At 49.9% G+C, this 260,310-nt stretch overlaps 9 protein-coding genes, 3 long non-coding RNA genes and 3 other non-coding genes across 41 annotated transcripts; 9 read left to right on the top strand and 6 right to left on the bottom strand.

Moving 5' to 3' along the window:
- Nucleotides 1-9,825: 9,825 nt before the first annotated feature.
- KPNA7 (karyopherin subunit alpha 7) lies at nucleotides 9,826-58,784 on the bottom strand. The gene is given in 12 exon segments (XM_067012243.1): nucleotides 9,826-9,998; nucleotides 10,000-10,031; nucleotides 15,002-15,148; nucleotides 18,723-18,905; nucleotides 20,424-20,657; nucleotides 22,564-22,827; nucleotides 25,439-25,521; nucleotides 26,907-27,175; nucleotides 27,605-27,687; nucleotides 41,314-41,439; nucleotides 43,291-43,379; nucleotides 58,517-58,784. Coding segments are annotated over 12 exon segments (1,734 nt in total). The 5' UTR covers nucleotides 58,644-58,784; the 3' UTR covers nucleotides 9,826-9,901.
- Nucleotides 29,259-29,447, top strand: LOC131741952 (U2 spliceosomal RNA). Its single transcript, XR_009331301.1, has one exon. It is a non-coding gene; the product is annotated as a U2 spliceosomal RNA (small nuclear RNA).
- An 8,916-nt stretch (nucleotides 58,785-67,700) lies between the features above and the next one.
- Nucleotides 67,701-124,921, top strand: LOC131740702 (myosin-16). Its single transcript, XM_059036830.2, has 43 exons — nucleotides 67,701-67,910; nucleotides 70,891-71,034; nucleotides 73,839-73,995; nucleotides 74,591-74,618; nucleotides 74,947-75,043; nucleotides 75,770-75,862; nucleotides 76,827-76,890; nucleotides 77,264-77,362; nucleotides 78,808-78,911; nucleotides 79,780-79,918; nucleotides 80,791-81,059; nucleotides 82,677-82,847; nucleotides 84,604-84,783; nucleotides 86,499-86,625; nucleotides 87,399-87,457; nucleotides 88,586-88,673; nucleotides 89,056-89,173; nucleotides 90,576-90,696; nucleotides 93,946-94,082; nucleotides 95,372-95,453; nucleotides 97,378-97,551; nucleotides 99,196-99,423; nucleotides 100,396-100,500; nucleotides 102,665-102,751; nucleotides 102,979-103,124; nucleotides 104,462-104,552; nucleotides 105,003-105,059; nucleotides 105,720-105,806; nucleotides 106,062-106,307; nucleotides 107,193-107,310; nucleotides 108,568-108,695; nucleotides 109,072-109,268; nucleotides 110,533-110,665; nucleotides 111,717-111,933; nucleotides 113,066-113,202; nucleotides 113,295-113,398; nucleotides 115,852-116,044; nucleotides 116,999-117,202; nucleotides 118,170-118,295; nucleotides 119,190-119,360; nucleotides 119,885-120,085; nucleotides 121,077-121,304; nucleotides 124,584-124,921. Exons 1-42 carry the CDS (start codon nucleotides 67,701-67,703, stop codon nucleotides 121,275-121,277), a joined length of 5,838 nt encoding a protein of 1,945 aa, XP_058892813.2. The 3' UTR covers nucleotides 121,278-121,304; nucleotides 124,584-124,921.
- Nucleotides 83,213-135,244, bottom strand: LOC131740707 (uncharacterized). Of its 2 annotated transcripts, none has more exons than XR_010836342.1 (7): nucleotides 134,252-135,223; nucleotides 116,383-116,517; nucleotides 109,510-109,799; nucleotides 109,067-109,254; nucleotides 102,494-102,679; nucleotides 102,274-102,365; nucleotides 83,213-84,225 (listed from the first exon to the last, which is right to left on the bottom strand). It is a non-coding gene; the product is annotated as an uncharacterized lncRNA (long non-coding RNA). The 2 variants fall into 2 exon arrangements; XR_010836341.1 differs by having other exon boundaries at nucleotides 83,887-84,228; nucleotides 134,252-135,244.
- Nucleotides 135,173-161,815, top strand: ARPC1A (actin related protein 2/3 complex subunit 1A). Of its 2 annotated transcripts, none has more exons than XM_059036813.2 (10): nucleotides 135,173-135,432; nucleotides 140,625-140,717; nucleotides 142,535-142,639; nucleotides 148,748-148,970; nucleotides 151,311-151,418; nucleotides 153,936-154,148; nucleotides 156,180-156,255; nucleotides 156,452-156,645; nucleotides 159,732-159,822; nucleotides 161,425-161,815. In XM_059036813.2, exons 2-10 carry the CDS (start codon nucleotides 140,654-140,656, stop codon nucleotides 161,461-161,463), a joined length of 1,113 nt encoding a protein of 370 aa, XP_058892796.1. In that variant the 5' UTR covers nucleotides 135,173-135,432; nucleotides 140,625-140,653; the 3' UTR covers nucleotides 161,464-161,815. The 2 variants fall into 2 exon arrangements, with proteins under 2 accessions (XP_058892796.1, XP_066868337.1); XM_067012236.1 differs by having other exon boundaries at nucleotides 135,306-135,432; nucleotides 160,831-161,815.
- An 853-nt stretch (nucleotides 161,816-162,668) lies between these two features.
- LOC136792488 (uncharacterized) lies at nucleotides 162,669-166,996 on the bottom strand. The gene is made up of 4 exons (XR_010836340.1): nucleotides 165,746-166,996; nucleotides 164,601-164,798; nucleotides 163,666-163,755; nucleotides 162,669-162,983 (listed from the first exon to the last, which is right to left on the bottom strand). It is a non-coding gene; the product is annotated as an uncharacterized lncRNA (long non-coding RNA).
- A 242-nt stretch (nucleotides 166,997-167,238) lies between these two features.
- Nucleotides 167,239-180,005, top strand: ARPC1B (actin related protein 2/3 complex subunit 1B). Of its 3 annotated transcripts, none has more exons than XM_059036804.2 (10): nucleotides 167,239-167,341; nucleotides 173,495-173,571; nucleotides 174,325-174,429; nucleotides 174,869-175,091; nucleotides 175,842-175,949; nucleotides 177,012-177,218; nucleotides 177,303-177,378; nucleotides 178,305-178,510; nucleotides 179,286-179,376; nucleotides 179,669-180,005. In XM_059036804.2, the coding sequence occupies exons 2-10, from the start codon at nucleotides 173,508-173,510 to the stop codon at nucleotides 179,705-179,707; spliced, it is 1,119 nt and encodes a 372-aa protein (XP_058892787.1). In that variant the 5' UTR covers nucleotides 167,239-167,341; nucleotides 173,495-173,507; the 3' UTR covers nucleotides 179,708-180,005. The 3 variants fall into 3 exon arrangements, with proteins under 3 accessions (XP_058892787.1, XP_066868336.1, XP_058892786.1); XM_067012235.1 differs by having other exon boundaries at nucleotides 167,254-167,341; nucleotides 179,290-179,376; XM_059036803.2 differs by lacking the exon at nucleotides 167,239-167,341 and adding an exon at nucleotides 167,842-168,175.
- PDAP1 (PDGFA associated protein 1) lies at nucleotides 179,896-191,348 on the bottom strand. 6 transcript variants are annotated; one of them, XM_067012238.1, is made up of 7 exons: nucleotides 191,182-191,336; nucleotides 190,805-190,870; nucleotides 187,577-187,668; nucleotides 186,076-186,186; nucleotides 184,084-184,205; nucleotides 182,984-183,135; nucleotides 179,896-180,191 (listed from the first exon to the last, which is right to left on the bottom strand). In XM_067012238.1, exons 1-7 carry the CDS (start codon nucleotides 191,192-191,194, stop codon nucleotides 180,184-180,186), a joined length of 564 nt encoding a protein of 187 aa, XP_066868339.1. In that variant the 5' UTR covers nucleotides 191,195-191,336; the 3' UTR covers nucleotides 179,896-180,183. The 6 variants fall into 6 exon arrangements, with proteins under 6 accessions (XP_066868339.1, XP_066868341.1, XP_066868338.1 ...); XM_067012237.1 differs by lacking the exon at nucleotides 179,896-180,191 and adding an exon at nucleotides 181,120-181,460; XM_059036823.2 differs by lacking the exon at nucleotides 179,896-180,191 and adding an exon at nucleotides 181,120-181,848 and having other exon boundaries at nucleotides 191,182-191,331.
- Nucleotides 181,622-185,551, top strand: LOC136792489 (uncharacterized). Its single transcript, XR_010836343.1, has 2 exons — nucleotides 181,622-182,660; nucleotides 185,025-185,551. It is a non-coding gene; the product is annotated as an uncharacterized lncRNA (long non-coding RNA).
- BUD31 (BUD31 homolog) lies at nucleotides 191,187-200,624 on the top strand. 4 transcript variants are annotated; one of them, XM_059036828.2, is made up of 6 exons: nucleotides 191,187-191,672; nucleotides 192,713-192,844; nucleotides 193,267-193,390; nucleotides 198,068-198,190; nucleotides 198,710-198,876; nucleotides 200,384-200,624. In XM_059036828.2, the coding sequence occupies exons 3-6, from the start codon at nucleotides 193,297-193,299 to the stop codon at nucleotides 200,432-200,434; spliced, it is 435 nt and encodes a 144-aa protein (XP_058892811.1). In that variant the 5' UTR covers nucleotides 191,187-191,672; nucleotides 192,713-192,844; nucleotides 193,267-193,296; the 3' UTR covers nucleotides 200,435-200,624. The 4 variants fall into 4 exon arrangements, with proteins under 4 accessions (XP_058892811.1, XP_066868342.1, XP_058892810.1 ...); XM_059036827.2 differs by having other exon boundaries at nucleotides 191,308-191,672; nucleotides 198,710-200,624; XM_067012242.1 differs by lacking the exon at nucleotides 192,713-192,844 and having other exon boundaries at nucleotides 191,323-191,672.
- Nucleotides 196,191-214,356, bottom strand: PTCD1 (pentatricopeptide repeat domain 1). Of its 11 annotated transcripts, none has more exons than XM_067012228.1 (10): nucleotides 214,265-214,356; nucleotides 214,012-214,109; nucleotides 211,542-212,043; nucleotides 209,957-210,097; nucleotides 208,205-208,423; nucleotides 207,327-207,428; nucleotides 204,830-205,537; nucleotides 203,821-203,937; nucleotides 202,935-203,117; nucleotides 196,191-201,691 (listed from the first exon to the last, which is right to left on the bottom strand). In XM_067012228.1, the coding sequence occupies exons 3-10, from the start codon at nucleotides 212,019-212,021 to the stop codon at nucleotides 201,632-201,634; spliced, it is 2,010 nt and encodes a 669-aa protein (XP_066868329.1). In that variant the 5' UTR covers nucleotides 212,022-212,043; nucleotides 214,012-214,109; nucleotides 214,265-214,356; the 3' UTR covers nucleotides 196,191-201,631. The 11 variants fall into 11 exon arrangements, with proteins under 11 accessions (XP_066868329.1, XP_066868328.1, XP_066868325.1 ...); XM_067012227.1 differs by having other exon boundaries at nucleotides 214,235-214,342; XM_067012224.1 differs by having other exon boundaries at nucleotides 196,191-201,225; nucleotides 214,235-214,342.
- Nucleotides 214,357-214,396: 40 nt separating this feature from the next.
- Nucleotides 214,397-229,123, top strand: CPSF4 (cleavage and polyadenylation specific factor 4). 5 transcript variants are annotated; one of them, XM_059036818.2, is made up of 8 exons: nucleotides 214,400-214,700; nucleotides 217,444-217,494; nucleotides 219,623-219,775; nucleotides 221,974-222,069; nucleotides 222,459-222,552; nucleotides 223,688-223,760; nucleotides 225,257-225,349; nucleotides 228,184-229,123. In XM_059036818.2, the coding sequence occupies exons 1-8, from the start codon at nucleotides 214,598-214,600 to the stop codon at nucleotides 228,250-228,252; spliced, it is 732 nt and encodes a 243-aa protein (XP_058892801.1). In that variant the 5' UTR covers nucleotides 214,400-214,597; the 3' UTR covers nucleotides 228,253-229,123. The 5 variants fall into 5 exon arrangements, with proteins under 5 accessions (XP_058892803.1, XP_058892802.1, XP_058892801.1 ...); XM_059036817.2 differs by having other exon boundaries at nucleotides 225,254-225,349; XM_059036816.2 differs by having other exon boundaries at nucleotides 225,179-225,349.
- A 1,076-nt stretch (nucleotides 229,124-230,199) lies between these two features.
- Nucleotides 230,200-239,516, bottom strand: ATP5MF (ATP synthase membrane subunit f). Its single transcript, XM_059036829.2, has 5 exons — nucleotides 239,453-239,516; nucleotides 237,479-237,647; nucleotides 231,740-231,847; nucleotides 231,000-231,116; nucleotides 230,200-230,335 (listed from the first exon to the last, which is right to left on the bottom strand). Exons 2-5 carry the CDS (start codon nucleotides 237,489-237,491, stop codon nucleotides 230,307-230,309), a joined length of 267 nt encoding a protein of 88 aa, XP_058892812.1. The 5' UTR covers nucleotides 237,492-237,647; nucleotides 239,453-239,516; the 3' UTR covers nucleotides 230,200-230,306.
- Nucleotides 239,517-254,661: 15,145 nt separating this feature from the next.
- On the top strand, nucleotides 254,662-254,733 carry TRNAW-CCA (transfer RNA tryptophan (anticodon CCA)). The gene has a single exon. It is a non-coding gene; the product is annotated as a tRNA-Trp (tRNA).
- Nucleotides 254,734-255,584: 851 nt separating this feature from the next.
- TRNAA-CGC (transfer RNA alanine (anticodon CGC)) lies at nucleotides 255,585-255,657 on the top strand. Its single transcript has one exon. It is a non-coding gene; the product is annotated as a tRNA-Ala (tRNA).
- Nucleotides 255,658-260,310: the final 4,653 nt, after the last annotated feature.

The following is a 260,310-nucleotide window of genomic DNA, read 5'->3' as shown; positions in this document are numbered from 1 at the left end:
ACTTAGGAAAGCTATGAACCCGCCATTGGCCTGGAATATGGTATTTGGGTAGCACTAGATTATTTTGCCGAAGAGCTATTTCTCTTCTACTGGGAAGACCTGGTCTGGAAGTTCAAAGAAAGAGTTGCTGCTTTGGCCTCTGATCACTCAGATGAGAAAACTCCTGTGTTTTTTTTGTTGTTGTTGTTGTTGTTGCTGCTGTTTTGGTTTTTTGTTTGTTCGTTTTGCTGCACACAGCTTGTGGGATCTTAGTTCCCTGACCAGGTGTTGAACCCGGGCCCTCAGCAGTGAAATAGCCAAGTTTTAACCACTGGATCGCCAGGGAATTCCCACTCCTCAGGTTTTGATAGAAGAGTACTTTTAGTTCAGAAGCCAGATTTATGGCCATGGGCAAAGAGAAAGCCCATGTCTACAGTCTACCAGGTTTTATTAGGGTGGCTATGCTCCTCAGAAATCCTTCTAGAGAAGTCCCATGAAAATCACTTTCTAGCCTCCTTCGGATTCGAATTTCTTTTTTTTTTTTTTTTAATTTTTATTTTTTTTTGTGGTACGCGGGCCTCTCACTGTTGTGGCCTCTCCCGTTGCGGAGCACAGGCTCCGGACGCGCAGGCTCAGCGGCCATGGCTCACGGGCCCCGCCGCTCCGCGGCATGTGGGATCTTCCCGGACTGGGGCACGAACCCGTGTCCCCTGCATCGGCAGGCGGATTCTCAACCACTGCGCCACCAGGGAAGCCCCGAATTTCTTGATCACCCCAACATTTCTTTCCCCACCTTTCCTCAAAACTAGAGACTTGCCATGAATTGTTTAACAATCATCAGAGTTTCCTTCCCTCAAAATGCGTGCAGAACTAAAAACCCAAGGCACATAGGAGCGAGGATAAACCCCAGAGCAATTAAGTCCCTGGCAATCGCCACGCTAGGCAGATGAGCTGGATCACAGTTGGTATCAGCAGAGTGGGTTTAAATATTACCCCGTTTGCTGGCTGTGGGATCCTGGGTGATTCCCTTAAATCTCTGAGCTTCAACTTCTTCACCTATAAAATAGATATAATATGAATATCATACTGTTATTATCAGCATTACCGGTATGGAAGATGTCTATAAAAATACTCTGCTGGGGCTTCCCTGGTGGCGCAGTGGTTGAGAGTCCGCCTGCTAATGCAGGGGACACGGGTTCGTGCCCCGGTCCGGGAGGATCCCACATGCCGCGGAGCGGCTGGGCCCGTGAGCCGTGGCCGCTGAGCCTGCACATCCGGAGCCTGTGCTCTGCAACGGGAGAGGCCACAACAGTGAGAGGCCCGCGTACCGCACAAAAAAAAATAATAATAATACTCTGCTAAGGTGTCCTGTGATTGTTCTTAATCCAGGGGCGTCTGTGTCTAAACCTGCAAGCTTCCAGAGAGGGATTTTGGTTTCCTAAGTGTATTTATTTAACTGAATGTGCAGGTAATGACCAGGACTTTATAAACAATAAAAATTCCCCTAATTTTTAATAATTGTTAAATGTTATGATGCTCTGCCCCCTCCCCCCACCACACACAAAGAAAACCACTTTAAAGGTTTTCCAAACAATCACATTTTTCAAAGACAAGCAAATCATGGATTCGGAATACTTTCCCAATTATGATTCAGCCAAACTGAGTGAAAGGGTGTTTACTTTGGAGGAGAGACGCTTACACTCTACAGTGCCTTTTTATTCCTGGTAACTCGCAACTTGTTCACCAGACTTTCATTGTATGTAGCTGTGCCTCAGGAATCTAGGACTCAGATCCATATTCATGCGACACACCAGGAGATCACACAATTCTAATGTCTTTGAGGTTTTTACATTTTTAATTATTACTAAAAAAAACCACCCATGACAAAATTGGGACTCCTGTCTATCTCCCACCAGAGGTTAGCAGTTTGGTGACTAGTCTCCCAGAATTTTTTTCTATACATATGCTACCAGATATATAATATTCTTACAAATAATAACATATATATATATATACTGGGATTTCTTGATTCACCACCAGTTTAAGACTTCATCTTGTCCATCAACAGATGAATGGATAAAGAAGATGTAGTACACACACGTGTGAGCGCGCGTCTGTGCTCGCAATGGAATACTACTCAGCCATAAAAAATGAAATTTTACCATTTGCAGAAACACAGATGGACTTGGAGGGCATTATGCTAAGTGAAATAAGTCAGCCAGAGAAAGAAAAATACTGTACGACATCACTTATATGTAGAATCTAAAAAATACAACAAACTAGTGAATATAACAAAAAAGAAGCAGGCTCACAGATACAGAGAACAAACTGGGGAGTCGGAGGTATAAACTACTGGGTGTAAGATAGGCTTCAAGGATGTGTCGTACAACATGGGGAATAGAGCCAATATTTTGTAATAACTGTAAATGGAGTATAACCTTTAAAAACTGTATAAAAAATTAAAAAAAATTTTTTTAAAGACTTCATCTGTTGACTCCCAATCATGAAAGATGAGGAGTTAGGTAGCTAGCACTTCCCTCCTCCTGCTCCCACTTTTGTAGTTACTGTTTTCAGTTCTTCTATTTGTCCTTTTAAATATTTTGAACCTGTCTTTGCTTTTCAATCAGTCAGCCTGAAACACGTGACCCCCTCCAAGTTAGATGAAGGAAGATATTGGTACTCTACTTTCTGCTCCACTCCTCTATGTCCCCACCTGCATCTTTTTTAAAAAAATTATTTATTTATTTATTTTTGGCCACACCCCGCAGCATGCGGAACTTCCCACAACAAGGGATCGAACCCCTGTCCCCTGCAGTGGAAGCACAAAGTCTTAACCACTGGACCACCAGGGAAGTTGCCCAACTGCATATTTTGTCTGCTGAACTTTGACAGTGTCAAGGACAACATTCACCATCTCTTCTGCACGCAGAGTTACTTGACTGTTTTGTCTGTTGGTTGCATGAGTTGTTTCAGAATCGAGATCAAAATCACACCACATCTTGTTTGCTTCACATTTGGTCATGAGTTTCTTACACAATTTTTCCCCTGTTGTTTCTAATTGCCTTACTTACTTTCTTCCTATTGATGAGAAACAGACATATTTTCTTCATCATGTCATTAACATCATCTGGCTTCTTAGTCATCCTGTCTATTACGTGGATCTATTTCATTCCTCTTGTTGAAGCCATTCTACCTGAAGGTCTCTGCCTTTCTGTTCTAATATGGCACAAAGAACTTTCCAGCTTCACTCCATAACTCTTATCCTGGGATTCCTTTTAACTGGAATTCTGGGTTGGTTCCACCATTTTTTGTATCTTATGTCTTGCTCTTTTTCTGGTGGGGGTTGGAGATAGATTTTCATCCTTCTCTGAAAGAGTACATTCTCAAACAGCTTTGTTAGTATTTGAAAGGTAATCCCTCTGAGTTTATATCTGAAAATATGATTATGCTTTATATGGCTACAGAATTCTCGATTCTAAGTAATTTTCCCTCAGAACTTTGAAGGCATTTTTCCATAATCTTCTAGCATTCTGTGTTCCCAGAGAGAAATCTGATGTTAGTCTGATTCTCATTCTTTTGAAGGTAACAGTTTTTCTTTCTGGAAATTTTTAGGATCTTCTGTTTATTCTTGGCGTTCTGAAATTTCACAGCATTGAATGTAGGTATTGGTCTTTTTCTTATTTATTCTGCTTGGCATCCAGTGAGCCCTTCAACCTAGAGATTCCTTCAATTCTGATAAGTTTTCTTTTAGGATATCTCTGGTAATGTCTTTCCCTGTGTTTTCTCCTTTGTTTTTGTTTTGGGAACTCCAGGTATTCAGATGATGGGCCTCCTGAATTGATCCTGTCTCTTATTTTTCTCCCAACTTTTTCATCTCTCTGTAACTTTCTGGTCAGTATTCTGAAAGATTTCCTTATCTTTATCTTCAAACCATTCTCTTGAATTTTTTTTCCTGGCAATCATTCAATTTCTCAGATTGTTCCTGGTTCATAGCATCTTCTTATTTATGGCTGAAATATCTAGCTTCTCCAATCTGTTGAGAATATAAATTAGAGATTTAATTCCCCCTACCTTCTCTGAATTATATGTCTTCTAGCAAAAGTTGTTTCATTCATCTTGGCCTTTCTCTTTCATCATGCTGATTTTCTTCTTGTGCTTGATCATGCAAATTTAACAACAGGAGCCTGGGTTAATTTTTCTGAACAGTTGGTTCAGATTTCTTATATATATACACATCTATGTGTTCCCATTAGGATTCACCCATGAATAGATTAGCTGACTGGCTGTGATAAATGGTTTCATGACCAGCAGGTGAGTAAGAAGAAAGTCATTCTGATTCTTGATCTTTTGTACATGATTTATTTTTACTCTCTGGAAATTTGTAGGATCTTTTCTTTTACCAGAGTTTTGAAATTTCACAGTGATGTGCTTTAGGCATAGGTTAATTTTCATGCATTTTTCTGGACCCCTCAAGTTTGGAAATGTTTTCTTCTGCTTTGGGAAATACTCGAATTATTTCTGTGATAATTTTCTTTCCTCTATTTTTTCATTCTCTACTTCTGGAATAGCTCTATTCAGATTTTGGACCTCCTGGATTCCAAGATTTATAAAACCTTTTTAATTTTATCTTCATCATTTTGCCCTACTTTATGAGAGATTTCCTCAACTTCATCTTCCAATCCTACTGTTGAGTTTTTCATTTCTACTATGTATTTTTAATTTCTAAGAGTACTTTTTGTTCTTGGGTTTTTAAAAATAGCATCCTATTTTTGCTTCTTGGAAGCAACAGCTAATCTCTTGAGTATACTAATGATACCAGGATTGTTTAATTCTTTTTCTTTGTATGACTTTTCTTCCAAATCGCCCACCAGTGCTATTTGTTTTGACTATTTTGTCAAAGACCTTCCTCAAATGTTTGATGATTCCTGGTGGCCCTTGGCCTGTTCATTTAAGAGTGAGGTACTAAAAAGCTGATCGGAATCTCTGAGACCCTGGTTGTTTCCTTGTGGAGCCCACAACATCAGTGTCTTTAGGTCTTTTCTCTTGGGGTGGTCAGATTTCCCAGAGAAGGATCTTCTAGTCTCCTACCTGGAGGATCTACACCTGGCTGAGAGCATTCCATTTACCCAGTGGGGTGTGGGGATGAGGGGGTGCTCACTGTTCCCTATGTGATTTATTTAATTCCCCTGCATTCAGCATGATACATCTGCTTTCAACATTACCCAATGTACTCTAATACAAAGACCTTTTTTACCCAATTGAAAAAACTTCCAATTTACTGCCAGGGGAAGGGCCAGATGATCAGCCCCCTGGAGAAAGAGGACATAATGGTTTCTTTTTAACTTTTAATTATGGAGAACTTCAAATATCTACACAGGGTAAAAAAAAACCCAGAATAGTTTAATAACTACCCCTCCCATGGACCCATCACCAGCCATTACCACATTGTCAGATGTACAAAATATATTTCTTTTCTACTTCCCTTATCCCATATTACTTTTTTTTTATTTTTTTTTTAATTTTTTTTTTTATTTTTTTTTTTATTTTTGTGTGGCGGGCCTCACTGTTGTGGCCTCTCCCTTGCGGAGCACAGGCTCCGGACGCGCAGGCTCAGCGGCCATGGCTCACGGGCCCAGCGGCTCCGCGGCATGTGGGATCTTCCCAGACCGGGGCACGAACCCGTGTCCCCTGCATCGGCAGGCGGATTCTCAACCACTGCGCCACCAGGGAAGCCCTATCCCATATTACTTTGAAACAAATTCCAAACATCATTGCATCTGTAATCATTCAGTACATATCTCTTTAAAATGACATTTTAAATTAACATAACCCTAATATTAAACCTAAAAAAATAACAATTATTTAATATCAAACCTCAATTCAATGTTCAAGTTTCCAATGTCTCAAATGTCCAATGTGTTTTATTTTTACCTTTGTTGTAATCAGAATACAAATAATACAAATACCCATTCCAGCTAGTCAATATGTCTCTTATAGGTTCCCTCAATGTGCAATTTTTTATTTGAAATTTATTAAATGAGGAAACTGAGTTGTCTGTCCTGCAGAGTTTCTTCCAGTCTGGATTTTGCCAATGGCATATCTGGAGTGCAGCTTCACGCTTTCCTCTGTCCTCTGGATTTCCTGTAAATTGGTAGTTGGAACTAGGTGCTTCTTTCTAATGTTCTCTCTTCAAGTCCACCGGTTCTTTCCTCTGTCTCTTCCATTCTGCTGTTGAGCCCATCCCGTAAAGTTTTAGTTTCAGTTATCGTATTTTTCAGTTCTAAAATTTCCATTTGGTTCTTCTTCATCTCTTCTATTTCTTTGCTGAGACTTCACGGGCTCTAGGCTATCACCTAAATGAGGTCTTTTAAAATGCGAACACACGGTAGCGTGAGAGCATGGTAGCCAACCTCCAAGGTGGCATCCAGTGATCCCTGTCTCCTGGTGGCCCACACCTGTGTAGCCCTCCCACTTTCTATGAGGGTTTGTTTGTACAACTAATAGCAGATGGCAGGAGGGATGCTATATCCCTTCTGAGATTAGGTTATAAAGGTCTGTGGCTTCTGTCTTGGGCACTCTCTCTTTTTCTCTCCCGTGCACACACCCTCAGATCACCTGTTCTGCAAGAAGCAAGCTGCCCTGTGGTCAGGTGGTACTCGAGGCCCTGCTCTGCCCCTTTACTGAAAGATGCAAGACAAATTAGATAACATTGTGAGCTCCAGCTCCTTCACTTGGAAATTGATCATTTTTGCCTCACCTACTTCTCAGGTCATGAGTCTCATGTAAAATAAAATACATGCAAACATTATATGACTATTAACTTATCAAATCCTTATTTCACAGATGAAAACCTAAAGACCAAAGGAACGAGAAGAACTGACCGGTGAGACACAAAGAGAGCAGAGGATTTAGAAAAGGAGCTAGGTCTGTCTGGAGTCCAGAACTTGCGACTTCAAGTCCAGTTATCTTCTCTGCTCTACGTGACCCTAAAGGGTCACGTGCTATTATGGTTAAACAGTCACTCCACGTTTCAGAAAAACAGCAGATGAATTATGGATCGTACGTGGTTAACCAAGAGACTGACATTTCTTCTACAGTATATAACAAATGGGGGAAAAATGCACGAGGGTCAGAGTTTTTCCGTTTAGCTTTTACATCGTGAAATTGACAGAGTCAGTTATTCATTCCTTCCTGTCTGTCTCTCTGCCAGTCACGCAACATGCCTAGTCCAAGCACGCGGGCATCCAGCCAGAAGGGGACTAACACCATCTCTTTGCACCCAAACCATGTACACAATAGGCAAATAACTCCTGTATTTAAAACGCTTCTAGACGGGCTTCCCTGGTGGCGCAGTGATTGAGAGTCCGCCTGCCGATGCGGGGGACGCGGGTTCGTGCCCCGGTCCGGGAAGATCCCACATGCCGCGGAGCGGCTGGGCCCGTGAGCCGTGGCCGCTGCGCCTGCGCATCCGGAGCCTGTGCCCCGCAATGGGAGAGGCCGCGACAGTGAGAGGCCCGCGTACCGCAAATAAAAAACCCAAAAAACCACAACCCTGCTAGACAAGTTGGTGTCAGAATCTTTAAACCATAAATACTCCTTTGCTGTGTAATTTTAGTAAAGAATAGCTGAGAGAAAAGAGGCTAACAGTTAAGAGCCAGCAAGGCCAGACCACTTGGGCAACAGTGACTAACCTTGACAGGGCTTCAAACTTTTTTTAATTAAAATTTTTTTCTCTCAAAGAAGTATTTTTATTTATTTATTTTTTGCGGTACGCGGGCCTCTCACTGTTGTGGCCCCTCCCATTGGGGAGCACAGGCTCCGGACGCACAGGCTCGGCGGCCATGGCTCACGGGCCCAGCCGCTCCGCGGCACGAACCCGCGTCCCCTGCATCGGCAGGCGGACTCTCAACCACTGCGCTACCAGGGAAGCCCTCAAAGAAGTATTTTTGCAAGCCACCTCACCTTCTGCCTTCCCCTCTGATAGGGGGGAAAAAGTGATGTTTTAAAATGTTGAAAAAATCTGATCCGAATCAGGTTAAAAAAAAAAAAAAGGGGGTGGAGGGGTATGTTGACTCAAATTGGAAGGGAAACTGCAAACATAAAACTAGTTGTGCTGGGGACCCTGGTCGGGGAACTAAGATCCCACATGCCAAGTGGTGTGGCAAAAAAAAAAAAAAAGTTGTGCTGGAGTGGAAGGATTATCTTTTTTCCCATTCTTAGTTTTGTCTTTCATTTTTAAAAATATATTTATATATAATAGATAAGACATTATATATACACTAGTAATATATTTGATATATAATTTATATATTTTTTTGCATATTTTTAACTTAAAAATTCAAATTTTAGACACTATCTTGACAGAATGAGATGTAATAGAGCTTTTGGATTTAAATAATAACTAGTTATGGTTTAGTTTTTCACTCTTCATGTGTGTCAGTTAAGATTCTTTCAGTTGCAAGCAACAGAAACTAACTATAGCTACTTTTAAAAAGACAATCTAGGGCTTCCCTAGTGGCACAGTGGTTGAGAGTCCACCTGCTGATGCAGGGGACACGAGTTCGTGCCCCTGTCCGGGAGGATCCCACGTGCCGCGGAGCGGCTGGGCCCGTGAGCCATGGCCGCTGGGCCTGCACGTCCGGAGCCTGTGCTCCGCAACGGGAGAGGCCACAACAGTGAGAGGCCCGCGTACAAAAAAAAAAAAAATAAGACAATCTAGGGAATTCCCTGGTGATCCAGTGGTTAGGACTCATAGTTTTTCACTGCCGTGGCCGGGGTTCTATCCCTGGTCAGGGAACTAAGACCCTGAAAGCCGCGTGGCACAGCCAAGATATATATCTCTCTCTATATATAAGACAATCTATGAGAGGAATATGGGAGAATGTACAGGACCAAAGGGCAGCCTTGGAGAAGCAGTAAGCAGGCAACCACTGAGGACATCCACTCCACTGAGTGTAAAGCCTTGCCACTGGAGCAAACACTTCCCAGTTCTCTGTTTCTTCTGGGCTCAATGCCTGGGTCTCAGATCCAAGGTCCTCAGAGAGTGAGATTCTGCTTAGCCAAAGACGTGCCCATCTAGGAGGTTCTGAGCTAATGAACAAAAGAGGGAGTTGAGAGGCATCTCCCAGGTCCCCTCCATTTCCATGTGGGAGAGCAGAACCCTTAGAGGATCCCATCCCCCCAACACAGCCCTCAGCAGCTGGCGGAGTCACCCCAAAAGGAGATGAGGATACTGACTGGAGAGCCCAGTGTCCACTGAATCATAGATTTGTTCTCACCACTGGATGAGAAGCTTGTGAGACCACGAACTGCCTTCCAGCCATATTTTGGATGGACACCCACGCATCTTTCCTCCTCACCTGTCAAGGACCAGCAAAGACCGTGCTTTGGGCATGACATTTCCATACGACGCTTCAGAGCCAAATATAACTTGATTTAATCTCTACACTCACATCATACCAATCGAGTCCAATCCTCCTTTAAACATACCCCACCTCCATTCCCACCTCCATTCCCACAGCACCTAGTACTGTGTTTCTAGGTCTTTCTCACCCCAGTCAGTCTCTCCCTTGGACCACTGCCCACCCAGCTCTCCTTGAAGAACGTTCTATATTAACAGGCATTACATGACAAGGAAAAGGGAAGGGGGCCCACAGTCAAATAAATATAAGAAATACTGGCAAAACTGCAACTCAAAGTTTGTCTAGGCAGCTATAGACCATCCCACTCTGAAGATCTTCCTTGAAGATCCTGAAAGGTAACCACTAAACCACATGTTCTTAGGAGATGGATTCCACGTGGCTTTGAGGTACAAGTGGTTTTAACTGCATTTTTGACAGATGGAGGTGAAAGTGTGGAAGATTTTATTATCATTCAAGTTTTAAAAGCTTTATACCTGTGGTACACCAAGGGGAAGGGGTTCTTAAAGGAGTGACTCTTTGGGTCTGGTCCCTGGTTTAGGAGTTGTGGAGCTTTGGTACGTGTTCGTTAAGTGCTTTAAGAATTCATGATCTTGGTCCCTGGGCTGGTAAAGTTGTGCCAGTTTCTTCTTCCTTCAGGGGAGAAGAGACACCGTTATACCTCCAGGCTCTCAGCACACTGCTGCACAATTGACTCCTTCACGTCTTCTGTGGATTAGAATTGGCTCTGTCAGACTTGAGGCTCCCTCAGAGGAGAGATCAAAGGACAGAAGCACTGAACTATTGCTCAGGATGGACCTTAAATGCTGTTTGTGTGTGTGGTGAAACATACATCCCGTAAAATTTACCCTTTTTCACCACGAAGTAGACAATTCAGTGGCGTTACTTCGCCACCACCACCAACTGTCTCCAGAGCTTTATCATCCTTTCAAACCAAAACTCTGTACCCATTAAACAACTCTCCGTTCCCATCTCCCTCCCAGCCTCTGGCAACCACCCTTTTACTTCCTGTCTCTATGAATGTGACCACTCAAGGTCCCTCATGTAAGTGGAATCATACAGTATTTGTCCTTTTGTGTCTGGCTTTTTTTTTTTTTTTTTTTTTGGCCGCACCGCCGTGGCATGTGGGATCCATTTCCCCCAACCAGGGATCGAACCTGCACCCCCTGCATTGGAAGGGCAGAGTCTTAACCACTCCAGGAAAGTCCCCTGTGTCTGGCTTATTTTTAAAAGCAGTTTCTCTATAAAGAACATTAACCTTACATTGAGTTAAGGGTATGATAGGTGTAGCAATTGCTTCTAGATCAGAAGTCTTTAACTTGGAGCCCTTGGAGGAGTCCTCAGAAGCCGTCTCCCCTTTAAGGGATGAGTTTCCCAATTACAAGGTTTTCTTAGGAGGCTTTAACCCAGAAGACGCTAATCACCGTTCTGGGTCTTCTCTGCTTTGAGAGCATCCTCTTGGTCCCAAACTAAGATTAGCTGCCACTCATTAGGGAGAGCTACCCAATCTAGTCATATTTACTGTATGGCTCTGGATTTCGCTAATGATTCAAGTACCTAACAGTGTAAACCCCTAGTCCCATGTTTACCTGGCCACTTAGGAACTTTGATCTCACCTTCCTGATACGAAAAATACCTAATGGAAAACTACAAACAAAGAGTCAATGAATCTACAACAAAGGAGGCGAGACTATACAATGGGGGAAAGACAGCCTCTTCAATAAATGGCGTTGGGAAAACTGGACAGTTTACATACAAAAGAATCAAACTGTACTACTTTCTCAAACCATATACAAAAATAAACTCAAAATGGATTAAAGACTTAAATATAAAACCTGAAACCATAAAGCCTCTGGAAGAAAACACAGACACCAGTCTTAGTAATATTTTTTTTTTGGAGAGGTCTCCTCAGGCAAGGGAAACAAAAGCAAAAACAAACAAATGGTACCATAGAAAATGAAAAAGCTTTTTGCATAGCAAAGAAAACTACCAACAAAATGAAAAGGGCTGCCTACTGGATGGGAAAAGATATTTGCAAATGATATATCTGATATGGGGTTAATATTCAAAATATACAAAGAACTCATACAACTCAGCATCAAAAAAAAAAAAACCTGCTTAAAAATGGGCAGAGGGGCCTTCCCTGGTGGCGCAGTGCTTGAGAGTCCGCCTGCCGATGCAGGGGACACGGGTTCGTGCCCCGGTCCGGGAAGATCCCACGTGCCGCAGAGCGGCTGGGCCCGGGAGCCATGGCGGGAGAGGCCACAACAGTGAGAGGCCCGCGTACCAAAAAAAAAAAAAAAAATGGGCAGAGGAACTGAATAGATATTTTCCCAAAGAAGACACACAGATGGGCACCAGGCACATGAAAAGATGCTCAACATCACCGATCATCAAGGAAACGCAAATCAAAACCACAATGAGATACCACCTCACACCTGTCACAGTGACTTTTATTAAAAATACAACAAATAAAAAGTGCTGACGAGGGTGTGGAGAAAAGGGAACCCTCGTGCACTGCTGGTGGGAATGTAGGATGGTGCAGCCACTGTGGAAAAGAGTATGGAGGTTCCTCAAAAAAATTAAAAACAGAACTACCATATGATACAGTAATTCCACTCCTGGGTATATACCCAAAGAAAATGAAGACACTGATATGAAAAGATACATGCATCCCAATGTTTATAGCAGCATTATTTACAATAGCCAAAATATGGAAGCAACCTAAGTGCCCACTGATAGATGAATGGATAAATAAGATATTATACACACACACACACACACACACACACACACACACACACACACACACACGAACATTACTCAGCCACAAAAAGAATGAAATCTTGCCATTTGCAACAACATAGATGGACCTAGAGGGCACTGTGCTAAGTGAAGTAAGTCGGACAAACACAAATACTGTTTGATTTCACTTATATATGGAATCTAAAAAGCAAAACAGGGCTTCCCGGGTGGCGCAGTGGTTGAGAGTCCGCCTGCCGATGCGGGGGACACAGGTTCGTGCCCCGGTCCGGGAAGATCCCACGTGTTGTGGAGCGGCTGGGCCCGTGAGCCATGGCTACTGAGCCTGCGCGTCCGGAGCCTGTGCTCCGCAACGGGAGAGGCCGCGACAGTGAGAGGCCCGCGTACGGCAAAAAAAAAAAAAAAAAAGTGAAAAGCAAAACAAACACAGCAGAAACAGAGTCCTAGGTAGAGAGAGCAAACAGGTGGATGCCAGAGGGAAGCGGGGAGAAAGAAATAGGTGAGGGAGAGTAAGAGGTACAAACCTCTAGTTATAATATAAATGAGTCATGGGTATGAAATATACAGTACGGGGAATATAGTAATATATAATATCTTTGTATGGCAACATATGGTAACTAGACTTATCTTGATCATTTCCTATACATTTAAAAAGGTATAGAAATATCAAATCACTATACTGTGTATCAGGAACTAACGTAGTGTTATAGGTTAATTATACTTCAAAAACAAGCAGACTCATAGAAAAAGAGATCAGATTTGTGGTAACCAGAGGTGGGGGTGGGTGGGAGGGGAAGGCAAATTGGATGAAGGTGGTCAAAGGGTAAAAACTTCTAGTTATAAGATAAATAGTTATTAGGGATGTAATGTGCAACGTGAGTAATATAATTCACACTGCTGGGACTTCCCGGGTGGCGCAGTGGTTAAGAATCGGCCTGCCAATGCAAGGGACACGGGTTCGAGCCCTGGTCCAGGAAGATCCCACATGCCGCAGAGCAACTAAGCCCGTGCGCCACAACTACTGAGCCTGCGCTCTAGAGCCCGCGAGCCACAACTACTGAAGCCCGCGCGCCTACAGCCCGTGCTCCGCAGCAAGAGAAGCCACCGCAATGAGAAGCCCTCGCACCGCAACAAAGAGTAGCCCCCGCTCGCCGCAACTAGAGAAAGCCCGTGCGCAGCAACAGACCCAACGCAGCCATAAATAAATTAATTAATTAATTTACATACACTGCTGTATGTTATATACGAAAGTTGTTAGAGTAAATCTTAAGAGTTCTCATCACAAGGAAAACATTTTTTCTTCTATTCTTTTATTTTATACCTATGATACGATGGACGTTCACTAAACTAACTGTGCTAATCATTTCATGATGTATGTACATCAAATCATTATGCTGTACACCTCAAACTTATGCAGTGCTCTATGTCAATTATATCTCAATAAAACTGGGAGAGAAAAACCACAATGGGATACCACTTCATACCCATTGAAATGGCTACTATCAAAAAACAGAACACAAGAAAACAAACAAAACAATAACAACAACAAGAAACAGAAAACAAGCGCTGGTGAAGATGCTGAAAAATGGGAACCTTTGTGTGTTGATGTAAAACGTATCCACATACACTATGGATAACAATACGGCGTTTCCTCAAAGATGAAAAACAAAATTACCATATGATCCAACAATCCCGCTTCTGGGTATCTACCCCAAAGAGAGAAAAGGAGGAATTCGAACATATCTGTACTCCCATACTCATAGCAGCATTATTCATAATAGCCAAAAGGACAACCCAAGTGTCCATCAATGAAGAGATGAACAAAATGTAGTATATCCATTCAATAGAGTATTATTTAGGCTTAAGGGGGGAAATTTTGACAAACGCTACAGCACAGACGAAACTTGAAGACATTATGCTAAGTGAAAAAAGCCAGTCACGAACGGACAAATACCATACAATTCCTCTTATGAGGCACTCAGTAGTCAAATTCACAGAGACAGAAAGTAATCTGGTGGTTACCAGGGCCTGGCGGGGAGTGGGGGGGTGGGAAACGGGGCACTGTTTAACGGGGACAGAGTTCTCACTTGGAAAAGTTCTGGGGAGGGACGGTGGTAACGGTTGCACAACAGTGTGAAATGTACCTAATGCCAGTGAACTGTACACTTAGAAATGATTTACATGGTCGGGACTTCCCCAGCGGTCTGGTGATTAAGTATCTGCCTTCCAGTGCAGGGGCTGCGGTGTGATCCCTGGTCAGGGAAGTAAGACCCCACATGCTGTGGGGTGTGGCCAAAAATTTAAAAAAAAAAAAAGATTTACATGGTAAATTTTAAGTTACATATGTTTTACTCTAATAAAAAGCTTTTTAAAAGTATCTAATGCTCTCTGATCATTACTCCCTGCTCCTGCAGGAATTTGGGGAGCCTCTTGTTGAGTTCATTCCCAATCAACATATTCTGCAAAGAGACAAAAGGCAGTAAGTAGCAAAATGTTTGTCCAAAAGCTGGGCCTGCCTTCATTGTTTGTATTTCTCAGTACAAAGTCACTTTCGCATCATACTCCTTTCTTCCCCCTCTCCCTCCCCCAAGAGAGGCGAGAGTAGGGGAAAACAAAAACAAAAACAAGAGTGAAATTCTATACCAGAAGCAGCAGGACAAACTTCTGTGAGATTAGTGGGTCTAGAACAGCTTCCAGGAGGCAGGAAGCTACCACTCAGAGGTGGCCTGGATAACACGGAGGGGGAGAAACTCAGGGCCAAGTCATGAGAGAAGCCCGCCTGACCATCACCCACCTCCCAGGGACAGCTCAGGTACCTGCCAGGTGGTCTAGGCACTTACCTCAGAGAAGTGTCTCTCAGTAATGTTCAGAGCAGTCAGGGCAATCTGACGGTTCTCGTGAAGTTGCAAAGCCTCAATTCTATCGATCCCACCGAGTCCTTCTATCAGCAGACACATGTTTTCCTTCTGAGAAATCTTCTCTGCTGCCTGTGGGCCGTAGAAGAGTGAGACTCTGCCCCAAAGCCCTTAGGACGTGGGGCCTCACCTCAGCAGAACTGGACGAAAGCCACCCATTGCAGAATGGGCAGTTGCAGTGTTACTGTCCCAGACTGATTTAAAATTGCATTGTTTTCCTCTCAGTTTGGATATTTGTCATCTGTCTATGGAGGTTTATCTTCACTGTACAAAATACAGTATTTATTTATTTTTTTTTGCTGAGTATGCCATCATCTGTATATCCATCACTAAACACTATTTGGTAGGTATCTCCCTTCTAATTAATGGAGACTGTTTCAAAAACAGAGAAAAGAATGTTCTAGTGATGCTATGTAAATGCAGATGTTCTGGCCCTGCACTCCCTGGAAAGCCTTGAGGGGTCGGGCAGGAGACCCTGGGTGACAGAAGCCACACCATGGCAACTAACGAGGTCCCTGGAAACAAATGATGTGATTTGATTTAATCCAATGCTGATCATTGGATTTCTCATCCTTGGGTATTCACTCACTCAACATTTGTACATATACTATGAGCAAGGCACACAAAACTAGAAATAAAGGTAGGATTTAGAGAAAGCCTTTTCATAACTCACACTATCAGGGGAGATAATAAGTGCTATAGTATAGAAAGTATAATATCCTGGGATAAACCATATTGGAAAAGAATATAAAAACATACATATTTGTATAACTGAATCACTTTGCTGTTCAGCAGAAATTGACACATTGTAAATCATCTATACTTCAATAAAAAAATTAATTGAAAAAAGAAAGTATAATAAATGATCAGAGTTTGAATTTATAGCAAGAAGATGTGCACAAGAGGCTTGGAAAGTATCAAGTTCTTAACGGATAGTACGGTGCCAGGGTCCATCACAGGGTAACAGCATCCCCAAGAGAAGGAATGGCAAGGACAAAGTTGTGAGGGAAGACGTGCTGCATATTTATAGAAAAGGGAGTGGTCCGGCTAAACAGAATATTTGGGGGAAGTGGAGAGAGAGAGAGAAACAACTTTGGCATCCGATAGGGTTCTGATGACTATTCTGTGAACAGTAACAAAAACAAACAAATGAACAAAAAAAACCCAAACCTTCCTATGGATCAAATTAAATATCGTTTAGGCCATAATTTATATGATGAGAGTTTGTACTTTTACCTAAGCCTTGATACCTTCTAGTCCTATCCGTACATCCAGAATGAGCTCTTGGCTTTCAGTGAAAAAAATGGAGGTAAGAACCAATGTGCTAGGTGAGCCTCCAAGAAAATGGGGAAGTTGGGGGTGCCCCAGGGCAGTAGGATCCCTGGAGAAGGATTCTGGACTTTGACAGCACAGCAGATGGCCCCCAAGTTACTTCAGAGAACCACAACTGCACTCTGCTGCCCACCTGAAACTGTTTTCTATTTCATCTTGATTTTTCTCAGTGTCCCATGTGCCACTATCTGATATAGGGGCTTCACTGGTCCATCAGATGGGATTTGCCCAGACTCTCCCAAGAAAAAAAATCCCAAGTGTTTAATTCAAATGAATGAGATGAACTTAAATTTCTATGGCCCCCCCAAGTGTGCTTTCACACATTTTGTATGTCCAACTTTGCCTCTGGCTGCCAAGTGGGTACTCTGTGTCTGTGATTTGCTCAGTCTAAGCGTCTAATTGGGCTGTTTCCAATCTGTTCTTGACTCAGGTCAGTTCTTTCCAGGACAGTTACATGAAAAGGATGCTTTAAGTGAGCTTTTAAAAGGAGTCCTCTGGGGACTTCCCTGGTGGTCCAGTGGTTAAGCATCTGCCTGCCAATGCAGGAGACACAGGATCGAGCCCGGGTCCGGGAAGGTCCCACGTGCCACAGAGCAACTAAGCCCATGTACCACAACTATTGAGCCAGTGCTCTAGAGCCCCCAAGCCGCAACTACTGAGCCCCCAAGCCACAACCACTGAAGCCCGCATGCTCTGGGGCCCATGTGCCGCAACTACTGAGCCCACGTGATGCAACTACTGAAGCTCTCACACCTAGAGCCCGTGCTCTGCAACAAGAGAAGCCACTGCAATGAGAAGCCCGTGCACCACAACAAAGAGTAGCCGCAACTAGAGAAAGCCTGCATGCAGCAATGAAGACCCAGCACAGCCAAAAATAAATAAAAGGAGTCCTCCGGTGTTACTTTGAAACTTTTCAAATGGCTTAGTCACATATAAAAAGACCTTAACCAAATGAATATTGCCAGCCTCCACGATGGCCTGAGATGATCCCAGCCTCTGGGTATTTATGCCCCTGTGTAGCCCCCTCCCATGTTGAAATGGACTGATCTGTGTAATAGGATGCTGTTGAAATAACCTCCTTCACAGGTCATAAAAGACATTGGGGCTTCCACTTTGCTTTCTAAGGTCACTTGCTTCAGGGGAAGCCAGTTGCCATAACGTGAGGGCACTCAAGCAGTCCCAGGGAGTCCACGTGGTAAGAATAACTTTCTAGGCATGTGAGTGAGTCATCTTGCAAGCTGATCCTCCAGCCTCCACCAAGCCTTCAGATGAAACTGCAGCCCCAGTTTCCATCTTGAACTTCATGAAAGACCCTGAGCCAGAACCATCCGACTATGCTGCCTCCAGATTCCTAACCCCAGAAACCATGTGAGATAATAAATGTTTGTTTTAAGCCACCAAGGAGTAATTTGTTGTTCAGTGTACAGCCGACACAAATAGTATGTAAATATTGGCTTAACTTACCTTTCAGAAGTAAGACTTTTCTAGAATTCTAATTCAAGGCTTTGTAGTCCATTTTCCCAGCTACATAGCCGAATGGAAAAGGAACTCTAGTATGGTCCCTCGAGATCTATCATCGCTAACGTCCTGCTGCTTCCTTCAAGTATATCCTATGCTTCAGTCTTCCAAAAGAGCCAGCCACGTGGCTCACTGACTATTGTTTTCCTCGCTTCAGACCTTTGGTTGGTTTCTCCATCTCACTCAGAGCAAGTCCCCGTCCTCACAGACCTTCAGTGATCCGGCCCCTGGGTCCCTTGAGCCTGTTTCCCACCACCTTTCAGCCCTTTGTTCTGCTCTGGCCACACCCCCCTCCTTGCTTTTTAAGGTTTCCTTCACCTAGAGTGCTCTTTCCCAGGTATCCACAGGATTCACTCACTTCTTTCAGGTCTTTGCTCAAACGTCCTTCCTCAGTGAAGTTTCTCCTAACTGCTACATATAAGAGATCACCATCCCCTCTCCACTCTGGACCATCAGTAACTACCCCTCTATCAGATACATTTTACCCGTAACCCTCTATCTGATGCGTCTGGTCCCCTCCCCCCTAATACATAAGCTCTATAGAACAAGGACTTTGCTACGTCATTTCCTGAGCATCTAAAACAGTGCTGGGCACACAAACACTTATCCGAGAAAATGAAGATGGTGGACCCTCTTTGAAAGGCCTCTTGTCTCGTCATCCACAGGATGTGTGGACAAAGGGAGGGGGTGAGGAAGTGGAGAGGAAAAGAGAATCCTAGTTAGGTTTTAAGGACCAAATTAAACATCTGACTTTAGAGACTGCTATTTAGAAACCCACCTGTTCAGAACAGCTCACCTGGAGGATAAAAAAGAGGATGTCGAGAATGATGAGAACAATTTTGGTGTCTGGGGTGGTGAGAAGATTTATTAGTGGCTCCAGGACTCCAGCCTGGACAAGCTGGATCAACTGGTCCACGGTACCCCCAGTTGTGAAGTTAGCCACTGTCCAGACAGCCTCTTTCTGGACTTTAAATTCTCCCTGCAGAGAAAGGACATTTCCATTCTTGACAAATCCTGAAGAATTTAAATATAGTGCAAACATGGTTCAACTTCTAGGTAGGCTGGGCTACCTAATTCCCAGGACTATATGTGCAATTTACACAGAACCCCTTGGCAACCCTGCCTTCAGTTTTTGAGCAGAAGACAGCATCTTTGAGAAGCCAAGGAGGAGGAAAGGCAGACTCACGTGGGGTCTTAGAGGGAGGTTCTAAGTTCAAACAGACTCACTTTCTTAAGTCACGTTATCGGAAAAAGAGAACCAACATCACCCAATCAATACAAATTAGGGATTTTAGGTTACAGTGACCCATGTCTACATTTCTAGTCTTTCTGCTCCAGTAAAACTTTGGACAAGAAGCTCCAGAGCTACAAAGTTGAGCACACAGTCTGGAGGGGACAGAGGAAAGCCACTGAAATATCACTCAATGCATCCCTTACGTTTATAAAAAGCACTTGGCCTAGAGAGAAGGGAGTCATTTATCACAGATCCTTCTATCTCTTTGCAGGAGGAGTTGTTCCCATTTTATGGCTGGGGGAAACTGACTCAGTTTAAAACAAAGTTTAAAAAAACACACCAAAAAAAACCAAAAAACAAAAAAAAAACCCATATGGCTCCAAGCAAGCTATAGTTCAAAAGGCACGGTTTGAAAAACGATTACTCCTTGATTCTGACTAGATGTTTCTGATTAGAATATGTACAGACTCCCAGCAGGATAGGACGTGTCCGATAGACTGGAAGACGCCATGATTTGGGTAGCAAACCTGGGCTATAGCTTTTCGTACCTAATGCACACCTGGGAACCCACCAGCCAACCTGAGAGCAGGGCACGGCCAGTGCCTCCTTTTCCCCATCTTACTCAGTAACCTCTGTCCGCAACCCCAGGTCGCCACTCCTGACTCGTTTCACAGGTTGATGGTTTACACATAGCTCATCCACTAAAAGGTGACAAAAAGAAATGCTGAGAGTCGTAATTGTCCTGCGAAAAGGAAGTGGGAATCAGGAGGAAGAAGGAAGCTTTGTTGTATTTCTACTGTTATATCTGGATTTTCTATATATATTACCCCTTTCATCAGTGGGATTTTTACACCGCAAAGGCCACCTTTCTTCAGTGTATAATATCACCGTAACCCGACACGTTTTTCCTCCTAAAACAAAACCAAACCAAACCTCACCCCTTTTTGCCAAGGAGAGAGTAGATGGCACATTCTTTTAACGCTAGAGATAAGCCGGTATTTACCAGCTCAAGATTCTTCTGGATATGCGAGCTGTGGGATCACCTTTTCACTGGCCAATGCTCGCTGAGCCTTCTAAATTTTTATTGGATTGTCCAAAATGGGATGTCCCTTTCTTTTTTTTCAGGGAGAGTTAGGAAACTTAATATTTCATAGGTTCGTCATGATCTCAATTCGTTTTGCTTCTCGGCCCGCCCCTGAAGAGCTAAAGGAGTTCAACACAGGACCTGCTGGAGGGTAACCTTTTGTCACGTGGGCCACTTACGTTTTCTAGAACAGCCACCAAGAGAGGCAGCACACCGCAAGCGATCAGCTGCTGGAGGTGCTGGCGGGGCCCCGCGGCCACGTTGCTTAGGGCCCAGGCCGCCTCCTTCTGGATGGAGGAGCGGGGGTGCGTGAGGAGCTGGGGCAGCACAGCCAGGACGCCCGCGTCCAGGGCCAGCTGGGTCTGGTGGTCCGTCCCGGTGACAATGTTCCCCACAGCGCGCAGAGAGGGGGTCTGGAAGAGCAAGGTGAGAGAGTGTCACCAAGGACCGTGAATTCATCACCGTGGAAGGTGACCACTGCTCCAAGCTCCGTGCCCTCCCAGACATCTAGCGTGCTGTGCTGACGGTTTTCTGGAAGCCTGTGAACAATGATTATATCCACGATCCTTATTAATTCTGTGCATCCGTGGCTGTTTACACCGTTTAAAGGTACTCGCCAGCCTCCCAGTAGTTCCAGCTCAAGTGGGATAGAGATCAAGAGATGTATTATCAGGGCTTCCCTGGTGGCGCAGTGGTTAAGAATCCACCTGCCAACGCAGGGGACACGGGTTCCAGCCCTAGTGTGGGAAGATCCCACGTGCCGCGGAGCAACTAAGCCCGCGGGCCACAACTACTGAAGCCCGGCGCCTAGAGCCCGTGCTCTGCAACAAGAGAAGCCACCGCAGTGAGACACCCGCGCACCGCAACGAAGAGTAGCCCCCGCTCGCCGCAACTAGAGAAAGCTCGCGTGAAGCAACGAAGACGTAATGCAGCCAAAAATAAAATATAAATTAATAATTTATTAAAATAAATAAATAGTCAACAACCACAAAACACTTTGGGAATGAGGCTGGTCCCTATAATTAACCTCATTAAAAAAAAAAAGTTTCTGGGCTTCCCTGGTGGCGCAGTGGTTGAGAGTCCGCCTGCCAATGCGGGGGACACGGGTTTGTGCCCCGGTCCGGGAGGATCCCACATGCCGCGGAGCGGCTGGGCCCGTGAGCCGTGGCCACTGAGGCTGTGCGTCCGGAGCCTGTGCTCCGCAGCGGGAGAGGCCACAACAGTGAGAGGCCCGCGTACCGCAAAAAAAAAAGTTTCTGTTGTATATGTTATTAGAGCTAGTGAAATCTCAGTGGCATTTTTGTTTATTTATTTATTCATAAAGCTTCTCTCAATAACTTTGAAGGTCCCCAGGATGGGTCTATGATTGGGCTTAAGACAACTGTCCTAGGAGGGCTGACCGTGGATTTATTTTGGTTTCTCTGCATGGCAGTGGCAGCCCCAGCACAGCCCATCAACAGTTCTAGAGTTTTCCTAGCCTATCATGCTAGGTATATGCTACTCGAGTGAGAGATGTTAGAAGTGCCATAGGCCAATCACAGCCTTGCCAGGACTGCCGCAGTTGGGCCCCAAGCCCCACAATAAACAACATCTTGAAGATGTTGTCTTTATACCTTCCATGCCCCCAGCATTACCCCCAAACTAACCTTGACTTCTGAGGAATGCTACCCTCATCTCAGAACAGATGATTGCTAAGACTGCATAATATTAGGCATAGAAATCAAAAGGGGTACCCATGCTTCACACTACATTTTCAAGAAGTATATTATGTAAGTGACATATGTCTCAGAGTCAAGTATTGACCTTGGTTTTACTTACTTTTTCACCTATATCTGAAGTAGTCTACGAGAACCAGCTGGGGAGAGGATAAGGGGGAATTATCTTTTATATGTGAGTAAGAAATTCAAATGTTACGAGCTTCACGTTAAAACACACAGACTCACAAACATGCATACCAACTTGTTAACATCTACATGCGTAGACCAGTAGAATGAAAGGCCACAAAAGAATAGCTCACTGGGTGGAGGGATTATAAGCAATTTTAATTGGTGCTCTTCTATCTTTTCTAGTTCTCAGACCAAGAAAATGTAAGTCACTGAATACCCACTAGGATTTTGGATCAAAGTCGATTCAAGTCTTTGGCTACAGAGTAGCAGAGACCAGGGAAATGCAGATGAACAGCTTTGTTCCAGGTAAAGGATCAAAGTCAGCTGGGGAGGGCTCGGGGGTGGGAGAGAACAGAACCCGCTCGAGTACTGATGACCCACAGACTCTAATCTGAAGGCCCCTACAGAGACCGACACGACCCAGGACACTTACCAAGACGTTGAGCTCTGAGCTGCTCATAAGCTCAACCAGCCTTGGCAGGACCCCCGTGTCCACCACTTGGCCGATGCGCGTATCACAGCCGTCGGTGAGGTAGGACAGAGCCCAGCAGGTGTCCGAGAGAACCTCTCCGTCTGGGTGCCACAGGAGGTGCAAGAGGGCGGGCAACATCTGCTTCACTGCGCGATCAGAAGGGTATGGGTTCTTGTTCCGGCACAGGTTGGACAAGGTCCACGCGATGTTCCGCAGGAATGTGACCTGTAACGAGGAGACCGTCTCCAGCAAGGGGTGCAAAGAAGGAAGACACCAATGGCAATGTGTCCTGAGCATCATTTTGTTTCGTTTTTTTGTTTTGTTTTTTAAAACATCTTTATTGGAGTATAACTGTTTTACAATAGTGTGTTAGTATCTCCTTTACAACAAAGTGAATCAGTTATACATATACATATGTTCCCATATCTCTTCCCTCTTGCGTCACCCTCTCTCCCAACCTCCCTATCCCACCCCTCTAGGTGGTCACAAAGCACAGAGGTGAACTCCCTGTGCTATGCGGCAGCTTCCCACTAGCGATCTAATTTACATTTGATAGTGTATATATGTCCCTGCCACTCTCTCACATCGTCACAGCTTACCCTTCCCCCTCCCCATATCCTCAAGTCCATCTGAGCATCTTTGATCAATAGGATTGACCCGCATGAACCCAAGCCTTTGAGCTTCAAACAGGAATTTATTCTAGGTAGTGAGTAGAGGAGGAACGCAGAGAATGAGCTTTGTTTTATATGCAGACGTCAGATGGAGGTTTCCTTATATTCTTCAAAATGTCCTTCCCCGCTTGACTCGATTGATGACCTAATTTCATTCCTCTCTGAGGAAACAAAGATCAAGCAGGAGTTACTTGGTCTTCCCACCAGCCTATGAACTCTACCAACATGTCCTAACCACGATTTTGACCTTCTGTTTGAAGATCAGTCTTCCCATCCGTCCCCAGAATCACCTCTCTCCTCTGCATCAGTCCCACCAGTATAGAAACACACTCTGCGACATTCAACCCCTACCCTTGGCGCCTCTCCAGCCACCGCCCCACTTCTGTTTTTCAGAATCAATCCTCAAGGAGGCATGCGTATTCACTGTCTATCTTCTTCTTCTACCCCTTCTAGTCTGGTTTCTTCCCCTACTTCTTTGGAGTTAGCGATGAAATCAGCTCCTTCCGAGTCACCAAATCCAAGCTTTTTGAAAGAGCTCTTTTTGCCATCTGTGACACCAAGCCTGGTTTTGCATTGCCAAGTGGGCTGTTTCTTCTCATTCTTCTTGGCAGGTTCTACCGAGTTCTGAATTTCAGAGCCCTCAGGACTTGGTCCTGGGTTTCCTCACACTCTAGAGCAGAGGTCAGCCACCTTTTTCTGTAAAAGGCCAGATAGTAAAGTTTTTCAACTTTGCAGGCCAGGTGGTCTCTGTTGCAACTTATCCATTCTGCCCTCCTAACACTGCAAAAGCCACAGACAATGTGTATGTAAATTAATGGGCGTGGCTGTTTATTTCAAATAAATAAAACTTTATTTAAAAAAACAAGCAGTTGGCCAGGTTCGATTGGCTGATCCCTGCTCCGGCGGACCTTTCCCAGCTGGATAACACATACATGCACAACCATCGAGATTGACCTGCATATCTATCTATCTGTCGTTGCTGCAATGGTGCCTCTCACTGGCTTCAACTTAATACGTACAATTAAGGCTCCGATTCCTTCTTTCCTCTATCCTCCCCACATCTCTGGGAGGGCAGTGCTCTAAACAAACTTACCTGACACCCGAGGGCATCCTCGCTTCTTTCTGTCTCCCCCTTCTATGGCCATCACAGCAGTAACCCAGGTCCATCTACTTCGCCATCTCCCTCTGCTATGTTCCTACAGCAAGCAGCCAGAATGGTCTTTCTGGAAAATCAGGCCACTTTACTTCCTGCCTTGAAATCCTCCAAAGCCTTCCTTTTGCCACCAAGATGACGTCTAAGTCCCTCGCCCTACTTGTCATCTAATATTGCTCTCTCCTTGCAAGCTCCCTTGATCATGTCAGCCTTTTTCCGGTTCAACCATATCAGGCTCTCTCTCACCTTGAAGGCAGGGCATGTATTCCCTTGACTTTTGGAAGCTACCTTCTCTTCATTTTTGTTTGAGGCAAATCTAGAACCCACATTTCATTCCTAACCCAGGGAGTCCCCTAGTGTCGCCACAGCAATCAACTTGGACCCTAAGCTTCCAACCTAGACCCTACTTATTACCCAGGAACAGAACTGGTGAGCCACTGACTCTGTCTGTGTCCCTGGAACAGAGAGCTCAGTCATCTACTTTTGCAGGATTGTAAGCTTAGAAAAATTTGAATGGATCTCTTCTAATCCCCAATGCCCCCCACAAAGAAAGATGAGCACTACTGCCCTTGAGGACAAATTTGGATCAACTTCTACCCAGAGTAATATGCAGTCCTAGGCCGTGTTCATCATTGCTATCGTTAGGGGGCCGGGCAGCAACCACATGGCCTAGCATTGGTTTGCAATTACATCCCCCATTTCCCAACTTTGGGAACCTGTTACCTAACTAGGATACCTCATTAAGAAGACACTCACTGGGGACCTCCCTGGTGGTCCAGTGGTTAAGAATCTGCCTTCCAATGCAGGGGACACGGGTTCAATCCCTGGTCAGGGAACTAAGATCTCACATGCCGTGGGGCAACTAAGCTGCACGCTGCACCTACTGAGCCCATGCACCACAACTAGAGAGACGCCTGCGCACTGCAACGAAGAGCCCGTGTGCTGCAACTAAGACCCGATGCAGCCAAATAAATAAATGAATAAATAAAATTAATTTTAAAAAGACATTCACTGGTATACTTGATGAAACCAGGGTCAGCAGATGTGGAATGGCATCACTCAAGATAACGTCGTCTCTGAATTTTGGTCCATCACCTACAAATAGACAAGAACATGACACTCAAAAAGGGCACAGAGAGAGTCCTGGGGTGGGTGAGTAATTCTTCACAAGTCTCTGAAAAGGGGGAGAGGCCAAAACTCATTCCTGGGTTGGGCAAGTAGATAGTATAGCCATGAACTAGACCCTGGGTCTCTGACATGCTGGTTGAGTAGATGGCCTGACGTGGAAATCAGGCACCACACAGCAGGGATTGCTATAAGCAGAGTCTCTGGACCCATCAAGGAGCCAGCCAACTGGGCCCAGGCAGCATGCTCTAAATGGTGGTGGCATTTCACAGCATGGTTCTCAGGAGACAAAGGCCACTATGGACCAAATTGTCTTCCCAGAAGGCTTTGACATGGGGCAGTAACTTCCAAATGCTACTCAGAACAAAGTCTGGGAGATGGATAGATTCTAGCCATCAGTTGTCTGCTATTTCGGCTAGAATACCAATTTTAGACCCTAGACGTCTCAGCCTGTAATTCTTCAATCATCAGGCAAGGTATCTGTTATACTACACCACCCGATTTTGCCTGTTCCTTACTGCACTAAGCAAAATGAGAGACGTAATCTCTGTAATAGTTGCTTTATTTCTGCAAGCTTTGAAAAAGTAGGCTTATTTTATATTCTGTGTTTGCTAATTCCATCCTCTGAAGTCCTTGGGATTCTAATCACATTGTGTGCTTCTGCTGACTCAGTCATAGTGGATTGTTGACTTTCTGAACTTGAAATTGCTAATATTTGGCTGATCTTAATTTGTCAAAATCCTGAGGGGCCCGAATGAGTTTGTTTCCCCCAGAGAGTGTCACATTTATATTCAGCCAGGGATCCTGGAGTTCCTAACCTGACAGCACTCACTCCCCGGCTTGTGTTTTCCCGGACCACGCAGGGAATACAGCATCCAGTCCCAAATCCATGAGGCCAGTCTTAGGATTGTGTTTTCAGGGGAGACTTTTATCCTAAACTAAGCAGACATTTTTATGTGTATTCCCTGGGCAACTTTCACTGAAGGTAGAATTCTTTTAGGGCACTGGGTGAGGTAAGGGTCTGTCATAAAATCCCCACAATGCATGAGCCAAAGACTTGTCTTTTGTTCCTCAAGCCACTAAGCCTTGAGGCTGTAGGACCCCAGTCTTGGCAGGTGTCCCTAGGCAGCCTGGAAGCTTCAGAACATACCATGTCTTCTAGCTTCAGCTTCAATTTTTGGCCTCTGAACTCGACTCTGAATTTCTGAAAGGCCCGTTCTACTCTTCCCAGCATCGCTAGGTATTTATACTTAAAGTGTCTGATCTACAATCTACCCAAAGAATTCCCATCGCATGTCACTCACAAGGCCCACCATTTCTTTGCCCCCGGCCCCCCACCGAGGGGAGAGGCTCACCTGCTATATTACCAAGGGCCCACACTGCCTGTTCACACACAGTCATATGAGGGGAAGACAGGAGCTCAACCAAGGGCTGGATGGCCCCTCCGTCCACAACAGCACGAGTCAGCTCCGAAGTACCGGAGGCAATATTGGTCAGAGCCCAGGCTGCCTCGAGCTGCAAGCGGGGATGAAGCGATGACTTCAGGAAGTCCACCAGCCTGGGAATGAGCCCTGCATCAACAATCAGCTTCAGAGGAGGGTTCTTTTCCCGGGACAGCATTTTCCTTCGCAGTGTAAGAGAAAAGACAAGAACATGTCCTGTGAGGCAGGTAAGAAGAACCTCCTTTATGGATGTTCTTGGCATTCCTAACTATCAAATGAAACAAACCGCTGGGCCAGAGCTCCTTCATATCCTAGAGTTCAGCCTGTAGCACTCTGCAGTGATGAAGCAATATTTTTCCCTTTAGTTATTATCTATGAGCCGCCATTCTCGTTGAGGCCAATTTAAATTAAGCCATTCATCTCTGACCACACTTGCATATCTTAAGTTGTTCTCAAGGACAGTGTAGAGGAGCAATTTCATCTCACTTCTGGATGGACTGGCCTTTTCTTATGTTGTGTGGGCATTTTGCCAATGCCAAGAAACCAAATAGGCTGCTGGAACCCATTTCTAGCTATGCATCTGTCAACAATACAAGTCTGTTTGGCGATACCTGGCTGCCTGGGTGGCCTGGAAACATAGTTCTGGATCTGAGGCATTGACACCATTGATTATTTCTTGCAGGGTGAGGCTGACCTGAAAGGAGACATACATTCAAGTCAGAGTCTCTGCCAAAAGGAACCATAGGTCATCTAGTCTAGCCATCTATCTGATTAGAAGAAGCTGGCTTGAACACTATGTCTCAATGTGTATGCTGGTCTGTATTAGGGGAAGGAAGAACATTTGGTGGTCTCACTGATTTGTGGGACACTCCCCATGCTCTGGGGGATAGGTAATTCCTATCATCACTTGGATCCCCAGCACCTTTTTATCCCATGCAGTAAGGACATGCTAGTGGGTGGCAGCAAAAATGGGAGAACAAGGACCTCAAAATTCTCTCCTCCATAAAAGCAACAAGAAACCTGAAAAATAGAATCAGCTTTTTTAGAACTCTGGAAACTGACCAAAGGTTTGCAGCAACTTGTTTTATTCAAGCTGAAAAGGGTTTATTCAAGAAAAATGTCTAAATCTCAGTAAGAACAGCAAGGCTTATGGCATTTTGCCTTGCCTCATTCCCACTTCTCCTCCCCCAGCTCCGTGGTAGCTTTGAAAACCAACAGCCCAGCAGCCACTGGAGGAGGCAGAACAGGTTGGTGCTCCCTTAAAGCCTCATTCCCAGAGAATTATTATTATTCGATGATTCTCGTGGTTTCCTGAGAGATCCCATTTGTAAGATTCTATTTTATTTGACTCAGAGCTCACACAATGCAAAAAGTCTTTTCCCTGGAAGTATTTGTTAAAAACAGTTAGGGAAGTGGTTCAACTTCACAGCTGTTTGGGGTGGGGGGTGTGAGGGTTAGATAACAGTTGGGGGCAAACAATAGACTAACCAAAAAACTTAAAAGGCAAAGCTGGGAATAGATATTCATTGGGGCTTTGAGAACTCCCACATGTTCCTGAAAATCTAGAAGGTCACAGGCCTCTATAGAACTGTTGCACATGCTCACAGAAAATGGAGAAGACCCTGAGGTCTCACTTCTGGCTGACTTCGAGGCTCTGTGTAAGCAGGAAGTGAAGGTTTAAGGCAGCACTGTCAACTTCCTGGTTGAACGTTGAACATGCACACAGAATGCTTTGGCAAAGACTGGGTGAATTTTTGCTTCCAAGTGTGTAAGGAAATCTCTGTCCAATCATTAGCTGACCGCTAAGCTAACTGAGCAGAGAATTCAGTGCCTACACATGACAAAGAATACAAACTTTACAAAATCAACTCAAAAGTCACCGAATGGACAAACAATGAGCAACAGCAACAAACCCTGGGCAAGGGGTGGGGGGGCAGATCTTATATCCAAAGTTGCCACATTATTTTAAATGACTAGTTGTTAAAGAAATTACAAGACATTGAAAGTATAGCACGTATAGCACAAGCAAAAAACAAGGCAATTAATAGAAACTGTCCCTGAGGCGCCCAGACATTGGACTTACTAGATAAAGACTTTAAATATGTTCAAAGAACTAAAGGAAAGCATGTCTAAAGAATTAAAGGAAAGTCTAAGAATGATGTCTTAGAGACATAAGAATGATGTCTTAGACACAGAACAAATCATCAGTGAACTTAAAGATGGGTCCATTGAGATTAACCAGCATGAGGGAAAAAGAGAATGAATAGATCTTAGCCAAAAGGCCAAGAAGCAAGCATAGTAGCTATTCCTATCAGTTTAATATCTGACACATCCTCTATCCAAGGACAATATATTAAATGGATTTTTGTAACTAGGAGATGGAATAGAACTTGCTTCATCCACTCCGTGCATTGAACCAGGTATTACTGTACTTCCAGGAATAGTGCACCCCCTTTGAGGGAAATAAAGACTGTGGGTTTTTTTTAAAGCAAAAAAAAATGAAGATTAAACTTAACAGAGCCTTACAGATCAACAATATATGCATAATAGAGTGGAAAAGAGAGAGAAAGGGGCAGAAAGTACATCTGAAGAAATGACTTCCAAAAACATCACAAATTTGATGAAGAAATTAACCTACACCTCTGAGAAGCTTAATGAACTTCAAACAGGAAAAACTCCAAGAGATCCACACTTAGACACATCATAAAATGTTGGAAGCCAAAACCAAAAAGAGAATCTTGAAATCAGGAAAAGAGAAGTAACTCACCATACACAAGTCCTCAACAAGATCAAGGGCTGATTTATCCCCAGAAAGCATAAATGACATATTTAAAATGCTGATAGCAAGTTTGTCAAGCTAGAATTCTATACATGGCAAATTATAATAAAATGGAGAAATTAAGACATTCTCAGATAAACAAAACCTGAGAGAATCCATTGTCAGCAAACTCACTCTACAAGAAGAGAGCTCTTCAGGTACTAGAAACTAGATAATAACCAAAGACATGAAGAAATCAACAATACCAGAAAGGCAAATATAATGGTAAAAATAAAAGACAGTACAGTAGATAGCCTCATCCACCAGCAAGCAGACAGCAGAAGCAAGAAGAACTACAATCCTGCAGCCTGTGGAACAAAAACCACATTCACAGAAAGATAGACAAGATGAAAAGGCAGAAGGCTATGTACCAGATGAAGGAACAAGATAAAACCCCAGAAAAACAACTAAGTGAAGTGGAGATAGGCAACCTTCCAGAAAAAGAATTCAGAATAATGATAGTGAAGATGATCCAGGACCTTGGGAAAAGAATGGAGGCAAAGATTGAGTAGATGCACGAAATGTTTAGCAAAGACCTAGAAGAATTAAAGAACAAACAAACAGAGATGAACAATATAATAAATGAAATGAAAACTACACTAGAAGGAATCAATAGCAGAATAACTGAGGCAGAAGAATGGATAAAGTGACCTGGAAGACAGAATGGTGGAATTCACTGCCGCAGAACAGAATAAAGAAAAAAGAATGAAAAGAAATGAAGACAGCCTAAGAGACAGACCTCTGGGACAACGTTAAACACAACAACATTCGCATTATAGGGGTCCCAGAAGGAGAAGAGAGAGAGAAAGGACCCAAGAAAATATCTGAAGAGATTATAGTTGAAAACTTCCCTAACATGGGAAAGGAAATAGCCACCCAAGTCCAGGAAGTGCAGAGAGATCTATACAGGATAAACCCAAGGAGAAACATGCTCAGACACATAGTAATCAAACTGGCAAAAATTAAAGACAAAGAAAAATTATTGAAAGCAGCAAGGGAAAAACGACAAATAACATACAAGGGAACTCCCATAAGGTTAACAGCTGATTTCTCAACTCTACAAGCCAGAAGGGAGTGGCATGATATACTTAAAGTGATGAAAGGGAAGAAACTACAACCAAGATTACTCTACCCAGCAAGGATCTCATTCAGATTGGATGGAGAAATCAAAAGCTTTACAGACAAGCAAAAGCTAAGAGAATTCAGCACCACCAAACCAGCTCTACAGCAAATGCTAAAGGAATTTCTCTAAGTGGGAAACACAAGAGAAGAAAAGGACCTACAAAAAAACCCCAAAACAATTAAGAAAATGGTAATAGGAACAAACATATCGATAATTACCTTAAATGTGAATGGATTAAATACTCCAACCAAAAGACACAGGCTTGCTGAATGGATACAAAAACAAGACCCATATGTATGCTGACTACAAGAGACCCACTTCAGACCTAGGGACACATACAGACTGAAAGTGAGGGGATGGAAAAAGATATTCCATGCAAATGGAAATCAAAAGAAAGCTGGAGTAGCAATACTCATATCAGATAAAATAGACTTTAAAATAAAGAATGTTACAAGAGACAAGGAAGGACCCTACATAATGATCAAGGGATCAATCCAAGAAGATATAACAATTATAAATATATGCACCCAACATAGGAGCACCTCAATACATAAGGCAACTGCTAACAGCTATAAAAGAGGAAATCGACAGTAACACAATAATAGTGGGGGACTTTAACACCTCACTGACACCAATGGACAGATCATCCAAACAGAAAATTAATAAGGAAACACAAGCTTTATTCTTTTTCTTTTTTTTCGCAGGCCTCTCACTGTTGTGGCCTCTCCCACTGCGGAGCACAGGCTCTGGATGCGCAGGCTCAGTGGCCATGGTTCACGGGCCCAGCTGCCCCGCGGCATGTGGGATCTTCCCGGACCGGGGCATGAACCCGTGTCCCCTGCATCAGCAGGTGGACTCTCAACCACTGCGCCACCAGGGAAGCCCCAGGAAAGACAAGCTTTAAATGACACAATAGACCAGATAGATTTAATTGATATTTATAGGACATTCCATCGAAAAAAAGCAGATTACGCTTTCTTCTCAAGTGCACATGGAACATTCTCCAGGATAGATCACATCTTGGGTCACAAATCAAGCCTCAGTAAATTTAATAAAATTGAAATCATATCAAGCATCTTTTCTGACCACAACACTATGAGATTAGAAATGAATTACAAGGAAAAAAACGTAAAAAAACACAAACACATGGAGGTTAAACAACACGTTACTAAATAACCAAAAGATCATGAAGAAATCAGAGGAAATCAAAAAATACCTAGAGACAAATGACAATGAAAACATGATGATCCAAAACCTATGGGATGCAGCAAAAGCAGCTCTAAGAGGGAAGTTTATAGCTATACAAGTCTACCTCAAAAAACAAGAAAAATCTCAAATAAACAATCTAACCTTATACCTGAAGGAACTAGAGAAAGAACAAACAAAATCCAAAGTTAGCAGAAGGAAAGAAATCATAAAGATGAGATAAGAAATAAATGAAATAGAAACAAAGAAAACAATAGCAAAGATCAATAAAACTAAAAGCTGGTTCTTTGAGAAGATAAACAAAATTGATAAACCATTAGCCAGACTCATGAAGAAAAAGAGGGAGAGGACTCAAATCAATAAAATTAGAAATGAAAAAGGAGAAGTTACAACAGACACCACAGAAATACAAAGCATCCTAAGAGACTACTACAAGTAACTCTATGCCAATAAAATGGACAACCTGGAAAAATGGACAAATTCTTAGAAAGGTATAACCTTCCAAGACTGAACCAGGAAGAAATAGAAAATATGAACAGACCAATCACAAGTAATGAAATTGAAACTGTGATTTAAAATCTTCCAACAGGGCTTCCCTGGTGGCGCAGTGGTTGAGAATCCAGCTGCCAATGCAGGGGACACGGGTTCGTGCCCTGGTCTGGGAAGATCCCACATGCCGCGGAGCAGCTGGGCCCGTGAGCCATGGCTGCTGAGCCTGTACGTCCAGAGCCTGTGCTCTGCAACGGGAGAGTGAGCAACAGTGAGAGGCCCGCGTACCACAAAAAAAAAAAAAAGAAAAAAAAAATTTCCAACAAACAAAAGTCCAGGACCAGATGGCTTCACAGGTGAATTCTATCAAACATTTAGAGAAGAGCTAACACCCATCCTTCTCAAACTCTTCCAAAAAATTGCAGAGGAAGGAACACTCCCAAACTCATTCTATGAGGCCACCATCCCCCTGATACCAAAATCAGACAAAGATACTACAAAAAAAGAAAATTGCAGACCAATATCACTGATGAATATAGATGCAAAAATCCTCAACAAAATACTAGCAAACAGAATCCAACAGCACATTAAAAGAATCATACACCATGATCAAGCAAGGATTCTTCAATATATGCAAATCAATCAATGTGATACACCATACTAACAAATTGAAGAATAAAAACCATATGATCATCTCAATAAAAGCAGAAAAAGCTTTTGACAAAATTCAACACCCATTTATGTTAAAAACTCTCCAGAAAGTTGGCATAGAGGGGAACCTAGCTCAACATAATAAAGGCCATATACAACAAACCCATAGCAAACATCATTCTCAATGGTGAAAAACTGAAAGCACTTCCTCTAAGATCCGGATCAAGACAAAGATGTCCACTCTCACCACTATTATTCAACGGAGTTTTGGAAGTCCTACCCACGGCAATCAGAGAAGAAAAAGAAATAAAAAGAATACAAATTGGAAAAGAAGTAAAACTGTCACTGTTTGCAGGTGACATGATACTATACATAGAGAATCCTAAAGATGCCACCAGAAAACTACTAGAGCTAATCAATGAATCTGGTAAAGTTGCAGGATACAAAATTAATGCACAGAAATCTCTTGCATTCCTATACACTAATGATGAAAAATCTGAAAGAGAAATTAAGGAAACACTCCCATTTACCATTGCAACAAAAAGAATAAAATACCCAGGAATAAACCTACCTAGGGAGACAAAAGACCTGTATGCAGAAAACTATAAGACACTGATGAAAGAAATTAAAGATGATACCAACAGATGGAGAGATATACCATGTTCTTGGATTGGAAGAATCAATATTATGGAAATGACTATACTACCCAAAGCAATCTACAGATTCAATGCACTCCCTATCAAATTACCAATGGCAGTTTTTACAGAACTAAACAAAAAATCTTAAAATTTGTATGGAGACACAAAAGACCCCAAATAGCCAAAGCAGTCTTTTTTTTTTTTTTTTTTTTTGCAGTACGTGGGCCTCTCTCTGTTGTGGCCTCTCCCGTTGCGGAGCACACGTTCCAGACGCGCAGGCTCAGCAGCCATGGCTCACAGGCCTAGCCGCTCCACGGCATGTGGCATCTTCCCAGACCGGGGCACGAACCCATATCCCCTGCATCGGCAGGCAGACTCTCAACCACTGCGCCACCAGGGAAGCCCGCCAAAGCAGTCTTGAGGGAAAAAAGCAGAGTTGGAGGAATCAGACTCCCTGACTTCAGACTATACTACAAAGCTGCAGTAATCAAGACAATATGGTACTGGCATAGAAACAGAAATATAGATCAATGGAACAAGATAGAAAGCCCAGAGATAAACCCACGCACCTATGGTCAACTAATCTATGACAAAGGAGGAAATGATATACAATGGAGAAAAGACAGTCTCTTCAATAAGTGGTGCTGGGAAAACTGGACAGCTACATGTAAAAGAATGAAATTAGAACACTCCCTAACACCATACACAAAAATAAACTCAAAATGGATTAAAGACCTAAATGTAAGGCCAGACACTATAAAACTATTAGAGGAAAACATAGGCAGAACACTCTATGACATAAATCACAGCAAGATCCTTTTTGACCCACCTCCTAGAGAAATGGAAGTAAAAACAAAAATAAACAAATGGGACCTAATGAAACTTAAAAGCTTTTGCACAGCAAAGGAAACCATAAACAAGACAAAAAGACAACCCTCAGAATGGGAGAAAATATTTGCAAGTGAAGCAACTGACAAAGGATTAATCTCCAAAATTTACCAGCAGCTCATGTAGCTCAATATCAAAAAAAACAAACAACCCAATCCAAAAATGGGCAGAAGACCATATTTTGGAGAAACAGACATTTCTCCAAAGAAGATATACAGATTGCCAACAAACACGTGAAAGAATGCTCAACATCACTAATCATTAGAGAAATGCAAATCAAAACTACAATGAGGTATCACCTCACACCAGTCAGAATGGCCATCATCAGAAAATCTACAAACAACAAATGCTGGAGAGGTTGTGGAGAAAAGGGAACCCTCTTGCACTGTTGGTGGGGATGTAAATTGATACAGCCACTATGGAGAACAGCATGGACATTCCTTAAAAAACTAAAAATAGAATTACCATATGACCCAGCAATCCCACTACTGGCCATATACCCAGAGAAAACTATAATTCTAAAAGACACATACACCCCAATGTTCATTGCAGCACTATTTACAATAGCCAGGTCATGGAAGCAACCTAAATGCCCATCGACAGACAAATGGATAAAGAAGATGTGGTACATACATACAATGGAATATTACTCAGCCATAAAGAGGAACAAAACTGGGTCATTTGTAGAGATGTGGATGGATCTAGAGAGTGTCATACAGCATGAAGTAAGTCAGAAAGAGAAAAGCAAATATCGTATACTAACGTGTATATGTGGAACCTAGAAAAATGGTACAGATGAACTGGTTTGCAGGGCAGAAATTGAGACTCAGATGTAGAGAACAAATGTATGGACACCAAGAGGGGAAAGCGGCAGGGGGCGGGGGTGGTGTGATGAATTGGGGGATTGACATGTATACACTGATGTGGATAAAATTGATGACTAATAAGAGCCTGCTGTATAAAAAAATAAATAAAATAAAATTCAAAAATTCAAAAAAAAGAAAAATGAGGAAATGCATAGAACAGACCTGACCCAACACACAGCTTGGAGCCAAAAAAATAAAATAAAATAAAAATAAAAAATAAATAAATATGACAGTATAAATGTATTTTTTAATGTAAGTCTTTCTTCTGACTTAAAAGACAACTGCATGACGCAATAATTATAAACCTATATTAATGGGCACATGATGTGTAGAGAGGTAACTTGGATGATAATGAGAGCAAAAGCAGGGAGGGAATAAAGTTATATAGGAGTCTTGTTTTATATACTATTGAAATTAAAATGGTATTGCTCCAACCTAAATAACCAATGGATAAAAAGAAGAAAAATCCAGGGAACTTAGAAAATACTTTGAGATGAATGGAAAAAAACCATACAATATATCAAAACCAATGAGATGTAAATAAAGCAGAGCGCAGAGGGAAATATGTAGCCATAAATGCAAGTATTGAAAAAGTAGAAAGCTCTCAAATCCATGACCTAACTTCCTACTTTAAAATATTAGAAATGAAAGAAAATTAAACCCCCCCAAAATCAGAAGACAGGAAATATTAAATACTACAGTGGAAATAAAAGAAAGAGAATGAAAAAAATAGAGAGGAAAAAAATAATCAATGAAACCAAAAGTTGGCTCAAAAGAACATAAATGACAAATCTTTAGCTAGACTGACCAAGAGAAAAACAGATGAGACTCAAGTTACTAAAACCAGGAATAAAATTGGGAACATTACTACTGAATTAACAGAAATAAACAAGATTAGAGATGCTATGAAAAAAGTATACAAACAAATTAAATAGTCTAGATGAAAGGGACAAATTCCTAGAAACACAAATCAAAAGTGGCTAAAAAATAGAAAATCTGAATAGACCTATAACAAGAGATTGAATTATTAATTTTTTAAAAATTCCACAAAGAGAAGCCCAGATACAAAATGCTCCACTGGTGAATCTTTACAAACATTTAAAGAAGAAATAACAGCAATCCCTCACAAATGCTTCCAAAAAATAGAAGAGGGAACTTTCTAGCTCATTCTATGAGTCCAGTATTACCCCAACATCAAACTGGACAAAGATATTACAAGAAGCACAGACCAGTATCCCTCATGAATATATCTTAAAATCCTCAACAAATTCTAGAAAACAAAATGCATCAACACATGAACAGGATTATACATCATAATCAATTGGGATTTAACCCAGGAATGCAAGGGTGGTTCAACCTATGAAAATCAATGTAGTACATCATATCAATAGAATATATGGGGGAAAAAAGCACGATCATCTCCACAACTGCAGGAAAAGCATTTGACAAGATTCAGCACCCTTTCATGATAAAAAAAAAAAAAAAAAGAAAAGCATTCAACACAAACTAGGAATAAAAGGGAACTCCCTCAATCTAACAAAGGCATCTACAAAAAACTCACAGCTAGCGTCATACTCAATGGTAAATGAATGAAAACTTCCCCCCTAAGATCAGGAACAGCATATGATATCCACTATTGCCACTTTTATTCAACACAGTATTGAAGTTCAAGACAGGTTAATTAAGCAAGAAAAAGAAATTAAAGGCATCTAGATTGGAAAGAAAGTAGTAAAACTCTCTCTGTGTGCAAATGACATGATCTTAAATATAGAAAATCTTAAGGAATCCACACACCAAAATTTAGAGCTAATAGACAAGATTCAACTAGGTTTCAGGATAACATACAAAGATCAGTTGTATTTTTGTACACTAGCAATGAACAATACAAATTGAAATTAAGAAAATAAGTTTATTTACAGTAGCATCAAAAAGAATAATACTTAGGAGTAAATTGAACAAAAGAAGCACAACACTTATATGCTGAAAACTATTTTTAAAAATTAGAGAAGACTTAAGCACATTGAAAAATATCCTATGTTCATAAACTGGAAGACTGAACATTGTTAAGATAGCAATACTCCACAAACTGATCAATGCAATCTCCATCAAAATCTGAGCTTCCTTTAGTGAAAAAATTGACAAGCCAATTCTAAAATTCATGAAGAAATGCAAGGGATTCCCAAAGAGCCAAAATAATCTTGGGGGAAAAAAAGAACAAAATTGGAGGACCCACACTTTCCAATTTCAAAACCTACTACAAAGTTAAAGTAATTAAGTCTGTTGTGCTGGCATAAGGATAAACATATAGATCAATGGTAGAAAATTCATAGTCCACAAATGAACTCTCACATTTATGGTCAACTGATGTTTGACAAGACTGCTAAGACCATTCAATGGAGAAAGAATAGCCTTTATGGTGCTGGGACAACAGACATCTATATGTAAAAGAATAAAGTTGGACCCCTACTCATACCACTTAAAAAGATTAACTCAAAATGGATGAAAGACCTAAACATAAGAGCTAAAACTATAAAACCCTTAGAAGGAAACATAGGCATCAATCTTGGTGACTTTGGATTAGGCAATGGATTTTTAGATATGATACCTAAAGCACAAGCAAACCAAAGACAAAATATAGATAAATTGGACTGTTTCAAAATTTAAAACAATCTGTGTTTCAAAGAGTCTATCAAGAAAGTAAAATGACAGCCCACAGAATGGGAGAAAAGATTTGCAAATCACATAACTGGTAAGGGTCTAACGTTCAGAATATATAAAGAGCTCTTTCAACTCAATAAAAAGACAAATTACTTGATTTTAAAAATTGTCAAAGCGTTTGAATAGACATTTCTCGAAAGGAGATACACAAATAGCCAGTAAGCGCATGAAGAACTGCTCGTCATCATCAGTCATTAGGAAAACATCAAAATTACAACAATACAACCTTTCACACCCATAAAATGGCTCTAATCCAAAAATGGACAATAACAAGTGTTGGTAAGGATGTAAGAATGTACAGTGATGCAGCTGCTTTGGAAACAAGTTTGGCAGCATATCTGTTTCCTATTTGTACTGTAAAAAATTACCAGAAATTAGTGGCTTAAAACAAAGTTACAGCCTACGGTTCTAGGGGTCAGAAGTTCATGATCAGTTTCACTGGACTTTTAAAGTCAAGATGTTGGCAGAGCTGTTTCCTCCTGGAGGCTCTGAGAGAAGAGTCTATCCTCTTGCCTTTTTCAGCCTCTAGTGGGGCTTCCTGTGTTGCTTGGCCCCTCCCATCTTCAAGGCACTACACGCTCATCTCTGCTTTTGCTCTGCCTTGTCCTTCATCCTTCTTATTATTATAAAGACAGATGGGATTACACTGGGCCCATCCAGATAATCCAGGATAATTTCCACATCTCCAGATCCTTAATCTGAGGACTTCCCTGGTGGCGCAGTGGTTAAGAATCCGCCTGCCAATGCAGGGGACACGGGTTCGAGCCCTGGTCTGGGAAGATCCTACATGCCGCAGAGCAACTAAGCCCATGAGCCACAACTACTGAGCCCATGTGCCACAACTACTGAAGCCCGCGCACCACAACTACTGAAGCCCGCGCACCTAGAGCCTATGCTCCGCAACAAGGGAAGCCACCACAATGAGAAGCCCACTCACCACAACAAAGAGTAGCCCCCGCTCGCCACAACTAGAGAAAGCCTGCGCACAGCAACAAAGACCCAACGCAGCCAAAAAAAAAAAAAAGAAAGAAAGATCCTTAATCTAACCACATCTACAAAATCCCTTTTGTCATATAAGGTAACATTCACAGGTTCTGGGGATTAGGATAGGGAGATATTGGGGGTGGGGGGACATTATTCAGCTCACCACAAGCGCTGCCTGAAAGAGTTAAACTTAGAATTATCATACGACCCAGCAATTCTACTGCTACATATACCTGACAGAACTGAAAATAGGTCCAGACAAAAACCTGTGCACAAAACATTCATAACAGGGACCTGGTGGTCCAGTGGTAAAGAATCCACCTTCCAACGCAGGGGACGAGGCTTCCATCCCTGGTCAGGGAACTAAGACCCAACATGCCACGGGGCAACTAAGCCCACGAGCCACAACTACTAAGCTGGCGCACCCCAACAAGAGAGCCCGCGTGCCACAAACTACAGAGCCCATGCACCCTGGAGCCTGCACGCCACAACTAGAGAGAGAAAACCCACACGCCACAACCAGAGAGAAGCCTGTGCACCGCAACAAAGAGCCCGCGTGCCACAACGAAAGATCCTGCATGCCTCAAGGAAGGTCCCGCATGCCACAACTAAGACCCGATGCAGCCGAACATTTAAAAAACTAAAAAATAAGCATAAATGTTTTTGAGGAAAAAAACAAAGTTCATAGTGGCATTACTTATAACACCCCAAAAATGGAAACAATCCAAATGTCCATCAACTAATGAATGAATAAACAAAATGTGGTATACAATGAAATGTGATTCACCCACAAAAAGGAAAGTCCTGACACATGCTACAACATCAATGAACCCTGCAAACGTTTTGCTGACGGAAAGAAGCCAGGCACAAAAAGCTACGTATTATATGATTCCATTAATATGAAATATCCAGAAAAGGTAACTCCACAGAGACAAAGTAGATTCACGGTCACCAGAGGCTGGGGGAAGGAGGAGTGAGGAGTGACTGCTTCGTGGGTGTGGGGTTTCTGCTGCGGTGATGAGCATGTTCTGAAATTAGTGAGCGGTGATGGTCTCAGCACCTTGTGAACATACTAGAAACCGCTGACTATATTCTTTAAAAGGGTGAACTCTGTGGTATGTGAATTCGAGTTTTAAAAGGAACATGCTAATATAGGCTAAAAAAGAAAACTCTTTCATAGTTTGGTTTCACAGTTTCATCTTCCTTGGGTGGCAGGAATCCTATAGGGACTCCTCGAGACGAATTAAGCTGGGTAGAGTAGGGTTCAGAGTCCTACGGCAATTCAAAGGATGATCTCACAGCCATGCCACGTGGTGGACAGTAGGACATCATGGGACCCACTCGCCCATATTGGACCAATCTCTGCCCTCTAAGAGGCTGAATCCTAGCAGGACGCAAGGATGCACACGGATAGTTAACATAACAGATCATAAAAGCCATGAAGACACAACCCCATCAGAGTTCTAACCCTGCTAAGTCAGGGCGTTCTGCAAAAGCACAACAATATTGGCCTGGAAGCACCCCAGGATGTGCCTTGAGTGAGCTGGGGGCAGATGGAGAATGGAAGCTAGATGATAGCACTCAAGTCCTAGGTAAGACGTGACGGGTCGAGTGACTATATGCCTCCAGTGAGGGAGAACCTCCGTGACCCCTCACTTCCCGTTTCTCTGGCTGAATGGCAGCAAGTGAATTCTCGATGAGACGCAGCATCTTCTCCACCCCCGGTTAGAACATAGATCCCAGACTCACGGCCACCAAGCTAATGACACTTAGCTTGCTGAAAACACCAGTTTAGTTCTAATCACCATCTCTCTACCCCTTTCCTTAAAGGGCCTCCATTAGAGCTTGCAAGTTCTGACTCAAACATTTTCAACGCAGAGAAACTTACTGAGGATGTATTTTATACCCAACTGCTCTACATGCCACGCTCCCGACGTACCCCTCTGGTCTGCTGCTCGGAAGGGTCAGGGGAGGCATCCGTGATGTTTCTCCTCTTCAAGGTCTGCTCATCCTTCTTGGCTTTCCGGAGCTCCAGGCTGACTGCTATCCTCTGCTGCCGCCTCACCTAATGAGGAAAAGAATGGGAGCCCTTAGAGCTGGGAGGGAAGTCAGGTCGTCACCCTGTTTAGCCTTTAGAGCACACATCAAAGCATCCAATTTCACTTTTACAGATGCCACAGGCTGGAAGAGTTCAGATCACACAGCTAGTCAATAGCCAGCTCAGTTAGCCTCCTCTGCTTCTTTCTCCTCCTCCACCACCTCTAGAGAGATCGTCAATCTTCCTCCCAAAGTGAAGGAAGACCATATGCACGCCCATTGGCCAGCCAGGATTCGCAGGTGTAGAGACCTCTGAGCAAAGCCACCCATTGCCCTGAATCTGAGCACATCTTCATTGGTGCTGATTACGTCCAGAGAAGCAGGGCTGTGCCTTCTAGCTGTGGGCACCCAGGTGGGGCAGGGGACGGAGGGAGCAGCCCGGCTCCGGATGTCCTTGACCTTTTCCACTGTTGGGAATCAGCCTATAGGTCATTCAAACCTTGATCCAATCCCAAGAGTTTTACTTGGACACCAGACTGAGGAAGATGGAAATTGTAAAAACAAACAAACCCCCTTTTCTTCTTTTCTCAGGCAAAACTCAGACCTTACAGTATTGAGAATCCTGGGGAAATGATCTAATCTTTATGGATAGATGAGTTTGGGGTTGAAGACTTTAACATATTAATTATAAGGAAGTCAGTGTGTATTAGATACTTCTGGTTCCTTTAAGAAGCTATTTGAGCCTTGCTTGAAACTAGGGTCAATGGGAATTCCCTGGCGGTCCAGTGGTTAGGACTTGGCGTTTTCACTGCTGGGGACCGGGGTTCAATCCCTGGTCGGGGAACTAAGATCCCGCAAGCCGTGCGGCACAGCCAAAAAGAAAAGAAAAGAAACTAGGGTCATTGTGGTATTATCTGGAAAGGCGGGGACACACTGGGGGCCTATGGAGGCAGTTGTGCTGTTCCCATCGCTAAGCGGCCCTTCCCCATAGAGAATTTGGTACCTTTGGCTTCTACCTTCTCATCTCCTGGCCCTTCCTGCTGCTGTCCCCATAGAGGGTTTGATTTCTTTGTTCTAATTGGTTTCCTTTAATCCGTGGCGGTCTTGGAAGCCAGACAGCCAAACTTGCTGGAAAGGGTGTAAGTAAGAGGGATTTGGCTTTGGATGGTGTTCAACTGGGCGGCTATGCCCCTGTGCTCTCCTTATCCTCAGCTGCCTTTCAGATTCCCAAGGCGTAGCCAACTTGATCTGTCAGTCAAGATACATAGATACAGGACACAGAGCTAGACAGAAAACCTGGAGACCAGAGAAGCCGAATGAGAGAGTCACACACAGCACAGCCTCCCTGGCCCAGCCCTCACGCTCATCCCAGTAGAGAGAGCCGTCTGGACTTTTCACTTCTGAGTCCTATTTCTCTTCAAGGCATGCTGGTTGGTACCTGTATTCCCAACATCTTAGCCCCTTGGTAAGCCCCCTGGACATGCAGAGCTGCAGGTAAGCATCTACATGCCAGGCACTTGATGCTGCTACCCAGGTCCTAAGAGGTAGGTATCAGCCCCATTTTATAGATGAAGAAACTGAGGCTCTGAAGTTCAGTAGTTTCAAGATCACATGGAGACCTTGATTTGAGTCTACAGTTGTCTAAGTCCATGAGGTTGGATTCTCCCCACCTTCAATATTTTACTATGACATTTTCAGACATACAGAAAAGTTCAAAGGATTATTCAGTGACCATCCGTGCACTTACCCACAATGAACATTCTGCTATACTCGCGTGTTGACTCCATCTAGCCCACTCGCCACTATTGCTAATGCGTTTCAACCACGTGCTTTTTACTGCACCCACCCTTGGGAGAGTAAGGTATTGCTTCACACTCACAGATGCATCTCTGCCACGATACTTAAATTTTCTCAGCCTCTCTTCCGGAGCTTCCAAAGTCGGCATATTGACTAGAAGAGGTAAAGCACCTGTAGGTAGGACAGTTCCAAAGAGGTTTTCAGTGCTCAGTATGTGGTTACTAAGTTAAAGCCATCCGGGCTGTAAGCCCTTAAAGGACCCACAGTGGAACAGACAGCAGCATCCACAGGCATCACATGCCAGTTCAATAGGCAACAAGCATCATGAGAACTCAGAAGGGACCAGCCCTGGGCTACAGGAGTAAGGGATATCTTTTTAGGGGCAGTTTGGCTTGAACTGGGCTTTTGGTGGCTAGGGTAGGCTGGAAGGAAAGCACAGAACCCTTCCATGCGGCTGGGTCCAAGGAGCTCTGTACAGAGCATATGTACAGGATGCTGAGGAGCCCAACCAGGCTATGATAGGAAGATGGTCCTCTTCTCCTACATCCGATCCACCAGCACATTAGTACAGGGCTGTCTCAAGCACGTTCCACTCCTAATTTTTTTTTGTTGTTTTGCGGTACGCGGGCCTCTCACTGTTGCGGCCTCTCCCGTTGAGGAGCACAGGCTCCGGATGCGCAGGCTCAGCGGCCACGGCTCACGGGCCCAGCCGCTCCGCGGCACGTGGGATCCTCCCGGACCGGGGCACGAACCCGCGTCCCCTGCATCGGCAGGCGGACCCTCAACCACCGAGCCACCAGGGAAGCCCCCACTCCTAATTGTTTGGAGGACCTCCTCCACCCTGGGCTAGCCTCCCATCATCTTTCACCCACACTATGGCAACTGCCTCCAAACTCTACTCCCTGCTTCTACCACTGCCTCATCCCAATCTGTTCTCTACACAAAGCCATGTGATCTTTTAAAAAGAAACTGACCGTGTAATGTCCCCCACTTTTTCCCCGCCCTCTACTGGCTGGTTGATCTTAGAAGAAAAGTCAAGTTCACCATGATGTCCACCCTACGTGAGCTGGCCTCAGCCCACTTTTACCCAACAATTCTTTCCTATCTAAGAAGCTAAGTATCTTCCCAAGCTGTCTGTTTCACTTTCTCCATAGCTTTTTACCACAGCTCAATATTTTCTTGTTTGTGCACCTTCCCCTCCACGCTCCCGAGGACGATGGGACCACGCGTGTCTTAGTTACGATTCCTCAGGCCCTCCACGATGCATGGCATGTAGCAAGTAGGTACTCAAATATTTGTTAGAAGAGGGTGGTGAGTGATAAGCTCACAAAGGGAGTTAGCCCTCCGTTAGAGGAGGGTTATTCAGATCAGGGCAAGTTTGGACTTCCCACAGGGCAGCAGGGAATAAATAACCTTTCTTAGAAGCATGCAATGAATACTCGTCTGTTTCTAAGTATACAGGATAGGCCAGACTACATTATACCACAGAGAAAACTGCATAAAGATGACCAACAGACTCTCTCCTTGAGAGTAGAACATCTGGGAATAATTTTGGTAGGAGAGACTAATTTAGACGTATCAATTTGGATGGGACGGTGTAGACAACAAGGAGAATTCTGTAAGTGAGGAGAGAGCCAAGGAGACAGAAGAGGAACTCTATCTGAGAACAGAACAAGAATTGAGTCTTGGTGACCTGCGTATTAGGGTCCAAGAAAACAAAGAGCCAGCAAGGGACCGGGGAAAGGAGGGAATCTGAGACAGAAGAACAGAAGCGCAGCCTCAGAGGCACTACCAGTTAACAGCTGCTACCAGCCAGGGACAAATCCCTAAAAAGAAGCACCACCAGCCCCAGACAGATAAGAGAGCATGTCAGCTGAGCCTCAGAGCTGAGGCTTCACTGCCGTGACTTTGCTTGTGCTAAGGCATTAGTCTCTTTAGGAGCTCGGGCAAGAATAGCTGACAATGTGTGCAAATCTGAGAGTGGGAAATGCAAATTACTTCCCAGAATTGACCAGTTGCTCCCCCCCCCCCCAGCACATCTCATCTGGAGAGGTGGAGAGTGACACAATGGGTCACAGGAACATTTGCGAAGCTCTAAACATTCTGTTAACGAAGTCACACTGGTCACCTCCACCACCCCAACCCCCAGAGAGTCAAGGAGCCAACGTGACATCCATAGGCCTTCCATTGCTGTGTATTTACCAGGAGAAGCACCATGTATAAGTTGGCTTGAGACAATCTCAGGCTTTAGATTAATTAGGTTAAAAGTTCAACCTGGAGGTAGATTGACCTCCGACAATACACCAGAAGCCAGCACATCAGGAAGAGGAGAGAATGATGCCGCAGGACAATCTCAGCCCTGGAGGCTCAGGCCAGAGAGTAGCCATGTCCCATCCCTTCACCTCCTTTAAAGTCGTCTCCAATCCTGCCCCATCAGGAAAGAAAGAGTTGCTTTTTATGACCCAGTGACCCACAGGTAAATCATTGCTATTCATCATGACACCCTTGAAAGCACCATCACAAAAGAGTTTTCCAGCTGCTGTAATAGCCAAGGTCAACAGGATGATCCGTGGCAACCCGAGATTTGGGTTTAAATAAGGAGCTATATGCTACATCTCCGAGAGGTAAGACATATGGCAATATAAATTAGGAGCAGGATAGTATTATGGGCCTATTTCAGGCAGCAATGGCCAAAATGTGTTTATTACATACCAGGAATATTGGACACTTAGGATTAAATGAAGCAACATTATGAGGTATCACCCCACACCAGTCAGAATGGCCATGATCAAAAGTCTACAAACAATAAATGCTAGAGAGGGTGTGGAGAAAAGGGAACCCTGCTATGCTGTTGGTGGGAATGTAAATTGATACAGCCACTATGGAGAACAGTATGGAGGCTCCTTAAAGAACTGAAAATAGAACTACCGTATGAATCAGCAATCCCACTACCGGGCATATATCTGGACAAAACTGTAATTCAAAAAGCTACACGCACCCCAAAGTTCATTGCAACACTATTTACGATAGCCAAGACATGGAAGCAACCTAAATGTCCATCAACAGAGGAATGGATAAAGAAGATGTGGTATATATACACAATGGAGTATTACTCAGTCATTTAAAAAAAAACACGAAATAATACCATTTGCAGCAACATGGATGGACCTAGAAATTCACGTCACGCTAAGTGAAGTCAGGCAGAGAAAGACAAATATCATATGATATCACTCATACGTGGAATCTAATTTTTCAAAATGATACAAATGAACTTATTTACGAAACAGAAACAGACTTACAGATATCAAAGACAAACGTATGGTTACTAAAGGAGAAACGTGAAGGGGAGGGATAAATCAGGAGCTTGGGATGAACATACACACATGACTATATATAAGATAGATAACCGCCAGGGACCTACTGTAGAGCACAGGGAACTCTACTCAATATTCTGTGATAACCGATATGAGAAAAGAATCTGAAAAAGAATGAATATATGTATATATATAACTGATTCACTTTCCTGTACACCTGAAACTAACACAACATTGTAAATCAATTACACTCCGAGAACATTTTTTTAAATAAATTAGTAAAAAACTCAAAAAACATGAAGCAACGTTAACAGTAAGGGAGAGAGAGCCCCATTTTGCAAGTGAGGAAACCTTTGCAGATGCCATTTGCCAAAGTTCCCACAGCTGTTAAGCCGCAGAGCCAGGAATCAGCCTACGTCTGACTCCTGCGTCACGCTCTGGATCACTAAACTTTGCAGCCGATAATCTGTAACAAGGTCAGATGAGGAAACACCGAGTCTCCACCGTGGGTGGCACTTAACACATGGGTGAGATGTTGGAAAACAGGGAAGTGCACCGTTTTAGACAAAGGAAACAACAGAGGCCGCTTTGGAAACACTCTGTTGCCACCTCATTGCTACGTCTCACTCACTGTTAGGGGCCCAACCAACTCAGCCCATGAGACCGTCTGAATGTGCACAGAGGCCGGTTTGGTACACGGGGATGAAATGCTTTTTGCTCCTTGAGAGACCCAGGGCAGGGCCTCGTTCTAGGACTGTTGCCATGGGAACCATGCATGCTTCTGTCACATCTCGATGGTGTGGATATAAGGAAGCTGGGAAGTGGATCCAGGGGTTCAGATGGCCGCCACTTTCCTTCAAATCAAATATCAATGGGAGGGCTTCCCTGGTGGCGCAGTGGTTGAGAGTCCGCCTGCCGATGCAGGGGGCGCGGGTTCGTGCCCCGGTCCGGGAAGATCCCACGTGCCGCGGGGCGGCTGGGCCCGTGAGCCGTGGCCGCTGGGCCTGCGCGTCCGGAGCCTGTGCTCCGCAACGGGAGAGACCACAGCAGTGAGAGGCCCGCGTACCGCAGGGGAAAAAAAAAAAAAAAAACCAATGGGAATTCCCTGGAGGTCCAGTGGTTAGGACTCGGTGCTTTCACTGCCACGGGCCTGGGGTTCAATCACTGGTCGGGGAACTAGGATCCCGCAAGCTGCGCGGTGCAGCCAAAAACCAAAAACCGAAAATCAAGTGGAAGGCCTTTATCAGGTGGCATAAGCAGAGAAAGCCTGACTTCAGATCAGAGTCCCCCCTTGTCCCTGAAAGCAGTTTGAAAGTCACAGATTTGGCCACACCACTTCATCTGGGGACATCCTGCAAAGCCAGCTGCAAAGCAGATCGTTCTGGCTTTCCCAGGCTTCTCTCCTCACAGCTCAAATGTGATTCCTTCCCCTCACATGGCTATTTCTAGCCCCAGGAGAGCTGGCTACCCAGTCATCCTTTACCAGTAGTATAATGAGAACGCTAATTTGGAGGCTTTGAGTTATGCACCCAAAGCAAAGTCAGTACCTTTCTTCACTGATTCTCTAAATTTGAGATCCAGAGAAAGCCAGACCAGTTACCTAGGCAAACATCATCAACGTAGGGGCTGACGCCACCCCCGCAGCCTCAGGCCAGCTCTGCTGCTCCCTATACTACGAGACCCCCTGCTCTGGGTGTCAGGTGGCAGAAGCCCACCCAAGGGACCCTCCCTGGCCATGCCTTATTAATGGCACTGGGTCACTTTCTCTGGTGGGAGCATTACAGGCCATTTGTTTTTTTCTGTCCTTCCCTAGGTCTAGCCAAACTTTGACTGTGAGCATCTTTCATGAACCCCAAACAGTTTTAAATTAAGATATGTCTCATCACCCCGGAGTTGGCTTCTATAAAGCAGGATTTTTCTGATTTTAACACATGCTCGCGGCTTAAGAAAATGAAATACTTCAGAAGCGTACTGAGCATTAACTCCCTATAACTCCCTATAACCCCACTCCTCCTCCAAGTTAACCTCTGAAAACGCACACCACCCTCTACACGCCCCAGCCGCTCTGCACGTGGCCCGAGGTGCTGATTGCAGCGGGGGGAGCCGATCACAGACAGGGTTTGGCAGCGCGCTTCTCCACTTCGCCTGTACTGGGGACATCTTTCGATGCGTGTTCAGATCTACATCACTAACAGCCCCTTGTTCAAACAAAGTGGGATTTGTTTGAAGCTAAAACCACACATTGGGTTGGAGTGAGGCTTATTCAGAAGGACTGAGCCGACCTCAGCTCCAAGGTCAGCAAGCAGACACCGCTGGGGCTGGAGTGGGCCCCCGGGAAGGGGGCTGGTCTCCAGTTCCAGGGCCCCCGCCCCCTCCACCGGCATTCTTCGGCTCCCTGCACGGCTTTACCAAATAGACGTGTCCTGACACCACCTTGGAGGCAGGGAGACACACAGCCATGCCTCCCTCCCCGGCCCATGCTGGCCAAGATGAGAGGCACGTGTCAAAGCAAGAAGGAAGCAAGCAACCAGGCCTTCTTCCCGTGATCCACCTCCAAGGCTTGGAAAGGCTTTGTTCCCCAGGTGAGAACGTCCCGAGGGATATTTCAGGGAGTAGGACACCAGCAAAGACGCAGGGCACACGGATCTACAGGCTGCCGGCTGCCGTGTGGGTGACGCAGCCCCAGGCCCCCTGCCATCCCCCCCCCACACCCCGCCTGGGCTCTGGAGGGTGAAGGGTCCCCACCAACTACCACCCACTCCTCACCCATCCTGAAAACAAGCCAAGCGCCCCTTAGGACAGCTTCTGTCGACCAAGACTGAAATTCAACAGGGAAAGGCCCAGCCTGGGCCTCCTGGGAGCCACTGCTCCAGGTAGGCCACCAGCTGCGGGGACGGCATGACCGCAGCAACCTCTCTGGAGCCCCCAAACAGCTTCTAAGGTCCCCGGCACCCTCCACCCACCCATCACTCACCTGGCAGGAAGCCGCAGTCTCCAGCCCCCTGGTTGGCCTTAAATGCCCTCAGCAGGTGGAATGTCTTTGCAGGCATTTGGCCCATCCCCACGGGGTTGGTTTCTGACCAATGTCAACGGTTCTTGGAATCACGTGGGGAGCTCCGCCCACCCTGCCGCCAGGGCCCCACCCCAGAGACTGATTGAGCTGGTCTTCGCGGTGCGAGGAGGCAGGCCTAGGTCTCCAGGTGGCTCTCATGCACCGACAAGGTACAGATGGGAGCCACAGAGGCACCGCAGACCTTCAGGCTCTGCAGCTGCAGCCTTGGAGGCCCTCGGATGGATGTTCAAGAGGCGAGGGGCGGCCGCATTTACCTCCAGGGAAGGGTTTGTGTTCTGGGTGTTTAAGGCTTCTGGGATTCAGCTAGATTGAGTGGCCTCTTCCTAAAATTGAAGGATTAGGCTTAAAGCTGCTGTCGAACAGTTAACAAATGTTTCTTCCCAAGGCAGGAGAAAGATTGGGTGGTGGCGAGAATGGGTCTGCCTCGTATTGAAATGGAAATGGGAACAAAATTTCATGTATTTCTTCAACAAATATTTATTGTCCCCACTGTGTTTCAGGCCCTGGCGTGCAACAGTGAACAAGATGACCTGGTTCCCGCCCTCCCATCAGGAGCGGAGATGGGCCTAGAGTGGGAACAGGAGAGTAATTGCAACAACACAGGGCAGGGGAGGTCAGGGAGGGCTTCCTGGAAGAGGTGATGCTAGAGCCACATCTGTAGGAAAAGGAGTCAGCAGGTGAAAAATTGTGAGAAAAGTGCTCCAGGCAGAGGGGACAGCATAGGAAAAGGCACCGAGGCAAGAAAACCCAGCCATGGTTCACCTGGGAACAGAGGCCGTTCAGGAGTGTTAGAGGGACGATGGGGTCAGGTGCCAGGTCAAAGATGGCCTGGTGCACAGGGGAGGGGTAGAGGGAACCATCCACTCTGGTCCAGGCAGCAGGGAGTTGTACTGTGTGTAGGGGATTTGATTTTTTTTTTTAATTTTTAAAAATAAATTTATCTCATTTATTTATTTTTGGCTTTTGGGTCTCTGTTGCTGTGCATGGGCTTTCCCTAGTTGTAGTGAGCGGGGGCTACTCTTCGTTGCAGGGCGCAGGCTTCTCATTGCGGTGGCTTCTCTTGTTGCGGAGCATGAGCTCTAGGCACATGGGCTTCAGTAGTTGTGGCTCATGGGCTCAGTAGTTATGGCTCGTGGGCTCTAGAGCACAGGCTCAGTAGCTGTGGCACACGGGCTCAGTTGCTCCACAGCACATGGGATCTTCCCAGGCCAGGTCTCGAACCCGTGTCCCTTGCATTGGCAGGCGGATTCTTAACCACTGAGCCACCAGGGAAGCCCTGTAAGGGATTTTAAATCAACGATAAAACCAATTACGTAGGAATTCCGAAGAGTGTCAGGGGGCTGCACCCACCTGTTACTCACTCTTTGAAGGTGTCTGGACTTTGTCCGGAGAGCAGCAGGCAGCCCCTGAATGTCCCAGCAGGGTTGGGTCCCTACTTGCCTTATTTTTACTTTTTTCTTTTATTATGGAAAGTTCCAAATTTGTAAAAGTGGAGAGAAGAGTACAAATGAATCCTTGAGGGACACCGAGGTTCAACAGTTACCAACTCCACCTTTCTTCTCCCCCCATCTTTTTTATTATGTACTTATTGATTTTGGTTGGTGTGTTATAAAGGAAATCGCAGGCATATGATTTCATCCATAAAGTTTCAGAATGAATCTCTAACAGATAGACTTAAAAACCAAACCAAAATACCATGATCACACCTACCAAAAGCAACATTCTTAGTGGGTCATTTTAGAATATTTAGGCTGACCTGGAGGGAAGGGTTAAGAGGAGGATTCTTTCCCAGGAGGGGCTAGAAAGAGGAGGTGTCTGACCCCAGGACACCCTGGTTACGGCAGGAAATGGGGGCGGAGAAGTCGGGGTTCTGAGTTGGTGAAGCGTGGGGTTCAGGGTCGGACCCGCACATCCAGGTGCCTGGAGAATATCGAGGCGGGGATACAGCAAAGGCCAGTCGGCTCAGAACTGGGGTGGGACCCGGTGACCCGCTCGAGGCAGCAGTGGGTGATAATGACACAGAGATATAAGTTAAAGCTGTGGTTTCAAGCTGAGGTGGCTGGTAAGGAATGGTGTCAGGAAAGGGGGATTCAGGACGACTTACAGGAGGCCTGATTCCCACAGGATCCAAGGCCAGCACAGAGGTTGCCCCAGGCCTCCCTGTTCTGCCCAAGCCATTTGAGACAACCCACTTCTCTCCACCTCCACTAGGGACCCAGGCCCGACGGCGACCCTCTCACCTCATCACAGCTGTCACTGCTTTGCCCTGTGCCCCTTTGGGCTTTTAAAGACACACACACACACACACACACACACACACACACACACACACACACGCACAGATCCTTTAAACATTTAAGTCAAGTTATACCACTTTGCTGCTCAAACGCGCCAGTGCTCCCAACACCCCTACAAATGCCTATCAGGCCCTTCATGCTCTGCCTTGCCTCCCATCCTTGTCCTCTGACCTTACTCCCTCCACTCTGGCTTCAGCCACCCCGGCCTCCTCTCGGTCCTGCAAACACATCAGGACCGTGCCGGCCTCAGGGCCTTTGCACCTGCTGTTCCCTGTGCCTCCCTCACTTCCTCCAGGTGTCAGTTTTGAGAGACCATTCCTGGTCACCCTGTCTAAAATCGAACCTCACCCCATCCTTGCATCCCCACCTGACTCACTTCATTCTGATGTTCTCCCAGGCAGCACTTGCTAACATCTGAAATGCAATGCATTCACTTGCTTGTTTATTTCCCATCCCCACCCCCGAAATAGAACATAAGCTCTACGAGGGTAGGGACATTGTCTGTTTGACTCGATGCTTTATCCCCACGGCCAGGAAGAGTCATTGCTCATTATATTTGTGGAACGCCTAAGTGGGCGCGTGCTGGCCCCAGAGCCAGGCTCTCCCCCTGCCCCCACTGTTCCGGGCGTCCCCCCTCCATCACCCAGGAGGTACCCAGGGTGTACGGTGGGCGCGCTCAATACCCTTCCCGAGCCAAGCATTGAGCGGGCGCCCTTTGAGTAAATCGAATCAGCTCGCCACACAGAGACCACGGTCGCCCCCCAGAGGACTCAGAAAAGCAGCAGGAAGATCCCTTCAGATGGAATCCGAGTCCTCAAGTGGAGGTCACTTCATCCCCTCCGACTCCTAAGCCCCGATCACTGGCAAGGGCCACACCGTCCACCCAGGCTGGGAGCATGACCTCAGCTCCCCGCTTCCATCTCCTTCCTCCATCAGCCCCACCCTCCACTGAGCCCCTTTCCTCGACCCTCCCGACCTCTGCTCGGGGCTGAGCCCTGGGGACCCCTCGCCCACTGGTCTGACGGCAGGTTCCCACACCTTGCCAACAAACTCTTACGTTAACTTCTCGAGACTGAATGACCCGGATGGGTTTGTCTACCTGGTTTGTTTAACCTGCCTTGACTCCTTCGATGCAGTAGGAGTTACCAATCGCGTTTCACAGAGTGGGAAACTGAGGCCGCCGACCTCGATGTGAATTACCTGAGGTTACATGATGGGGAGACCAGGTCTGCGTGGCCCCCACCTTTGCCTCAGTGGGCTACTGCCTGTGCCAGGGTCGCATCTGTTTCCCTTCCTCCCTCCCTCCCTCCTTTCCCCCCTCCCTTCTCTCTCTCTTTCTGTTTTTGTCGTAGTAAAATACCATGACATAAAATTGACTATTTTAACCATTTTTGCGTGTACAGAGTTGCATTAAATACATTCACGCTGTTGTGCAGCCGTCACCCTTGTCCATCTCTGGAACTCTTTTCATCTTTCCAAACTGAAACTCTGTCCTCATTAAACACTGACTCCCCAGCCCCTGGCACCCACCCTTCTACTTTCTGTCTGTGTGAATGTCATGACTCTGGGGGCCTCATATAAGTGGAATCACACAGCAGTTGTCCTTCTGGGACTGTCTTACTTCACTCAGCATGACGTCCTCAAGGTCCATCATGTTGTAGCAGGGGTCAGAGTTTCTTTCCTTCTGATTTCTGTCTTTAAAACAAGAACATGTTTCTCATGTTCACGTAGCATCATTAATACTGTTATTTACAAGTGGACTCCCGAGTGGTGCGGGAGGGGGAGGAGTATTTACCGCTGACACGGTTTATACCGGCCAGCGCAGGGCTCTAGTAAACGCGGACTGATTTCTATTCGGTTTTCATTGTCTTTAAATCCTCTGCAGTCAGGGCCCCTCCTTGTGACCCATGTCCCCGGCCACCTGCTCCATCATCTCCCCAACTCCGGGCATCACTGGTTATTTATAAATGCCCGTTCATTTATATTAATAATGTAAAAGGGGTTAAAAAAAGAACCCCAGAATTGGAGAGTTGATGTCACAATTCCTCAGGGGATCCAGGGAAGGTTTTTTTCCTTGAGGTCAGTCTTTGAGAATCCACGGCTCCGTGGGAATCCATGGCTCCTGACAAATGCAGCTGTCACCGTCCTTGGCCTCTGCACATGTGAGCTTGTGTGTCTGTGTGTAGATGTCTGCGTCTGTGTCCGTGTGGGTATGCCCGTGTGTCTCTGTGTGCATCTGTGTATGTCTGTGTTGTGTCTCTGTGTCTCTGTGTCCATGTGTCTGTGTGTGTCCCTGTGTGTCTGTGTGTGTGCACACACGTGTGAGAATGTCCCCAGATCCTGGGGGGACTCTAACTTCCCAGGATGCTGACGCTTAAGGAGTTCATTTCAGATTCTTGGGAAATGCTATTTGGCCCAGAACCAGGAGAAAAGGAGGAAAGGGGATATTAAGGAAGACAGAAAAAGGAATCCACATTGATTATTTATCAAGTCTGAGGCTCGCCGGTAAAATCAGGCCTGAATCCTTCCACACAGCCGTTATTTCCTCAAAGCATTTCTATTTTCCGGGCCGTCCGGCACCACCCCTCCCAAGTTTCTCACCCACCTGATTGCCCTAAGCATTTGGTTTTCTGGGGGTGAATTTTCTCCTCATTGGGGCCGCTGAACCGCAAAGGCACAAGTCGCACCCAGGGTCCAGGGTTGTGTGTGGCTTTCCCCTGACACCACGTGACCTCAGGAGCTGGGCTGTGGACACGGCTCCTTTGGGAGCAGCCCCTGGGTGCCTACTCTGTGCTGGCCTCTGCGAGGTGCAGGAGTGAACCTGACGGGGTCTCTGCTGCCGAGAAACTAAGAATCACAGCTGTCACCGCTCGAGCGCTGAGGCTCTCACGATCACATAGGGTCTTTGGGCCACCATCGTCACCTCACCATGTGACAACTGGCTGGGTGAGATGGATATTATCGTCATCCCAGATAAAGGAGGGAGGGAGGTATTCAAAGACAGCACTGTGTGTCCAGCACCGCACTCCCACTCCCTGTGATGGCTCTGTGGGGGACATGCTGTCCTCACAGAGTACAGGACAATAAGGCCAAGGTTCACGCCACCCCAGTCTGGGGCCCCAAAGGGAGTTGTGACATAAATACGTGTTGAACGGATGGATGGATGAATAGATGGGTGGATGATAATGAAAGTGGACAAGTGGATGGATGGATGTTGGATGGATGCATGAGTGGATTGATGGATGGATGGGTGAGAGATTATTCAGCTGAGCTGAGGTTTGAATTCACCAGTTATTTGACCTTGGGGGATCCAGAGAAAGCAGAGATTCTCTCCTTCGGAAGAATAAGAATAAATACTTCTTGACAAAGAGGAAAGATGCCGGGGGGTGGGGATAAAAAGTGAAAACAATTTTTAGATATTTTGAGATAATGAAATGAAATGAAAATGGCACAATAGTGCCAAATAAAATCAAATTGAGATCTAGGTCTAAATGCACTATGAAAGAGAAAGAAACACAGCTGGAGAAATCTATCTGCAGCAGGCTTGACCACCATATTTCTGGGATTCCACAGAATTCACGATTAATTAGGAAATCTCCGGTTGGCTTGGAATCAGAGACTTGTCCAGCTGGGCTGACTTTGGAGAACTCCTTGCCCGGGTCCAGCTTGTGTTAGAGGAGCCTGTCTTAGGCCTCATCTTCCATTTCAGAGTCTGCAAGGAAGTTTCCAGCAGCGGCCTGCTCGGGCTCTCCCCTCCCTGAGATGACCCTGCAGAATTCCAAGGGTCTCAGGGGCGAGGGGCTATTTCTGGGCCCAGGCTCCGTGTCCATGTTTGGCCTTCAAGGAGCACACTGTGAACTTCCCTGCACCTGCCAAGGTTTCATCCGGCAACCCTCCTGGGAGGGCACTGATCCCCCCACCCCCACCCCCACCCCTTCCTCCAAGGAATCAAACAGCAGCTGGGAATGCAGCTCCAGGAGCTGCCAGGAAGTACCCTCCAACCACCACCCTGGGACAAAAAAACCAAAGGGAAGATCTTGAGATATATCTCTGACGGGTATTTGTTCCCTTTTTGATGCTAAAAAATAATCTCAGACCCCGAAAACAGTCCTTCTCATTGAGAAAAACTTGAGGCAACACTGATAAGTTTGAAGAAGGTTTAACAAAAATCACCTGAAATTCTGCCGCCCAGAGCTAATGGGTCTGCCGACCTGGCTAAGGATCCTTTCAGATAAGCTCTCGGTGCCTCTGTTTACACAGGTGCCATTTTGCAAAAAAGGGCTCAAGCTGTTCTATAACCGTGCTTAAAAAACAAAACAAAACAAAAACCCAACAGTCCGCTGTGAGCCTTGTTCCATGCCAATAAATGTGAATTTACATCATCAGCTTAAAAAGCATCCATTGTGCCTTTATTTCACCTTATTTATAGTTCATCACTAGTTAGATTATGAACTAATCCCCTATGGATGGACATTTGGGTTGTTTCCAACTTTTCCTCCTCACAGTTTGTTTGACCAGCCCAATAGCACTCTCCTGCAGAATGTCCCCTCTGCTCCCTTCTGTGCAAAGCTAGCTCAGAGATGCCTGAAGGAGGGAAGGAGAGAGAGAAGAGAAAAAAGGAGGAGGAGAGGACAGAATAACAGCATTCGGGCTTCTAAAGAGGTTCCCCTGAGGCGCTGAGACGAGAGCCTGGGTGGCCAGTGCCTGGTGAGGGGCTGCTCCAGGCCCAAGGTGGGAAGTTGGGGCCAGAAGCCTCAGGCGTGACTCAGCTGCCCTCCCTCAGATCGGAGGGTTCCAGAACCTGGATACCCTAGAGGCATGTGTCCAGCCTACACATCCAAACTGTGTGGAATGTGGAGCTGGGACGATCAGAGAGGCGGCAACGAGATGCTCCCATGAGCGGGTGGGGATCGGGCTGCCGACACCTGCAGAAACCGGCTGAGGATTACCAGGCGCGACAAATATATTCCAACTCTGTCCCCACCTCAACCCCTGCAGCCCCAGCCCTGAGCCAAATTCTCAGAGCTCACGGCTCCAACACCTGACCTTGCTCAGAGGAGCCCAACACGCTCCAGGGAAGCTGCCCAGAGATAAACAGAGGTGGATGGAGGGGGAATTTCTTGGGGTCTCCATTCTGAGTCACGTGGGGAGATCCTTAACATGTAGGCAGCGTATCACCACTTAAACACAATTTAAAGATGAGCCACAGGAGAAAATAATTTCATAGCACATATCCAACAATGGCCTTGTGTCTAGAATATATAAAGAGCTCTCGAAATTCAAAAATAAGAAAACAAACTACCTGATGATTAAAAAAAAAAATGAGCAAAAGATCTGAACAGATACCTCACCAAAGAAGATACGTAGGTGGAAGATAAGTATGTGAAAAGATGCTCAATATAATTCATTAACGATGATTAGTTACAAATTTTTAAAAAGCATTTTCGAGTCCACAATCCATTTTTTTTTTTTTTTTTTTTTTTTTTGCGTTATGCGGGCCTCTCACTGTTGTGGCCTCTCCCGTTGCGGAGCACAGGCTCCGGACGCGCAGGCCTAGCGGCCATAGCTCACGGGCTTAGTTGCTTCGCGGCATGTGGGATCTTCCCGGACCAGGGCACAAACCCGTGTTTCCTGCATCGGCAGGCGGATTCTCAACCACTGCGCCACCAGGGAAGCCCCACAATCCATTTGATCATTTCATCAAGTTCTGTGAAGTTAGTAGTTGTTGTTGTTATTATTATTATATTATTTTTTATAATTATTATTTTAATATTATTTTAATAAATTTTTAAAATTTTTATTTATTTTTTGGCTGCGTTGGGTTTTCGTAGCTGCATACTGGCTTTCTCTAGTTGCTGCGAGCAGGGGCTACTCTTTGTTGCAGTGCATGGGCTTCTCATTGTGGTGGCTTCTCTTGTTGCGGAGCATGGGCTCTAGGCACGTGGGCTTCAGTAGTTGTGGCTCGTGGGCTCTAGAGCACAAGCTCAATAGTTGTGACACGCGGGCTTAGTTGCTCCATGGCATGTGGGATCTTTCTGGGCCAGGGCTCAAACCTGTGTCCCCTGCATTGGCAGGCAGATTCTTAACCACTGCACCACCAGGGAAGTCCTGTTGTTGTTATTATTTTTCCCATTTAATAGTGAAGAACTGGGAGGCTCATGGAGGTTAAAAGACTTACTCAAGGTCAAAACTGAGACTCCTAGTGATGGAACTCTTTCCACTTGGGATGTCTCTGCATTCTAAGAATGTTCTAGAAGCCGACACTTTGTATCCAATTGGACAAGGGCACACTGCTTTTTAAACAAGGAGAGAAGACCACACCCACCCACAAACCCCCACCATCTTGGATGGACAGACCTCCTGCTTCATAAGCAGGAGGCCCTTAGGAGTGTACAGTAAATGTGTGGAGGGGGTGACCGCTGAATGTCCAACAGCCGTGCCACTCGTAGGCTGGGAAAGCCCACCCTGTGGATCTTCCAGAGCTGGCGCTTTGCTTCATAGGAAGGCGAGGTGCTGTCCCAGGAGCAGCTGGCTCCTGTCCAGGGCCTAGCACACGGCAGGGAATCTACAGCTTTGGCGTCCTGACTGCGGATCTGAACGGGGGCCCGATTTACTTTGACTTACCTTGAGTGAGAAGTCTGTTCCATCCGAGGTTCTGGGCCCTGGTCCTGGCACTGGGGGGCCCTCCAGGGGCACTGCCAGGGTTGGGGGTGTGGTCCTCAGGCTGTAAAACAGCAGAAGGCTCGAACATGGCGCTGCTCTTCGGCGTTTATCTCCCAATCTCGTCTGCCCTCCCCAGGCATTCTCCCGCTATAGCGCTCAGCACAGTGTCTCCCCACCAGAGGCACAGAGTCAACAGAGCAAACTCCTCAGAGGCAGAGAAAGAGTCTAGTTAACTGTTTGTCTTTGCTGGGGTAGCAGAGAACCTGGCACAGAGCACAAGGGACTGGGGAAAGGAAAGAAGGGGGACGGGGGCAGAGATTGACACATCTGGACGTAGATGACAAGAACAACTTCCATCCTGACAACCCCCCGAACAGAGTACTGCACTTGGTGTCACTGTTCCCATACACGGCCCGGGCTTTCATTCATTCAGCGAATATTTATGGACCGTCTAATAGATGTCAGGCATTTGTATGAGCTCACTTACTTCTCATTACAAGCCTATGTGGTAGGTACCACTGTTCTCCCCATTTTCAAGACGAGAAAACTGAGGCACAGAGAGCTCATAAGGGGCAAACGCAGAGAATCTGGTTTCTGAGTCCAGCAGTTCTTGACCACCACACTCTAGTGCCTACCGGTAAAGAGACCAAGCCCCTGCCCTCACCACGCTTATGTTCTATGAGGCAAGACCCCCAAAATCATCCAGTAGCTCTATAATGCATTGTTTGGAGAGTGATTTAAGTGCTAGGAAGAAAAACAAAGTCATTTCTCAGACACTGACTTGCTGTGTGTCTTCTGGCGAATTGCTTCACCACTCTGAGCCTCTGTTTTCTCATCTGCTAAAAGTAGGTCATTACTCATCTGCCCTATGCACGTGCCTGGGTTGTTGCAAGGATCAAAATGAGCTCATGGATAAGGGAGCCCTTTGTTTTCGTGGTTGAACCAACACCAACCCACGACTCCAGGGAATGTTTTGCCCAAGGGGATTCAGGTCAGCTTGCCTTCTATAGAAAGACATCACTAGACGTCCTGCTGGTATCTTTAGGGGCTAGATGACTCCAAGTCCAATGTGATTCTTAGTGTATCTTTTAAAAAATATTTATTTATTTGGTTGCACGGGGTCTTAGTTGCAGCAGGTGGGCTCCTTAGTTGTGGCACGTGGGCTTCCTTAGTTGTGGCATGCATGTGGGATCTAGTTCACCAGGGATCGAACACGGGCCCCCTGCATTGGGAGCGCGGAGTCTTAACCACTGCACCACCAGGGAAGTCCCTCTTAGTGTTTTTTTTTTTGTTTTTTTTTTTTTTTTTTTGCGGTACGCGGGCCTCTCACCGCCGTGGGCTCTCCCGTTGCAGAGCGCAGGCTCCGGACATGCAGGCTCAGCGGCCACGGCTCACGGGCCCGGCCGCTCCGCGGCACGTGGGATCTTCCCAGACCGGGGCACGAACCCGTGTCCCCTGCATCGGCAGGCGGACTCTCAACCACTGCGCCACCAGGGAAGCCCTCTTAGTGTATTTGTAAAGGCAGAGAACAATGCATGCGCTCACCTACTCTTGGGAGGTAGCAGTCACCTGACAGTTACTTCAAGGGCCTTCCCCAAGCACACTACTGAGATAGAACTTTCTGGAATGCTGACCATTAAACCCCCCTCACCGTGAGAAGCTCCAACCACGGTGCTGGATGTCCTGCATTGGCTCCAGATCTATTTGCAATCCTTCACCACCCTGTTCCGTGTGCCAGGAGGCTGGCCCTCCCCTCTGCCCCCTGCCGCCTCCCCAGGCCCCCACCCTGCTGCTGGGTCTGCTTGGGCAGTAGCTGTGCCAGCTCCTAAGGGCCATGCCTTTCCTACAGCCATATCTGGGGTGTGGTGGCTTTGCGGTCACCTCTCTAGGGGTAGGGAGGGTACCTCACCATCCTCCATTGGTTTCCCATAAGGGTGCCCCAATTAGCCAAGAGTCTCTTGATCACACTATAGGCAGTGACCCCACTGGAGTGGGCCCTTTCCCGCTGGGGCCCCGGCTGAAAACCTCCTGTTGGGGAACATCCCTTCTTCCCAGAATCACGGCAGGGCCGGGTCCCGGTTCTCAGGGCCCACTCCCACCGTTCATTAGCCAGAAGATGACCATCATCAAGATCATCGCCGGAAGAAGCTAGAAGGGCCCCGGGCTTTGGGTGGGGCACTGCATTCCAAGGATGGACTCTAGGCCACCACTGCCAGGGGACGGCTCCCCCCGTTGCCTCTCTTGGCTGTCTGGGTGCTGTCCTCAAAGCCCCCAGGGAGGGTGGAGGCGGGGAGGCCTCCTCCCCTGCTCTACCCAGAGAAGCTCCACTCTTATCCTGCACAAACCAGACTTCTGCACAAAGGTCAGCCCTTTAAAAGTCCTGCTGCTGCAATGAACATTTTGGCACGTGACTCTTTTTGAATTATGGTGTTCTCAGGGTATATGCCCAGTAGTGGGATTGCTGGGTCATATGCAGCTCTATTTACAATAGCCAGGACATGGAAGCAACCTAAGTGTCCATCAACAGATGAATGGATAAAGAAGATGTGGCACATATATACAATGGAATATTACTCAGCCATAAAAAAGGAAATTGAGTTATTTGTAGTGAGGTGGATGGACCTAGAGTCTGTCATACAGAGTGAAGTAAGTCAGAAAGAGAAAAATAAATACTGTATGCTAACACATATATATGGAATCTAAGGGAAAAAAAAGGTCATGGAGACCCTAGGGGTAAGACGGGAATAAAGACACAGACCTACTAGAGCATGGACTTGAGGATATGGGGAGGGGCAAGGGTAAGCTGGGACAAAGTGAGAGAGTGGCATGGACATATATACACTACCAAACGTAAAACAGTTAGTGGGAAGCTGCCGCCTAGCACAGGGAGATCAGCTCGGTGCTTTGTGACCACCTAGAGGGGTGGGATAGGGAAGGTGGGAGGGAGGGAGACGCGAGAGGGAAGAGATATGGGAACATATGTATATGTATAACTGATTCACTTTGTTGTAAAGCAGAAACTAACACACCATTGTAAAGCAATTAGACGCCAATAAAGATGTTAAAAAAAACAAAAAAAGTCCTGCTGCTGAAGAGATGAAAAACAACCCCGTCAGGTGAACAGACTCCGGAGAGCAGCAGGTGGGCAGCAATGGTGCCTCGCATTGCGGACGGCCACGCTTGGAGGCATCTCAGTCAAAATCTGATTTTACCTTTGGGGAAACTGAGGTCCCACGTGGGAGAAGTGAGGTTCATCCTCAGGCGTGAAGTATTCTGGCAGAGCAGGTGCTGCTAAAGGTGAGTGTCATCACTGCTTATCCATGTGATTCTTCATTGCCAGATTCCGGTTTTCAGAATACAGTAACATGCTGTAGGGATCAGATGATAATAGAAAACATCTGCAGAACATTACTATGTACTAAGTAAAAGATTCTTTGGGTTTAAAGTAGCTGTTTCCCGGGCCCCAACCCAGACAGACAAAAAGGGAAATCAACTCTGTACTCAGATGGGTTCCTTTTTCCTTTAAGAGTGAATTGAGGCATCAAACCTAAATATAAAAGCGAAAACCATACAACTCTTAGAAGAAAACACAGGGGCAAACCTCAATGACTTTGAATTTGGCAGTGGTTTCTTACATATGACACCAAACGCACAGGTGGCAAAATAAAAAATAAATTGGACTTCATTAATATTAACTTTTGGGGGGGGTCGGGGGAAGGATTGGGAGCTTGGGATTAACAGAGGCAAACTTGTATACACAGGATGGATAAACAACAAGGTCCTATTGTACAGCACAGTGAACTATATTCAATAACCTGTGATAAACCATAATGGAAAAGAATATGAAAAAGAATATATATATGTATAACTGAGTCACTTTGCTGGACAGCAGAAATTCACACAACATTGTAAATCAAATATACTTCAATAAAATTTTAAAAATAAATTAAAAAAATAAAACTAAAAAAAAAATTAACTTTTGTGCATTAAAGGACTTAGCAAGAAATTGAAAAAGCCCACAGAATGGGAGAAAATATTTGCAAATCACATATTTGATAAGGGCCCAGTATGTAAAATATATAAAGAACTCTTACAGCTCAAGAACAGAAAGACAAACAGCCCAATTTAAAAATGGGCAAAGCGGGGGCTTCCCTGGTGGCGCAGTGGTTGGGGGTCCACCTGCCGATGCGGGGGGCGCGGGTTCGTGCCCCGGTCCGGGAAGATCCCACGTGCCGCGGAGTGGCTGGGCCTGTGAGCCATGGCCGCTGAGCCTGCGCGTCCGGAGCCTGTGCTCCGCAACGGGAGAGACCACAGCAGCGAGAGGCCCGCGTACCACAAATAAATAAATAAATAAAAATGGGCAAAGGACTTGACATTTTTCCAAAGATATGCAAATCACCAACAAGCACATGAAAAGATGCTCAACATCGACAGTCATCAGGGGAATCTAAACAAAACCCATAATGAGATACCACTTCCCACCCGCTAGGATGCCCACAGTTTTTTTAAAAAGGGAAAATAACAAGTGTTGGTGAGGATATGGAGAAATTTGAACACTTGTGAATTACTGGTGAGAATGTGAAATGATTCAGCCGCTGTGGAAACAGTCTGGTGATTCCTCAAAGAACTAAACAGAGAATTACCAAATGGCCCAGCAATTCTATTCCTAGGTGAATACCCAAAAGAACTGAAAACAAATAGATGCACATATATGTCCACAGAAGCACAATTCACAATAGTCCAAAGGTGGGAACAACACAAATGTCCATCAGTGGATGAATGGATAAAGAAACTACGGTCCGTCCATGCAAAGAAGGATCATTTGGCCATAAAAAGGAATGAAGTGCCGATACATGTTACAATGGGGATGAACTTTGAAACCATGTTAAATGAAAGACGTCAGGCACAAAAGGTCATATATTGCTTGATTCTATTCATATGAAATCCCTAGAAGAGGTAAAACTGTAAAGACAGAGAGCAGATTGGTGACTGCCAAGGGCTGGGGGAGAAACGGCTTAATGGGTTGTAGGTTCCCTGTTGAGCTGATGAAAATGTTTTGGAACTAGACAGAGGTGGTAGGCAGTTGCATGACACTGTGAATATACCAAATGCCACTGAGTTATTCACTTAAAATGGTTAGTTTTATGTTATCTTTTTACCAATTAAAAAAAAAGTGGGGCTTCCCTGGTGGCGCAGTGGTTGAGAATCCACCTGCAGATGCAGGAGACACGGGTTCGTGCCCCGGTCCGGGAAGATCCCACGTGCCGCGGAGCAACTAAGCCCGTGAGCCATGGCCGCTGAGCCTGTGCGTCCAGAGCCTGTGCTCCGCAACGGGAGAGGCCACAGCAGTGAGAGGCCCGCATACCGCAAAAAAAAAAAAAAAAAAAAAAGTGAATGAGGGACCTGGGGGTGGCAATGGGGTGATGGCAGATGCCCGGAAGAAAGTCCCCCAGGCACTTTCTCCCTCCAGCCCCAGAGGCCATCTCCAAGCTTGAGAAGGGTACAAAGGACTCTTAGAATCCGTCCATCCCATTTTATAGATGGGAAAGACAAGCCCAGAGAGGACAGGGACTTGCTCAAGGCCATGAAATGCATGGAAAACCACGGGAGTATTAGAGGGAAGGCTTTAGAACTCAAAGCTGCCACCACACCAAGGTGCCCCATGGGCTCTGGCGCCACACCAAGGTGCCATGGTGGGTTGGAGGGGGCCGACGGCCATCACCAAGGGAGGGAAGTCCAAGTTCGTATTTCTGTCCTGGGTTTCGGAAAGGGACAAGGCCATCGACCGATTGTTATCCCGGCTCATCCATGCCCAAGGCTTCGGAGGAGCCCACCCAGGGCCTTACTCCTTGATCATCAGCCCCCACCATGGCGCAGTGACAGCTTTAAGAGGAAAACTCATTAGCCAGCTGTTCTATTTCTGCCCACAGCCTGCATCCCTGGGCTGAGGTCATCAGTTTCCCCACAAGGGAAATGGGAGGAAAGCATATGTCCTAGAATCAGGGCATTCACTGATCCCCCCTAAGGGACCCAGGAGTGTTCAGTCAAGCCCTGGAAGGTGAGGCCAGCTGAGCCCCTGGAGACCTGGGAGGCTCTTTTCTTTTTTAAGTTTTGCTGGCTCAGACCTGTTGGGCAGGTATAAAAGGGAATGGCCAGCGTCTGCGGGGCACCCAGTCTCTTCCAGTGTGGTCTCAGGTGGGTACCATAGAGGATGTCGGGGGAGATGGGAAACGGGGAGGGGGTGCCGTGGAGAAGCCTCCAGAGGAAAAGAGATGTAATGGTGAGAGATGTGCAAAGGGGACTAGGGGGTGGGCATTTCTTGAGGGGCTGCAGAGCGGGTGCGTCATTCAATGCTCCAAGGGATCTGGATGTACGGGGCAGGGGGGAGCTGCCTCGTTCCACAGCGAGACAGGATTTGAACCCAGATCAACCCCACTTCACTGCACCACCCGCCTCCCCCCAGGGGATTGAGGGGATGCTGGAGTCACGCTGGGTTCAATCCCACCACCCCCTGCCCACACTCTGTAATGCTTCTCTCCCCCGGGGGAGCCTTGTAGCTTTTGCATTCCACAAGCTGAATTTTTTCTATGTTTTGTGGTTCATGATTTTGAAAAATGGGTCTTGGTTATCAAAGACGCCTGGAAAAGCAGTTGTCTGGGGGCAGGGGGAGGGGGCAGGAGTGGTTTGGATGCAGGGGGCCCTGGAAGGTGGGGTCACAATTGAGCAGGAGGCTGGTGGCCACTGAGAGGGGTGGGACCTAGTGTCAGTGGCCTGCACAGCCCTCAGGCAGTGCCTGGTCCCAGGGGTCTGTGCCCCAGGCCACCAGGCCAGGGCAACAGCCATCATACCTTAGCCTGTGGTTCATGGCAAAATCACCATTAAAAAAAAAAGCAAGCAACCTAATTGGAATAAACAAAGGAGAATTTCTGGCCCTTCCTCCCCCTCTAGGACAATTAAAAAGGAACCCAGCGCTGAGACAGGAGCAGTTATTCTGTTTTAATGACAAGGCTAATGCATTTTTAAAAATCTGACCTTGCTGATACTCACATTTTCTTTTCATGTGGATTTTGGTCTCACGTCCCTGGTGACTTCCATCTATGTCAAACAGAACCACAAAAATGAGACCGCAAAAAGGCAATGCTTTCATGTCATCAGGGATAACAAAAGGCAAAAGGAAGTTTATGTCGCGCAGTCGTTATCTTCCAGAAAGGGGGTGGGGGACAACGAGGCCACCTGAGCTGCCCACGGTGACTTGTGGCAGAGCTGAGAGAGAGACTGGTCCCCTGGATGCTGGACAAATACTGTCCAAAGCTACCAGCAGAAACCGAGGACTCCCAGTTGCGTGCTCTGCAGAGACGGGACTCAGGAGGGATCAGGCAGGGTTCCTACCCTGGGCTGGGGGGTCTGCAGTGGGAAAACAATTGCATCATGATTTTAACTACCCTTAAGTGAAATGTATCATTTCCTCCCCTTTTGAACGCAGTCATATTAGCAATACCTGTGACTGTCAGCATCGGAAGTCACCGATATTTTCATATCATATTACAATGGTTGCAGAGAGGTCAAAAGCTTGTTAATTCTCACGGTTGCTTCAAAACTAAAGTGGTTATTTGACCTGCCATTAGGAAGCACACCTAGTGCTGTATCGTGGGTGTTGAATATTGTGTTAATTACATTTCAATGTCATTTGTTTCCTTGGTGATCTTATACAGTTTATTACCCGAATTTAAAACTTTGTCCAGTGAGACCACAGACATCACCAGATGGACAAAGAGGTCAGTGGCCCATGAAGGCACAGGACCCCTACACCCCCACCCCACCCATACCCCTTCTCTCGTTCTTATTTTCTGCAAAATGGACCAGCTTTGGGGTTGGGGAACCCAGGCTCCAGTCAGAACTCTAAGCTGGACCCCACAGCGAGACGAGAAGAGGAGAAGAGTGTCTGGTTTTGCCTCCATCGCTTGCCTGTCCTGGCTCAGCCTCTTTTGGAAACACCAGGACCCCTGGCAGGAAACGCTGGAGCTCCCCCGAGGATACCTTTGTGTAGCAGGTGTCTGGGGGCACCGTCGTGAGACGCTCCATCCCCGGCTGGGTTACTTGAAGGTGGAGGCTGTACTCTTGGTTTGAGAACAGCACTGCTGACAACGGGGCTCAGAACCACATCCTCCCCAAACCTCCAAGAAGTTTCTTCACCCCTAAGACAAACTGCAATGCCCCTGACTTCTCTCTTTGCTACTGAAAGTCCCCAGTCCTCCTCCTTCCTGGTTTGTCTGCACTTGGAAACCAAGAGGTCCAGCCTTGACCCCAGGCTGGCCTCATCTTAAGAGAAGTAACCATTGAACCGGGGGCAATTATTCTGTACCAGGGACTTGCTTAGCATCTGGTAAAGCCTGTGGACCTCTGCTCAGATTAGGGTTTTTAAATGCATAAAATAAACTACATAGGGTCACAAAGGAAACCAACGGTATTAAAATCCAGTTGTCAAAATATTACAAAATCAGTTTGTGATATAGCAATTAAAAGTGTACTTTTTCGTTAGTAGATTTAAATAACAACTTCTAACCGAGGGTCTCATAAGACCATCACTTCAAAGTTGAGACGAGGCTAAGTCATATATATTTGGAGATGCCTGCTACAATGAAAGGAGAATAGCTGTGATTTCTGTTGGGGACAAGCCTCAGCACTGCTGGTACTACGGTGGCTTGTGGCCTCTGCTCAGAACTTAAGGGAAAATGAAAACCAAGTAGTAATCCTTTTCTCGTCCCAGTTCATGGTTAAAAGTGCATGCTTTAACCTCTCTTGGCCTTCGTCTTCTCCTCCATAAAATGGACTCTCCCTGATCCCTACCTCACAGCCTTAGTGTCAGGGGCATACGGGACTACAGATGCAGAAGTGTTTTGTGGTGGCTATAGGGCTACACCACTCTGAGGAGTTATCAGCTTCTTTCTTATTCTGGGTTACTGAGATCTAATAGCAGCAAGACATTCAAAGTGACGTGAGAGAAGCAGCCCCATGTCTCTCCCAGGCATTTGCCCCAGGCCATACAACAGTCTTGGCAAACTCTCCTCTCTTTCCCCTCCAGCACCCAGGGAAGTCCTGGTTCCCACCCGTGGTTCCTTCTTGCTCCTCCCTCAGCCAAGCCACAATGCCCAGTGGATCCAGAGGCGAATGTGGGGACGATGTGGACCCAATGCCCTTCCTGACACCTTCCGAAAAGGAGAGGATCGAAGCCATGAACAAGCCCTATGACATCAAGAGGTCTTGCTGGGTCAAGGATGAGAAGGAGGGCTTCATCTCTGGGGAGATCCAGTCCGAACAGGGCGACCAGGTCACCGTGAAAACGATCACCAACCAGGTGGGTGGGGAATAATCCCCAGGATGAAATTGAGCTTTAGGACTGGTGGACCCCCGGGCTCAAGAGGCAAGGTGGCAAAAAGAGCAGATGCCTCCGAGTCCCCTGTGCTGGGTTCAAGTTCAGACTCAATGACACTCAAGCTGTGGGGCCCTGAGCAGAACACTTTCCCTCTCTGAGCTTTGGCTCTCTTAGAACAGAGAGTCCAACATGATAGGACATGAAAGTACTTTGTATGCTCTAAAACAGTGCATGTGTGAGAGAGATTATCAGGAGAGTTACTTACCTTTAAAGCCCCCAAAACCTTTCACGGGGAATCTATTTTCTAAGATTGAGGAGCCTCCCACCCATCAGGAGTGGTGCTATGTGCCCATGATGGCATGAGGAATGCGAGACAGGGCCCCGGGACACCCTGGCCAACTGAGTGAGCGCTCCAGCGTCATGAGCTACAGATGGTGACACCAAGCCCCTTGCTGCATGGAGGTGGCGTGCTGGGGTTGGCATGCCCTGGCTTGTAAGGATCTAACGCTAAACGTTCGGGGGCTTTGCAACTGGTTGTTAAACCTTTGGCAGCCTGATGTCAGCCATGGTGGAACTGACAAATGGTACAAATCAGGGATTTTTTTTTTTTTTTCCCACGCAGCTGGTTTACTAGCATACCACTCTCTGCTGGTCCACGGTGTTCAGCTACAAGGCATGACTTGAGAGAGCAGATAGAAATTTTGGTTCATGAAACCCCTCCCCTGGAGCCTACTCCTGGGGAGGCGCTAGACCTCTTGCTTAACCCTTTCAATAACTCGATCTAGTAGGATGTATGGACCCTATTTTGCAGAGGATCAAAGAGATTTTAGGTAATTTGCCTACAGTCACAAAGACAGAAAGTGATGAACTCAGATTCAAAGCTTGCTGTATCTGGCTCCAATGCCCATGACCCCTCTCCAGCACCACCTCATCTTCCATGGTTGGGCTGCATCCGGGGAGTGTGAAGTCAATCCTTGGTTAATTTCACAAATAAAAGAACAGAGACATTCCGTGATCAGAACTTGCAACGTCTAAGCTTTACTGTGGGGCTTCCCTGGTGGCGCAGTGGTTGAGAATCCGCCTGCCGATGCAGGAGACACGGGTTCGTGCCCCGGTCCGGGAAGATCCCACATGCCGCGGAGCAACTAAGCCCGTGAGCCATGGCCGCTGAGCCTGTGCGTCCGGAGCCTGTGCTCCGCAACGGGAGAGGCCACAACAGTGAGAGGCCCGCATACCGCAAAAAAAATAAAAAATAAAAATAAGCTTTACTGTGTCCCTCCCCTCCCTTTGAGGGGAGTGGTCACAGAAAGATGAGGCTATAGCTGTGGTAAAGTGGGTTTGAACATGAAAGTCAAGCTTCACTCTCAGGAGAAACACCCTTTTCAGAAAGGCAGGGCACTGCAGTGTTGCCAGGAATGATGGATGATGAGAGTGGAGCCCCAGAGGCCCCAGTTTGGGTGCAATTTAAGGACAACACAACTTCTGTGAGCATCTGCAGTAGACAGGCCATCCAGCCGGGTTTGGGACAGAAAAGACCAACTCGTCTGGCTCCTGTGATAAAGGCACAGGCTTCCATTTCTCTGCTGGGGCTGTAAGAGAAGAGTTTGCCTGTGGGCGAGGACCAGAGATCAGCAACTACCAGAAATGGACTCTGAATGAAACCTAGCCTGACTTACTAGGGGTGTGGTGACCATTACTGGGTGGATTTTCCAGAACTGTCAAGATTTCAAATTAGCTGCCTGTTGGACTCATAAATTATTAAAAGTCCCAGAAATCCCAGTAGGTGTTTAAGCCTCACATCTCAGGCTTCAGGCAGCTGAAAGATATTTGTTTTCTGGATCACATGTCTTGAGCTTCAGACCCAGACACTGCCATTTAAGAGCTGGCATGAGTTTTCATTTACAGAGGAAAAATTGGGGTGCAGAGCGGGGAGATGGGATTTGCCTGCTGTGCACAGGAGCTCCAGACTCTTTTTTTTTTTAGGCAAAGTCTTTTTTTTTTTAATTTATTTATTTTTATTGATTTATTTTTGGCTGCATTGGGTCTTCGTTGCTGCCCGTGGGCTTTCTCTAGTTGTGGCGAGCGGGGGCTGCTCTTTGTTGCGGTGCGCGGGCTTCACATTGCAGTGGCCTCTCCTGCTGCAGAGCACGGGCTCCAGGCGCGTGGGCTTCAGTAGTTGTGGCACATGGGCTCAGTAGTTGTGGCTCACAGGCTCTAGAGCTCAGGCTTAGTAGTTGTAGCACACGGGCTTAGTTGCTCCGCGGCATGTGGGATCTTCCTGGTACCAGGGCTCGAACCCATGTCCCCTGCATTGGCAGGCGGGTTCTTAACCACTGCGCCACCAGGGAAGCCCCAGACTCTTAATGCTATATTATTTTCACCCTAAAACATCTACTGCTCATCATTATTGTTTTTTTTTTTTTGGTCTTGTTTGCTTGCTTTCAATTTTATCCTTCAAGGTGGTTTGGTGGGAGCAGGGGAATGTCTTTTTATTTTTAATGGAAAAGTTCATTGCTCTTTAGAAACCACCACTAATTCTCAAGGCAGAGAGACAAGAGTCACATCTCTGCAAAGGGTCCCTGGGATCAGTGAGCAAGTTCTGATCAGCTACCAGAATGGACTTGGCTGGAAGAGAAACACAGGTCGGAGGTGCTCTGAATGTAGGGAAGGAACTTCAAGGACTTTTGACTTGATGCAACTTAAGTTCATATAGTTCTCCCAGCAACCAGCCAAAGAAGCCACTGTCATCCCTACTTCAGAGGGGAGGCAGTTAGGGCTCATGGGGCCTTGGAAGTTCTTCCCCATCCCAAGTCAATGAGACATGGCTGGACCAGGAGGTGGACCCACTGATTCCAGCTTTTCGCAGGACACCAGAGAGAGGGCGGTACCCTGTGGCCGGTGCCACTGTGGCGGTGCCAGTACTATGTCTTAATGCACGTGCTGCTGTGTCTTGACCCCCCAGACACTCACCATGAAGAAGGATGATATCCAGCAGATGAACCCACCCAAATTCTACCAAGTCAGCGACATGGCCAACATGACATTCCTGAACGAGGCCAGCGTCCTGGACAACCTACGTCAACGCTACGTCAGCATGAGGATCTATGTGAGTGCCCGCGCTGGGCGTGGGGAGGAAGGGGAGGGGGCAGCTACTCTACCCTCCCCAGCAACCCATACACATTATGTCTGGGGCAAGGGCAGACGGACCACGTTTTTGACGTGTTAGAATTTCCACCCCAAGGCTTTGGCATCTCAGTGGTGCTACGATCCGAATGCGCAGCTGACACACCCTTTGCGGAGGCTGTCATCCAGAAGGCTTCCTCCTGACCCCACCCCTGCAAACTCTCCAATCAAAACATCATTTCCCCCCTAGTGACTTCATGTGGCCTCAGCAGACGTCCTTCCCTGTCTGTCCATCCACCCTCCGCCCATCCATTCATCTCTCCTTTCCTTCCTTCCTCCATCCCTCCTTTCTCCTTTCCTTCTAGCCAATTCCATCCAACCATTCATTCATTGAACAAACACTGAGCCCTGTGCCAGGATGAGCAAAGCTGGTTACCATCAGCCCCCCTGACCATTTTGGAAACCCTAAGACTTCCTGAAGGTGCTGGTGGCTAAACTCAAAATGGGATATATAAGGAAGTTTTGGTGTTTGCCTCTCTAGATGTCTTTACTACAAGGGAAAGAGGCTATCCGGTAGGACTAGGTGAGCTGGGGCCTGACTTCAAGGTCAGAGGCCACTGGGGATTTCCTCTTCTGGGTTTTGGTGACAGTCAAGTGAACTGCCACATGCTTCCTCCCCTTGTCCTCCTCAATACTACTTTAGTTCCAGATTCAGACCCTCAGCAGCACCGTAGGCCCATGCAGTGCTGCAGGATCTCTGGAAAGTTCTTGGGGATATTCGCTGGGCCTGGAGGCTAGTGGGGCATCACTGAACCTCAGCCTGGGAAGAGCCACATCTGCCCCTGGCTGAGCCTGGAGCTTTGGCTGAGAACGTCCATGTGGGCTCAATGGCCAGGCTCAGGGGTGGTGCTTACTCAGGGCCCCCGTGCAGCTGAGCCCTTGCTCCTGTGGGTGGCCACATCATGTCTTTGGGCTAAGGGGCTGCAGGCTCTGTGGAGTGTGGCCTGAGGGACCAGGGCAGGAGTCTCCTCTTAAATCCAAACACCTCAGTTGAACCACTGATTGAAAAACTGGGGCAGGCAGGACAGCTCCAAGGCCCCGACTGCTGTCCTCTCGTGTCCCTCCTGCAAGGGTGGCGGGGGACCTCTCTTTTACATGCTGACCCAGGTAGGGACAGAACTAGCTTCTGGTCCACTATCTGCCCCACCCCACCCTGCAGACAGGGCTGGAGGGAAAGAGTGACTCAGTGACTGGGTCCCACAGTGCATCATCCTCTCAAGTCTTTACGTGGCTTCTCTTCCTCTCCTCTTTGTTCCCCTTTCTCTGGATCACTTTCTATTTAATGAGGTTCCCTTTAAAAACGCAATATATGGCAGCTCTGCTAAGGAGAAACTGGGGGTGGGGGTGTATCTCCACTTGGACCAAGATGGAAAGTTTTAAAGTTTACGTGAAAAGAGGGGGCACCAGAGGTCAATCCGAGTGTCCAGCAGGAGGAGTCTGGGACCCATGGATTTGGCCATTTCCTGCCCTCAACTAATTTCTTTCACTACCTCATTGGTTTCTCTGATTTTTAAAAACTGGGATGATTTCCTTAAAAAATTGCCATGGGGTGAAAAGAGAAGGTGGTGTCTCTTCTTAAGAGTAGATCAGACCCAGTTGTCCACCAGCTGGATTGTGTCCACATAGTAAGGACTCCATGAACTCTCATGGAAAAAATGCCCCGTATAATAAGTGGAAAAAGCAAGATATAAAACAGTATCATAGATCACTTATATATGGAACCTAAAATACGACACCAATGAACCTATCTATGAAACAGAAACAGATTCACAAAGAGAACAGACTTGTGGTTGCCAAGGGGGAGAGGGGTGGGGGAGGGGAGGAGTGGGAGTCTGGGATGAGCAGATGTAAATTATTATACACAGGATGGATAAACAACAAGGTCCTACTGTAGAGCACAGGGAACTCTATTCAACATCCTGTGGTAAACCAGAATGGAAAAGAATATGAAAAAGGGGGCTTCCCTGGTGGCGCAGTGGTTGAGAATCCGCCTGCCGATGCGGGGGACGCGGGTTCGTGCCCCGGTCCGGGAAGATCCCACGTGCCACGGGGCGGCTGGGCCCGTGAGCCGTGGCCGCTGCGCCTGCGCGTCCGGAGCCTGTGCTCCGCAACGGGAGAGACCCCAACAGTGAGAGGCCCGCGTACCACCAAAAAAAAAAAAAAAAAAAAGAATATGAAAAAGAATACATATATAACTGAATCACTTTGCAGTACAGCAGAAATGAACACAACATTGTAAATTAACTATACTTCAAAAAACTTTTTAATTAAAAAAATAAAAATAAATCAGTATCATAGAATACTATTGCTTGTTTTAAAAACAAGGTGAGGGGATTCGAACGTGTCGCTGGATTTGTTTGTATATGTGCATCAAAAACCGTGGAAAGGGGTATTAGAAACCGACCCAGAGCTTCCCTGTGGGAGGAGGGGGCGGACGCCGAGGAGCTGGGGGACTTTCTGCTGCGTGTTTATCCGTACAAATGACTGTGTTACGGATTCAGATAATTCAGCCAAAGGAAAATGAAACAGATATATATTAAAGAGAAGGCTGGCTTTGTTTACTGAATAAAGACTCAGACATAGATTTTGCCCCCAGAGGGGACATCCCTGTACCCCTCTAGGTGGACAGGAAGCTCCAGCCGGGATGCTCGGTGATGGGCCAGGATATGGAGGGAAAAGGGCATCAGGAGGGAGGGCCAGCTAACCATCTTCCTTCTCTCCCGCCAGACCTACTCAGGCTTGTTCTGCGTGACCGTCAACCCCTACCGATGGCTGCCCATCTACGGGGCCCGCGTGGCCAGCATGTACAAAGGCAAGAAGCGTACGGAGATGCCGCCCCACCTCTTCTCCATTTCGGACATCGCCTACCACGACATGCTCATGGGTGCGTGCAATGGGGTCCGCTGGGGCTGTCATGGCAGGGCAAGAAAAGCCCCTTTGCCATTGGGGCTCCAGAGGTATTAGACCCACGTGCTACCCAATCCCAAACCTGACCCCTCATCGCCCGTTGAAGATTTTTTTTAATATTGCTCGGTGAGTGCGCTTGCTAAGTACCCGCCCTGCCTCACGCCCCATCTCATTTCAGCATCCCCAAAACATGGGATGCCAAGCTAAATAATGTCCAGAACTCAAGTTGACCCTTAACCATTCCCTGTGCAATCGTCACCATACAGTACAACGCGATTTTTATTACCATTTCTCTTTATGTTGCTTACGACTAGGCAGCTGCATGGGACGGTGCTTATAGAAACAGAGTGGCTGGTGAATTTTTGGCCCCTTCTGCAAGGACGTGGGCTGCAGAGGCAGGCGTGTAGCCTCAGACCCCACGGGATCCTAGGTCTTCGGCGTCCGCGGGCCACTGCAGCCATCCTCCAAGCCGGGTGGGATGCAGGGAGATGCAGACGGTGTGCTTATAGGGTGATGCCAAATATCAAGTGTTTTCTAATTACATCTTCCTGTTGACGGTTCCCTCCCTACAGAGCGCGAAAATCAGTCTATGCTAATCACGTAAGTGTCCCTCCTGCCTCTCAGTCTATAGACATATAATTAGGTTTGTGTCCTACACATGTCATTAAGCCTTCTTAGAATTAATTGGCGGGACTTTGTATGGAAATCTGCAGGCAGAGAGCTAGTGGGCTTGGCGGGGACGACTAAGGCTGCATCTGCTAAACTGGGGGGGGGGGGCCTCCATGTCCCCAAGTCCCCTCCTGCCCCACCCCGTCTGTCCCTGATGGGTGAGATGTGATGAGGCCCAGCCAGTACCTTTCATCGCTTTGCTTCTCCGCGGCCAATCCCCTTTGTCCTTAACTCGTCTGCTCCCGTCTTCCACCTGCAGTGGAGAATCTGGTGCAGGCAAGACTGAGAACACGAAGAAGGTCATCCAGTACTTTGCCAGCATCGGAGGAACTGGCAGACAGTCCTCGGATGGGAAGGTAGGGCCAAGAGGGCACACTCGGGGCCTCTCATCCCCAGCCCTCCCCGTCTTTGGGTACACACAGCAGAGCCCGTGTGACCCTCACAGCTGCTCTCTGGGTTAGGGCCGCTTCACCGATGAGGAGACGAAGGCTTAGAGGGAAGCGACTTGGGTGGGGACCCACAGCGAGAAGGGGGCTGCAGTCCCGGATCTGACCCACTGGATGGACTCTGATACCCCAGGCCACGTCTGCCCCCAGAAATGCCAATGCTAGAGCCCCTTGTGCTCAGCAGGGTAGAAAGGGGAATGCCAGCTCCTGGTTAAGCTGCTTCTGCAGGCCCTGGCAGCCCCAGAGCGCAGGGGGCTCTAGCTTCGGCCAGCGGCAGCTGTAAAAAGCTGACAAAGAGGAAAGGAAGACTTCGGTGGAAGACCAGGGATGCCCGGGGAAGGGTTTGCAGGTTCACATAGGAATCTCTCCACCAAGAGCAAAAGGAAGAAACAGCAGCTAAGAGTCAAAGCCTCGCATCTGGCAGGGGCCCTCCAGTGTCAGGGTCCGCAGGGGGACAGTCCTTACTTAGGCGGTGGCCCTCCTCCCAGGTCCCCTCTAGTCCCGCTCTCCCTGCCTCCTCAAGGCTGTGCCTGCCCCTCCTGGGTTCCTGGCACATACGCCACTGTCATTTGAAAGCCCCGGGTCCTCAGGCAGCGGCCGACAGGCCACCCCACCTTGTGTTTCTCTCTGGGTCAGGGGTCCCTGGAGGATCAAATCATCCAGGCAAACCCTGTGCTGGAGGCATTCGGGAACGCCAAGACCACCAGAAACAACAACTCCTCCCGTTTCGTAAGTGTGACAGCGGCAGTGGTGGCCCTGGGGGTGGCAGCACAGGCATTATCACCCCATTCCAAGGAAGTAAATCAGGGCTGATTGAAACTCACCAATGGGATGAGTGAAGTCACGGCATCTCCTTCCCAGAGATTTTTATCCGTCAGGGTCTATATCAACTAGAGCCCAGTTCAGTATTGAAATCCAGGTGCTTGAAGGCAGAGATGTGGGTACCCAGTGATGGAGGGGCTGAGAAATTAAATCTCTGGCTCTCTCTCTGGAGAGCCAGAGATTTGCAGTGGCTGGAAGCTGACAACGTCCCGCCCCCAACCAGGGGGACCGTGGCTGGAGAGATGTAGGAGAGGCGCTGTCCCCAGGGCCCTGGTGGATTCTGAAGCTGGTCCGGTGGGAGCTGGGGTCACAGAAGGAGCTCTGTAGTGCCCAGCTCAGCCTTTCCCTGCTGAACCCCCATCTGCGGCTGGGGCCTCTCACTGCCTGGGGAAACAGGGCTGGGCAGGGAGGAGGTGGGAGCAGGCGAGTAGAGGTGAGGGCAAAAGGCGATGGAGATACAGAGTCCCATTTCCAGGACAGTGGTTCCGCCAAAGGTCAGGGAGAGGGATGTGGTGTCTCTCCATAAGGAGACGTGGTACAGTGCCCCCTATACGTGGCTGGCCAAACTCCCACCATTCCTGCCTCAAAGCCGAATTCCCAAGGGCCCCAGCCCCTCCTGTGGGGCACTCGTCTGCCTCTCAAGGTCCCAAAGCTGCAGGCTACCCCCAGAGCCTAGATTTAGCTCCAAGACCCTCCTTCTCTGCCTATCCGAGTGGGAAACCCACAACCCCGCATACAGCCGCCTCTGGCCCAGTTACCTTCCTGCAGCGCCCTTAGAATTCGGGGGGCGGGGCGGCCAAACCCGGGTCGCGGGTCAGTCTAGAGCTACACACATCCCCCCTCACGCCCCTCCCCTCTCCTCCCTGCTCAGGGCAAGTTCATCCGGATCCACTTCGGAACTACAGGCAAGCTGGCCGGAGCTGACATCGAGAGCTGTGAGTCAGGCCGCTTTTGGAGGGTTCTTGGGGCTGGGACCAGCTACACAGTGTGTGGGGTGCAGCACACAATGAAAGCACGGGGCTCCTTGTTCAAAAAGTGTTAAGAATTTCAAAACAGCAGCAGAGGGCACGCAAGTGTGGGGTCCTTCTGAACACGGCCTGCCACACCCAGGAGGCCGGCCCTGCGCCCGGGTCCCCCCATCGGGAGCCAGCCCCCCGCCCAGGCCGTGGGTCTGGGGCAGAAGAAGAGTGGCCCCACGACTGGCCATGGCACTGGGCTTTATGGGGAGGGGAGCCCTGCTTTCCATGGAGCCCAGCACTCCAGGAGAATGGGCTGAACTCCTGGGCATGTCTGCTTATTCTTTTCCAGATCTCTTAGAGAAATCTCGTGTCATCTCACAGCAATCAGCTGAGAGAGGCTACCACATTTTCTACCAGATTCTCTCTAACAAGAAGCCTGAGCTCGTCGGTAAAGATCTTTATGTCCGTCTGACTGTCCCTTAACTCGCTTTTCCTCTATTTTCAATAACGAAAGGATTCCCATGGATGGAGGGTTTGGTGTCATACCTGCAGTTCTACGTGAATCCCTTTAGTTTAGAGTTATGTGAAGCGGTTACAGGGAAGTTTCTCGAAGTTCTACTCACGTCCATCTCCACAACAGCCTCTGAGGCTTTACACTATTGTTGGCCCATTTCACAGATGGGGCCTTGAGATGCCTGCAACTCACGGCTGAGACATGGGCCTGGGATACAGGGCTTTAGACGCCCCATGTCTTGCTCGGCCAGCAGCAGAGATGTCAGCCCAGGACGACTGCATGTGACAGGCTCCCCTCTGAGTGGACGCAGCCCACTGAGTACACAGCTTGGCAAGAACACTGCACTCACCCCCTCAGCTTGATGCCCTTGTGCAAGCAACAACCTGCTCAACTGTCCATGGCAGACCTGCTCAGGATCTAAGGTCCAGAGAGGGATGAAGACTCAGTCTTCCACATACACACCTCCTAACCCAGCCAGAGACTAAGGCATTGAGTATCATCCCCCACCCACAAGGGTGTTTTATTTATTTGTGTTGGACACAGTGTACTTTTAAATTAATATATGCCATTTTGAAATTGGAAAGCTTCACATTAAAAACCCTGTTTCCTGGTTTCTCTGGAATAGCAGAAGATCTGGTAGCCATGGGCCTGCCCTCCCATGTAGCACTGATCAAGGCAGTTGAGTGGTGGTGGACCCTTTGGATGGAGCTCAAGCTCTCCTGTTTACCACACTCCCCACCAAGCTCTATTGCCTTTCTGACCCTAGAGCAGAGGGGCAGGCACCATTTATCTTCCTTCCTGGGCTGTAGTTTTTCTCAACAGTAGAGAAGAAAGGAAAGGAAAATATTTCTTGCGTCCATGTCTCTTCCAAGAGTGAAAAAACAAACACAGACCAAGAGGGGCACACATTTGAAGAAAAATAGACGTGGGCATATTTCTTTGTAAAAGTGACAACATCCCATGCACATCATATGCAAGTGATTATTATTGCCTGCTGCAATTGTCCTGTTACCTTCTGCCTTTGAGTGCGACCTGCTCTTTACAGGAGAGAGAAAGGAGAAAGATATGCACTCGTTTATTCCAAAAATATCTACTGGTTGCCTACTAGATGCCAGGTACTGGGCCAAGTGACAAAGGGCACAGCCAAGTTCCAGAGACCCTCCTGCCACTCTAAAGTTCTTCACATGCCCTGTTCAAGTCCCTCCATGACTCTGGGTGACCCCAGAGGGCAGGGACCACGTCGTATTCAGCCCTGTAACCCTCATCATGACACCATCATGCCTGGCACATGGGAGGCATGTAGAGATATGGGCTAAAAATGAAGAAGAAGAAAGACCACGTGTCACCAAGCCGCTAACCTGCTTTCCTGCTCTTGGCAGAGAGTCTGCTGCTGGTCCCCAACCCTAAGCAGTACTTCTGGGTGAGCCAGGGCGTCACCACGGTGGATAACATGGACGACGGGGAGGAGCTGCAGGTCACAGACGTGAGTACGCAGCGTGGCCGGTGAAAGACAGGGAAACTTCCGGGTCGCGTGGCCGGTGAAAGACAGGGAAACTTCCGGGTCCCGCAGGCACTGCCACCAGTACTGGGTGGGGCGGGGATGGGGCGGGGATGGGGCGGGGATGGGGCGGGGAGGCCACTCAGAGCCCCCAGGCAGCAGCCTGGACTCTCCCATGGAGATTCCTGGGGCTGCAGCTGGCGTTTTTTCCCAAGGCTGTTGTAGCAAGCAGTTTCTCTTTGCAGAGCTGAACTGGAATACGATAGGGACGTAACAGGGCCAACTACTCCAAGGGACTTTTCCTCCTCCCCAGCCCAGCTAGATGTGACCCTCTAGTCCCACCACTTCCCACGGCACCCTCTGTTTCCTTCTTTGTGACATGGAACACCTGGGAATTCTGTTAGGAATATTGTGAACTCTCTCCTCCTTGACGGCCGAATTGATTCCTGATGCACCCTTTGCCTTCCCCTTCTCCTGGTACCTAGCAAGGAGCCGAAACAGTCACAATGACGGGAAGAATAACACTACTTCCTGGTTATTATCATGTGTCAAGCACAGGACTAAACATTTACACATCATTCTGGTTTATCCTTATGACCACCTACTAGCACCCATTTTGCAGAAGACGAAACTGAGGCCAGAGAGGTTAAATAAATACAGTGACTATCTCATGGAGCATCTGCTCGGGACTCCTTGGAAGAAAACAGTCCTCTCTCTCTCTGGTCAGGGTGTGTCTGGCCTCCAGAGCCCACGGCGTGCCGCTGCGGCCCGTAGGTGCCACCCCACGGTGGCTCCACTCTGTGGAACAGGGAGCCAGGAGTTTCCTGCCTTTCTTCTCCCTGTGGCCTTGCAGGTAGCCTTTGACGTGCTGGGCTTCAGCTCCGAGGAGAAGATCGGTGTGTATAAGCTTACTGGGGGCATCATGCACTTTGGCAACATGAAGTTCAAGCAGAAGCCCAGAGAGGAGCAGGCTGAAGTGGACACCACGGAGGGTAGGCATGGGGCGGGGGCCATGCAGGGAGGAAGCAGCTGGCGGGGGTCGGGGCTCGGGGCTCTCTAGGGCTTCCTGCACATTTCAGAGACACGCTGTAAACCGAGAATGTTCCTTTGATATCCAGACAGCAAGATCCTTGGGAAGGCACGACAGAGTCGGAGACATAATTTTGGCTTCTGTGTTGCTTTGCCCCTTCACCTTGAGCAAGCGTGGAAACCATATCCGACCTCTGTTTTCTTTTTTTCCCCCCTCATTCTTAAATTGTTTTAATTGAAGTATAGTTGATGTATAATATTATATAAGTGACGGGTATACAATATAGTGCTTCACAATTTTTACAGGCTATACTCCATTTATAGTTATTATAAAATATTGGCTATACTCTGTGTTGTACGATACACCCTTGAAGCTTATTTTATACCTAATAGTTTGTACCTCTTACTCCCCTAGCCCTATCTTTCCCCTCCCCCCCTTCCCTCTCCCCACTGGTAGCCACTAGTTTGTTCTCTATATTTGTGAGTCTGCTTCTTTTTGGTTATATTCACTAGTTTGTTGTATTTTTTAGATTCCACATATAAGTGATATCATACAGCACTTGTTTTTATCTGTCTGGCTTATCGTACCTACCACAATGCTCTCCAAGTCCAGCTATGTTGCTGCAGCTGTCAAAATTCTGTTCTTTTTATGGCCGCATGGTATTCCACGGTATATCTATGGCACAGCTTGAGACCTCTGTTTTCTTGTTGGCGACATGGGGGTCTCCTTCCCCTCCCCCCAACCCCTTCTCTCAACACGACAGACGGCGCTGGGGTTCTCTGGGGCAGGGCACCATCTTTCTTTCACTCACCTGCTTCTTCCATCCCTACTCAGTGGCCGACAAAGTCGCCCATCTCATGGGTCTCAATTCTGGGGAGCTCCAGAAGGGCATCACCAGGCCCCGGGTCAAAGTAGGCAACGAGTTCGTGCAGAAGGGCCAGAACATGGCACAGTGCCAGAACTCCATCGGGGCGCTGGGCAAGGCCATCTATGACAAGATGTTCAAGTGGCTGGTCGTGAGGATCAACAAGACCTTGGACACCAAGATGCAAAGGCAGTTCTTCATCGGGGTGCTGGACATTGCCGGCTTCGAGATCTTTGAGGTGTGTCCAGCCTTGCATTCCGTCTCTGCTTTGTCGGGGGGGGCCACCCTCCTTGGATAAGCGACTTTTCACCAAGGTTCTCTCGTTTCTCACCTTGGACCTGGGGCCGGCCGATCTCAGTCTGCTCCTGGCTCTCTGACTTCTGGCCTCCGGAAAGTTCCATCTTCATTTGTACGGTGCCAAGTCACAAAGAACGGGGAGAACTTAACAGATAGAATGAGCGCCGTGCTGGCTGGACCCAGCCTGTACTGGCGCACCAGAACTGACTGGTGAATTTTCAAGAACTCTGTGACCAGTTGCCATCCTGTTGACACATGGCCGAGGTGTATTTACACCATGGATGGAGATCAGCCAACACTACAAATCAGGCTTTTTTTTTTTTGAGAGAGAGAGAGAGTACTGATTTATCAGCACACTACTGGTGGCTCCCACCTCTTGCACACAAAAATGAGGCTCAGGTCTCATCATAAGACGAGTGCCGTGGGTCAGGAAGATTTTTACCTTTGTAATTGGAGGCAGCGTGATTAGGAGTCGGGAGGCCTGGTTCTGGACTCCGGTTGGCCACCAGCTAGCTGTGTGGCCTTCGGACAGCGGTGATCCCTCTCTGAGTCTCAGTTGTCTCAACTCTAAAATGAGCAGGCTGGAAGAGATGACCTCTCAGGTCCATTTCAGCTCCACTGGCCTATGATTCTAAGATTTCTAGTAGCCACAGATGGGTTCCAAAAAAATAGTTTCGCCCAATTTCTCTCAGGCTCTAAAAGGCTAATGTGGCTGCTGTCTACAGTAGAATCATTTAATTCCATAGGTGGAAAGAACCTTAGAGAGAGTTTCCAAACCACGCTGCCTGGGCTCCTGGGCAGCTGCTGATGGCCAGCAGGATGAGGCCAGGGAGTGAGGGGGACACCTGTGTCAACAGCAGGGCAGGTGCAGTAGACAAATGGGGCTGGAATCCCAGCTCCCCCACTTGCAAGCTCTGTGCCTCCGTGTGCCCACCTTTGATGAGGTCACTGATCATTCCTGCCTTGTAAGGGTTTTGAGCAGATGCAGCTTAGCCAGGGTCTGACACATGTACGTGCCCCATGCGGGTTGCTCTGTGATGACAGTGGCACCTCTCCTTTGACCTGTTTTTCATATGAGGCTTCAGCACGGGGTCTCATTCAGAGAGAGCAGTCTCTGGTTTAAAAAAAATAAAAAGGCTTATAAACCCTTCAAACAGCTTCATCCTCCAGATGAGGATGAGAAAAACCAGAGAGAGAGAGAGAGAGAACTGTCAGGAGGTCAGACCCATAAAGCATCTCAAATGATCCATCTCTAGAAATAAAATGGTTCTTCCCACGTTGACGTGCATTAACCACACGGGGCCAGAGCCCGAGTTTCGGGTGCTGGCAGCAGCGCGGGGTGGCCCGGGCTCAGTGCCTTTGCAGGGGAGGGTAGCTGAGGAGGTCTTCTTGCAGGGCCGACAGGAGCGCTGACCGGGTGGTGGGTGCATCCGGGGAAATGCCAGACACTGGTCAGCCCTCAGCAAGCTTTAGCTCTGCTTGTGGACCAGCTCTCAATCCCGGGAGAGGCTGTGTCTGCGTCCGGGCTAACGCACCTCTTTCTGTCTTCCTACCGCAGTTCAACAGCTTTGAACAGCTGTGCATTAATTTCACCAACGAGAAGTTGCAGCAGTTCTTCAACCACCACATGTTCGTGCTGGAGCAGGAGGAGTATAAAAAGGAGGGCATCGAATGGGTCTTCATCGACTTTGGCCTTGACCTGCAGGCCTGCATCGACCTCCTGGAAAAGGTACCACACTTCACAAAGGAGGGGCTTGGAGAGAGGTCGGGACCCTGGGGCACATCTCAGGAGGGGATGTCTCTGGGGCCTGTGGTTTCGGGGGAGTCAGCAACATGGCTGATGACCTCAGTTTATCTGACCTCAAGCTTCCTCTCTGCAAAATGGGTACAACAGCCACTGTAATGGCCACCGTTAGTTCGGCTGTTGTATGCCCTCACTCATCGGATCATCACAAGCTACCAATGGTGGGGAGGAATTTATTATAACCATTTCACAGATGGGAACATTGGGGCACGGAAGAAGGAAGTCACCTATCCAAGGTCATTCGTCCTGTGAGTGGCAGAGTTGGGGTTTTTTGTTGTTTTTTTTTTTTGCGGTACGCGGGCCTCTCACTGTTGTGGCCTCTCCCGTCGCGGAGCACAGGCTCCGGACGCGCAGGCGCAGCGGCCACGGCTCACGGGCCCAGCCGCTCCGCGGCACGTGGGATCCTCCCGGACCGGGGCACGAACCCGCGTCCCCTGCATCGGCAGGCGGACCCTCAACTGCTGCGCCACCAGGGAAGCCCCAGAGTTGGGTTTTAACCAAGGCCATCTAACAGCCTCTCCTGTAATCACACCACAGGGAATGTTTTAACAAATGGCCTCATTCAGGAATATATAGGATTAGCAAATGCAAATTATTATATATATAATGGATAAACAACAAGGTCCTACTGTATAACACAGAAAACTATCTTCAATATCTTGTGATAAGCCATAATGGAAAAGAATATGAAAAAGAATGTACATATATATATATGTGTGTATAACTGAATCACTTTGCTGTACAGCAGAAATTAACACAAAGTTGTAAATCAACTACACTTCAATGAAATAAATCTTTTTAAAAATTTTTAAAGAAAAGAAAAAATAATATATACTGTTTGATTAAATGCAGAAAAGGGATAGAAAAAGGACATTAACAAGACAGATGACAAAATTTGAACAAAGTCTGAACAGACTTTGATTTCTTAGTTTGATTTCTTAGTTTTCATCATTATGTACAGAGGTTATGGTAACATTTGGAGAAGTTGGATAAAGGATGTACAGGAATGCTTTGCGCCATTTTTGCAAGCCTGGAATTATTTCAAAGTAAAAAGTTAAAAAATAAAGAAAGAACGTACCTTGTCTCCGAGGTTCACCCTCAGGCCCGTCATAGAGAAGCTATCATCCAGGCAGCCAGGGGTCTTCAACAGCGGCCAGCCTTACCTCCCTGGAAAAGTCTCCAAAACAGGCAGTGGACTGCCTGTCCCGCAACACCTACAAATACCTGCCTGTCCAGCTGTCACAGAGCCTGAAACGCTCTCATGCTTGAGCTTTGGGATCAAGCGTTGCCTTCTTCCAGGAGTCTGCTTTAGAAGAGAAGACAGGTGTCACTGATGATGTCACCATTTTGCTGAGAGCCAAGCCTGCCTGGCACCACTATTTGGGTGGGATTCGCATTTGGGGAGCTATGTAGCCCCCTCAGAGATGTCAGTCTTCCCTTCTCTTGGACCTGATGAATTCTAGCCTCTTTCAAGTCTAAAAGGTCGTGGCATTCGAAGGCCACGGAAGACTAGACCTCATTCCCAGAGGTCACGTGACCTCATTCCCAGAGGTCACTGCCCAGAGTTCTGCATCCTGGCCGGCCACATGGGGTCCGGGGCACCCCTCCCACCAGCCCCAGGCCAGCACCAGAGTCAACCCGTTGGCCCCCTCTAATGCCATCCGCTCCTCTTGCCTTCCAGCCCATGGGCATCTTCTCCATCTTGGAGGAACAGTGTGTCTTCCCCAAGGCCACCGACGCCACGTTCAAGGCAGCCCTGTACGACAACCACCTGGGCAAGTCCAGCAACTTCCTCAAGCCTAAGGGGAGCAAGGGCAAGGGGCCCGAGGCCCACTTCGAGCTTGTCCACTATGCAGGCACCGTGAGTACCTCCTCGGCACCCCCTGTGGCCACCTGCCCGGTGCCTCCAGCTCCCACAAACGTGGGTCTGTCCTGCCACACCCTCCCTGGGGCTTCCTCCCTCCCTCTCCCTAACCCAGCCACCATCGAACAGGGTGATCAGTTGATCGAAATGATCTCTGGCGTGTACTTCCTCCTCACTTCTCCCTCTCTGGGAGTTCCAAGCAATCTAGCCAAGGATGCCCAGGAGTTCATGCCCTCAGACCCGCCAGGGCCATGCCATTGTCGATGGCCCTCCGTTTGACGGCTGAACTTCGATCTCAGTCAGAAATGGCGACGCTTGCAGGGAATTCCCTGGAGGTCCAGTGGTTAGGACTCCGTGCTTCTACTGCAGGGGGCACAGGTTCAATCCCTGGTTGGGGGACCTAAGATCCCACATACCACACAGCAAGGCCAAAAAAAATACAGACAAAACTTGCAAAAAGAAGGGAAAAAAAGTCCATGAGTCCATCAATGATTCCCCAGTTAACTGATTCATCGCTCTGATAGCACGTGGCCACCAAACTAACAAGGTGACATTCACAGAGTGGCTTTTTCACTCATGACAAACCTTAGTCCTTGGGGAAGAGGGAAATTAAGTGCAGCCAGGACTCAGGTTTATTTGAATAAGTGACGGGGGAAACAATCAGTGTTGCCATCAATGCCAATGCCTCCTGTTACCAAGGAGTTTGTCGAGCCTCTCTGGGTTTCGCTGCGGGGAAATGGCAGGCTTAGGACAGAGCTGTCAGGAAAGCTGCTGTTGGACTGGGCATCGGGGCCAAGCTTTTATGATCTCAACCACCATGATAATGCCAATTACTGGCCAAGTGGACTGTGCCGCTACCCAGAGCAAACGGGTTTGGGGCCGAACTGCAGTGTTCCACCCCACCCTCCACGATGAAATGAGACGGGCTCGGTGTTTGTAGCAATGGGACACCCAAAGTGAAATGGGGCCCATGCACTTCCAAGAAGGCTCTAAGATGAGGTCCAGAGGTTATGGATGTCATACACCACACAGGAGAAGGAAAGCCCAAAGGTTTTGTCTTCTCATCTGCGTCTCTAGGTTCTCTGTGCTCAGTGGAAGGATATGAAAGGCACCTTCCTCTTTGCCTCTCCAGCTGGGGCTACACGGCAAAATGGGAACCAGAAATTAGTGGATGTCCAATTACTTGGACACAGGAAGCCCCCAGTTTGGATGGATGGAGCCCCCCTCCCACCAGGCAATGGCGGGGGGATGTGTGCTTCTCAGCAAGGAGAGAACAGATGCCCTTGTAGGGAGTTCTTCATGTTGCTTGGGATGCCACTGGTCAAGGTCAATCACTGAGCCAGGAATAAGATCAGCCAACCTGGGTAGAAGACCCAGGGATCAGGGAGGCTCAGTGAGGCCAGCAAAGCAAGACAGGTTAGAGAAGGTCACACCTGGCAAAGAGTAGCTGGGGAGTCCTGGTGTGTGGGTAAAGCTCAGAGACAGGGGGCCCTAGACAGGCAAACTGCAAATGCCCGAGAGATGGGGGTTCATGGACATCCCAGGACTCCAGGCAAGTCATCAGGACAGGAACTGAAGTCCCAGAGGATGGGGCTGAAGGTTGGTCCTGGGAACCCGGAGTAGACAGAGATGTAGGTCGAGGTTCTGGCTGTGGGACCTGAAAGGTGGAATCTGGGCCTGAAATGTAACCACTGGCATTTGCCCCCCTCCAGGTGGGTTACAACATCACGGGCTGGCTGGAGAAGAACAAAGACCCCCTGAATGAAACAGTGGTGGGCTTGTTCCAGAAATCAAGCCTGGGGCTCCTAGGCCTTCTCTTCAAAGAAGAGGAGGCTCCAAGTATGGCTGACCCCTCGTGTGTCCAGTCTCTCTGTGCCGATACCCTTTAGCGGCCAGAAGTAGAAAAAAAAGAAAACAAAAACTCTCATATTTGACTCTTGTTGAATGAATGAATGAATGAACGAACGAACGAATGAATGAGTGAATGACAAGTTGCTTGAGATCGGCTATGGATGCTACTGCAATAAAGAGGTACAGATGCATCCTGGGAGCTTCCTCCATCAACCGAATTCATCACTGGGCCCATATCAGGTCTAGGCGGAGCAATATTGCTTTGGAAAAGTTGATGACCAAAAGCTCTGTGCTTATTTTCTGCTCCCTGCTCTCCTGTCTGAGCCAGTTTTCAAGCTCAGCTCTGCCTCCTACCCAGGAGAGGTCATGTGACCCATAGGGGAACACCCAACAGGGCCACCACTTAGAGGCACAAGAACTGCAAATCTCCCTGGGCTCAGAGAAGTGTGCGCCACCAGCATGCAATTCCTCCAGATGGTGTGGGTTCTTCCTCCTCCCCGGGCAATGGCAGCAGTGTGTTGCCTTGGGCCGGCCCTAAATCACAAAGGGGCTACAGACCCTCCGGGAAGCACAGCACTTCAGCCCGTTCACCCTCTCCCTGGTAGATCTCGTTTTCCTGGTGTGGGGGTCCCACCTCATCTAGTCCCCAGACAAGTCTTTTCAAAACCAGAGAATGCACATCCTTGACACAGAGCACTGAATGGGGCTGCCTGCCCCTGTGCTGGGTACTGATGTGAAACATGTTTATCTCTCTTCTTCAGCTGGAAGCAAGAAGCAGAAACGAGGGTCCTCCTTCATGACCGTCTCCAACTTCTACAGGGTAAGTAGGGGCTGCCCCAGAGGCCACCTTGTGACCAGTGCCCCCAACCATCCCTTCCAATGGTGTAGTGGTCTGGCTGCCACCTCATGGCCCAGGACAGGATGATTTCACTTCTATGCCTAGGGTTGCCTCCTTCATTTCAGGGGTCCGTTTCCTTCTGAAGAGGGCGCAGAACCACAGGACCATAGGGCAGAACAAACCCTTAAAGATGGTCCAGTCTAACTGCGTTGTTTCAGATCGAAACCCAGAGGATGATAGGACTTGCCCAACATAACAAGTGGAAATATCAGTGCCTAAGATCTTGCGCTGGCAGGTCTTCTTGGCTGGGCACAACTTCCACAAAGTTTGGGCACTGCTGGAAACATGTTCCAAGGGCAGCAATGTAGCCAATGCTGAGATGTTGCACAAAGAATGATGTCAATACTTGCCAAGGATCCGGCTGTCCTGAGGCACAGGGCGCCACCTCATTGGACGTATCCAAGTGGAAGAGGAGGGACCATCCAGTAGGGAAGTTAAAAATGGCGAAGGGGCTTCCCTGGTGGCTCAGTGGTTGAGAGTCCGCCTGCCGATGCAGGGGACACGGGTTCGTGCCCCGGTCCGGGAAGATCCCACATGCCGCGGAGTGGCTGGGCCCGTGAGCCGTGGCCGTTGAGCCAGCGCGTCCGGAGCCTGTGCTCCGCAATGGGAGAGGCCACAACAGTGAGAGGCCCGCGTACCAAAAAAAAATGGCGAGGGATTTGTCCACACAGGCACTAGGGTTCCTTCTAGCAGCAAGATTCTACCATGAGCCGGCACTGAACTCAGAGGGTCCCCCTTTCTGTAAAACATGTCACGTTGGGCAAGTTACTGGACCTCTGAGAGCACCACTATCTGACAGAACTTTCTGCGATGATGGAAATGTCCTCTTCTGTCCAATACGGCAGCCACTGTCCAATATCCTGTCCAGTAATGATAGCCACTAGCCGCACGTAGTCAGTGAGTACCTGAAAAGTGGCTGGTGTGTGTGACCAAAGCACTGAATTGTAATTGTAATTAAATTAATTAAACTCTACACAAATACCTCTCCTGAGCATGGGTGTCCTGCAACACCAACGCCGAGCTTCACTCTTTCTTTCCCTCCACCCCCAGGAGCAGCTGAACAAGCTGATGGCCACCCTCCACAGCACCTCCCCCCATTTTGTCCGCTGTATTGTCCCCAATGAGTTCAAGCAATCAGGTACATCATGCGGGCATGTCTCCCAGCTGGAAGTCCTCGGGATGTGTGAAGTTGGGGTTCACTCCAAATTAAGTCCACTTTTCATCACCGGGAACGACTGGGGTAAAACGGGGCATTGAAAGAGCCTCCAACAGTGGATCATCCAAACAGCACGTTCTAGCTACTTTGTAAAGCAGAGTGGTGCCCACCTAGACAGAAGTCACACTCAGGAGAGCCTTTGGGCCTCGGCTGAATTGTGGGGCACCTGGGACCCCCTGGGCAGTGACTGGAGGAGATTAGGGTTGAAGACCTGGATCTTCAGTTCAGCCTCCTCGGGTGGCAAGGAGTGGCCTAGGGTGCCCTAGGGTAGTGACTCCTCATCCTGTGCCTTCCCTCTTGGCAGGTGTGGTGGACGCCCACCTGATCATGCACCAGCTGGCTTGCAATGGAGTCCTGGAAGGCATCCGTATTTGCAGGAAGGGCTTCCCAAACAGGCTGCAGTACCCAGAGTTCAAACAGAGGTGAGTGGCGTCTTCCCGATACCCTGAGTACAGTTCTCGGTCTCCAGGGGTTGATTCTTTTTTTTTTTTGCGGTATGCGGGCCTCTCACTGTTGTGGCCTCTCCCATTGCGGAGCACAGGCTCCGGACGCGCAGGCCTAGCGGCCATGGCTCATGGGCTTGGTTGCTCCGCGGCATGTGGGATCTTCCCGGACCAGGGCACGAACCCGTGTCTCCTGCATTGGCAGGCGGACTCTCAACCACTGCGCCACCAGGGAAGCCCCAGGGGTTGATTCTTGATAAACGTAGTCCCATTGGAGCACACGCTACGGGTACAGTGAGGGACACTATCTCACTGTCTACTTCAGTCCACAATGGCCCAACTTTCAAGAGCCAGCACCTGCGTTTCTTTGTCCGAGGGCTCTCTCTGGCTGCTAGAGCCTGCTTTGCTACTTGGCAGGCTGAAAGTACCAGGAATTAATGCCTCCCCAGGAGCAGCCCTCAACCAATGACTAAGGCCAGTTGGCATATAAATGCTTCAGCTCCCTCACCCTGATGATAGGTCACTCTGAGGCATGTTCTATACTGGCTCTCAGACAGCTGTGTGTTGGTAAATGTTCAACAATGGGCCCTCCGAGTTAAATTTTTTTTTTTTTACAAAAGCAGCCCTGATTTTGTAATATCTACCGATTTCCATGGTATAAATACTCCCACCACGGCTGACTTCAAGCTACCGACGTGACGTCACTGAATGTGGGGTTGGGGAGAGATGCACGCAGGCGCCCGTGGGCCAGGCGGATCTGATCCCAGCACACAAGGGTCCCCCAGCAGCCCGAAGCCCCAGTGGCCTGTTGTGACAACTGGCTTGATAACATGCCTTTGGCTGGCTTCCCTGACCCACTCCCCAACTCTGCCACCTCTCAGAGAGACTCCTTGCACTTGAGTCCCGGTCTCAAGGTCTGATTCTCGGGGAACCCAAACTGAGACCTCCACCTGAGAGGTGAATTTACTTCGACCCCCTCCCTGATTGCTAGAACACAGGGCCGCAGATTGATGGAGCAAGAAGGGTCCCTAGAGGTCATCTTGCCCAAGCCCTCTGAAGTCCCTAGCTGGGGAGGGACTAAGGGAGCTACTGGCAGGCCAGGAAAAGAAGCGGTTCTCCCCCGTCTGGAGGAAAAGATCAGGAAGGAGAGATTTTGGTGTCTTCATTCCTGAGACCATCTCCCCGCTGAACTTGCGACCCACACCGACATCTACTCCCCAGCGTCTGCAGTCAGGCCCCGCCCCCTGCCCGCCCGGGCCCCTGCGAAACAAGTCCAGTCCCTGATTTGAAGTCATCTCACAGGTCGATGATAACCGTGAGGGCAGACTTGCTGGGCTGCCAACTTGGGGATGACGGGGGCTGCCATCGTCTCTCCCGACAGGTACCAAGTGCTGAACCCCAGCGTGATTTCTCAGGGGTTCGTGGACAACAAGAAGGCCTCAGAGCTGCTGCTCGGGGCCATCGCCTTGGACGTGAATGAATACAAAATCGGACACACCAAGGTAGGGTCTTCCGACTCGGCCTTGCCCCAGGAAGGTGGGTGTCAGGCTGTGAATTCCAGCTCAGCCGCAGAGCAGGTGGCCAAGCCCCTCAGCTGCTGAGAGCCTCTGCGTCCTCTTCCGAAAAATCAGGGCTGGTAAAGCCAATCGCACAGGACTGGGAGTAGCGTGCGTGAGAACCTAGCTCAGACAGAGAGGAACTCAATAAACAGGAGAATATTAGGACTGCACGGGCCACAGATTTCTAAGAATAAAAGCAGCCGATCGGAACCAAGGTCCTGGACTGGACCGGGGCACCACGGTACGTGTGTGTGTGGGCGAGGTCCGGGGGTGAAGCACCCTAATCCCAGCCCACCCACACCACGAGCCCCAGCCCTGAGCTGGCAGGCGAGTCAGGGTTGACTCAGAGCGGCTGCCTGACCCTGACTCATGGGACCCATGTCTGTCCCACTTCCTGGCCCCGCAGAGCCCTGTCAGGATTTTAAGGGCCAGGCTGATGGTGGGAGGTGCCCACCGACACCTGCCCAACCAGACTGCACCCCAGCGTGACAGTCAGGGTGATGCAAGAGGGGCCCTGGCTTTGCCTCAGGCTCTGCTGTGCAGCCTGGAGTGGGTCACCTGCCCGTCCTGGTCTCGCGGGGGGCACAGGCAGGCCCAGCTTCTCCACGGGCCGGGTGTGGCACGGTGCCCAGGGAAGCTCCCAGCTGCAGGTACATCCAACACGTACGGAGTGCCTCCTGCGTGCCAGGCACAGTTCTAGGCTTAGGGATACGCAGGTGGACAGAACAGAAAGAGTCCATAGCTCCCTACAGCTTCCTTTGTAGCCATTGGTGCTAGCAGGATAGTAATACTGCCTTCAAACCTGCCAGAACCATCAGCTTTGGCCTCCCTGCACCGCTGAGGCGTGCTGTGCGGAGATAAATTGACTTATGGGAACTCTCAGGCTTTGTCACAGAATCACTGAATACCTGAGCCGGAGAGAACCTCGGAGACCAGGTCCTCCCCCCACCCCACTGTTGGTGGGTGGGAAACTTAAGAAAGCCTGGAGAAGACATAGAGGTGATGTGCCCAGTTTCACAGAACTAGGCACGACAGAGCAGGCCTCGGGCCCCTCGTCATGGGATCCGGGAAGTCACGTGACTTGTAGCTGACACAGCTACCCCTGGGCAGACAGACTGATCTTGCTGTTGTTCAGGGGTTGAATGGGGCTCCTCAGGTCCAGGTAAAGGCCCGGGGCTGCTGGGGACTGCTTTGCTCCCCGGTGCCAGGCAGGCTCCGGCGGCAGGGGCAGGACAGAGAACAGAATGATCTGCCGCCTGTACACTGTGGCCCCATCCCCGGCTTTGGCTCGTGTGGGTCTTTCCCGCTGGCCACATGCTCGCCTCGTTGCTCCTCAGAGACCAAACCTCAACCACAATTAATCTGGAAATATCAAGTCCAATGTCTCTACCCCGTGACTGGTGGGGAGAGGGTAGAGGAGAGAAGCGTCTTTTTCCATCCTTTCCCTGTCGGTATCCAAGCATCCACATCTTTACATTCACCTGGGGGCTCTAATCCCTGCCTCCACGTGTAGAATCAGAGATTCCCAGCGCTGAAAGGACTTGGGGTCCTTCACTCCCACTGGACAGGAGAGGAGACCACATTCCCCCAAAGGAGAGTGACTTAACCAAGGTGCCCTTCAGGCTGAGGCCAGGTGTGGGTCTCCTGATTCCTTCTATACTTCCAGAAGTTTCTATCATGTCCTATGAGAAGCCTATAAAAATATGGTACATTATAAAACACACTTGCGATCACCCATGAGCCCACTTACAAACCCAGAACTTCACCTTTACATCTCTTTCCTCTCCTTCCTCCCCACCCCAAGGAGTAACCTTTGTCCTGAATGTTAACTGTACCCTTGCCTTTTCAAAAAGTTTTATCACATGTGCACGTGGCCCAAGGTTTGCCTGCTTTTGAGCTTCATGAAAGTATCATACTTGATATACTCTTATCTGACATGCTTTTGTCACTGAATCATGTTTCTAAGATTCATCCTTGCTGGCTGGTATGTGACGTTCGTTCATGGTCACAGCCATATCCTAGGACTTCTGAGGGCCACGCCACAACTGTCCTGTCTCCTAGCCTTGGAAATCGGATTGCTCCTTCTTTTTTCAGTTACCAACAATGCTGCTATCAACATCCTCACACATGGCCCTATGCAAGAATTTCTCGAGAACAAAGTTTTCAACCTTGGCTGTACACTAGAATCATCTAGACTGAGGGTGGGGGCAGAGAGGTTGGAATACTGATGCCTGAGCTCCCCACCCCAGAAGCTGTTTGAGGTCACCTGTGCCCAGGCAACGGCATCTTCCCAAAGCCCTCCAAGTGGGGATGACGGGTGGCCAGGGTTGAGATACACGCTGAGGGAGTGACAGCCAATTTCCAAAACTGTACTCACTCACCGCCCACCCCCTCGTTGATGCACATACTTGCCAACACTTGTTTTATCAGAAGTCTTCAGTGTTGCAGGTTGCGGGGAGGGGGAGGGGTATCTTGTGACCTTAATTCGCATTGCCCTGAGGTTGGGTATTTCTGGCCCTTTCTAACACGCATCGCAAAGCTGTTCTTGTTTTCCTGGGGACGAGTCCCTCTCACAGAACAGAGCCGGATGCCTGAAATTGTGCACCACTGGGAAAACTCTGTCCCCTTTCTAGAAAGTCAACTCCCCTGCTGACCACTGTCCCCTCTTCCCACTCCTGTATCCCGTGGGGCCATGACTGTCCCAAGGCTGCTTTGCATAGTGGTAAAAAGGAAGGCCAGTTGGCACCCTGCTGCCAAGCAGTCACCAGAGGTAGCAGTGAAGATCCAAACGATCTATCACATTTTACTCAGAGCTTCACAGTTTGCAGAAGTACTTTCCCTGTTATCTCGTTTAATTTTTATAGCAACCCTCTAAGGGAGGCATCAACAGCCCCATTTCACAGATGAGGCACTGAGGCCCTGAGATGTGAGGAGGCATGTCCAAGGTGACCCAGCTAGCAATTGCAAGGCCAGGACTAGAGCCCATAGGAGTGTCCAAGAGCAAGAGGAAATAGATGCCGAGGCTGGCATGCCCTGCCGTGCAGACGTCCAGGCCAGGGCCAGCTGCTTCCCAGGGTCTCTGAACTCTGAAGGACCCGTCGGAACTTCTTGTTCTTCGATTTTGAACTCTCCACCAAGCAGCTGCTTTGGTGACAGAGGGGCTACTCTCAGATCCACGTGTCTTTCCCCCAGGTGTTCTTCCGAGCAGGCGTCCTGGCCAAGCTTGAGGACATGCGGGACGAGCGTCTGGCCAAGATCATGACGATGCTTCAGTGTCGGCTCCGGGGTTTCCTCATGAGGGTCGAGTTCAAGAAGATGCTGGAACGAAGGTAGCACCAGTGGGGCAGGCCCCCTGAAGCCACACCATCCACATGGAACGAGCAGGGACCCCTCCCCCCCACACACACAGTGCTCAGCTTCAACAGGGACACTGGGCAGTGAGATAGGAAGGGTGCCAATGTCTTTGCTGTCCCAAAGAATCCTCTCTGGCGCCTCTGTTGGTTTCCTGGGGCTGCCATGAACAAAGTACCACAAACCAGGTGCCTTAAAACCATAGAAATGTATTTTCCCATGATTCTGGAGGCCAGGAGTCTGAAATTAAGGTGTTGGCAGGCAAGCTCCCTCCAAAGCCTCGAGAGGAGAAGCCTTTCTTGCCTCGTCCAGTCCTGGTAGCCCCAGGCACTCCTTGGCTTGTGGCTGCATCTCTCCAATCTCGGCCTCTGTCCTCACAAAGTCTTCTTCTGTGTCTGTCTTCACATGGTCTTCCTTCTTTATATAAGGACACCAGTCATCTTGGGTTAGGGGCCCCCCCACTACTCCAATATGACCTCATCTTGAACTAAGTTAATTCCATCTGCAAAGACTTTTATTTCCAAATAAGATCACAATCACAGGTTCTGGGGGTTAGGACTTCAGCGTATCTTTTGGGAGGGGACACAATTTAACTCCTAACAGGGACCACCTAATATAAACCCTTCTCTTTACAGTCTACAAGTCACTTTCACAGCCTTCCCCTTACTTGATCCATACGATGATGCTGTGAGAGAGATGTGGTAGGATCAGCACCCCCATTTTACAGATGTGGAAACTGAGATCAGAGGGGTTAAGGTACTGGGCCAGGTTCATGCAGAAAGAGTCAGGATTAGAAGCCAGAAATCCTCGTCCCAAATCGCTGCCCGCAGAATTGTGTCTTTCAGCCATCTCCCTAAAATGGTAATTAGAAAATAGCTCTGGCTGCCCTGGCTGCCCTGTGGTTGACTCTGGCTCTTGTGGTCATAGTATTAGTAATAATAACAGTAATGAAGTCCTGATATCCACCAGCAGGCCCCCTGTGACCCCGGCCAAAGGCAGGGACACCAGTTAGGGGCTGAGTGGTGGGACTCAGTGCACAGAAGATCCTCAGCAAATGACAGTTGAAGGAAGCTGTCAGGGACAAGGAGGGCTGATTCCAGAGACCGCAGACGGATGGGATTTGGAGACTAACGGATGACGGGAGGAACTGATTCCATAGGGGATGCCAGTCCCCCTTCCCCACCCCCACCCCCGCCCCCCACGCCTTCATTTTAACCCATGCAATGCTGGAGTCTTCCTTTTTTTTTTTTTTTCTTTTTTTTTGCAGAATTGGCCTGAAGGTCATCCAGCGGAACACACGCAAGTTCCTGGAGCTGCGTTTCTGGGGCTGGTGGAAGCTCTACAACAAGGTGAGGACGGAGGGGCCGCGGTCCTGGGCGGAGGGGCCTCCTGGAGATGGGAGGCTGCGGGGTGCTGCAGGGACAGTCTGAAAATGAAGGCACCTTGGAGGAAGAGTGTAGCCTCCTTCCAGGCGGGGGCCGAGTCCTCCCTGAGAAAAACGAGAGTGTGTCTTCCCACCTTTCAACTCATCCCTCAAAATAAAACCCACTTAGGATGCAGAGAGCCCCCTCCCCACAAAAGTGGGCTTGGTGCGCAGCGCCTCACCCCTGGGCGTGCTGAAGCCTCTCTCAACTCCTTCAGTGAAGTCCTGGACTTTAGGAAATCATGGGACCCGACCTCTCTTCTCCCAGGCTGTTCTGAGGCAGCAGCGGGGGTGAGTGAGTCAGCCACGAGGGGAGGCTGCAGGCGCTCAAGCAACCAGGCCACCCTCAGCAAATGCAGGAGGCCACGAACCAGCCTACTGCATGAGGCTCCAGTGGGGCTGGGGCATGGCGTCCCACCTGGGGTCCCTGTCACAAGGAAGCACGCCACTGGACCCGGGGGCAGGGCTGCCGCATTCAGGGGGCCGGAGGGCAGTGTTGTCTTGAGGGGCGGGGTGTTCAGGGCAGCCACGTGGAGGGTTGGCACAGGCTCCAGGTCATCTTTGGGGGCCCTGAGCCCCCGACAGCTCAAGCAGAAGCTTCTCTCCTCTCCCCATAGGTAAGAACTTTCTAACAATCCATGCTGACCACAAATTGAAAGGGAGGGATAGTAAGTTCTGCATCCCCAGCGGTACCCACGCACAGGCCGGCCCACTGGAGGGCCTGAGACGGTAGAGGGATCTAAACAAACACTTCTCAAATTTAGTCAGTATGGCACTTTCCCCACCTGTTCTATGACTGACCTTCTGTCTTTACATCAACTCACTTTTTTATTTTGAAATTTTTATTATAAAAGGAAACTTCACATCCTTACCTGTCTCATCCTAAGCAAACGTTATGCACAAAACTGTGGATTTCACGAGTTCTTTTCACTTTTAAAAATTATTATTTTTCAAAATCACGTATTAAACTCTTACTTTTCAAAATTATTTTTAAAGTAACTATGTAACAATGAAAGTCAAAAGGTTTCCGTGCAAAGGTGGAATCCATCTCACCTGCCCCCTCAGTGTATGTATTACCCTTTGGGAAGCCCCAGACCGACGGCCTTTAAGATTCCTCCCAAGCCAGACATAAGTGACCACAGATGACAAGGAGACAGAGCCTAGAAACTTCTCTGCTCTTTAGCAGAAAGTAAAACTTCACCAATTAAACATCGCGGAGCAAGATCCTGTTCCAATGAATAAAAACATAAAATTAAGTTAAAATCCTTTACTCTTAGCGTGTTCGGTGAGCTCTAATCTTATTTAACTAAGTCAGATAGGCTGAATCAATGGAAAAAAACAACACCTTGGGGGAGGCTTTCACTGGATAAAAAGTGTAACACGGTTGCAAGTAATGCTTACTGTACCTTTTTATGCAAATTTTGCACTGCAGTATCCCAGATCCCCGCAGACCAGGCTGGTGATGACAGGTTTATCTGTCATCTTTAAAGAGAGGCGATTTCTTCCCCCAAATCCCATGGTGTTTGCGCTCCCGAATAATGTATCCATAGATCAGGAAATACCCCGAGGGCCTGTCCCGCCTGCTCTGCTTGGTGCTGTAGAGACACCGAGGGCAGGAGGGAGATGGGGAGGGACAGAGGGCAGGGCGCGTGCTCCAGCAGGGCAGAGGACCCAGTGGACCCAGGCGCTCTTGCGGCATGAGAAGCGCCAAATGCACAGAGGGGTCCAGACAGGTGCTGTGGGTGCAGAAGAGGAGCGCCTAGTCCTGGCTGAAGGCGAAGCAGCCCACCACCTAGCCCCCCTGGCAAAGCCCATCCCCTTCACCCTCTGCAGTGTTGTTCACCACCCAGGTCAAGCCACTCCTGAATGTGGCTCGGCAAGAGGAGGAGATGAAGGCCAAGGAGGAGGAGCTGAGGAACGCCATGGCCAAGACGCAGGAGCTGCTAAGCAAGATCAAGGATCTGGAGGAGAAGACGGCCATGCTCAGCCAGGAGAAGAATGACCTCAGCATCCAGCTGCAGGCAGTATGTGGGGCCCTGGGGGCAGCGGCCTTGGCAAGAGTCAGACCCAGAGAAGGAGGGAGAGTGGGCTTCCAAGAAGCTGTGTCCTTCCAGACGTTGGGGAATCCCCAGCCTTCTCTTTCTTTTATTGCCATGTCACCCTGGACCCAACTACCAAAAAGTCTCCATCAAATTCCTGTTTGCCCACAGCAGCAGGCTGGGCACACACACATACAGTACATGCCGGGCCTGGGGGACTGTCCAGACATGGGGGCCACGAGGTGGTGGGAGGAGCACCTCTGGGGTGAGCCTGGCTCCCTGGGGACCTAGGGAACTGGCCCTCTTTTCCCTGCTTCCTTTTCCTCGCCCATCAAGTGCAAACACAGAGGGGAGAACACGTGACCTAGTTTCTGTGGGGAGCCCGACTCCCAGTACGATGAGGGTTCACCGCCGTGACCCCTTCTGGTTTACAAGGGCCCTTCGTTCTCTGATTCGAGCTTCACCCCCACCTCAAAAGACTCCCGATTTTCATGCGTATCTTCAGGGTCGGAAACTCCACTTGACCGACCTTTAGAGATCTGATCAAGGTCCCAAGCTGGTCAGTAGAAGACCCACGACTGGGAGGGGTCCAGTCCCATCTTGGTCATTCGTGCTCTGTCACAGCCGTGTCTCCTCAGCCGGGACAGTGTCGGCACTTGCGTTAGCTATCCGTTTTCCCCAAGCTGTCTCTGACCTCTTTTCTCCCATCCCTTCCACACCCCTGAGACGTTGCCCAGGCTAGGCCCCTCCTTTTATGTCTGGGGAGGCTGAGGCCGAGGTGAATACAAGGATAAAAGAATCTTCCATCTATAGAAGCGCCTCCGTGTGCTCCATCCCTTTATGCCTCATTTCCCTTATTTTGCAGAGAACTGAATTTTAGTCAATTTATGCCACGAACCAAAAGTCATCTAGCTGGTCTGGTCTTCTGACTCCATGGCCAGTTTTTGTCTTACACCACTGACCCCATCTCAGGGACACCCCAGTGGACACCCCGGCTGTCCCTCCTCCGCCACTTACTGCCTGTGTGACTTTTGAGAGCTCCACCCCCTCTGCACTGCACATCGGTCCCCTCGTCTCAGAACCCTTGCTTATAGATAACACCCGTCTGGCTTGCTTCTCGGTGCTGCTATAAGGAGAAACCAGGGACAGGAAATGGTTTGTTGACAAGAGGGTGCTAAATCGAGGCTGGGGGTTATCTGGGTGGACACGCCCCTCCACGGTGGCGGATGCATAGGCCCACGTGGGCTCAGTGGACGGGATGGCAGAGCCTGAACGGACAGAGGCGTCCTGCCTGAGTGGCCCAGACTTCTCCTAGACCACTCTGCTAACACCTTAAGGTGCATCTGATCACCTGGGATCGCGTTACAAAGCAGATTCAGATGAACAGGTCCCAGGTGGGGCCTGAGGTTTTGCATTCTACCCGGCTCGCAGGTGACGGGGCTGCTGCTGGTCTGGGGACCACAGCCCTGGACGAGGCTTCGTCACCAAGCAGCCCAGAGAATGCCAGTCCCTGTCCAGCCCCCAGGACACGTTCGCTGGGGGCCCATCAGCCCGAGGCCTATCCGTCAGCACGCTCCCCTGCAGGTGCCCGGCCCCCGCCTGTGACCAATACTCTCTTTCTTCCACCAGGAGCAAGAGAACCTGATAGATGCGGAGGAGCGCCTGACCCAGATGATGAAGACCAAGATGGAGCTGGAGAGCCAGATGTCCGACATGCGGGAGAGGCTGGAGGAGGAGGAGGGCACGTCGGCCTCGCTGAGCGCCACCAAGCGCAAGCTGGAGGGGGAGCTCAGCGACCTCAAGCGGGACCTGGAGGGCCTGGAGACCACGCTGGCCAAGACGGAGAAGGAGAAGCAGGTGGGGAGGCCCCTGGGCCAGACCCTGCTCCTCCCAGGGCCAGGGAACCCCCGGCCCGCCACCCTGCAGGGGTCACACCCAGAGCCCCATGCAGCTATTTTAACTTAATTCAGGACAATTTCAAATGTCGTTCCTCGGTCAACCTGGCCGCATGTGGAGGGCTCAGGAGCCGCTCGCGGCAAGTGCTACAATGTCGGACAGAGCCGACAGAGCACACGTCCGTTGTTTGGACAGAGCAGCTGACCCGGGGAGCTGAGAGCTGTTCCCCTCGTGGGGACGCCGGGCCTGGCTGGTTCTCCTCGTGCCTGGGATTCCTGGGCATCTGCCTGGCCTTCTGCCCACTCAGCCTCAGCGTCCCTGGGGCCCCTCACAGAACATTCTTCTGCAGCACCATGTCCACCCCTCCCCCTTCCCAGAAGCAGCAACCGTATTGTAAGGTGGGGTCACCTTCAGCTGTTGGATTTCTGCCCAAACAAGCAGCTGCTGCCTCTCCAAGTGGCTCCCTGACTCCTGGTACCGTCTGGCTGGCCCTTGGTCCCAGGCCCCCTTCCTATCTCACAGTGGGTGGGGTCCCTGAGCAGGGGGAGGTGGACGCTGCCTAAACCGGGGCGTCTGCAGCTTTGATGTGCACTCGAACCACGGGGACCTCAATAAGACGCAGGCTCTGGGCCAGCAGGTCCTGAGGGGCCCAGGGGCTGTACTTCCAACACAGTCCCCGGCGAAGGCACGGCTGCCGTCCAAGGACCAGGCTCTGAGTAGCCAAGGCTGGACGGTGTTCTCTCTGCCCCCAAGATTCTGATTTGGTTGGCTGGGCTGTGCCCCGGGCATTGGTATCTCTTAGGCTCCCAGGTGGCTCTGGGCCGCAGCCAAGCTGAGAACCCTCTCTCGGGGCAAGCGCTCCCCTCCCCTTCTCCCCGAGGGTGGTCCCAGCCTTAAAGTCCAGCCTCTCCCCTGCCGCCGCCCCATCTCCAGGCCCTGGATCACAAGGTCCGCACCCTGACTGGGGACCTCTCGCTTCGAGAAGACTCTATCGCCAAGCTCCAGAAGGAGAAGAGGGCCCTGGAGGAGCTGCACCAGGTAGGCACCGGCCACTTCTCCTCTTGGCGGAGCAAATGGAGCCCGGGGACGGGAGACCCTCATTCGAACCCTGGCTTTGCCGCCCTCAGCCGGGGCCCTTGGGGGGGTCACAGAGTCTCCGTAAGTCACAACGCCCTCATCGGTGAAGCGGACACAGTCACTTGCCACCTTCCTGCCAGGTTTGTTGTTAAGTGGGGTGAACATGTCATTTATCGCCCAAACTAGGACAGGTTTCAGGGTGAAAGGGGACAGCGGGCACGCGTCAGAATGGTCCAGGCACCCTGGGGGGGCCGCTCCCAGAGTCATAAAGATGAAGTGGGCATACGGAAGAGCCCTGTGAGCTCTAAAGCACCAGGGAGCCCTGCTTCGTTGCGGCAACCACAGGCATGAGCTCCTGAGGTCATGAGGGGCCACCCGACTGTTTCAGTTGCTCCTGAGTGTGGAGCCAAACTCTGACCGCCCACCAGTGCTGACACGGCGTGCAGCACCTCCCAGCCTAGACACAGGTGCCAGGAGCAAACTGAAGCCCAGAACTAGACAGTGGGCCCTCATCTCTGTGTCTGCTGACATCATGAATCTACAATATGTCCCCCGAGCACACTTCTCTGTCGCCTCTGGAAACACCTCCCTTAGACTGTGACTCCCCATCATATCAAACCCAGAGCCCCCTGTTACAGCAAATACACTCAGTTCTCATTATTCGAGGAAGCGATGTTCTATAGAGTCACCGAATTAGCAAGTACTGAACCTTTACGCTCGGGGAAATACAGGGTTATGTTCCCGTGAGCCTCTAGTCCCAGCGTTTCCGTCAACCCATCAATACATCATACATATGGTGGTGATCAATACATTATCTTGTTTTATGTGTACTTCTGTTGAAAAACACCTTGTTTAGTACGTATTGGTGATACCTTGACATTGAACTCACGGTCAACAGCCCCTGTGTCTCAGGCCTGAATGAAGCTCATCCAACACACAGATTTTCTCTGCAAGGCACATCACTGCCTTCTGGCGTCAGGAACGCCAGACAGCACTGCAGAACTGCCTCGTGCCACTGTAAGCAGTGAAATCACCAACAAAGAGCACTGACATGTAGAAAACATGGCACTACACAGACTGGGAAAAGGACACGTGTTTGCAGTCTGAGCCGAACCAAGGAGACAGAGCATCATTTATCCGACCTCAGCTGGGAACATGCCCTGCTTCGCATGTCCACGAACGACCACGAAGGCACCATGAGTATCGACTCGGGGATTACAAATAAATTTTAGCGAGTAGGTAAACTGGCAAATAGATAATTCATGGATAATGAGAATCAACTATATTTTGGAACGCCCCCTTACTATCCTGAGTTGAAAATTACAACAATGTAACTAACATATAACTTCAGAAAAATCAAGAGTGCCCTTCCATATAAAAGGAGAAATGAAAGAAAATAATTTATAATAAATAATGGGGCTGTCAAAGTGTAAAAGCTCAGGCAGATCTAGGAGGGCTGCCTGCCCAAGCCCGTCTTTGACGGCTGTAGACGGGCACCCGAGGGGGTGTTGGCGACTCAGGTAGCCAAGTGCGGTTGCTACCAGTGATGAAATTTTACAAAGCAGTGAATAATTCTCAGGGAGATTTTTAACAACAAGCAGTAAATCTTCTCTTAGTTTTCATGGTAGATCATTCTTTAAAACTGTAGTGTATACTAAATGAAAAAATGTTGAGTCATGTGTGAAGAGGTACTGGGTTCTAGGTTCAGAAAAGTATAAATAGTTGTTTACTTACATGAACGTCTGGATGGGACAGCAAGCGTGTGAACTGTAGAATTATTCTTCACGGCACCCATTATCCAGAGCAAGGCCAGATGTCCAGCGTCCCTGGAAGCACCCGCAAAGTACCAGTGAGGCCCCCAATCATTGTGACAACCAAAAGCACCACCCCACCCCCCGATTTCCTATATGCCGCGTGGAGAACCAGAGCCCCCAACTGACCCCTAGGGGCCCACCTGTGGCTGACGGGTGATCAGTGTGCCGTGGCCTCACCCACCACCCAGGAGCAGGTGCTCTGTAACTGATCACTGACATCGTCAACTCAGCTCGGAAGTGATGGCAGAGAACCAGATCTGTTCAGCTGCTCCCGCCTGCCTCACAGGACACACGTGTATCTTTCCTTCCAGAAAACGCTGGACGACCTGCAAGCCGAGGAGGACAAGGTGAACCATCTGACCAAGAACAACAGCAAGCTTAGCACCCAGATCCACGAGGTAATGGCCCGTCGTCGGGTCTGATTCTATAGCTCGACGGTCAGGTCTGTCCCAGGGCACAGGGGCCTCAGATACATTTTGGGGAACTGGGAAGTGAAGCCCTTTCTGATGCCACAGCTAAGGAACCAGGCCCAGTCTGGTCCTTTATTGCATTCTGGCCTCAGACAACACCGCCCCCCCCACCAACACGCACACCCTGCTTTCTTTTGTATTTTTTGTCTCCGCAGCTGGAAGATAACTGGGAACAGGAAAAGAAAATTCGGGCGGAAGTGGAAAAAGCTCGCCGGAAAGCTGAGAGTGACTTGAAGATGACCATTGACAATCTCAATGAGATGGAGCGGTCCAAGCTAGATCTTGAGGAGATGGTGAAAAAGTACGCAGTCTTTCATTTTGCCCGTAGCAGTGTTAGCAATATCTAGCACTTCCTGGATGGCACCCGGCGCCAGGTACTCTGCTGAGGGCTTCATGTGTATCAATGCATGTCCTCTGCACCTGGTCTGTACCAGGCACTGTGCTCAGCTCGGAGGATTAGGGAGGGAGGAGCAGGTGCTTCCCTGTTCTCAGGGAGCTCCCAGCCTCACACAGGGCCTGCTGGGAGCTGGAAAGGACACAGGTACTAAGCAATGCACCCACCCCAGAGGTCAGGGAATCTTTGCAGAAACCTGCAAATTGGGCTCTCAAAGATCACAAGGAGTTGAGGGGGTATGTTAGCAATACCACCCTGGTAATAACATGGAGGACGTGTGGGGTGGAGAAAGCAGGAAGACAACTACTGCAATAGTCCAAGCATAAACCAGAACCGAGTAAGAGGCTGAAGGGATGGAGATAAGGAAAGCTTTTAGGGGGCAGAATTCGGACAATGCATCTTTTTAAAAAATATTTATTTATATGGTTGCGCCGGGTCTTAGCTGTGACAGGTGGGCTCCTTAGTTGTGGACATGGTCTCCTTAGTTGTGGTATGCAAACTCTTAGTTGCGGCATGCATGTGGGATCTAGTTCCCTCACCAGGGATCAAACCTGGGCCCCCTGCATTGGAAGCACAGAGCCTCATCCACTGTGCCACCAGGGAAGTCCCCTGGACAATGCTAGTACATTTTGAAGTACATTTTGCTAGGGCAATTCTAAAGCACCACAGGCTGCCAAGAGGGTGTGTGCAGCTAAATCTGCCTCTCAGCACATTTCTTGGGAGGCACACCCAGAAGGTGTGGGTGACCCTGCCCATCCTCCCCATCTGCTTGGTCTCTGGCATCTTAGCTCTCACACGTGGCTCTTGACACATGGAACTCACATCAGGAGGAGACAGCCTTTTGCAGAAAGTTTTTGGAGGAACGTTTTCCCTAAAAAGGCCAAGCATCTGTGTGATTCTGGAGCCCCTAGACCGTAAGCTGCACCAGAGCAGTGACTTCTGTCCGTTTTGTTCACTGATGTGTCCTTGGAACCCCCGACAATGTCTGGCACCAGGAGGGACTCAATAAATTGAAGGCAAATTAATAAATGCACAAATGAATGAATGAGTGAGTGAAAAACCAGTGGAGCAGACCCTGGGGCTCTGTAGGGCAACTCATCTGTAGGGTGAGAAGGCCAGAGGTCAGGGCTGAGTGGGTCTCAGCAGGGTCAAGGTCTCCCCTGGCAGCCCCAGCTCCATTCCCGTGCCAGCTTGCTGGTCTAGCCTCAGAGCTTTTCCTCAGGAGGTCAAACTTTCTCTTGCAGGAGAGATATGGAAATCAATTCTGTCAACTCTAAATACGAGGACGAGCAGTCTCTGAACTCCACGCTGCAGCGGAAACTAAAGGAACACCAGGTCTGTCTGTGCCGGATGGAGGAGACCCAGATCCTCTTTTGAAATGCACTGGCCTGTGCCTTTGCTCACATCAGCTGATCTGCTGCTGCCACAGAGTCCTTGGAGACTGACTCATGTCCACCTCATGCTGGGATAAATTCCAAGTCCCCACAGTGGCCACAGGGCCCTCCACAATAGCCCCTGCTCCCTCCCTGGCTCGTCACCCATCGTTCCCCCAGCATTCCGTCCAGCCCCTCCGGCCCCTTGTGGGGCCTCACCCCCCCCCAGCCTCCCTCCTGCCTCAGGGCCATTGCACACACTCTCTGTGCCCCGATTCCCTCTGCTTTTGACAGCGTCCCGCATACACTTAGCTGCCTTCCATCATTTTCATTCTAAAAGGCCAGTGGGTGGGTCTCTAACTTCACCCAGGAGAGAGAAATGCCCTGCTCTGTCTGCTTATTTGCCTGCTAGGCCCGAATCGAGGAGCTGGAGGAAGAGCTGGAGGCTGAGAGGGCAATGAGAGCCAAGGTAAGTGAGATGCGTCTATGCTTCCTGCCTCCTTTCCTGAGGCAAAGGACCCAGCGAAGCCACAATCCAACCACGAGCAGAAACTCCTGTTGGGAAACCAGTAGAGAGGAGGATGGGGTTCTGGGTGGAAAGGCCTCATTGTTTCTTGAGCACCTACTGTGTGCCAGGCACTGTGCTACACGTGCCGATTAATGACGACGTAAGAGGCACAGATGCTCTTTGTTGTGTGGTCCAAGGAGAGTGGGCAACGTTAGCCTGGGGACTGGAAGGTTGCGTTCAACAGGCTGAGGCAGGGAGGAGTTTGCAGGCGAAGGGAATCAAACAGCACTTATGTGCACAGGTACAAAGGTGCGAAAGGAAGAGCCAGGAGAGGAGGGAGGCTGGAGGGCAGGGATCCTGTAGGGAGATGGATCGTAACACACCTACCTCCAGCTTCAGCCCAGCTGGGCCGGGGGGCAGGATGGGTACTGAGGCCCCCCGCAGTGCAGGGAAGAGGACAGACAGCATCCTCTGCTGAGTGTGGGGGGGTGACGGGCAGAGGGCAGAGCTCCCCAAGCGCAGGCCCCTGGCCTCACAGATGCCACGCGGTCATCACAATCCTTACCAGAGAAACAGGGGCTCTTGGATGGCCAAGGTCAGTGTCATCCCATCTCCCCCCAGGTGGAGAAACAACGCAGTGACCTGTCCCGAGACCTCGAAGACCTCAGTGACAGGCTGGAAGAGGCTGGGGGAGCCACGTCTGCTCAGGTACCATCCTCGGGGTGTCCAGGAACCCCGATTCCTGCCTGCCTGCCTGGATAAGGACCAGTTAGTTCTTGCTGAATTCCCGGGGCTCCCTTGAGGAGAAACCAATGAATGATAAAGAACAGGCAAGAGGGGGCTCGCTCAGTCCACTTTCTTCTGGGGCTCCTCGGTTCAGTGGCTGCGGGTGGGGTTTGGACTGAATGCCCCAGGGAGGCCAGCACCGGCCAGCCCACAAGCCCCGCTTCTACTCCGCCCCAGGTCGAGCAGAACCGCAAGCGAGAGGCCGAGCTGCTGAAGCTGCGGCGGGAGCTGGAGGAGGTGGCCTTGCAGAGCGAGGCAACAGCCTCCACGCTGCGCAAGAAGCACACAGACTCCATGGCTGAGCTGGCCGAGCACGTAGAGAACCTGCAGAGGGTCAAGTCCAAGCTGGAGAAGGACAAGCAGGTCATGAAGGCCGAGATCGACGACCTCAACGCCAGTGTGGAGACCATACAGAAGTCCAAGGTGAGGGGGGACACCCCGCAGAGCCTTCACGAATAATATCCCCCGAGCCCCCCGACAGGCCCGAGGCCCATTCTAGATGCTGTGAAGGGAACCAAGATGGACCCGTCACAGACCCCACCGGCTGTGTGTATAAGCTCGGCCAAGGTGCGCAACCTAACCGTGCCTCGGTTTCCCCATCTGTAAAATGGGGAGTAATGATAATCCCCACCTCATAGTGCTGTTGTTAGGGCTACGACAGCTCCTGGCACGTAAGAAAAGCTCAATAACTGTGAGCTATTAGGATCATCATGACATTAGTATGACTATATCCTCCAGGAGTTGGAGACTTAGTAGGAGAAACAATCATTGCCACGATGAAAAAATGATACGTGGCAAGAAAGAAAATTAAGTACAATTAAAGTAAAATTAAGCCACTCAACATGCATTTATCCAGCCCCTGCCACAGGAAGGGTCTTCTTGTGACACAAGGGAAGTGGCGGGTGGTGCTCCAAAGGTGAGCAGGGATGATGCTTTGGGGGTCCAGGTCCCAGCCAACTAGTGTCTCCAAACTTCAGACACTCACGAGGCATCTTCGTAGTTCCTGTTTTATCTGCAGACGCCTGCTCTAATGCTGGTATTTTTCCTTAAATTAACTGGCTCCCGGCATTTTCCTATCGGGTGAGGTCAGCAGGGGCCCCAAAGTGAGGGGCTGTGTGCCAACCCAAAGGCTCTGGGCTTACGTTGATAGAAAATGGTGAGCCACTGGAGGTTTCTGAAACAGGGATGTTCTAGGAAGGATGAGGTAGGTGGCCCGGGAGGCTGCACTAGGGCAGCGCAGTTGGGGAAGCAGGGAGGGCCTGGCCCGGGCCTCCCCATTTCCCCACTGGGTTCGTTCTCCCTGAGCAGATGAACGCCGAGGCCCACGTCCGAAAGCTGGAAGATAACTTATCAGAGGCCAATGCCAAGGTGGCTGAGCTGGAGCGGAACCAGGCGGAAATCAACGCCATCAGGACTCGCCTCCAAGGTGAGCTCTCCCCTCCCCGCAGCTTCCTAAGGAACAGCGCGTGGAAAGGAGCGGGGATCCTCAAGGAAACTGAAAGAGTACCTGGGTGCCCTCCCAGAGCTTCCTTGACCTCGGAAAACCCACATCCCCTGTGACGAGACGAGAAGATTTTCTTCCATCCACTGAGTGCTCCAAGTAACATCTTTACAGTGTAAAACAGGGAACACTTCCAAAACATTTTCATATCAGTTCTCTCAGTCACCCCGTGAGATCAGTGGGAGAAGCAGTAATACCGACAAAACACAATTTTCAAACATGACCTGCCAACTAACGTGACGCGAACACGTGTCACTAATGAGGGAACCAGAAAAATGGTAAAACTGCCTTTGAAAAGCACCTGAGGGGGCCGAGATTTACATAGCCAGTCGGGAAAGGAATGTTTCAGTAACTCTGCTGAGATAGATGCAAAACTGGTTCATGTCCTATGCGGCAATAATACTGCAACCTCTAGCTTTGATTTGGGTTTTTTTTCTACCAGAAGAAATTATCTGCATCTCTAGGTCAAAAATAATTTGCAACTCATCAATATGCAAGTTAACATCTGACTTCGCAGAGTCTGGGCTCTAAAGCGGGGTCAACAGTTGAGTCAAGCAAAGGTGCATTTCCTTTGAGAAGTTAACACTCCTGAGGCGCACCAGTTGGACAACACTCTCATCTGACACCAGAGAACCTCCTTTGGCCTTATTTTCCGCATTCTGAATACTTTTTAAAATCAATATCCCCATCTGATGGATAAGGAGAGTGAAACTCAGTGAGGTGAAGTGACTCGCCCGCGGTCACAAAACCGAAGATAGAGGCGAGAACTGGGAACCCTTGCTGGCTCTCTGGTCATGCACCTCCTCCTGGCCTCTGGCTCCGGAAAGCAGTCCACAAATGACAGGAGTGTAGGTTCTGGGACCGTGACAAATGCATTTTTTTCAAAGTAAACACTCTCAGCCCGACTGTTTTCTCCAAACTTCTTTGCTGCATCTCCTGCCAGGGGCTTCACTATCTGAAGCCACTTCTCCCACGCAAATCACCAGGATGGTGGCAACCTTGGGCGCTTGATCCCCTCCTGGGCCCACCTGGTTTGGGCAGCGGATGTGGTGGTCGCCCTGCTCCCCGTCCAGCTCAGCTGGCCAAGCCACTATATTGATGGGCACCTTGGGAGCAAGGCTTAGGATCTGGCGGGGGAGCTAGTTCTCCACCCAACGCTTCTCCCGTTCCCTTCTCGCCCAGCTGAAAACAGTGAACTGAGCCGGGAATATGAAGAATCCCAGAGCCGGCTTAATCAGATCCTGAGGATAAAGACGTCCCTAACATCACAGGTGGACGATTACAAGAGACAGCTGGATGAAGAGTCCAAGGTTGGTTTGGGGGTGAAGTAGGGGGTGACAGAGCTGCCTCCTTGAAGAAAGTCATATGTTCTGAAGATGTGGAAGGAACATGAAAAATATTTGATTCCACAGCAAGTAAAAGAGTTAATAACAAAACCAGAGTACGCTATATGTGCGACTAAATGAAATAAAGGAAATTACGTATCCTTGTGGATAGTAATTGGAAGAAATCAAGGAAAGTTCAACCCTGGTGGTTTGGGTTGTAGACTCCTGTGTCTTCCCCCCCGCCCCCCACCCTGCCTTTCCTTGCTGTACTGTTGATCCAATGTCATGTATCTCTGAGTGATGGCCCTGGGTGCCACAGAGACTGGGGGGGGGGCCTGACAGGCTGGTCTGCTCACCACAGTCCCGCAGCACGGCCGTGGTGAGCCTCGCCAACACCAAGCACGACCTGGACCTGCTGAAGGAGCAGCTGGAGGAGGAGCAGGGAGGCAAGTCGGAGCTGCAGCGCCTTGTGTCCAAACTCAACACCGAGGTGGCCACCTGGAGGACCAAGTACGAGACGGACGCCGTCCAGAGGGCCGAGGAGCTGGAGGAGACCAAGTGAGCGTCAACCTGCGCCAGGAGGGCCGGGGAGGCCAGCGGGTTGGCGGGTGGGTGCGAGGTGGGGGTCTGAGCACCACAGCCACAGCTGATGCCAGGGCCACACCCAGGAGAGGGCAGTTCAGGGGCTCCTCTTAAAGGGGGGACGAGTGTCAGGACAAGGAGCCCATTTCGTGCCCTCGCCAGCTCATGCACTGCATGCCCCACTGCCTTCAGCTTCCCTCTTCAAGGGCTCTCTTACCTACATCTTCTGCCTAGAAATGCTCAGGCTCCCTGCAGGGAAGTCAGGATGGGTTGGGGGGCGGAATCTGCCTCCAGGCAGGGCTTCTCTGCCTCTGAAGTGCTCAGGAAGCTTCCACGGGCCTGGCGGGACTGGGGTGAGGCCCCTCGGTGATGCTGGGAAGACACGGGCCATGCTCCGAGGCAGAGGTCCCCCCTCGGCCAGTTCCCCAGCTCTGTGGCGAATGCTCTCAAGTGCTTTGAGCTTTCTTCCTTCACAAACTAGGGACACAAACACTCTGCTTGACGGGCCTGAGGAAACAAGAGTGGACACGTGAACGTGGTTCAGAGCTGCCCTCTTGCACAAGAAGAGGCTGGCGTGGGTGCCCGTGGGCCAGGGCACCCAGGGGAGGCCTGCGTGTGAGCCCCCGGTGCCAGGCAGGGAGGGAACCCCAGCCTGCCGCCGGTGCCTTCCATCCACTGGAATTTGTGGTGACAGCAGTAAGCGCGGTGCCTTCCAGCTGACATCAATCTTTATCTGGCACTCTTTATTTGCTGCCCTCCAACCCTTTTCTAATATTTTCTGTTGAGAGCTACGGGGGCTGCCTGGTCCACCCCAGGCTCTCACTCCGAGCTAAATCTCAATTTCAAAGCCTCCCCTCTCTGCCTGGAACCTCTTCCCCAGACACCCACAGGGTGCTGGCCTTTGCACATGTGTCCCCTCCCTGCTTTATTTTCCCATAGTGCTTATGTCATTTTGTTGTGTTTTCTGTCCCCCTTCTAGAACAGGAGTTTTATGAGGGCACGGATCTTAGTCTGTTTTAGTCACCGCTGTTTCCCTAATGCCTAGAATAGGACTTGGCACTGAGTAGAAACAATGAATATTTGTGGAATGGATGACTGGACACTGGCTGCTCTGTTCCAAACACCCCCACTTTTTATCTGCATCTTTTCCATTGTGACACCAGAGCTCAGCGCCATGCTGGGCTCCCCTGCCCGTGGGTGCCTATGTTTCCTTGATGGACTCTCTTGCTCTCCTCCACAGGAGAAAACTGGCCGCCAGGCTCCAGGAGGCAGAAGAGACGGCCGAAGCCGCCCAGGCCCGAGCTGCCTCCCTCGAGAAAAACAAACAGAGACTCCAGGCAGAAGTTGAGGACCTCACCATCGACTTGGAGAAGGTCAGAAGGCCCAATGCTCCAAAGCTGGCCATTTGCCGGGCCCAACAGCCCAAGGGAAGCTGGATGACACTGTCACATGTTGGGTTAGCAAGAAGGAACAGGTGGCCCAAGAGGCTGGAGAACAGGGTTTGCAGTCAGGCCCACTGTTCACTGCTTGAACATGTGTCAACATGCTCATGATTCTGAGATCTTGACTCAACCAGCCACTATTTAAATAGGTCCATGACAAGGATAAGACTCAGTCCCGGGAAGTCCAGGAACCTACTGCCCCTGTTCCCCTTCCTCTTCTGCAAACCATGTCCCACACACTTTGTGTGGCCAAATATTCCCGTTTGCATCCCTAGTTCAGACTGATGCGCCAGTCTTTAGCAGAATTAAATAAGATTTCCACTGGCACACACCAACCCAGTCTTTGTCCAGATAAGGTCATAGCCATGTGAGAGGCTTTGGGGGGAAAAAAAGTCCTAAAACCCCAAGAAGGTTTTTGCTCCCTCCAAATTCAGAAGTTAAGCAGAAAAAAAAAAAGAGAAGAAATTAAGCAGAAATTTACAACGTCTAATATTGTGCAGCAGCAAATACACAGTTGTGGGGAGTTATGAAAAAGATGGAAGGACTGTGAAAATAATGTCTAAGAATAATGAGCTTTGATGCACAAGAAAAATAATACCCACCCATCTCTGAGTTGGGCAATGACATGTATTAGTATGTTATAGAGAAATACGTTATGGGGAGTTAGGTGAACGTCATAAATCTGGGAAGGCTGTTGTGGCTCAGATCCGTCCTTTTACACCTGAGAAAACCCTCACCTGGGAAGATAAGGTGGGCTGCCCAAGGCCACATGTCTAGTAGTAGATGTTTTGGAACCGAAACATACTTATTTCTAGGCTCCCTGTTCTGTGCTTGTGCCACAAATGTTGAATTCTGTCCCCATCCGAAGAAGTCTGGGGTCCCCAGAGCTACTGGAGACGCAGAGGGAAGGAAGGGAGGGGGCAGAAGGAGGGGGAGGGCACAGGAAAGGCAGAGCCCTGGCACCATCCCCACGTCACCCCAGGCCAACGCCGCGGCCGCCGCCCTGGACAAGCAGCAGCGGGTCTTCGACAAGATGCTGGCCGAGTGGCAGCGGAAGTGCGAGGAGCTGCAGGTGGAGGTGGACGCCTCCCAGAAGGAGTGCCGCATGCACGTGACCGAGAGCTTCAAGATCAAGACCGCCTACGAGGAGTGCCTGGAGCACCTGGAGTCGGTGAAGAAGGAGAACAAGACCCTGCAGGGTGAGTCTGGGGGCAGACGGACGGGCCTGCAGGGACGAGGACACAGCCTGACCCACCCACCCCGCGCCCATCATGGGTCTGAGCGCCCAGCGCATAGTAGGTGCACAATCAGTGTTTGCTGACTGGCTGGCAAGCACTTGGTCAAAGCCTGTGGGCATTCGGCCGTATAACTTCAGGCAGGTGAGTGACCTAGTTCTGTGCGTCATCTGTAAAATGGGGAAATAATACTGCCTTCCGTGTAAGGCCGTTGCGATAAGGAAATAAGATTAAAATGTCTTAAGACTTCGCTCGGTAGAGTAGCTGGTCAAATAAGGGCTCAGGAGATTTTAGAGATTGAGCCCTTCCATCTACCATATGTAAATAATATGTGCATGCATATGTGTTTCTTACATATAGGAGTCTCAGGCTGGAATTTCATTCTGTTGGCTATTGCTTGAAAAGCGTTCGTTATCTAATCTTGCCACATGAAATTTGTATTATTTGTTTCTGTGGTTTTCCTAAACACAAACTCAGTGTTCAGGAGATGTCACTTTTTCCCACTTCTGAAAAACTGTTGGGGGTCCCTGTTCCGCTCAGCGGCAGAAATGAAAACTCAGTCAATGCAGGGCTTCCTCGATCTGGGCTGCCCCCCAGGGTTGTATCTGAGTCCCGGGAGGGTTGATGTAGCGTCACTGCAATGGAGGGTAGAAAAAGATGGTCCCTGATTGTCCCCAAAGCTGCCCAAGGTCCTATGAGGCACTCCCAGAGGAGCTCTCTGCTTACAAGAAATAATCTTGAGAGTCAACTGTCTGAGGCCTCTGCTTTCTTAATTTCCGAAGTGTAAGTACTGAAGGACTTGGGCATAAAGTAAATACAAGTTAAAGATTGGGGAGGAAGAGCTGAACCAGATATAGGTTGACTGGACTAGGAGAGGAAGGAACAGAGGAGGGGGGGGTTTATGATCAGGTGCTGCTGAGGGTCCCTGCCTACCACCCCCTATCGGCTCCTGGTGCAGGTGAGAAAAGACAGAGGAGTAATTGTGTCACACGCCATTGCCCCGGGAAGTTGGTAGCCCTCACGCTTCCTGTTAACAAAATATTCTTCTTGTTCACAAGAATACTGCTTCTTGTTAATGAGAATATTCCTTTCTCAGAGGAGATAAAGGAACTGGTTGATCAGCTGGGTGAGGGAGGACGGAGTATACATGAGCTGCAGAAAATGAAGAAGAAGTTGGAGATTGAGAAGGAAGAACTCCAGGTGGCCCTGGAGGAAGCTGAGTCTTCCCTGGAGGTAACCACGTGGCCATCACATTGGGGGCCGGACCTTGGCCAGGGACCACACAGCTGCTGGGCCAGGAAGACTGATGTTTATATTCCTGGCAGGTTGAAGAGAGCAAGGGGATTCGAATTCAGCTGGAACTGGCTCAGGTGAAAGCTGATATCGACCGGAGAATCCACGAGAAAGAAGAGGAATTTGAAACTACGAGGTATGAGGCTGATGGGACAGGGGCCTGAGTCTAGGTAGCATGATGGAGCAGAGTCCAGAAACCTGGGTCTCTGTCACATACCAGTCATGTGTGAGCTTGGGCAATTTAGGTGAGCCTCTCTGAACCTGTTTCCTCATCTGTGAAATGGGAATAATGATGGTACCTTATACTAATGTGGCACTCTCTGGTTTGCACTTAGAAATATAGTACTTTAGTGATTCATCACAAAACCCCATGAGATAATAACCCAATTCAAAAATGGGTAGTGAAGTAAATCAGAAGGAGAAAGACAAATACCACATGATATCACTTACATGTGGAATCTGAAATAGGATACAAATGAACTTATTTACAAAACAGAAACAGACTCAGAGACATAGAGAACAGAATTGTGGTTGCCAAGGGGGAGGGGAGGTGGGGGAGAGATGGATTGGGAGTTTGATATTAGCAGATGCAAACATACAGAATGGATAAACAACAAGGTTCTACTGTATAGCACAGGGAACTATAGTCAATATCCTGTAATAAACTATAATGGAAAAGAACATGAAAAAGAATGTATATATACGTATTACTGAATCACTTTGCTGTACAGCAGAAATTAACACAACACTGTAAAACAACTATACTTCAATAAAATATATTTTTAAAAATGGGTAAAAGGGCTTCCCTGGTGGCGCAGTGGTTGAGAATCCGCCTGCCGATGCAGGGGACACGGGTTCGTGCCCCGGTCCGGGAAGATCCCACATGCCGCGGAGCGGCTAGGCCCATGAGCCATGGCCCCTGAGCCTGCGTGTCCGGAGCCTATGCTCCACAACGGGGGAGGCCACAACAGTGAAAGGCCCGCATCCCATAAAAAAAAAAAAAAATGGGTAAAGGACTCGAATAGACATTTCTCCAAAGAAGATATACAAATGGCCAACAAGTACATGGAAAGATGCTCAGTATCATTAGTCATTAGGGAAATACAAATCAAAACTACGAGATACCACCTCTCTTCCATTAGGATAGCTACTATCCAAAAAACAGAAAATAACAAGTGTTGGCAAGGATGTGGAGAAATTGGAACCCTTGTACACTGTTGGTGGGAATGTAAAATAATGGTACAGCTGCTGTGGAAAACAGTATGGAGATTCCTCAAATTTTTAAAAATAGAATTACCATACAATTCAGCAATTCCACTTCTGAGTATATACCCAGAAGAATTAAAATCAGGGTCTCAACGAGATATTTGTACACCCAAGTATCATTGCAGCATTATTCATAATAGCAAAAATGGGGAAGCAACCAAAATGCTCAGTGATGAATGGATACACAAAATGTGGTCCATCCCTACAGTGGAATATTATTCAGCCTTAAAAAGGATGGAAATCCTGACACATGCTGTAACATGGATGAACCTTGAGGACATGATGCTAAGTGAAATCAGCCAGTCACAAGAAGACAAATACTGTATGATTCCATTTATATGAAGTACTTAAGAGTAGCCATTTGATTATAGCCATCCTGGTGGACGTGAACTACATTTCCATGATGGTTGATGATGATGAGCATCTTTTGTGTTGTTGTTTTTCGGGACGCGGGCCTCTCGCCGCTGTGGCCTCTCCCGTTGCGGAGCACAGGCTCCGGACGCACAGGCTCAGCGGCCACGGCTCACGGGCCCAGCCGCTCTGCGGCATGTGGGATCTTCCCAGACCGGGGCACGAACCCGTGTCCCCTGCATCGGCAGGCGGACTCTCAACCACTGCGCCACCAGGGAAGCCCCGATGAGCATCTTTTATGTGCTTATTGACCAGCTATATATCTGGTTTGGAGAAATGTCCATTCAAGTTCTTGCCCCAAAACTGGGTTATTTATCTTTTTATTGTTGATTTTAAGAGTTCTTTATTTATTCTGTATACTAGACCCTTATCAGATATATGATTTGCAAATATTTTCTCCCATTCTGTGGGTTGTCTTTTCACTTTATTGATAATATCCTTTGAAGCACGAAAGTCTTAAATTTTGATGAAGTCCAATTTATCTATTTTTTTCTTTGGTCACTTGACTGTTGCTTTGAAAAGAGAGATTCGGACCTGTATAGCCAAAGCTTACATTTTATAATGAAAACAAACAGAGACTTTAGCATCTGGCTTTGAATTCTGACTCCACTGTGGACTAAAGGGAGATCTTTGGCGTGGTTTCCATCATGTTGGAGCCTCAGTTTCCTTGCAGGGCTGTTTTACATATTAAATGAATTGAGATCACAAAGACACATGGTAAACATTGACCTTCCATTCCTTTTCCCAAAGCATGATGCTCCCCCACTTAAAGACTTTAAGAGGAGATACAGTTTAATCTAACAGCATGGTGGCCGTATCCACATTATTGCTGAGACTTCTTATCTAGAGAGGTTTAGCACCTCCTGAACAGTGGGCCCAGTATGCCAAGGCCTTCTCTGCTTGGACTTGCAGGAAGAACCACCAGAGGGCCATCGAATCCTTGCAGGCCAGCCTGGAGGCGGAAGCCAAGGGCCGGGCAGAGGCGCTTAGGCTCAAGAAGAAAATGGAGACAGACCTGAATGAGATGGAAATCCAGCTGGACCACGCCAACAAGAACAACAGCGAACTTGTGAAGACGCTGAAAAGGCTGCAACAGCAAATCAAGGTAGCAATCCGGGAGCAGGAAGGACTAATCACAAAGCCAGCCATCCTCGAGCCTGCAGGCTCACTGGGAGCTAATGACATGCCTGTCCAGCCAGGATAAAGGCACGAGAGTGAGAACGTGGGGTGGCAGGCAGTCTAGGGAACAGGAGACTTGGGGACTGTATAAATGAGAGACCCCCAACTACCAAGATTCATATCCTGGACCACTGGAAGGAGGGAAGGAGGGAATCAGGAAGTTAGGCCTGTCTTGCTTTTTAAAATCATTTTTTACTTATTAGAAATGATTACAGACATAGAAAAATAAAGAACATAACAAACACTCATATACCAACCACTCACCTTAAATAGAGTTGAAGGCCTGCTTTATCACTTGCTGTCATCAGCCTGGTCTGTAGCACATGCACAGCTGAACCCATGCGTTCAACATGTGTTTACTGGAGCCCTGCCCTGTCCAGGCACTGTATTAGGTAGGTGCTAGGGGTACAAGAATGGATAAAACAAACAAACTTCCTTGCAGACAAATAATAAGCAACAAATAAATAAAACTGTAGTATTAAAAATGGGGAGAAGTGCTATGGAGAAAGAACAAGACAGGAGAAGGGAGATGGGAATCAGCCAGGGCAGGGTGTAATTGTCAAAGGTCACTGAGGAAGGCCTCCTTGAGAAGACCCTTCTGGAAACACCAGGTCCTCGTCATCAGGAAATCCTTGACCTCATGCTGACCTCGTGTCCTCAGGCTGGACAGATCCTCCAGAAGCCTGGGCCCTGCGTCAACCAGACCCTGAACTCCCCGGGGCAGGGCTGCACTTTGCACTCTCTTCCCCTGTGGCCTCCACCTCCCCGCCTTCACCCCAGCTCCCCGCTGAGCCTGGTCCAGGAAGGTCATAGCACCCTCAGGGCTGGGCAACCCCTGGCCGTGGGAGAAGGGCTCAGGCCAGGGTCTCTCGTCGCCCAGGACCTGCAGATCCAGATGGACGAGGACGCCCGGCAGCACGAGGAGCTGCGGGAGCAGTACAGCCTGCAGGAGCGGCGCCTGAGCCTGCTGCAGACGGAGCTGGACGAGGTGCGCTCGGCCCTGGAGGGCAGCGAGCGCTCCCGCAAGCTGCTGGAGCAGGAGGTGGCGGAGGTCACCGAGCGGCACAGTGAGCTCAGCGTCCAGGTGGGGGCAGCTCCCGGCCACGTGGACTCCCACTCGGGGCCCTGGGGTGAGGCCAGGGCGGTGCCCGAACCTCATGCGCTCCCCTCAAAGGCCCACTCGGCACATCCTCAGAATGCACCTGCAGAGCTTTCTTTCTGTTGTGGTTATTAGAAAACAAACAAACAAAAAAACCCGTAACACAAAACGTGCCATCTTCACCATTTTTCAGTGCAGAGCTTTTCAAGACAAACTCCCAGACTCTCTCCTGGAGATTCTGATCCAGTGAGTCTGTAGTGGGACCCCTGGGAACTTAACTTTTAGAAACTCCTCATGAAATTCTGATGATTTAGCCAATTTTAAGGACAACCGTTAAGACATCCCATCCCCCCACCCTGCCCAGTGTACTGAAGATAGAACGTCACAACTGGAAGGGATCTAGAATATTCCCAAGTCCGACATTCGTGGTACAAATGAAAAACTGTGGCCGAGAGTTGAGTGGCTCACCCATGGTCAACACCAGGGACCCCAGTGGTGACACAGGTGCTTCCTGCCGCTCACAGTGCAGTCCTTTACCAGCACGGTTTCATCCTTACTCACCATCTCACGCAAATTCACCAAAAGAAAATAATGTTCATGGGACATATAGGGATTACAACCCCACTTTAGAGATAAAAAGACCAATCCCAGGGGTAAAAAGTAGACACATAGGCAGAAGCACTAGGGCTTGAACCTGGTCTTCCCAGCTCCAAGTTCAGGATTGTACTAGAGCTACCACCCACCCCCGGCCTAAATGATGTTCTTCCCAGCTCCGCGTGATGCAAATTCTAATCTAAAACTCAGAGAAGAATGCAGGATAGAGACCTTCACCCCAAGCAGGGGGCCCAGGGCCATTTCTTGTTGGGGGTCTGGGAGAGGGTGGCTTTTCCTGGACACAGGAAGGGCTGTGCAGACTCCGGGCTCATGGCAACGTCTTCGTTTCCTCCTCCAGAACCAAAGTCTCCTCGTGGTCAAGCGTAAGCTGGAGGCTGATGTCCAGCGCATCTCCAGCGAACATGAGGAGCTCATCAGTGAGTTCCGCTCCGTCGACGAGAGGGCCAAGAAAGCCATGACAGACGTAAGTGCGTGCACTGCCTGCTGCAGCCCGGAGGGGCCTGGGCACCCTACCCCCACCCCAGCCAGGCCCCCTGCCGGCGACCAGGCCACCCTAGGCAGGAAAGGTCGCTTCCTTTGGTTTCTGAAAAGCCAAGAGATTAGAGCATGAGGCCTGGCGACACAGACCAAAGGAGCCGTTGAAGTGGGCTCATCTGGGCAGGTATTTTGGCAAGGAGAGGAGCCTCGAACCAGCCTTAAGGGGAGGGTTAGTGAAAGGAAGATGGGTGCCGTGCCCAGCGGTTCAGGGCTGGAGGTCAGCAAGGGAGGCCTCCAAGTGTTTTCACCCTAGTATCCCTTTGGGTGCTCAGTGGTGGATGCTACATGCCCCACTTTAAAGATGAGGAAATACAGATTTTATCATCAAGCTCCTTAGGCTTGACTGAAATGCCAGGAGCTCAGGAACATTGTTGGTCTTATTTGGTGCTGTGTCCTGAGATCACAGACTGGTACCCGGCACACTGTAAGCCCTCCATGAATATTTTATACAAGAACAAGTGGGTTAAATGACTGGGGCTGGGTGCAGACCTTGGACTTTCTACTCAGACCTGTGTTTTTCCCACTGTCTGTGCTGTGGCCCTCATGGAGGAGACAGCAGAGTCTGGCTGGAGAGCGCCGGCTGGCGGGTCCATGGGATTGGGCGGCCTGGGTCTGAGCACAGGCGCCTGCCTCCTCCCATCACTCGGAGGGATGTGAGAGCGTGGGGAACCCCCTCCACCACAGCCCAGCAGCACGTCAGCCAGGGTCCTCTTGTCCACCGCTTGGTGTCCCAGAGGCTGGGAGACAAGGTCCCTCATCTCTCAAAGGCACTAGGAGCCTGGATGGGTGCCCAGCTCCAGCGCTTCCCCCCCACCCCCAGGCTGCCCGCATGGCCGAGGAACTCCGGCAAGAGCAGGACCACTGCATGCACCTGGAGAAAATCAAGAAGAACTACGAGGTCACCATCAAGGACTTGCAGGCCAAGATGGAGGAGGCTGAGCAGCTGGCCCTCAAGGGAGGGAAACGCACAATCATGAAGCTGGAAGCCAGGGTGAGGGCGGCACCGAACCAGAGAGGGGAAAAAGGAGATCGGAAGGGGGTCTTTTCCCCCCCAAAGTGCCAAGCATCTGACGAGGAGCTGAGCCTCTAATCTATTTCTACAAAGGTCTCCTCTCCTCCTCCCCTCCCTGTCACCTTCCCCTCAGAGTATCCTTAACCCCCAAGCAGAGTGGTTTCCCCATATTCTTCCTCCGTCTCTGTTTCCAACATTATTCCTCTCTTATTACTTACTTAAAACGAGCCTCCATCTTCACCTCATGGAATGTCAGAGCTGGAAGGGCCCAGGGGGTCGGTCACCTGGTCCCACCCCTGCCTCCCCCATTTTCCAGAGGAGGAAACTTGAGGCTCAAGGCATCTGACCACCTGCTGGTGAAAGGCTGAGCCCACCCAACCCTCCGGGGCAGGGCTCACCTCTGGGCAGGAAGTGGACACCGCGACACCCCTGCCCAAGGCCACTGAGCTCTGAAGTCCAAAAACCTGCGTTCCCCCAGCTGCATTCCTCTCCTCCTCCCCCAGATCAAAGAACTGGAGACGGAGCTGGACGGGGAGCAAAAACAGCACGTGGAAACGGTCAAGACGCTGCGGAAGAATGAGCGGCGCCTCAAAGAGCTGGTCTTCCAGACGGAGGAGGACCACAAGACCAACCAGCGCATGCAGGAGCTGGTGGAGAAGCTGCAGAACAAGCTGAAGGTCTACAAGAGGCAGATCGAGGAGGCGGTGGGTGCCCGCCGTGTGGCCCCAATTCTCCCCTCTTCCCAGCCCAGGTTTCCAGCCCTGGTTAGAATGAACCACAGGAGAGGACTCAAGCCTTGGCCAAAAGATGGCTTCCTGTCCACAACACTTCATCCTCGCTATCACATGGGGAGTGGACTAGACATGACACACTGGAGATAAGAACGTGTAAAAAATGAAAAGGCAGGCAGGGAAGGTCTCAGGTGCCTTCGTCCTGCTTCCACCGCCCCTTGTGGCCTCTCCCTCCTGGTCAGAAGGTTAAACACCAGGACCTTCCCTTATTTGATCCCCTTGACACAAGGCAGGAAGGCTGATACTCTTAATCTATTTCACAGGTGAGGAAACAGCCCAGAGTAGGGTACTTATGTTATTTCAGTCAAAGTCACATGGTTAGCAAACGGCAGCTTCAAGTCTCAACCCTAGACCGCACACCCACCTGCCGCCACCATCGTCCCCCACCCAGGATGTAGATAGTTGACTCTGCTGTCATTTGCTGCCAGTTCTGGGACCACCACGTTGACTCCATCATCCACCCATGCACCTAACACTGTTCCCAAAAGGCTCAATAAAGGCCAGGCTTACAGGAAATGCGGTTCTAACCAAAACGACACTATGACTCTCTTGGGAAGATGAGGGGGTGGGAAATGTGTGACGGGGGCTCAAGAAAGCACCAAACGCACACTTCCATGGTGGGGTACCAATAGCTAATGCCTAAAACCACACGTTATAGAAGCCGCAACAGAGCACATTTTATTTAGAAATATGGACGTCAAAGCCAAAAACAATCAGCTAAAAGCGTTGAAGGTGGGTGTCCGTGGTGACCTGGAGGATGCCCTGACCCAGGACTGCTGTGTTTCCTAATAAGCCTTACAGAATGACTGGACTCTTAAGATGTCCACGTAGCACTGAAAACAACGCACGTTTAGCCAGAACAAGCCAGGTTTATGCCCCATTTTCCACTGTGCTTTTGTCACAGGAGGAGCAGGCCAACCAGACCTTGGCTCGCTATAGGAAGACGGTACATGAGCTGGACGACGCCGAGGAGCGGGCCGGCATGGCGGAGACCGCCCTGAACAAGCTGCGCACCAGACACCGCGTGGCCAGCAAAGGCATCACGGCAGTGGAGATCATCCAGGTGTCCAAGACAGGCACCTCCAAAACCCTTTCTAAGGAGTGAGGTGCCACGTGTCCCAGCTCACAGCCGGTAGGTGTGGACCCCACGCTCCAAGTTCACCTTCCCTGCTCTTGCTTTGCCCTTTCCAACTTCTCTGCTTCCTGTCTGCCAGGCCCCGACCTTACGCAACGGGGATCCCAAAGCCTCCCCCGTCCCTTCAGCCGCAACACTCCCTCAGCACTCTCAGGTGTGTTGCCGTCCACTTGTGTCACAGGTGCTGGTGGTCCTGATGCTCCCCCCATCTGAGTGGAAGCTCTTGGGAGGCAGGTGCCACATCTGATGCCCCTTCACACTAGCCTGGCAGACAGGTGCTCAGTACATGCTTGTTTTCACTGGAGAACCGTAGGGACCTTTGCAAGCTTATAGGTGGTGTGCATTCATCTTTCATATCCCCCACAGTATCATCCCAGGATTTCGTCAATGCTGGCTGAATTTAGGTTTCTATCATCAAGGAAATTATCATCATCACAGCTACCATTTCTTGAGCAGAGTGCAGGTGGGATTTTAGGAGAAATTTTTAAAATAGTCTTTTATTATTTTCCTTAATCCAGAACCAACTGAGAAGAAATACAGGAGACAAACACATAAAAGTCACAATGCTAGTTTTATTATGATACAATTCTAGATTGAGAATTAATGGGTGTCCACCATGAGCATCCTTGTACTTCACCCCAAAATTAAAAGTACCTGCAGAACTGAACCACCACAGCCCTGCTCCCTGGGGAGCAGCCCCTACTCCAAGGGCAGGAACGACCAGAGCTCACCGACCCTGCAGGTAGACCCAAAAGGAGACCAGGTGGGGTTCACCCCCGCCTTCCCTGTTCCTTCTTCCAAGCACAGGATAAACCACTCCTCTTCCCATGAGAGGAGCAAGGGAAAGGTGAGAAGCAAAGAACACTATTCCAGAGCAGTGGTTCCCCAAATGTGGTCCTTTGGACCAGCAGCCGCCTCAGCATCACCTAGGAAGTTGTTAGAAACGCGAATTCTTGGGTTCCACGCCAGACCTACTGAAGCAGAAGCTCTGGGGGTGGGCCCTGCATGTGAGGTTTAACCAGCCCTCCAGGTGATTCAGATATATGGGCAAGTTTGAGAACGAGTGCTGTAGCAGAAATCGCCCCTTACAGAAACAGGAGCCAGGGAATGCAGGTTTCTTCTACTTTCCCAAGAGCCAGACATGTGGTACATGTTTTTCACTCTAATTTATCCCGTGAGGTAGGTATAAATAGCTGCATTTTCAGGTGAGGAAAACGAGCTCAGGGAAGTTCAGTGACGCCCATGGTCATGCAAGCCCTGTGCTATGGAAAGGCAGGCTGTCCTTTATTTTAATTACCGTGGAGATTGATAAGGTTACCGTCTGATTAGGGTGAACCGGGACAACTCATGATCAAGGACTTGGTTTAGGTTGGGAGGGGCAGAGGTTTGGAGTCTCAGTGCCACTTGCTGATGTTCAACCTCCAAAGATTCTGGGAATGTTTTTTTGGCCTCGTGTTCAAGCATCCAGTTGAGTCAGCCCTTGGTGAGGGCAAAGTTCCCCACTCACAGCTCTCTATCTCTCAGGACCAGGTCAGTTTGGGTTTTAGCCAGAAGTGATAACCCCATTGACCTCTGAATTCAAGCTGAGCCTTTTCTCCCCATTTGCTTAGGGAGGGAGCACCAAAGAGGACACAGAATCTTCTTTTTAATTCTCTAATTCTTAGATAACAGCTCAGGAAACTAAGGAAACCAGAGGCTTGCCTCTGGATGAGGCCGACAGTTAACACGTAACTCCTCCGGTCAGGGCAAACCCCCAGGGCCCTCCTCTGAGCCCCCGTGGGGTTACCCCTGAGGCCTCCTGCGCTGCCCAGACTCAGGAGGCCTTCCTCTCCTTCTGCCTGCTAAGTCTTCGCCCCCAGGGTTAGCGCCTTGTAAAGCAGATCCCCCACCCCAGCTTGGTGACTGTTTATTCCTGGGGTCTGCTGGCCCTGGTCCAACGGCTCTGTCTTCGTGTCAGGGGCTACAGTCCTGCCAACGGTGCCCAGAGGCAGAGCCCCTGGGGTCTGCTCTCTGTGTCCTGGTCCATCCTCACTCTCTTACCCTATTTCCCCCTTATCAGTCACAGATATGCCATTGTGGCCATGAGATATTGCAAGCAAACTAGTACATGGGTTAGCACTAAGCCAAAATCCCACAGGAATTTAGTTTTCCAAAGTGGCATTATCTTCAATCACAAATACTGACCAAGCTCTGAATATGGACTAGGCCTGTGCTCTGGGATACAGAGATGAATAAGAAACAACATCCTCCCTCGTGGAGCTCAGAATCCAGCGGAGAGGCAGACGCACACAGCAATCACAAGGCTGTGAGCGACTGTTCTGCAGTGTTTGCTTCTCACCGGAGGGAATTCCAGGGGAGGAACGACTGGTTCGACCTGAGGTGGCTAGGGAGCAGCTCCATGGAGGACATGACCCGTATGAGAGTCTAGAGCAGCGCCACTCAGTGGGTGGTACCCACTGCAGAAACTGAGAGGAAGCGTTTAGAAATTTCGAGAGCAATTGGATGCTGCCATGACATCTAAGTGCATGGTCAGTGTATTTTATAAAAGTATTCATCTCAGATAGTAATTAAAATAAACAAAAATGAAAAGTAAAAATAATAGAAACGAAATTAAAAAGAATAAATAAAATGGATCCCTCACCAGGTAGAGAGGGAAAGAAGGGAATTCCAGATAGAAGGCCCAACACATGCAAAAGTGCAGAGGTGGGATGTGCACAAGGGTACAGCATGACTGGAGAAGAGGGGCTCAGGATGAGGTCAGAGTGCTGGACAGGGTGGGAGACAAAGCTGGTGGGACAGGTGTGAGGGTGTGTGTGTGAAGGGCCCTGTTGGGAGCAAGTATTCCATAATCTCCATGAGGAAATCTTGCTAATTTTTAAAATCCATTTGTGGGATGTGATGAGTAGTAGCTTTTCTTTCTTGGGAAGACACATCAAGTTGGCAAAACAAGCCTCTTGGCCCCTCATGAGACATTGCAGACAAGTGCATGGTGAGCATTGCATCCCAGGGCATCACACTCTGGCCCTCTCAATGGCCCGACTAGAGTTCAGGCCTACATGGGCATGCCAGGCCCAAAGAAGGTGTCCCTAAACCCTTACAACCTAGCAGAGAATGAGCCAGGTATGGCCCAGTGGTGTCCATTACAAGGAAGGAAACCTGTGCAGAAGCAGCCCTGGAACCTGAGGGTGCTGTCTTTCTGGCAAGAAGGGGTCAAAGATGTCAGAATTCCCAGCTCTGGCCCACAAGGGTCTTCTCACCCTCTCTGTTTTCTTCCAGGGTGACACAGATCACAACAGCAGACCACTGAGAGGAAAAATATATGAAAATGGAAAACTGGGTCTATCCTGAGAATGTTTACTATGCAAAGGAAAGTGCAAGCCAGAAAGAGACAGGTGCAAAAGAATAAAGATAGCTGTGGGGGGAGATGGGCTTGGGGATGTAAATACTCAGCCATTAGAGGAATTTAAAGTAGCGTGGCTTCTCTGAGATGGCATCAACCTGTCAAGCACTTGGATAACAGTAAGAGTGGGTCTGACTTCGTTGAGATTCTACATGTTCATGTCAAGGACGGAATATGTAATGTCTGTGGGACTTGGCTGTTCTCTAGAAGTAATTCCTCATGTGGACAATTTTAATACCTTGTCCCCATGCATCTTAAATAAAAGAAACTTGAAAAATAGACCGAAAGGAGATTGTTTTTAAGTGAAGAATTTTTTCTGAGACTTCCTAATCCAAAGGCAATTTTTATAGTATATCAGAGTTCTGTTGTGTCTGTGACCTCATTCACAGGCTTGTGTCTATTAGAAACCATGAAACCTATGTAGTCATGGTGAGGTTCTTTACAAATCGTGAAAGGGTGTATCACAGATATGAAGACAAACTAGGTTTCGTAAAGCTGAGATAGTTACAGGACCCCCTAAAAGAATGTTAAGATCCATCCAGGCTAACGACCCAAAGGCCCCCCCGCCACGCCACGCCTCAGCATCTCCCCGGATGCTCAGACACGAGCAGGTCAGCTCTTTGAGGGCAGGCAAAGTATATCTTGTGTGTTTTATTCACTGCTGTTTCTCAGCAATAAGATAGCGCCCGGCCTGAAGGGAGAACACAGTAAATACGTGTGGAGTGAATGCCTCCCAAGGCAGTGCTTCCTGACACTGCACAGAGAGCTTCCTTAAATCAGGCTGAGCCCCGCCCCCTGGTGGAATCCACTTGTCAACCCTGGTTTTGACACCCAGGACCCTACAGAACCACCCGAATGGAAGGCAGGTCTCACGGTCCCTCCAAGGTGCTCTTCCCTTCCTGGGTCCTTCATCTTCCCAAGTGTGACGGGATTTCTTTGTCACCTTCTGACACTCCTCGACCCTGTTTCTCTCCTCACAGTCCTAGTCTTTGGGGCGCAGGGGCACAGGGAGCAGCCCTCAGAATGCCCCTCCTCCCAGCTTCATGGAAATGGGGTCTTCCCTTTGAATTTCAGCACCCTGACCTCTCCAATGCACTGGCAGACAGGAAATCATTGTTCAGGCTGGTAGAGGAAGGGATATTAATATGCTGGTGGGGGATCCCTCTCCGTCTTCACATGGGCCTACATCACCCCCATGATGGTTCTAATCTTTGCACTCTCTAGGCACCTCAGAGGGAATAGGTTTGCGTCCTTCTGTGCAAATGCACCAAATGCAAAGACGCTGCCCTCCAGTGGTGGGGTCTCCAACTGCTGTATGTGAATTTCCTGGGAGACACCGAATCACACAATCTTAGAATTATATTAGAATTTTAGGGCTCAAAGGGACATTTGGAGGGTGTCTAGTCCAACTTTCGGCCAGTTTGGGATTCCCTTCCATAGCATCCCTGAAAAAAATGGTAATCCAACTTGAACTCTTCCAGTGAAAAAAAGGCAGCCCATTGCAGTTTTGGCTGACTATCATGGTTCAAAAGTCCCACCCAGTATTGAGTCGAAATATGTCTCCTCTATTTTGCCCTTACTTCAATCTAGTCTTCACCTCTGTAATTACATAAAATAAGTCTAATTCTTATGCTTTGAAGTCAGATATGGGTTCCACTTTCCCAGCAGTGTGACCTTGGGCAACTTAACCTATCTTATCTCCTGTTTCCTCAACTATTAAATGAGGAATAATAAGAGCATCTGCCTCGTAGGAATGTGAAGTTTAAACAAGATAACTTGGCACAGAGCCCATTATGCATGGCGCTGAGACACTCGCCAAGTTTCTTCTAGCATTCCGCAGGACTCCGACACTTGACCTCCTGGGGGAGGCTCTGCTGGGCTGTCAGTCTAGTAGCTGATGGCAGCGAGCCTCTTCCTGGAGAGATACCAGGAGCATTCCATGAGGTTGAAAGACCTCATCATTGTTTCCTGGAGGACAGTCCACTTGTGGTCTCCCCACATTCAATTTCAGAGCAGCTCCTGACTTTGCCAGGGAGGGTGGGGGCCCAGAAGTAGACAGGCTCAGTGACTTGCCCAAGACCATTCAGTTAACGCAGAGATAGAAATAATTTGTGGCAGGAGATGAGGTGAGGTTTCTGACCCAGTGTTTATTTATAAGAAAAAGGACTTCACCTCGCCACATATGCTGTTTTTGCCTAAGGACATGAAATTTCAGAATGGCTTAAAGGCCTAAAAGGGTATAATCTATATGGCCTTACAAAATAATAATATATAATTGGTATCCACAATGATTGAAATCAGGGCACTGGCACCATGTTCTGTAGAGTAAATGGAGCAAAGACATTTAGATGGTTTTGCTAAATGTTTTGGGATAGCTTTCGAGGCTGCTAAATTTTGTATCACTGATTGTATTAAATATATTTTCTTATTTTCTATATTCTTGAAGGTCTGGCATCTGGGGCCTCCCTGGCTGAGGGGACACTGCCTCTCCCAGGGCTGCCGATTCTTAGGGATAGCAAACAGCTCTCATACACAGACTAACCAGTCTGGAGCCCAAACTCTGAACCACCTCCTCTATCCAGTTCTTATACTCTGGGAGGCAATATTCCCCTGCCCTAATTATCCCAGGACCAGGTAGCAGATGAGGGACTGCCCCTCCGTCCCAGAGGGTGCTGAAATTAGCCAATCCTAACCCTGCTCAGCCTGCAGCGCCCATTCCTTCCCGTGGAAACCACAATGAAAGCTCGCGCCCACGCTTTCCCCCTTGATCATTCTGCTCCTGACCAACCCTGGTGCTTCCCCACATGGCCCTGAGTGGCATGTCACGCCCTAAGTCCTACTTCTAGGTCTATGAGTGTATAAACTTCTGCCTTCATGACAATCATTTCTATGTCTGTGTATCTTCCCACACCTGATCAAAGCAAATCCCAGGAACATTTTAAGGTACACACACCAATTATCTTCCTCCTCCTTTCACATGTGAACCACTCCTGGGTCCTTGTAGGCAGGGAACCCAGCAGGTTCTGGGTCATCCCCATGGAGCACAACTTCGGGTGTTTCCAGAAATCACCAAGACCCCGGGCCCTTCCACCCACAAGCTACCAGGAACTGAGGCTGGAGATCAGTTGTGAAAAGGCCAACCTTGAGTTATGGTAAAACCGCAAGACTGGAAGGGAACTTGCTGGCTATTGTAAGGGACTGTTCTCTCCTCTGAACCCTGAACCCTGGTTTAGGCTAATGAAAAATGTATCCTGAGACTTTGGAGCAGTGATTCCATAACACTTTCTTCTACAGACATTTAAAAAACCAACTTTTAAATACAGACAGCAAAACAGTAAGCAGACATTTTGACCAAGGGGGAACCTGTATTATGAAAATTAGGTTTGGCAATTAGAAAGGCTACTGTGGGGGTAGGTACAGGATGCGACAGGAGAGTCCTGGAAGGTAGAGGAAATCGTGTCTTTGCTGGTGCCTAAGGATGTGTAGGAGGCATAAAGGGGAGGGAGAGCCTGTGGGAGTGGAAGGTAGGAGTGGGGAGAACCCGCTGAGAGTGTGCTTGGTGGCAGGTAGTGGCACATGAGCCAATAGTGGTGCAAGCAGTAGTGACATCTAATGATCTTTAACACCAAGCCCTGTAGTCACAGGTTCCAGAATTAGTGCAATGTGAAGGACCCCAGTCTCCACTTTTCCACACTGCTCTACCCTGCCGTCTGTCAAGACAGTTGCCACAACTGGTTAACTTCCCTCCAACTATGGAATTGCTCAAGTTTTGCCAACATCTTCATTTGGGAGTATGATACGAGAAGCAGCCACAAATATATATGTGATAAGCACACAAAATCAGTGGCACGCTATATGCTACAACAGAAATATAGCCATCCCAGGTTAATCCATTCCCCAAAACAATCCTAAGATCAAAGAAGTCTATATCACACTATTTTAAGTGAGAAAATAAGAATGCATTCACATCTGTCCAAAAATTCCAACCGATTTCTCTACATATCACTAAAACCCTCCTGAACCTATAAAATAATGTGTAAAAGACATATCATTAATGCAATGGGGTTTAGCAAAATAAAAATAACAAACAGGATAATTTTTTTTAAATGGTTACTTACCAAATGATTCTGGTAATGGAGGACTAAGGTGACAGACAACTCTCCCACTAACGATAACTAGACAAGTGGACAAAATACACAAAACATCTACTCAAAATTAAGAGAGAACTAATACAGTAGTAATTACCAGGTCAATATCCAAGAGGAACACCGGAGAGTGAGTTCACCATTTTAGGACTGCTTTACCCAGAGGGCTATTTGCTAATTCCAGTACAAGTGGTTGAGAGTCTGAGCAGTACTTTTTTTTTTTTTTTTTTTTGCGGTATGTGGGCCTCTCACTGTTGTGGCCTCTCCCATTGCGGAGCACAGGCTCCGGACGCGCAGGCCCAGCGGCCACGGCTCACGGGCCCAGCCGCTCCGCGGCATGTGGGATCTTCCCGGACCAGGGCACGAACCCGTGTCTCCTGCATCAGCAGGCGGATTCTCAACCACTGCGCCACCAGGGAAGCCCCTGAGCAGTACTTTTGACAGCCTATCATGACCACAAAGACAAAAGTCAGAGTCCAGGGCCTTCCAAGTATGAGGGTCCTGGTAAATGTCTGTTGTATTACTTAGAGTCCTCCAGAAAAATGGAACCAACAGGAGAGAGAGAAAGAGAGACAGAAAGACAGACAGACAGACAGAGATAAAGATACAGAGTCATAAAGATATATAGGTAGATAGATGTAAAGAGATTTATCATAAGGAACTGACTCACATGATTATGAAGGCTGGCAAGTAAAAAATCTGCAGAGCCAATATCCTGGTTCAAGTCAGAAGGCCAGAAGCTGCTGTAGAACCAGAAAGATCCAATGCTCCAGTTCAATTCCTCCTGTCACGCAGGAGGAATTATCTTTTACTTGGGGGAGGTCAGCCTTTTGTTCTGTTCGGGTCTTCAACTGCTTGGGTGAGCTCCATCCACGTTATGGAGGGCAATCTGCTTTTTTCAGTCTACCAATTTAAATGTCAATCTCATCCAAAAAACTCCCTCACAGAAACATCCAGAATAATGTTTCACCAAATATCTGGGCATCTTAGGGTTGAGTCAAGTTGACAAATAAAATTAACCACCACACCTGTGTTTAGGGTTGGGATTCGAGGAATAAGGGTGAATTACATGAACATTCTTCCCAAGGACTGGAGCCCAGCTTTGAGTCATCTGGGTGGTCCAGAAAATCTCAAATCCTAAAATTAGATAAAGGTGATTCCAGACTGTTGACATCTTTGGTACGTGGCAAGATGAAAATGAAAACTTTATCTGGGCAAATATAAAATCATTTTAGGTTTCAAATTATTCCTACACAATTTTTAAAATAAAATGTTAGACACAACATTGGTAACCAAGCGTATGAGAGGACAAGAACATAAACTAGAACCAGTCAAAACAACATGTTAGTAATAGAAATAATCCCACAGGAACTTCAGAAAATGTCAAACACATGATATTTAGTATAGAATTAAAATGCATGACAAGAATAGCATATAACTATGGAGAAGGATAACAAAGGAGCTAAGGTATTCTAAGATCCTTGCATTATCCAGGAAGAGAAAGTACTAATCATTGGTTGCTGGTAAACATTTAGTGACCATCTCTCTGTAGGATAAAAGCCCTGATCTGAAGCCTTTGTTACTTTCTATGGTATAAATGCTCTACCACGGCCGATGTCAAGCCACCAAGAGGTTACTGAACATGGAGTTGGGAGGAGATGGGCATTCTTGGCTCTCCTGAGCCAGTCTGAGCTGGCTCCAGCACAGCTCTGAATTAGTCCTTGAAAATGGAATATAAAAAATAATCAATCCACGGGACTTCCCTGGCAGTCCAGTGGTTAAGACTCCGAGCTTCCAATGCAGGGGACGCAGGTTCAATCCCTGGTCGGGGAACTAAGATCCCACATGATGCACAGCGCGGCCAAAAAATAAAATTAAAAAATAAAAATCAATCCAAAAGAAGGCAAGAAAGAAGAGAAAAAGAAACAGAATAGGACAAAAATAAACGATAAGATGGTAGGGTTCAACTCCAATATATCAGTAATTACTTTAAATATAAATGGACTGGATGTTTCAAGTTAAAAGATAAACATGCTATAAAAATAAAATGCAACTATATGTTGTTTATGAGCAGCTCATCTAATAACATAAGGTAATAGAAAAAGTTGAAAGTAAAAGGAGAGAAAAAGATATACCAGGCAAACACTAACCAAAAGAAAGCTGGGGTTGCTATATTAATTTCAGAGAAGCAAACATTAAGACAAAAAGCACCATCAGAAAGGAACATTTCATAATGGTAAAACATTCACTTTATCAAAAAACCTAATGTATTATATAAAATAGAGGCACCTATAATATAGCCTCAAAATACATAAAGGAAAAAAATGACAGAATTAGAGTAGAGACAGACAAATCTAAAATCATTTGGGAGGTATTAACACACCTTTCTTAGCAACTGAAAGAATAAACAAGCAAAACCAAATCAGTAGTTAAGCTAGAAATTATGCAGTTAAGGCAGAAATCTTTAACAAAAATATAACTTAAAACTTCCACGTTGGGCTTCCCCGGTGGCGCAGTGATTAAGAATCCACCTGCCAATGCAGGGGACACAGGTTCAAGCCCTGGTCCTGGAAGATCCCACATGCCACGGAGCAACTAAGCCTGTGCACCACAACTACTGAGCCTGCGCTCTAGAGCCCACGAGCCACAACTACTGAGACTGTGTGCTGCAACTACTGAAGCCCGCGTGACTAGAGGCTGTGCTCCACAACGAGAAGCTACCACAATGAGAAGCCCACGCACCGCAACGAAGGGTAGCCCCTGCTTGCTGCAACTAGAGAAAGCCCGTGCGCAGCAACGAAGACCCAGCGCAGCCAAAAATAGATAAATAAATAAATTTATTTTAAAAAAAACCTCTCATGTTTAGAAATTTTAAAATGCTAATACTACACAAACTCCTCCAGAAAACTGAAGAAAAAGGAACACTTCTGAACGCATTTTACGAGGCCAGAATTACTCGGATACCAAAACTTGAAATTACAAGAAAAGTAAATTATAAAACAATACCCTCCATAAGCAAAGATTTTAAATTATATTTCAAATTGTCAAATTCTTAACAAAATTTTAACAACCGAATACAATATTGTATAAAAAGAATAATACATCAAGACCAAGTAGGACTTTTCCCAACAATGCAAGTTTAGTTTAACACCCTGAAATCAATCAGTGTAAAAACTATAAAACTTATAGAAAAATACAGGAAAAAAAATCTATATAACCTTGAATTAAGCAAAAATTTCTTAAACATGACACTTGATAAATGGACTTCCTCAAAATTAAGATCTGCTCTTTGAAAGACATTGAGAAAATGAACCAAGAGAAGCCACAGACTGGGGAAAAAACAATTGGGAAATAATAAATTATGACAATCAATTTGGTACAGTATTCTCAAACAGTAATTGCCACAATTTATTGGCTGCTTTTAATGTGTCAGGAACTCAAGTACTGTATATATGTCATCTATTTTAATCCTTAGAACCACCCTAAGAGGTGGGAACTATTATCCTCATTTGACAGAAACTTATAGAAGTTGATTGACTTGCCCAAAGTTATATATGTACAGTAGCTGGTAAGCTGCAGAGTAAGAATCTGAACCCAGTTCTATTTATTTCCAGTCAATGAACTCTCTTAAGCTGTCCATCATACTACCTTTTAATTAAAATAATAGAAGATTCCATAAAAACATGAAAAAATGTGTTAGAAACAAAATGTGTAAGAAGTGGCCCTGGCCTCCAGGAGATTTACAAGCTTGTAGACTACAGATTTCAGTTATCAAATCTGGAAAACGATACTTAGTATTCATAAGTATGCTTATCTGCTTGTTCTTGTAAGTATGGTTATTAGTGATTGTATGCTATTTATATACCATCTGAGACTATCTTACGTCCCTAGACACCCCATAAACTGGTCCCATCCCCACGCTATGGAAATGAACTGGGTGAGCAGCCTAGAGTGGAAAAATCTGCATGCATTTTTCAATTGTATAAGATCCTTTCTATAGGAAACTTTCCCCCCTTGGGGCCACAACCAGCAATTGGGACAATATCTAAATCATACGGATTATTAAGTACTAACACAGTGTATGCATTTCGGTTTTTGTCCTTCTGTTAACTTATAGCTTTTATAGGCATTGATTCAGTAACATCTCCAAGAGTCTTGTGGTGAATAGGTGGCAGGCCTTAACCCATGTTAAGAGACCGAAATGGAGGGAAATTGGCAGTAAGTGTTCACTGTCATTCAGCTGGTGGCACAAACAAGAACCAATCTTCTTACTCTCCAAATTCACATTCCAGATACTAAATCAAAGGTCTCCTGAACAGAAGGAAATCCTTAGATGTTTGCAAACACATAACCTTTCCAACCTATGATTGGTTATGTTTCTGATGTGTCTATACAAACCCCCTTCCCAGTCACAACTGGGGGTAACCAGTCGAAACCCCAGACTGTTTCATTTATTCATAGTTTCATTCAACAAACATTAACTAGGAACTTCCAGGTTCGAAGCACCATGCATTTCCTTGTATTTAAAATATGTGTAAACTGGTTTCATCCTCGTCTCTAAGTTTCTTGAGGACGGTGGAATTTTACCCAACGCTTCTGTACACTGCACAAAATGCTTGACACAATAATTGGCACTTGGTGAATACTCATTATTTGATGACTTGAAGCTTGATCAAAGCTTCAATTCAATCCTATTCCAATTCCAACTGAGAGGGGCTGGGACAAGATGCTGAGGCAGAAGGAGCTTGAGCTCACCTCCTCTCACGAGCTCACCAAAATCACAACTAACTGCTGAACAACCATCCATAATAAAGACCAGAACCTACCAAAAAAGATCTTCTACACCCAAAGACATAAACAAGAAACCACAACGAGATGGTAGGAGGGGCGCACTCGCAATATAATCAATTCCAAGTCAATCTATTAAGCAAATAAAATCATCCCATGGCAAGTACCACCTTCCCTGGAATTAATTTTTTAAAAGGCAGAGCCCTCACATTGGATACTAGATCAAGGTCATTACATTAAGTCTAAAAAACAAACACTAAAAATAACTTGCCCTCCTTGTAACTCAAACTGGCTCTTACACCAGAACATGATGGGATTAGGGGCTTTGTTCTGGACTCAGGTCAGCCCTGCCACTGATTTACATCAAAACCTTCCTCAACTCTCAAAATCCTCTGGTCCTGTTTCTTCAGTACAGAACAAGGTGGTTTCACTTAGAGCCCCTGTGAAACTAAGTGTCTATCCTCTGGAATGGCTCATAAAACATGAAAGGAAATGCATCAAACTGTAAGCTTTGCTTAGGCTGAAATGCAAAATATTAACTCAAACGATAGAACCAGTGACTAACATTAAATGTCTCACTGTTACTTTTCTGAGGCTAAATTATTTCTTACCTTGTCATTTATCATAAAGAGCCTGGTGTTACTGATTTGCACGTGTCACTCTCATCTGCCCGGATTATAAACTCCCTCAAAGAAGGAACTGTCCTTTGTAAAGAGGTGGGATCTGAATAAAACACGGTAGGTATTTAGACTCTGGGTACCAACTCTACATACTTCTGGATTCGTTCACTTAAACTTGGAGACACACGAGGAATCCTTGCTTCCACGCGTGCTGTCCTTCCTTTGCCAGGATGTTGTCTTCAGGAGGGAGAGATGAACTGAAAATGATCTTTCAGCTCTCAATCTGTCCTCGATCGCTCCTAAGACCAAAGCCCTTGTAGCCATGGGACCAAATACAAAAATTACTTCCAGGGCGTTACTGCTCCATGAACAGCCCCAGAGAACACGGTGTGACTGTGAAGTCGGGAATTTGACAAGTTCACTTTGGGGAACATCACCTGACAGCCACGCATTGGGGGTCAAACCTATGAACCACCCCAGGGCCAGGAGAGCTGGTTCAGAATTTCTGTGGGTTCAAGGGCAACCAGTCTAGCGGGAAGAGGGGTTCAGGGCATTGTCTTCCTGTGTTTGGGGGGCAGTTGAACTCTCCCAACTCCCCGGTGCTGTGGCGCCATCTCGGGAACAGGAAACAAGCGATTCTGACCGAGGAAGGGTCGAGAAGGTTCCTTGGAGACACTTCCACAGAGGCTCTGAGGGGGCCTCTATGAAGGGAGAAAAACGTAGGGAATTTGTCGGTCCGGGCGGCTCAAAAGGCCCCAATTCTCAGTACCTCATTTCGTGACCAAAGCACTTGTGAAAGCGCCAAGGCTCCACACACTTCGGTCCGTGAGTCTGAGGACATTTTTCGCGGGAAGCAGTAAGACGCCCACGCTGCCCCGCCACCACCTTCCAGCGGTTTTCTGACGCCGACTTCGCAGAGGCAGCAGCTTCCCCTCAAGCGCCCGACCCTCCCCCGCCGGCCGCGCTCGGGACCCCGGCCGCGCGCCCAGCTGTGCGCGTGCGCCGACCGCCCCAGCCGCGCTGCGCAGGCGCCGTGGCCACTTCCGGGATCTGTCAGCCGCTCCCTCAGGGCCTCGGTCCTCCGCCCGCGCCTGCCGGAGCCTGTTCGCGTCGACTGACCAGAGTCCGCGAATTCAACGCTCCGATCCCGTTCGGACGGCCCCGACCCCCAGGTAAGGCGCAGCAGGAGCGAGTTTCTGGTCTTGCCGGCCTCCCCTGGGCCGGCCTTGTCCCGGATCTGAACCCGCGGGGGCGGCGAGGCGGGGGCTTAGGCCGTGGGGCCCTGAGGCTGAGGGGCGGGACGGGGAAGCCGCGTTCTCAGAGGGGCCCGCCGAGCCCTGGGGTCCCCACACGTCCAGATCCCATTCTCACGATTTTCGAGCTCCAGGTCTCCTCCGATGCCAGAATTAAAGGCTGCTTCTCCTGCGCTTCCATTGTGGGCATTTATCCCAGTCTCTAATATTGTGGTGAACGGGATCATCTCCCCCCAGTCGAGCGTCACGAGGGACCGTTCATTCCTTTCTTCAACGTCTAGAATAGGGTCCCTGCGCGCCGTAGGCGCCCCTGGAATGTTTGGCTCCTGTCTAGGGCCGCCTTCCATCCTTCAGCTGTTGGGGGACCTTCCCGAGCTCGAGAAGAACCTTCCCCCGAGTTCTTTAAGAATCCCCCCGCTTGGGTGCCGCCTTCCCCTAAGTCACAGTTGTACCTCTTCGGTCCTGGTCGCTCCGTGGAACCCTTTTGTAGCGCCTTTCCCACCACACCCCTCCGGTCGGGCTGCCCACATTGTCATCCCGGCGCCACCATTGCTTGGATGACCCTGGGAAGATTGCTTCTCTGAGTCCCCGTTTTCTCATCTGCAGTAATAAGATCCTCAGGGGGTTTCTGAGGCTCCAGTGAGTTTATCTGCATACATTGCTTAGGCTAGTTCCTGGCCCAGAGTAAAATGTTAGCTGTTATTCCTCCTTCTCGGCATCCTCTGTCTGTGTATCTATCTCCGCTTCCTCTTCTACCCTTCTCCCCCCAGATTTGAGGACCAGGAAAGTGTCAGACTTATTTATGTTTCTGGCCCCAACCTGGTACTTACTACACTGCTGGGCACATGGCAGGCACTTAATAAATTGTAGTTGAGAATCTTTAATCATAAAGCCATCTGTTCTCATACCGGGGCTTTGGAACTGGAAGGAAATGGTGACCTACTTTTATCTATTTCAACTCATTGCTGAAATTACCTAAATTATCCTAGTTCTGCCCTCTTTTATCAGTTTTTAAATCGAAGCTTTTGGTTTCCCGGAGGCCCTGGGTTTTTCAGGTATCTTTAAAAAAAAAAAGAAAGAAAGAGAAGGAGCAGGTATCATTCAGGAGGCTATTTTTGCCCTGTGAGGGAGTAGGTGTAAGTGACTGCTTCCTACACAACCTATTCGGAGGCTTTCCGAGGTTAATTCATCTGCTTACCACAATTAAAGGAGGGGATCATTCTTGGAAAATTAAATCTGCTGGGGGAGAGTATCAGATCTAGGTAACTAATCCTGTGCTGAAACAGGTTCTGCCTAACGAAGTTTGGTCTGCTGGTGAGGCTGGTGCCTGGAGTTGGAACCTGTCTCTGAACGCTGGGGAGGGTGTGGTGACCTTGTCGGAGCACCTGCTATTGCTGGGTTGGGTATTGAGAGCAATTAGACACTGGATGAATCATAGTCGAAAACTGACCCCAAGCAGGGAACTGAAATCCCCACTGTACAAATACTTTAAAGCTCCAGGACCGAGAATTTAAAGTCTAGGTATGTGTTTCCAAGTTCAGAGGGTACTTACTGGTGTGTATTTCTAGGGATGGTTCAAAAGCCTTGGGTCAGAGGAAGAAAGGGAACTAACTTAACTTACTGAGCATCTGTTTTAGGCTAGGCTTTGAACTACATGCTTTCACGTATTATTTAATCCTGCTACCACTGGCCTTGGGATGTCAGTTCTATGTCCATTTTACAGATGAAGAAAAATCAGTTTTAGAGATATTGAGTGACCTCCCCAGGGTTTCCTAGCTACTGTGTGTCAAAGCCAGGATTCAAATCCAGGTCCTCTTGGCTCCACAGCCCATGGCTAACCAAATACCAGGATGACTCAAGTGATAGGTAAAGAAAGGAGTTGGGGGGTGGAGGGGGTCCCTGGAATCATCATGTCCTATAAATTGTTCTATCTCTCTCTCTCTGTGCTGGACATTAAAAGTTCATCAGTAGAAGTTTGTTAAATTTAATGCAGCACCTTTTTGTCTCTCCCTTTTTCTTCTCTCTACCCTCTTTAAGACAGTTTTTCAGATCTCACTTAAATATGAATCACAGTTTAGAAATTATAATTATCACCCTACGACAGAGGTTTCTTTTTCTCTGTACAAAATTCAAGTTGTCATTATTCTGCTTTCGCTGAGTTTAATGAACACAGGCTGTGTTTACTGGTGTCTTATGAATCTGACAAACGTGAGTGTTGTCTTGGCCTACAGAGTTAAAATAGCCACATGATTATAGAAGGTAGTACAGGTCTAAGTGTATGTCCAAATATGGAACTTGAATGCTATAACAAAATTAGAAATGCTATTTTAGAAATAATTATGCCATTGAGTAAATGTTTACCTCTTTTGAAGGCTTTGCTGCATTGCTTATAACCCTGAGGTTTAGAATGAGAAAGCCTTTGTCTGCACCTTTTTTTAAAAATAAATTGAGAACATTTTTTAAAAATTAATTAATTTATTTATTTTTGGCTGCGTTGGGTCTTTGTTGCTGCGTGCGGGCTTTCTCTAGTTGCGGTGAGCGGGGGCTACTCTTTGTTGCAGTGCACGGGGTTCTCATTGCCATGGCTTCTCTTTGTTGTGGAGCACAGGCTCTAGGCATGCGGGCTTCAGTAGTTGTGGTGTGCGGGCTCACTAGTTGTGGCTCACGGGCTCTAGAGCACAGGCTCAGTAGTTGTGGCGCACGGGCTTAGTTGCTCCGTGGCATGTGGGATCTTCCGGGACCAGGGCTTGAACCTGTGTCCCCTGCATTGGCAGGTGGATTCTTAACCACTGCAGCACCAGGGTAGTCCACCTTTTCTTTTATTTTCTCATTTTCTTTTTTTTTTTTTTTTCTTCTTCGGTACACGGGCCTCTCACCGTTGCGGCCTCTCGCGTTGCGAAGCACAGGCTCCGGACGCGCAGGCTCAGCGGCCATGGCTCACGGGCCTAGCGGCTCCGTCGCATGTGAGATCCTCCCGGACCGGGGCACGAACCCGTGTCCCCTGCATCAACACGCGGACTCTCAACCACTGAGCCACCAGGGAAGCCCCCACCTTTTCTTTTTTAACTGTATATGAAACGCGTGCTTTTATTGCATGTAGATATTTACATTAAATTATTAATTTGCAGACCAATTTTGTTTCAGTTAACAAATAAGCCTTTAAAATGTGGCATATAAACTAAATTGCTTTTAATTAAGCAGATGTTTATGGCACAACATGTTATTTTGAGTAACTGAGTAAAACCTTTTGTAATGGGTAAGCGTACATCAGAGAAAAAGAATCATGCACTGAGCTTCTGGAGGTTTTTTTTTTTTTTAAATAGACAAATTAAGTAGTCTCATTTGAATTCATTTTAAAGTTTTTTTTATTTCGAGTTAGACATTTTATTTGTGAGTTGCAATTTGCTTTCTAGAACATGTACCCGTAAAAAAAAATTAATGACCTAAATATCCTCACTCTTAGAGTAGAATGTGAAACACTGATATTTCTCTGCCAGTTCAAGATATCAGATGTTTTATTTAAGGGTACACTTATCTCTTTTTGACCTTTAGGTTCCCTTACAACAATTAGCAGAGACATTTTCTTTGCTTTCCACTAATACTGATTTCTGCTTTGTCTGAACTTTCATTGTTCAGTTTACAACCTGCTGACGGCCTTTCCATTCATTTCCTTCTTGCATCAGAATTCCTATCTCACATTTGTCTCCACCCTAGGTTGACTTGTACTTAAGTATTGAAACCTCTGAGTGTTGTGAGAGTGCCTCTTAGAAATGCTAAAAACGGGATGGGGGTGGGGCTGCTGACTGCTTTTTTGAAAAAATTTCTCCTATTCCAGGTAAAAGTTGCTTCATCAGTGTATCTAGATTTGGGTGCCTATGGAATGGAGAGTGTGATTTGATTTTTAATTTAATGATGTTTCACAGATTCCTGCTTTTCACTTAGTTACAATAAAAAGTTTAAAGAGTAACTAACATAACAGACGCCTACTCTTTGCCTTGATTGGCCAGTTGTTGACCGTATTGCCACGTTTGCTCTTCATACATCTACTTGTTGTCCTGAATGATTGAAAATAAGTTACAGAAGACATCATGACATTTCATCCCTAAATACCTCATCATCTTTATCTCCTAAGAGTTAGGACATTCTCCTACCTAACAGCCAACCATTATCATAGTTAAGAAGTTGAAAATAATTCCGTATTGTTGTGTGATAGGTAGTCCAGATACAAATTTTTCCTATTTTACGAAATATGTCTTTTACAGCTGTTTAAAAAATGTAGGTTTACAATCAAGTTTCATTTATCAGATTTGGTTTTCATAGCTCTTTTAATCTAGAACAGCCACCCTCCCCCACCCCGACCTCTTTTGGATTGTCCAGGCCAATTGTTTTATAGGATGGCAGGCAATCTGGTTTTAACTGTTTGTTTTCCCTTGGTGTCACTTAACTAATTCCACTCCCCTTTATTTCCTGTAAACTGGAGATTAGGTCTAGATGTTGATTGGATTTAGCATAAATACAATATGTTTGGCATAAATACTTCATAGGTAGGTTGGCCATATTACCAGGTTTCTCCAGCATAGTCCTGTGGCCTGTTTTTGCAGCATAATTATTAATAGTGCCCCTTTATGCTCTCTTGAAAGTATTCCAGTCGGATAATAAATTAAGTGGTCACTATTTATAAGTGTTGGTGTGCCCTTCGGTTTGTCTCCTGTCGGGAGGCCCATCAGATTATATTGTTCCACTACTTACTATACTAAGATTGATTGCTTGGTTAAGGTGGTGACTGCCAGATTTTTTTATTGTAAACGCATGGTTTTCTATTTGTAATTAATAAATAATCTGTGGGATGATCATTTGAGACTGTGTGAATATCTTGTACCCCAGCAGTCCTAAACTCATGGTTTTAGAGTCCGTTGATGACCCTTGACAGAATAAATTATACACTGGTGGTTACAGTGCTAATTGTATTTAAATGATTAAGTTTTGACATTGAGATTGGTCTTTTTCAATGGGAGAATTGTTTTATTTATCCCCAAACATTTCAGGATCCCCAGACAACTTAAATATGGGTTGCCTGCCATTTTAAATGCTTTTTCTGTTGCTTGTTGCAGTTTTCTGTCCTTTGAACACACTAAGAATAATGTCCCTGCATCAGTTCTTACTAGAGCCAATCACCTGTCATGCCTGGAACAGGGATCGTACCCGTAAGTATGCTATTAACTTTGCTCCTTTATTTTGGTACCTTTGATTCTTTTAGATGTAGGTACTTTTAGGGATCACATATTTTAATATCATATGTGAACAGGACATAGATATAGCTTCAGAGAGAACTAGGTCAGTCCTTTGGTTTACAGGCAGAGAAATTGAGGCTGAGAGGGTTGGAAGGACTTTCCAGTGGTTACACCCGTTAATGTCAGAGCCGTAATTAGCACTCAGGCCTTCTGGCTCCTTGTCCACTTCTTTTTCTACAGTACCACCTGGAGGACAGTTTATATCAGAGACATCTTTCATTGCCCTAATAACCCTTGTCTGGGATGGTTGTACAGTAACACCACCCAGCATTTAGTCAGAATACTAGGACCTAGAAATAAGACACATATGGCTTACAAAGTGGCATACTGAGAGCAGTATTATCTAGTGTTTACTATGTTATTCATGGTAAGCTTGAGTTTCCAGTTTTATAGCTCTAGCAAACTAGAAGGGGATGGAGAAGACTTTTAGAAGTAGGTGTAGCACAGCAAGCAAAGTGCAGGTAATATGACAAAGAGAAAGCAAAAAAAAAATCAAAAAACAGAAGTGTAGTATTATGCCCATGAGTTATTTTTAAAAGTTAAGTATTTATTCACTGTCTAAAATAATAGCTTTATTGAAATATAATTCACATGTCATAAAATTCACCCTTTTGAAGTATAGAATTCAGTGGTGTTTAGTGTATTAAACAGAATTATGCAACAGTCACAACTGTCTAGTTTCAGAATATTTTCATCACTCCAAAAAGAAACTCTGTGCCCATTAGCATTCACTTCCAATTTTCCTCAAAACTTCCAGCCCTAGGCAACTACTAATCTACTTTCTGTCTCCATGGATTTGCCTGTTCTGGATATTATGTATAAATGGGGGATATGATAGATGGGGGAACCATTAAATGATTGACCTAAAGTTTGGGTCATAGACTTTAATTTTTAGAAATCTATATTTATTTTTAATAAATGGATGAACTAGAAAGGAAAAAATACCAGTATAAGTTCAAAAAAATCCATCATATATGTATATTCTTAACATTTTAGATTGGTCTAAGAGAGTTCTCTTGAGAATTTTATTTTGTGATACATATTGGCTTTATTGTAAAGAAAAACTTCAATATATTTTATCAGTAGTATCAAGGGTTGTTGGGGGTTTTTGTTTGTTTGCTTGTTTTTATAAACTAGTGGTTCCAACCTGGGTCTATGATAGCAGTAATGAAAGCCTGTGAGCTATTTTTAGCATTTCAGAAAGTCTAACAGAAATTAAATATTTGTTGTTAATAGTGTTGTACAGGCTAACTAAAATGTCAAATATGTTTACTGTGGACTAAAATTATATCAGTTAAGGGAATTCCTTGGCGGTTCAGTGGTTAGGACTCCACACTCACTGCCGGGGCCCTGGGTTCGATCCCTGGTTGGGGAACTAATATCCCTCAAGCCTAGCAGCTGGGCCAAAACAAAATAAAATAAATAAAATTATATCAGTTAAGTATAGTAATATTGTTTATTTGTTACTGGTTAGAACTTTAATTGACAGTTGTATATGTTTTTAATAAAATGAAATTTTTAATTCAGTTTTTCTAGAAAACATTTTAAAATATGGGGTCCAAGTAGAGGTAAAAATAATAAAGGAATTCTTCAGGATGAATATTGGGAACCATTTTCTGAAACCGCTTTCCTGTTCCTTCCTTCAGTCTGTTTTTAAAATGCCAACTGTAACATCCCTTTTTTTGTGACAATTTTGAGTTCAGGTGTTAACTATTGACTTTTTTCTCCAGAGATTGCCCTTAGCCCCAATAACCACGAAGTCCACATCTACAAGAAGAACGGGAGCCAGTGGGTGAAAGCTCATGAACTCAAGGAGCACAACGGACACATCACAGGTAAAGAAGGGAAATCACATGAGCTTAGTACGGCATTTCCAAGTCTAGCACGCTTCTGCGTAAACAGATAGCCTAGTAAAGGAAGTCTGCCACGGTACTTAGTGCAGCATTTACTGATTTTTCTTGAGGAAATATATAATAGTGACCTTCGTTTTTAAGTGCGTCTCTGAGCCCAGCTGGTGTGCAGTGCTCTGCTAATGTTACAGAAAACACAACCTACTCTGGGGACTGGAGAGCTTAGATTAGATGAGACATGAAAGCAAAAACCAGACAGCACGTCAGCTGTGTGCAGCTGCAAGCCAAGCTGTGTTCCCAAGTCCTAAGGGAACGCTGTGTCTTCCAAAAATTTCCTGTATGTTGTTTTTAGGGCAAGGAAGACGTTCCAAAATATTGAAAAGGACAAAGAGTAACATAACAAACACCCATATTCCTGCCACCCAGAATTAGCAGCTATTTATCTTTTTTCCTGTGCCAGAACACTTGGGAAACAAATATTTGATTATAAGAAGTATATTATTATAAGAAGTATTATTCCAGATAACGGTAAAGTCTCCTCTCACCACCAGTCCTATTTTATTCCTCTCCCCCAGAAGACACTGTAATTGGTATGACATTGTCCCAGTCCGTTTTTTATACTTTCACACGCATGTATGTGTGTGTGTGTTTGTCAGTGTGTGTAAGCAGGCTTTAGTACTATTGGCTAGAATTTTTAAATACTGCATAAATGGCACCATAGCATGCATCTCCTGTGGCTTACTTTTGCATTCCACATTGTTTCTGAGTTCTCTGTATGTAGGTGTATCTAGATCAAATTGATTCCTTTTATCTGCTGGGTAGCATTTCGTACCTCATCTATTTACTCTTTCCTCCACTGAAGGATATTTAAGTTGCTTCCACTTTTTCCCTGTAACATTTAAGTGCTAAATTGAGCGTCCCCGGGTAGATCTCTGTTCAGGTGTGAATGTCTCTGGGAGAGTGCTGTACCACAGGGGTGCAAACATGTTCAGCCTTGCCAGGCATTGTCAGATCGCCTAATCCCAGCAGCCCTGATAGGAGTGCTTATCTTCCCACACCCCACACATGCTGATAGAAGCAGACTGGCTGATGAGTGATCTTTGGTCACTCTATAAGCTGCATTTCCCTGATTAATAGAAAGGTTGAGCAGATGTTTATTAGCCACCTGGGTTTTCATTTTCATGACTTTACTGTTCATAACTCCTAACCATTTTTCCATTGAGTTTTTAACTTGTTCTTGTCAATTTGTAGAAGACTGGATCTTAAGCATTAGCTCTGAGGCAGATTCCTAAGTGTACAGTAACTTTCATCTTTGACAAAAACTATCAGTGAATAGTTGGGTAAAGGTAGCAAGCAGAGCAGTGTCGAGTTTTATTAAGCAAGTGTGAAATAAAGGAGAAGGAAGAAAAAATGGAGAATTTTTACAATGTTTTCAGAATTTAGTAAACCATATCTTGATACCAGATTTCAAGACAGTGTATTGCTTTGTTGTTAAATCATGTCTGGCTACTTTAAAAAAAAAAAATACTAGGGCTTCCCTGGTGGCACCGTGGTTGAGAGTCCGCCTGCCGATGCAGGGGACACGGGTTCGTGCCCCGGTCCGGGAAGATCCCACATGCCGCGGAGCGGCTGGGCCCGTGGCCGCTGAGCCTGTGTGTCCAGAGCCTGTGCTCCGCAACGGGAGAGGCTGCAGCAATGAGAGGCCCGTGTACCGCAAAAAAAAAAAAAAAACCATATTAACTTACTGCTGCGTTCAGGGAGAACTCTTGGTCTTTGACCCTTACTACCATAGTTTCTTTTTTATCCTATTTTCTGACTAAGTGATTCAACTGCTTTAAACAGTTGGCCAAGCACATCAAAACTTTTTCTCCATAACTTTTCAATTATAAATTTCTCACCGCAGTCTTGGGTTTCCCTTCTCACAATGATTTTTGCACTTAAAGTGGGCAGCACAGGGACTGATGGTAATTTTCTTTTTTTTTTTAATTGGGACCCTTGAGTTTTGCCTCTAATCCCCTAATATACTGATTAGCTTAAATACATCCTTCCCCCCAATCAGAGAAAAACATAGCATGTTCTGACCCTCTGCACCCCTTACATTGTATCCCCAGCAAAAACTCACGACCATCCCTTCTTGCTTTTACCAGTGCTTTGTATGTGATGCCAGGAACCGACTAACTATATTACCAAACCAGCACCAAAGACATAATTTCTATTTTTGTTGCTGTTGCTTTCCCATGACCTTATTTTTAAGAGGTTTGGCCTATTTTCTTTAAGTCCCTTTGCCAGTGGCCTTACAGCCTAAAAATAAGAACACTCATATTTTACACTGGAATTTTAACATTAGGAAATACTTATAAATGAAAAAGGGCCAAGATGAAAGACCAAAGAAATAGCCAAAAAAGTGAAATAGTTAGTTATGTCCTTTTTCTCCCCCTGCATCACTTCTGGATCCTTTGAACTTGGGCCTGTTTTCTGTCCAAATGCTCAAATGACATTTTTTTTTAGATCTGAAAAAACTGTTGTTGGAAAAGTCTAAATATAACTCTGTGGCAGGAGACCAAGGATCAAACATAATTTCTCAGAGAGATAGTAACTATGGAAAAAGAAAATTACCCTCTGAAGCTTTTTAGAAGAAAAGTCTGCTCAGTACTACAGAGAAAAAGAGAGTATGGCATGCATCAAAGGCATATCAGAGTTCTGGTGTTTTTCTCTGACTTTTATTCTTTTGTGTTAAATGCTTGATCACCATCTCCTTTTAAAAAAAACATTTTACTGTGGACACTTTTATTTTATTTTATTTTTTATTTTTTAATTTTTTTTCTCGTGTCTCTTCACCGTGCCAGACTAGAGTCAAGCTCAACAGGGTCTTCTTTCCCCGCTCATTCCGCCAAGCCCGTTCCCTTGGCTGTGGTTTCGCTGGATACTGTGGACACTTTTAAATAGACAACATATAAAAGCAGAGTAATGTAATGAGCCTCTATATACCCATGACTCAGATTCAGCAATTTTCAATTCACAGCTAATCTTGTTCTCAACTCACTCTCAATTCTTCTTCCTGTACTATTTTCAAGCACATCCCAGACATTGCATCACTTCATATTTCAGTTTGCATCTCTAAAAGGTAAGGACTCTTTAACAATAACCAATACAATAGTCTGTTTTAATTGGCCTCCTAATAAGGTACACACATGGTTGTGGTCAGTTGATCTATCTATTAAGTTTATAGGTTCCCTTCTTTCTTTTCCTTTGCAATTTATTTGTAAAGAAAATTGAGAAATCACGTTGTTTGTCCTGTAGTGTTTTCCAGAGCCTGGGTTTTACAGATTGCAAGCCCATGGTGTTTCACGTATTTCTCTGTCCTCTGTGTTTCCTGTTAATTGCTAGTTGAAGTTAGGTGATAGCAGGTTCTTTCATGAAGGAGGCACATAATGTCTGGTTGTCTTTCTTTCTGTGATGTTAGCAGTTGTTGATCAGTGCCCATAGCCATTAATTTAATAGTGGCTGCAACATGATAATATCCTAAATCTATCATTTCTTCTCTGTTAGTTGGAATACATTTATAAAAGAGATGCTTACCTCATCTACTATTTGGTTATCCTGAAATATAGTTAGTATAGGAAGAACAGGGTAGATGTTAGATTTCCTTCGAAGTCTTCTGATGGCAGGAAAACAAAAAAAGATGCAACGCTAACTTAGCAAGAGATGAGAACTTGCCTTTACTGAATATTTGCCCTTCCCACTCTCTTTTTAACAAGTGTGTGTGTTTTAAAAGAGTTAAAAACTAGTGTTATCTAAAAATAGGTTGAGGCTACGACTGTGGTTTTACAACTTCTATATTCAAATGAAAGATGTAACCACAGAAGTAGACTTAGAACTCTAAAACAAAGCAGAAGGCAGTTCCTTGTATTTTTCTTAGAGAATAAGGATCTATTGATTTTTTTTAAGCACTTCAGGAATTCTTATAAAATACATACGTGTGTAATTAAAGTGGTGGTGATATTGGAATGGGGTGAAATTTGAGATTGTCAGAATCATTACAGAATCACTGAGTTTTCTCATTACAAGGCAATATTCTGGATATTAAAGGATGTATTTAATAGTCTTCTATCACTGTGTCACAAATACTACACACTTAGCAACTTAAACCAAAACACACTTATTATTTCACAGTTTTTTGTGTGTCATAAGTCTGGGCTTGGCTTCTCTGGGACCTCTGCTCAGGGTCTCATAAGCTGTAATCAAGGTGTCAGCCACGGAAGGGCTGTTCTCATCAGAGGCTCCACCAGGGAGGGATCTACTTCCAAGCGCCTTCAGGTTGGTGGTGGTAGAATTCATTTCCGTGCAGCTGAGAGATTCATGGCAGCTTGCTTCTTCAACAGAGAGTAACAGAGAAAGACCTTGAGAGTCTCTAGCAAGAGGGGTGCCATGCTCTTAGGTAATCTTGTGTACTAGTCACATGCATCTCACCTTCCCAGCATTCCACTGGTTAGAAGTGAGTCATGGGTCCTGCCCACACCCACAGGGAGGGGCGTCTCACAGAGTCGTGAATGCCAGGAGGTGGAATCTCGGAGACCACTCCAGGGACTGCCCACCACAGTAATTTCAGAGACTTGCTTCGTATTGTCACGAAGCTTGTAATCAAGTTAGGAAAATAAGACGGTCATAAAAATAACTGTTTTGCATCACACTTCTGGGAATTTATCATTTTAACCAGAGCAAGAAGGTATGTGCCTGAATGTTTATTCCAGTTTTATCTAGTCTAATAAGTGTTTGGGAGCAAAACGTACAACAATGGGATGTTTGGGGAAATTATTATGATAAGATCAGTGTTCTAAAATAATGTATAACCACTGCTGATTTATAAAAAATAAGGGAAAATGTTTGCCATGATATTAGTATCCTTTGCGGGAAGAATGCGTGTGAAGAATGGAAGCAGGGCTTTTTTGACTTTGCACATGTCCCATTGTGATGTTTGTCTCGTGATAATATGTGGGTTTGCTTTTGTAGTTAAAAATAAAATCTAAAATCTACTAAAGAGAGCTGCAAAGCTGTCCTATAATGAATGGATTTAAAATAAAAATGCGTATCGCTGAGAATACACTTTCCCATCTTTTTCCCTTCACTGGTATGAATAATTGAGCTGACTATTCCTGTAAGTGAATGAAGATAAACTGTTCACACTACTAAAGTCGCTGTGATTTATGGCTAATGGAGACTTTGGTTCTTACTTTTTTCATGTAAATGTTAAGAATGTTAATTATTCTTAGAGAGGTATCTATAATAAAAAATTATTAGTAGTATTTCTGTACCTTCAGTGTTAAGTTATACTTATAGAAAATACCTCATCAGTAACTATAAAATGACTGAATTATAGCAGATTTTACTCTTGGTATATAATAAACTGACCTTGACTTTGGGATCCTTCATAGAGGCACCAAGTAAGTAAAAGTCTGATCAAATAAGAAAAATAAATCTTACATTCAGATACATATTTAGGTCTTTTCCTGGTTTAGATGCAAAGATACTGAAAGACTCTTTCATAGAACCTGTATCATGTAAAAAACGTATTTCGGTTAGTTTAAAAAACAGTGAGCTTCAGAAGAATCACAATTTATATTTTCCCCTCTCTATACTGATGATTGTTTACCCTATATATTGTTTTATTTGTAGGTCATATAGCAGACTTTCAGTTAATATCATGGACCAAGGTCTGTTAATGAATAAAGGTACTTTCAGAGCAAAAAAAAAAAAAAAAATCCAATAAAGAAGGAAGAAAAGGGTCTTCAGATCAGATATTCTAAAGTTATGTGGCTGGGTGTTAAGAATGCCCCTGCTTGGTTTGTAACCGCCGCAATTATAACAGCTCTGTTCTGCCCGGCCTCCCGAGGGTCCTGAGTTACGGAGCTTTGCAGAGAAATACCCTTGCCTTTGCATGTGAGGTGGCGACCAGGACCATAGGTGGGGAAGGATGGGCTGGGGAGGAAGGTCCCAAGCCCACATCCAGCCCTGCCACACCGGTGCCGTCCTGCTGGCGCCGGGTCGGTTGTTGACGGCCAGGCAGAGCAGATGGCACCACATCTCAACTTGCAGGTATCGACTGGGCTCCCAAGAGTGACCGCATCGTCACTTGTGGGGCTGACCGCAATGCCTACGTGTGGAGTCAGAAAGATGGTGTCTGGAAGCCGACCCTGGTGATCCTGAGAATTAACCGTGCCGCCACTTTTGTCAAGTGGTCCCCGCTAGAGAACAAATTTGCTGTGGGCAGCGGAGCGCGACTCATTTCTGTTTGTTACTTCGAGTCCGAAAATGACTGGTGAGCAACATGCGTCTTTTTCTTTCTCTGTAGTATCATACATTTGGACTGCTGTGTCCTCGGCGACCTCTTGAGGCACTGGGTGGAGGCTTAGCTGTAACTTCATCTTTTCCTCATCTGGAGATGTTTTTTCCTTTGAAATTCTCCATTCTCTCTGAGCATTTTTCCTTCTTCTGTGCGCAATGGGTCCAGTCTCACATCTTTCTCCTATTCATATCGAACTGTGGTGTCTATGTTCTGACCTCCTGACTTGTTTGTTCTTTAAGATGCTACAACTCTTCTCACTCTACTGTCTAAATTGCTGTTTTCTTACTCTGATATGTAAATTATAAACTTGAAAGATGCTCCGTGCCCTAAGGAAGTTTTTTTCCCTGACTCTGTTGACTTAAAATATCTAGGAATCTTACAGATAACAATATTCTCCTTTCTTTAAAGTTTTATACCAGATCTGTGTCCTGGTATAATATTTTACTTGTTTAAACTGTTAAACTTTAAAATTTGACCAGAATCTCAGAAATATAATCAGCCTGTTGTACTTACTTTATACTGTAAACCACTTGGAGCTGAGCCAGTCAAAATACAGGGATTTATTTAATGGCTAAGTAAGTTATTTTAACTATTCCTTCCTGCTTACTTTGATAAGGAAACCACTCTGCTCTACCTGGCACGTGTTCAGAAAGAGTGGTAGATACCCTTCAACATGGAATTGTCATTTAGTGTGAAACTGGCAGTGTTTGTACTAAAAATAGCCGGGTACACATTACTCTTCATGTGTCACTGTCTGAAACAAGGAAAGGAAGGGATTATCACATTACAGTTTATAATTTAGTAAAACCTCAGAAATTTTGATTCTTTGAAACGAGTCTGAATTTGCAACAAGATTGAATTATGAATTGAAGACCTGCGGTTTTTCTTGCTTGCAAGCACGTGTAAAAATAAGGCTAACAAAATATTGCCTGCAAGAAATTGTTTAGAAGGCTCACTGTAACAAATAGATTAGAAACAGCTTTTTTCCTGGGTAGCTTTCAACCTCAGTGACTTCGCATTTTTATTCATTGAAAAATAGTCTCAGATTCAGGCAAATTGAGCTTTACTGTAGTACGAGGTATTGTCCCTTCAACAAGCCGTTATGTTCAGGGGATTGTCTCAGCTATGGCACTGTAATTCATTTGTAGGATGTGAGTACTTTAAAACAACGTCTAAACGCCTTTAAAGTAAAATAACTGTTATAAAACAAGTCAGAATGTTGTCTGTTTTTCAGAAAAGCCCCTACGAAAAAGATTCTATAGAAAAGTGATTTAACATTCAAGGAAGGGCACTCTGCTTGAGAGTAAGTCTCTCAGCTCCTAAGCAGCAGAACAGCGTGGGTTTTTAAGCAGCAGTTTAGGGACAGAAATTGAATTAGGCCAGAATAATGACTGATCTTAGACATAAATAAACACTTTAGTGGAGCTAGAGAGTTAGTCAGAGGCCCGTCACCAGCAAGAGGTTCTGCTAATTTCTTGATTTCTCTGTGAAAAAATAAAGAATTTGCAGTTTCAGGGAGACTTAGAAAGGAAGTTAAACTATTTTACAACCCAAACTTAACCCAAAACAAAGGAACAAATCACTGAATATTTGTAATAAAAATTCAGCAGACTTCCCTGGTGGCGCAGTGGTTAAGAATCCACCTGCCAGTGCAGGGGACACGGGTTGGAGCCCTGGTCCGGGAAGATCCCACATGCTGCGGAGCAGCTAAGCCTGTGCTCCACAACTACCGAGCCCACACACTGCAACTACTGAAGCCCGTGCACCTAAAGCCTGCGCACCCAGAGCCCGTGCTCTGCAACAAGAGAAGCCACCGCAATGAGAAGCCCGCGCACCACAACAAAGAGTAGCCCCCGCTCACCAGAACTAGAGGAGGCCCACGCGCAGCAACGAAGACCCAACGCGGCCATAAATAAATAAATAAATTTATTTTTTAAAAAAATTCAAGTGATTTCAAACCTCAATTTTTATTTCAAAGGTTAGAGTTACACAGAGTGTGAAAGTCCATGGGGGACGACAGTATGAGAGTTAATCCATAAATATACTTAATGATGAGAATCCCCTGGTAGCCGGGAAAGTTCCGAACTGGCTGCTCTGATGAAAACGTCAAAGCCTGGAAGACAGGAGAGCAAAGGGGCCACATATGGTTCCCCTTCCTCTCTTCCTCTAGAAACGCACCCTCTCTCTGGTAGAACACTCAGCAGCCACGTGAGAACCACGTGTAGGTGTTGTTGCCTGACACACACTTGTAGGTCATTTGGGGATGGTTGCTTGATGCGTGGATAAACTAAAATGGGTTTTCTCCTTTCGTAGGTGGGTAAGCAAGCACATTAAAAAACCCATTCGCTCCACGGTCCTCAGCTTGGATTGGCATCCCAACAACGTCTTGCTGGCAGCAGGATCCTGTGATTTCAAATGCAGGTGGGAGTGAGTGAGGATTGGTAGACGGCCTTGAGCTCTTCGTTTTTCATCTTTCAGCAAGTATTTTTGAGATTCCTTTTCTTTGTAAGGTACTGTGCTAGGCCCCACGAGGGTCCCAGAGATGAAAGGAGCTTGTGATCTAGAAAAGGAGCTACAGCAAGTGCAGAAATCAGGAGGTATCAATAGAAAGTAGTGGACCAGGAGAGGCAGGCGGAGGGATGCCAGGGCGGAGCCAGGAAGCTTCCTCAGGCAGAACATCCAGGTACAGGGTCCCCCGCTCCCACGGTGTTATTTCTCATTTCATAACCCAGGCAGCAGACTGGGCAAATTCCAGAGTGAAACCAAGATCAACAAAGCAGAGCTGAACGGGGCACTGCTGAGCTGTTATTGTGCTGTTCCTTTTCAGTTAAAGCTCTTTATTTGTCATTAGCATGAGACTAGAAGAAACACAGCCACTTTGCTGAGAGCTTTAAGGGTCATAAAGTGTAATTGCTTTTTAAAGCTGTTCTTTATCAAGAAGGCTCCCCCCTCCCCACCCCGGCCTTAGCCAGAAGAAGAGCAAATGTTGCTTCATGTTGACTCTGTGGTGGGTTGGGAGCTGGGGTGCAGCATTCTTTGGTAAGCTATGTGGAGAAATTCCAGAAAAGCTGGCCAGTGATTTACATCCAAGAATCCTTATGGGTTTTTTGGTTTGGGTTTTTTTTTTTAAAGGATATGTATGGGAATTTGGCTGTGGGATGGGAGTACGATAGTGTCAAGGTACTTTTTGGAAAAATATTGGCTCTTCTACTTGAGAGCCAGTGTTAACAGTAAAGATTTTTTCATATTCAGGAGTTTTGTTGTTTGTGATGTGTTACCCAGCGTCCTTCCAGCTCCCTTAGAAGATGGAATTTAACCATACCACCTGGATTGTCAGGCTGTGTCTAAAAATCTGCTTGTACAAATAGCTTACAATTCTTTTGTTAGTATTAATTTTCAGAAAAAACATTGGCTTTGACCTGTGGTCCTGTGGGTAAGGGTCTTTTCTGTTCGAACTCTCCATTTGGCAGCACAGTTCTTTCCTGGCTTGTGATGACTAAAGCAGTAGCCATCGTGATGCAGATTTAAAGCACAGAGATTCTGAGGTCACATCATCTAACTTACAAGATAATTCGAGGCTTCCTTTGCCTCTCCACTGTCCTGCCTCTTACAGAGCTGCTGCCGCCGTTAATGTTTTAGGGGGAAAATATCCCAGATCACTTCGGGAGTCTTTAAGTTTCAGAAGTTTTTGAAGAGAAGCGGTATAAAGAAATAGCATTGGGCCTTCCCTGGTGGCTCAGTGGTTGAGAGTCCGCCTGCCGATGCAGGGGACGCGGGTTCGTGCCCCGGTCAGGGAAGATCCCACATGCCACGGAGCGGCTGGGCCCGTGAGCCACGGCCGCTGAGCCTGTGTGTCCGGAGCCTGTGCTCCGCAACGGGAGAGGCCACAACAGCGAGAGGCCTGCATACCGCAAAAAAAAAAAAGAAATAGCATTGGAGGGCAGATCCCCAGCTGTTCTCTAGCCCTTCTGCTTCCCAACTCTGGGTCAGAACATCCTCACACACAGCTTCATGGAATTAGAGAATGAGACTGATGACCCCAGGCTGTAAAGGACCCGCCTTCATCCCAGACTAGACCTGCCACAAAGGCTGGACAGTGGACCTGAGGGTGACACTCGGGAGAGCCTGCCCACTCTCACTGGCCTCCCTTGACTTTCTCTTTGGATGTCTCTTTCTTTCTTCCTTTCTTTCCTTCCTTCCTTTCTTTCTTTTCTTTCCTTCCCCCCTTCCTTCTTTCTTTTCTTTCTTTCTTTCTCTCTCTGTCTTTCTTTCTTTCTTTCCTTCTTTTCTTCTTTCTTTCATTTTGCCAGGTCTTAGTTGCAGCAGACGAGCTCCTTAGTTGCAGCATGTGGGATCTAGTTCCCTGAGCAGGGATCAAACCCGGGCCCCCTGCATTGGGAGCATGGAGTCTTAACCACTGGACCACCAGGGAAGTCCCTCCCTTTCTTTCTTTAAATGAGTTAATGCCACTGGTTCATTGCAGAGTAGCAAATAGTTTCCTCTCTCCTACCATTTGACTGTGTGGGCTCTGGACTGCTGTGTTAAGAATGATGGTGAAGCAGACGTGAAAGTCTGCTGTGCTCATTTAGCAGAGTCTGCCATGGGCCAGGGGGCGGGGAGGGGCAGGACAGCAAGGTCCTCCCCCGGGTGCACTGCAGGAGGGAAGGGCTTTTGTGTCCATCACTCCTAGAGCTGTGCCCCAAGAGTAGTGCCTGACACGACGCAGGCCAAACTTGAATTGACCTGTAGGCAGCCCGTAGAACCCTTCTGTGTCTTTTAAGAGGTTTGTGTATCTGAACTTGTCTGTCATCAGGTTTTGCTTTTGATGAGTCAGTATCTTTTCATTTGGGGACACCTCATAGCAGCTGCCTGTGGCCTGTTTCTATATACGGATATTTTCATTTACTCTTTCCTTCTCTTCCTGCCCTTAAACCACAGAGTGTTTTCTGCCTACATTAAAGAAGTGGATGAGAAGCCAGCCAGTACACCCTGGGGCAGCAAGATGCCTTTTGGTCAGCTGATGTCAGAGTTTGGTGGCAGTGGCACTGGCGGCTGGGTGCACGGGGTCAGCTTCTCCGCCAGCGGGAGCCGCCTGGCCTGGGTCAGCCACGACAGCACCGTGTCCGTTGCTGATGCCTCAAAATGTGTGCAGTGAGTATCTGCCTTCGTCTGGACTTAGGAGTGGGGTGGGATCTCAGCAGCTGGCCTGAGGCTGGGCTGCCCTTCCCTGGGTATAAGCGCAGGGCACCAGCGTCAAACTCCGAACCGGGTTGCAAGGCAGCCTTTCAAGTTACCTTCACACATTGAGATCGTCCATTTGGGGAAATTTTGAAGACTTAGGTCTCACTTCCAGAAACACTTCTTAATGGAAGTGCTGATTGTGATTCCTCCAAAGGAGTCTCCTGCTTTGCTCCTGGTAAGGGTTCCTTCAGACGGCAGTTTAGTCTGTCCCTGTGGATTCCTCACAGCACGTTAAGTGGCGTCCGGCAGCCTTAGATGAGGTGGGAGATGTGTTCTTACTCTGTGGAGTCGGTGGCCAGTGCTCCATTCGTGTGGGCCTTCACGCAGTGACACTTGACACCCTGGGAGCCCGTCCCCCCGGTGTGTGCGCTGGGGGGGCCCGAATCGCAGAGACGCGCCTGCTCGGCCCTGAGGAGAGCAGTGTGTGTCTCATCAGACTTCTGCTGTGTCTGCCTGTGAAGTCTAGAGGGAGAGAGAGGGCGACCGCAGTCCTGGCCGCTTGTGAATCTTGGTTCCGTCCCGGTGAGTCCCTTCTGTTGGCAGCTAAAGGTAACCCACCTGGAAGGGTTTCCTGACTTGTCCCCCATGCAGGGAGCCAGCCACATCTGACTCCCCCGGCCCCACACCGACAACAAAGTGACATTTCAGAAAGAATATACATTTTACTGATTCGGGTGAACTTTTTTAAAAAAATTTTTTAAACATCTCCCCGGTCTAAATTATGAAGCCTTCCAGAAGATTTCTGTACATATATAGACACATATATCTTTTCATTTTTAACTCCAGTGGGATTATGGTATACATTTTGTATAGTAACTTGCTCTTTGTCATTCAATAATGTTTTGTCATGGCTATTTGATTTCTGTATAGTTTATAGTAATGCTTAATAAGCTCTTAGCACATGCTTATGTTATAAGCTCTTGCCTACCTTCGTATTGATTTATTATTTGGCTTCTCCAGTCCTGTAAGTCAGATTACTTACATCCACTACCCTTCTCCATATCAGAGTATTTCATGTAGTAAGAGCCAGGTATGCCACAGGAGAGCCTAAGATGAGGTGTTAGGACTTTAATCCAGTACCATTCGTACTGAAGGGATAGGGCAGGGGTGTCTCCTGAGACACAGTTTCAAAATGCATCATCTTTTACATGGAGCCATATGATCCTACTTCATCAACCAGCATGTTTGAGGCTGTATCTGTGTAATCTCTCGGCCAGATGACCATGAAGCATATATGTGTATACACACACACACACACACACACACACACACACACACACACAGACCATTCGCATGTGAGCTCCTGGCTGGCCAACACTGTGTCGTGTTCATCGGTGGCCGTAGCTCCTGCCCCAGTGCCTGGTGGGGCACAGAATAGACTCCCATAAATGTCTGTGGTCCCAGCCCTCTAGGAGCCCATGTGAGCACAGGCGAGGAGAGGGGAGCGGAGAAAGGCCTTCAGTCCTGCGTGACGGTGGCAGTCAAGTCTAGGAGGCCAGAGAGGAGCAGCCGCTGCAGGCTGGAGTGGTCCAGGAAGGCTGTTCATGGGGGTGATGAACCTCAAGCCGAGCTTCAGAGACTGGGTGGACTTTGGAAAAGCAGGAGGAGCAGAAAGGGTGTGTGGGTAACGGGGTGGGGGTGCCAGGCCGAGGCGGCAGAGAACCAGCGCTCCTGGGACCACGGTGTAAGGCAGTTGGTGGTGAACAGGGGTGCAGGAGGGGTGGGTGCAGTCAGAGGGGCCAGAGGCCTGCGCGTCTGTGGGTCACCTCAGGGCTGGCTCATGCTGGAGATTGCTGGAGGCCTGGGTCATGGGCCTTACGTCTTAACTTAAGTGTTCATTCATCCTGCCAAAGCCCTCGTGAGAACGGATCCTTTGTCATCTGTGTCTGAAGAGGCTGCGTGGTCCGTTCCATCTCGGGTTAACACTGTTCTTGTGTTCAGGGTCTCAACTCTGAAGACAGAGTTCCTGCCCCTCCTGAGCGTGCGCTTCGTCTCGGAGAACAGCGTCGTGGCCGCTGTAAGCATCTCTCTTGCCCCGGGGCCTGTGCTTACTCTCCAGAACGGGAGCAGGGTGTGCTCTGTGGCTGTGCGCTCGAGCTCGGAGCAGCAGCCTTGTAGGGGAAGCAGCTCAAGAGGCTCCCATGGTGGGGCTGCTCCGCTGGGGTGCTTGCTGGGCGCACACCCCGCAGGGCCTGACCGATCCCTCGTTTCAGGGCCATGACTGCTGCCCCATGCTCTTTAGCTGCGACGACCGCGGCTGCTTGACCTTCGTCTCCAAGCTAGACATCCCGAAACAGAGCATCCAGCGCAACATGTCGGCCATGGAGCGCTTCCGCAACATGGACAAGCGGGCCACGACCGAGGACCGCAACACGGCCCTGGAGACGCTGCACCAGAACAGCATCACGTAGGTGCCGCCCGGCCCCCGGCCCGATGGCTGCGCAGAAGTGTTAGGTGACCGGGCTGCCCTTCGCCTCTCTTCGTTTCCTGACGCGTCCCTGTGATGTTCTGTGTTCTGCGGGCCCAGACATCCATTCAGGAACGGGGGCGGCGAGGGGTCTGTAACTTCCCGGCTGCAGGCTCTTACCTCCAACTCGTCACAGAGGGCGAGCTGCCCCCACATACTCATCACGTCCTTCAGGGCATAGACGGTCGGGGCGTCCCACGTGCGGAACGCAGGCCCTGCTGCGGCCCGTGAGCTGGCGCGGCCTGTCAGGCAGCCTCTTCTGGGTCTTGCTTTCTCAGAAACTTGACTGAGGACAAAAGGCGACCTTCCTGGGTGTTGTGTTCCTCTAATAGTGAGCACCTGACAGTCATATCCTGTTTGAAAGGTAGCTGTCACTTCAGCCATGGATTTCAAGTAAGGTGACAAGTAAGAAGGTCGTTTAATTAGACAGATTTTTCAGCATCGTTATGACAAAGCCAAAAAACTCCTTCACTTCTTTTTCATCAGGCATCTGTGATTAAATAAGACAGTAGAAGTGTGTCGTGCCCAGAAAGCTTGGTGGGTTTTTTTTTTTTTTAATCTAGAGGAGAAATGCACTGTGTTCTTTTTTTTTTTTAATTTATTTTCGGCTGTGTTGAGTCTTTGTTGCTGTGCACAGGTGCTCTCTAGATGTGGTGAGCAGGGGCTACTCTTCATCGGGGTGCGCTGGCTTCTCATCGCGGTGGCTTCTCTTGTGGAGCACGGGCTCTAGGCCCGCAGGCTCAGTAGTTGTGGCACACAGACTTAGTTGCTCCGCGGCATGTGGGATCTTCCCTGACCAGGGCTCGAACCCGTGTCCCCTGCGTTGGCAGGCAGATTCTTAACCACTGCACCACCAGGGAAGCCCTGCACTGTATTCTTTGACTAGACCTTTTGTGTTGAGAGACTTTAATGTGGGTGATGATCATGGGAGGAATAATGGAAACCTCTAGACTTTCTCTTCGAGAGAATTTCTTCTCTCTCTCTTTTTTTTTTTTTTTTTTTTTTTTTGCGGTATGCGGGCCTCTCACTGTTGTGGCCTCTCCCATTGCGGAGCACAGGCTCCGGACGCGCAGGCCCAGCGGCCATGGCTCACGGGCTTAGTTGCTCCGCGGCACGTGGGATCTTCCCGGACCAGGGCACGAACCCGTGTCTCCTGCATCGGCAGGCGGATTCTCAACCACTGCGCCACCAGGGAAGCCCTCTCTTTTTTTTTTATAAGATTCATATTACTTTCTTTTTTTAAATTATTTATTTGGCTGCGGTGGGTCTTAGTTGTGGCATGCGAACTCTTAGTTGCTGTATGCGGGATCTAGTTCCCTGACTAGGGGTCAAACCCGGGCCCCCTGCATTGGGAGCTCAGAGTCTTAGCCACTGGACCACCGGGGAAGTCCCTCTTCGAGAGAATTTCTAACTGCAGGTTGTTATGTTCAGCGGAAAGGGCCCCTGGACCTAAAATAGGCTGGAAATATCTGTGCTTTATTGAAAAGTAGTCATTTGAAGGCATAGTAGAACTTTTCTCCACACTTTTCAAGTTTCTCTGTGTTGAATGATTTTCAAAATTATTTTCTGTGAGATTCTCTTAAGCTTCTCTGCAGGCTGTGTATCTGTAAAGAGACAGCTCTCATTGCCTTTTTGAGACTTTGAGGTTAGGAATAAAAAGACCCTTGCAGATTGGCATGACTGCTTTTATTTGCGGATATTAAGTCCTCTTTACCCTAGAGCAGGGTCAGCACACTTTTTGTATAAGGAACCAGAGAGTAAATTTTAGGCTCCGAGGACTACATGGTCTCCATGACAACTACTACAGCCCTGCCATGTGGCCTGCAGTCTGCCATGGACAGTACAGAGATCAATATGCATGGATGTATTTCAGTACAACTTTATAGGGACTTCCTTGGTAGCACAGTGGTTAAGAATCCACCTGCCAATGCAAGGGACACGGGTTCCAGCCCTGATCCAGGAAGATCCCACATACCACAGTGCAGTTAAGCCCGTGCACCACAACTACTGAGCCTGCGCTCTAGAGTTCGCCAGCCACAACTACTGAAGCCTGCGCGCCTAGAGCCTGTGCTCCACAGCAAGAGAAGCCACCGCAGTGAGAAACCCACGCACTGCAACGAAGAGTAGCCCCCGCTCGCCACAACTAGAGAAAGCCCACGTGAGCAGCAACAAAGACCCAATGCAGCCAAAAATAATTAATTTAAAATTTTATTTAAAAATAAAATAAAACTTTATAGACACTGAAATGTGAATTTCACATAATTTTCATGTCATGACACAATAGCCTTTTAATTTTTTTCTAAGCACTTAAAATTGTAAAGGCTATTCTCTAGCCCATAGGCTGTGCAGAAACAGGTGGTGTGTGCCATCTTCTTCCCCAGAGGGAATGTTCTAGGCATTTCGGGGGGAAAGACAAATATTGTCTGAGCTGTGGAATTGGTTTTCTTGAAAGTTTTTCAGATAATCAGGCTAAGCCAAGTTGTTTCATCAATCTCCTCTGCTGAGCTTGGTTGGAATTTTGTGGTGTGTCTGAATGTTGCTAATATTAATAATGATTAATTTCAAATGTAAGGAGAGCTTCTGACTCATATGCCGTCCTTGTCCTAGAGGGTAATTTGGGAGTTTGGGTTTGGAGCCAGTTGGATTTTAGTCGTGCTTCGTGATGCCTCGCGTATTTTTTTTAAGCAGTGTGTCCGTTTCAGTCACGGCTGTGGTTGTGGCCTCTCCTGGCTCCGCAGGGTGCACGATGTGCGGCCTGAATTGTCCTGCTTCTATTCTCCACGTCCCTCTAATTAATGCACATTCTTAGCTTTTCTCTCTTTCCAGTCTTTCTTTTCTGGACATCTAGTAATAAGATACATTTTAATATTTTCTGAGTCAGATCGCTACAGACTAGTATCTATGGACACTTTAAAGGAACTGATAGACAATTCATTTCCTGAAAACGCTGTTACCCTTCTAGGAAGGTTGGAGCTCACTTTCACCATGTGCCTTACAGTCTCTCTCTTGTCTTTGCCTTTTTTCAGTCAAGTGTCTATTTATGAGGTGGACAAGCAAGATTGTCGCAAATTTTGCACTACTGGCATCGATGGAGCCATGACCATTTGGGATTTCAAGGTATCGTCTGTCTTTCAGAACAGATCTCGTTTGTGTTCAAAGTCTTCCCATGAGAAGACTGGTCCTCATTTCTTGGACCCAGCCGTCAACTGCAGTGCACGTCAGCAGCGCGGTGCACGTCAGCAGCGCGGTGCACGTCAGCAGCGCGGTGCACTGGCTGTGGTTCTCTTGAAAGCCTGGGAGTCGTTAGCAGGAGAGCCGCACTTTCTCACTGAGGTGGAGTCCACACTTCGGGATGTCCTCGGAGTCACTGAGTGGGGCTGGGGGCTGCTTTTGTGGCGGGCCCCAGGTTGGGCCCGGACTAGCTGAACTCCGTAGACATGTTTTTATGGTTGACACCAACTAATCGGATCAGCACTCACTGCCTGACTGCCGGGTGCCGGGCCAGGTGCTGGCACTGAGGACGTGGACGTGAAGGAGCCCTCGGGGAGCTCGTCGTGGGAGAGAGAGGAGGGTGGGGGTCGGGTGGAGCTCCGGGAGAGAAGCCAGCGCCTCTGTTTTCACCTTGAGGAATTGGGGGGCTGCACGGACTGCCTGAGCTGCCTCTCCAGGCGAGCGGTCTGAGCTGCAGGGGCAGCACGTGCAGAGCAGCCGAGCGGCTCAGGGGGTGCGCGCTGCACTCAGGCCCCGCCGTGGGACCTGCGGAAGCAGAGCAGAGCGGGCCCTGCCTGCGGGCAGCTGGGGGCCGCTCCAGAACCGACGTGGAAAGGCACCTGCTGTGACGTGCAGGTGGCCTGGACTCTGGACAGAGGCTGCCGGAGTGAACGGGTGGCACGGATGTGCCTCCAGCCGTGCTGGGGGGCAGGGGGTGGCCAGGAGGTTCTGGACTAGAGGGATTTAGGAGGCCGCGTGGAGGGGTGTTGTGACAATGAGGGACAAACCCCGGAGGCCTCTGCACCCTCCAGCTTCGGGGTTGGGATAAGGAGGCGGGGAGGAGGGGCGGGGGTAAGAGAGCAGCTCCGGTGTGCAGCTCTGCGGACTTAACCCCCAGAAGTTAAACGTTTACAGAATTCTGCCACTGCCTGTGCGGTTCCATGATTGATGTTGCTGCCTCTACAAGTCTCTCCTCGCCCTTGTTACCTTCACCTGCTTTGGGGCATCGCGCACCTGTGCAGTTAGCTCCACGTGGGCAGGTAGCTCCGCCCTTCATCCTTTGATCCCTGCGGCCAAGTCCTTTCTCTCCTTTGCGAGTGTGCTGGGAAGTTCCAGCGCATTTTCCTCTCTGGTCTGTCCGCCTTTGAGCACCGCTAGGTGTCGTGCACCAGGCTGGCTGCATGGGGGCCACAGAAACACGGGAGTGCCTGCCATCAGGGCACCTGGAGTGAGGGCCAGTGACACAGATGATAAGCACGTATGTGCCCTGGGAGCAGGCGTGGCCCAGAGCCTGTGGGCTGGGGCCGTGGCGACCAGGCGGCGCAAGGCCTGGAAGGGCCAGCAGGGGGAGCCCTGCCTGGGAGAGTCTCTGCAGGCCAGAGGCCCGGAGCCCGTCTCAGAGGGGGCGGGGCTCAGCCAGGAAGGAGGGGGTGTGGGGTAGTGCCTTGGGGAGAACGCCGGGATGGCCGGTCCCCACTGACCATCGGTGTTCTTCCTGCCGCTCTCCAGACCTTAGAGTCTTCTATCCAGGGCCTTCGGATAATGTGAAGCTCAGCGAGCCTCCCAGATCCAGCATGAGGACGGACAGGCTGCGCCGGGCAGCTCCGCCATTCGCATGATGGGCAGGAGAGCCGGCCGCCAGGAAACACTGAAGACACATATGGCGCAAACCTTCTTGTGTGTTTTGTCTGAGGATAATTGGTGAAAGTGTTGGTTTTTTAAAATCAGCAGTGATTTGGGTTTTGTTTTTTGGTTTTTTGTTTTGCTATTTCATTCCATTCTTGACCAAAGCTTCTCTTTAAGTAGTTTATTATGGAAAATTGTCACACTAACTTAAAGGAAGGGGTGTGGGAGGTATGTAAATTGTCCGCTACGAAATTAAATAAAAATACTGAATGTGTTTTTGGTTTTGTCTCCTTATACCGTTAGCATTTTTAGTAGGAAAAGATGGGTAAATCCTTTGTTATACTAGTTAGTTTTTAGGGTAGAACCTTAGATTCTTAGTTTCTTATGTTGAGCCATCTTGTACAACCTTTACCCAAAAGAACCGGTTCTCGAATGCTATGTTTTACCCGTGCAGGACTTCGGCAGAGGAGGCCTCCTTGCGTACAGGTAGCAGAGAAACCCGCCTCCACTGAGCAGCCAGGGAACCCCTGCCCGGTGCCCATGGCGGCGTGTGCGGGGGAGTGTGCAGTGGGAGAGAAAAAGCACAAGTCGTCATTTTGGTTTAGAGATTATTGTACCCAAACTAAGTTATCTTCATCATAATTAGACACAAAGCTTGACATTTCAAGGCTGAGACTCTTGAGAGGCGCAAATAAATGAATACAGCGTAGCCTAGAGCATGGCTGTGTGCCCAGAAGCGGAGCGGTGATTCCAGCACAACTCTAGTAGTTAGGACAACGCTGGTAATAGCGCTTCTAAGGACATCGTGATATTCTTAAAAGAGTAAATTTGCCCTTTTGCTAACCCGTGGGAAGCATTACTTCCCTCCAGGAGAGAATCCCAGCACCTGGGCACCTGCCTCTTCCCCCCCACCCCCAATGGCAGGAGCTCCTTTGTGTACACGTGTTTGTACCAGTACATCAGCAAGGCTGTCGTGACAGAACAAGGATAGACAAAAGCAGGCCAAGAAACAGGAATTAGCTACCAATTTCTTTTTAGTTTCATTAAATCACATGGTTTGGGAGCAATTTGAGAGGTTTTTAGAGAAACAATGTATTCTTTGAAAGAAACAATAAATTTACTAACTTGGCCTCCAAGAACTTAAGCCTAGAGTCATCTTTTTTCTTTTTTTAACCTGGGCCATCTCAGGTCCATGGAAGAAGGCCCATCCCTGTCGTGGCAGCCAGAAACCCTCAGTGCTGGGGTCTGAGATGGTGGAAGGTCCCTTCTCATCTCTCCCTGCCTGTGAGACTCCGACCAGGCCTCGGTCCACAATCGCTTCCTGTTTGGAGGGACAGTGGCCAAAGCCCTCTGATTGGAGGCTTTGGTGTCGGGTCATAGTTCTGCCAAGCTGCGTAGCCTTGAGCAGCAGAGTTAACATCTCTGAGCCTCACTGTCTTCACCTGTAAAATGGGAGTAGTAGAGGGTGAGCAGTTCCTGTTATTCAGTAAAGCCGAGCTTTGCCTTCAGGCTTGGCATTGGCCCCATACTAGGCCCCGGAGACCCTTAATAGCAGAGTGGGGTAGGGTGGGAAGTGGTGTATGAAGGATTCTGCTAACCAAAAAAAAAAGTTTTTTCTAGAATATGCTGAGAAAACTGGGGTTGGCCTCAGAACCGAGATTAATTGCTTAGGCACGGCCCCTCAGTTTGACCTAACAATCACGAGAGTGGTTTAGTTCTCATGTGTGCCCAGTGAGGCAGTGATGCGAAGGCCTAGGGTTCCCTCAGGTGCCTGCAATGTCGGTGAGGCCATTAAGCTACCCCACGTGGAATAGTACAGATGGTCTATACATTATAAAGTTATGTGAGTTATGTGTGTGTCTAATTCAAATATTAGGTGTGGTAGACTACTGGCCCCCCAAAGATGTCCCTGTCCTAATCCCCAGAACCTGTGAGCTTTGCAGATGGGATTAAGTTAAAGATCTTGAGCTGGGGAAGCTGAGCCTAGATTATCAGGTGAGCCCAGTGTAATCACAAGAATCCTTATAGGAGGGAGGCAGGCGGGGGAGAGTCTGAGCCAATAAGGGTAGAATCACAGATTGGGGTGGGAGAAGACCAAGGCCTGTAAAAGCTGCAAGAAGGAACCTGGTTCTCTCCTGGATCCTCCAGAAGAAACAGCACCCCGCCAGCACCCTCCAGCCAGTGATGTGGGCTGTGAAGCTCTGACCTCCAGTGCTGTAAGAGAAGACACTTGTGTTGACTCAAGCCACCCCCTCTGTGGTGAGTTGCTCCAGCAGTAACAGGAAACGAATCCACTAGGTCCATTCAGAAAAGGGGAGGAGGGACTTCCCTGGCGGTCCAGTGGTTAGGACTCTGTGCTTCCATCGCAGGGGGCACGGGTTCGATCCCTGGTCAGGGAACTAAGCTCCCACAAGCCACTCGGCATGGCAGGAAAAAAAAAAAAAAAAAAAAAAAAGGAAATATGGTCTGGAGCCGAGTTTTTCAAACTGAGGGTCAGAGCCCATTTGTAGGTTGTAAAATCACAGCTGGTACTTAGAGGAGAAAACATTCTGCATTGCGTGTAGTAAGTTCTGCTTCATGGTACTTCTGTTTCAGATACACAGGGGGCTGTGGACTAGGCCGCAACATATATCTGTGGGGGTCATGGTCAAAAAAAGTTTGAGAGCTACTAAGGTAGAGGAGCCAGCCACCTGCGTGGGGCTTGATGAGGCAGGGTGCGCGGATCCAACACAGCAAGAACGTGTGCCACGCACACGAGGTCACTGTGCTGGGCATCGAGGGAAGCAGCTGATAGGCAGGAACTCCTCACAGCACCCCTGCAGGGTTAGAACTGTGACTGCCACATCTTAGAGAGAGATGACAAAACTCAAGTTCAGAGAGGGAGGGCAGCCTGTATCAGGGAAGCCTGTCCAGAGCCCCAGGGGTAACCACCAAGCACGCTCCCTGCTGGGTGGTGACAGGCAGGGGACACGCCTAGCGACCCAGCCCAGTTCTGTCACGCACTCAGAAGCAGGGTGATGTCATTGGAACCAGGAGGGGACACCCCCGGCCCGCGATACCTGTGGGGTCTCCTGGTAGACCTCGGTTTCTCAGTTGAGCCGTGTGGCTTGGAAGGGGTGTGCGCAGGCCCCGGCTGAGGAGTGCTGTGTGTTCCAGACCTCCATGTGTGCATGGCCTTGGAAGGAGGCCCCGGGTGCCGGGTGTCCATTCTTCGATCTCGGGGAGACCTATGGTCCCCATTCGGGGGTGGGCAGGGGCTGAGACAGAAGGAGATCGTGCTGCGCACTTCTGGAAGGTTTTCCTCCCTGGTCTCCCGCTGCCTTGGCCAGCCCACCACCTCCTGAGTCCAGAAGCCTGAAGCTAGGCTGCCATCTTGTGACCAGGAGGCAGTAAGGCCAGTGCAGCAAGGAGGAAGGAGCAGAGAGGCAGGGAGGACCTTGATGGCCCTGAAACGCTGCACCAGACCCCAACTGACGGCCCTCCTCAAGTCAGCCGGCCCTGAGGAGTCAGTCTGGGTGTGTGGCTGCCTTCCCGGGAATCCTGGGAAGGCGGAGAAGAAGGTAGAGAGTAGGACCTTCATCCCGGGGCACCAGGGGAGGCAGATTCCAGGCAGAAACAGAAAGCTCTCTGAGCTGTTCTTTGAGCTCCAGATGAAATTCGTCCACCACCAGGTTCTCCTCACCCAAGGACTCGCTCCACTTAAGGCTTAGAAGACTGTTCCCCAAGGGAGCCATTTCAAATAACACCCCTGTCGCTTCCCAGCTTGAGGTGTGTTTCCCATCTACTGGCTCTTCCCACAGTGACTGCAGGCCTGTGAGGTGGCGGGGCAGTGCTTGTTAGGAATTAGCCTCACTTTACAGATGCGGAAACCCAGGCACTGCAAGAAGACTGAAGTTACACTACAGGTTAAGTGGCAGAGCCGGAAGTGGTTTCAAGTTCCTAACCCCACTGGTCTGTTCATTCGGCAAATACACACTGAGCGCTCCTGGCTGCCAGGCACTGACCTCGGCCCCGGGAAGAGCAGAGTGAATGATACAAATATGGTTTCCGCTCGCACTGAGCTTGAGTCTTCTTATCAAATTAGCTCAGTTTCGTGAGGAAGAGAAAGCCCTCAGGTGTGCATACTTGTTAGGATGCTTTTAGGGGTGAGTAACAGAAAAGCAACTCAAACCAGCTTAAAAAGTAGATTCCTTGGCTCACGTACCTGAAGAAACCCCCGGAGGCAGGTTGGGCTCAGGCTGCAGTCAGAGGTTGACCAGGGCTCTGGTCGTTTCCTGGGATTCTCTCCATCACGCTCCCCCCACCCACCCCCTGGGTTGTCGGGCTTCCCTGTGGCTCTTCCGGTTTCGTGGCGCTGCTTTCCCCTCTAACTTCATCGGAAATCCCGGGCTTTGCTTTGACCCACCATCTCAGGTCACGAGTCCAGGAGGTGGGGCGAGGAGACCACACGCTGATTGGGTGAGAGCGCTCTCAGTCCCACCTGGGATGGTTCCCTGGGCATCTGCAAAGCCGCAGAGGGGTAAATGGAAGGCAGGGACACAAGTGTCCCCTCAGCATTAAACTGCACTTGTCCTCACGGGGTGGGGGTGGCCAGTACAGACCATCTGAAACTTTTTTCTGACTAAAGCCATCACTTGGATTTGCCAAGGCTGGATGCGGGGCCCTGCTGACAGCCCCTCAGTGTCTCCTCAGAGCCAGGAAGGCCAGGGTCCTACTAATCGAAGCTGAAGTTTCCCAAGCACCCTGTGAGCTCACGTCAAAGTGCTCCTCACCTTTGGACACCTTTCATTCTCCCGGCTGCCCGCAGGTGTGGAATTGTGTAATGGGAGCCAGGACTGGTGAGCACAGGATCCTGTTGAGGAGGGGGGTCAGGGACAGAGTGACCTAAGAGACACTCACTCATGTCCTGCAGGATAAAGGGAAGCGGGCCAGGTGGGGACAGGGTGGGACAAGTGTTCCAGACAGAAAGAAAAGCAGGGAGACCTGACAGGGTGGGTGCCTGGCCCCGGGCCTCCTGAGACCCACGAAGACCCCACGCCCATCCGTGATGCTGCTTAGTGCCTGGCTGACGAGCTGAGCTGAATCCTAGCGGGAGGAACCACCTGGCCACATCTCCATTGATGAGGCAGAGGGCAGGGATGGAGACCGCCGGGCCTACCTGGCCCAAGACCCACATACAGGCGGCTGCGAGGCCGCTGGGTAACTTAAGGGTCGGAAGCGGTCTGCGGTGGAAAGAGGGGCCGGAAAGTCGGCACTGAGAAGGAACTGGACCAGCCGGGGGTTGGCGGCCCCGTTTTGAAGCGAGGACCCCGGCAGCGGGCGGGCTGCCTCGGCTCCCCTGACTGCCCACACCCCGCACATTCGGCGCCCAGCGGGCATCCGCTCGCGAATGGAGGGCTGGTCCCCGCGCGGCCGGGGCCCGAGGCCGGGAGAGGCAGCTAAGCTGCTGGGTCACCGGCGCTCCCCACGGCCGCTCGCGGGGGCGCGGGCCGTGCGCGCGGCAGGGCTAGGGTTCCCGCCCGGGCGGTGTCCCCCCCGCCGAGCCTCAGTCTCCCCGCCCGCCAGGGGGCGAGGGGCGCACGCCTTCAGGGCGCCCCGGGTCGGCTCGGCCCCAGCCCCGGGGGGTGGGCGGGACCAGGGCTCTCCAACCGCTAGCCGCCCGCCCGGGTCCCGCCCGGTCCCCGCGGGGCTGAGCCGGGAGGCCCCGCCCCCCGCCCACGAGGAAGTGGCAGAGCTGCGCGGGGCCCAGAGCCGGTTCGGCGCGTCGACTGCCCAGAGTCCGCGGCCGCGGTGCCCCGAGGTGAGGGGGCGCGGGAGCGGCCCGGAGGGGGGCGCGGGCGTGCGCAGCGCGGGGAGGGACCTCATGCAGGTGGGGAGGACGCAACGAGGGGCCGCCGGGAGATCGGGGATGAGAAAGGCCACGGGGGGCCCGCCTGGAGGTGAGGGGACACGCGGGGCCCAGGCTGCGGGCGGGCGGCCTCCTCCGGGCGAGGTAACCGCAGCGCTCCCCACCCCCGCCCCCGCAGTCTGCGCCCTCGGGGCGCCCCGGCCCGCGCGTCCGCCTCCCCGTCCCCTCTAGCCTACCCCCCTCCCCCCCGACTCTGCCCCGCCGTCGGTGTGCCCCGTTATTTCGGGCCGGAGGGCCCCACGCCCAGGCACTTCCCCTCCGTCCTCTAGCCTTCCGGGTTGCTTCAGCCGGGAAATGAGCTGGCGCCCCCGCCCGCCTCGCCTCGCCTCGCCCCGCCCCGCCCCACCCTTCCCTCCCTCCCTGCCTGCCGGCCACCGCCCCCTCCCTGAGCCCGCCTCCCGCCAGCTGGGCCAGGTCCTAGGGGTCCGGTCCAGGGAGGGGCGGGCCGGGTCCGGAACGCTCCCTCCAGAGCTCCCGGGCGCTAGACCGGAGCGTTCCGAGCGGTGCCCCCCGTCGCCGGCGGCGTGGGGACCGCGGCTAGGGCCGGGACCTCGGGCGGTGACAGTGACACAGTAGTGACGCGTGAAGCTGCAGGAGCGAGCCTGGTGCGGACGCCGAGGCTCTCAGGTTATTCCGGGCTGTCCCCCGGCTCCTCCCGCCTGGCGGGCAGTGTTGCCCATTGGTTAAGAGCACCCCCGCCGGCGAGGTCTCCGGGACCAGAAACTGGTAAGAGCGCCAGCTTCTTCCATCACTGGCCACCGACCTTGCAAGCCACCTAACCTCTCTGGGCCTCAACTTTGCTTATCTGGAAAATGGGGAACTTTCAAGTTGTGAGGCTTAAATATGATCGTGCGTGTAAGGCACACACAGGGGCCACACGTGCAGTTATTGTCCTTGCTGATATTTATAAGGCCTGCCTACATTTATCAAAGTGTCCAGGTGAACCTAAACTCTTGAGACTGGGGTCAGAATCCCAAACTGTGCCATTTAGGAGTGGGGTGACTGAGCAAAGTTTGGCTTTTGTCTGAATCTGTTTCCTCCTGTACAAGATGAAGGTTAAAACGAACACTGGAAAACTTCTTGGGCTTGTTTTAGGGTGTAAAAGAGAGAATGTATGTCAAAGTCCTGGGTAAATTCTGGGCATTTAAAGATGCCAAGTCGGTTCAGTGGTTAGGACTCCGTGCTTCCACCGCAGGGGGCACGGGTTGGATCCCCTATGGGAGAACTAAGATCCCCCAAGCCAAATGGCAAAAAAAAAAAAAAAAAAAAAAGCCAAGTAAGTTGATTAATTACATAAGTGTTTGTATATTATCCACATAGGTCTTATAAACAACATGTTTATATCACTATTTCTCTTTCCATATTTGTAGTCATCTGGATTTTTCTATCCTGTCACCATTATAAAGAGGGTTATTATGAACATGTTTGCTTTAAAAAGAAGTCGGCTATTTTTTTTAACACCAGAATGAATTTATGCCACTGAAAATGTTAACAATTTTTAAGTTCCTGTTTGTGTTCTTCTCTCTGTTTGTTCCCACCCAGCTGGTTGTATTGAGTGTTAATCACACGGCCCTTCAGGAAGGCTGAACAAATCAGCAACAAATGAGAATTTCTCCACAGCCTTGCCAGCATTGAGTTTTATGTGTTTTGGGGTTTTGTTTGGTTTGGATTATTTTAGCTGATGCTTTATGGTGCCTTATGACTATTTTCATTTGTGTTTCTTGACTTGACTTTGCCTGGTTTGTAAGACCTCAAGCGCGGAGCTGGGGAGGAGGGATTGACTGGTCTGTTGGGGTGAGGAGGGCTGTTCCACATACAACAGGAAGTTGAGTAACAGCTCAGCACGTGTGCAAAATGGCTTGCTGGCAGCTCCCTGGAGTGGCTGAGCTGGGTGGGGACTTCCCTGAGAGCCTGCAGAGCAGAGATCCTTGCTCCAGGCAGCTCCTGCCTGGTTTAGCCTCCAATGCAGTCAAACCTCTGGATTCAGAGAAAGTTGGGCTGGCGGAGCTTCTCTGAAAACAAGAAAGAACCTACAGCTGGTGCCTCGTCCAACCCCAGACTTTTCTGGATAGAGATGTGGGGGAAACATTGGCGGAGGGCGCCCAGTCAGTATGGAGAGAGTCAGAATTTGCACCCAGCATGTAATAAGAAAGAGATGGGAGGCCTGAGACCCTTGGCTGGGCAGCTGGGGGCTTCGCCTGGCTTGCCTTGCTTTGGAAGGGAGCTGTTTTCTCCCCGAATCCTCAGAGAGGACCCTTTAGATTGACAATTTCCAAGCTTTTTGGATCATTGACGCTATCAGGAAAATATCTTGAGCGCATCCTCCTAAGTAAATATTTACAGATTGCATACGTGTACGAGTGAAATAACAGGGCTGGTCTATAAGGAGTATACCACAAGACAGATGTGATTCATTCATGCAACCACAGTCAAGAAATATTTATTGAGCACCTACTATGTGCCAGGCACTCTAATTGGTACTGGGGATTCATCTGTGAACAAAACAAATATACCTGTCCCCGTGCAGCTTATGTCCACACCCCGGTACATGGTCCTTGGCACCCCCTGCCTGGAGACCCAAAGCTCCTCCCAGCCCTGCGTGGTCCCCTGTCCGTTCATCCTGAGCACCTACTGTGTGCCAGACACGGGGGAAGAGCTACCTGGAGCACAGAGAGATCCCGGCTCCAGGCTGGTGGGGGGCGGCTAGAGCCAGCTGGGGGAGTCTGTCGGGGTTTGGCCTGTGCTCCCCCAGCCTTACTCTCTTTGCAGGGTGATGAGGGCACAGAGCACTAGACGTGGACTCCCAGTCCCAACACCATCCCCAGGGCCCCCTCCTCTCTCTTTGTCCTTGACAATCAAATGGGTCCACAGTGCTGGCTCACAGGGTCACAGCGATGAGTGGGTGGGTTTCCCCAGGGCCATGGCCTCAGCCTGCCTTTGTCTCCACTAGAAGACACCGCTGAGCTATTGCGTTATCCACACTCGGGCAGTGCCCGCCCCACCCTCCTCTCCCGCCCCTTGGTAGGGCAGAGGTTTCCCTGGGAATGACTAAGTCATAGTTCCTGTGGCGTGGTGGCCTGGTGTGAAGGCTGTTTTCCTGGATCTGACCACACGGAATGATCCCATGATTCCCAAGCCTGGAGTGGCGGGAGAAGCCACGCCCCTCCCTGGGCTGCACTTCCGCATTTGTAACCTGTGGGGTTAGGGAGTCCTCGGGAGCCCCTGCTGCTTTCAACCGCTTTGCAGAAGTTATGAAAAGGGGAAAATACGTCTTCCTCTCTCCCACCCCTTCCACCCGTGCCCCATACCGCCTTTACAGTGTGGGTCAGTAGACTAGGGAGTATTTCTGTCTGAATTTCTGCCCAAGTGTGATCGGCTTATAGGTGTGCTCTGAACCTGCCTGTCCCACTGTGCTGTGGCCGTCTTTATCAGTTCTCTCCCCCTGAGAACCTTTGGGTCCCAGGAAACAATGGGCAGGGTCCCCAAGCCCTCTCAGTTGCGATATTGGCAAGTGTGGGGGCCGCGGTCCTCTGTAGAGCCAGTGTCTCCATCTTCACAGCCTGGAACTCTGAAAAGTCCCTAGACAGGCTGTTAGAGCCCGGCCCACACGTCTGGACACTCTCACCAAGAGCCCGCAAGGGGCAGAGATGCCCGGCCAGACAGTGAGCCTGGGACAGTTGGAGGTGGGAAGTTACGTTCAGCTCTGGCTGAGTCTAGGGTCCAGGGAACCCCCTGGGCTTCTGCTGGGCCGCCTGGGGTGAAGGGGAGGGGGCGGTTGGCCTCCTGTGGAGTCAGGGGCCAAGAAGAACCTAGCTGGCATTTGGAAGTGGGTTTCTGGCTTTAACCATCACCCCCCCCGCCCCGCCCCCTGCCCCATTTGTGACCTTGGGGAATGGGGGCGGGCAGATCAGCACAGCTTAGTGGACAGGCCTAGGTGCTCCTCCCACCCTGAGTCTCGGCATCTGCGGTGGAGGCGTGCATGACCCCCGCCCACCCAGCCCAGATGCAGCGGAAGTGCCTGGGGGAACCCCGTCAGGCCTGCTGACCTGGGCTCCGAGGCCACTTCCGGGGCCTTGGCTTTACACAAAGAGGCCTTATAAGGAGACAGAGGCTGGGGACGCGGCCGCTGCTCGTGTGTGCGTGCAAGGCTGGCACGCGCGCGTGGGGGGGAGCAGTGTGTGCGTGCGTGCACGCGCGTGAGTGTGTGTGGCCTCAGCCTGGCTGTGTGTGTCCACCTCCTCTCTCAGCAGATGTTGCCCGGGGACCCACTCGGGGCCCTGCTCTAGGCCTGCGGGAACAGGCGTGGTGGTCCCTGCCCTCTCGGTGCACGTGTGCGCGGCGGTCTGTGCCGCTTTAAGAACTTTCCAGGACTTCCTGCTATAAATTCAAGCGGGATTTGTGGTCTCTGGGCCCCGGAGTCCCCAGCAGTATGGATGGCACTGCAGCCTGCCCCTCGTGCCTGGGCCCCAATTCAGTGGTCTTGGTCGAGACCCCCCCTGGGGGCAGAGAGAGACCCCAGGGTTCCGGGGAGGTCACGGCTCAGATCCAGGCTGAGGAGCGGCCTTCCTGGGGCCCAGCCTCGGGCCACAAACCTGCCAGTCAGGTGGGGGAGGTGACCGAGGGCCTGGGAACACCCACGTCAGGGCCACGTGACTCGGGCAGGTGGCTTCCCCTCCAACCGCAGCTGTCATCCGGTGCTCAAGTCAAGAATAGAGAATACGGGAAGGCTTAGAGCTGGTGAGTGCAGCAGCGTTCAGGGAATGTGGTGTGGCTTTTTTTTTTTTTTACATTTTAAAAAATAACTTACTCTGCTGGACACTAATGGCAGTAAACAATTGTGTTCATCAAATATTTATCGAGTGCTTCCTATGTGCCGGGGATAGAAATGTAAACAAGGTGGTCAGAAATGTGTGTCTCCATCAAGCTCGTTACTTTCCAGCAGGGGGAGAAAGACAGAGGGGCGGGATGAATGAGCACAAGGTACCACACGTTCAGTAAGATTATCCCCTGGAGAAAACTAGGGACCAGGGAGTGTGGAGGCGGGGTGGGTGGCAGCCTTGCTCAGAAGGTGGCCTTGGACACAGACTTGAATGGCGGCCGCGAGGGCGGGAACTGTGCAGGCATCTGGGGGAAGAGCTTCGAAGGCTGAGGGAGCAGCCAGGGAGAAGACCTGAGGCTCGTGTGCCCCGGATAGGCCCCTGGTCCGGCCGGGAGGCCCACCTCTAAACAGGTGAAGCACGCAGGGTGCCAGCACATCCATTCTAGACAAAGCGCTGCCATTTCACGATCACCTACTATGTGCCAGGCATGGTGTGTCGTCTTATTTCACCCTCTTAACCCCTTGGTGGGCGGGGGACAGGATTCCTGTTCCCATTTGGCAGATGTGGAAATTGAGGTTCAGAGAGGGCGAGTGATATGCGGGTATCACACAGCTGGTAGGCAGTGCTGCTGGGCTCTACCCATGACTCTGGGAAGCTGAAGTGGGGAGAGAACGGGTTTGAGGCAGTGATGCTCTCTTTGGGTCTTTCCAGTTGAGCAGGACTTTGCCACATAGAACAGGGGTGGACATTTGGTGGTGTAGAGAGACTAGCACGCTGGTGTGAAATGGGGACAGAACTGGCCTCCAAGGCACATCAGGCTTGGCCTTCCCTGCAGAGGGAAGGAACAGCATGTACGAAGGCCAGGAGGCCTGGCTCACTCCTTCTGGGGAGCGAGAGTTTCCACCTATGGGGAAACTGAGGCACAGGTGATGAGTGATGGCCTGTCTGGGGCAGGGTCCCAGCACACCCCACTCATGGTAGTGGCTTCGCCCACACCCCCAATTCCCCGCCTCCACTCCCCAACCCATCCTTTGTCTTTGTTCCCTGGAGCCTCAGACACATCCCATGAGAGCTGCTGTTTCATGAGGAGGGAAACTGAGGCCCCAGGACGGAAGCAAAGCGCTAGGCCAGAGTCGGGAGGCCAGGGTGGCCCCTGCTGCCCTCCCGTGAGGCCAGCTGGGGCAGGGCCGGGCTGACCTGGCTTCCCTCTCTGTCTCGGGCACAGGAGCCGAGCAGCCATGGCCTATCACAGCTTCCTGGTGGAGCCCATCAGCTGCCACGCCTGGAACAAGGACCGCACCCGTGAGCGCCCCCCCTCCCTCGCCCATCGGATGATGCGGGAAGCTGTCCCCCTGCTTCACCCCCGATCCTGAGATCCTGAGTGTTAGGAGGGAAGGGACCCAAGCAGGGCAGCCAGGCGAGCGGGCATTGAGGGTTGGAGGCGAGGGCACGGCCCTGCCGACACCAGGCACTGCTCTGGGTGCCAGGACTGGGTGGGCAGGACAGCGGGTCTGCCCTCGGCTCACAGCTGCGGGAGGGTTTGGGGACGGGAAATGTAACCTGCAGTGAGATGAGCTCTGAGGAAACATGAAGGGCGAGGCGAAAGCGATGGAGCCAAGGCACTAGTTTAGAAAAGGGGGCCAGAGAAGGGCTTTCAGGGGAGGTGATGTGTGCATGGAGACCCAACGGAGGTGATGGAGCCAGCGTGCAAAGACCAGGGTGGGTGTAACGGCCCCGAGGCGGCAGAGCCTGGTGTCATCAGGAGCAGCAAGGAGACCGTGGCTAGAGCAGGGGCAGAGCAGGGGGGCAGGGAGAGCTCCCGGAGGTTTGCAAGACTGCCTTGGGGACATTGGGGCCGGGGGGGGGGCAGATAAGGGGTGGCCAGCCCCTGGGGAGGAATCCCAAGGGGGGGCCAGCAGGACCTGAGGCAGAGGAGAGTGCATTAGCAGAGGACAAAGTGTTGCTCAGGTGGCCTGAGAAGGTGGGGAGTCACGGGGGAATGGGGGAGCCTGGGCACGCATGCCTCCTCCCCACGCCTGCCCGTCTCTCCTGCAGAGATCGCCATCTGCCCCAACAACCACGAGGTGCACATCTATGAGAAGAGCGGGAACAAGTGGGTCCAGGTGCACGAGCTCAAGGAGCACAACGGGCAGGTGACAGGTGGGTTGGGCCGGCTGGGGTCATCTTCCTGAAAGAAGGCAGGGGGCAGGGCCGGGCCGGGCCATCCACCTACTCACTATGTTAGGTAGGATAGTTTGGGTTGCAAGTAACAGAACCCTGATTCAAACTGGCTTAAGTTATAAAGGGATTACATTGATTGGTTTATGTTCCTGAAAAACTCAGAAGCTTAAGGGCTTCAGGAAAGGTGTGATCCAGCAGCTCAGCATTACCAAGGACCCATTTCTTTTCTGTCTCTTGGCTTGGCCTTCCAGCATGTTTGCTGATAGTTGGGAGAGCTGCAACACCCCCAGTGAACTCCAGTAGCACCCCCTGGAGCAGCTTTCATCCCGATTGTGGCCTCTAAGCCCCTCCTAGGCGTGCACTGTAGAGCCACCTCCGCTTGGATGGCTTCAGCCTAGTGCCTCCTCCCACCCCACAGGCATCGACTGGGCCCCCGAGAGCAACCGCATCGTAACGTGCGGCACAGACCGCAACGCCTACGTGTGGACGCTGAAAGGCCGCACGTGGAAGCCCACGCTCGTCATCCTGCGCATCAACCGCGCCGCTCGCTGTGTGCGCTGGGCTCCGCAGGAGAACAAGTTCGCTGTGGGCAGTGGCTCCCGTGTCATCTCCATCTGCTATTTTGAGCAGGAAAACGACTGGTGGGTGCCCGGGCAGGGCCAGAGTGGGCTGGGAGGGACCTGGGGCTGCAGACCAACAGGTGGTGGGACAAGAGGGTCCCAGACAGCACGGGACGGGGAGTCAGGACCCGTTCACATGACCCTGGGGAAGTGTGTCCTCTCTGGCCCTTGGAGGTGAGGCGAAGGGCTCTCTGCACAGCCCCCCACCCTCCCACAGCCCCGTCTCAGTAATAAGGACCCAGGAGGCACCCGGGCCACCTCTGCAGGCATCACGCTAAGCCCTGCACACGTATTGGCACTGACCCACCCCCTCCCATCAGCCCCCTGGACTGGGCGTCTGCTGCAGTCCCCACGTTACAGATGAGCAAAGGCCCTGAGGCAGATCACTCGCCCAAGGCTCCCGGCCCATCACACTCCAGGGCCCACTCACAAGCTCCCAGGCACGTCATGATCTTCTCCCCTGGGTCCCTGAGGGCAGAGGCCAGGCTGGAGGTCAGGCTGGAGTCCGAGAGACTCGAGTTCAAATGCCACCCTGACCAGTTAGCAGCCTCGTGCCTTCTCCTCACTGAGCTGCCCCAGGGCTGTTGCAGGACCAGGGGTGGAGTCCCCACCCTGGGTGGGACCTGGCACGTTGCTGGCCTGGGCCCAGGCCCCTTCCTCCTGGGGCCTCTGTGGTCTGCAGGGCCCAGTGGGAGCCTGGAGCCTCTGGGTTGGCGGGTGCCCATCTGTGTCTCCCTGTCTCCTCCCTACCTGTCTGCCTGCCGCGCCCAGGTGGGTTTGCAAGCACATCAAGAAGCCCATTCGCTCCACCATCCTCAGCCTGGACTGGCACCCCAACAACGTGCTCCTGGCCGCCGGCTCCTGCGACTTCAAGTGCCGGTGAGGGGCCCTGCCAGCAACACAGGGACAGGGGTTGGAGGGTGGACAGGAGCCCCGTCCTGGGAGCCCCACGACCCACCTTCCAGACCAGCTCTGCTGCCAGCAGGTGACCTGGGGGCCTCAGTCGAGCTTCTGTGAGGTTTTGCTCTTTGAAGGGTCATCCCTGGGTCCTCTCTCCAGCCTCTGGGGAGTCTTAGAAGGATGTGTCCCTTGTCACCGCTTAATGTCAGCAAGGTTTCTTTTCTAGGCCCTCCTGTGCTCATTAGAACCTCCCACTCCTTCAGCTTCTTGGCTTCTAATCTGAGGGAAAGTGAGTGGGTGTACTTTTTCACAATAAGGTATAATGACTGATAGGCTGGGACAAACCCTGCCTCGTTACCGTAAGGCCTGGAACAAAGAGTCTCCACCTGCCATTGGCTGTCTGTCATTTCTGGGCCCATTACCACCCCCGCCCCCGCCCCACCCCCAGTCTCCCAAAGCCTCCAGCTCCCAGCTCCAGGCAGATGGCCTGGGTTTCTGCATCTGCCCTGGGAAATGAGGCTACCGCAGGCCCCAGAGGCCCCAGGCAGCGAGAGGATGAGGTCCTGATGAGGCTCTTGTTGGCGCCCTGCCCCGTCAGGTGACTCCGGGCTGGCCCTGGGGTGGAGAGCGGAGCGGTGGAGCTGGCAGGAAGGGGGGCAGGATTGGTTCACAGTGCAGAGCAGGAGGGGGGCACACCCTAGGGGCTAGCCCTGGGGTGCAGTGGCCAGCGTGAGGGGGACAGGAGACGCCCTGGGGGCCACGTCAGCCGTGCATGGTCAGTCGTCAGATGAGGGCCCCGAGGGCCCTGGGAGTTCCCGGGACCCTGAGCTGGGAGGCCTCCTGACCCCACACCATTGCACAGAGCGGGCACCGAGGCCCAGACCTGCCTGAGTGTGAAGATGCAGGTCACGAAAGGCCAGCTCCGGTGCCCTGGAACTCCGCCGGGTGCTCTGGCCTCAAGCAGGCCAGTTTGGGAGAGGGAGTCCCTTGTCAGGCCCCTCCCAGACCCCCGGTCACCCCCTTTGGTGCGTCTCCTGGCAGGATCTTCTCAGCCTACATCAAGGAGGTGGAGGAGCGGCCAGCACCCACCCCCTGGGGCTCCAAGATGCCCTTCGGGGAGCTGATGTTTGAATCCAGCAGTAGCTGCGGCTGGGTGCACGGTGTCTGCTTTTCAGCCAGCGGCAGCCGCGTGGCCTGGGTCAGCCACGACAGCACCGTGTGCCTGGCTGATGCCGACAAGAAGATGGCGTGAGTACAGGTCACCCGAATGGGGGGGCAACCCAGGCACCGAGCACGAGGGGCCGGTGTGGCTGACGTCTCTCTCTCACTCAGCGTCGCGACTCTGGCCTCTGAAACGCTGCCGTTGCTGGCCCTGACCTTCATCACAGAAAACAGCCTGGTGGCAGCGGTAAGGGGGCGGCGGGGGTGGGGGAGAGCAGGGGCCGGTGACAGCAGGTCTCCCAGCGAGCCCCGAGATGCCCAGGCAGCCCTCTACTTGTTCCCCCCTCCCTCCTTTCCTTCCTCCCATCCACCCACCCATCCATCCATATCTCTATTGGTCAGAATAGGCTGGGTTATGCTGCGGTAACAACGACAAATTCCCCAACTGCAGTGGCCTAACACAGTAAAGGTTTGTTTCTTGCTCACTTTGACTGTCCAGCATGGGCGCTGTGAGGGGGGCTCTGCTCAGTGCACATGGGAGCTTTGTCTCCCGTGGAGTGAGGAGGGGAAGTGGAGAACTGGGCCCTGGATCCTAACCTTTCTGCTTAACATTTTACTGGCCAATGAAAATGACAGGGCCACACCTCCTCACTCAGAGAGCGAGTGCTTGTGGGGGAGGGGAGCCCTGCGTGTGTCCAGGAGGGCACTACTCTCCCTCCCTCCTCCTGCCCACCTATCTGCCAAGGCTCTTTTCAGGCCTCAGGAAACCTAATGGGGCCCCAGAGGGGGATCAGGCCTGCTTCGCCTAGACAAACGTCTAGCTGTGGGGTCTCTCCCAGAGCAGGTGTAACAGTCTAGGCAGGACAAGGCCCCCTGGGCTCCCAGGGAAGTCCCAGACCACCTTTCTCAACTGAACGCTGGCCCTGCTGGCTGAGGGGGTTGCTCCTAGGTGCTCAGCCCCGACATCCAGTCCCTGTTACTACACCTGGGGTCGCCGGCTGTGTCCCCGAGCTGGCATTGTCTTCCCTGTGCTACACCCAAGCTCTGCATCCAGCCTCTGGGACCCCCTGATTTGCGGCCGGCGCCCCTCGGCGTTGCACCTCCCCTTCGGCCTGGTTTCCCCGGGAGGAAAATGGGGGCGCTCCAATGGCACCCCGCCCCTCCCCGCTGCAGGGCCACGACTGCTTCCCGGTGCTGTTCACGTATGACGGTGCCGCGGGGACGCTGAGCTTCGGTGGGCGGCTGGACGTGCCCAAGCAAAGCTCGCAGCGCGGCTTGACGGCCCGCGAGCGCTTCCAGAACCTCGACAAGAAGGCGAGCTCGGAGGGCAGCGCGGCGGCGAGCGGGGGCCTGGACTCGCTGCACAAGAACAGCGTCAGGTGAGGGCGGGGCCGAAGGGCGAGCTCCACGCCCACCCAGGCAGCGTCGAGGTGCGGGGCCCACTTAGGAAGCGGGTCAGTCTCTTGAGGTTTTGCATGGGGGGGGCGGGTAGAGCAGTCAGCCTCGCTCTGCGTTTTCAGTTTTCAGGACGCGCTGTCGGGGGTGGCCGGGCAGTGACTGGCGGGCGGAGGGGCGGAACGAAGGGTCTCGAAGCAGCCTCCCTGAGGGGCTAGAGTGGAACCGGATCGTGCCAGCCACGGGCGGCCACCCCAGGGCAAATCAGAGGGAGAAGCGTGGCGAGACTCTGACCTTGCCCCGTGGCTAGTCAAACCCTCCTGTGGCTGCCCGGCCCAATGTCTTCAGACTAAACTCCTCTGCCCCGCCTTCCAGGCTCTTCAGAACTAGCCCTGCATCCACTCAGTGCCATCTTTTGCTGCCTCTCCCCACCCTGCCACGCTCCGTCACTGATGCCCCCAGCACGTGTGCCTTCCCCCCGTGCCCAGGCCTTTGTGCGCCCTGTTCCACCTGCCCGGCTGCCCTGAGCTCCTTGCACAGGGACTACTGCTCGTCCCTAAAGCAGACTCGGGAGCCCCGTCCTGTCGTCCTCTGTGACCCTTCACAGCCCGGCCTCCTGGGCCGTCCCTGCTGGGCACACACACTCACACTCACTGGAGTAGGCTCCCCCAGAAGTTGGGGAGCTCCTGGAGGGCAGGGTGGGCCAGAGCGCAGCACAGGCACAGGCTGGGATCCGTAAAGCCCTCATCCTCTTGGCAGCCAGATCTCGGTGCTCAGCGGGGGAAAGGCCAAGTGCTCGCAGTTCTGCACTACAGGCATGGACGGCGGCATGAGCATCTGGGACGTGAAGGTGAGGCCTGCCCTCCCCCACCGCCGCGCTTCCCCCCAGGCCGCCCAGTTCTCCCTGGCAGCCACCTGGATGCCCCAGTCCTTCTTTCCTGCAGGAGAAGGGCACTTCAGTGGGGTGAGGGCTCCTTGGCATCTGGGCCTTGGCACCCTCTGCAGCACCTTCCTTTAGGGCTGGGATTCAAGCCCAGGTCTGCCTGACCCCAAAGACCAGGTTCTCTGTCCCAGGCCAGGTCCCTGTGGGTGGGGTGTCTGCAGGACAGCTGAGAGCCAGCCTTTTACTTGTCTCCTTCCAGAGCTTGGAGTCAGCCTTGAAGGATCTCAAGATCAAATGACCTGTGAGGAGTCTGTTGCCCTCCTCCCAGCTGCTGAGGGAAGGGGGTCAGGGAGGCAAAGGATCGCTTTGCTGAATGTTTCTAGGTACCAGTTCGGGTCCCCACGGGCTGCTCCCTCAGGTGGGGAGGGGAGGGGAGGGGAGGGGAGGGGTGGGGCGGGAAGCTTACCTACTGAAGGAACAATTGCCTTTTTCTTAAAGAAATGCTTTCATTTATTGTAAAAAATGTCCCCAAAGCACTCTGCTGGTCATGAACTGCTTCAAAATGTGGAGGTAATAAAAATGCAACTGTAGACGCACCGGCCTGTGTGTCTGGAAGGAGAGGTTAGTTCGGGCAGAGCACTGGTAGCTTATTTTTGTTTGCCAGCACAGCTGATCCTTAAACCCAAGAGGCGGCCCCCAAATGGTTCCTTCGCTGCTGCAGTCCAGCCTGGGAGCTGCCAGGACCAGGTGTCTTTTCTGTCACTCATTCAGCAGTCAGATTCCTAGACAAGTGGGTGCACATTGTGGGCTGGTTCTGGGCTTTAGTGGAAACTTATTATTTCTCTGTTTGATGTTTGCCGTTGGTTTCTACTAACTGCTCATCATTTTTGAGGACGATTTTTTTCCCATTCCTGTTTTACTCGGGTGTTTTTGTTTAATCCCGTGCTTTTTAGTTACCTGTTTACATAATCATGGTTTTTCTTGTAGTCTAACTAGGTAATGAACTACATCAGTAGATCTAATTGTGCACTGTCCTCACATGTGCAGGACAACCGATACCTGAGGAAGCCGCCTCCCCCACTGTTCTAGGGCCTCTCCCTCAGGATAGTCTCCTCTGTGAGAGGAGACCCACTGCTTCTTTTTTAAATCAGGAGATAAAAATTCGCAGTCCCCTGAGACAGCTCAGGCTACACGGCTCCCCTTAGTCTTTACCGAGTCCCTCCCTGCCTGGCGCCCATTCGCCTCTCAGGACCGCGCGGTGGGCACTGCTGTTGAGGAGGCGGCGCCCCTCCTGGAGGGGTGCGTAAGCAGAACAGGCGCCCACGTGCCTGTGCTAAGCCTCGGCTTCCCACGGCCATCCCACCACGAAGAGGTAATGCCTAGCAGTCAGGCTGGGTGTTGGGACGCTTGCTCCCAGCCCTGAAATCCTGAGGCTGTCACCACCAGGGGGCACCAGGAGGACAGGACGCTACGTGCTGTGCACAGGTCCCTGGCCCCTCTGGCCTAAGGTCCCTCCTTGCTGTAAGGAGGGGAGGGGGCTGGCTCCTGAATCCTGAAGTCTCTCCCAGCTCGGATGCCTGGGGTCCAGTCCCTGTACCCAGATTGGTGCCACCCAAACCCTGGGGTGGGCCTGCCTGAGAATGACACCTTGTCCTGCTGGGTGAAAACAGCCCGGGCATGGGGGCCCAGAGACGGATCACAGAACCAGAATTATGATAATGTCAAGTTTAATTTGCCAAATATACAAGTTGGACTCGTGGAGCTTGTTTTGCCTGGGTGCTACACAGTAAACAGGTTTCTTGAAATGATCCATGGGCAGGGTTAAGAATGGGCCCGGGGCCTGGCCGGAGTCGGGGGTAGGGAGTAGAGTGGGAAGGTCAGGGGCAAAGCCTCAGTCAGAGGGGACTGGCCGGGGATGAGCCATGACCCTCAGAGACCCAGGGCCCTGGCTCCCAGGCGACAGCCCCCCGATCGGGCGCCTGGGCAACACAGACAGGGGGCCGTCCATCACACACTTGTCAGCAGCTACTGCGGCTCAACTGCCCCCTGCCCTGCAATCGACCAGACAAATGGAAGCTCTTCTTACCCCACCTCCCAGGCACCCCCCAACAAAGGTTCTGAATTCTAAAAACAGCCAAAACATTCAAATGGTTACATATGAAATGCTGTCCTGCATCTTTCTGTCTCAAAGATAGCAGCTGCCCCCTCCCCCCACCCACCATCCCCCCAAACGATTTCTGTGCCAAGATGAAGAGGAGCCGTGGGGGGCTCCTCGCCGCGAGGGGCTGCTGCAGTGGCGCTGGGGCACAGGGTGGGTGAGACACGGCAGAGGTCCTGGCAGCACGGCCCAGTTCCCTGCTATCTCCTCCCACAGGCTGTGCTACTTATTCAGGGAGAGCGACTGCATTCGTTTTCCTGACAAAGCTGCATCATCTTTTGCTGAGGAGCAGGAAGGGAAGGAGTTACAAGACAAAACCACCCCTCCATATACACAGCCCCGCACACCCCCGAATCATAATACAACTGTAGGTCTGAAAGGCCTCAGACAACATTTCGTGCAACTGGTTCAGCTGGCAGATGAGGAAGAGACCACAAGGAGAAGGGCCCGGCCTGACCCCTCCCCTGGAAGCCACCAGACCCATGTGTCCAGACATTCTCGTGGAGTCTGGGTGGCTGCCCCCTCCACAAAAGCCCACCAACACACAATCTACTGAGCAACTGGAAACTCTTCTTAGCTCACCCCCCAGGCAGAGCCCTGTAACTCCAACCTCTCCCTGTGGGTTCTGAAGCCTGCAATCAGCAACATTCAAATAGTTACAAATGAGGTCCTTCCTGTTTGAGGTTTGTGAAAGGAGCTACTAGTGGGAAGCTGAGATTACTGGGTATCTCCAATGTGGTGACAATGCCCTGGGGCAACTGATTTCCCATCTCTAGGCCTAGAAGGCAGGACAGCAAGATCCCAACACACTCATGGCCCCCCACATATGGAGAGAGGAGTGCATGAGCCCAGAGGTCATGAGTCAAATGCTCCTTTAAAGCAGACCGATTCCCCACAGCCAACCTGGCCTGGAAGAATCCCTACCAACTTTGGCCCCACTGGAAGGAAGGCAGGGGAAGAGGGACACCTGGGCCAGATTTCATCTGTGGCATCCAGCTGAAATAGGAAATGCTGAAGTATGAAGAGCTACCCCAAGCAGCTCTCCAGGCTACACAAGACACCAGAGACCTTAGGGAACCTTCTAGCCTCTAAGGTAGGTGCATCCTGAGGCCTCCCTCAGATGCTGTGGACAGTGCTCTGCTGAGATTCAAACTCACATCTGACTCCGCTGCTGCTGGACCCTCCTAGCATCCTGGGAGGTGGCGGGCAGGAACACCCACCTCCATCTGACAGTGAGAAAGGCAGGCAGACGGGCACGCGCGTGCACATACGCCCGTACCGCCCTCCCCCCACACACGGTAGGTCTCTACCGAGCAGTCTGATCCCATACCATTTCCAGACAAGGACACTGAAGTGCAGGGCTTGGTGGCCTGTCCAGAACCAGTCAGGCTGCCACACCAGTGGCTCAAGACTTACCTTTCCTCTCTTCTTCTTTCTTTCTGGCAGCCTCCTCCCGCTGTTTCCGGATGATCGCCAGCCGCGCAAGGTCGGCCTTGGCTTGCTCCGTCTTCCCCGCTAAATGCATTTTCATGTAACGCTCTTTTGCTTTCTGCTTCTCGATTTCTTCTCTGTTTGGGTAAAATGGTGTCACAGGGGCCATCTTCCCCACCTTGTCAGCTGAGCTGGATGTGGGAGCCGGAATAAAGCCCAAGCGCTCAGGCCTGGGCCCTAGCTCCACGTGCCCCCTCCTTGATGGACACTCGGCAAACAAGCCAGCAGTGGCTGTCACTCTGCAACCTCAGAGGGGGTTTCACTGGTGAGAAAGAAGCTGCTGGAGGGGGAGACTCTTCAGCAGCCTCCAATCACACCCCAAGCTTGTGGGCCTCCCCCACGGGGTTTTCAGAGACCCCTCTCAGCTGTCACAGAGTCAGCACAGCAAGGTGGATTTAAATCGAGCAACCCAGTCAGGAGAGAAATCAGGGTGGCTTTTCCTAGTAGCTTTCAACCTCCTATAAGGCCCTTGATGTCACCTGGTGGCCCTGAAAAGTCAGGGAGCAACTTGCTGAACACCAGTGGTGTGCAGGGCGCTGCAGCACTCGGTGCGATCCTTGCACCGCCTGTGAGGGAGCTCTCTGCAGCTCTATTTTCACCTGGGACTCAGAGAGGACTGGGGCAGCTGGTGGACCTCCCTGCACAGTGCTGGACAGCACAGGCCCCCAATCCCCTCCCAATCCCTATGGCCACAACATCAGGGATGGATGCAGGCCAAGAAGGGTCAGATCAGGCTGAATAAGGGAGGTATCCCTGGAGTGGGGTGCCCTGGAGGAAGGGGCTATAGCATAATTTCTGTTTTTCCTGCTATGCTTCCACTGGGGGAAAAAATCTGTTTTTTGCTTTGTTTTTTTGGGGAGAAGCTTCTACAGGGCCTTTGGGAGAATGAGATGACAGAAAAATAAATACCGGAGCCGGAGTGCCCACCCAGCCACTGGGGACCTCAAGAGCCCAGGAAGCAAGGGCAGAGGAGCTGGGGGCCTCAGCCCCCAGCCCAAGTCACAAGGCTCAGAAGCAGAGGTTACCTTTCTCTCCTTGAAAGTTCCTTGGGCCCGTCCAGGTCCAGCTGTGTGACCTTTTTGGTTGTCTGTGCCACCCGGTTGGGGTTCTCAATGTCGATGAGCCCTTCTACACCTTTGCGCTTTTGCTAAGATAGGACAAGAAGCCGGTCGTCGTTGAAGTTTGGCCTGCAGAGCCCCTGAAGGCCACTCCCCATCTCCACAGCCCTCCTGGACTAGGACAAACTCCTGCTCCACCCCCAGGGCACGTGACTCCTGGCCCAGCCTCACGGTGGGAACAGTGCTCGGGGGTGTCTTCACCAGCTGGGGAGGTGCAGGGAGAGCGAGTGCGGGTGACCAGAGCCCATCCTGTGCCCAGTCCTGGCCACCAGGGATCGTTATCCTAGTTTCACAGGTGGCAGAGGCCAACTCACAAGCTCTCAGCACAGAGAGTTACTCCCTCACTTCGAGCTCAGCCTCTGAAAGCAGTTTTCCATGGAACGCCATGCCTGACTGCAATAAGCCATGCTGGATCCCCACAGCAGGGCGGGCCAATCCCTAGCCATCCGGGTGACGGCGGGGAAATGGGACTTGGGAACGAGTCACACAGTTTACAGGTCTGGGGAGGCGGCACAAGAACCTGGAGCTCGCACCTCCCACCTGCCCTGGGGAAGTTCAGAAAGAAGTGAGAGCACAAGTGCTAGTCGTAACAGGTTCGATCAAAGTTTCAGGCCCTGTCGACCCAGCTTTTCTCTTTTAAGAGGCCAGGGAGACAGCTTCTAAACGCCAGTTGATCTGAGCACTGCACAGAACTCCAGGCACCTCTACCCAATCAGTTACACATATACACCTCCACCCCGATACCTGACATCACAAATTTAACTTGTCTGAAACCGAACTGGAGACTCAGCCCTCACCCACCCCGTTCCTCCCAAACCTAAGCACAACCTTGTGTCTCTTTCCCTCAGCAAACCCCAGTGAGTGTGCCTCTAAGACATGGCTTGAATCTGCCCGCTCCTCTGCACTGCCATTGCCAGCAGCCTAACGCAGCCACAATTTCTCATCTGGATACCTGCTGCTGTCTCCCGGCTTCCACCCTCAACACCCTACAACTCGCTTGGCAGAGGAGCCAAAACAATCTTTTAAAAGCAAATCTGGGGGCTTCCCTGGTGGTGCAGTGGTTAAGCATCGCCTGCCAATGCAGGGGTTTGAGCCCTGGTCTGGGAAGATCCCACATGGCGCGGAGCAACTAAGCCCGTGCGCCACAACTACTGAGCCTGCGCTCTAGAGCCCGCGAGCCACAACTACTGAGCCTGTGTGCCTAGAGCCCGTGCTCCGCAACAAGAGAAGCCACCACGATGAAAAGCCCGCGCACCGCACCGGAACGAAGAGTAGCCCCCGCTCGCCACAACTAGAGAAAGCCCACGCGCAGCAACGAAGACCCAACATGGCAATCAATCAATCAATCAAGTCTATTAAAAAAGAAAAAAGCAAATCTGGTCATCTCTGTCTCCTACTTCAAGGCCTCTGCCAGCTGCCCACTATCTACCAAAATGAAACCCAAACCCTCCAATAGCCGCACAGGAGCTGCCCTTGCCAACTTTTCCTCCTTCATTCCTGACCACTCCACTTCGTACCCACCAAGTCACAGCCCCGCTAGCCTCTCTGTTCCTTGAACTTGCCAGGTTGTTCCCACCCCAGGGCCTTTGCCCTTGCTAACCTGGCTGCCTCGACTACTCCGAACAACAGTTTGCACACAGCTGGCTCCACCTTGTTTTTCAGATCTCAGTTTAAGAGTCACCTCCTAAGCACACACTACTCCAAGTACCCTCGATCACGGTCTGTCTTATTCATAATACTTCTGGCTGCTTGAAATCATACTGTTCATTCATTCCTTACCGTCTGTACCTCCCTATTGCAATGTAAACCCTTAGAGCAAGGACTCTGCATGCACTACCAGGACGGGTGACGCTGGCTGAACGGATGAGTCTAGGCCCCAGGCCCGCTCAGACTCAGTACCTGGTAATCATCTTCTTCATCCTCGCTCTCATCTGAGTCTAGGGATTTTTTCTCCTTTTTGGGGTCACCTGCAGCCCCATCTCCACCTTCTTCTCCTTGTTCCTCTTCTTCCTGTTTCAGAAATGGACAACGTGAGGTATCAAAAATGCAAAACAAACCCCCAAGACTGTGATCCAGCCGCCACCACCCCCAGACTGTGGACCTTGAGAAATTACGCCCCCAGAAGGCTGGGACCAAGTATGATCAGAGTCCTACTCTGCCACGCTGGCCCCCCAGTGGGGGACCTGCGTCAGAGGCAGCCTATCCACTAGGCTGCACAGCCTGGAAGCCAATTCCAGTCCAACCACCACCTCGTACAGCCACAGAAGGCCCTGCTCCTCTTCTCAGCCCAGGCACCTCAGACAACAGGGTGACCAGCTCGTTCCCTAGGGTCCAAAGGACGTGGCTGTGGGGCTGGAAAGCACAGTCCCGCTCAGCTTCCCTCCCACTCTCCCTGCTGCCACGTGGAGCTGCCAAACTCCTCGCCATCCTGGGCAAGCCCCCCTGCTTTCCACTCTCAGTCAGTGGCGGGCCAGCCACTCCAACCTGCCCACACAGAGGCCCGGCTGTGCCAGCTTCCCATGACAACACCCCGGCAGGCCACTTCCCTCTACCTTTCTTGCCTCCCAGCCAAAAACATCCCTTACAAAAACCATACGACCTTTGCCCCTTAGCACCTGCCCGCACACTCTCCAAGGTCCTGGTCAGCCTCCGGTTCCTCCACCAGGCCCCCCCCCCCACCCCATGCCACCCCAGGCCCCTGTGATGTGGCCCTGCCCTTCTCCCTGACGCTTCACAGCCATGGCCCTCATCCAGCCTGACTCTGCTCCCTTTGGCCCTTAGCCAGGTGAGGATCTAATGGTGTGGTAGGGACACGGACACCAACGATGGAAACACGTCCTGGTTCCTGACAGTGGGCTGGAAAAAGGCCTGGGGGAACAGAACAGAGGGAGCGCCTAAGCTTAGACTGGAGGGGGCAGGGCAGGAGCATCGGTGAGAGTCACAGAGGAGGGGGTGCTGAGCAAGGTTGGAAGGAGCAGGCACTCTGCCTGCTGGGGGTGTGGGAAGGCAGGGCATCATGTCACAGCAGGGCAGGCAGCAGTCCTGCATGGCTGGAGCACACAAGTAGGGGTGCTGACAGCCCGAGCTGCAGACGGGCAGAGCCAGGCGAGGGGGAGAGGAACAGGAGCAGGAACACAGAACCACGAACAGAGACCCAGCAAGGCGCCCGCTGCTGAGTGGACAAAGGTCTAACTGATCCAATCAGAGGACGGCTCTCCTCCTGACTCTCAGCGGTTGCTCTGGGACTCCCATCTGCTACCTGCTGCCTGTCCCCTCCAATCGAACCTCAGGTGTTAGCTTCTTCTTGAGAATGGGCGGTCCTTGCCTGGCCTCTCCGGGTGCCAAAAGCGCAGGGTGCCGCCCTGGGCTATTGGAGTGGCCCGGACAGGCACGTACTCACCCTGGCCTTCTGCTTTTCAGCCTGGAGCTGTGCGTCGATCTCCTCGGGGCTTGTGTACTGCCTTGCCCGGCCTTTGTGGCCTCCTTTTCTCCCTGCACAAGGATTGGCGGTTTAGGAAGGCGGGAGGGAAGCAGCTTCCTTGATTGCCCTGGGCCCCAGGCTGTGTCCTGCTTGAGGTGCTCTCAGCAGAGGCTGCAGACCTCAGATCCCCCTCACCAAGCACCACCCAAACCTGTACCCTCATGGGTTCAAAGGGGCAAAAAAGGGAAACACACAATCACCTGATGCAGTACCAAACCATGTACTGGATGCAGGCTCCCACAAACAAGACCTGAGGGGAGAATCTGGGGGAGGGTGCACCACATAGAGTGACTGGCTAAATCCCCTGGTCCCTTCATCCAAACACAGCGGACTCAGATGCAGTCATGAAGAAAATGTAACACTCGCCCCTGCTGTCACAACAGCGCTCTTTACTTGCAATGTTCTGTCATAGCTATGGGCTCATTTCATCCCCAGATTAAACCTATGGCACACGATCATGGCTGGTCCCACTTTACAGACAAAGGAGACTTGAGACTCCTTTGGGGAAGAGGAGTGGGGAAGAGCACAAATGTTGGGGTCCGTCCTTGAGTTCAAATCTCAGCTCTGCCACGTAATAGCTCTGTGACTTTGGGCAGGTCCTTAACCTCTCAGAGTCTCAACTTCTTCGTCTGTGTCCCTACCACATGGGGTTGTTGTGAAGATGGATTTGTTAACATATGTAAAGATGTTGGCACAGTGCCCAGCACTGGACAAACACTACAAAAATGTTTGCTATGACTGGTACTCTTCTCATACAGTACCTGGTGTGGAAAAAAAAACAAAGCCACTGGTCACATTGGCGATTTACTGCAGGTGTCAGGGAATATAATAAGATACTTCACGTTCACCTAAGTGGTATGTATGGTAGAAAGAGAAAACTTAAAACCTAGAAGGGAAAACTTGCTTGTGCTTGGACTAAGAAACACAACTGGCAAACAAAGTTATTTAAAGTTGAAAATAAAACTGACTACCTTCTAAGAGTAAAACAGGTGACTAGCAATTAAAGTTCATCACAGAGAATCAGTTTTACAGTCTGACCCTCTTGAGCCAAGACACTAGACCGACCCCTGCTAAAGGCATTAGCCAGTTTTACAGAAGGGCGGCACCCCCTCAGCTGGCCCTGGAGAACGCTGCGGCAGCTGTGGCCTGGATCCATTTCCACCCCTCCTGGAAGCTGCAGCCCACCTGGTTTCTCGTGACCCTCGCACTGAGAGCAGAGAATCTGTAATTAGGCAGCCAGAGCTGCTCTGGACTCGAGAGACAGTAGCAGAGATACCTGGCCTCCCCTGATTTCCTAAACAGCAGTTGCAGAGCCATAATTGGGCTGCTGCAGACCACACCACCCATTTTTAATGCCTACCCAGGGTTCCCAGGGGTGTCTCAGTCTATGCTCATCTAAGTCCTACTGTGAGAGATCAAGTTTGCCACCCAAAAAGCCAACATCTTTTCTTGCCCTCTTAATACTCTAAGTAACAGAAACAATTCAAAACTGACTACTATAGGTTCTCATCCCCCACGCTTGGCTATGCGATAATGATCTTAGCTTGGTCTACAGTAACTCTTATCAGAAGCTTTCCATGCCTTTAAAAATGCTTCACAGGGGGCTTCCCTGGTGGCGCAGTGGTTAAGAATCCACCTGCCAATGCAGGGCACATGGGTTCGAGCCCTGGTCCAGGAAGATCCCACATTCTGCAGAGCAACTAAGCCCGTGCACCACAACTACTGAGCCTGCGCACCACAACTACTGAGCCTGCGCACTACAACTACTGAAGCCCGCGCGCCTAGAGCCCGAGCTCTGCAACGAGAAGCCGCCGCAATGAGAAGCCCGCGCACCGCAACGAAGAGTAGCCCCCGCTCGCCGCGACTAGAGAAAGCCCGGGCACAGCAACAAAGACCCAACACAGCCAAAAAAAAAAAAAAAAAAAAAAGCTTCACAGATTTCATAACAGAAACAAGAGTTGGTCCTTGGCTCTTGGAGAATTTTATACTATTATTTACATCTTCATGTTCTCTCTCTTTCAAAAATATTTATTTGGCCGCGCCAGGTCTTTAGTTTCGGCATGTGGGATCTAGTTCCCTGACCAGGGATCGAACCGGATGCCCTGCATTGGGAGAGCAGAGTCTCAGCCACTGGACCACCAGGAAATCCCTTCATGTTCTCTTTTACTTTTCAAGCAAATTAACACAAGCAAGAAATGTAAACCTTATCTGCCCATAAAGCTTTCACAAGCCAAAAAGCCAAGTCGTTTAAACAACAATCCATATTTAGGAGTTAACCTTGGCTCAAAGCATCTATTAAGTAGGACTCTTAGAACCAGAATTCTGGAGCTAGAAGGTACCCTTAGTACCCCTCCTTTTGCAGAACAGGAGACTGGGGAACACAGAAGAGACAAGGCTTTTCCTACCACAGAATAAACCAGTAGAAAGCTAAGTTTAAAGAGATTCAGCTCTGTAAACCCCAATATCCCTGGTAGTAGAGAGTCAGGAAGTCATTTAGGTTTGTAAAAGCTCCAAGCAGATCTTCCTGTGGGCTGACGCATCTTAACCAACATGACACACGAGCAACCAATACCAACTGAACATCTGTTCTGCGCCAGGAGCCAGCCAGGCACTGCGAGTGCTCTAGTTTTATGACCCCGACCCAGCTCTCCAAGCTAAGGGTTATTTCCAGATGGGGAAAATAGGCAGGAAGAAGTTAAAGAACTTGTTCAAGGCCATAAGGTTAGACAGTGACACAGCTGGGCTTCGGGTCGAGCACTATTGACCTTAAGGGGGAAGCGGTTGGAGGATGGTCTACAACGTACTGGGAAGCCATGGATCCTTCACGCTCCTGGCCAAGGAACTGGCAAAGTCTAACGACTAACAGTAGTTAATTATTGCTGGGCACTTAGCGACTATCCAGCACCGCGATGCGCTCTCCACGTGGGTTACCTAGTTAAAACCTCGCGTCAGTATTATGAGGCAGGTACAATCACAACCCCACCTGCAAGTGAGAAAACTAAGACTCAGGGAGGTTAAGCGACTGGCTCAAAGGCACACATCAAGCCGCTTGAATAGGAAAGTCAAAGCTAGGTCGGCCAGGCTTAAGAGCATCAAGTTAGGTCGCAAGAGGCAGGCCTGGCTCGCCCAGAACCCAGGAAGACCCACGTTTTACGCGCGAGGCAGGCGGGTCCGGCACTGGCGCGCGATGCGGTGACTCAGTCCCCGGCGAGCCTGAAAGTGGGAGGAAACTTCAGACACCCCCCCTAGGCCGGGAGAAGGGCGCCCTAGATCGGCCTTCCGGGTCGCCGAGGACCCAGAGCCTCCGAATCTCCTCAGACCCCCGAGGCAGTGGCTCAAAGCCACTACGCTCTTCAGTTTCCCCAGCGGGACAATTGGGCTTCGAGGCCCAGCCCTGGCCCTCAGCCCGAGCGGACGTCCTCCCTCTGCACCGCTCTCCGAGGCGCCCGCGGGCTGAGTGGACAACGGGAGCCGGACTCGGGCTGCTCCTCGAGGCCCGCGGGCCACGCGCGCCCGTCCCTCACCTCCTTTAGGCATCGCGGCTCCGGCGGCTGCGGCGGCGGCGCCTCGAGCTGACACCGGAACCGGAACTACCTCGGGCTCGACTTCTTCCGCCCGGCCAGTTCCCCCCGGCCCCGTCCCCACTCAGCCCTCCGCCGCCGCCGCTGCCGCCGCCGCCGCCGCCGCGGCCACCGCGAGGACCGGGGACCTCAGGGAGGCCGGACTGTCCCACGCACCGCCTGAGCCCAGGCTCGCACGCGCGCTGCTGGGCAACAGAGCCCCCAGCCCCCGCTCCGGGGGCAGCGCGTAAGCCTGCCAGTCACCTCCCGGGAAGTGAGGGCAAAAGGCGACAGCGGCTCTGGAATTCTGTACAGTCAGAGCGGCGGACACCTAAGATAACGCAATTTCCGCGCTAGGTGGGGCGGGGCTCCGCGAGGACCTCATCCTGAAGGGATTACTTGGGAAGCAGAGGCAGGCAATAGAGAAGGGGCGTCCGACGGTGACCGAGGCCGCGGTGAGTGTTTCTCCTCTGTTTTCGAGTACCTTGGTGACTGCTGGGGCCAGGGATCGGAGGTCTGCATTGGCCCAGAAGGGCGATCTGAACAGCTGAACTGGGACGGGTTCGGGCCTCTGGACCGAGGTCGAAGTGAGTTCCAGAGACGAGGCGGCGCTTTGCTCGTTCGGCTGAAGGGATGAGAGATTTGGGGGGTTCCCTTGCTTCTAGGCTTTTTCCCCCTTTATTTTCCATGCTTTTTTTTTCTCCGCCTGGAACTTTTTTTGTCTAAATATTGCTCGTTCTCGTAAGCCCGGTTCAGATGCAGTCGTCTTTCTGAGCCTTTCCTACAACCCGGGCTGTAACGTCTTTTCCTCCCTCCCTCCCTCCGAACGCCTTTCCGCTCGCCGCCTCTTCCGAGTGCTACCACCTCTCTTATACGGCCCCGCACCTCTTTCTCCTTGATCTGGTTACTTCTTAGCTGCTACCTCCCCTGGGAGGCCTCCTGTAACTCCCCGGCTGGGCCAGACCCTCGAATCTCCCTGGGTCTTAGCAGAGCGGTCATTCCCGTGTCTTTGTCCTCCCAGCCCTTGCGCGTCGGGACAGGGACCAGATTCCATCCGTCTCTAGCTTCATAGCAGGGTAGACAAGTGCAAAGACCACTGATTTGGGAGTCAGGAGCCCCCGATTAGAGTCGGACCCTTCCAGTTCCCACCTGTGTGCGACCCTGAGTTTACCTCTTGTAGTTTGATCTTCATCTGTAAGGTTGTTACGGAGAATTCCTGAAAGGGAGGGGCGGGGTTCATAAACTTGTCAGGCACCCTACAGAGGGGAGGAACTCAATGAACTTGGAAGAGAGGAGTCTGCTATGCTTAAAGATGAGATCATTAACCTGAGTTCTCTTTGCCACCTAGGAAATGCTATGCGGTTTGAAAAATGACTTGCTGTGTAGATTTGCACTGGTCTGTTGTTGGGCTTTACATGACTTTCCTTTATGTAGTATGTTTGTTGGGTTTAAGAGACTTTGGCCATCCGGCTAATACACTGTCCTCGTCTTATAGACAAGATTGAGGACCAGAGAGGGAAGGTGACCTCTCCAAAGTCACAGCTGGCCAAGAACCTAAGCCTGTAACTGACGAGACCAGAGATCTTTCTTTCTGCTACATACACTCTTGGGAAACAGACCCTATAAGGTATTTTGGTTTCACACTGTCTTTATCCTTTTTAAACACTCATCTTCTTCGCTCTCCCAAGCATAGTCGTCCTCACACTGTGTTGTAATTCCCTTTTCACTTTGTATTTCCTTGCTAGAATATCACCTTCTCAGGGACAGTGTGTGTCTTATTCTTTGTTCTATGTTCTCAGTACAGGGACAGGCTCATAGTTGATGTCAGTTAATGATAACAGCAAAAATCTAGTAAGCACACATTAAATGCCAGGCATGTTACATATAATTAATCTTCACAATGGCCCCAATAAGTAGATTCTATTATCCCCCCTTTACAGATGAGGAAACCAATTTAGGGACATGAGTGTGCACCAGAGTTGTGGCTTGTGAAGTCTTTTGAGGATCTGAGGCTCCGAAACCAATTCGTTTAATCTTTTTTCCCCACAGATCTTTGCAGATTATTTTCTGGGGAAAAAAATGCCTAAAGTCAAAAGAAGCCGGAAAGCTCCCCCAGATGGCTGGGAGTTGATCGAGCCAACATTGGATGAATTAGATCAAAAGATGAGAGAAGGTGAGTCGGGGAGTTCCTGTGTGAGTGGGCCGTGTCCAGGGGTCACAGGCTTACATGCTTCAAGGGGCCAGGCATAAATGCAAGGATAAATGGGAAGAGACAGGCTGTACCACTGTGGCCTCCTGACACTGACATGTTTTGTTTGCTTATTAACTGCTAGGAATACTGTAAATGCCAGAAAGTAAGATAATACAAATGAAAAGGTCCTCAAAAATGTTTTTGAATATAAGAGCTTTAGGGAGTATAGATCAAGTAGTCTACCTATAATCATTTGCTGTGTTGGTTAGAGGTATATTTAAAATCATACAAAATATATTTACTTGGAAAATCCCGTTCTTTTTCACTTCCAAATGTTCTGAAACATTTTTATTCGGATTTTTCTTGTGAGCCTCTGCTTTCATCATCACTTTGTTTCTGCATCATCTTCACTTCCCTCTAAATGTTGTGTGTGATCCTGCACTTTGCGAGTCAGTGTAGTGCGCAGTTTGGGGAAATTTTATCTGAAGCCACAAGCATCTGTCGGCCCTGTCACAGTATGACCACTTACTGAATTGCTTTTTAAAGCGATCTTTATTTTTTTTAAGGTTTTTGGTAATTAATCTAACCTTTGTTATTATGAAGTCACACCTCTAACAATAAGTAGTAAGTGGGTGTTAAGTTACTTTGCTTCCTTTGAAGCTGACTGTATCAGGTAACTTCTATTAAATACCCAGAACTTGCACTAATCAGGTCATTTTGGGCTGAGAGATTTCTTCCCCAAACAGATCTTTATTCAACATAAAGGAACTTAGAGATTGCTGTAATAGGAGATTTTTGTGAGTCCTCTTTTTAAGGGGTGACTTTTTGGAGGGAGAGCATTTAGATGTATGTGATATTCTTTACCGTCAAAAGAAGTATTCTTTCTCTTGTTTTTATTTAAACATATAGTTCTTCTCTGCTTTCCCATTTTTGATACACAGGTTTTAAGGCCTCCTTTCATGTTGCTCTCGCTTCCACGATAAAGGAAACAGAGTGGCTGGCAGGTGGTACCAGAGCTGGCTTTAGTGTTGGGAACAACAGGGAGCTCTGGGGCTGATGGGGAGAAGCTGCTGCTCACCCAGGGCCATTTACCACGTGGGATGCGGCCTCGGCTTTGCCACGTTTGCTGAGTGTTTTTCTTTTTCCAAGATAAGCAGAAATTCAGCTTTCCTGTGTGGAATCTTCTAATTTAAAATTCAGACTTAAACAAAAGTGTCTGTGGGAGCCTGCCTTCAGGCTGGTGGAGGCTGCCAGCCTCGTTTGTAGCCTTCTGCGCAAGTTTTGCCTGTGGGATCTGCGACCGCACTCCTAGGCCATGGAGGAGGCTTGGGCCCGCAAAGGCCCAAAGCCAGTGGCATTGCCAGGCCTGTCCTTCTGAGCTGAGGGCCATTTATAGGACAACTCACACTTATTGAAGCAGCTGGTCCCCTTATCTTAGGAAGGAAAATTCCTGTTTTCTCCTAGTTTGTCCCTGTTATTTCCTAGCTCAGCACAACTGCCCAGCTCTTTCTATGTTTCTTAGCTTGCTACTCAAGTTTTTGTATAGCCACTCTTGTCCTGTAAGTTCCCAAACAGAAAGAGCCTGATTATAGGGACTAAGGGGCAGAGATGGGGGAAGTCATGTGTGGCAGGGGTTTTTATGGGTGACTGAGAAATAAAGGCACTCTCTCCGTGGACTGTAACCAGGACTTGTAAATAAGTTTGCTTTCACAAGTACTTTAAACTAATTGAAATTTGAAGTTAATAGGCAGTTTGGGGCATTAGCAAAGAGGCAGACACCTAAGTCTCATCTGTGCCAGTGTCCCCTACCTCTGGCCTCTTTTCATACCCTCCTAGTGGCAGGACTCCACATCACCCACCGAAAGCTGCCTTCTACTGTGTGTGCGAACCTGTACAAAATGATATCCAAGAATGTTCACATGACCTTGTGAAAATGGGTCCACAAAGAAATTTTTAAAATGTGGGTGATGCTACGATTAAAATGTTGAGAGATGACTCAAAGCACAGGAAGGTTCCACGTCCAGGATGGCAGCCTGAGGAGCTCCACGCCCCCCCCGCCTTCCCTCAGTCATCCCATCTAGTCACGTGGCTTTCCAAAACACTCTCGACTCTGATGAACAAATGTCTTCTCCAGCCTTGACTCAACACTACAAGTTTCATTTTAAAATACTCCAGTTCCCCCAACTCCTAAAAGTAGGGAGAACCAGATAAAATACAAATAGCTGAATGTTAACTGTTGAAGCTGGGTAGAAGGTACTTGGGAGTTCAGTATACTGTTCTCTTTTGTGTATGTTCGAAGTTATCCTTACTGAAACCTTAGAGAAGTCACGAACCTAAAATCGGACTCCTTTTAGCCTTGCCACCCCTCACCTGGTCCAGGCCGCCCTCACCTGTCACCTGGGTGCCTGCAGCAGCCTCTGGCTCCTGCTCGCCCTGCATCTTCTCCACGGGGCCGCCAGGGTGAGGGCTTTAGGTTGTACATCAGATCACATCACCATCTGCCCAGGACCCTGCAGTGGTTCATCCCCCCCATCAGAGCAAAACCAAGTCCTTCTGTGGCCTTCCAGGTCAAGCACACTCTCCCCGCACCCCTTGAACTCCGTCCCCTACCCCCCAGTGCCCCCAGCCCACCAAGCCCCCAGCCACACAGCTGTTCCTTGACCCCGTTACAGTCCCACCTCAGGGCCTTTACATTGCTGTTGGCTCTGCCTTGTAAACATGTTCGCTCCTCTCCTCTTTTCTCTTTTTAAAAAAAATTGAAATATAATTGACATACAATGTATTGTTTTAGGTGAACAACATGATTTTATGTATGACTATATTGTGAAATTATTACAAGTTTTCTGAACACCCATCACCTCACATAGTTGTTTTCTTATAAGAACTTTTAAGATCTACTTTCATAGCAACTTTCAAATATACAGTACAGTATCATTAACTTTATAGTCACCATGCTGTAGATTCCCCAGGACTTATCTGTAACTGGAAGTTTGTACCCTTTGACCACCTTCACCCATTTTGCCCACCCCCCCAGCCCACCTTGCACGTCTTGTTTCTTAAGGTCTCTGAGCGGATGTCTCCTTTGATGACTAGTATAAAGTGGCAGTCCCCGTCTTTCCCTGCTTGCCATCCCCTTCCTTGTTCCCTTCTTTTCTGTGGCCGTTACCACTTAACCACCAAGGGCTGATCTGCTTCCCTCTCAGATCATGGCTCTGTGCTTTCTGTGTCTTGCCCACTGCCGTATCTTGGGCACCTGGAGCATGGCCTTGCCTACAGCAGACACACAGTGTTGCTGAGTCCGCAACACCTGCCTTTGACTTGGATCACAGAATCCTGTTTATTGAGCTGAATTACACATTCTAGGTAATAGAACAGCCTCGGTGTTGGAGAAATGGAGGTATAGGTTTCTTAACCCTTCTCACCTTTCTCCTCTGCCCTAAAAACCGAGAAGAGGTGACAAAGATCAGCTTGTAATGCTAAGAGAAAGACTTGCCTTTTGGCAGGTGCAAGCTGCTACCTGATCCTACACGTCTTGATGGAGCCATTATTTCCTGCAGGCTCGCCATGCTAAGAACTTTCAGACTTGTCTTTTTTTTTTTTTTCTTTTTTTCCTAAACAATTTGGGTTGGGAAATGAAATTAGAGGTGCCTTAAAAGATTATTAGAATGCCCATCTGTAGGTCCAGAATTATCTTGAGAAATTATTATGCTGGAGAAATAGGTCTGGAAGGATAGAGACCCGGGTATCAACAGAGGTTGTCTTTGATTTTTTAAAACCTGTGCTTTCTAATTTATCTAATTTAAAAGGCATTTATAATTTAAAGCAATTAATGTTTAAGTCACATGGCTTACCTTTTATCTTTAAAAAAAAAAAACCAGCCCTAATGAACCATAAATCATATGCTGTAAAATTCAGCCTTTTAAAGTGTTCAGTTAAGCAGCATTTAGTGTGTTCACAGAGTTAGTCAATCATCACCACAGTCAGTTTTACAGTATTTATCACCCCGCAGAGAAACCCGCAGAGAAACCCCACCCCCTTTAGCAGGGGTCTCCCTTTCCATTTCCCCATGTGTCCCTGATCTAGGCAACCACTAATCTACTTTCTGTCTGTATAGACAGAGGCATACAATAGGTGGTCTGTGAGGACTTGTTTCTTTCACTGAGCATAACGTGTTCAAGAGTGATCCATGTTGTGGCATGTGTGAGTACTTCATTATTTTTTATAACTGAAAAATATTCCATCATGTGGTTAGATTACATTTTAACCATTCATCAGTTCATGGACACTGCAGTGATTTCTACTTTTTGGCTACCATGAACATTCACGTACAGGTTTTCGTGTGCAAGCACATTTTCAGTTCTCTTGGGTCTATACCTAGGAGTGGAATTGCTGGGTCACATGGTTACTCTGTTTAACTTCCCGAGGAATTGCCAGACTGTTTTCCATAGCAGCTGCATTATGTCACATTCCCACTAGCAGTGTATGAGGATTTTGATTTCTCCACATCCTCGCCAACATTTATTACTGTCATTTTGATTATAGCCATCCTAGTGGGTACAAAGGATTTATTCTTTATCCCTACTTATTAAAAAAATAACACTATATCCTATGCAGACTACCCTATCCCCCCAAAAACGAACACATGTGTTTTCTCTCCAGCTGAAACAGAACCTCACGAGGGAAAGAGGAAAGTGGAATCTCTGTGGCCCATCTTTAGGATCCATCACCAGAAAACCCGCTATATTTTTGACCTCTTCTACAAGCGGAAAGCCATAAGCAGAGGTAATTGACTAAATTCTCTCTTGACCTTCCCAACTTGAGTAGCTTTCAGATTTAGTTAATTTTTGAAACCTCAGCAAGTGTCATGATGTTTCTTACCACCAAAAAAAGGAGAGGGGCCAGGACAATATTGACTAAATACTTTTTTTTTAAATTTTAATTTTTGGCTGCGTTGGGTGTTCGTTGCTGTGCACGGGCTTTCTCTAGTTGTGGCGAGCAGAGGCTACTCTTTGTTGCTGTGCGCAGGTTTCTCATTGCAGTGGCTTCTCGTTACAGAGAGTGGGCTCTAGAGCGCAGGCTCAGTAGTTGTGGCGCACGGGCTTAGTTGCTCCGCGGCATATGGGATCTTCCCGGACCAGGGCTCGAACCCGTGTCCCCTGCATTGGCAGGCAGATTCTTAACCACTGCGCCACCAGGGAAACCCCTGGCCAAATACTCTTTAAGGGTGGGTAGTGATGGGCCAGGGGTGGGGGGAGCTTTGTTATACTATGGTCTGATGCCCTTTCCCCATCTTTTTGACAGAACTGTATGAATACTGTATTAAAGAAGGCTACGCAGATAAAAACCTGATCGCAAAATGGAAAAAGCAGGGATATGAGAACCTATGCTGCCTGCGGTGCATTCAGACACGGGACACCAATTTTGGGACGAACTGCATTTGCCGGGTCCCCAAAAGCAAGCTGGAAGTGGTAATGTCTCCACCCCTGTCACGTCTGACGACTGGGTGTGATGTTACTGTCAGGGTTCTGCCCTAGTGACCACAGGGTATCTATGTTGTTCTCTTTTGTGGTTGGCCATCCCCCCAGCAGTGAGACCCTCTGGTCAGGAATCCATGCCAGGGAGTTATCTTACGTCTGGGGGCCAGTCTCACCTCCTCCTTTGGGCAAGTTATTGGGTTCCTTTCCTCACTTAACCAAATGGGGGTGATGATACCCACCCCCAGGGTGGCCGGGAGGGTGGGCCAGTCGGCAGGAGCTTGTCCCTTTCCCTCCGGTGCTCGCCCTTCAGCCGCCCTTTTTTCCAGGCCTCCTTTTCTTCCCAGTGACACTTCAATGTTAGCATCACCGCGCCTCCTGCCAGAACTTCCTGGGCGGCTGGGGAGCACGGCTGGGTGTGCAGTAGCTCAGCTCTGCGCACAGATGCCTCTGAAGTGGAGCCGCAGGAGGCAGAGAAGCATTGCTGGCCTGTTGGCCGTTAGCGGCCTTTGAGCGTGGCCCCTCGGCTGACTGCCATGGGCCCCGCTGGGAGGTCAGGCCAGATGTCTTCTTTCACACGGTCCCTCGTCACAGGGTCCCTTCACGCCACAGCACTAGTTACAGCTTGTAGGGCTTCGGCTCTGGGCCAAGGGCTTTAGCTCAGCAGGCAGCTCTGTCCCCCTGAACCATCTGGAAGCTCGAGGACGGGCCTGTGGAGCAGTGGAGGGCGAGCACGGGCTGCCTCCTGAGGGGCAGCTCTGGTGCTGGGCTCTGGTGGGGGCAGGGGGGTGGCAAAGCAGCAGAAGCCCTGCTCCTCCGAGAGCCCCGGGGTTCCATGGTGATGTCTAGCTGGGGCTCCTGCCCCAGACACATGGCCAGAGCAGAGCCTGCTGCAGATTTAGTTGGGTTTCACCATCAGATCTTGTTTCCTTAGACCAGAGTCTTGCTCCTCCAAGAAAGAAGAAAAAGGAAAAGCAACACCATTGCCCTTTTGTCTGCCGGGTGGGCTCCCCCCGGCCAGACACTGGGCCACACCTAGCCTGGGGGACAAGACTATCCCGCTGCCACACAGATTCAAGTACGCGCCGCTCTTCTCCTGAGCCCACAGTGGAAAGTTCCCCAGCCCAGAGGAGGCCCTGAGGCCCCTGGCACTGAGCCCCCTGAGCTGTAGCAGACCCACCCCCAGCTCACTGTAGGGTGTGTCCTGCGTGCTTTGCAGAAAAACAAGAATCATTTACACAGATTTTTTTTTTTTTCCTTTTTGGGGAGCAAGTGTGCACACTGAATTTGCATAAATTAAATCCACATAGAGATGTAACCATAGTGTCAACAGCAGCTGTTTCCACCTTCACAAGGAAACCGAATTTTCCCCACCCAGCAGTGTCGCGGAGGGTTTCTGAGGAGTGTCCTGTGGATGTCCCATGGCCACCCTTCCCGCAGGAGGATTCCGGCGTGTGGCCCGTGGCGGGGGCGCAGGGTCTCAGCTGTCCTCTGTTTGCAGGGCCGGATCATCGAGTGCACGCACTGCGGCTGCCGGGGCTGCTCTGGCTGAGGCCGTCGGGCCCCGACCCCTCTCCACCCTGGACTCGACTGCGCAGCTTTCTGCCCGTCACGCCACCCTTTCCTGGGAGCAGCTTCTCCTCAGAGCAGTTCCCCGGGCCCGAGTAGGGGCATGGTCTCTATGTGTCAAGGCTTTGGTGTTCATACGCTGTGATTTGTAGAAATAAAACTCTTAAACCTTTTGGGTCCTGCCTGCCTTCTTTCAGAGCCAGCAGTCTGTGGAACCCAGTGGGACAGCGCCAAGCCCTGGAGACCAGTCGCCCTTAAGGCGTGATCCTAACTGCACCTTACAGGTGCTGTGTGACCTTGAGCACTTACTTTCCTCATCAGTGATGGGGGTGGCAACCTCTCAGGCGAGGAGGGCCTAAGATGACATACCAAGGTGGCCCAAGCTGCTCTTGGACTTGCCATGAACTTCAAACCAATGCCTGCAAAAAGCTGCAACTCTTACTGTAGCCCAGACCTTTCCCTCAAGCTTGCAGCTACACCGACATGTTCACGTGTCTTGAATACGAAAGGGACTCTTGGGGCTCCTGCAGAGCCATGTGAAGGCCATGCACTTTGTTCCAGCTCTGCTGGAGGTCCCCTAGGGTCTCCCCATCACCTGCCCCCAGAGCCTCTGTCCACATCGGCCACAGTGACGGTGTCCTGGTCTCCCTTTGGTTTGGTCCGGAACTTCTGCCACGGGTGGGGGGTTTCCTCTGCTGGCATCACTTTCAGCCACTGCTTATAATAAGCTCGGAAGCCATCAATCTTCTCCAAGTAGGTGTTTCTCCCTTTGTACTGTAATTGGAAAAGTGTGGGGTTCCAAGGCTCAGAGGGGCCACGATTAGACTCACTGCATGCTACCTACCGCTGAGCCCAAACCATGGCGGCTGGCTCAGGGCTCAGGGCAGCTGTTCGTGCTTCCAGTCGGTCAAAGGGAGAGGGCAGAAAAGCCGCTCAACACCGAGCAGTGTACAGCAGAGAAACAAAGTTGTACCGTGGGGCAGACCCGGATTCTCTCTCATCTGCTAAGAATCCTTCCTGAGTCTGTGCTGCTGCGCTCCTATACCCAGGCATGGCACCCCAGCCCCGCACAGCTAGAATCGCTGGGTGCCACCAGCTGTGCCTCCACAGTCTGCTGAGTGCCTCCAGCTCGGCACAGCCATCGCCTCCCTCTGACTCATCTCGGCACTGCTGCAGAGCCTCAGGAGAGGAGGGGAGAAGGGAAGGAAACAAGACGTGCCACGCAGACGCCAAGAGAAAGCTGGCAGAGGAACACAGAGAAGACCAGAGAAAAAACAGACAAAACGTATGAGATAAAGACCGTTACTACATGATGATAAAAGGGTTGATTCAAAAGGTTTAACAACTCTAAACTTGTACCTATTAGAGCCTGAAAGTACGTGAAGCAAAAACCTGATGATCACAAGTAGAAGAAAGTCCCCCATGAGGGAGTATGAATGTATGACTGAATACAATAAGCTTTAGGCTTCTGGTAGTTTGGTGACTGTTGACTGAACCTGGGAGACCCCAAGTGGCCCTACACAGTGAAGAGACAACCCTCCAACCGGAAGATTCTTGCAACATGAAACCAACAAAAGACTAGTGTCCAGAATATTTACAGAACCCTGAGGCATCAGTAAGATAAGACTAACAACCAGCTGTTCGAAGATGAGCAGCTGTGCCCTCCGGCGTACCCTCCACCGCTGTCTCACTAGCTCTCACTAAGCCTTCGAGGATCCCCCCTGCACAGCCGTCCCTGACCCCACGTCCCCTGGCTTGGTGTGTCCTGGCCGACTTGTCTCCCTCCCAGTCAGGCCACAGCTGCTCTGGAGGTGCTCAGCACAGGGTCTGACTCAGCGGACCTAAAAACCAAAGCCCCGGAGCCTGATGTCCTCAGAACAGCAAGGAGAGAAGTGGCCGTTACAAATCAGATTCTATCGCTGCCTTCCTGCCGTCCCCATTCACTCGACAAACAACAATCTGTGCTGGGCGCCGCATGACAGGCAGGCACCAGGGACCCAGGTGACCAAGGCAGTCAGTCTCCACCTCTAGGGGCTTTTACAATCTCCTTAACGCAAGAGTCACACACATGTGCGTGTAATTACCGACTGTGAAACAGGGTGAAAAGGAATAGTGCTTGTATGGGGGCCGCCAGCAGGGCACCTCTGAGAAAGAGCCACCTGAGCCAACACCTACCAGATGAGAAGGAACCACAGCCTTGAGAAAAGCAGGCGGCCACTCAAGGAGAAGGGAATACAAAAACCCCGAGGCAGGAAAGAGGCCAATGAACCGAGGGAGGAGTGGCCTAGGACGAAATGAGCCACGTGAACAGGGGCGCGCAGGCCAGGCCACGGTCTGAGGAGTTTGGAATTTTCCCCAAGGGAAGCCACCGACAGTTTAAAGCAAAAGGATGGGATGCCAATCCCAGCAGGTCAGAACCGGGCGGGGTGGGGGGCGGCGCTGGTCAGGGAGACGACGGGCACGTTAGAGCTTGGCGCACTCACCCGGTCGAAGGTGGGTGGGTACTGGGCTGCGAACTCCAGCTGGCGGATGACCACTTCGTTCACCGGGACCCTGTTCCGCCTCATGTCCTTCAGGATGTCGATGAGATAGGCGTAGTCCAGCTTCTTGACGGCCGCGCTGATGAGGGCGCTGTAGATGTGGGCGTTAGGGGTCATCCGGGATTTCTGGAACATCACAGACACGCCGTCAGCGAGAAGGCAGCGGCTCGGACAGAGCGGCCCACGGCGGCACGTCAGGCTTGGGGAGCGACCCTGCCAGTCAGGCCCGCTCTGCAGACCAGCCGCCAGGGACAAGAAGGGCAGAAGCTCGTAGCAACAACGGGCTGTACGCGCCCCCCGCCCCACGTCCGCCGGTCTGGGCTCCATCTCAGGTGGCTGAGGACCCCGCCCTCTCAGCCCTGAAGAACGTGGATGGCAAGTAGTGGGTTGTTCTCAGAGACCAACAGACTCGGGCGGTAAACCACATCAGGGCAGGAGACCGCCTCCTGTGGTTCACTGCACCCCCGCCCCCGAGAATTCTGGTACCTTCCCTGCTCCCATCATGGCCTCCATGCCTCTAGAGGGTTGGGGCCAAGACCTGCCCCCACCCCTCAATCTCACCTCGCAGCCACCACCTCGGTGATCATAACACCCCTGGCCCTCAACGCCCATTCCTGCAGCGCCTCACCAGGCTTTCCTTTCTCCCAAATCGGGCCACTGACCATTGCACACTTGCAGCTAGAGCGACCCCACTCTCCCTGTCCCGCCCCCGACAGCTTACCCTGAGGGCAGAGGCCTGGGCTGTTTCGGAGGGCGCCCTCGCACCCTGCCCCCCGCCCCAGCTTTCTTCTTCAGCACCCAGGGGACTGCCTGGGCCCGGGCCGCTCACCCCCATGTCTGCAAGCAGCTGCAGGCCATCCCCTGGCCTGTGGCACCCGACGGCCAGGCTGCAGAATGTCTGCAGGTTGGGGACGATCCCCCTCTTTGCCAGCACTGGCAGCAGTGCCTGTGGGGACAGACACGGCATCAGTGTAGGCTGTGGCCCACCGGCCCTGGCAGGAGCCTTCTCTGCTGACCTCACTGAGCAGAGGCCTCGGCCCGGCTCCCCAGGAGTCAGCTGCTCTGCAAGGCCCCCGCCTCCCAGCCCGCCTGTCCGTCGCCCGTCACCCCTTCTTCTAACGCCCTCCACGTTCCTGCCCCCTCCGCTCCTCTGCCGGCCACCATCCATCCCTGCACTCGGGCCTTCGATGTCCATCGAGCACCAGGGCCTCAGGGGATGGCGGTCCTGTGGTCCAGGGCAGGAGACAAAGCCGACAACAGCATGGGAAGTGTGGCGAGGGAGCCCCCGGGCAGGAGATGGGGAAGAGATGCCCGCTCAACCTGGCTGTCTCGGGGCGGGGCCCAGCGAGGGGCTCTAGAGAAAGCTGTGCTCTGCTCTGAGGGCCTGAAGGCAGAGGCTGCCTCTGTCAGCTCTCAGGAGGGCCCAGGTCAGAGCTTCTGGCAAAAGGGGCATCACACAGAAATACGTTGTACGAATGGACAAAAATCCTGTGAGGGCCCCAATGTCGCCATCTGTGAGATGAGGAAAGCCACAGGCCAGCGGGGCCTCCTGCTATGGTCAGTAAAGAAACGAGCGGAGGTGAAGCTCTCAGAACAGAATCAAGCACAGGGTGAGTGTGAGGAAGTCCATGAGGCGGGGGCGGGGCTGAAGGGTGGCCCCTCTGGGAGGGTGGGGAATATGGCTGGTTCGCCACCTGATTCCCAGGTTTTCACCAGGTGCTCCAACAGTCTGCGCCCCTCTCGCAGGAACGGCGGACACACCTGGCAGGGGAGGGTCCGAGGCGGAAGGAGAGGAGGGGCCCAGCCGGGAGCCCCGTGCCTTCCCCCACGCCCCTCACCTTCGCCCCCTCCAGGTCACCCAGCTTGCTCTTCCTCCTCATCAGCGTGTTGAAGAAGGTCAGGTCGGCCTCCACTTGGTGCGCGTCCAAGACGGTCAGCAGCGAGGCCTCTGCGGGGCTCCCGGGCTCCACCACCTCCGCCAGGAGCGTGAGGGTTTTGATGTCGGGCCGAAGCCCATGCTCCGCCATCTTTCCCAGGAAGCCCTCCAGGCCCCCCATCAAGGCCAGCCTGTCGGCTGGAGTGGTCACAGTCCCAAAGGAGACCACGGCCGAGGGGACCGCCCCCGGAGTCAGGAGGTTGGCCTCCAGGCCCCAGGGAGACGGCGCCGGGGCCGCAGAGGGGAGGGCCACAGCGTGGTCAGGCTCCGCCTTGGTTTCCACCCCAGGCTGGGCCTTGCCGCGGGCTCCGGCCTCCTGGGGCTCCAGAGGCCCCTCAAGTGCCTGAGAAGGTTCTAGAAACAGCTGCCTCTCCAGGGCCTCCACGTGCAGCCTGGTTGACAGGCTATCGTCTGCCCCAACCCCGTCTCTTCTCCTTGCCTGCCGCCCACCTGCCGGGGGCTGGAGCAGAACCATCTCCTCCCTGGGCCTCAGGAGCACTGCCGAGGCCACCTCCGGGTCCCCCAGGCCGCAGTCCCGAGCTGCCCCCAACAGCAGGTTGTAGCCGTGCCGGCTCGGTCGGAGCCCCAGGCTCAGCATCTGCCTCCACACCTGCCGAGGAGAGACAGGCCTCACCCCCAGCTCCCGCTTCAAAGAGCCCTCAGCAGAGCAGGCAGCGCGAGGCAGCAACCAGTTGGCAAACGTGGGGGCGAGAGGGACACAGGAAGGACACCAGGCTCTGGGCCACTAAGAACCCCAGAACCTGGGGGCCTCCACGGGGCGCTGCTCCTCCCCTCCTCTGGCTCACCCCAAAACCGTGTCGCACTTCCATCTTTCTGGCTCTCCCAGGCCCTTCTCCCTACTCCCCTGGGGAGGGACAGCCAGAGAGGCTAGGTGCTGGAGGAGTCCAGGCTGACTTAAGGATTGAACTCAGCCGCCCTTCCTGAGTGCCTGCTGTGTGCCCTGCCCCACTCGGCGTCCTCAGCTTCCTCGAGAGCACGGAGTGGGTGCTGGCGGAGGGGCGTCTCAGCCAGGAAGAGCGCCTCACAAGCTGTGGGCCCGGGCAGTCCTGTCTCCCCTTGAGATGAGGTCGTTTTCAGCCCTCAGCGAGGAGTCTAGCACACTTGTGTGTCTCAAGGGGGCAGTCTGACCACGTGTCAGTCACTCTGACACCAACCAAGATGCCACGAGATGCCCCACGAGGCTCACTGGTCTTGCTGGCTCCTGTCCACGGGCTCACTGGGAGGCCACGTGCAGCTGCCAGGAGCTCACGTCAAGTGTGCCTACGAGTCAGGGCCGGCCAGGCCCAGGTGGGTGCCACATGCAAGAGGGCCGCTGTCCACCAGACAGGGTCGTGGGGAGGGCAAGGGTCGGGAAGCCACCTCCATGGGGAATGCTGACAGAACTGAGGTTTATCAGGGACACAAACGCTATCCCGTGGCAGGAGGGATTCTTGGTTCAAATCCCAGCTCTGCTGGTGGCTGTGAGACCTCGAGCAAGTTACTCAACCTCCGGGAGCCTCAGCCTCCTCGTCTCTAAAACGGGGCTGTGGTGCCCAGTTTGAGCAGTTTAACCAGTGCATGACACAACCCGGCTGCTAGCGTGAGAGGCTATTTCTCACTAGAACAGATCGAGGCCAAAGAGAGGGAGGAACCAGACCCTGTCTATAAAGCAGCCAGGGGATGGCTGGCAGCCACTGTTTCCAGGGGGTCTGCAGAGGGGAGGCACGTGGTCCAGGGCCGTCCCAGATCACTGGGGCTCAAACTCCGTGCACACCAACCCCCCGGGGATCTTGCTGAAATGCCCATCTGGCTGCACGAGGCCTGTGTGCGGCTGAGACCCCACATTTCTGACACAGGAGGTGTCTGAGCCCCCGGAGATCCTTCCCACCCGAAGAGGGGGGGAGGCAGCTGTGGTACCAGTGCTAATCCCACATCCGCACTTGATAAGGGGGGCGATGAGATGGGATTAGAGCAGCGTGTCTCAACATTAATGTCCGTGAGGCTCTCTCAGGACTGAATGCTGACTTCTGGGTCCCACACGCAGAGACGCTGAGTGGGGGATGGGTTGGACTCCTTCAGGGACCGTAAGCTCAGTGGGTCTGGGCCGGCTGCACAGAGAGCCACCGAGCGGAGTGGGAGAGTGTGGGCTGGCTGTGCCCCGACTGGAGCAGCACCCACGCCTCCTCCGTGTGCCCTCCCTCCCTGCCATCTGTAAAACGCAGGGAGCAGCGTGCTCTGGGAAGGCCAAAAGATCACAAATATAAAGACACCCAGCACAGGGCAGGAGCAAGGGCTCAAGTAACGCACGAAGGATCATCAGGTGCAGCCAACACAGGCACACGGAGAGGGAGCGAGCAGGGCAACAGGAGAGACAGGAGGCAGAGCCAGGCGGGACAGACCTGCAGGGCATATCGGAAACCCGTTTTCTTGTCCTGGATGCAGCCCATGAGCAGGTAACTGAAGGTCTCCTCTGTGACCGCATGTCCTTTCTGGATGATTTCCTGGGGGAGGGAACAAAGAGGGCCGAATGAGAATGTGCAGAAGAGCCAAGGCCCAGGCCCAGGCCCAATGGGGCTGGCTAAGGGCAGACACCCCAGGTCAGGCTCAGGGCTACGCCTCTGGAAGAGGTGGGTCCTGACTCCGGCTCCGGGCAGCTCAGTACCAGCTGCTGAGCAGAGCTAACTGCTGCCTGCACCCCCTTCTCCTCTCCTTCCCAGGACTCTCTTCCTGGCTCTGCTCCGGTCACTTCTCTGCAGCCTCTCCGCAAAGGCCACCCCAGCAGCCACTTTTAACCCCTGTACATGAGGCTTTGGAATTGCACAGAGCTGGCTTCAAGTCCCAGCTTCACCACTGGCTCGCTGTGGGAGTGTGGGCAAGGCATTATGCTCCTTGGTCTCAGTTTCCTCATCTATGAAGTGGGGGAACAGGACATGCCTTATAGGACCTTTGGAACGACCCCTCAGTGAGCACTGGCTCACCTTCAGCGCCATGAAGCCCACCCTCTGGTACGGCACCACGGAGTCCCATCCAGCGGGACTGCACACGGCAGAGCACACGACCCACCGCCTTCACGGGGCTGGGGGCCTCTCTGTCTGCCAGACCCAGGCCTCTGACAACAGGGTCGCATGGGATTCACCTGTGAACCCCAGAGCCCAGTACGGGGCTTATCTCATCGGCCCCTGAACCTTCCTGCATGAGGAACACAGACAACACAGCCTCACACCCTGCCACGTGGGACTGGCCCCGAATGGGGAGCGGGAAGGAAGGGATGTCCCACCTTAAACACATCCAGGCACATCCTGAGGTCTGCGCACATGGCGGCCATCTTCAACAGGGAGTGGTACGTTTTCAAGTTGAGCTGAAAGTTTCTGGCCTGAAGCTGCTGCCTTAACTTCAGGGCACTCTGCAGAGCAGAGTCCTTCCAGGGGGACTCAGCGCAGACGTTGAACAGGGCTGTGTAGGTGGCATCTGAGGGCTCCAGGTCTCGCTTCTTCATCTGTGGAGACGGGGAGAAACTTGGAGGTGGCTCTGGGATCAGCCAGACGCAAAGACGATGGCCACCCTGAGAGAAAGCTAGAGAAGACCGTGCTACCACACTGAACAGGCCTGGGAGCCAGGCCTGTGACAACGCAGAGCTGAGTGACACGCAGAGCTGGCTCTCTGAACCTCTGACTCAGCCCAAGGGGCTCTGGGAACTGACCCCGCACCACAGATGCTCCAAACAAGAAACCGTCCTCCCCATGGTGCTCAGCAGTCCACCCTGGGCCTGGGGTGCTTTTGCAGCAGGGTCTCCCCAATGCCCCGGCTCTGTGGCCGACCAGGCCACGCTGACTGTTAAGATCCATGGGGTGGATCTGGTCTGGGAAAGGGTGGAGGGGGGTGGTAATCAAACCCCAGCTCCAATGTTTACTACCTGAGGGGTCATAAGTTAGCTCGTCATTGGAAAAATGGGGGTGATACGGTCACCTCGAAAGGCTGTTACAAGGGAGAGCATCATGGGAGAGAGGCCCCGGCAGCAGCAGCAGCAGCCAGGAGCTGGTCCCTGCAGCACACCTCAGTAGCCGCCACCCCACCCCCGCTGAGTCACAAACCCTGGGCTGACACTGGGCTTATTAAGCCCTCCAGGTGACGGAGTCTGAGAAACTCCTGGTAAAGCCAAGCAGTCGCTATTTCCCAGAGAAGGGCAACGTGACAGAGGGTAGGTGACTAGCTTTTGCAGAGCGTACAGAACCCTGTTCTCAGGCCATTTCGCGCTCAACTCCCAAGTCCAGCACTCTCGAGAGAGAGAGAGAGAGAGAGAGAGGTAACCTTAGACATGGCACTTCATCCCTCCACGCCTCAGTTTCCTCATCTAAAAAAGGAAGACAGTGATCCCAACTTCAAGGATGGGCAGATGCTCTGTATATGTTCACATATTCCACAGCGTGTACTAAGGACTTACTACGGGCCAGGCCCAAATGACGAGACTAGGGCTCCCAAGAATTCTTGCTGGAATAAAGGAAGTTCCCAGCTCCTGGCTATAGGAGAAGATGGGAATACTTCTGCTAGAGTCTATGGTCCTCTCAGGCACAGCTCTTTCCTGACTCATGAAGGAAGCAGCTTCCTGGCTCTGAGAATGACAAATACAACACACCCCAGAGGTGGGCGAATGTAAAGTAAAACCATCTTCCAAGAGAAATAAAAGCCCTTTTTCAAAGGATCAGCTTTGGAAGAAAGGTGCATATATGCACCCGTGTGTAGCGTGAGGATGGGAGTGAGACAGAAGGAACACAAACGAAACTAACTGGGAGTAGCAGTGTAAAAGGAAGGGGACCGGTGGGCCCTGCCATGGCCCAGACAGGGACTGGAGGACGTTCCATGTCATCACGTAGTTATCTGAGATCACCTCCATTTTATGAACGATGAAACTGAGGCTGGGGGGGTAATGCACTAGCAGGTGACACATCCAGGATCTGCACCCAGCTCTTTTGGGGCCCAAAGCCCATGTTCTATGGAGCCTGGCCCCTGCTGCCCCCAGGCCCATGCTCACGTCATTGTAGAGCTGGAAGGCCTTCCTCAGGTAGCCGGCCCGCCCGCAGCCCCCGATCAGCACGGTGTAGTTGCACTCAAGGGGCTGGAGTCGCTCCTCCTTCAGCATCTGTCTCTCAAACAGGTCCAGGGCCTCGGCCAGCTGGGGAAGGGGGGGGGGGAGGACACAATGGTGGGGGGGACTCAGGGTGGCCTCAGAGACCCTCAGCAGAGGGAGGGAGACTGAGGCTGGGGGACCCTAGCTGAGCCCAAGCTCAGGCCTGCCCAGGAGACAAACACCCACCCTGGGCCTCTGCCACCAGCCTCTTGGTACCCATGGTCTGCCGCCATGGGCCTTCGCGGTGGCCAGGAAGGAAGCCCACCAGTCTCCCACCACCTGTGAGAGCTCCTGGTCCCACTGCCATGGGGGAACTCCCTGAGAGGCAGGGGCAATGCCTAGGTGAACAAAGTTCTGAGGGAGGTGAGGGAAGGAGCCACGTGGCTCTCTGAGGGAACAGCCAGTGCAAAGGCCCCGAGGCTGGAGTATGCTTGGGAGCTGTGGGAGCAGAGAGGAGGCTGCAGCAGAGTAAGTGAAGGAGGGGAGGTGCGGGCGGAGAGGTAAGGGGAGTGGAAGGTGGGTGGCAGTTCTTGCAGGCTTCATAAGCTACTGTGAGGACTCCAGCTTCTCTTTATTTCTCAACTTTTCATTAAGGGAAATCTCAAATATACATAAAAGTAAAGAGAATAGTGTAACTACAATGCCTATTAACGTTTGGCCAATCTTGTTTCATCTATACCCTGCACTCCTTCTGCAAACTGAATTTGTGAAAGCAAATTTCAGACATCCTGTCACTTCATTCACCAAAGCTTCGACATATGCCTCCAAGAGATTTTTAAATATAAATGGAACGTCGTGATCAATACTTAAGGAAATGCACATCCCCAGTGTCACTGAATTCACTGGGAGAGCGGGAGAGAGAAGTCAGGCCATGTGCTCTCTGCTTTAACGAGATGGCTCCAAGCTGCGAGCCCACATCCTGGAAAGAGGTGGAGAGAGCCTCGGGGAGCCCAGAGACAAGTGTCGTAATAGCTGAGCGGGGGCGATGAGAAGGCTCGGCCTGGGCATTCAGGGGTAGGCTTGCGAGAAGTTAGGACGGGAGAAATTGTGAAGCTAGGGCTGGTGAGAGAAAGAGAAGACTCAGAGATGACCTGAAGGCATGTGGCCTGGGTGGATGGATAATGGGGTTACCACCGAGTGAGATGAAGAAAGCATAGGGAAATCAAAGTTGGAAACAGAAATTGCAGGCCACCGAGGGTAAGTATAAGGGAGACGGTGAGGAGGCAGCTGAATACACAGATGGGGAGTCCCTGGGATGGCCGAGCTGGTAACAGGAAGGTAGGACCAGCATGAAGGAGGGGGCGCTGAAAGCCAGGAGGCTGGCGGGTCGCCTGGTACAGCACCGAGCGGGGAGTGAAGACAGAGAGGAGAGAGGAGCCCTCAGCACCCCACCCTTCAGAGATGACTGGAAGGCTGGGCGGCCCATCACAAAACGCCACGGCGCGGTGGAAGCAGCAGCCAGGAGCAGCAGCATCCAAAGGGTCCCTACCTTTCCTTCCTTGATCAGGCGTTTGCACTGAAAGAAGTACCAGTAAGGGGTGTTTCTCGGGCCCTGCCACGATTTTGGCTGCAGCTCCCCTTCCTCATCTTCTTCAACACTCTGTTCCTTGAGCCGCAGGTTATACAACTGGGCCGTCGATTTGTGGAACATTCTCCGGGAGGAGTATTTGTCGGAAAGAGTCCCAAAGCTCTCCTCCTCCCCTTCCTCCTGGGGGGCCGTGGGGCTGGGCTGGCCTGGGTCAGAGCTCAGGCTGCCTGTGTTCTTCTGGCTCCGCGGGCCGAGGGGCAGCTGAGAGAGGGAGCTGTTGAAGGCTGCTGGCGCTAGCCGAATCAGCCCTTGGGCCCTCGGCCACGTGGGCCCCTCCTTGCCTCCGGCCCACCTGGCTCTGAGGGCGTCAAGGCGGTGCAGGATGGCCAATCCCACGGGGCGGGGGCCGGAGAAGAGCCGCGGGAGTCTCACGAGGTCCATCTCTGGCGTTCCCCTCCAGGGCCTGGCACAGGTCAGCAAAATAGTGAAAGTCAACGCGAGTTCATAGTCACAAAAGGCAGAAAGAAGACCGAGAAGGTGCGTATAAGCACGAGCCCTGAGGTTAGAAAGTAGGCCTAGGGTTAGGGTTAGGTTCAGATTTCGGCTCCACCAAACAACCATCCTTGAGTCCCTGAGCACTCACTGCTCTGGCCTCAGTCTCCTCGGCTATAAACTGGGGTTAACTATAACACCACCCACACAGCACTGTAACAGTGATTCAATCTCAGATATCAGCGTTCAGGTGCAGCATGGTGAGCATTCGATAGACCTAAACTATTGATCTGTATCACTGAGCCACGACCTAAGTGACCGGGCACTCAAGTCAGAGCTGACTTTGAGCCCCGGCCAGAGCTGAGCGACTGGGCCCATTACTTGACCTTCTTGGACCTCAATTCCTTCAGCTGCAAGACCCATTCACCTTACCACAAGGCCATAAGAATTAAGTGAGATGTTCTTAGCATAATGCCTGGGGTTTAATAAGTATTCAAAAAATTATCGCATTATCATTTATTAGGAAAAAAACACTGGCATTCTGGGCCTCTGCACAGAGAAGTTAACTTAAACATTTCTCTTCTGCAAAATTCACGGACAAATGGGCTTCAGCTGTGCTGTCCAATGTGACTATTGACACTTGAAATGTGGCTAGACTAAATGCAGATGTGCTTTAAAGGTAAATTATACACCAGATTTCAAAGACTTTGTACAAAAAAAGAAGGTAAACTACACATTTTTTTACATGTTGAAATGATAATATTTTCGATATACTGGGCTAAAGAAAATTTGAGACTGATTTCACAATCTTTAAACTTTAATGCGGCTACTTAAAAATTTTAAATTTCATACGTGCTCACATTATACTTCTATTGCACAGTTAGGCTAGAGATCCTGGTCTACATATTTGAAACTAATTTAATAAAAAAAATATCACCCATCAAAAATATTTTGATGGGTAGATATGCCTAGTTTTAGTTACTTAAGCAATTTGGGGAAATTTTTATCTACTCTGAGAGCTTTTGGCCCAATTTAAGGACTCTGTCAGTTGACAAAAAGTTTTTCCCCCAAACAGATGAATACTTAAACTCATTCAAAGAAGAGAGAAGAGAGCTTCCTGAATTAAAAAAAAAAAAACAGAATAACGAGCAAGAACACATTTTAAGGTCTGGCTATATCAGAAGGTGGAAAGACCTCAGAGGGGACAGCAGGTTAGAAAATTATTATCTGTGGCCCAGGGAGGGGACTGACTTGCTGGGGGCCCTGCAGCAGCCGGGTGGGCGAGATCCACTAGCTCTGGAACTGGCTAGCTTTGAACCCAAGTCCATGAATAGTATCAAACAGCTTCTCTTGACCAGCACCCTAGTGACACCAGTGCAGAGGACCTTTACCGTTCTGCACCTGGTGAAGCTCCGAGAGAAATGTAATGCGAGCCCACATGTAATTTTAAATGTTTAAGTGACCACATTAAATAAAGGGTTTACGCACGTTAATCAAAATAGAGAATTTTAATTACTGATATTGATTTAGGTACCAAAATGTCTTTAAAACAAACTTATACTGTATTAGTACAGATGCTTCTTTTTACAGCATTAAATAACAAGCCCTATCGTCATGTCCAAGCAGCGACAACTGGAGAAGAGTTTGTCGGAGTTGCAAATACTCTGTCTCCAACCATCATTTACACTCATCCCCATTTGCAATCGCGACTTCGTTTTGGGCAGAGCGAACGCCACTTAGTCAGTCACCGAAGTACTTGTTAAATTTCACACTGAGACAATAAAGGTGTAATTCCTTCCACCCCAAGTTCGTCAACCCACCCGGGTTACTAAACCCTAAATTAGAGACACGGGGCCGCCGTCCTCCCTTGGGGGACCAGCCCCTCCCCGGACGCTCCCAGGGACCCTCAGGCCGACCCGCCCCCACTCTCCACACCGGCCTTTAGAGCCTCGGTCTCCTCAGCGGACGCCCCCGGCTCCGACTCTGGCTGCGACCCTCGCTGCCCCTCTGGCCAGTCTTCGTCCGGAGCCCGGGCTCCTGTGAGGGTCAAACAGGAACTCACTCCAAGGGTTCGACCCAGTGAACGCGGCCCCACCTCTGCCGCCGAGCCCACGGCACGCCCGCCCCGCCTCGCGTCACCCCCAGTCCTGGCCCCGCGTCACCCCCACTCTCGTCGCCGCCGCGCCGCGCACCACTCTCCGCGCTCCCGACGACCTCTCCCAGAAGTGCCTCGGCCGACCGTGCGCAGGCGCAGTCCGCGTCGCATGGTTTCAGGTGGGCGTTCGACGAGCTGCTAGCCGGGCCTAGCGGAGCGGCCCGTACTCTGCGCTTGATTGGCCGAGTCTGGGCAGACGAAAGGGCCGGCGCGGGCTCCGGGCGCTCCCAGCATCCCTCGGGCGGCGGCGGCGGCGGCTGCGAGGCTGGGCGGTGGAGGACCGTGTGCTGCGGAGCCGACAGCGGTTGGAGGTGTGAGGGCGGCAGAGGACCTGAGCGGGAGCCGGGCCGGTGTGGCCGCCGCCGCCACCATGCAGGAAATCATCGCCAGCGTGGACCACATCAAGTTCGACTTGGAGATCGCGGTGGAGCAGCAGCTTGGGGCGCAGCCGCTGCCCTTCCCCGGCATGGACAGTGAGCGCGGGGTCGGGGCAGGCGGGCGCGGGGCGCGACCGACTCGGCCCCGGGCCCCCCATTCTCTGGTTCCGGGACTCCCTCCCCCTGAGTTCGGGAGCTCCTCCCCCTCGGTGCCGGGACTCCTTTCCCCCAATACTGGGAACCCCACTTTTCCCATCGTTTGGACTAGGGAGCGCCCCACTGCCCCGGGGGCTATTTTAAGGCAGTCTTCAGAAGGGCAGGACCACGTCCGGCATTTCAAATAACTCTTGAATGAAGGCAGGTGTCCTGGGTTGGAAATCCTGCCCTCACTCGCCCACACTCCTCAACTACGGGAAAGTACTGAGATCTCCCCTTTCCCTATTGCCAGGCCCCCCACTTTTGGCCCTCTTCCTGCTTTCATCAAAACTGGGCCGTTGGAGGAGTCTTGCTGAGGGAAGGCCCCACCTACCCCTCTCTGTAGGAGACCCCAGTGAGACTCTCAAGCTCCATTTTTTTCCTAGGCCTCGCACTCCTGGGAGCCCATCCCTCACTGTTTCTCTGGACCCCACCTCTGGGTCACTCATCACACCCAGGCAGCCGCCCGAGGTCCCTTCACTGTCCCGCTTCGCGTGCTGGCTCCTGGCTTCCCCCACCCCCCCAACTCAGGTGGGACGGGTAACACTTTATTTATCTTTATTTCTTTTGACCGCGACCAGGGATTGAACCCGGGTTACGGCAGTGAAAGCGCCGAGTCCTAATCACTGGACCGCCAGGGAATTACCTGGAACGTCTAGCACTTTAAAAGAAACCGACAGTTTTCCTTAATTTTTCTCTTTTCCAGATATACTTGAAATCTAATGCTATAACGTTAAATGTCAGAGAGCTCTTAGAGGTCATTGGGTTCAAGCCACAGGTGGGGCAGCTCAGGCCTGGGTGGGGGAGGGGACTTGCCAAAGATTGCCCAGCGCCTGGTGGAGCCCGATGAGCTCGCCAGGGTTCTTGACCCTTCCGTCTGCGGTTCCCCATGCCATCTCTTGTAGCTGCCAGAGGACATGGGCCACAACCCCACATTCTGCCACGTGTCCCAGGGCTGGGCAAGTCTCCCTGCAGCCTCATTCCTCTCGAGTGGCCACACTTCTGATGCACACGTGACCTCTGAGGCGTCCTTTTCACGCTGACACTTCTGTGTGAGACAGTGCTTACGCCCAAGGGACATAATTCAAACAGCCTTACTTTTTACACACTCAGCGCTGTCTCCACTGTACACGGCTCAGAAGCCGCTGCTCACGTGCAGATACGCACTCTTAAACCTACTCGCTGATACGCGTGATCACTTTGTGCTTTTACGTGTATGTCCACTCACGCGTGGGCTTTTCCTGTGTTGATGGCACTAGCCTGATGGCATGGAACCTTGCACGCAGGGCGGCTCTTTCTCTCCCTCCCCGCTCCAGCCTGGAAGCACAGATACTTGAGCCTGTGAGGGCAGGCGCAGAGGTGGGGAGCCCGCAAACCTGTTCTTAGGGAGGGTCCAGGACATGCCTGGCCACAGGTACTGCCTCAGACTTGGTAAGCGCCGTCAACATTCGTTGCCTGCCTGAGATCACGGTCAGTGTGTTAGAGGCCAGGAAGGCTGCAGCTCTTCTTCCTCCTTCCCTGCTCTTCAGTCCCATCTTAATATGGGGAAGTATCAATTCTAACTGATACTTAGTTATGCCCTGAAGGCATACTCCTTTATCCTGTCTGCCTAAAACCCGATCCCCACGACTCTGGACTTCTTCTGGCTGTAGGGAATGAAACGACTTTAACCTCTGAAAAGAATGAAGGCCCAGAAATACTCTTAAATGGTACGTTTTTTTAATGTAAGACTTCTCGGACTTTTTGAAATGCAAACGAGTGACACCCCTGTGACTCCCACCACTGGAACCTTAAATCTGCCCTAAAAAGCTGCCTGCTTCCAAGAAGCCAACGAATCTCTTGCAAGTTAGCAAGGAGAGGCACGTAAGTGGGCTTCAGAGATGGTGTCGGTGGGTTTCCCATGATGCTAAAACGCCTGTTGATAGAGAAAACTGTGTGGGAAGGCACGGGCTGTTTATTCTGGTGGCCGTGGCAGGTGAGTCCCTGGGCTCCTTGGGACAGCCCTGGGCCCCGCTGACTTCCACTGCGCTCAGCTTTTACTCTCCTGCCCCCTCACCAGGACCGGCTCCGTCTGTGGAAGCAGAAGACTGTGCTCCTTTAATTACTGTGTGTTGGTATTGCATGTTAAGAGCAGTCCTGCTCCTGTGTCTTCAGTTATGCTCTTCCCTCCGGAATAGCTTCTCCGAGGCGCCTGCCTCTTCTCTGGAGCCGGTGCCACCTCAGAGCCCCCGTTCGCTTGTTTGTGCTTCCCGTGGGATCATTCCCTCCCTCTGCCTCAGGTTGAAGTGCCCCTGGATTAGCCCTCTGGAACGCCTGAGCGGGGAGTAATGAATCTCTGTGATCTTGCATTCCATCCTTCCTTCCCCCATCCACTCCGAACTCCTTGAAAGCATCTTGCTTATAGGAGATTCTTAGAAAGCCCCAACAATGACCGGTCTCAGTGCAGATGTCTCATTTTGCAGGGAATGACTGAACTAAGGAGCTTTCTCCTTGCTTGCTCGGGCTTAGCATTTTTTTGCCGCTCCGTTTCCTGTGCCTTGACCCCTCTGTGTGTTAAAGGCCAGTAGGGTTCCCTCCCCATCTTCAGATGTCACCAATAGTAGTTACACATCGCTTTGTTTGACACCTCTTCTCCTCTCTGCAGAGTCGGGGGCTGCTGTCTGCGAATTCTTTTTGAAAGCTGCCTGTGGCAAAGGTAAGAGACCCCTGGCTCCCCACATTCCCCGCGAGGCACCCTCCACCGCCCTGTCCACGGCAGACTCGCAGTCTCTCAGGTCCCTGGCTCACCCTGCTTTCTGCAGACTCACGGTGTCCCTAGATGAAACTGTGGTCCAGAAAAGCTAGGAACGTGGTGGGGTGTTCTGCCTGAATCTGGCTCTGAGTCTGCCTTCTCACCTCACTTTCTCTGCAGCCACGAGCTGACCTGTGACATGGACAGAGTCCCCTAGCCCTGAGGTGTTCAGGAACTTTCTCAAGGTCGTAGAGTCAGTGAGTGGCTGAGCCCAGGCCTTTTCTGATTCTACAGTGTACACAAGCTCGTGTCCTCTGTGTACTCTCATCAAAAAACTCCACGAGAGTGTGTCTCATGGGGTTCTTGTTCATATTAACCAGGTCCCAACACAGGCAGCATGAGCCAAACTCTGCTGATTCATAAGACACACCGTTGGGTGGGACCCTACATGCCATGTATAGGTCTGGGCATTTTTCTTCCTGTAGCCAAATTTATTTGGAAACTAAATTTTAATTAGAAGCTTGAATAGGGTGCACAGAATTACAGCAAGGGGATGGTTTTAATGAATGATTTGGGCAAGTTGTGGTTCTATAACTCAAGTCATTTACCCCGCCAGGTAGATCAGCCAGGTTGACCTCAGGCTCTCTGGTCGGAACATCATTCCTCTGCTGGGCTCCCGGTCTCATTCCCTTGGCTTCTGCCTTTCTGACCCACCACCTTCTGTTAGCACAGCCATCCTGGACACAGGGCACTACCACTGTTTCTGTGTTAACTAATACAGTAGCTACTAGCTCCATGTGGCTGTTCAAATTTAATTAAATAAAAAATGCAGTGCCTCAGTCACGCTAGTCGCATTTCACTTACTTAGTAGCCATGTGTGGCTGGTGGCCTCCATGTTGGACGGCATAGATAGAGAACATTCCTATCACTGCAGAAGGTTCTGTTCAGTGGGGCTGGTCTGGATCTTTCCCAGACACAACCTCATTCTGGTCAAGCCTTCCCAGTAGTCCCTCCAGGTCACCAGTTAGAAATGTGACTTTCCCAGGGTATGGCTCTGTCCTATTTGGGTGGTTGATTGCTCAGGTTCTACAGAAGGCAGACCTCCCCAGTTTGTATACGATGCATTTCTTCAGTTCTGAAGTTGATTTCTTTCTTACTTGTTGGAGACTAAGTGGGCACTTTTGGGGATTTGGGGTCTTTTTGGGGGGTATAGTTGCTCTACAATGCTGTGTTAGTTTCTGCTGTATGGCGAAGTGAATCAGCTATACGTATACATCTATCCCCTCTTTTTCGGATTTCCTTCCCACTTAGGTCACCACAGAGCACTGAGTAGAGCTCCCTATGCTGTACAGTTGGTTCTCATCAGTTATCTGTCTGATACATAGTAGTATATATATATGTCAATCCCAATCTCCCAATTCATCCCACATCCCCTTCCCCTGCTTGGTGACCGTACATTTATTCTCTATGTCTGTGTCTTTATTTCTGCCTTGCAAACATGTTCATCTGTACCATTTTTCTAAATTCCACATATATGTGTTAACATACGGTATTTGTTTTTCTTTTTCTGACTTGCTTCACTCTGTATGACAGTCTCTAGGTCCATCCATGTCTCTAAAAGTGACCAAATTTCGGTCCTTTTTAGGGCTCAGTGGGCACGTTTAACTAGAGATAGAGCCCACCCGGAGTCCAGGCTTCTGCTGGTGGTCCTCTTTGCCTTCTATCTTTTAGGGCTGTGTTTCTCAAACCCCAGTCTTTTACGACCCCTACAAATTTTGCCATGTCTGTGTATCACCAGAACTCTTCTTTAACTAAATTAAGAAAAACATTCCCCGTTCCCCCCCACCTCCCTTAGGCTTCTTAAGTTTCCATCTTATGGAATATCTGTGGGATCATGATTTGATGTTTTAGATTTTCCCAAGACACATTAAAATAAATCCATAACTATTGAAACTCAAAATGTGTGCTCACATGCTGCCGAAAATCACACTGCCTTCTGCCAGGGCAGTGGCCACCTTCCAGGACACGCTGCTTTCAGGGGCCGCCTGGGTCCTCACACCACACCCACCCCCCAACCCGTCTTCCTCGGCAGGGGGCATGTGCCCGTTCCGCCACATCAGCGGTGAGAAGACGGTTGTGTGCAAACACTGGCTGCGGGGGCTGTGCAAGAAGGGGGACCAGTGCGAGTTCCTGCACGAGTACGACATGACCAAGATGCCCGAGTGCTACTTCTACTCGAAGTTCGGTGAGGCACGTGGCAGGCGCCCAGCACCCAGACCCCCCGGGTAGGGAGCCCCGGGAGGCCCCACCGAGCACCGAGACCTGGGGGTTAAGCAGCTACTCAGGCGCCTGTGACGCCTGCCGACCTCAGCTGGCCCTTCAGTTATGGGCAGTTAGGGTTATTCTCGTAACCCCTGTGTCTTCATAGTGCTTCTGTGTTTTGAGCGCTGGCAGGTACTTTGGGAAGTCGAGGCTAACCCAGGTCTCACGGTGGGTGCGGGAGCGGGGCAGCTGGCTGGAGGCCCTGTTTCTGCTCCAGTGGACCTCCTCCCTTAAATCAGCTGCTTCTTCCGGAGTGGCAGCTGGTTGCCCCCCAGGCTTGAGTCAGTTCCTTCTCTCTGGAAGTGTGATCCTGGGTAGTAGCTCGTCTGTCCTAAATACCCCTTAAGAATAGCTTCTCCGGGGCTGTCTTCTGGTGGCAAAGAACCGTCCTCTTAACCTTGAAAGTGAGATTGCCTTTTTTTTGCTTAGAGGACACGTGGCCTTAGCTGAACTGAGTGAACTGTGTGGAGAAGCCAGGGCGGTGGGGCTGGCACAGGGCCCGGTGGAGCTGATGTGCTCCGTGATGGAACTAGACTCCCCTGCCTGTGCCCTGGGCGAGGTTGCCCAGGAAGAAGCCCTGTTGGTCAGGATGAGGCTGGGCGCTGGCCCTAGGACTGCTGGCCTCAGGCCCCGGGCAGGAGCCGGCAGGAGGCTGGACGCCTGCTGCACCCTTTGTGAGGGGCCGAGGAACGCTGGCGTGCGGCGCACTTTCCGAGCAGTGTTGGCAGAGGAGACGTGAATTATGTCAGCAGCCCAACAGGCTTGGCCTGCTGGCTTACTAATGATAGTTGTGGCTTTTTTTTATAGAGGCAACATAAGCTGAGAAGTCAAAGCACAGACAGATGGGAAACAGGACTCAGCTTCCCAGCTCCCCACCCTCTCCGTCCTGCCCATAGCATCACGGGAACCAGTAGCGCAAGGGGCAGCAGCTTCTCCATGGGGGCCGTCTCCCATCTGGCCCCAAAGGCAGGAGCCAGCCCTCCTGGGTAGACTCCCGGGGGCGCCTCTGCAAGCTGGCTTGAGTTCCCAGCTTCCCTGCTGATGGCCCTGGGCCCCGCTGCCCTCCAGGCCTCTGGCCACCGGCTGCCTGCACTTCCCCTGCAGAGCCTGTCCTGGTGGAGACGCACTGTCTGCGGCTCTTGACACTATTCCACGGGCGAGGGTCCCCTTTCTAGGCCCCGGAGGGACAGTGGTAAAGAGGACAGACGCCATCCTTGCCCCGTGGTGCTTTTCCTCCAGTGGCCTAGGGGAAGAAGCAGCTGATTCACCAGTAAGACAGAGAAGAGAATTCACCATAAGTGCTCTGAAAGAGACCGACAGCAGTGGGGTCACCTGAGGAGATCTTGAGGCAGTGTGGTCAGGGACAGCCTCTCTGAGGAGGGGAGACCTGGGCTGGGGGCCAAAGGCTGAGAAGAACCCCTGGGAGGCCAGTGTGGCTGGGAAGGGACTGGTCTAGACCCCATAGGGACTTGTGGGTCTGGGAAGGAGTGTGCTCCGAACAGCAGTGATCCGACCGGCCTTTTGTGTGTAAATGGACCGAAGGGAGTGCAGCTGCCCAGGTCGGCAGTGCCTGTACTTGGCTGAAAGATGCTGGTGGCCAGCTGGGCCCGCTGCTCCTGAGAGGAGCTGTCATAAAGGCTTTATCACATTCTACCGTAGGGACGCAGCTGTGAGTTCCCAAATCTTCCCTACTTTTTTCGTAAAAGGTAGAGTCCTCAGGCCTTTCCCCTGTCCCATGAGAGCTCATCAGAGTGGAACCATAATTTGCTACTGGTCTCAGCTGATGTGTTTGCACATCCAGGCCCCCCACACTGCCGACACCTCCTTTGGGTGAGGGGTGGAGCCGTGAGTTGTTTGATGAGTGTGTACCCTGTGCCTGCCTCTGTCAGTGTCATTGACCCTCAAGGCAGCACAGACACCTGTGAGGGAAGGACCGTCACAGCCCGCGTACGAGTCAGGTTACTGAGGCTCTGAGACACCCTGCCCTGGGCTCGCCGGGCCGGGACTGGACACCAGACCCACCTGGCCCTCTTTGCTGTACCGTGGCCCTGGCCGCAGGAGAAGCACAGGTGGGTCTGGGTCCAGCTCTCCAGGTAGACGCATGTCTGGGCTTCCCTGCAGGGGAGTGCAGCAACAAGGAGTGCCCCTTCCTGCACATCGACCCCGAGTCCAAGATCAAGGACTGTCCTTGGTACGACCGTGGCTTCTGCAAGCATGGTAGGTGTCCGGGGGGCGGGGCTGCCTGGCCAGAAGCCGGTCCTCCCTCCCTCTACCCGCATGACCTTCTGCTGGTCCTGCCTTTTCCCGCAGAACGTGGTGTTAGGCACTGGGGGGCTAGTGAGTCTTCACACCAAGTCCCTCGAGGCTCCCCAGGTTCCCACTGGGCCGCGTTCTCACCCGTATTTCTGGTGAGGAAACTAGTGTTTGAGAGGGTGTGCACCCTGCCCGCTGGCCTGCTGAGTAAGAGGCAGAGCCAGCACTTGAAGCCCTGTTCTTGCTCTCTGCCCCCAGGCGGCAGTGTGGGCAGGGCTCTGACTGGCAGAAGGGCATGAGGGCACCCCCTGAAGAGGGCACAATCTGAGCGACCCTGGCGCTTGGCTCCACAGGCCCCCTGTGCAGGCACCGGCACACGCGGAGAGTCATCTGTGTGAATTACCTCGTGGGATTCTGTCCGGAGGGGCCCTCGTGTAAATTCATGCAGTGAGTAGCCAGCCCCTGCCCAGGCCCTGCTGCCCCCTGTGTCTCCCCTGGGCCCATCGGGCCTTTGGTCACTGGGTAGTGTCAGCACAGGGTCTGGGACAGGGGTGGGAGATGGGGAGGGACCACCACTGCTTCCTGAGCGGAGGTGGCTCTGCCTAAAGCAGGGTAACCTTTATTGTGTCCCAGACCATCTAGGACTCAGATGAAAGCCATGGGCCCTGTGCTCCAGAAAAACTCAGGCACGTGTGACCTCAGATTAAGAACCTGTGCCCTGAAGGAAGGGAGCTTCAGTTTCGGGGCCTCCTACATGGAGGTTCATAGAACCCTCACATGTGAAAGGATATCCCCGTTTCACACATGGGGACACTGGGGCTCAGAGCTCAGCCGCTGGCCGGGGTCAGGTGGTAGGTCCCGGTCAAAGGCAGATCTGTGACCTCTGGAGCCCTGCCCAGAGGACAGACAGTCCTTGCGTGGGAGGGCTCAGCGCTCCTCTCCTGGGTCTCGGTGCACCCGTCACTTTGGGTGGTTGCGGGCTGGCACTGGGATCGTAGAGTAGTGTCCCCCCCGACCCCCTGTGCTGCCTCCATCCATGCTGCTGAGCCCTGCACGGAAGCAGAGTATCCTGGTTGCTGCCACATGGTGGGCAGGTGGCTGGTGCTCCTGACTTGGTCCCACTCCCTAGATGAAAGCCTAGGAGCCGACAGGTGGCCCAGGATTCCTCCGTGTGGGGCGGTGGTGGAGGCCGTGTCCCCCAGACCTCTGCTGTCAGAGGTCTAACACTTGAGGTGCCCCTGCAGGGAAGGGTGTTTGCTGGGAAGGCCTTCTGCGTACAGAGCGCCTCTGGAGAGGCTTTGACAGTACCAGCTGTCTCCCTCCTTTCTCTGAGCAGCACTTGCCCAGGCTCACAGCTAGGTGTAGGCAAAGCTGGGTCTGAGTCCAGGCCCATCAGGCCTGTCTTCCGCACCGTCCTGAGCACCAGCACCCACCCTACGTCCAGGTGGCTCGTGTGGCTCTGTGCTTGGCTAGAGGCTGCTTGTAATTTTCCCGGGGCCAGAACTCGAGAACCCCACCAGCCTAGCTCCTCTCTCACCTCCTCTTCTCTTTTTCCTGTCCCCTTCTGCCTCTGGATGACCAGCCCTAGATTTGAACTGCCGATGGGAACCACCGAGCAGCCCCCACTGCCGCAGCAGACGCAGCCTCCCGCAAAGGTACCGTGCCCCAGGCCCGCGGTGCTGCCGGGCCTGGCCGCGCCCTGGCCACAAAACACTCGGTGCCCCCACCTCAGTGCGGGGCCTGCCGGAGACCCGGCTGGAGATCGTGGGAGGAGGTGGGAGAGGAGGGGAGTCACCCTGGTTGCTGCTGAAGCTCCAGGGAGCGGAGCAGTCTGCACCTTCTCTGGGCTGGAGGGCTGTCTGCTGGAGCTAGACGCCCACCGGGCTTCTCTTGCCTTCTTGCCTGGCAAGTGCAGGGCGGTGTGGGCACCACACTTGCTTGCGGTTCAGACCCTTCCCTCTACAAACGGGACTCCCAGCGGGGCGGGAGCGGAAGTGTGGCTGACTGGTTCTCTGGCCGGTGCCTGACTGCAGGGGGGATGCTGGAAACAGAGGGTCGAGGCATCAGCTGGCTCGTCTCCTAAGTGAGGGGATCCCACACCCCAGCAGTGGGCTGCTCCCCTCCAGCATGAGGAGAGGGAAATGCCATAAACGAATGGGAATCTGCAGCAGTGACCCCCCACCAAAGGCGCCTTGGTTTTGGTTACAGGTTGCGGGCGGGAGCCCAGAGGGAGGCTGGCCAGGTGTCCTAGGCAGGGTCTCAGCAGGCTGAGCAAACTGCCCACCAATTGTGAAGCCTCACTTCTTACCTGGTTGGACTCTGAGCCCTTTGCCGGAGCCTGCCTGGCCCTCCTGCATGCCAGAGGCCGAGCGGCCAGGAGGGGCTGTGGCCACCCTCGCAGCACTGCCTGCCACCTTCAGGAGGGTATGGGATGAACCAAAGAGAACTCCTGTCAGAGCCGCGCTTTCCCGCGTGTGGGTGCGGCCGTGACGACCTGGGGTTCCCGGCTTAGGGCTCCTGCAATGACAAGGCCACAGCCAGGGACCCACTCAGTCAGTCGGCGGTGGCCTTGCTGTCCAGGCCCCACCCCAGGCGCCCCTGTCCGCCTTGCTCACGTGGCTCCCTAGCGGAGGGCCCTCTCAGCCCCTAGAGCGCAGGTCGGCGTGTCAGCCTCCGACTGTTTTCTGTGACTGTTGCCCGCCGTGTAGGCTCTAAACACCTGGCTGAACCAAGCGTTCATCCTGACCTGAAGCTAGAACCTCACAAACAAAAGTAAGGCCTGCTCATGCCCTCGCCCTGCCACCCCGGAGACCGCCTCGTCTCTTTGGTGTTTTGTTTTCTTTTCTTTTTCGTTTTTGTGTGTCTGCATGGTGTTTTTCGGGCAGCGGCTCCTGCCACCGTCACCAGACGTTTCTTTTGCACCTACTCTCCCGAGCCGGTCCACAGTGGAAGCGCTCCTTCCTGCCGGTCACGGTCCTGCGGGAGAAGCCCCGCCCTCTTTTCTCCTGTCCCCGTTGGTAGTCTGCGTGCACGTGTTTTCCGCAGTAAAACCGTGTTGTATAACTCTTTCCAGCAAAGTAACAATCCGCCATTACAAAGGTCGTCCTCCTTGATCCAGTTAACGAGTCAGAACTCTTCTCCCAACCAGCAGAGAGCCCCGCAGGTCATCGGGGTCATGCAGAGTCAAAACAGCAGCGCAGGCAACCGGGGACCCCGGCCGCTGGAGCAGGTCACCTGTTACAAGGTGAGTCCCGGGGCCAGGGGGGTGGCAGGGGGTCTTCACCGTTAGTGGCCATTCCCTCATTCCCCAGAGAGTTAGCTGATTTTGAAGAATGAAGACATCTTTGTTTTTGCTGATTGGAAGAGTAAAACTGGGCCACTCCGGTGAGCTAGAGACCATCCTACTTCCGTCCACGACACACTAAGGCCAGGTGAACAATTAAACACATGCTGTTGAATGAAAGGATTGTGCCTGCAAGAAAGGGATGGGAACCTTCCAGAGGCCGGGAACGAAGTGGGAGCACGAATCCAAGGAACAGAGTGAGCCCTGAAGCCTCTGGGTGTCCTCATATCCCAGGTGGGCACACCCAAAGGAAAGGGACAGAAGCTTTAGGCCCGCGTGGGAAGGAAATGGAGTAGAACCTCCACCCCCACCCACTCGCAAAACGGGACGTTCAGGGAAAGGGTAAACTTTTTAAAAACTTACTGGAAAACTTGTCCATCTCACTCTCAGCTCAGGATGGAAAGGCGGGGGAGAAAAGCCCTTCTGAGTTTGCCGTCACTGGCAGGCCCTTCCTTGAGTCTGGGCCTGTGTTCACAACCTTGGTGAGGGCCAAAAAGCCACAGACTAAGTTTTCTAATCTAAAACAACTCCGGATGGGTGAGCCCCTGGCACCCGACTTTGAGAAATTTATTCTCAACCCAGGCCACACAGAATTCCTACAACTAAGGTTCCCCAGAATGAGCTCATAATAAAAATCGTAGAAGGAAACAAGCACCACCGTCAGCAGAAACCACCAACAAAACTAGACTCACAAAGATTTCAGATGTGGAGATTATTAGATGAAATACAGAATTAGACATGCTTTCTGTGAAAACTTGCAGATGATACAGAGGTGTTCAGCGTACAGAGCATTGCCCTTTATTCCCACCATTTGCCTAAGAGCCACTTTACTCAGCTGTCCTGTCCCCAACGTTTTGTTTTCAATACCCCTCTGCACTCCACAGCTCCTACAGAGGACTCCACTCAGAGAAGTCCTCTTCTAAACTTTTATTCACACAAGCACAATATATATTTTAATATAAATAGGGCCCTAGTATGTAGTGTTCTATAATCCCTTTTTCCTTATAACATTCTGGATCTCTCTGTGTTGGCATAAGTAACTCTAATGTATTTCAGTGACTACATAATTTTACCAGTTCTCTGTTGGTAAACAGTTATCCATCGGTAAACTATTAAGTTATAGTTTTTGCTGCTAAAAATAGTGCTGAATCTGACAGACATTTGTGAGCTCTTGTCTGGTGTCTGGAGCATCCATGCATACAAGCAGAAGGGCCAAGTCGAAAAGCATATGCCTATATTGTTCCTAGAACTTGCCTTTGGGAAGGGCTGAGCCACACCGGTCACTTCCCACAGCCATGAGACACTCATTGAGCACCTGCTCCGTCAGCTCCGCGGAGAAACCCACTGCTGTCGCTCCTTCCCGGAAGGGACCTGTGTTCTGAGGGAGGGGAAGGCAGGTGCCCAGACACCAAAGTTAAAAGTGCCCACGCATGTAGGGAAGGCCTCACAGAGATTTCTGAGCCTGAGCCCTAACAGGTGAGGAGAGTGGAAGGGGGGCTGTGGAAAAAGGCGAGGGGAGACCAGGCAGTTCTCAAGTCCAGTGAGGAGACTCGGGTGTCCTGAGTCAGCTGAGCAGTCCTGCCTCCTCCAGGACTTGTCGGCAGGGCCTCTGAAGCAAGCTCTCCTGAGTCCTGGAAACTTAGAAAGATGGGGCTGGGAGTAGGGGACAAAGCTAACAACCTCTTCCTACCACGGGCACAGTGGATAGTAAAGCCATCTCGGGGGAATCCTGATTCCCCGGGATCAGCTGCGGAGGCCAGTGGACAGGCCAAGGGCAGCAAGTGGGGCCACGGAGTCCCTCCCTCTTGTTATCACATCTGCCAAAGGTCCAGCTGGCAGCCGCACAGGCCACTCGTCCACACAAGTTACACCTACAGATCAGAAACACTTGAAAACGCAGGGACTGTGCAGTCGGGAGAATAGAACAGACCAAAGCCCCGAGCTCCAGACCAAGGAAGCAAGGACTGGGAGGGCTCTGGGTGGGTTAGTGCGGGGTGGGTGCCCCGACCCGTCTCCTGACCCCTTGTTCAGTGCTCGAGGCTGCTACTTCCTTCCTTATAATTCCCGTCTGCTTTCTGAGGAGTAACAAGAACGAATGAGGAGAAGCTAAGGAAGGGTCTGGATGACCAGCCAGGACAAGTCAGGGTCCTGCTAGATTTTTTGAAGTGATTCTACCGGGTCTCTTCCCCCAAGTCTAATCGTCCCGTCTCTCTGATCCTGTGACCCACACCTGGCCCAGGGGTAGCTTAGGCAAGTATGCACGAGCCAGGAGGGAAAGATCTTTGGGTGCAGCCCACCCTGTGTCCACGCAGTGAATCCCTGAGTTGGGGGAGGAGCCTGGTGGCTTCTGTTGCATTGCCGCCTCCCCTGTCTCGGGAGCCCCAGAACTGTGCCTTAGAGGTAAGTGCCTGGCCAGCCGTGCAGAGGGGCTTGGTCCCTGGAGAGGCGGGAGAGCTGTGATGCCATGGGCTTCTCCTCACCCTGCCCCCCACCACAAGAGTCCGCCGTGGCCTGCGTGCTCCCTTCCACCTGCCGAGCTGCTGGCTGCGGTTTCTGTGCCACTCTACCTTCTGGAGCCCCCTTCCCCCCGTGTTTGAATGAAAATCTGTGCCGCTGAGAATTTCAGAGTCCCTGCTCCCAACCTTAAATTTAGCGGGTGCTGCCTTAGTTGAAAATTGCATTTGAAACCATGTGTTTTTTTGTTTGTTTCCTCCTTCCCTTCCTGCTGTTCCCAGTGTGGTGAAAAAGGACACTACGCCAACAGATGCACCAAAGGGCACTTGGCCTTTCTCAGTGGACAGTAACAGCAGCTGGAGCCAGCTCAGAGCAGCCCGAGGGGGCCCGTTATTGGGGACCACTCCGGGCCATCCTTGGGAGTGTGCGTTTAACTGTTTGATGCTGGTACAACTCTGGCTGGAGCTGGCAGGCAGGCATACTGGGTTTTATTCTGCGGGGCTACATCTGTCCGTTTCCCTATCGTTTTACTGTAATCTTTTCTTTAAGGGGGCCATGTGCTCCAGTTCGGTCCCTCAAGTTGGGATCGCTCATGTTTGTCTAGGCATCGAGGCCTCCCATCTGGGACTCTGCACCCCACCCTCCGGGGAGGGAGGAGGCTGTGGGGAAGGGCTTGTGCGTGGCAGTTCTGTGAGGAAGGTGGCCCTTCCTCTCAGGGCCTCCTTAGACACCAGGGACTGCTGGATCACTGAAAGCTGTGGCCAAGTCACGCCTGCTTCCTCCCTGTCCTGCTGAATCAGAGGCCGTGCCTATCCATGTGATTTGAACGCGACAGCCCTTCAGAGCAAACTCAATGCGGAGTTGCCCCTGCCGGCCCTGCTCCAGGGTGGCAGCAGTTGAGAGGACCATGTAGGGCTCTTCAGTGTGATGGTCTCTTTCCTCTGGGTTTATTTTCTCGGGGCACCTGCTCAACAGTGTTTAAGGTATACCTTAAGCTGGGGCTGCAGACACCCTTGGAATAGACGATGCAGTCCATCTGTGCACCTACCTCCTGCCCCATCAAGCATCTGTACCGTCAGACACCTTTGGCCTAGAGGAGAGGGCCCTGCCTCTGAGCCTGGAAATATGAAACTGGCACCTGCAACCTGCTGGGCAAGTGGGCCTATTCAAGTTCAATTACAAGAACAATTTTTATGAAGTTGATTAAAGCTTGTTTTTCAAGCTCTGTCTCATTACTTCGGGGACGCCGTGCCGCGAGGATTCTTGCCACCGGCTGCATCTGCTGCCCGGCACGAGGCTTTGACGTTGGTGCTCGCTTTTCCGCTTTTGGTGAGTGTGAGCCACGGCTGGAAGTGATGCTGCCAGAGGAAGAAAAGGCCTTTGTACTGGCAGCCTGTACAGTCTGGAAGCCTGGCCTTTGGGCCAGCCACCTGGCAGGTGTCCTTTATTTCTGATGTTGAATACTTGTTCCTTCAAGTTCCAATCTTGCAGGAGATCATTAGCCACAGCATCTCACCCTGTACTCCATGAAGTATATATGCTTATCGCACACCCCCGAATAAGAAACTGATTCTGGGGCTTCCCTGGTGGCGCAGTGGTTGAGAGTCCGCCTGCCGATGCAGGGGACACGGGTCCGTGTCCCAGTCCGGGAAGATCCCACATGCCGCGGAGCGGCTGGGTCCGTGAGCCACGGCAGCTGAGCCTGCACATCCGGAGCTTGTGCTCCGCAACGGGAGAGGCCACAACAGTGAGAGGCCCGCGTACCGCAAAAAAAAAAAAAAAAAAAAAACAACCACCAAAAAACTGATTCTGACCTTAATTACCACGTTACTGAAGGCCTTGGTGAAGGATAAAGAGGGTGCTGGATACAGAGCAGTTGAGAGCTCCTATCAGGGCCTGTGCTTTCCCTTCCCGCCTCCATCATCCCATTGAGCTTCCTGCAAGTGAAGCTTACTTACCAGGACCAGGGGGTCCCACACTTCCCAATTCCCTGATACCCCAATACCCCGGGATGGTGCAGAAAGATGGGGAAGGGGAGGGCATCCTTAAGAATGAGGGTTTCTGCTTTATATTGTGAAAGTGTCAACTGACAAAAAGCCAAGAATGAGGCACAGAGCAGGAAAACACCTCGGCACTGTTGGCGGAGGCTCTAGGTGACCCCCCAGCGCCCTGGGACGAGATCTTGAAGCTCCACGGTTCAAAGCCCTGGGCTGTCTAGGAGCTGCAGAATGACCTCACCCCACCTTGTGCAACAGGAGCTCCTATAGGGCAGGGAAACGACTGAACCAGTGAGGCAGTCCGTGTACCAGTCATCTTTTATTGGGTGTTAATTCTCCACTAGGATATAAAAGGATTCAGGGGTGCCAGGCAAAGGTCATGGTCAGGAATGCAGAGTGCGCCCTCTTCAGTGGTACTTGCGTAGCCGCTCGTGTTCTGAAGTTAGAAAGGCAAAATGGTAAGTGTCTTCACAGGTGGGGGTGAAGCCATCCTGAGAATTTCTTTCAGATGACGACCCAGAACCTACTTGTGGAATTCAGAGCTAATCTGCCACCTGGCCAGCCTCTTCCTTCCCTGAGTGAATACCCACTCAGCAAAACAGCACCCAAGCGCCCACCCTTCAGGGCCAGCGTGCTCTGGATGCCACAGACTGGCAGGTGGCTCAACACTGGCAGAAACAGCCCATGAAGCCTACTCAGCAGCCACCAGACATCTCCCACCAGACCTCTCATGTTTCAGCACCAGGAACAGCCAGGCTTTTCCAGAGCACCACACAGACTCTGGACTGTAGCACTCAACCTATTTCCCTCTTCACACTGGCTGCTAGGAAGATAAAGCCAAGTTTTCCACCAACCTTTGGCAGGGCCTGCAGTGGCTGATAGAATGCTGCCTAAGTATTACCTTTACCCCAGCTTTATCTTATTTTTCCTGTCTTTCTCTTTGCCACAATTTTTGCACTTAAAATACGCTATATTCTGGTAAGTCCCTCCAAGTCTTCAGCTTGTCTGCAGGGTGATGGACTTCTAAGGTTGAAAGTGAACCAATACCACCCTGTCATGGGAAACCCCACTGAAGGCAAACCAACCCAGAAGAGACTCACTGAGTTCGCTGTAAGAACGGCAGTAGTTGAAAAGCACGTAAGCTGCAAGCACCATAGAAAGCCCAGCGATGCTCCCTTTCTTCACGTTGACGTACTTGTTGTAATACCGGTAGTAACCTGCAAAGCGGAGAGGAGGCCACTCCTCTGAGGGCACGTTCTACCCGTTCTAATAGGAGAGGGCAAAGCTGAGGAAAGGCACGGGGGCAGGAAGGAACAGTACACAAAAGACAGCCACAGGGTAGCCAGAATTATATAGAGAAAAATAAGCGGGGGCCCCGGAGGAGGCGGGCAACCACGCAGGCTCCCAAAGGATGATGACACGATGATATAGGACTGCTCTGCACTTTAAAACGCACAGAGCTGAAGGACAGACCATTTCAAATACTCAGCTTGAAAGTTCTGCCTGGCAGGGAGATGAGCATTATAGACTCATGTCCCCTGTGCTTCCAACTCATTTTCCTCTTAAGTCTTATGACATTTCTTTAAGACAGAGGTACGGGTACTGATTCCAAGCAATAGAAAACATTTCCTTGTCTGAAATATCTCAGAGCCAGCCTTTGATAGGACCGATCAAACATGGAAATTCGAGGGCTAACAATCTCGCTCTGTCCTTCTCTACGTAACTTACTGGTCTGAGACAAGGCTCGTACTGGCCAAATTAATTCAGGGCAAAGAAAGACCTGTTTGCCCTGAAGACCCAGAGATGTGCTTTTATTTACACATGCCCTTAAGGCTCTGACCTCTTTGAAACGCTCCAGCAATGCCTTTAGGGGTGAAATCCCGCATCAGTATCCAGCTTGGCAGCTCCCCTAGTTTGACTTCCAGGAGCTTCTTCTCCTTCAGTGGTACTGAAAAGGAAGTGCAAAAAAACACACACTGGGAGGTCTCCCAATAACACAAACAGCAACCGTCTGTGTCACTTATTTCAACCATTCAATAAAGGTGCATTCAGTAACATTACTAAATACAAGCTGCATATAAGTAATATTATAAATAAACATGTCACACCACATATACTATTTTAAGCCAGAGTCTATATAATGGCAGAACAGGATTTTGAATAAAAGCTTGCTGGGAATAACTAGGTAAAAAGAGAACTAAGGGCCATGAGGAAGAGGTAAAGCAGAGGACAGATGCCTTTATAAGTAGGAGTGGGGGAGACAGAGAAGTTGGGTACATCTTGGCCAAAGGCACACAGCATGCAGGCCATGGAGGCAGGGTTCCACCTCAGGTCTGGCTCTCATGCTCCTGAAGCCAATCTGATTTCTACCTCAAGCATCCTACCTCAGACCACAGATGTCAAATGACTTAGTAAAAACCACTCTAAAGACCCAACAGGCCACAGATCATTTTCCAATGAGAATCTGGGGACGGGAATGGCTCCTGGTTGAGGCCATACTGTATTCATCTCTGGGCTTAAGAGTAACATAGGAAGGGGGCCAGGGAGGGGTTGGCCCTGTGAATATCCAGATACTCTTAAGGAGAGAATCTCTCTTCCCCTGTCCTCTTCCAAAAGATCAACTTTAAAAAGCTGTTTGGGGACTTCCCTGGTGGTCCAGTGGCTAAGACTCTGTGCTCCAAATGCAGGGGGCCCAGGTTCAATCCCTGGTCAGGCAACTAGATCCCGCATGCCGCAACTAAAGAACCCATGTGCTGCAACTAAGACCCGGTGCAGCCAAATAAATAAATAAATATTAAAAAAAAAAAAAAAAAGCTGGGGACTTCCCTGGTGGCGTGGTGGTTAAGAATCCGCCTGCCAATGTAGGAGACATGGGTTAGAGCCCTGGTCCGGGAAGATCTCACGCCGCGGAGCCACTAAGCCCGTGTGCCACAACTAACCTGCGTTCTAGAGCCCGCCAGCCACCACTACTGAGCCCGTGCACCTACAGCCCATGCTCCACAACGAGAAGCCACATTGCAATGAGAAGCCCGCGCACCGCCAATGAAGAGTAGCCCCCACTCGCTGCAACTAGAGAAAGCCTGCATGCAGCAACAAAGACGTAACACAGCCAAATATAAATAAATAAATAAATTTAAAAATTAAAAAAAATCTGTTTGGCAGGTGTCCTCTTCAGAGCAAGGAGTCAAGGGCTACTGCCTCTTCTTAAAGATGACCAACCACAGGAGGAGCCAGACTAAGTCACTCCAAGGTTTCTCCTCCATATTCGGGACCTAAGGAAGGACTCAGGCTCCTTAAGGACCAGCCTCAAGAGTCCACTAAGGGGAATCCCACAGGTCTCTTGACGTCTCCCAACCCTTATTAAGGACAGGGCCTTCAGACTTAATGGCAGCTTCTAATCTGCTACAGGTTGTCTGGAGAATGAGACATTTGGCCCTGATGGACCAGAATGACTGCTTGTCAAGAGGTCACAAGTGACAGGTGAGGAGGCACATATGGTTTTAGGGTCATGGGTGAGGTGGCCTGTCCCCAACAAACTGGCCGCAACCTTCCATCTAGACTTATCCAAACACATGGAGCAGCTGCTGTGTGCTAGGCAGCCTGCTAAGCACTGTGGGTACAGCACTGACTGCAGATGACAGCCTTGTGCTCAAAAGCCAGCATTCCAGTGAGAAAGATGGCATCTCAAACGCACTCATCCTCCTGGGCTCACCTCACTTCAGCCAAACCCTTTTCTGTTTCTCAGATGCAACAGGATTATTTTCACCTGAGGGCCTTTGTATCTGCAGTGCCCCTGGATCATCACAGGTCTATCTCAACTTAACGGTCATCTCCTAGAAGGGCTCCTGCCCTGCCCGCCTTATCTCAAGCACCAGCACTTCCTTCCTATGTAACCTCTGAGCTCCAGTTTCCTCCTCTGTGAAGTGGCTTATTCCAAGGATTGAAGGAGAATCTATGTAAAAGCATTTGGAACATGCTCAGAACTGTAAACTGTTATTACTGTTGAAATCTCTTTAAGGTCCATGTGAAACATCCAAGAAAAAAAAGGGGAGGTGGCAGAGAAAGAAATGGCATATAACCAAAATTTATGACATTTATAGGGCTTCAGGGATTAACTGCACCCTTTAGTTCTTTTATGAACAGAAACTGTGATTAGTTTGGTAATACTTTTGAAATGTGAGTTAGTCTCAAATGAATTTCAGGAATGTTCCAAATCAGGAATATTAAGTGTCAATGATATTGAGCTCAACACCAAACAAAAATGTCATCTGAGAATGACCTATACCCTACTCTGTCACCTTGCCTGTGGTATTTCAAGAAAAGTTTAACAAGTACACATCTTACATCCCAGTTTTGTCGTCACTTGAATTAGTAGGCTTTTAGTCCAAGAATTACTACACCACATTTCTTCTTGAGTAAGAGCATGGTGGCTACCTTTGCTACACTCTCAAAGTCTTCTTGCATGCAGGGAGGAGTACAAACATGTCATTCTAATACCAACTGGCTTTAAATATGGCAATGTGGTAGGGAGGGGACGATGAAGGGACAGATGGAACTAGAATGGCAGAATGCTAACTGGTGATGCTCTGTAACAAATACAAAGCATTCATTACATTATTCTGTTTTCTTTGTATTTGAAGTCTTCCATAATAAAAAGGTTGAAAATGCTTTCAAAAACAGAACTATGTTGGGACTTCCCTGGTGGCCCAGTGGTTGAGAATCCGCCTGCCAATGCAGGGGACACGGGTTCAAGCCCTGGTCAGGGAACATCCCACATGCCGTGGAGCAACAAAGCCCATGTGCCACAATTACTGAGCCTGCGTGCCACAACTGCTCAAGCCCACGTGCCACAACCACTGAAGCCCGCGTGCCTAGAGCCCGTGCTCCACAATGGGAGAGGCCACCGTAATGAGAAGCCCACGCACCACAACGAAGAGTAGCCCCCGTTCGCCACAACTAGAGAAAGCCCGCACGCAGCAACGAAGACCCAATGCAGCCAAAAATAAATAAATAAAATTTTTTAAAAATAGAACTATGTTGGGGAAATGTGCAAGGGAAACACAGAATTTAAAAAATATTTTCAACTGGTATAAGGCTGGTGACTCAAAAAAAAAAAAAAAAGTATTTAGGTCACTGCTAGGCCCAGTGAAGCTATTTTTTCACATTCACACAAACTATGAAAACATATTCTCATTCTCACATTCAGGGGCCGACACAGTGCCTTGGCACATCACCAGAGAAAAAAGCCAACAATTTATTTTTCTTCATATTTATATCTCTGTACTATGAAGAAAACAGCATTTCCATAACCAAAACTAAGAAATTTATAAGCACAGAAAAAAAAAATCACATTAGCCTTAAGGAGAGCCAAGTACAGCACCATCACAAAATTCCAAGAGACCATCAGATTCATCAAAGATGCATCTACACTTATTCCGAGGTTTCTCTTTTAGTGGAAGGCAAAGGCCTTAGTCCTTGGCAGCCATACTGAAACCCTCCCCCAGCACTCCTCTGCAGCGGCTGGTTCACACCAGTAGAGCAGCTGGTTCACACCAGCAGAGTGTGCTGATGAACAGAGCAGACTCTACCATCAGAGTATTCTGGATTTACTGCCACTTTGAAGCTGTGTGCCCTTGGGCAAGGTGCTGCTCTCTCTGTTTCCTCCTTTGTAAAATAAGGATAAGAACAGTACCCACCTTGGTACTTAGCTCTAGGTGCTATGTAAATAGGAATTATTATTATCTGTCTTTTCTGCCTTTGAGCTATCTAAAGGTGGGAGGAAGTTCCCCACACACAGTTCCTGTTTATGACAGATTTTCAGTGAAGGTTGAGAAAGGACCACAGGTTCTTGGGAGGGCAGGTGACTACTTGGCTTGATTTTATGACTTCAAGAAGCATACTGTCCACCCATATGGAGAGACATGGAAATGCCAAGTGTCTTCTGGGTGCTAAATCCATCTGCGGTCGTCCAGAGCGAAGAGTTTTAGGTTTTGCAGGCCACACAAGGTCTCTGTAACATAGTCTTTTTTTCCTTTTTCAACAATTTTTTTTTTTTTTTAATGTTTTTGGGCTGCACCGTGCAGCATACGGGATCTTAGTTCCCTGACCAGGGATCGATCCCGTGCCCCCTGCGGTGGAGTCTTAACCACTGGACCGCCAAGGAGGTCCCTTTACAAATTTTTTAAAAAACAAAAACTATTCTTAGCTCACAGCATACAAAAACAGGCCACAGGAAATCCAGCCCATTGGCCATACTTTGTCAACCCTGATCTCATCTATCACTGTTAATTGGTATTTCCATCACTTTATTTGCTAATGGACTAGTGGCATTATGCTCTGGCAATAAACACCATCTAAAAGAGCATCAGCACTTGGCCTCCAGTTCCTTCACCTGGGTGATGCTGAATGGGCCAGGTGTGACATGACCTTACCCAAAGGTCACGCAGGGAAAGCTGGATGACTAGCATTCAACTGTGGGTCAGGCAGTGTTACAAGCACCTTACATATACTAAGTTGTTTAACCCTTAGTTCACAGCACTCTCCACTACAACCCTCTATTTAAATAAGATACCAAGTCTCAATGCTTCCTTTTCACATGTTGTCTGTTTAAACAACATAACCACCCTGGATAAATATTCTCATGCCTGTTTTTACAGATGGGAAAAAAGCATCACTCTCATATTTTTGATCCCCTTTTCATTTCTCCGGGCTGAAAATAAGAATATAGAAACTGGGGTAAGACACACATAGATTAGTCAAAATTCTGCCGCTATCATGCTGTGTGACAGCAGGCAAGCCACACCACATCTCTGACCGTTATCTTCCTCATCTTTAAAATGGGATCAACGTTCTCAGCACTGATCCTGACAAGGCTACGGTGAGGATGCAGGGCTAAAACATGGTGGCTTCCGTATAAAAAAAAAAAAAAATCAGTGTGGACGGTCCGATTTATACATGCATGTAATCGTAAAGCCTGCTGGTCGTAAGGTCACTCTTGTGATTAAAGCTCAGTTTACCACGAGGCCCCAGAAACCTAGGTTTGAATTCCAGCTCAGCCCACTCACTAGTAGTGACCTTGAATAGGTCACTTCACCTCTCTAACGCTATTCAACATATATATACATGCGTCAACCCCGACATGGTGTCAGGCACCGTCCTAAGCATTAGCTCCTCTTGGAACTTAATCTGAGCTTCGAATTCGCGCGGAGGGCTCAGGTGCAAAACAAGCGCCTGGGTTGCGGCAACGCTGAGAGAAGCTATTCCTCAGCGGGAAGAGGAGGGGTGACCCGATACAGCGCATTCTCAAGCCCCGAGGCGCCTCGCCGAGCTGCCGTCGCCCTCCCCGCCACAGCCGAGTGGCACGGACCCTGGGCAGGCGGGAGGCGCGGCGGCGCGAGCTAAGAAGGGTTGGACGGCGTGGGACCCTGGGCAAAGGGCCCGGCGCGGCGAAGGTCCTGAGCGAAGGGCAGGCGGCTCCGGCAGTCGGTCCCTCCCCCTCCAAGTGCGGCTCTGAGCACTGGACCCCGAACCGCTACTCCTGCCTTTAACTTGGTAGCCCTAAACCGGTACGGAAACTCACCGATTGACGCCATCTTGAAGTCCTGGCTGTCCGCTCCTCCGGGCCGCGCGAGGACTGCTGGGTAGGGAGCATGCGCCCTGGGGTCCGGGAGCAGAGGCTCACGGGAAGCAGGTCGCTACTGGTACAAGGCTGGGACTTCAGGTGCGCCGTGGGGTGAAGGGTGAAGAAACTGTAGGGCAAAGCACCGCGACCCCGCAGTTGGGAACCCGGGGGGTGGTGAAGGGGTGGGAGTGGGAGTGGTAGGGCTCAAACTTGGCTCCCAGTTCTGGGAGGAAAGAGACTGGAAGGGACACCCCACCCCCCCGAAAAAAAAAAGGGAGGTGAGGAAAGAGTATCCTAGCTTTCTTATTCTGTCGTGTTAAATTTGTTGTGAAAGATGAGGAGTATCTTAAGACCCTTCCTCCCAACTGTGCTTGATGGGAGATTCAAGGAATCCCCAATCACCGGGAAAAGCCGGTGTCCAGGCTTAGGCTCCAAATAGGTTTGATTCAGGAGTATTTAATGTGTCCAGGCTCTGGCGCTACGCTCTAAGGACAGAAATAAGCAAGACCCTAGGGTACACAGCTCCAGCTCTTCTTTCCGCCACTTCTTTTCCAGGCACAATGATGCCTCACCACCATTTTAGGATTTTTCTGGAAAGGCCGCAATAAACATTCTTGGTTAAGCATTCTGAGTTGGGCAAGATGCTTTGGTACCCTGAATCTCAGTTTTCTCCTCTGTAAAATAGGGATATAATGCTTACCTTGTTGAAGGAGTTAAATGAAACAATGTATGTCAAAATAAAGGAATAAGAACTGAGTGGAGGGACTTCCCTGGTGGCACAGTGGTTAAGAATCCGCCTGCCCATGCAGGGGACACGGGTTCAATCCCTGGTTCGGGAAGGTCCCACATGCCGTGGAGCAACTAAGGCCCGCGAGCCACAACTACTGAGCCTGTGTGCCACAACTAATGAAGCCCATGTGCCTAGAGCCCATGCTCTAGCCCATGCTCATCACCCACCGTGATGAGAAGCCCAGGCACCACAACGAAGAGTAGCCCCCGATCTCTGCAACTAGAGAAAGCCCCCACACAGCAACGAAGACCCAACGTAGCCAAAGATAAATAAATAAATTTCTTTTAAAAGTACTGAGTGGATAGTAGGAATTGGACCAGTGAACTGATGGCTTCCTCAGGAAAGTGACTTGGTGGGGAGTTAATTAGCAAACTCACTTTTCTTTTTTTTTTTTTTTTTGGCGGTACGCTGGCCTCTCACTGTTGTGGCCTCTCCCGTTGCGGAGCACAGGCTCTGGACACGCAGGCTCAGCGGCCATGGCTCACGGGCCCAGCCGCTCCGCGGCATGTGGGATCTTCCCGGACCAGGGCACAAACCCGTGTCCCCTGCATCGGCAGGTGGACTCTCAACCACTGCATCACCAGGGAAGCCCCAAACTCATTTTTTATCACTTACTTATTCACCAAATATAGATTGCTGTGTACTGGGCACTAGAGACACAGAAATCTATCAGACATGGTCTCTGCATTCTAGGATCTCTGGTATTGTGCAGGAGACAGGTGTGTAGACAGGTGAGAGCACAGCAGTAGATCCATGTATGCACAGCAGGGGGCCATGGACTCCTTAATGAGGGGTAGGTATATTGTATCACAATAAAATAAATAAAAATAATGCAAAGTGGTGATTGAGATGAGAAGTGATGGAGAGGCAAGCAAGGGTCAGAACACAAAATGCTGTGCATGCTACGTGAAGAGTGGAGTTTTTACTGAGGGAAATAGGGAGGCAGTGAGGGTTTACGAAAGACAGTGGCATGATCAGATTTACATTTACATTTACTAGAATGATAACCAGGCTGCCAGGTTTAGAATAGTCCCTCCAAATCCCAGGGACTTAAAAAAAATTTTTTTTTGCAGGTTATTTTTTATGAACTGACCCTGACTGCCCATCACAGGTAGTCAAGGGACTCTACTCGTTGTACTCACTCAGGGATTCAGGCTGGCGAGCAGCCCCCATCTCAGTCACCTGGCTCAGGGTAGAGACTCAGCCGGCCTGTCAACAGCCAGGCCTGGGGACTCACCGGTACTTCCGCGCACTCTCATAGGCCGGAATTGTCACGTGGCTCCACCCGCCCAAGGAGCCCGGAAGTAAAAATCCACCTAGGGCTCCGCAGAAGAGAAAGTGAGAGCTGTTTGGGAAATGGCCGTGACCTCTCCGTTGGGTCTGATGGTGATGAGTGGAGAAAAAGAAAGCTGGGAAGGATAGGGAGAGCCAGAGGCAGAAAGGCAGTGGTTGTAACTAGGGTGGCAACGGCTGGTGGGGGTGTGGAGCGAGCCCCGTGGGTGTGGGTGAGGTGGCAGGCAGAGGAAGCAGGTAGGTTTGTTTACAGAAGGGAAGCGGCGGAGAGCGGCGGGCTGACACATTCAGGAGGCGGATCCTTGGGGCTCGGGCACGGACTGGGTTTGATCGGCGGTCGTGGGAAGGGGTCAAGGACACTCAGTTTTCTGGCCTGGGTGGGTAGGGTAGGACCATCGCCGAGATGGGAGCAACTAGACCAGCGTTGTCCATACAGCGTTCTGTGGTGGTGGAAATGGTCCGTGTCTGCACTGTGCAATTGAATAGCCACCAGCAACATCTGGCTTTTGAGTCCAAGTTATTTAATTGCAATTATTAATGTGGCCAGTGACTACCTATTAAGCTAGACCATGTTTTAAAATGTAGGTTTTAGTATTATTCAGGTATGGTGAGGTCAACAGATCAGGAGATGATTGCCATTGGAAAGACAGCTCATGAAAAAGATACATGCAGGGACTTCCCTGGTGGTTCAGTGGTTGAGAATCTGCCTTCCAGTGCGGGGGACACAGGTTCCATCCCTGGTTGGGGACACGGGTTCGAGCCCTTGTTCGGGAAGATCCCACATGCAGCGGAGCAACCAAGCCCGTGGCCACAACTACTGAGCCTGTGCTCTGGAGCCCGTGCTCTAGAGCCCGCGAGCCACAACTACTGAAGCCCGCGTGCCTAGAGCCCGTGCTCCACAAGAGAAGCCACCACAATGAGAAGCCCGCGCACCGCAACAAAGAGTAGCCCCCGCTCGCCGCAACTAGAGAAAAGCCCGCACGCGTCAATGAAGACCCAATGCAGCCATAAATAAATAAATAAATTTATATTTTTTTTAAAGAAAGGGGGTAGGGAGGGATAAATTAGGAGTTTGGGATTAGTAGATACAAACGACTATATATAAAATAGATAAACAACAAGGTCCTACTGTATAGCACAGGGAACTATATTCAATATCCTGTAATTAACCATAATGGAAAAGAATGTGAAAAAGAATATGTGTATATACATATAGCGGAATCATTTTGCTGTATACCAGAAACTAACACAACATTGTAAATCAACTATACTTCAACTTTTAAAAAAGAAGAAGAAATGACCTATCAAGCTATGAAGAGACATGGGGGACTTATACTCTAAGAAAGATGTTAAAAATTTTTTTTAAAAAGAGAGACGTGGAGGAAACTTAAATGCATATTAAATGTGTATGACTTATGAAACATGGCAGACACTTAAATGCGTGGTGGAAACTTAAATGCATATTCTTGCAGATTGGAAAGAAGCCAGTCTGAAAGGGCTACATACTGTGACTCCAACCATATGGCATTCTGGAAAAGGCAACACTATGGAGACAAAAAGATCAGTGGGGGCTTCCCTGGTGGCGCAGTGGTTGAGAGTCCGCCTGCCGATGCGGGGGACACGGGTTCGTGCCCTGGTCCGGGAGGATCCCACATGCCGCGGAGCGGCTGGGCCCGTGGGCCGTGGCCGCTGAGCCTGCGCGTCCGGAGCCTGTGCTCCGCAACGGGAGAGGCCACAGCAGTGAGAGGCCCGCGTATCGCAAAAAAAAAAAAAAAAAAAAAAAAAAAAGATCAGTGGTTGCCACGGATGGGAGAGGGGAGAGATGAATGGGCAGAGCACAGAGGATTTTAAGGGCAGTGAAAGTACTCTGTACGGTATTATAATGATGGATTTATGTCATTATACATTTGTCCCAACCCACAGAATATACACCGAATGAACTTGAAGATAAACTGTGTACTTTAGGTACTTACGATGTGTCAGTCAGTGTAGGTTCATTCTTCGTAAAAACTGTACCATTCTGGTGAGTGATGTTGATAACGGGGCAGGCTATGTGTGTGGGGGGAGGAGGTATACTGCAAATCTCTGTACTGCCCTCTCAATTTTGTTGTAAACCTAAAACTGCTCTAAAAGTGGCTTTAAAAAGATGCATCAAGTACCAGCCACAGGCTGTAGCTGGTATCACCTCTCTAGAAGTTGAGCTGCAACATAGAAGCCATGGTCTTCTTACTGAGTTACCTGCCTGAGTTTGGTAGGAAGGCTCTGTTCTCTGTATTTTTTTTCCTAGTTCTTGAATTATTTCTTTATGTAACTTCACCTCCTTGTCTTTACTCATTTTCATCCCATTCTTCATTATATGGAATGACTTCCTTTGGAGAGCCCTTTGCGTGTTTCTTTCCCCAAAAGATTTTTTTTCTTTGACCTTCCGTTAATATTCTGACAATGTTGTAAAAACTTCTTGCCTCTTTATGGAGGTATTTTGAACAAACTGCGGTTCCAGCGTTCAGCCAGTTGATATCTTATTTTTAAGGAGAGGAAAGTCCCTAAGAATAAAATAGACTCCTGGAAAACTTGAAGAGATTCTGGCACAGGATAGAGTCATCCCTCACCCTAGCATAGCCATTAGCTTGAGTCCATCTTACCAGGTTTCCTTAACAGAAAAATCTGCACTTTCCACACCTCTGATGCCTGGGACTCTCTTCTAAGCCATGCCCTGACGTTCTGATCATTCTTAGCCAACACTGGATCCAAGAGGCTTCCTCTCTGCACCTGTCAAAACTATTCTAAGACCTAGTTTCTCATTCTCTATTCTACTCTCTCTCTGTGACCCTCATTTCCTTCACTCACCATTATCTACAATACTGGATTTTTTTAACGTGGCACAATATCACTTAATATAAAATGATTGCATGAAACAATACATATTTGCAAAGTCTATAAAAGCAAAGAGAATGACTGTCACAGACTGGGTGACTTTTGAGCTGTTTTTTGTTCACTTAATCTCAAACATTAAGTATTCTCCAGCGGCTCAGAAGTCGCCACTGGGACACCTTCCTCTCCTGAAAAGGGGATTGTCCCTTACTTGCGGGGCTTCACATCAAGGCACCGACACACCTAGTGTCTCAACCCTACAACGGATCATCTCCCTGAACGCCCCATTCCCAGCCCGGTTTCCAGGACGCAGCAGCTCCCCCTGGTGGCCCCAGGCGGATATGCACAGGGGGCCCGGGAGCTGCAGGTGTTACCCCGACAGAAAGCCTGTTACTGAGTCAGGCTGGACCCCGGAGATGCGAGTGCAGGATGCAGCAGCCCCAGCCCTGGACAGAGATGGGGGACAAGGCGAAGGAGGGGACAGTGGGCGCAGGAAAGCCAAGACCTGAGTCTGTGCCTGTAAAACGGGATACGGGATTGAGGTAAGAACAGATTCCTTAGCAAGGTCAGCTTTACAGAGCTTCTGGAAGGAAGGGGCCAGCAGAAGGCCCAGAGCCAGAGACCAGTCTCTGCGCCCAGGCCCTCTCTGTCCAGTATCTGGCCTGCACCTGTGCTTTTATCGTTGCCCTCCCCAAACCTGACCAATCGGAGGTCAAGGCTTCCGCCATATCCCCATGGGACCCTCTGTTCCCCGTCTCCCATCTTGATTCCATCGGTTGAAAGCCCTCTAGCACTGCCCCGTCCTTGTCCCCGCCCCTCAGCGCCCTATCCCGCCACATCCTGCCCCTTGCACCTTCTGCCTCAGTCTCCTGGTCCTGCCTGCTCTCTCCCCTGTGCAGAACTGGGAGATGTCCCACATTTCCCAGAGAAATCGCAGCGGCTCAGAGACAGCGAGCGACTAGCAGTGATCACGATGTCCAGAGGAAGAGAGAAGATCCGGTGTCCCCCAGGGCCACGCTTCCTCCTGGGGCTGGAAGATTTCCAGAGAGGCCAGGGCGCATGGTCGAGCCTGAGTAGAGAAGCCAGCAGAAGCACTACCTGGCCATTGCCCTTCGGGTCTGGGAGGCCTCCTCTTCCCGGGACCCTGACCCCACCCCTTCCCAACTCCACAGGCAGTTTCCATGGTGACAGTAAACAAGCCTCAGCGCGGTCCTGTCCCCCAACCTTCACCTGCACAAATGAGGTGACCCAGAATGACAATGCAGATGCTCAAATGGACAGAGGAACTGGAGCCTCGAGAAAGGAAGCCCACGTGGGGGCGAGGCCCTTGGATGGGTGGCCTGGGGTTGTGGGCACAGAGACCTGAGGCTCTGCTGGGAGGGACTGCAGACACCAGGAATGGGCAGCAGCTCCTGGGAGAAGCAGGAATCGGTGTCCAAGGAGAAGTGCAGGCGGAGCCTAGACATACCTGTGGCCCCATATGGCAGAGCTGAGGAAGGTGCCAGGGGCATCACTCACAGCCGAAGCATCTCAGCCTCAGAGGAGCAGTTCAGAGACTAATCTACTCAGGAGGGCAGCTTTTGCTTTTAAGAACTGAGACGCTGAGAAATGGCTCTGGGCAGAAACATGTTCTCGTGTTCTCAAGCCACTCTAACCCTCGCCCCTGCCCCCCAAAGCAGTCTCATCAAGTGACTGATTACTAGAAAGTTGCAAACAGTTCACAGTGGTCTCTGTAGATCCTCTCTCAAAACCACTGAGTTTTGTACAAACATAGGAAATCATCTTATGGTCATCAAAGGAGAAAACAGAGAAGAGGGATAAATTAGGAGTTTGGGATTAACAGATACACACGTCTATATATGAAATCAACAACAGTGACCTACTGTATAGCACAGGGAACTATATTCAATAGTTGTAATAACTGATAATGGAAAAGAATCTGAAAAAGAATATATATAGTACACCTGAAGCTAACACAATATTGGAAATCAACTATACTTCAATTTTTTTAATTGGGGGAAAAAACTCATTGGGTTTTGTAATTGGAAGTGAAGTCCTGGGAAGGGATAGGAGAGATGAGGGTCTAAAGCAAGCCCTGCCAAGTGGCTAATTGGTTAGCTCCATCTGACCCCAGCTCTCTGATCCCATTCCTGTGGGAAAAAATTAAAAGAATTTTTTTCTTGCTGTCTAGCAACACGACCTGCCTGCCATTGGCTGCTCTGGGTCTCCCTCACCTGGGAGCTTCCTGCAGCTTCTTCACACAGGTCAGGAACAGGGTGGAGGCAGCCAGGACGGAAGGGGCTCCCTGGGTCTAAGCAGACACAGGTACCGGCATACTGATGAACCAGTTTACTGATGTCTGCAATTTTCTTTGAAGTGGATAAAAATAAGATGGGTTGATGGATGGGGGGGGGTGGATAGATGGATATGTGATAAAGTAAGTACCTTAAAATATTAATGATAGAATGTTTGGGGGGTACAGGTATCAACTGTAAAATTCTTTCAGCCATCCATTAGATTTCAAAATCTTCATTATTAAACACTGAGGAGGGACTTTCCTGGTGGCGCAGTGGCTAAGAATCCGCCTGCCAATGCAGGGGACATGGGTTCGAGCCCTGGTCCGGGAAGATCCCACATGCCGTGGAGCAACTAAGCCCGTGCACCACAACTACTTAGCCACAACTACTCTAGAGCCCGCGAGCCACAACTACTGAGCCCACGTGCCACAAGTACTGAAGCCCACGCTCCTAGAGCCCATGCTGTGCAACAAGAGAAGCCACCGCAATGAAAAGCCTGCCTGCCGCAAAGAAGCGTAGCCCCAGCTCACTGCAAGTAGAGAAAGCCCGCGCGCAGCGATGAAGACCCAACACAGCTAAAGATAAATAAATAAAATAAATAAATGTATTTTTAAAAATAAATAAACAAACACTGGGGAAAACTTTATGAGGTCCTTCCTCCTTTCATGTTTTGTGGAGGTCCCCATGCAAAGAGATGTGAAGTTTCAGGGTTAGCTGGATCTGGTGGGATGCCAAGACAATGGAGGGAGGAGGCTGTTCAAAGCAAGAAGACTGTAATGAACCATTACCCAGAGGCCTTGAGAGATTGCCAGAAACCTCTCACCCTCAGTACCTGGACAGATGGAAGGATGCCTCCCGCAGCTCAGAGGGCAGCCACGGACCACAAGGAGTGTGGATCTTGCCCCACGGAAGACACACTGCTCCTTGAGTGTCTGGCTGGGGTACGTGTTAATGTCACAGGTGGGACAAGCTTTGTGCTGGTAACTCCCCCGTGGAGAAGTCATTAGAGGGGACTCACGTGTTCGTTTGTCTGTTCTGATGGAGAAGAAAACAGCACCAAACTAACTGCTAACTGCTAACTGCTCAGCACGCTGTTCTTTTTCTCCTCCTGCAGACCCAGAGCCCGATAACCGGTGCTCGCTCGGGCTCTGGTTTGTTGCAAGGTTCTGCCTCCCTCTTCCTCTCTGGCTGGCGCCCCATTCAGTAAGCACCTGTCGTGATTCAGCCTCCTCCAGGTTCATCCAGCGCCTGCCCACCTGACCTCTCCCATCTCCTCTCTGTTGGAAAGAGGTCTGCAGCTTTTTCAACACTGAAAACTACCTGCTGTGAGAAATACCTGGCATCCTTCCCTTCTGAGGTTCTCTTTTGCACTCTGGTGTTCTGTAAACAGATTTTACTGCGCACGGCACCTTCCCACGCTCACTTCTCTTTCTCTTGTCAGCCTGAGTTGCTGAAGCTTTCGGAGATTTCCCTTCACGCGAGAATCACTGAACTCGCGGTGTTCACTCTGGTGGTGGCTCACTGTTGCCACGACTCCACCAGCACCGAAATACGGGTATTTCTTTCCGAGCCCAACGGGGCTCAGCTCCGCGTTTCTCTGCTTTTTTTCTCCAGCTTCCTCAAGGGGAGAGAAGGTAGCCATGGGAGAGAAATGGGAGACCAGAGTCTATGCCCGAGACTCAGAAGAAGAGCTGCGGGTCTGAGTGGTCACCGCGGTAGAGTCATCTTTAACGGGCTGCTGGAAGGAGGGGGGCGGGAGCAAGGGAGCCTCCTCTGGGCGCCAAGACTGTCTGTGGCCCTGGCGAGCAGGCTTTTATGCCCACCCCACGTCCGCCCGGCCAATCCCCACTGAAGCTCGGGGCGCGCCGCAATGGGGCGTGGTGCCTGTCCCCACCCCACCTGACTCCCTCGGGGAGGTCATCCCGGAGCAGTGCCTCCGGGACCCCTGCGGCGGAGGGTCCTTCCCCTCCTTCATCCTACCTATTCTCTGCCCAGGAGAGTCAGGATACGTCCCAGAGTTTATTGGTGAATTTATTGGAGCTCAGAGACGGTGGCTTGTTCCAGGATCACACCCACGGCTGGAAGCGGACAGCGCATCGAACCCAGGACCCCCCAGCATCAGGGGGCAGGCGGCAGCAGGGGTCGTACGAACCCAGGAGGAAGGCTGCTTAGCTTCTTGTAGTCGTTGGGCGGGACCCCAGGACGCCCCGCCCCCGGAAAGCCCCGCCCCGCGCTCATGGTATCTCTGGTGAAGGTAAACAAGCCTCAACAAGCCCCTTCTTAGTTTCTTAATTTGTTCATTAAGACTTTGTTTTCATAAGTGTATATATATCTCCCCATTGGTCGGCCTTCATTACGCAACTTTTTTTCTTTTTTCCGGTTTGTTGGTGTTTCTGTACTTTGTATTTAACTTCTATTTTGGCAACAGGCAATACAGTTATTTAGTTAAGCTTGGAGTGGTGTTTGGTAAAGAAAAATAGAAGGCGACAGAAGTTTCAGCTGGGTGTGCTGTGTCAAGAATAAAGATTGATGGGGAGAACATTTCCTCGAAAAATGCCTGTAATGTTTATTGCCCGTGTTGTTGGGGATGATCTGATTTAGGAATAACTGCTAAGAAGGAGATCTAAGACAGCAGGAAATGAAACATGAAAACTCAGGGATTGACTCTTGCTCCCTGAGATAGTACGGAATGTTGTGGGGTTTGCTCTTGAAAATTACTAACGTTAGCGACCACTGCAATCATACAGCCCCCCGTGGAGTGAATAATTAATAAATTCATGAGAATTGAAAGCCAGGTTTTACCCTGGACCTCTGAACCCTCTCTTCGTTCCCAAAGGGCTCTCGATCAAGAAATCTGCGTGGGTAGGCAAGAGGTCGAGTCAATTTAAAAGTGTTAACAAAAATGTTTACCTTTTTATTTCTGCAAACCCCTCCTCAAAACCAATCCATCTAACACACACCCAGCTTCTTCCCCTCCCAGATCTAAAGGCAGTGCCACATTTCTTTTTTTTTTTTTTTTTTTGCGGTACGCGGGCCTCTCACTGTTGGGGCCTCTCCCGTCGCGGAGCACAGGCTCCGGACGCGCAGGCTCAGCGGCCATGGCTCACGGGCCCAGCCGCTCCGCGGCACGTGGGATCTTCCCGGACCGGGGCACGAACCCGCGTCCCCTGCATTGGCAGGCGGACTCTCAACCACTGCGCCACCAGGGAAGCCCCCCACGTTCCTTAATTCAGAGGTGCCACTTGCAGTGTTCCTTCATGTTTGTTCCCTTCTTAGTGGTGATGAGGCAAATGAAATGATTTGATCATAAGATGTCATAAGGTGTGTGATATTATGTTGAGCATCCCAATGGGAAAGAGCCGGGAGAGTGAGTGCCTCATTTAACGTGAAGACTTATTATAAAAATCTGCGTGTGGGCTTCCCTGGTGGCGCAGTGGTTGAGAATCCGCCTGCCGATGCAGGGGACACGGGTTCGTGCCCCGGTCCGGGAAGATCCCACATGCCGCGGAGTGGCTGGGCCCGTGAGCCGTGGCCGCTGAGCCTGTGCGTCCGAAGCCTGTGCTCCTCAACAGGAGAGGCCCGCGTACCGCACAAAAAAAAAAAAAAAAAAAAAAAAAAAAAAAAAAATCTGCGTGTATCGTAGAGCAGTGTACTCGTGGTCTTCAGGGCCCCTAATTCAGAATTTGATGGGGTCAAAACGATTCCCTACTAGGCCTTGGTCCTTGCCTTTCCACCCCAGTGTTTGAACTATGAACTCTAAGGTGCCAGAATAATCTGTTTAGCACACCCCGCCCCCCAAGTAAAATGCCTGCCTCCATATCAGTGATTCCCAAAGTCTTTCCACTTAGAACTGTTTTCTGTGTTAGGAAAAGTCAGGGGCTGGATTGGCCCCAGACTGGCAGACTTTTCTCAGAAACTCTGCGGTGTTAAACCTACAGCTGAGGGATGGGATGGTTGAAGAAAGTCCTTTGATGGAGAGAAGCCTGAGGTTTTATCAGAGCTTCCAGCTTTCAGAATTTCTGCATTTGAACTAAGTGATTAAAGTCAACTAGTGGGTTTGGGAACACATGCTAAATGAGGTCAAGTGACACTAAGCCAGAGACAGCCCCTAGGCCACAGTAAAACATCCACAGAAAACTATCAGAACAGGAATATTCTAGGAACCCACACTAAACTGCCTTGACAACCTTCCATCCTGGCTCAAAGCTTCCTACACAATATCACATACAACTTGATAATCCCACGACATCCATTGAATGGCTACAGCTGCACCTACCTCCACATGTGGGTTCCTTTCACTGGGTGGGCGTGGGTAGATGTGGACACCAGCCTCCAGCTCCATCTCATCGCTGGGAGGGGGATGAGAGGGTCTCCTTCACTCCTACTAGGTGGTAAAGCACAGGGGCCTCCACCCTGAATGTGCTTATAAAGACCCATTAAAAATCATTTTAGGGCCTCCCTGGTGGCACAGTGGTTGAGAGTCTGCCTGCCGATGCAGGGGATCATGAGGCTGGGAGTTCACCATCGTTATTCAGGCTGAAAATCAAGGTCAAGCAAACTGGTGCCTTTCTGCTTCAGGGGAAGTTTCCATCCTCCCTGAGAGGTCTTGGGAACCTGCGGTGCCCAGGTGTCCCTCCACATCCGAACTCCGCAGCTGGCACTCTGTCCCCAGCGGGTGGAGCCGGACCCACCGCAGCCAGGATGCTGGGCAAGAAGGGCAAGTCCCTCCAGCCTTGCCTGCTCTTGACCGAGTCAGTGAACGAATGACAGCCGTAGGGGACACCTCACGTCTCGTCACCTGGCCAGACCTGAGTCAAGCTCAATTCGGTCATCTTTCTCGAGGATTCTGCCCTATGCGTTGGCTGTGGTTTGGCCGCACACCGTGGTTTGCCCGGCGCTGCAGTTGGACGGCCGCCTGGGCGGCGCTGGTGTCTAGAGGCCCCGCCCCGTGACTCCCCTGACCACTCCCGTCTCTCCCGGGCAACCACGGGCAGCATATTAGAGCGAGGGTCTCGCACCAGCCATTTGCAGAACTCCTTACTCACGCACCCCCTTAGCGATTTGACTTCCAGGGTCACTGTGATGGGTGTAAAGAAACACGGTTTCTGGCGACTGAAGCCATCGGCATCTCACGCCTTCACCCTGCCTGGGGTTCACTCCCCAGCACGGTTCTGGCTTGGTCTAAGTAGCCCCCTCCTCACTCGCATCCTCCGGCCTTTTTACCCATTTGAAGTCTGAGACTCAGTTGAGATCCTTTGGGCCCCGAGACCTCTAATCATTCGCTTTATCGGAGTCACCCGCGTATTTCCTGCTAGAGAGACGGCTGCTCGACGGTTCGAGCACTCCCTAGGCCCTGCGTCAAGGCATGACCGCCGATTTGCACTTCAGGGGCGCTCGTGACCTACAGGGAGTTGACTGATCGATCGATCACCTTTCTAGTCCTGATACCCGGCGCTTCTGCCCCACCTGCCGGGCGTGGTGAGCGATGCTGCAGCGGCGCCCCCTGGACCGCCCCCCGGATTGGGGCGGGGAGCCCGGGATCCGCCAGCCAGCGAGCTGCCCTTCACCTGGGCCGCCCCTCCGCGGCTTTTGTGCACCTGTCAACGTTTCAAGACCGGCCAGGTGCGGAGGACACATCGCCACCAAACCTACTCCCTACTCTCAACACCGGCCACTCGGGCCCACAGGTGACCGTCTCCTCCCCGCCCCGCCGGGCGCCCCGGGATGGGGGTAGGAAAGAGAGCAGCGGGAGGGAACCCCCGCCCCCGAGACTTCCGGCGCCGGCGGCTAGGATGAGAGCCGGAGTGGATACTTGGGTACTGAAAATCAATACATGAATGTTTCTCTAATAAAATTATTTTCCCTAAAACCCCGACATCTATAACCAACCTCCGCTATGCTCTTCTAGCTTCTATTTCTCCTTTCACCTGATACTGTTGCCTAATAATTCATTGAGAAATAGATCTCATTAGGCGGGAGAGGAATCGTCCTCCCGTCACCCGATAAAATAATACGCATAGGTTTCCTTCTTTGCTGCATTATAGCCTTCTTTGCTGCAGTATAGGAGGACATCTGCCCCCCTCTCTCGCTAGAAAAGCCAAACCCGAAATAAAAGAGTTAGATTGCATCCAGTCTCACTGTGAAAGGGATTTGCTCTGTTAGTTACATCTTTCTTTCCGGCCTCTTCAAATTCTACCTTTTCGATTCAGCCTCTCTTCAGCATGCTAACATAGGCTTTTCTATCACCTTAAACATTCTATTTTTCCACATTGCCCTCTTCAAGACTCCTATTTCTCTGGGTTACTTTGGAGTTAAACTTCTAATTTTTAATTTTTAAAATCGAAGTATAGTTGATTTACAATGTTTCAGGTGTGCAGCAAGTGATTCAGTTATACAAACATACATCTATTCTTTTTCAGATTCTTTTCCGTTATAGGGTAGTACAAGATATTGAACACGGTTCCCTGTGCTATACAGCAGGTCCTTGTTGTTTATCTGTTTTATATATAGTAGTCTGTATCTGTTAATCCCAAGCTCCAAATGGAGCTAAATTTCAAAAAGTGCTAGTCAATACACACTCAGAATTCTCACCTAACAGTCACTTTTTATTCCACTACACTTTTACTTCTCCCACGAAATCACTCCAAAACATTGGTCTTGCCACAGTCACCATTGACGTCCAGAGTGAAAGTCCACTGGACAGTCTAGTTACCATGTTACTGGACGTTCTAGCAGCTGTCCAAGAAAATGCTCCTCTTGGTTCCTTAGAACATGCCTGGCTGAGCTCCTTTTATTCCTACTTCTCTCTTCTTTTAAAAAGTAATTTTATTTTTAAAATATATTTATTTATTTTGCCTGTCTCGGGTCTTTGTTGCCGCGCGCTGGCTTTCTCTAGTTGCAGCGGGCAGGGCCTACTCTTCATTTGCGGTGCGCGGGGCTTATTACGGTGGCTTCTCTTGTTGCGGAGCACGGGCTGTAGGCGCGTGGGCTTCAGTAGTTGTGGCTCGCGGGCTCTAGAGCGCAGGCTCAGTAGTTATGGTTCATGGGCTTAGTTGCTCCACGGCATAGGGATCTTTGTGGACCAGGGCTCGAGCCCGTGTCCCCTGCATTGGCAGGTGGATTCTTAACCACTGCGCCACCGGGGAAGTCCCTCCTCTCTCTCTTAATGTTCCTTCGCAGAAATTTTCACCAGCAAATATTCCCCTACCTAAATTTTAAATTTTGAAGTGTGTCATAGTTCAGTCCTGGGTCCTTTCTTTTCTTCTCTACACATTTCTTTTTCTTTATTTTTTTTTTCACATTGAGTCACCTCATCTTTTTCTAAGGCTTTACATATCAACTCTGGTAATAAGCCTCAAATTTCTACCTCCTGCCAGAATTAGGTATACAACTGCCTAGTTCATTTTCTGACTTGGATGCCTCCTAGACATCGCATATTAAAAAATAATCCAAGGGCTTCCCTGGTAGCTCAGTGGTTGAGAGTCCACCTGCCGATGCAGGGGACACGGGTTCGTGCCCCGGTCCGGGAGGATCCCACATGCCACGGAGCGGCTGGGCCTGTGAGCCGTGGCCGCTGAGCCTGCATGCCCGGAGCCTGTGCTCCACAACGGGAGAGGCCACAACAGTGAGAGGCCCGCGTAAAGCAAAAAATAAAAATAATAATAAAATAAATAAATAATAATAATAATCCAACATTAAAATCTTGTTCTTTCCCCTCATTCTATCTTTATTCTAAGATTTCCCATAATTTTAAATAAATTGTACCACTGTTCACCTAGTTACTCTATTCCAAACTCCAGAGGCATTTCCTCACCATTTATCTCCTTGCATCATGAACTATCCAATATAAGTCTTGTGCATTGTTCCTCCAAAATAAAACTCCAAACAGTGCAGTTCTTTAATTTTTACTACTACCCTAGTAGTGTTAACCTTCTTTCTCCCCCGGACTATCCCAATAACCAATTGGGGTGGGCGAGGAATAGGCTATGTATCTGGAGGTTTTGGCTTCAGAGAAACTTGGGGGCAGGGTGGACGTTTTATTTTATTTTTATTTCTGGCCGCACCGCGAGGCTTTATGGGATCTTAGTTCCCCGACCAGGGATCGAACCCGGGCCCCCTGCAGTAGAAGCGCAGAGTCTCAACCACTGAACCGCCAGGGAATTCCCTGTTCTGTTATCTTTAAATCGACCCTCATTAAAAAGAAAAAATACATATATGTATAATATATATTACCTCTCCATATATCTTAGTAGGCGATATATCTAGAGATCCTTTACAACCAGTAACTCTATATCTCTAATATAAAGGGACACTAGTATCACGTGTTATAATTTGAAAATAAAATACATTCTTGAAACAACAAGTATTTTTCTTCGTGTTGCAACTTTAACTGGGTCTGTCCAACCTCTGAGAAATACCGAGGAGTCTGAAGGCCTGTTCTTCAGCCGCTGCAGCAAATTCACTGCAGGACGTACAGTGGAAGCCTTGCCGTGGGTGTTCTTTTATAAATGACATGGGCCCTTCTAAACGTATTCCAGGAGGCCTGGATATGGGGTGGGGGTGTGGAGTCGGGGGAGAGATGCCCTTCTGGAACCCAGTATAGAACCAGAGGCCCTCGAGTCTTCAGTCTAAAGCATCCTCAACCAGACTAGTCTGACTGCCTAAGGATGTGACACACAAATGAGGGAATATCTAAGCTATTCTTTGTTCCCAACTCAAAGTTATCATTCTGTTCTGAAAACTCGGAAATGGAAGGTTCCGGTTACGCCAGCAAGGAAATGGAGAGATCAGCCTTCTACTTCATCCGGGAGGCCTTTGTGAAGCCCAAGTCGGGGACTCTGGCTGTCACAAGACTCCCTGTGTCCAGAACCTCCCGGATGCCGGCTCCTCCCCCTCTCCTCTGCCCAGCGAACGAAGCGCGAAACCTGTTATCCGTGGGCACCTCAACAGCCCAACCACAAAGCATGATCTCCCCTCCCCCACCGCTCTGTTCTTTAACCTGAAAGGTCACGTGGGGCGGCAAGATGTGCAGAGCCGGGTGCCTGCGGGCGCTCAGCACTCCTTATTGTAGTGGTTTTTGTTTTGTTTTGTGTCTGATGAGATTTCTACAATGAATATGTTACTTTAAAATTTTTTTGTCTTTTTAAAAATTTTATTGCAATACAGTTGCTTTATAATGTGTTAGTTTCAGGTGTACAGCAAAGTGATTCAGTTATATATTATATATATATATATATATATATATATACCCACACACAAATATATAAATATATATATTCTTTTTTAGATTCTTTTCCATTATAGGTTATGACAAGATACTGGGTATAGCTTCCTGTGCTATACAGTAGGTGCTTATTTATTTTATGTATAGGAGTGTGGATATGTTAATCCCAAACTCCTGATTTATCCCTCTCCCCTGAATATGTTATTTTTTAAAGAAAAAAGAAAAAAAAGAAACCTTCTAAGCGCCCTTTTGGTAAAGGGAAATAGTGTTCCTCCGTAGGTGTGACCCACGTTCAAGTCCTACCTGGGCTCCGCATGCAGAAGAACTGGGACAAGAGAACCCGAAGAGCTGATCACCCCACCCTCCCTCCCCTGTGAGCTGAGCTTCCTATTTTCCAGTCTCTTCCCAAACATCGTTCCTCTAAAGCCTCCGTAGGGGAAGTGGGGTTCCCGAATTACCAGGGCGAGTATTCCCTGAGCCCTCAGCTTCCCACCTGCTTCACTTACATTTATATCTCGCTTTGAATAGCCTCGTTATAAAAGGGACAAAGAACTCACGGTCAATCCCAAGCCGTAGTGAGAGCAGTAAAAGAAAAAAATACCGGACGCTGCACCTGACAACCGCTGAAATTGTCCCTCTAAGGCATAAAAGATAAGGCCATTCCCAAGACCTCGTGGCGCAACGGTAGCGCGTCTGACTCCAGATCAGAAGGTTGCGTGTTCAAATCACGTCGGGGTCAAGGTTGTGTCTTTTTCTCTTGCCCCAAGGGATAAACTCAGTAGTGAACAAAAGTAATCAAGCGTCTGTCTGCGGGCTCCCAGCCGTGGATTTTCTCTTACCTTTTCTTAATCCAGAGAAACTTCTTGTGAACAACTCAGCAATGCACAGGCACTTAACAGAAAGATAAGGATGATCTGAAAGGGAAGAAAAACCCAGGTGAGCCTTAATTTAGGTCGTTCCGTCCTTTTCCTTATCAGGACTAAGCTTCAGGTAGGACATCAGACGACTTCAGATAGGACATTGAAACGGCAAGAGGCGACTTTGTTAATGAATTCACTCTGATGTGGACGTAGTTTTACTGGGTCCCCAGACAGGTATGGCACGGTCTCTCTGGGTTGATATTTGAGTCACCTTGATGAAGTCAGTTTCCCTGTCCCCCCTCCCCACCTCAAATGCCACCACCAAACAGACTTCATGATTTGAGCTTCCTCTGTTAAAAGCCTCTGAGCATTGTGGTTAAAGAGAAAATACTGTGAAGTTGATTCAAAGTTTATTATGTTGCTGACCGAGTTTCTGAATTCTATGGGAGTGGAAAGCTACCCTGGCATTTATCACGTTGTCACTTAGGATTCATTTAAATGCACGTCTCCTAGAGGGATATGAAACAATCAAATTCCAGATACAAACCAGTGGTCACGACCTCAAAAAGGAAAAACCCAGGCTGGCAGAAATGGGGACGGTTGCAGACTTATCAGGATTAAGCTTTCACTTAATTAATTACGCCAGCCTCAACCCCCTTCCATTTAAAAGTCTGTCCTTTGCTGAGTTTAATAAATAAATAGATAGGTAAGTAATTCTCTTTTAGGGAGTTCCCTGGCAGTCCAGTGGTGAGGACTCCGCGCTCGCACTGCGGAGGGCCCGGGTTCAAACCCTGGTCGGGGAACTAAAATCCCACAAGCCGCGAGGCAAAAAAAAAAAAAAAAAAAAAAAAGCTTCCTTTTTAAAAGGTCGATGATTGGTGAAATCTCAGAATTGAGGGGTAATATCTACTTGGATACCAAAGCGATTTGAACTCTCAACCTTCTGATCTAGAGACACATGCGCTACCTTTGTGCCACGAAGCCACAAATGCTGGCCCGTTTTGGATATTTATCGCATGCTAACTTCCTCACTTCTCCCTTGCAGAATTCAATGTTTGCTCTCCATGCATGCGTCCGGAGGGTTTGGGGTTCTCTCTGCACTTCTTGTCTTTACATCACGGGCGTGTAGAAAGCAAGGTGGAAAGGTGGGAAAAGTAAAGGTACACAGGGTTAGGGGAAGGGGCTCGGAGAACACTTGCCTTCGCCTCCGGAAACAGCTCGCTGTCCCTGGAGCTTTGAAGGCTCTGGCCATCCTCCAAACTGCGCGGGTGGTCCAGCCCCTTCTCCGAGACCGAGGTTCCTGCAGCCACTAAGCCAGAGGGACGTGAGGTGGGACGGCGAGAGTTCCCTTTGTCACAGGAGCTCCCTAAGGATCAGTGAGCGCCAGGGGGAAGTTCTACCTACCCAGGGAAAGCGGGGGGGGGGGGGGGGGGGCAGCGCGTGGAAGGCAACGCTGAGGTCAATCGTCTTCCCTTGGGAAGAGCGCGCTTTGGGGAACGTCCTGGATCCATAGCTGGAGCCGGTCCTACTGCGAGGACACAAAAGTGGCCTGGGGACCAGACCTGTGCTCTCTCCTCCTTCACACTCCTGGAGGTGACCTGCAGGACGGACTCCCCATGTCACCTGCCTGGGGACGCTCGTGCTGGACCGTCCCTCCCTCCCTTCCCTCCGTCCAAATGTCTGAAACTTCCTGACCTGCAGCAATGGCCGGGCCGGGTCTTCTGCAAACAGAAACAGAGGCGCTGCTTGGGGAATCCGCTGCCTGTGCGGGATGCTTCGCCTCTGAAGGTTTTCTCCTCTTTAGAGTGACTCTAGGAGCGGTCATAATAATTTATTTCCCAAACATTTGCATAATCATGACAGGATAACACACACATGATGTTCTAGGATGTCCAAGCACCCTTCTAGGAGCTGGGGACGGGTCAGAGGATAAAATAGATCAGGCTCTCCGGGAGGCCCCAGTCTCATAATTTATCTGAAGAGATTCTGACACGTGACCAGCAAAACACAAAGCAGAGACTGAAGAGACGATATGGGGACCCTCTTCCTCCAGCCCTTCACACAAGAATGTACTTGAGTCACACCTGTGAGGAAGAGTGTTTTATTTTGCCCTATTTTGAAAAGAAGGCAATTACTATTTTTTTCTTTTAAACAGTAAAATATGCTCTTTAATAGAAAATTTGTCGATACAGGACATGGTGATGAGAAAACTTAAAATGACCCAAATTCAAACATCTCAGAGAAAACCAAGGCTCTTGCCATGATGTGTAACTTCACTGGGATTTTTCTGTCTATATGTCCTTACACATCATTGTCTTGTAAAAATCTTCATGTAAAACAATTTCCCCCGTGATACTACACTAACAGATATTACCTAGAAATTTAATGTGTTTTTAAAAACATCTCTATTGAGATATAATTCACATACAATATAATTCACCTTTTTAACGTGTACAATTAACAGCTCTGGGTATATTCACGGACTTGTACGGTCATGACCCCAATCGATTTTAGAACATTTTTATAACCACCAAGAGCATTAGCAGTCACTACCCATTACGTCACACCCACTGTCCTGTCCAGTCCTATGTAATCATTCATCTATCTACTTTCTGTCTCCATAGATATGCCTATTCTGGATGTTTCCTATAAATGAAGTTACACAATATGTGACCTTCTGGGTCTGGTTTCTCTTACTTAGATGTTTTCACTTAATGTTTTCAAGGTTCACCCATGTTGTAGCCTGTGTCACTACTTCATTCCTTCTCATTGCTTAATAATATTCCATTGTATGGATGGACCTCATTTTATATATACATTCGTCAGTTGATGGACATTTGGGTTGTTTCCAGTTTTTGGCTACTGTGAATAATGCTGCTATGGACATTCACATACTATAAGATGTTAATGTGGGCATATTTTTTTATTTCTCTGGGATATATACCTAGGAGTGGATACTGCATATTATTCATGGTTACACTGTATTTCGTCCAACTGGTATAAAAATTTTCTTTGCCAATTTACCATGCCATTAAAATTTACTTAAGTGTTAAAGATATATACATATAACCGAATCACTTTGCTATATACCTGAAACTAAGACAACATTGTAAATTAACTATACTTCCATTTTAAAAAGATCACGATTTTAAAAAAAGGAATAATGGAATTTAACAAGCAGAGCCAAGTCCCCTGACTCTGCCTGCCATCAGCATTGAGCTCCAGGCCTTAACACAGAGAAGCACCAAACAACAGAACAAGAAGAGGTCCTAGAGATGATTTATTTCAGAATTTTTCATTTTACAATTCACAAAGTCAGTAGTAAACAACCTGGAGTATTCCATGGATTCTAAGACACCATGGAATTATAAGATGCACCATTATTTTTTGTGCCACCAGTAAAGAAAAAACACTGCCAACTAAATTATAACATACTATTTTATTATCACTTTGACCTTTTAGTTCATGTTATTAATAGATCCCTGTTAGACTTGCTTAGACATAATTTTAATCAAACATTTAAAATGATATGACTCTTGTACTCACATAAAGAGGGAAATAAAATGATTAAGGCATTGCTAAACTCTTCACACTCTGAATCCTATTCTGAATCATTTTTCCACTCAGTGTGGTCTGTGCCCACGTTTTTTTCACCCAGTATCATTTTCCTTGTCACCAAGAATATTGTAATAAAGCACTTCTTAAGTATGTTCCACTGTTGTCTCTGGGATTTTCTTCCAAGCTGTTGACACCCATTCTGGTGTGTCTGTGTACATTAAATAACAACAAAAAAAATGTATGATTATAAGTTGTGGCAATTCTATGGAGAGAAAGAACAGGGTTCTGCAATAGAATTAATTTGAACTAAGGGGAAGGAAGGGGAAGGGAAGGCTTCTCTGAAGAAGTGACATTTGAACTGAAATCTGAAGGGTAACTAGAGGGAGATGTTCTAAACAGAATGTGCAGACTAAGGGAGAGCAAAAGTTTGGGATGTGAGATACTTGAAAGCCCATGTGATCTGAGTATAGAGAAAGGTACGAAGGTAGCCACAGATAATTCAGGATTGGCAGAGCCAGATTATGCAGGGTTTTATAAACTGTGTTAAGGAGTTTACACCTCACTCCAGGGCAGAGGGAGACACTGAAGCGTTCTGGGAAGAGTGACATAAACAGATGTAACTTTAAAATCTTCATCTAGGCTGCTTTGAATAGCACAGATTGAAGAAAGGCAAGATTAGATGTGGAGACTGTTCAGGTGACTATGGTAATTTGGACTAGAACGGCAATTGAAATATAATGGATTTAGGCTTCCCTGGTGGCGCAGTGGTTAAGAATCCGCCTGCCAATGCAGGGGACACAGGTTCGAGCCCTGGTCCGGAAAGATTGCCACAGAGCAACTAAGCCCGTGCGCCGTAACTGCTGAGCCTGAGTGCCACAACTACTGAGCCCGCTCCTAGAGTCCATATTCTGCAACAAGAGAAGCCACCCAATGAGAAGCCCGGGCACCGCAAAGAAGAGTAGCCCCCGCTTGCTGCTTAGCCCGCGCGCAGCAACAGACCCAACGCAGCCAGAAAGAAAAATGAATAAATTTATTTTTTTTTTTAAAGAAAGAAATGAGACAGGCTTCCCTGGATTTCTGTGAAGAACTAGAAGCTAAAGCCGCGAGTGTTTCTGACACTGTGGGAAGAAGTCTCTTTTATCTTGGTTGATCTTTGGCTCCAGGGAGTTGCCCTCCCAGTATAGTACTAACGTCCCTAGGTCCGCACAATCCTCCACTTCAGAGCCAACCTCGCTACTTGCTTCTTTCTCACATCTAACTTTCCTTGTGAACTCATTCCTAACCATGCTTGTTCTTTTATATCTCTCCTATCAGGACAACGGCTGCTCACCCGTGACGATGCTTTTTAAATCAGCCAAAATGCTTTCAACAAAATCAGCACTAGCGCTCGGTGTCCAGATTTGAGGCTTTATTATAAGAAAGAATGAGAAATACTAGGAAAAAGACTATGTGTCACAGGTCCCCATCTCCCACTCCCAACGAATAATCAGACACTCAAACCACTCTGAGCTTTTAAACAACAGCTTCTCAGTTTATTCAGAAAAGAGACCTATCAGGTGGGGAATGATCTCTATTTCGAGGCCGACAGGAAAGGCCCGCAGTTCTGTCTCCTCGCTCCGCAGGCGAGTCCTCTGGGAAGTGGAGTCCTTCAGCCGGGACCCCCGCCCCGGCGCGCTCGCCTCCAAGTGCGCGGATGCGACTCCAGACGGAGCCTCGGGATCTAGCCTTTTGTCTCAGTGCAGCTCAGCGGGTCCGGAAGGCGACTGTGTCCGCCCCTCCCGCCCCTCCCAGAGCGCAGCCCGGCGGGAGTCTAACCCTGGGGCCGGAGCCGGGTCCGCAGCGCGTCCGGGGATAAGAGAAAACCGGGTTAGAGGCGTGGATCTCCCCGACCCGCCCGT

Source organism: Kogia breviceps, chromosome 14 (assembly GCF_026419965.1).
Source record: "Kogia breviceps isolate mKogBre1 chromosome 14, mKogBre1 haplotype 1, whole genome shotgun sequence".
In the NCBI taxonomy this organism is placed as follows: Eukaryota; Metazoa; Chordata; class Mammalia; order Artiodactyla; family Physeteridae; genus Kogia; species Kogia breviceps.
Note: the sequence above shows the minus strand (reverse complement) of the source record. Positions and strands in the feature narration are given on the sequence as shown.

Coding starts and splice junctions, on each gene's coding strand:
- ATP5MF (XM_059036829.2), bottom strand. Junction 231,117..231,739: donor TGCTGGAGCGTTTCAAAGAG/GTCAGAGCCTTA, acceptor TCCGCTTTGCAG/GTTACTACCGGTATTACAAC. Junction 230,336..230,999: donor CCGTTCTTACAGCGAACTCA/GTGAGTCTCTTC, acceptor TTCTAACTTCAG/AACACGAGCGGCTACGCAAG.
- CPSF4 (XM_059036820.2), top strand. CDS start 214,598: ATGCAGGAAATCATCGCCAGCGTGGACCACATCAAGTTCGACTTGGAG. Junction 219,776..221,973: donor CTACTTCTACTCGAAGTTCG/GTGAGGCACGTG, acceptor GCTTCCCTGCAG/GGGAGTGCAGCAACAAGGAG. Junction 222,070..223,687: donor CCGTGGCTTCTGCAAGCATG/GTAGGTGTCCGG, acceptor CTGGATGACCAG/CCCTAGATTTGAACTGCCGA.
- ARPC1B (XM_059036804.2), top strand. CDS start 173,508: ATGGCCTATCACAGCTTCCTGGTGGAGCCCATCAGCTGCCACGCCTGG. Junction 177,219..177,302: donor GATGCCGACAAGAAGATGGC/GTGAGTACAGGT, acceptor TCTCTCACTCAG/CGTCGCGACTCTGGCCTCTG. Junction 178,511..179,285: donor CTGCACAAGAACAGCGTCAG/GTGAGGGCGGGG, acceptor TCCTCTTGGCAG/CCAGATCTCGGTGCTCAGCG.
- BUD31 (XM_067012241.1), top strand. CDS start 193,297: ATGCCTAAAGTCAAAAGAAGCCGGAAAGCTCCCCCAGATGGCTGGGAG. Junction 193,391..198,067: donor AGATCAAAAGATGAGAGAAG/GTGAGTCGGGGA, acceptor TTTTCTCTCCAG/CTGAAACAGAACCTCACGAG. Junction 198,191..198,709: donor GCGGAAAGCCATAAGCAGAG/GTAATTGACTAA, acceptor TCTTTTTGACAG/AACTGTATGAATACTGTATT.
- PTCD1 (XM_067012226.1), bottom strand. CDS start 212,021: ATGGACCTCGTGAGACTCCCGCGGCTCTTCTCCGGCCCCCGCCCCGTG. Junction 208,424..209,956: donor CCTTCCAGCTCTACAATGAC/GTGAGCATGGGC, acceptor CCGTCTCCACAG/ATGAAGAAGCGAGACCTGGA. Junction 201,226..202,934: donor ACCCACCCACCTTCGACCGG/GTGAGTGCGCCA, acceptor TTCCAATTACAG/TACAAAGGGAGAAACACCTA.
- LOC131740702 (XM_059036830.2), top strand. CDS start 67,701: ATGCCCAGTGGATCCAGAGGCGAATGTGGGGACGATGTGGACCCAATG. Junction 110,666..111,716: donor TCACCATCGACTTGGAGAAG/GTCAGAAGGCCC, acceptor ACGTCACCCCAG/GCCAACGCCGCGGCCGCCGC. Junction 113,203..113,294: donor AAGCTGAGTCTTCCCTGGAG/GTAACCACGTGG, acceptor TATTCCTGGCAG/GTTGAAGAGAGCAAGGGGAT.
- PDAP1 (XM_059036823.2), bottom strand. Junction 186,187..187,576: donor CTGAAAAGCAGAAGGCCAGG/GTGAGTACGTGC, acceptor TTTCTGAAACAG/GAAGAAGAGGAACAAGGAGA. Junction 181,849..182,983: donor GAAAGAAGAAGAGAGGAAAG/GTAAGTCTTGAG, acceptor CCTGCTCCTCAG/CAAAAGATGATGCAGCTTTG.
- ARPC1A (XM_059036813.2), top strand. CDS start 140,654: ATGTCCCTGCATCAGTTCTTACTAGAGCCAATCACCTGTCATGCCTGG. Junction 148,971..151,310: donor TTCGAGTCCGAAAATGACTG/GTGAGCAACATG, acceptor CTCCTTTCGTAG/GTGGGTAAGCAAGCACATTA. Junction 154,149..156,179: donor GATGCCTCAAAATGTGTGCA/GTGAGTATCTGC, acceptor TCTTGTGTTCAG/GGTCTCAACTCTGAAGACAG.